The 288,358-nt window shown below is 32.4% G+C and overlaps 1 protein-coding gene across 1 annotated transcript; it reads right to left on the bottom strand.

The window, feature by feature from the left end:
- Positions 1-161,823: 161,823 nt before the first annotated feature.
- LOC129216359 (lachesin-like) lies at positions 161,824-283,582 on the bottom strand. Its single transcript, XM_054850573.1, has 7 exons — positions 283,360-283,582; positions 273,198-273,383; positions 248,592-248,720; positions 229,235-229,522; positions 167,059-167,121; positions 163,430-163,519; positions 161,824-162,165 (listed from the first exon to the last, which is right to left on the bottom strand). The coding sequence occupies exons 1-7, from the start codon at positions 283,580-283,582 to the stop codon at positions 162,023-162,025; spliced, it is 1,122 nt and encodes a 373-aa protein (XP_054706548.1). The 3' UTR covers positions 161,824-162,022.
- Positions 283,583-288,358: the final 4,776 nt, after the last annotated feature.

Genomic DNA, 288,358 nt, shown 5'->3' with positions numbered 1-288,358 from the left:
CACTAATAATTACTTTCTTTGTTATTTCAGAGCATTAAAGAATGTTCCCTCTTTTCTTATTAATTAAGGGGAAATATGAAATGCAGTTTTCACTGCCTTTTAAGTAATCTTAGAGAACAATGTTTAAAATATATTTGTTACAATTAAATGCATAAAAATTGTTTTCGCGAAATTAATAAAACGCTGATTGAGTAAAGGAAATATTTGAGTTACAAAATATTATATTAATGGTTCTCAAACTATGGGATATAATCGTAGTTGGTTTAACCCTTCAATGTGAAACCAAAAATTAAAAAGAATACAAATGTAATATAGATGAATATAAATATTTCATGATCATTTCTCGAGACATAAAATTCGAATTAGTAAAAAAATAAAGTTATTGAACAAAACGATTTAAAAAATATTTTTGTGAAAAAAATAATGCTTATTTTGGCACAACTGCAAAGCTTCGTCCTGTACTTGAAATATTTACTTTGTCTGAAGTTTAATTAGTCTTAATGTAGAAAAAAATATACGAATACAAAATACTAAGTCAAAAAAAAAAAAAAAGACTGTAAATAAGAAATAAAGTATTATCTTAGAACAGAAAAGAAAGTGAGAAACATCGTGTATAATAAAGCGTATAACCAAGTATGATAAACAACGATATTATAACGTTTAAAAGCACAAACTTCCAGGGAACTTCAGGCATGTGGTTGGGATTACAATATTCTTTTCTGCAATGCAAGAAGGGTGAACTCATGGATTAAAATACATCTGTTTTTGTCTCTGTGACAACTCAATTGTCACAAAAAACAGAAAAATCTTAGCGCAGAAAACTAAAAACCATAAAGCAATAAGTTTTTATTATTATTATTATTATTATTATTATTATTTTTTTTTAATTTTAATTTTTATTTTTATTATTTATTATTATTATTATTTGATGTACAGATGCTTAACAAAATCAAACAGGCTGAGCTAATATACAGCGTAAAATTATGTTTACAAATATTTATATGGATAGACAAAATAAAGATAAAATATGATCTGTAGATCGCTAATTTTTAGCAATTGTGTTTCATATTCATGATTGTATGCTCCTCCGTTTGGATTTTTTAAACCATTTAAAATTCACATTTTTTACGGATTTTTCGAGCAATAAAAGACCAATTGCTCTGTATTTTTTTATATAAAAAATGTACTCTAGCTGTCATTTTCCCATAACAATTAAGTCTGCTATCCATTTACGGGACCAGCAACAAATTGAGGGGGAAAAAAACGGTTTTTGATCATTTTTCATAGTAAATAGCTGGAGTTAAGCTATACATTTCAGAAATAAGTTAAAAAATTATCTAAAATACACTTTTATACTTTTGAGAAAGTAGGGGAGACCAGGGCAGGTTTTCGCGCGGGGCACGTTTTCGATTTGACTTTAACTCGTTAGCGAGCCGGTAGAGCGAAGCACCGACCAGACTATTTGAAAGGCAGCTCCACTAGACGACAACTACGAGAGTTTCAGTTGGATGGCTGTTCACATCGCTGCGTAACGTCAGTTTCACTTGTTTTTATACAGGTAAGTAAATTTTAATGACTCATTTAAACTAAAAACAAACATATTCGTCTTAAGTTAAGTTTTTGTTTGTTGTAATATTTGGAAAGAGCACATTTAGGAGCTACCAGTAATGTGATAGTTTGTCCATAAAATTCTTTTTTTTTTGACCGTCCGCGGGAAGTTAAAGGAAAAACAATGCGACGGGGCACGTTTTCGAACACCAAGCGGGGCATATTTTCGTATCGAAAACATGCCCCGTCGCATCGAAAATATGCCCCGCCCCCTTCGATCGCTACTATTTATCGATGTTTATTATATTATTTACTCTTAAACGCAGCATAAATAGTTAAATACACATGAAAAGGTAAGCTTCTTACTTGACAAATTATATTTTTAAACAAAAAACAGACAAAAAATAAATCACAATCTCAATCATTTATGAGAGATGCATGTTAAAACAAAATAGGCCTAGGTGTTTATAAAAATATCATTAAACTGATATGTTCACAGAATGACTTGATTATTATGACTTGATATTGATCTGTGTGTTGGGTTTTTAGATTTGTTATGGTACGACACTACAAAAAGAAGTCTGAAAGAGGCAAGTATAACCATCGGATCGCAGCGTGTATGGGCCATTGAAGAAGCACGTCAACACTGCCTGTGATGCTTGGGTTTGCACAAATAAAAGTCCTATGAAAATATATGATGTCCCATCAATTATGGCAACAGCAACGCCTCTGGCTTTAACGCCAAACAATATAATGTCTGGCTTCAGGATATCAGGGATTTTTCCCTTGAACCCAGATATCTTTACAGATGCCGAGTATATGCCAGCCTATTTCACCGACAGACCTGTCCCATTGCAGGCAGAGGTGTACAGGCCTCTAACAGGGCAGCACGAAGAGGTTGATACTCAAGTTCTAACACAGTCAAATGTAGGTTGCCCCACCCCAGAAGAAGTGAGACCTCTGGAAAAAGCGGGTGTGAGAAAACAGACCGGCAAAGAAAGAAAGAAGAGAAACTCGGACATTTTGACCGACACTCCGGGCAAAGAGCAGCTTAGACTAGAGCAGCAACAAGCTAAGCAGAGAAAACAAATGAAAAATGAGAATGAAAAGAAAGATAAGAAAAATGTAAAAAAGAGTTTATTTAAGATACAAATTGGAAAACCTCACAAGCCCGAAGAAAATGAAGAATCAAGTGATGAAGAGGAAGAAGACTGTGCTTGCATTTACTGCTTAGAATTGTACAGCAAATCTAAGGCTAAAGAGATATGGGTGAAGTGCACTCGTTGCAAAAGATGGGTCTACGAGTCTTGCATCAAAGGAAACCCTATGTTCTTTGTATGCATTAATTGTGACAGTGACGATGACGTTTAGTGTTTTTGACAGTTCTACATGTATTAAAATCATTAAGTAAACAAGTTGGTGATGAGTTTTTTTAAATGTATATTTACTGAAAATCAATAAATAACCTACCTTGAAAATATTTTGTTTGATTTCCTAAATTATATTGATATAAGCGCATGTGAAAACTTGCCCCTGTCTATTAATAAGGTATGCCAAAAAACTTGCCCCGGACACGGGGCACATTTTCGCACGTGAGGTAACGACACGTAAAACTATTTTTCTGTAAAACAAAGCTTAATTTATTGATGTAAGTAATTCCACGTTGTAGCCAAGGTTTCTCTGAATGGTGTAGTACAGTTTTTTCAAACTTAGGTAAATAAATAAAAAATAGAAAACATAATTAAAAAAAAGAGCGAAAACCTGCCCCGATCTCCCCTATCTCTTAAACCCAAAGGAGGTATAAGCATTTCTTTCAAAAATGCCAATTTGTTTTTAAGGTTTTTGGCTCATATCGCACATTGTTTTACGTCAGACGTTACTAAACTCTCAGAATATTTGACAGAATATCAGAGAAACATAATAATAAAATTTGACGTTAAAATATTTAAAATGTAATGACATATAAGCCTTTAAAGCAATTAATTTTTCACTGCGCATGTGTGAAATATTGCGATTTATAACGTTTATAATCCAAAGCTCAGATATATCCTACAACCCATTAAACAAATTCCACCTCAATATCTTTAAAATTTAAAAAAGTTATCAGCGATCTAATGAGACGAATTTCTATAATTCTTGGATAGGTGACGAATGGTAAGGGGTCATTCGCAAACTGGCAACACTTCCATGCTATCGTTGCAAAATGATTCATAATAAAAACGGATTATTTGCGAACCCTCGCGATTCGTCGTCTAACCAATAATTACTAAAATTCGGCATATTAGATCGCTGATAACTTTTTATATTTTAAAGATATCAAGGTGGAATTTTTTAATGAGATGTAGGATATATCTGGGCTTCCGATTATGAGGGCTATAAATCGCTATCTTTCGCGCATGCGCCGTAAAAAATTAATTGCTTTAAATGTTCATATTTCCTTCCATTTTCAGTATTTTAACTTTATTATCATTTTTATCAAATTTATTATCATTTTTATTCTAATATGCTGTCAAATATTCTGAAAATTTAGTAACGTTTGACGGAAAAGTCTGCGAGATATGACCCGAAAAACTACAAAAATTTTTGCATTTTTGAAAGAAATGCTTATATTTCCGTGGGTATAAGATATACTTTCAGGAAAATATAAAACTCAGTTCTAGATAAGTTTTTAACTTTTTCTGAAATGTATAGCTTATTCCCAGCTATTTTCAATGAAAAATGATCAAATTTTTTTTTTTATTTCCCCAAGTTGTTGTGCGTTTCCTAAATGAATAGTAGAATTTATTTTTGTTGGAAAATGGCAACTGCAGTGTGCTTTGTATGTGAAAAAAATTGAAGCAATTAGTCTCTTATTTCTCGAGAAATTCGTAAAAATATGATTTCTCGAAAGTGTCCCTATATTTTTGGTCATATATTGTAGTATTTTACTTTTACTTCTTTTTCTTGACTTACAAACCGCCTTTATTTCAGTTGGAGTATCGATCAATTCGCTAAGATGTAACTCCTTTATTAAACGAATGCAGTTCTTTCTTTGGTCGTTTAATTGGTGTACTAGCCAAAGGCAAAAAGCTGCAGCTGGTTACGTGGACTGGAAACTCCAATCAAGAATTAACTGAGAAAATACTTGTTATAATGTTACTTAGTCTAACATTCTGCCAGTGATTAGAAAAAGCTGTGTCTATTGTTCTTAATTAATTACCTTTTTGGGCGGCGTATATAATTATTCAAACATAAGTGTTGTACAATGAAACTGTAAGGTAATGTTACTGTTATTATATTTGCATTGTTGAAATTTCTGTTGAAAAAATATTTCTCCTTTTATTTCTTTTTCTTCAAGAATGCAAGATGAAAAACATAGTTGAAATAAAATATAGTTACATTTTGCATATTTATCGCACTTGAAATTTTAAATAGTCACGGAAGTATCATTCAATACGATTTGGTTGAAATTAAATCTTCAGTTCTATTTTTTGCTACAAAAAAAAAAAAAAAAAAAAAAAAAAAAAAATCCACATTCACCTAAAATTTTAAACTGAAATTTGAAACAAAATACATCAGAATACTTTTGGCAGGTTGTTCGTGGTATTTGTACATTTGTGTATATGCTCGAACGAATAGGCAAGCAAATATTCCATTTTGACTTTATCAGAATTGATACATGCGGTATATCAGTACCTCTTGTCGTCTCAATTTTGATTGCTTTTGCAATTTCGTCCAGTGGTCTATATGAACTTTACATGTATTTTTCTTGCTTAAAGTTTTAATGAAATGGTGAGACAAATCCTGGCCATTTAAGCTCTATAATACCAATATTACCAGGATTTGTTCTATTTTTAAGATCCTACTTATTTGCTGGTGTTTACTTCTTCATAAGGAAACTAACGTTTTTGTTCCCCTGAACACTGCAGAGACCCGTGATTCACCTTGAGACAACAGTTCTATAAATCAAGTTTTAGCACTTTTTCATAAATATTAGTTTCAAGTTACTAGTAAATACTTTAGTATTGTATTTCACATTAATATTTCGCCATTTTGTCTTGTATATTTTTTATTATGAAAACAAAAGGCATTTCTTAGACAATATATTATTTCCACATTAGTGTTCGATTTATGTGCATACATTGGATTGAATGAAAATTTAAGAATTTTTAATTTTCATTAGTTATTACTCAATACACGTGCAATTTTCTTTCTCTTTCAAACTATGCATTTACATGATAAAAATGATATTGCATACTGTAACAGCACTTGTTTTTTCAATGCTTTAATTTTCGAGTTCTCATCGTATTCGCGAAAACGTAAGCCTCTAACAAAATACTTTTACTTCATATTTATATAATCAACATTCATACTGTTTACGTAAATTTCGCGAAAATATCAGCTAGCGAAATAATCAATATCTTTGTTTTAGCAATAACAACGCCTTGGAAAAATAAATGCTTTTACAGCACTTGTCTAATAGCTGATTAGTAAAAACACAAACTAAGAAAGAAATAAAGTCATCCATTTATTTCAAAACACCGTACTGACAGTTAAAAAATCAAACTAAATATTTCTTTGAAAATAAATTTTAGTTTTTGATTTCACACGTGACTTAAATTAACATAATATGAATTCATCTTTGATTTGAAATCGGTAGAAATTTAAACCTATCGCAGACTGTTTATCTGAGGTGCTTCTCATAAACCGTTATTTGCTATTGCATCCCGGAACCCTTGGGTGTCATAAACTACAGCCTAAAGCTAACAATCAAGGAAAGAGCCCCACTCTTTCATTGTCATCAAACGCTCAGAATATCAGAAATTCTCACGAGGATTTCAAAATGAAATAGAGTGCCAAGAGTTTTATTCTAAACAAAGAAGTTTTATACAAATCTTTTGCTTCGACATTTTTACTTACAATATTTTATCCATAGTTTCCGATGTATAGAAACGTTTAAAGAAAAAACAGAGCTTCATCCAGGAAGAAAATAAATGTATTTTTATCTTTCTTGTGCATACTGCAAAATAGGATTATTTTTTTTAACATTATATGTCATTATTAAAATAATAATAATAATAATAATAACAGTAGTATTTATCGTAAGTTTTTATCCTGCAGGGAGTAGTTTATATACAGGTAGTTATCGAAATAATGGAAACACTTGGGAAAAAAATTGGAATCGCTACTCTGCCGTAAATGTTGTTTATAAAACAACCCTTCTAACTATAATCACTCACACTGATGAATCCAAATCGTTATTAAGCTCTCTGGTCACTTTTGCTGCTGTTGTTCACCTTTTGGACACTACAATCCAATTCAACATTCGTCGGTTTCTTATACTGAGTTTCTCTTTTTTCCCACTGTTTTGCTTTGCCAAGTTTGTCTTACTGCAATGTGTGTATGCTATCATGACTTTAGATACTGTATCTCTAGAAACGCTAAAAAGGGTGTTTCAGTTACATTTGCTCCAGCTAGACGCGCTCCAATAATTTGGCCTTTTTAAAATTTTGAGAGGTTCGACCTTTCACGCGCTTGAAAAAAATCCAAGAGACTTCCAGAACTTCCGTTAAATCACCAAATAGTACCAGATCATATGCGTTGCTATTTATAAAAAAATAGATATCTAGTTTTATTCTTTATTACTTACGAAGCACATTCAAAAATGTCACTTTTATTCACAGGTGTTTCCATTATTTTGATAACTACCTGTATTTGTGTCGTTTTTAAGTGCATTGCTTCACGTTGATCAGTGGCGGATTCAGAAATTTTTGTAAGGGGGTCAAGCCTCAATGGCCAGCGCTATATAACTCCTACATATAAAGTATCAATTAAGCATATCCCCCCAAGGATGATGGAGCACCCCCTCCACAAATGAGATCAAAACCTTTTCTAATTGTTCCTGCTCTATTTTTTCCAATGGCGTAGCCGGCGCTATGGATTATCGTCTTTCAAATTTTCATCAAAAGTCATATTACGTTCGGGAGACAGGCTGTTCACGTTACCGTAAGCTTTGAATAGATGAGATTACAGTTATAAGATAGTTGGAAACGCATAAACAATACACAAATACACACATTGGTTTGAGGTGAAAAGGTGCTCTGAAAAAAGTTTAACTCATTTGAAAAGATTGTTATTTTGAAGAGGAACAAAAGTCTCAAAATAGCAATAGTCTAGTAAATGAACCCAGTCAATCCTTTCCAGTTTCAACGCGCTGAGAAGAAATTGCTTACAAAACCAAGAAAAAAAAAAAAGACCTGTGACCCCCACTTCCTCCAATCAACTCTAATTTGAATTCTGAAACTTTGAATTCAAATTATGTTTTTCGCAATCACGAGTTGCGACAAGACCCTACTCATTAGCCGCGTTCATAACGCACTTTTCAACCCGGTAAATCCCCGCTCTGGCTCCACAAAAAACGGATTGAAAAAATCCCCATTTCCATGTAAGAACAGGTTTTCCCATTTCACCAGAGAAAGTGGTTTTTACCCAGCATCCGTAGCGGCTAGTAGACAAACTTGTTTCGCGTAATGCATTCTGGGGGAAAACAGCGCTTTCACTTCAGAAGCTAGCAGGAGTAGAAAGATTCCACATAAACCACGCAAATCACCGGAATGCGGTGAAAAGCAGGTTTTTTCCGGGGTCGAAAGTGTCCATGGAAACGGCCTTATTGGAGTTATTGTTTCTAGAAACGACTCCTCCACCCCCAAGTATATCCCTCCTCCTGGTTGGTTACGTGTGTAAAGTTGAGTGTGTGTGTGTGTGTGTGTGTAGGCTTACGTGTGTGCACGTAGGTGTGTGGGTGTGTAAAGGCGCGCGTGTGTGAGAGTGAATGTGTATGAGCATGCATGTGTAGGACATGGACGCCACCGTCCAGTAGAAGTGGATTCTGGGGGGCAGCGCTCAAAGCCAGAGGAGCCGCGCCGGTGGGCGGTGGTGCTGCAGAGGTCCCTGGTCCAAGCTGAAAAAGGAATCACAACATCAAGGACAGTCAAGTAAGAACAATAAGCAATCGTGATTGCTCAAAAAAAAAAAAAAAAACTTATTTTAATTCTGAAGTATTGAATTCAAATTACGTTTTTCGCAATCACGACAGGACCCTACTCATTGGAGTTATTGTTTCTAGATACGGCTTCGGTTCCCTTAAGCCTGCCCCTCCTCCTGAGCGGTTACGTGTGTACAGTTGTGTGCGTGCAGGTGTAGCCTAGGCTAGGCGTGTGTGCGTAGACCAGCGTGTATGCACAAGGACGTGAGTGTACCTGTGTAAAGGCGGGTGTGTGTGTGTCAGTGTGTATGTGTGTAAAGGCGCGCGCGCGTGTGTGTGAGAGTGCGTATGAGCGCGCGTGTAAAAAAACAAACAAAAAAAAAAACTTATTTCCACTACATTTTTGTTTCTAAAGAAAATGAAGTAATGTTAATCACATAATAAAATTCTTGTCACTGGGGGGGGGGTCAGCGGACTTTTTGACCCTTCCCTGATTTCGCCCCTGACGTTGATTCGTAAAGTTTAATAAAAGTTTCATAAAAATTGTTCGGAAGTTTGCTTGATAATACATATTACAATCATTAGACAATGAAACTTGCTGATCCTCATACACATTGATTTTTACTCAGTTCGAGATCAGCTTGAAATCATATGACTGATCTGAGTCTTTTCTTCCTGAATATTTCTTATTCATTGCATTTCCGAGTTAAGCCAGTACTAAAACCTTTTACAATCTTGTAGTCATGCACGATTTAAGTCAGTGTATTTATACATAAGCCATTAATTTCCAGCATTGGTATTTAAAAAAATATTTAATATAAAAATTTATTGTAATATGCAACTTATATTTTTATAATTTGCGTAAAATAACAACACAGCAGCCTCTCCGAATGAACTATCTTAGAATATCGTTCCATTTTATTTAAAATTTCTGTTATGTTTTCTATTTAAATGAAATTTACAGCTATATATAGTCAGTTAAACACAGATAATAATTCGTAGATGAAACTAAAATGCGATCAAGAATTCAAAAACATTTTAGTATTCAATATTTATTCTATGTATTATTTTTCAATTTACATCGAAGATAATGAGTTTGACTAATTTAATATTTTAAATATCCATTTCAACACAGTTTCTTAGAAAAAAGACGTAACTGAGCAATATTCCTTAAATTAATGCTTTTTTCCCTCTAAATACCTCTAGATAAGAGTTATTTGCTCAAGGACTATATCCTTTCCTCAACTTCAACCTTGGCAGAGTTTACTTCGAACTACAATCTCGGTGGCAGAAACATTACCGTTATAGTCGTTGATTATCATTAGGAGAGAGAACTTTAGTCGAGTTTCCTTCACAAAGTGAATTATGGAACGTTTATTCTCTGCGCTTTATTAGATAGGGACGATGAGGGTTTTTCTTATTAGCCATACCATTACGAATGCTAAATTTACATAGATAGCAATGTCTTTCGATAATAAAATTTAAAAAAAAAAAGAAGGAGTGGGCATTGGCTTAATAAGTATTTAAATCTACGCAAGAAAATATCAGTCAAATTATTAGTGATTAGTTGATTTGCATCGCAATGGGTTGGTTTCCTTCAGTCAAAAGTACTACTTTTAGTCATTGAAATGGATAGAATAAGCAAAAAAAAAAAAAAAAAACATGGACCCAGAAAATACTTTCATTTTCCCAACAGTTTTTTTGAGCAATCACGATTGCTTATTGTTCTCATTTGACTGTTTTGATGTCCTATCTTTTTATTTTCCCACCGCCACCCTCCGCACCCTGTCACCGTCGACCGGCTCCTCACGATGCTGCTCCTATAGCGAAAGCCGTCTCCAGGTTGCATCCATGTCCTACACACACGCGCATACATACGCAGCTACACACACATGCACGCACACACACATACACACAACTACCCACACATTCATGCCTGCACACTGACACAAACACATTTGCCTACACACACATACACATACCCCCCCCACACACACATACACACATTCATATACACAACTACCCACACACTTATGATAGCACACAGACAAACACACATGCCTACACACACATACACATACCTCTACACACAAACACACACGCCTACATACACACACTTGTGATTGCGAAAAACATAATTTGAATTCAAGATGTCAAAATTCAAATTAATTTTTTTTCAAATTATTTTTTAATTGTCCGATTTTTCAAACAAGGCGTGGTCCTTATGACATCTTTCTACTAAGTTTCCACGTTATGATAATCAAGCAGCGAATTAAAATTGCACTCTACGCTTGCTACCAACCATATTTTTGCCAATACACGTGAGTAAAGATGCGAATTAAATATTTGTTCTGTGAACGGCAACATTGAATGATATTTCATTATTTGTGATGTCACACGACAGAAGTGTCAACAATAAAAGCGCAACGATTTAAATATTTTTTTAAAAATATTAAACTTAAATAAAGTATTTAAAAAATGGTCAGATCCTATGTTTTTAAGCATGCTCTTTCAGAAAAAAATACTTTTAAATTTTTGGAAACGACCCCATTGTTATATAAATTGAGCGACATACATTAAAGCTTGCTTATTAGAATATCGGTTAAAAGAATATCACGCTTAATGTAATAAATTTTCAATGTACAAACCATTGATGTCAATTATTTTTATCCCGTTTAATAGAATATCCCGCTTATTAGAATAATTTTACGTGGAAAATTGGCTTTTCCGCAAAGCGGGCTTGACTTTTGTATTAAAACGGAGCACAAATCCGTAATTCTGTAGTTATGAACTAAGCACTCGTTTCAAAATTAACAAGTCAATATTTTTCATTTAAAAATATAATACTTGTATTAACAACTATAGTTCATGTCAATGCTCAAAAACTGCAGGAATATATTTTTCCCTGTAATTGTTAACTATCAGAATATTTAGAAAGGAAAAAAATTGAAATCATTTCTAAAGGAAGCTTTTAGTCATATTTACTTATTTATTTATTTGCTTGTGTGAGTGTGTGTCTATATAAAATATAAAGAGTTTTCAATTTTTTTGGAAATTTATATATTTCCTTTTCGAAACAAAAGATTTAAAACGTTTTCTTAATAATAATAAAAAAATAATGAAGCAAAATAGTAAAACCTCAAAATAAAATTTAAAAAATCGCATCACCAATTTCCGACCATGTGAAATCGAAGATAAATTGCACAACGGTTTAGTTTTAGTTTATTTATTTCTTTTTCTTATTACAAAACATAAACAGTTTTTTTTTTTAAATATCTGCGTCATTTATCATTTATTCCGAAAAAAAAAAACAGTTTCAAAAGTATTTTTCCATGTTATTAGTCTTGTAGAAATAAAGATTTAACTTTCTCAAGCAGAGTAAGAGGCTCTTCTGTTAGTTCTTTTGAATTTCCTTTTTATACACAAATATTCAAAATATGCCATAAAAATTTAAAATGAGAACAAACAAAAAGGAAAAGGTTTTGCTTCTAATGTGTCTTCTGTGTAACTTTCCTCTAAGCAAAACCCTACTGTTGGATCAGTATTTATATGTGATTAAAATTACAAGTATGAAAACTCTAACAGAAATAATGTAACCTTGGCAGATATTTTCCAAGCAAATGTGCTGCGTCTGAAACCAAATAGTTCCTCCTGAGCTACTACGGAAGACCAACATGCAGAACAACCCAAAAATGACACATAGAGGAGCTGCTGTACCCACGGACGAAATTTACATTTCAATTTTTTCTGGCCTCTGGGAATGGACAACCAATCGGAAAAAAAAATCTGGCAGAATGTAGAACTTATCATCTAATTTGGCAATTTTTGTTAGATAAAAATCTCAAAGCTTTCAACTTCGAAAAAAAATCTTAAAAACCATCTTTTTTGTCCGTGGGTATAACACTCCGTTCACGCCGCGGACAGGTGCTTTTGTGCCCATTGATACATAAAAATATAATATATAACTAGGTCTGAAGAACTCAATCATACTCAATACATTTTCATAAGCCATTTCATGTTGAAATACTTCAAACATCCATTGAAAATTATATTAAATAAAATATCCAACATAAATTAAACTTTAAAAATTAATCGAAGATTTTTTTTTCCTTTTTTTAATTTTCCTTATTTTTTAACATCCGTGAACACTTTAATAAAGTTATTACTCTTAAGAGAATTAATAATGTAATGAATAATTAATATGTTTTTCAACAAAAAAATAAATAGATTCATGATAGTATGGCTCTCTATGTGTCTGCAGAATAACTTCAATCTATATGCAAATTTAAAACTTTAACCAAAATCCACCCATTAGAAAAAACTCAGTTTAGATTAAACCAGCAAAAAATCTAGAATAGTCTACTTCAAATGAAACTAGGTTGGATCGACGATCTGTAGATCCTACAACAGGTGGGGGTTGCTTCAACACTATCTTTGAGCCCTATTTCAAATTCATCATCATTGTTGAAAGCAAATTCCGGACGTTGATGACAAGGCACCATTTAGAGGTACTTCACATTGTAAGGAGACTCTGGTGTGACCCAAGGAGACTAAAAATTGCCGTCAGTGGGTACGCATGGTTATGTGTCCTTGGGTACAAAGGTACGCCATTTTGGTTTTGAAAGCCAATCACATCGATAGGATCACAGATTTAAAACATTTAAAATAAGAAACAAAACCTTCAAAATATAGGGAATCATGATACCTACAATAAAAATGAAGAATACAATCCACGACGGACGAAAAAAAAATTGCTCTTTTTTTTTACTTAGGTACTACTAAAACCGAAAAAATGTGATATAATCTTAAATGCTCGTTTGATGGCGTTGAAACTTCCTGGGGTACTGGAGAGGGTTGTGACACACACGTTGAGCCCCAATTAGGATGTCGGTCGACGATAACCGGAATTTCCCTACCAACGTCCGTAGGTACAACCGTTCGTGGCTACAGCAGCTTCCCCTACACCCATTTCTTGACTTTAGTCGTAGTTGATTGCTGTGTAAACGGCATTCTTTACTGCAGAGTCATTTACATTACCGACGTCCCTCGAATAATACGGTACTTGTACAACACGGTTTCGATATTACATGGTATTACACGGTATATTATTCGATATTACATGGTTCCGTTATTTTTCGATAATAACTCTCTTTGTTTTTATGAAACTTGGTTTCCAAACAACACGGTACACATACCTTGATTTACATTATTTCTAAGTCTCATATAACACGGTTTCGATATAACACGATACATATTGACATGATTTTTACTACGTAGGATCATTCCATGTCATCTGACACACCTAAAAATTGAGTGCTTACGGCTTACAACAATATTTTGCAGGTACATGACAATATACTAAGTGGTATAAAGAAACCAAATTTTAACCCTTAAGCTGGTGTTGTTTTTTAGATATAAGGTGTCGAAATTTTACTGTTTTGCTCCACCGGCTCATACTTGCTTGACCATAACTCTGGAAAAAATAAAGTTAGAAACTTAAACTTTATATATTTTAAAAATTTACATTAAGAGCTTTAAAATGATACAAAAATGCAGTTTTTAATTTTGAAGGTCATTTGAAGTGACCTTTGACCTTCAGTATTTCCAAAAGTTACTATTTTAAAACCTGAAAAGAGATATATTTTGTATATATGGCTTATTTTTCTTTATTTGTGCCACGTTTCATATTGGGACAGCACTGGAATCATACATAATTTAAACTTCAATGTTTCTCCAAGTGCTCAAAAATCAATTGCCATCAATTTAAAGTCAAATATGTGTGTCTCAATGTGTCATTATCTTGCCAATAATCCAACATTAGAAAAATGAAAAATTCATTCAATGTGATGTACAATGAGTAAATTACATAAAATGATTATAGAAGTTATCCATGTCGTTAACTTGACTTAACAGTTATATACTTCTTGACAATGATTTGATAGGTTGCTTTCTAATTCTACAATTTTATATCTCCTTCCAGTTTCTGCCCTTGAGTAAAAACTGGTCTCCAGTCTTCACGCACACAATTTTATGACATATGAAAAGGATTACAACTAGGTGCACCTCGATGGAAGGTAACGGGAGTCCAATATGAGCTTCCGAGAATGTCTTTTTTCAACAAATTTTGTCTGATGATTCAGCAAAATTAACATCATTTGGCAAAATTTGGAGTTTCTTTTGGCAAAATTAAGGTCATTTGGCGAAATTTAAAGTTCCTTTTAGCAAATTAAGAGTTTTTGCCTTCCTAAAAATTAGAAGTGTGGGTCGCCTTTGATTACAACAGACTTAAACTGTAATGCAATCACATGTATACGTAAAGAAAGTTCTAAAAGCACTTTATTACTTGGAACATTCTTTTAGAACTTTATAAACAAGAGGTGGTTAGTTGAATTAACTTTTCAAAACAGTTGCTTGTCAACTCGTTGACTGGAGTATTCCATTGTCTTCACACGAAGCAACTTCGAATACCCGCAACGGTGTTAAAACTGAACCGAGTTGACTCAACAAAGTTACTCGTGTGTAGAGCGAACGCTTGGAAATGTCCCGAAGAGTTGAATCAGCTAAAAAGTTGAATTAACTCATCGGGATGAGAATCTTGTTGTTGCTGTCTTGTGACAGCAACTCTGGAAATTTGGAGTGATCTTTTTCACTTTTCCAATTCTACCGTAATTTGGTATGCAGTCCGACTTCCCCAGTACACACATGCCATGGGGACCCGTTTATAGGGTAGTCTACCGTTCACAGCACAAGAACACATTCACACGAATGAAGGACAAGGAGAGGAGAGACACTTGACACTTGACACCCTCAGAGACCACCCGCACCGACCAATTGCTCAGTTTATCGGTTTTAAATGCTCAGATAAATCTGCGTAAGGGTGTCACGGATGAACTTTATTTAAATACATGAAAAATTACATTATTATCAGTTACAATTTCGATTTGCGCTTGACAAAACTCTTGGTAATTTAATATCAATATATGTAATAAAGTAGACAAAACCAATGCATAAAAGCTTTACAATGATACAATAAAACATAAACGACACTAGAGAGTTGTTGCTTTACAGAAGATAACGTGTTGAAGTGTAGAAAAAAAACTAAACGATATTAACTATTGAAAATAGATAAAATATGTGTATTAATCAACGCCTTGAAACATGAATCCTTCAACAGCCAATAGACTGAAAATCGATGCTGTGAAAAGGCGATGAATATGTTTTTATTGAGTGAAAGACTATGATTACGTCTGATATGCAAATGCAATGTTGGTGAACAGAAGAAAATGTAATGTTCCGGAGAACCTAATTCCCCGCATGCAAGCAAGAGCAGTTTTGCAAGAGCAATTAACAATCAGAAAGGTTAAATCTGTGAAGATATTGTGGGAATGGTCCATGGCCAAAACAGAACATTGTCTCAAACCTACTTTTAATGCGGGAAGAAAAACGAACGGTGGCGAAGAATTCGAAGGCTCTACGTCCAGTATCCGCTTCATTCCACCTAAATTGTTAATTATGTTATTATTTTTCAATTTATCGTCAAACATCCATTGCATGAAACGTTTGAATTATTATTGGTCCCTTAATTCTCCCAGCATGAAACTTGGCACAAATAAATAACAAAACAGTGTGTATAATATATATATATATATATATATATATATATATATATATATATATATATATATATATATATATATATATATATATATATATATATATATATATTTCAGATTTTTAAAATTATAACTTTTGGAAATATTCAAGGTAAAATGTCATGTTGAATGAGCTTCAAAATGTAAGATTGTAAGATTGCATTTAATCAAAGAATATTTGTATTGAAAATCTAAAAAGTAGGGTTCTTACTTTTATTACCAAACACTATCCCTGTATAAAATTTTAGAAAAATCGGAAGGGATCAGTTTGAAAAGCTTACTTTTTTGATCGATTTGATATGTAATGACCCTCATGATTGATTAGCGTAAAAAAAGGGTTAAAAAGTGAATTTAAAAAAGTCTTGTACAACACGGTTTCGATACTGTTATACAAGGGATGCCTGTATAGCTGTTAATTATCGTTAGAGAGGTTTACTGTGTTCGATATCTACTGCGTCGTGATTTTACAATGCGTTCATCTTGACCTACAACAATAAAAACATAAATAAAATGTTAAAATGTCACTCATTAGCAAAATTTTTAAACTTTTAACCCACAGCAGAAGCCTAGTTGTTGATTTTTCTATGTGGTAAGCTTAGCAAGATTCAATTACTAAGTTTTTCCAACATTTTTTTTTAATTATAAGAAAAATAGCTATACATATTTATTTTTTTCATAAAATTTTATTGAGAGTTCTATATTGCAAGTATATATTACTACAAAGATAATTAAAAAAATATATATTTGAAAAGCATCATGTTCAAAGGTGCTCTTAAATGAAGTAGAGAACCAAACATGTGAGATAAATGTCAACAGAGCAATCACGAAAACACTTACATATTTCGAAAGGGTCATTTTGAATGCACAAAATTAAATAAATTCCGACAATACCAGGACCTATGTAAAATGTAAAAATTGTCCTGATGAATAAATTTCTCCAGGCATACTTGAAACTGCTCAGCAACACTAGCACTTCTCCAGAACATCTGAGTATATCCGACTGACGGAGATTGCTACACAGAATATGTAGTAAAATTGGCTACAGCATACGGACCCATTTGACTTCTTTTTGTATGCACCAACAAGCAACCAACCAAAGAATCTTCCTGCGCCGGACATAAGTACTCACTCTGGAAGAAAATTCGGAAGTATTAAGTGAAAAATTAAGGATATACAACAAATTACAGTTTGTCTAGTGGTTTCAAAGTTTAAAATTTCGATTTTTTTCCCTTGGCAAAAAAAGCTGAGATTTTCAAACCTTCTTAGTTGTATTTTTTAATTATTTTTGTAGCTAAGTGTAATCACATGAGGAACTGTAGAGTATTCTTTCTAACCATGAAACAAACGAATAAAAACATCATTTTTCATCTTATGGTATTTCACTCTTAACTATCTTTAAATAAGATACTTTCTAACCAGCACAATTACATTTGACTATACATTTTTTCTTGTCATACATGCACGAGCATTTTCATCAGGCTTCATATTTTTGTTGTTGCTCATAAACTAGAATGACACTCATAAAGATATTGCGACGTAGAAAAATTAATGGCGAGAAAAAATCACACCCGGATATTAAGTATGAAAGAAATATGCTAGCACAATATATTAGCGTTTTGTTCTCATTCGAACTTCTTACGTGTTACACATAATTCCGTTATTTCGATTTAAATTTCGTAATTTATTATTATTAATCTTTGAAAAAAAAGGGTATGAAACGCTGAACACATTTTCATATTTTTGTTGCGCCATGTGACGGCAAAAGCTGCAGAGAACTTATTATGAACAATAAAACGTTATTTTATTGTTTTACAGACATTGAGACCCAGAGCGAAGAAATGATATCATTTATCTTATTAAATGGTTGCTAGAAAAGGTTTTCACGTTTAACATATTATGCAATAAGAAGTCCATGCTTTAAAAAATGTGTCGCAATAAACATTTTAATAAAAATAAATGCAAGTTTGACAAATTGCATAAAGGAAAACCATCGCAATAAAAGTGAGTGTTTTTTTTTTTTTTTTTCGAAACGAAACAGTATTATAAATTGTGCAAAACATTTTAATATAATTGGAGAGAAAAAATAATATTTTCAATTTTAGTTTGCTAATACAAACGTAGCACTTGAGTTTCAATTTTGTATTGTGTTAGTAGCTAATATGAAAACATAGCAGTCATATTTATTAGTGCACATCGTTTGTTATATAAGTAGCAACTTGCCGAAATTGGCGACACACTTTGATCATTCACTGCGCGCCGCTTTCGACTGCGATTGGAGGCGGGCAGTCACGTGGGTTCAGTCCGCCATTTTGTGTCGTTGCCTGTGTGATTTCACTGTGCGGAATACTAGATATTTTCTCTTTGCTATTCGTATTTTTCAATAAACGCTATCTTTAATGTGAAGATGCCTTGGTGTAGTGCATTAATCTAACCGTTCAAAATTACTATATCGAAATACACTGAAAGTTTATTTATGTATTTTAAATGTTTTCATCAATAATGCTGTGCAATTTCAGATACTATTTGAAACTCTTGTTGAAATTGTAATATTTTTTACTTTTCATGAAACTGTCTGATGGTTTGTTAATTTTCATGGAATAATAACGACATTCACTAAAATCATTATAAATAGTTTTTTCAAATATTGTAAAGCTCAACTATGTAACGGCACCTAATAAATTGCTAGCAGTAGTAAAATAGTAGCCCTGTTTTTAAAACTGATTTTTCTGAGTTTAAGATAACAAAGACGTATAAATTTAAATATACTAATTATTTTATTTATTTTTAATGTAAATTTTCTATTTTTTAATTAGTTTCAAAATTTCTCAATAACAGTAGCGAAATTATTTTAAGAACACGTCATTTTGCTTTTAATTGTGTCATAGCCATGCGTTTCAGTGTGTTGCCAAGTCAATTATTTATCTATTTTACGCACAAAAGTTAAGATATTAAAATTATGAAATTATTCATTAAAAAAAATAAGCTTCTTTGAGATTATAGTAACATGTAACTCAAGCCAATTTATATAATTACGTGAAGATTTTTTTTTTTTTTTTTTTGCCCGGAAAAAAATTTGTTTTCGTTTAACTTTTATTTTGATGTGAAAACCTTTTAAATAAAAAAAATATGTATATGATTTATCCCAGTATCTGTTAATTTATAAATTCATTATTGCTATTTATAACAGTTCGTCACAGATGTTATCTGCACTCTTTTATTTGAATTTTTATTGGTATCAAATAATTCAATTATTATTATCATTTCAATATTGATTTAAAACTGGTTACATTTTATTACCAGTTCGTTGAATTTTTAAGAACTAGTAGTGTCCTTAAAAATCAGGTTTAAATGAAAGGCATTTTTTAATGTAAAATCGTCATGAGGAACAAGAAAGTTTTGGTAAAATGTAAAAAAACATGGAAGAGTCCTGCTGAAAATAAAACTTTATTAGTTAAAACAAAAAAAATTTTGCAATTTTTTACAAGTGAATAATTTTTCATAAGAAAACTACACACATTAGAAATATAAATGATACTGATTTGCATGAATAAGTTAAAACTGTTGTCCACAAATAATTTATGACATAACTTAGCTCACTACTGTTCTACTCAGTAGTGGATTTAAGGGGGGGGGGCAGGAGGCCCGTGCCCCCCCCCCCCCAAAATGATGAATTTGTTTAACTATTTTATTCACTATTTTTTAATTGACTTCTCCATAGCATTTTTTTAAAAAGTTAATTACACAGAACACGAAACACACATAGAGCATATTTTAAATAATAGCAATTTTATTTGCTAAAGAAGTCATACTGGAGTCCTAGAGTGGTAGAATACATTTATACATTTAACTCGCTGGTTTTGAATTCAAGGGAACGTAATATCGCGATTCGTCCATGAATTTTTCTTTGATGGAATCAATAACTAACATTCTTCAAAAAAAAAAAAAAAATGTGCAGGCGTGCCTAAAAGAATTATTTTGATCCAGGAAGCTATTTGCGAAATAATAGCTTTTTCTATTTCAGCTTATAAAAAATGCAAAATGAACGAAATCATATCGTAGTTTCTTGAGAAAACCATGATATTAATGGAGGCGGCATGTAATATGGAGATATGTTATCGCAACTGTATCATGGCTTCAAGAACAATGAGCAACTGCTTTGAAATCCACACAGAAATTGTCCTGAATTTTTAAGTAAAACTTATATGTTAGTTAAAATACTATAAAATAATATTAAAAACTCAAATGAGGTATGGGTATATTTTTTTATTGAATAACCCTGCCCTCGTGTTATAATCATTACGACATTGTTCCTAAAATTAAAACCTCTAATTGTATAGCATTTCGGTAACATTATTATAGTTTAGTATTTAATTGGCTTGAAACGTTAAAGATGTTTTACGTCCCCATTCAAAGTATATTGGTACATAATATGTATGTACTTAGAAGTTGATCATTAGTTTAAGAGATCCTAAAAAAAAATTTAAAAAGACATTTTAAAATAAAGTAATGAAAACTTTGTTATGAAACATCGTATATGGCAGGGGGAAGGAGGAGGTGCTATTCAATTTCCCGGGCCCCCTCCGAGAGATTTTGCCGTATCCGCCCCTGGTTCTACTACACCAACTTTCAAATAATAAAACACATATTTGAAACACTTCAAGTAATTTGTAACTCAGAAGGTCTACATGGGGGAAAAAAAGAAATTGCTCTTAAAAATGGTCGAAAATTTCATCAAAACACCATTTTACTAATATTCGGTTTAATAATAATAAAAAAATATTTTACTAAGGTAAAATCCAACATTTTTGTGTGTTTATTCTCGGGTACATAAGTTACGATTAAAAATCTGTAAATATTCGTTGATAAAAAGATACTTTTCAATGAGCGAAACTCTATTTTTCTACTGTTGAGATAGGGAGAAAGTTGCGGAACGACACAAAATGGCGGACGCTGGAGCATGTCGCCACTTAAGAAACGGATCAAGGGCTTTAGCCGAAATATTGTATCAAAACTGTAGTCACATTTTTTTTTTGCTTTTATAAGTAATAGTATCTGAGCACTGGAACACTTTTCTATTTATTAAGCTTTTACTGATGATTGCGGTAATTTTGAAGACAATTTACTATTGGAAGGCATTTTTGGTTATGTTAAACTTTGGCAAATAAAATACTTGAAGGTATGATTTAGTTTATGTATCTGGAATCAATTTTCCAAAAACTTAGATGTAGTAATTTTATTTTCTCATGCAGAGCTTAAAAAGTGTATTTTTCTGGATTTTTTTTTTAAATTAATGAAAACATAACAGTAGTTGCCCAGTGTTTCAGTAGTGAAAGCTTAAAGGATTTTAATGGAAAAAAATAGGATTCCAGTTCTCCCGATGGATTCAATGGTGCATCGAACCTACAAGAGGTATTGCCTGCTGCATGTTTGAATCCGTTGAGAAACCTGGAATCCTATTTTTTCAAATATAAACCTTTAAGGGGCAAATACTGAAACATTACTAAGCACTGGCCACTACTGCTGTGCTTATCTTACTTTTTTGTTTTTTGTTTAAGTGTTTTTTGCAGTGCTATGTATGCACCTATGTGATTGAGAAAGTAAGTTACGCGGAGTAAATTTGAAAGATTTGGTGCTGCTTAGTTGGTGTGTGTATGCGTATCTATGCTTATATTTTTCAGATTTCAAAAACAGTGGTGAAAGTTTAATTTCAATACGAATGGCTTTTTGTTTTCATTGTAATAAGTTCACGAGACAGAAAATGAGGACATTTTATTGGGAAAAGCATGCTAAGCTGTGTAAGAGACTGGGAAGGGGCAAGAAACAGATGACTGAAATATGTTTGGTTTCACGCTTTGCTTTTGAAACTGGTAAGTGGAAAATTCCTCTTTTGTGTTTTGTGTCCCATTTTTAAAATTAACTATAGGTACTTCAGCTAAAAATTAACATTTTCCTTATCTCTTATCGTCTATGTAATGGCTATCGTCTGTGTATTGCCAAAGTCAATCGTTTGTACAGTGACCATCAACGGAAGCACAAATTGAGCTGGTTTTAAACCTGTTTTTTGGTACCGATTTTCAACCGTATTCTGTTCGATTTCCTGAAAATCGAGGGCTTGCCTCAACTTCAAACAATGTGAGTCTGAGACATTTTAAGTTACCATGTTAGTATTCATACCTGAGACTAAATAGCATTAAACAAAGTCTATTAAACAAATAGTCCTGGATTTAGCGTATTCTGATGCTAAATGCCTCATATATCAGTAATATCAATTATTATGTTGCAAAAATAAAATACAAACATCATTTTTTGTAGTTTTTCTTTAAAACTCTTTATTTTAAGATTGTTAAGTAAGTAAACTTTATTTTTATATTTTTATTCCGCCGTGAAAAGTGTCAAACGCTTAGGAAAAAGAATACAAAAGAATAGTAATGTTTTTTTTTAATTACATTTTGCTCTAGTGTTTTAAATAAAGCTTAATAAAACTAAATCAGATTCATTGTTTTTCTCTTTTTCAAAAATAATATGTTACGTTAATTTTTTTATACTTTTGGTTATTTTATATTGAACCTCAAAAATAGTTAATGTCACTTATTTTTCCACAGCAACGTTTCTTTCATCCTGATCTGAAACCACCGTTTTAAACAAATGGATAATAAAGGCATGCGTAAAAAGAAGAATAAACCATACCAGTTCGTTGCAAGAAACTTGTCCTTCAATGATTTTAATTTATTTTTTTCTTTATGTAATTTAGGCTTTTAAGAAGACAAAGCATCTCATTTGGGAAAATTATGTATTTTAAAAATAGTTATTTAGGCATCGTTTTGCACACACCTGTACAGAAATTCCTTATATTTTTTAAATTCTTCCAGAATTTCAAATTACTACTTATTTTATTCCTTCATGTTAGAAAAATACTACTTAAATTGAAAGCGAAGGCATTTTCTTTTATTTAACTGCAGGAAGTTTAACTAAAGTAATGAACAGACCAGTTTTTCTTTGATATGCACGAGTGCGTTTTATTTTTAAACACCTATCTTTTTTGGCTATACTGAGTTAAGAAAATATGTGGAAGCGAAGCCTTTTTTTACTTTTTGGTGGAATTTTCTTTGTTCATTACATATAATTTACTTTTTCGGAAATTCTTTCAAACGTAAGAAATAACTGCAGAGATTTTCCAAAATCTTGGAAAAACGCTTTTTTCAGTGATGAAGAAAATATGATTTTTTACTCTTTAGCCAAATAATGTGACTCAAGTGCTCAACGTAACACATAAAAGCTTTAAAATAGCTATGACGACATTTTTGAAAATTCTTGTGCTTGAATATTTAAGTGTATGAATTTAGAAAGAAAATCCCTGAAAGATGTAAAATTTCGTAATATTCCCATTAAAAAATCTGTCAGATCTAAGAAGCATATATATATATATATATATGTATAAAATTTCAGATTACATTTAACATCTACAGATAAATGACGAAATAATACAACCACTCGTAAAAGGAGCATGATGGTAGGTCAAAGAGGTAGGACAAGCATGTCACTTTGTACTCAAGACTGCCACTTTGCGGTTATAAAAGGTATGGTATCAATAGCTCGACATTAGTTAAATGTGTTTTATACGTGTACCCAATATGTGATGAACAATAGCGACTGTTCTGTCACAGTTCGAAAAACACTGCTGTAATGCAATGGTTACTCTATGACGGATTCAGGAAATTGTTTGGGACATGCAAAATGTACTTGACCAGGCGTTCTGACAGCGCATATGACATGCTTTAATGTGCCGCCTTTGAAGGGTAACAGATGTTGGGAAAGAAGGCTTTCAAAGAAGGTTGAAATATATTTGACTCAACAAGCATTTTGAACGAACAATCTTGATCACAGATAATGTAAGATATAAATATAATATCTGGGATTCCATTTTAGCAAAAGCTGTCCAAAGGGAAATTATTATTTGAGCCTAAATAGAAGAATTGCCATTTACAAACTATTTGTCATCTCGTGGCGTTCTTTTCTAGATTCTAATGGCATAAAATATACAAAAACTGAACTCTTAAGCTGTGGCAAAAGTTCAGCAGTTCTGATGAATCACTCCTCAGTATAAAGCCCAAACAAGTTTTTTCTCCCGACTGCTTCTGGAAGACTGTGTATCATGGAGAGGGTTCTCTTTTTAAGGGGTAGAAATATCTTGGTATGGTCTTTTGCCGTATCTTCCTCTGCTTCTGAAGATACCAGTTATTTACTTTGTAGATTTATAGGAATTAGATGTATATTTTTGTCTAGAAAGTGTTCCCATGTGAATCCCCGCTGTATCAAGACGACAAGGCTCCTATTAGGGATGTGTCGTTCATGAACGAACGGGTCAAAAAGAACGAATCCTTAAAATGAACGGATAAATTCGCTCACCTAAAAAATGGACGGCCGTTCTTTTGAATGGTGAGCAGTTTGGAACATTGTATTGATGCACTCGTGATAAAATCGCTTTTTTTTAATTGCATTCATCTTCACATTTGTAACTCTCAATCAATATTAAATTTCCTTTTTCTCGGTGCAGTACAATGTATTAATTTCGAACTTTTTTATTTTTAGTTTTATTCATAATTTTTCTTTAACCGTTGCAGTTCATTTGTAATTTTCCAATGTCTCCATAAGTAATGTTTTGTGTAACTTGTTTGGAGTGCTAACAAAATGTTTGGACTTTCCACGTCCTATCCCATGTACCTGCTAAAATCTTTCTCATGTTTCTGCCGCCATAATTATTTCTAAAAACACCTTTTATCACTTTTCTGACGATCCTTTTGTCTTCTACATATAACAGTGGTGCTCAACCTTTTTTTTTTTTTTTTTTTGCCCGAGGGCCGTACCTCATATTCAAATCACTCTCTCGGGCCAGAACACTCATCTAATTTCAAAATATTTCATCTTTAAATAACATAGAAAACGAAAAGCAAATTACAAACCAATAATTGTTGTTATCATAACTGGATACCTATTTTAATAAAACCATGTATTTAAAAAATCGATTCCTGAATGTATGACACCAAATTGGAGTCATTGTCACTAATCGTGCTTTCTAATTTGTAGCACTGAACAAAACAGCAGGCCATGTGAATCAGCTTCGCAGGTCGAATGTGACCGCAGGCCGTAGGTTGGGCACCACTGTTCTATAACATCCCTATCAACTACCATTTTTATTGATTTGGCTTTATTTTTAATTTGCTTGGCGACTTCCAAGTCTTTTCTTTTACATTCAATATTCAGAGATTTTTTATTAAGGATTATTACTATCGAATTTTTTCCCTTTAAAAAAGTGTCGCGTTTTCTTTCTGTTTTCATTGGTACTGTGGAACAGTTTTGAAGCTCCTTAATATTTAGGGGAGTCTATTTTATTTTTAAAAAAGTTTTCCGGTACTCCGAGTGAGCTACTGATATATTTGTTGCAGCTTTTTTCGTTATACTCGGTCTATCGGTAATACTAGCTGGAAAAAAATATTTAAAGCAACGCACCTCTTTTTTTTTTGGGGGGGGGGGTAGGGGGTAGATATCATGGTTGAGATGTTTGGTTTGGAGACAAAAAAGGTCAGTTTCGACAACTTTTTTGATTTTTTTCAACTGTTCACCTGACCATTTTACACTTGGAGATATAATAGTATATTTAGAATTAGTGCACTATTTCACAAAAGTTCAGTTTTGCAAATTTTCTGACGTCACATTTTTTTTTTTTTTTAATAGTAAAATTGAAAAACTTAATTCTGTAAGATGCTGAAATGGAACCTGCAATTTTTAGAATGGAAAACGTATCTTAACATTCGGCAACTGAGAAATATTTTACAAAATGAACTATAACTGCTTTATACATTTAAGCCCGAACAAAGTTTTTTTGATTCATTTTTCATCGGCATACTTTCTTACTTTTATATGATTTTAGTTATTTTTCTTTCAAAGAATATTATTTAGCTAATTAAGCATATCGAATGTATATAAGTATGCAGTGCAGAGAGAACATCTGCAATTTTTTTAAATAAACGAAGTCGTTCAAATTAACGAGTTCAATGAACGGGTCAAAAGTATGAACGATCCTCTCATAACTGGATCATTAAAAAGAACGACATTACCCATCTTCAGTTCCTATTCAACCTGCTTAACTCACCCAAAATATTTTGATGAACATGAGAAGGCAATAGACATCTTTTTTGAACCCATCAGTCTCCTGACTCAGAGAGCATTATTGATTATTTGTTTGAAAATGTGGAGTCAGAACTCCGTGCTCCATTTCCTCAACCATCAACGCTTTGAAGTTTGAGACTGTTTTCCGGGATGTTGTTCACGACCTCTATGAATCTTTCTCACGTCGCACAAAATTCAATTTTACCAAAGGATGTTCCAGCCCTCTGTTCGAAACATCACTGAGTTCAAAAGTTGAAAGCAGTTTCCTGCGAAAAAAGTTTTTTTTTTTTTTTTTTTGTGAAAAAGTTTTTTGAGTCTCAACTATGGATTTCAATACCGGTATACCGGTGTACCAAATACCGGTATTTCGTGCAATTTTGAAATTTCGTAATACCGGTGTTTACTAAGGATTTATTTTCCCATGATACAGAACCCAAAGCAATCTAGTGGTGTAAAAATTTAGCTTCAAAAGCATGAACTAATATAATATCATTAAACAAAAGTATTCTGTGCATCATGTATTTATTTTTTCCATTTCCTTGATCGCTCATTTTCCCTTTTGTGAAAATTAATTTCGAGTGTAATTTTGGATGCCCCCCCCCCCTTTGCCCGATGAACAATTTATTCAAACCATCAATTGCAGGAGCCATCATTGATTGCCAGCAATGCTTTATAATTTTTTTTCTTAAATATTTGTCTCAACTGTACTAAATTTTGAAAAAAACTGTTTCTTGTTAGCATTACAAATGGCAATCTGTTGGCACCAGTATTGGTTTGTTGTGTCGTCTGACTATTTGGCTTCATACTTGATAAGATAATATTTAGAAATTATATATTGCCTTGAAAATTTGCATAGAGGAAAAGCTTAAATATGTTCTACGAATTCAAATATATTTTCAGATATTTACATAGTTATAATTGCAAAGAATTTTGAAAAGAAAGCTAAAACGAACAAGAGAAACCAACAAGATCAAATTTAGTGAAGCTTATCGTAAATTTCAAACCATAGAGTTAATAAAAAGTAAACACAAACCCCTCCTGTTCAAGAGAAAATGATATTAATATTGGAAAAGTATTTTCTCTCAGGAAAGAAATTTCAACTAGCTTTAAATTAAAAAAATAATAGAAATACACACAATACGAAAGAAACACATACACACACAAAAGGGTTTATCCAAAAATGACATGCAGCATACCGAATTTTTTTGAAGATAAAATACTTTTAGGCAAATAAATTAGAACAGGTGTATCACGCATTGTTAAAAGTGCCACCGACCTGCGTGAATTCAGAAAGAGTAGTTTCAACTGTAGGAAAATTGAGCACTAAAATGAGTTCCAGGCTTAGAGACAACTCAATAGATGCATTATGTTTTTTACTAGCATTGATTTTTTATTATTACAATTGTTCCTTCATTTTATATTTGTTCACAATACACTCACACGTTTTCATAACAATCCAATATTTGTACAAAATTATGAAGTGTGACAACGAAACAATATATTTTCAAGCAAATTTTGGGAAGTTTCAAATACCGGTATTAACACCGGTATTCCGGTATCGCGTTTTTAAAATACCGAATACCAGTATTGAATTTTTAGTCCGGTATTGCAATCCCTAGTCGCAACAAGTTCCATGAATGCTGATTTACAATGTGGTGAAAAATGTTGTTAGCTAGCTGTGTAAAACTTTTCTAGTCTTCTTTATTACGTCTTTTTACTTCAGGGGCGAGCTGTCGTCTCCTTATAATGTAGACCCTTGAAAGACATGCTTGCAGTTCCGTTTTAGTTCCGGTCAGATTTGCGTTAAAATATTTCTCGATAAATTAGGAAGGTTTCAACCTATTACTGTATATACATATATATATATATATATATATATATATATATATATATATATATATATATATATATATATATATATATATATATATATATATATATATATATATATATATATATATATATATATATATATATATATATATATATATATATATATATATATATATATATATATATATATATATATATATATATATATATATACCCGGGAGAACTTGCATCGGGGGCCTCTCAAGCCCGGTCATTACAAAACTATGCTGCCAAAAATCATCCCTTCAACGGAAAATAATGAGGTCCACAGTAGCTGCGTTCAAGGTGACCTACATAATGACCACATGCTTTTCAGGAATGTACATTCCTCCTTTTTCCCAGAAAATTTCGGTTCGGGCCTCAGAGGCCCGGAGCGAGCGCTCACGCTTTTCATTTCAGATTGTGAATGTAAAGGAAGGAATTGTGAAATTCATCGCTATTTATGCTACAAAGATGAAATGAAGAGTTTGCAGACCTTGTTAGTTGAGGTTTCAATTGATGAGAACTCCCTTAATGAAGATGCGAAGAAAAAGTCGACACAGAACAGTATAGCGATCATCAGTCATGCTTAGATGAAGATTTAGATTCATGTATCATAAAACTTCCTTAAACCTTACTTTTTAAAACATATTTTAGAGGCTGTTTATCTAATTATATTTCAGTGTTAAAAACACATTTTTTTTTTCGTTTTGCAAAGTTAATTTACTGAAATAACCACTCCGGACCAACAGAGCCCCCTGCGAGCTTTCGTGTGACGAAAAGTACCGCGAGTTCTCCCGGGTTAAAGATATATATATATATATATATATATATATATATATATATATATATATATATATATATATATATATATATATATATATATATATATATATATATATATATATATATATATATATATATATATATATATATATATATATATATATATATATATATATGTATATATATATATACTTGTATATACTGTTTAAAACTCACCATTTAAATTCATGTAAGTTGTTATTGGACAAACAAAACATTGAAGGGATCAATACATCATGTACAAACTTCCTGAAATTTTTCTTTGAAGTAACGGTTAAAAAATGATAAAATTAGGTCTACGATTTTTCATTGAAATCAAAATATAGAGGTTTTAAAAACTACCCGTTCGAAACATGTTTAAAATAAAAACCATAATGAACAAAATATGATTCATTATGTGGCATAAAATAGTTGAAAATATACAAAAAAATAAAAACTTTCGTGCTTGCTATACAACATTTATATTTACGCAAAGGTTATTCCCTTCAAGTAAGAGAGTGTGATGATTTTGCGCCCATTAAACAAAATTGAGCAACGTAAGCTGCTTCGTTGCACCACTGCAACAAAGGTTATGCTGTATCGTCTCAATAAGATGCTTATCAACAAACTGTCTTGTTTCAGTTGAATTAATTACCCAAACTAAACAATATATTCGAAAAAGTTTTTTAAGAGGATAAGCGCAACTCTGTGTTATCATTCGACTTGAACTCATTGATACTGTAACGGATTCGGTGCGACTTCCACTTTCTTGAAATGAAGACACAGTTCTTGATAAAAACACAGGAAATTTATTTACTCTATGTACAGGAAAGATCTTCAACAACTGTTAAATTATTCATCAGCAATTAAGCAATTATCACAAAACACCGTAAACTCAACGTTTACACACGTATTTACTTCCAAATACGAAAACAACACAGCGAAATGCCTCGCTATAAACAGAGCAAAATGCTCTCAGTTCGAAATATCAATCGAAACTAAACTGTTTATCCATCGCTAACGGCTTAAATACACCGAAAAGAAATTTCTCAAATATTCCACACGCTTCTGTAAAGTAGTAGACCGTTATCAAATTTTATCAATGAACAAAAAGGAAATAGGGGTCGTATACTTTAGCCATATGAAAAAGGGGTTGTATTTTCATTACGGGAAACTATTTACAGGTTACGTTCCTACAATAATTACTATTTACAGAATTTGTAACATTGAACCCTTCCTAAGGACTGCACGTCCCGGGCAGTACAATCCCCAGAAAGGGTGTCGAACTTCTATCAAAAGTTTACAAATATTCACATTAATTAATAACTAACAGATACATAGGAAACACAATAATAACAAGAAATATTACTAAACATTAAAAGCAAAATAATTATCTACAACTTTTATGTTATCAACCATGGTTGTTTACGTAATACTCATGAACTATGGCCATAGTATGGGGCTAACCGATCATAATTGTCAACCCTAGGTTTTGCATTAGGTGATTTTTGGATCCTCACTACGACGTCATTTAGTCGGTTAAGGACTTTGTAGGGTCCATCCCAATGCGACTGCAATTTGGGTGACAGACCTTTCCGTCGGATGGGATTCCATAACCAAACCTTGTCGCCTTCGTTGAATTCATGTCCAGTAGACCTTGTGTCGTATCGGGTCTTCATCTTCTCCGCCGCGATGTTGATTCGCTCTCGTGAGAAGTTATGAACGTCTTCCAACCGGGCCTGGAGATCCTGGATGTACTCCTCAGGCGATGCAGGCGCATCCGGAGGACGACCGAAGACGAGATCACAAGGTAGCCGAAGCTCTCGTCCGAAGAGCATCTGAGATGGGGCATATCCGGTAGTCTCGTGGACAGCACTGCGGTAGGCCAGCAGGAACAAAGGTAGCTTCTTGTCCCAATCCTGTTGATTTCTGGATACCATAAGCGAGAGATTATTCAGGATTGTGCGGTTAAATCTCTCCACCATGCCGTCCGATTGTGGTTGTAGTGGTGTTGTCCTAGTTTTCTCAATTCCAAAAATTTGACATAGGCCCTTAAACACAGCAGAGATGAAATTCCTCCCTTGATCGGAATGAATCTGCAAAGGTGTTCCATATCTCGAGATCCAGTGTTGGACTAGAGTCTCGGCTACGGTGGTAGCTTCTTGATCTGGAATGGGATATGCTTCCGGCCATTTGGTGAAGTAGTCGATGGAAACAAGAATGTATTTGTTCCCATCAGCAGTTCTTGGTAGAGGACCCAGGATGTCGATCCAATTCGTTCGAAAGGAGCTCCAACGTTGTACGTAGCTTCCCTCTGCTTCTCTTCTTCGGTCCTTTACGAGCAGCACAGGCGTCACAAGAATGGCACCACTTCTCCACGTCATCCTTCGCCTTGCTCCAGAAGAAGCGTTCCCGAACTTTATTGAGGGTTTTCAAGACACCAAAATGTCCTCCAGTCGCACTACTATGTATTTCTTTCAGAACATCTGAAATCCTTGATCGGGGAAGTAGTAACTGCCACCTAGATGTTTTGCCGTCGTCAGATTCCCATTTTCGGTGTAGCACGCCGTTCCGTAAATGGAGTGAGTTCCATAAAGCCCAGTATCTTTTTGTTGCAGGACTGAAGATAGAAACGTCCTGCCAGCTAGGGCGTCGACTGTCACTTTCCATGAACTCCAAAATTGGTTTTATGTCGGGGTCTTCAAGTTGATCTTTTCGAACTTGGTCATCACTCCATGGATCAGGTTCTGATGATGTTGGAGTCACTGTCACCTGATAGGCGGTAGGGCTAGTCGTTCCATACTGTTTCTCGATTCGGGAACAATAGTGGCAGTTCTCAGGACAAGGTCTCCTTTATAAAGCGTCAGCATTACCGTGAGATAACCCTTTTCGATGCTTGATCTCCATGTCATATTCCTGGAGCCGCTGTATCCATCTGGCTATCTGGCCTTCCGGATTTTTGAAGTTCAAAAGCCAAGTTAATGAGGCATGATCTGTCCGAAGCAGAAATTTTCGGCCGTAGAGGTAATGATGGAAGTGTTCTACAGCTTTCACTATGGCCAGCAACTCCTTTCTGGTGACGCAGTAATTTCGCTCCGACTTTGATAAGCATTTGCTCCAGTAAGCGATGACATGTTCATTTCCGTCAATTTCTTGGGATAAAACAGCTCCGATGCCCTCGTTGCTCGCATCAGTGTCCAGGATGAAGGATTTTTCAGGCTGAGGATAGGCGAGGATAGGCGTTGATGTTAAAGCCTCCTTCAGTCGTAGAAATGCATCTTCGCATTCTTTGGACCATTCGAACTTTTGCTTGCTCTCCGTCAGCTTATGCAAAGGTCGTGCAATGTTGGAAAAACCCTTTACAAACTTCCTGTAGTAGGTGCAGAGCCCCAGGAAACTTCGCAGCTGATGGATGTTTTCGGGACGACTCCAACTCTTGACCGCAGATACCTTTTCTGGATCGGTTTGTACACCTTCAGAAGAGATGATGTGACCAAGGTAGTTCACTTCCCGGCGGAACAAATTACATTTGGACGGGCTTAACTTCAGATTGGCTTCCTTAAGCTTCTGCAGCACCTTCCTAAGATTTGCCAGATGTTCTTCGAAACTGCGTCCCACGATGATGATATCGTCTAAGTAGACCAGACAGGATTCGTAGGAAAGTCCTCTTAAAACTGTCTCCATAAGACGCTCGAACGTAGCTGGTGCATTGCAGAGGCCGAAGGGCATCACTTTAAACTGCCATAAGCCTTGTCCAGTTGTAAACGCTGTCTTCTCTCGGTCATCAGGGTGTACTCAACCTGCCAGTAGCCGCTCTTCAAGTCCAGAGTCGAAAACCACTTGTGTCCGGAAAGAGTGTCCAAGGTGTCGTCTATCCGTGGAAGAGGGTAACTGTCTTTCTTGGTGATTTTATTCAGCCGTCGGTAATCGACACAAAATCTAGTGGAGCCATCTTTCTTTCGGACCAAGACGATGGGAGAGGCCCAAGGACTGGATGAGGGTTCGATGACATCATTCTCCTTCATCTCTTTCAGGAGGGCCTCAACTTCTTCCTTCTTAACGAATGGTAGTCGTCTTGGATGCTGCTTAATAGGGGGGTGTTCTCCAGTGTAAATCCTATGCTGCGTTAAATTCGTACGGCCGACATCCTCCGATGCTGATGAAAACAGATGCTTGAAGTCCTCCACCAATTGTTCCGCAGCAGTTCTTTGATCTTTCGATAATGCCGCACTCCCAATTAACTTCGATGTCAAGGACTCGGAAGACACAGTCTCGGGGGAATTGATTCTTCTAATGATGCAGTTTACTGGAGTACAAGTTGCTAACACTTCACCTTTCCGGATATTCCTTGGCCTTTCACTCACGTTGGCGACTCTCACGGGAATTACATCCTTAGAAAGGTCCACAAGCGTAGATGCTACCAGCAATACTTTTAGGCTATTGCTTAGGTTAGGGTATTCAATGAGTCCAAATCGAAAACTATTGGTTTCTTCAATGGAGCCAGGTATTAATGATTCTGACCTTGAGGGAATCGATAAATCTGTTTGGGCTATTATTTGATGAGCGGATTTTACATCACTTTCTGCAGGGAAAACGGCTATGTCTTCTCTCATCGAGTGTAGCTCATTAGTCTTGAAGTCGAGAGTGAAGTCATATTTCTTCAAAAAGTCCAATCCGAGAATGAAGGGGTCCGTGATATCAGCGACGAATGCCGTATGATGGTAGGTGGCATTCCCAAACACTATTTCCAAGTCCACTTTACCGTCAATCTCGATTTTGTCACCTGTCACAGTCTGGAGACTTACGCGTGGCGATGTCCACAGCAGTTTCAATCCAAATTCACGAGCCACATCTGTCCTAACGATTGTCACATTGGCTCCAGTGTCGACAATCAGTTTGCAAGGATTCCCATTTACATGGGCGTAAATGAAAAGTCCATCACTGCCACTACTAGAAGAGGAAATCTGCAGAGCTCTGGTGGTGGTGATTTCCTTCCCTCGCGTAGCTTGGCGAGCCGGACAACTCCTTCGCAGGTGTCCTTCACTACCGCATTTCCAGCACTTCTGCTCTTGTTTCTTTTGGGCTGTTATGCTGCTCAGATGTCTTGCCAAGTCACCGAGTTGTCTCTCGAGTTCAGCGAGGTGGGACGACCTGGAATCAGACTCATCAGCTTCCAGAGTTCGGATGGGATGGCGATCCACACGGGTTGCTTGCTGGGCGGCCTCCAACTTCATCGCATACACAACAGCAGAATTCAGGTCTTTGACATCCGCCATCCGTAGAGCTTTCTGGATTTCTGGATCTCGAACCCCGTCGATGTAATAGTTGAGTGCCAGGTTGTCTCGAACATCCGCAGGGCAGTCGTAAAAAGCAAGATGAGACAGTCTCTCGATGTCCGCCGCAAGCTCTTGCAGGGTTTCCCCAGTTTTCTGGAAACGGGACTTCAACTGGAGTCGGCTCAAATCTTTCTGGCACTTCTCACCGAAGCGAAGCTCCAACGCAGAAGTGAGGGCGGCGAAATCCAGGCGCTGGCAGTCCGGAAGGGTCTGAAGAATGTCCGCTGCGTCACCTCTCAGGGATGCTGCAAGATGACAGGCCTTGGTAGCAGAGTCCCATCCGTTCGCTTCCGCCACTATCATGAATTGAGTTTTGTAAACCTGCCACGAAGTTTTCCCATCAAATGTGGCAAGTTTAATGGACGGTCGAGCAACCGATGTGGGAGCGCCAAACTGTACAGAGCTGCTTTCCGCGGTCGCCAATCTCCTTTCCATGTCTTTAATTATTTCTTCCTTAAATGAGGTAAATTTCTTGTCTTCTTCTTCCAACTTATTTTCCACATTGGCGATACGCTCTTCCACAGTATCAAATTTTTCTTCCAGAGCATCGACTTTATCTGCCATGGCGGTTAGTTGATTCTCCATCATGGTTTTCATCGACGTTAAGTCACTTTTCATTTCATCTTGACTTGTAGTAATTTTAGTAGTTAATTCATTATTTAACTGTTCTTGGTTAGTCGCTAATTCATTTTTTAATTGTTCTTGATTTGCAGTAAAACTTGCAGTCAAATCACTTTTTAATTGGTCTTGATTAGCCGCCATATCATTTTTCAATTGTTCTTGATTAGCCGCCATATCATTCTTCACAGAGGTGATTGCGTCAAGAAGTTGTTTTAATTGTTCATCCATTGCGCGGGTAATCACCATAAAAATAAAGTCCAAATTTAAAAAGTCTTTATGAAAAAAAAATGTCCAAAGTCACACTTACTGCAAGAAAGTCCTGAAGTAGCCCCACGTTGGGCGCCAAATTGTAACGGATTCGGTGCGACTTCCACTTTCTTGAAATGAAGACACAGTTCTTGATAAAAACACAGGAAATTTATTTACACTATGTACAGGAAAGATCTTCAACAACTGTTAAATTATTCATCAGCAATTAAGCAATTATCACACAACACCGTAAACTCAACGTTTACACACGTATTTACTTCCAAATACGAAAACAACACAGCGAAATGCCTCGCTATAAACAGAGCAAAATGCTCTCAGTTCGAAATATCAATCGAAACTAAACTGTTTATCCATCGCTAACGGCTTAAATACACCGAAAAGAAATTTCTCAAATATTCCACACGCTTCTGTAAAGTAGTAGACCGTTATCAAATTTTATCAATGAACAAAAAGGAAATAGGGGTCGTATACTTTAGCCATATGAAAAAGGGGTTGTATATTCATTACGGGAAACTATTTACAGGTTACGTTCCTACAATAATTACTATTTACAGAATTTGTAACAATACTATAAAAATAAATTATTAGTTTGACATCCCTGTTATCTCTCAGTCATACTATATGCTTTGTTTAGATGTAAATTAAATCCTAGAGTTCATGAAAAACAACAAATATATTATAACTTGCCTCTTTATTTATTTTTTTTATTTCAAGGAACAATTTTCCTTTTCTTTTCTGGGACCAATACTAATTGATTATTGTTCTTATGGATAATTAATTAAAACGTTTATGAGTAAATATAAATTTGTAATATGCTAATATAGATTGTGTGTTTCTCCTGTAAAGACCAGACATTTAGCTTACTAAATTTTTAAAAATAAGACAAATAAAAGTGATTTTCTGAATTTCAAAACGTTTTAGAACTACTTCATATTGATTAGTATTTTTTCCTGCTGGTGTCATGCGCGAATAACGATCGGGAGACGCATTCAAAGTAACTAAAACATCATCAACTGATTAAGCAATGAAAAAATACCTTTCTGCCGAGGAAAAACGGGAAATATTCAACGCTGTTTAGCACAAATAAACAGATAACAGATTACACGTGTTTCGAGGTTTCAACAAACCCCTTTTTAAATTCAAGAGAGTCAGCTTCTAGATGTATTACTGGGTGTATTTGCATCTAAAATCTCACACCTTTGAATTGAAAAAGGGGTTCCTTGAAAGCCCGAAACACGTGTGTTTTGTAATATGTTTATTTGTGCTAAACAACGTTGGATATTTCGTGTTATTATTATCGACAGAGTCACTGGGTATCATTGATTAGTCCTCCTGCTGCAGGTACTTCAAGAATCAAATATTTTGCGTTTTTTCTCAATTTTTTTTCTTCATATTAAAACAAAAGAAATGATAAAAATATTTCAAATCTTAAGAAAAAAACAAATCTATATATTTATAATGTTTTTATAAACTGCAGTCATCTAAAACACATTTAAGAGAACTAAAAAAAAAATGTTTACATTCTGTACTAGTTGCGTCGCCTGGCTTCGCAAGGTCTACCTCGAAAATAAAAGTTCTATCAAGTGTCGCGTGTTCAACAATCACACTTAAAAAAGAGTATGTGAAATTTCCCGACATGTTGCGGAAAATAACAAAAAGGAAATCCCCTGATTACAGAAAACGGTTCAAAATAAAAGCCAGATTTTTATTTGTTCATATTCGAGAAAAAAATAGCATCAGATCCGTCTTCTCAATGATTTTCTTCATGCAACAAATGTTTACAAAAGCATCTTATATAATTAAAAGCTGAGCGTTTGTATCTATGTACAGGGTGACCAGTAGTTAAATCGTCGTTAAAAATTAATTTTTCGAAAACTACTGATTCTAAAAAAAATCTATTTGAATTATAAAACAAAGTGCAATACACGGGAATTTGTTTGATACATGTTAGATGTGTCTTGCATCTCTAGCTAAAATATGACGCAAACGAGTAGCGAATCTCTGTATCACTTGCTGATGGGTCGAAGTTTCAATGCTTTCAATAACAGTCTAAATCACAGTTTTCAGGTCTTCGATGTTCTTGGGGTTTCTAGCACTTTGTCGTTGATATAACACCACAAAAATGAATCGCAGGGGTTTAATCCGTCCCCCCCCCGTTCCGTCTGTTGAATAAAGTGCCCAATTAATTCCTATATTTTTAGATTTCGGGTACCCTAAAGCGAAATTCGTACATTACAGTGCTCTTCAAGCAGCAAACACTTCATTCGAATGATGAGGTTTGCGCCGTCTTGCAGGACCAACTTGCTTTCGAAATCTGGCTCACTTTGAATTGCTGGAATGAACTGATTTTGAAATTTCCCCATATCGTTCAAAAGTGAGTCTGTTCTTTGTTTTAAGCTTAAACTCAGGCGCAAACTTTATTTCAGTTACTATTTGGCTGTTGTTGTTTGAATAATACGGTCGATCCATGAAATTGCGCTCAGAAACGCTATATCTCGACATTTTCACTGAAAAATAAACAACAAAAGCCTACTCAATAATACTGCGCAGAAAAAAAAAAAAAAAACGCCAAGTTTAGACTTGAACATTTTTCGAGAAATTGATATTCTTTTTTTTTCAGCGCGTTAATTACTGGTCTCCCGGTATGTACCTCTGTATGTATTTATGTATGTATGTCCGAGTTATTTCTCCCGAACGACAGTGAATTGACCATCGAACAAGGTATCGATAGATTCGTAATTTTTCAGTCTTTATGTTTGGCTATTTAACATAATCCTAGAATGTAATTGGCGGAGATATCAATTAAAATCCATTACTTACGATACTTCAATTTCTACAAAAAAATCCCTCTTTTTCGAAGGCTTACCCACATTCAAATTATTATTCAGTGCTTCATCTTAACTTTCCGTAACGATGCTTAAAACTAGTTTTAAACACAAATATATATTGTGTAAAAAGTTTTAGAATAATGGAAAAGATTTTTGGTGAAAAAAAATAATGATACTTGTATGAAAATTTCTTAAATTTCATACTTTATGATTTAGTTTTAAATGCCTTAACTGCGGATGTTTTATTATCGGCACTAACACAAACTTAAATAAGATATAATATTCTAATAAGATTCCAACAGTAATCCCGAGCATATTAGGAGTAACCGTCCGTGATATTCTGCTTAAATTGCAGAAATGTTCTGGTGGAAGCAGTTCCCATGGTCGTCGCTCACAGCTCCTATACTTTCAAGGAAAACCAATTTAAGTGACACTAAAAATCCTAACTTTTTGTAACTTGTCTTACACTATTTTTTCATAATTAGGACTTTTATTATTTCCTATGAATTGTGTCACAACATTTTTAAAATCAATCCATGTTTTTTTTTTTTTTTTTTTTTATCACTTAAACTAGCTTCAAAATTTTGATCCTTCATAAGCTTTCTTCTGTGGTTCAATAAAAATACCCTCCTTAATTTTTGCATGAATGAATGATGGGAACTTTTCCTACAAATATTGACATCAACACTCTTTTTTTAATCCATTGATTTAGTGAAATTTTTGATCAATCACAACTTAATGGGTAAAGGTGTGGGAATATATTTTTTTAATCGATTAGAGGAACGTTTTGCATAGTTTTTTTTTACCTGCAATGCATTGGCTGTGCTCTGGCCATTTTTTTTTTACAATATTCAGGTATTACCCCGCTGTTTCATTCACAGAGAAAATAGCAGTATAATGTATAATCAAGTTGCATACCAATGAGAACGGTTATAATCTTTAAAAAAACTGCCCACATGCTCCAATTATGATGTGAGTATTCAATTTCATGAATCAATATCTTCATATTTTCGTAGGATTCTTTCAAAATGCAAGAATAAGCTATGGGAACCGATGGCAGAGCATTTCCACGTGCCGAAAGACAGCAGCTCTCTTGTTACATGTTCTATCCTTGTAATGAGCAAAAAAATATGTGTCTATGGATCAAATGTATATAAAAGAAAATTATTGTAAACTTTCAACTGCTATAAAACTGCATATATAATCCAAAACTTATAAATGGGAATTCTTAAAATTGGAGGGTGATGTGAAAAAAGTTTTCAAACATATTCTCTTTTAGCTCCTTGAAATCTACAAGAAACACTCAAAGTACATTGAGGAACAGAAAATTCGCTAAAATTTGTTTTTAAGTGTTATTTTGAAAATGAGCAAAAATTATCTCCTGTTTTGAGAATCACTCCCATTAATAACTACAATGTGGTTTGATCCCTTGCGTGCAGTAGTTAGATGTGAAAGACGATTCATAGAAATTCTTTTTCTCCATCCTTCTCATCACACTACTCAGTTTCCCCAAGAGAGACTAAAGATACAGTAGAAAGATTAAGATTTTTTCCATTAGGAAAAGTTTTTTTTCGTCCTATATGTTGATACATTTTTTTCATTCTTTACAATCAAAGTATAAATGCACGTGCATTCAGAACGAAATGTATATAGAATTGAGGAACAGAAAATTCGCTAAAATTTGTTTTTAAGTGTAATTTTGAATGATTTAAAGCAAACATTATCTCCTGTTTGGAGAATCATTCAAGCCTATTTGCTACATTCCTTTTAAATTACATTGAATCGTCGCCGTCACGAGATACATCCCATTAACAACTACAGTATGGTTTGATCCCTTGCGTGCAGTAGCTAGATGTGAAAGACAATTCATAGAAATTCTTTTTATGCATCCTTCTCATCACACTACACAGATTCCCCATGAGATATAGTAGAAAGATTACGATTTTTTTCCTTGGGAAAATAGTTTTTTTTTTCGTCCTATTTGTTGATATATTTTTTCATTCTTTACAATCGAAGTATAAATGCAACTTTTATTTTTTTATGTGACTAATTCTATGTTAAGTAAAAGCTTGAGTTTACTTGAAGAGCGTGCATTCAGAACAAAATGTATAAGCAACTCATGAAACGATGCTTGTTTTGATTTTGCTCGTCAATTGATTCTGAGGATCTTTCACAGAATTTTCGTAAAAAATTCTCTCGAATATTTTTCAGATCTCCAATGAGACAAATATAAAATACCACGTTTTGGTTATGCTATTTAAACTTTCTTTTTATTGGATTTTTGTGTTTCATGATCTTTTCTTTCTTTACTAATAATAAAGCTGAAAGTCTGTCTGTCTGGATCTCTCTCTGTCTGTCAGGACCTCTGTGACGCGCATATCGCTTAAACCGTTCGGCCGATTTTCATGAAATTTGGCACAGAATTAGTTTGAAATATGGGGCGAATTTTCGAAAATTAGATTTTGCTCTTTTTCTATTCCAATTTTAAGAACTTTTCACCGAGCAACTGTCACAACGTGGGCTAGTAAATTACCAAATTATCATTACGTGGAACCGTAACATGGGCAAGCAAAGCCAATTGGCGAGAACATAGCAGATTGGCGAGAAATTCATCATCCATTATTTGTACTAAATGTACAGGCGAACCAAATGACCTTTTACTTTTCTACTACGGGCAAAACCGAGCGGGTACCACTAGTATAGAATAAATTAGGGAAAAAAGCAATATTAAATCAAAACAAATTCGTATAGCAGACGTCCGACAGCCAATTGCCCAGTCATTCACCCGATGTTGAAAATATATACATTGGTGTGCAAAAATTAAGGACGAGACGGTTTTTTCAGTATAACTTTGTACAAAAGCTTTCCAAATCAACACATTTAATACCGTTAGATCCCCAATACGTAAGGACATGTGTAATGTAAGCAACGCTTACTAAAAGAGAAATCAGAGGGATAAAAGAAGCTTTATTGAAAAAGTAGCATGGAGCGCAATGCGACTAAAGGCCGAAACGTCCCTGTGATGGGTGTCTAGCAAGAAACCAAGGAGGATAGAAGAGAGGGGAGACGCTCAACGCAACAAAACCTGAAGCTAAAACCGTAACCGGTTTTAACTGACGCGGGGAAAAGTCTACCCAAAACATTCGGCTTTGAAGGGCTTTATCAGTGCTATTTTACCTAGAATGCTGTGTTTAATAGTGAATATTTTCTGTTGATTTAACTAAAATGCCCGCTTGTGTTGCGTACGGGTGTACAAACAGACCGGGAAACGAGATTACAGGGATATTTTTCGTGCCATTATAAAAGAATATTTAAATGTAAGGTTTAGGTATTGGGGGGAAAAATTGAAAAAAAAAAAAAAAAAAAGCAATTCACTTAGACAATTACATTCAAAATTATTGCACTTTAAAGGGCAATAGTGGGTAACACAAAGGGTTAGACATTTTGCAGGCAAGAAGTCATTTATGCCAGGACAGGGGAAAAAATGGCAAAAACTGAATTGGAGAAAGTTGAATTGAGTTCTGTTAACAAAGATATAGGAATGAAGTTTTTTAGCTATCAATTCTATTATTTATTGTATTTGTTTATATTTTGCAAAATTTGCGTTTAGTAACAAAAGTAATCCTTTTAAACCTCCATCACAACATGTTGCAATATAATGCAGTAAAATATTTCTATGAGCCTAATTCTTTTAAGCATAAAATTTCAGATAAGTAATTTTTTTTTAAAATTAGGTTTGGCACATTTCTGTCAAAGGTAGGAAAAAAAATTCTAAAAGTGTCCTGGAAAAACTATTTTTTGCCCATATTTGCCAAAGTGGTAAAACTAGATTTGCTTCATTTATGGGTATTGGATATAACCTGTTTAATATCATAGTAATTTTAACTGCATTCTAATAATTTTCATGTTTTTGTGCCTAAAATATTAAATTGCATCAGTGGAACAGTAATCCATTGCTTTAGTGAAATGCTTTTCTTTTTTATTTTATGAATGCAGAAAGAAAGAGGAGAATAAAAAGCAATAAAAATCAACTCACTGACTTTGGTATAAAATATTAAACTGTCCTAACTATTAAATAAGAAATTCTCATCTTTTACTTTTTAGCAAGGAAGTAGTGCAAATTTTGTAATGCCAACAGAGTAATAAAAATTATAATAGGTCAACTATCATTATATAGTGTGAAATATAAATGTGATAAAAATGTATAATTCATACTAAATGAAATTTTATTATTGGCAATTACTCCTAAAAATAGTCAAAGCTCATTCAAATTCAGTTGGATCCGGTATACCAGGATATTTTTTTTAAACATTGCATCGCAATATGCAAGTTTTAAATCATTATCTATTTCCCCTAGTTTACTTTAAATTGTTTTAATTATACATTTATATTAATGAAGAACCTAGTCTTTGTCTGCGGTCTGCTTTAATTTAAATTTCCATTGTATTATTCAAATTGTACAGTTGTTGTACTTGTTTTCCCAGTTTTTGCCACTATCCTGGAAAAAATAACCCTTTGCTGGCAGGACGACCAACCTCATCAAAATTTTAATTGTTATTCTTTTTCCAGATTTCATTTAGAATTTCAAGCTATTTAATTTTGACAGAAAATAGTCAAATAATATAGAATGTTTTTTTTTTTCTGTAAATAAATAATATGTTTTTTTTCCTGACTAAGGAAATTGATACCCGAGGAAAAGTAGTTGAGAACTGGTAATGTCTAGTCCTTTTAGACAATCATCTTTTGCATTTATTTTCCTGTCTCACACACAAATTGTAAATTCAATTTTTATTTAAAAAAATGGAAGCATTTGTTTAAGTAAGTATAATATTACATTTATTTTAAGCTAGATGTCAAATAAAACCAAAACTAGAATTTAATTAAAGCATGTTTAATATCTCTCATTAATTTACTGAGGGCAAAATTTAAAAAAAAAACTACTTAAGTTGTCTGTAAAAATTAAATTTTTCGTTCCCTTTTGAATACTGGCAAAAAAACCTATTTTTGCTGGAAGGGGATAAAACCGTGGTTTTTTCCACCCGTGGCGAAATACTCGCCAACCATGGCATTGGCAACACAACTTGAATAGCTTATTTCTTGTTCAATTTATCACTACTAGAACCATAGAAAAAAGAGCATAGGGCACATATTTTTTTAAATGCAAGAAAACTATAAATTTACTGCATCGTATTATGTAACATAATAATTATTCATCATATTTTAACTGTCACAATTAAAAATATGTTTAATATTCCAGAAATACAGTGCATAAAAATGTCTCATTTGTGCAAATGGCTCAAGCAATACATAAATTTTGAACTACAAGGCAGATTTTTTTTAAACTAAACTTATTGAAGAGAGCTCTTGACAAAGAAAATGTAATAGAAAAATTATTTAAATTTTTGGCTATTTTAAGGGTATTTTTTTAAGAAATTTAAATTTTTGTCACACATTTGTGTTTTACATTCAATGTGTCAATATGTGTTGTGTATAATAAAGACATTTTCTGTACTTGATACATTCTGAAGTTCTTTCAAATAATGTACATTCTGTAGTTCTTTCAAACAATGTTCAAAATTTGAGATTAGAGGCATCCACATTTTTTAGTATAATTAATTTCTTCTGTGTTTGCACTCTAATTCTAACTAAGCACAGTTTTAGCCATACTTTTTCATTAATTAAGTGCGTTTAAGCTTCTGAAATTGTGTGGTAATCGGGGAAAATAAATAACTACTCTGCATTCCAAAAAAGCATTCACTAACAACAAAAATGAATAAAATAAAAAAAAAATCTAAAAAAATAGCTTTTTCATTGTTGTATGTGATAAATAATGCATTTTTTTTTTTTGCTCCAACAATAAAAATTATAAAAGTGCCGCACATTTATTTCTCTTTCTGAATGTTTTCCCTATTACTCTACATTGAACATCATTGCTTTCTTGGGTAGAGTTTTCCCCTTCCCCTCTCCCTTACCCGCTCTGTCCACGGCTTCAAGTGCGCGCAGCAAGTTTACGGCTTTGGGCGTCTCCCCTTTCTTCTATCCTCCTTGCAAGAAACATCCGGTCTTTAGTAGGGGATATGATCTCCCCCGACTGCTAGGCAGGTTTCACAGCGTGTGCCCATGCTGAGAAGAGGGTGTCAATGAGTTGTTGAGGCATTGCTGCTCATTCGTCTTGCAACGCCAATCGAAGCTCCCGAATCGTTACTGGTGGTAAGGTACGAGCTGCCAAGCGTCTACCCAGAAAATACCATACATGCTCGATGGGATTGAGATCCGGAGATCGTGCCAGCCAATCCATACGTTCAATATCCTCACTCTCTAAGAGCTGTTCGGCAGCTACTGTGCGATGACATGGTGCATTGTCGTCCATGAAAAGGAACTGCGGACACATAGCGCCTCTAAAAAGACACACATATGGAAGAAGAATCTCGTTACAATAACGGGTCCGTTGACTGAAGCTGCGTCGAAGATGTGAAGGTCTGTACGACTACCAAGCATGATGCCTCCCCAAACAAGAACACCGCGACCTCCATACCTGTCCCTTTCAATGATGTTCGAGGGATGATTGCGGCTTCCCCGCTCTCTCCAGATGAGTATGCGATGAGAATCGCTACTCAGACTGAATATGCTCTCATCTGTAAAGAGTACTCGGCTCCATTCATTGTCTCTCCAATTCCGATGTTCCCGGCACCACAGAGAACGCCTTCACCGATGGGTAGGCGTTAGAGGTACACACCGGGCGTCGTGCAAACAGGCCACCACCGTGCAATCTTCTGGCCACGGTAAAATGCGATATCGGTCGTCCAGTCGCCTGTGTCGTGTGTCTAGCGATTTCTCTCGCTGTCTGCCGCCTGTTTCTTCTGGCCTGTAAGACAATATACCGGTCATCTGCGGGTGGGGTTCCTCGTGGACGACCACTACTGAACCCCCGGATAGCTGTCCCCGTAGTTTGAAATTGTCTCCAAAGTCGTGAAACGATGCTGTGAGCAATTCCGAACTCTGTAGCCACACTTGTGACACTGCGGCCTTCCTCCAACTTCCCAATGATTCGACCTAGGGTAAAAGCATCCAGATGTCGTCTAACAGACTGATTATTCGCCATTTCTCGTTGAGGCAGCAACTCGGTGTGATTTTAACTGCTATACGGCGTGCAATCTCTTTGCCAGAAATACTGATCTTACACCGACAACATGCTTTATACTACTCAGACACTCCGCCATTACGTCTGCCTGCATATCTGCGCATGTGCTACCGTACATCACCTTACTTAATCTCCTGATTGATCTTTCTGTCCGCTCTGCCTCTTCGTTCAGCTGATATGCTAATTTTTCGACTTTTCGACTTCGTCCTTAATTTTTGCACACCAGTGTATATATATATATATATATATATGTATATATATATATATATATATATATATATATATATATAAGTGAAAAATATTGAAAAGACCACACCAAAAGCCTATAGATGCGCAAAGCAGCAAAACTAAAAAGCCAAGTAAATATAAAATAAGCAAACAAATTTTCAAATATTAAACAAATTTAACTTTTTAACTTTTTAAACTTTTTAGTTTGGGTACTAAATATCGGCGTAGTTTTCGTATTAATTTCCTGAAAGCTTATAATAAGCTTGCATTTGAACTTGAGTATTTTTTAAGAAAAATCTCCTATAGTTTTAATGTTCCACTTAATGCATTTCTTGAATATAGACGCAACTTTTTAATTGAATTGAAATCACGTTTACGTGATATTGTCAACACAGAATCTTCATACTTCCATCTCTCTGCTGATGAAAATAATGCCATTAATGAAAATCCTTTGTCTTTACAGTTGTTGATAAAGCCAGTTCTAATTATTCTATCTGCTGCAAAAAATTATATGCTAATATTTTGAAAAATGAACTATAAAAAACCACCACTTATAATTCCTCCAAACTTAATGAATCTTCCATCATCAAAAAATTTGCTGCTGCTTACAAACTTTTTAAATTACCACGTCCTGATTCTGTTAACTTACCTTACTTATATGCAATTCCAAAATTTCATAAAACACCTGTTGGGTTTCGTTTTATATGTTCTGCCACCAACACCATCGGAAAAAAACTTGTATCATCGGAGTGTAAAACTTGAACAGTTTCTCAAAAAACTTAAACTTCAACAAAAGAATTGGTTTTGGATTGTTAATAATAGTGTAGAAGTGATCACTTTACTTAATATGCTTGATATAAATAACTTGGATACATTTGATTTTGAAAACTTCTTCACCAATATCCCACTCATTGAACTTTTTTCCTCTGTGTCAGAACTTTTTCATTCGGTCAAGGAATCCCTTGATTTTAATGAATTGTTTTTTCTTGGTCTTTTTAAATTTTGTATTTTCAATAATTTTTTCAAAAATGTTAATTCATGTTTTCTACAAATTAATGGCATTGCAATGGGAGCTAATTTTAGCTCTACATTAGCCAACCTTTTTCTTTTAAATTATGAGAGAAAATATTTAATTGACAATCCTTCCTCTACACCTCTTTGTTGCAGGTACATCGATGACCTATTGTGTATAAATTTTCCGAATTTTTCTGAACTTAGCAAAACTATTTATCATAATTCATTAACGCTCAAAAAGACTAGTTTTAATCAAAATAGCTTTAATTTCCTGGATATCAACATACAAATTTATTCAAATTGTTACCCTAAAATCTATGATAAAAGGCGCGAATTTAATTTCACAGTTAACAGCTTACAAGATTTTTCCTCCTGCTTAAGTAAAAAGATTTTTATTGGCATCATTGTTTCGCAAGCTATCAGAATAAAAAGAAATTGCAATACCATTTCTGCATTTAATCAAGAAATTTCAGTGCTCAAAAACATACTTTTTAATAATAACTTCCCTAAAAATCTGGTTGTAAACATTTGCTTAAGTAAAGCCTTCGATGAGCATTTCGCTTCTTTTGAAACCGTTTAACTGTGTAAATGTATGGTACAACCGTGACAAACCATTTTTTGTGGATCACCGGGGTGGATAAATTTTACACGTGGGGAACGGACGACTGGCATGTTTCTGGAGTGATCTTATGGATATGAATTTATTTTTTATTTTTACGTTGACAACTGGAAAGAATTTCTATCATGTTGAACATCGGAATTGTCTCTTTTTTTATGGATTTCAAGGTAAGATAATTTTGTTATTGGCAGGTACTGTCCCGTGGATGGCTAATTATCGGAACTTGTTTTCCTTATTATCCGAGGCGAAGTTTTAGGTTTGAGCTCTTGTTTATTGTTTATAGTTTAGCAAGTGGTGCATTTGCCCAATGTTACTCTATATTGCATGTACTGGAGCTTAAACATTCTATTTTAGTTCATAGTTAAATTTTTGGTCTTTTGACCATAATTAATGAATCCTCCACGGCTGATGAGCTCTGGATTCAGTCTTTTTCTTTTCCTATTTTATAGCTTGTTGCAATTTTCCTTTTTATCATCATTATTTTTATATAATTTGTTTAATATTTGAAATTTTGTTTGCTTATATCTATATATATATATATATATAAGATAAAGAAACCTGTTGATATTATATTTTGGCAAAGGAAGCGATGATGCCTTTTCAATTGACACTATTTCAATCCAGTTTTTAAAGATTTTACGAGTGAGAGGAAAAGTATTCAGAGAATGAACTGTTTTATAGTTCGAAGTCGGGTTTGGACAGCAATTTGCTGCTAACTAAGCAAGATGCGTACTTAAAGGTTTACGTAAGTAGTAACGTAGCAATACTAACTTTGACAAAAAAGTATCAAATTATCAAAAAAAAAAATGAAACTATGGATTAAGCTGTTTCTGATTAAAAAAGCCTCAAATATTAAATATACATTGTAAAAATTTAATTAAAATATTATTGATTTATAACATTTAGGATATTTTACTATTAACAAATATTTGGTTCAGAGATTCAAATTTTCAACAATTACTTTTTAAACCTCTTATATAATCAGAAAACGAATAAATATCAGTTTTGGATTTAACAGAGATTTGAAATTTTTAAATAAACTCATAATAGTCAAACCAAAAGCACCAAAAAAAAATCAGCATTTTTTTTTTAAAGCAAGTTTTGTTTTCTGCAAGAAATAATAACCAAATTTCCAAAATATAAGTAAAAACAATCATTATTTTTGGAAATATATAAAAAAAACCGCAATTTGTTTCAAAAATACATTTTATAAAGAATGTGCACTTTTAGAAATAGATTATTTTTCAAAATAGATAGTAAAAATATTATGACTAATAATTCGGAATGAGTAAGTTGATCCTATTAACTCTATGCTTCATTCCTAAAGTTCTGCTATTCACTGATGACCATTAGAAGTTATCTCCCGTAATGCACCTACATTATTTTAATAGCCGTTAATTATCATTAGCGAAGAACCGAGTGATATAGAATAACTTGGGAGAATATTCTAAGATTTAATATTCTTACGATGGAAATTACAGAACGTTTCTCTTGAAAAAGTTATAAAAAAAACTATATTGAAAATAAGTGACATTATGATGACATTTTTACGCTTCACAAAGTTAGTGATTGTGTTTCTCATTTTTAATAAATTAAAAACATAAAAAGATTAGGTAACATATCCTTTTACGTGATTGAAATTAATCATTTATAATTGAATGAAAAAATCCTTCATCTTAGCGGTCAGTAGCGTCAAAGAGAAAATCATATTTTACGATCTTTAAGGAAACGTAAGTTATAGTGTTTTAAACAATGATGAAAAGAAAGAAAAACAAGAAAGAAAGCCGGAAGAAAGTACCAATATAGCAACGTCCCTAATGACGAGGAATAACTGCACCTATGAATTTTAATAATTCAAAAATGTTTGTCAAAATATAACCATTTTCTATCAAATTATAAATCCTCTTCTAGAATTTAAATATATGCATACCAAAATGATTTTGTTAATTCATTTAATTCTTTACTAATATTTATGATACTATATTTCACTTTTCCGCTCTATCACAAGGATAGAACCAAAAAAGCTAAAATGTCGTTGATTTTGAACTTTAGACAAAAAAAAATGTATGAAATTAATTTGAATTCTGAAATTTTAAATTCAAATTATGTTTTCGCAATCACGACAGGACAATACTTTTTGGAGTTATTGTTTCTAGAAACGGCTTCTGTCCCCCCAAGCGTGGCAACAAGCCTGGGTGGTTACGTGCATATAGTTTTGCGTGCATGTATAGGCTTGTATGTGTGCGTAGACCAGTGTGTATGCACTTAGGCTATGTGTGTAACGGCGTATGTGTGGGAGTTTGTATGTGCGTAACGATGCGTGTGTTTGAGCGTGTATGTTTGTGAGCGTGTGTGTGTGTAGGACATGTACGCCACCGACTGGGAGAAGCGGCTAAAGGGGGACATTGCTCAGGACCGGAGGCCGGTGAGGCTGCAGAGGCCCCTGGTTCAAGCTGAAAAAGGAGCCACAACGCCAAGGACCATCAAATGAGAACAATAAGCAATCGTGATTGCTCAAAAAAATGGAATCGGAAGATGCCAACTGATCAACACTTTACTATATTTCAATATTTTTTCCTAAACAATTTCGACAGTATTCTTTTGCACAATGTTTTAATATTCGGAATTAAATCCATTATTACTTACCTGTAAACATCTCAGAAAAAAGTTAATTAGCTATTAGCAGGAGTGCTGTATTTCTTATATCCAGTAATACTATGCGTGTATTAATTAAAAATATTTCAGAAATCATTAAACGAATAACTTAAAATGTACATAGAATATTCTTCAAACAATACATTACTATGAAGTAATTATAAAAATAAACATATATATCAACTGTGTGGTCAGACACAATATGTAAATGTTATTTTTTCGTATCAGTTTCCCATTATTCATCCTTTAAAAAATGGTACATGGTAGGAACTTTATGATTTCGAGTTTTATTTTGGCACGCTAAAGGTACCCAAAAAACATTTTAACTTAAGAATTAATAATTTCTTTACAGGATAGGGTTATTTTTTTGTGCCTTCGCATAAATTATATTCATAACACAGTACAACGAATGTTTTTTATTAGTGAAACAAAAGAGAAAGGAAGATACCAGGTACATTAAACACCCAAAAAGAAAACTAAATTGCTTCGCCAAGAATATTATTAAGATTTCATTTTTTATACCTGTAATTTTTTGTTCTTAAATTTTATTTTTTGCTCGCTAAATGTACCCCCCCAAAACAATTTAACTTCGGAATTCATAATTTCGTCGCGGGACAGGTTTATTTTATTATCCCCATGCGTAAATTATATTCATTAGAAAGTACAGCGAAGGTAATTTTATTAATGAAATAATAGAGAGTAGCAATCATAATTATAACTATAATAAGTAACATCGACAACAATAAAAATAATAACAATAAATGGACAACAACTACAATGGTAATAATAATATGTACTAATATAATAATGATGTTGGGGTTTTTTTTAATTAATAAATTATTATTATATTTTTGTGCATAAAAAAGTCTCATGTTCATGAAAGATGTTCTCACTGTCTTCGTTAAAAATATATAAATGCCAATCCTTATAAACCCTTCAGCAGAATAAATAAATATGAGAAAAGTGTTGCTGCTTTCGAAGATTTTTGAAAAATTATAGTTTTGCTAGAAAGATCTTGGTGATGAGGGACTGTTTTATAATATCTTCAAATGTTTCCTTCACATTTCTCTTTCTTTCTGCGGTGTTATCTACAGAAAGATAAAAGTCAAACATACCTTGTTATATCCAGAAAATTAGTTTGTTATAGTATGATGTTATCGAACATTTTTTGCAAATGCTTTGTTACAGATGAATTGCAAGGTGTCCCCCCAGTTTCGCCGGCTCAAAATTCCTTCCCCCAAACTGTTTTTTAGTTTCAATCATACCAGGGGCGGATTCAGGGGAGGGTCAAAGGGTCCGCTGACCCCCAGTGACAAGAATTTTATTATGTGATTACCATTACTTCATTTTTTTTAGAAACAAAAATGTAGTGGAAATAAGTTTTTTTTTTTCTTCTTACACGCGCGCTCATACGCACTCACACACACGCGAGCGCGCCTTTACACACATACACACTGACACACACCCGCCTTTACACAGGTACACTCACGCCCTTGTGCATACACGCAGGTCTACGCACACACGCCTACACACACACACAACTATACACACGTAACCGCTCAGGAGAAGGGGCAGGCTTGAGGGAACCGAAGCTGTATCTTGAAACAATAACTCCAATGAGTAGGGTCCTGTCGTGATTGCGAAAAACATAATTTGAATTCAAAACTTCAGAATTCAAATAAGTTTTTGTTTTCTTTTTTTTTTTTTTTTAAGCAATCACGATTGCTTATTGTTTTCACTTGACTGTCCTTGATGTTGTGATTCCTTTTTCAGCTTGGACCAGGGACCTCTGCACCACCATGGCCCACCGGCGCGGCTCCTCTGGTCCTGAGCGCTGCCCCCCCAGAATCCACTTCTGCTGGACGGTGGCGTCCATGTCCTACACACGCATGCTCATACACATTCACTCTCACACACGCGCCTTTACACACCCACACACCTACGTGCACACACGTAAGCCTACGCACACACACACACACACACACACACACACAACTTTACACACGTAACCAACCAGGAGGAGGGATATGCTTGGGTGGGGGAGGAGTCGTTTCTAGAAACAATAACTCCAATAAGGCCGTTTCCATGGACACTTTCGACCCCGGAAAAAACCTGCTTTTCACCGCATTCCGGTTATTTGCGTGGTTTATGTGGAATCTTTCTACTCCTGTTAGCTTCTGAAGTGAAAGCGGTGTTTTCCCCCAGAATGCATTACGCGAAACAAGTTTGTCTACTAGCCGCTACGGATGCTGGGTCAAAACCACTTTCTCTGGTGAAATGGGAGAACTTCTTTTTACATGGATACGGGGATTTTTTCAATCCGTTTTTTGTGGAGCCAGAGCGGGGATTTACCGGGTCGAAAAGTGCGTTATGAACGCGGCTAATGAGTAGGGTCTTGTCGCAACTCGTGATTGCGTAAAACATAATTTGAATTCAAAGTTTCAGAATTCAAATTAGAGTTGATTGGAGGAAGTGGGGGTCACAGGTCTTCTTTTTTGTTGGTTTTGTAAGGAATTTCTTCTCAGCGCGTCGAAACTCGAAAGGATTGACTGGGTTCATTTACTATGCTATTGCTATTTTGAGATTTTTGTTCCTTTTCAAAATAACAATCCTTTCAAATGGGTTAAACGTTTTTTCAGAGCACCTTTTCACCTCAAACCAATGTGTGTATTTGTGTATTGTTTATGCGTTCCATCTTATAACTGTAATCTCATCTATTCAAAGCTTACGGTAACGTGAACAGCCTGTCTCCCGAACGTAATATGTCTTTTGATGAAAATTTGAAAGACGATAATCCATAGCGCCGGCTACGCCATTGGAAAAAATAGAGAAGGAACAATTGGAAAAGGTTTTGATCTCATTTGTGGAGGGTGTGCTCCATCATCCTTGGGGGGATAGGCTTAATTAATACTTTATACGTAGGAGCTATATAGCGCTGGTCATTGAGGCTTGACCCCCCTTACAAAAATTTCTGAATCCGCCACTGAATCATACCGTTTGATATATTGAAAGTGGGGAGGAAGTTTTAAATGTTGGTTATATTAGGGGTTAACCAAATACTAGTCACCAATTAATATCAAATTGTTATGATAAATAATTTAATGTTCAAATAATTTTATATTGAATTGCTTTTTCTCTGTTTCGTTTTTCTCATTATCTTAACAACATAGTTACATTTAAAAGTTATGTAATGATCTATCTGTTTAGGAATCAGACTATTAATTAACGTTCTTTTTCGGTTTTTTTTTTTTTTTTTTTTCCATTCTGCTATTTGTACGCGCTGATGATCCTATATCACCATCAATACTAAAGTTTAGCACAAAATAATATTCTTTATCCTTAACGTCCAAATGTTTGTTTGAAACGTGCTGATAGTTATTTTGTGGTTATGTTTTTTAAGCAGATTATTTTGATGGATTATCTAATAGGCGACATGGGGCAACATTTGTGTCACGTCTATTACATAGCATTTATATAAAAAAAAATATTTTGCACTGTATCAAGTTTGTTCAAAGCGTATTCTTACAGAATACATGGAGTTAAAATCATTTTGTTTTACAAAAATCATTTGATAAAAACTGGATTTATAAGCATATATAAGCTTGTATATTTAAAGACATGCTTTAGGAGCGTCTATCATTATTTGGAGTCTTGATGCTATATTTCTGCTACAGCATTGCTGCAATAGGACTTTACGGGAGATTCTGGGTAGGCATTTGTTTTATGAATCTAAGTTGCTTATTTGATTAATACAGTAATATTAATTTCTAATAATTATTCAGAGAGGGATTTTTTATCACCGCTTAGGTTAAGCTTTTACTTCAGATCATTTTTTTGCGCATTTAAATTATTACTTTTAAGTTGTGTTTTTTGTTTTTTTGGTGGGAAAGGATAACTTGATGAAAGGGGAGGGGCAACTGTCGTTATAGTACTCCAAATTGAGATTTTTTTTCTTGGTGCATGTCTACGCTTGGAGCTTTGGTTCAACTGTGTGTGCGCATTTAAGTCAAATTCAAAAGTCCCCCCCCCCCAAAGGTACAGAGGAGAGTTCTCATTCGATTGTAATTGTGGTTGTGGTTTCTAGGGATGTTTTCGTTACGAATTTTTGAGATTGTTTTTAAACAAGACGAAGTAAACTTGCTGTTAAAGCAAACTTATTTGTACAATGATTACTTAACTGAATAATCGTTCTTTTTTTGGTGGGGGGGGGATGAGGGATATTATTTTTTTGTATAGGAATTGAGATGGAATGGTAACTCTATTGTAATGAGTAGTTTTTTTGTTTATTTTTATTGATAGGTTTCTTACTCTAGTAGGTATTTTTTTTCGGGAAGGGCAGGGAGCTGCTTCTATGCTAATTAGAAAACGTTCCAATTTTAATGAAAGTTTAAACGAGTTACGCTAAGCGGGTTTTATTTTAGATTTTAAACGCTTATTAACAGCTGTTGTCTTTTCATTTATAAGGAATTTTCGGGGCTCTTTTTTTTTTTTTTTTTTTTTGCACCTTAATGATATTTTTTTGGATCTACTCGTAGTTGATATATTCTAATGGGTTTATATTTTTATTGGATTAAGGTCAGCTACGCATGGAGTAAATGTTACGAATGCTTTAACTAAAATATCAAGGTAAATGATCCTCCCCTCCCCACAGTAATCTTCAATTATTCAGGATGTTCGATTCAAAGAATTGTTGAAAAAAAAAAAAAAAAACTTTTGCCGCCGTGCGGATACAGCTAGCTTAATAGTAACTTTAAAGAGGGGAAGGGAATTTTTATCAGTAAACATTACAAAACTTTTAGAAAACTTTTTGAAAACATTATTTATTTCTTCCTTTTTTTTTTTGTTCTCATAAATAAGTAAAAATGAGTGATGCTTGAAAATATATCTGAAATATTTGCTGCTGCACATATGGTATGCATCATAAAATATATAGAAACTCGTTCTCACTCCTATAATTACTCATAAATTTTGGGGAAGACAATGTTATTATTGTGTTGTGATATAACAATAATAAATTTAACTGCAAGAAGTGTGAAATATTTGCATTTCCCTGCAGCTTATAATTACCTTTCGTGAGAACAGCTTCTTAAGGGTATTTATTCCAAGAAAAACGGATATTTATTTGGTTTGTAGGTCATTTGGGCTTTTCTTTAAAGTAGGAGACACTCGTGTCGTATATGCATATATTCCTTATTATGATGCATTTATGGGTATTTAGTTACACTAAGTTTTTACATCGAACTTTTTCTTAGTTAAACACCACATAGTTTGCACGTACTTAGCTGTCTGAAACATAATAAACATATTTCAAATTAGTAGATTATTGGCTCACTTCTATGTTTTATACTTCAGAAGGTATCAAATGTTTTGTAAAAAAAAGTTTACGTCCCATTTTCCGAAATAGTATTAAATAACTATTGTATTTGTTGCTTAGAAGCGCATTAAGTTTTCATATTTAATCAAGTACGGTATCCATTAAAAATAAAATAAAATAAAATAAAACAAAAAAATAACCTGTTTTATTTAATATAAAGCTATGCATACAAGGATATATTTTTAACAAATCTAAATTTAAACAATGTTAAGAAAAAATCGTAATAAAAAATTTTAGTCTAGAGTTTTACTAAAATTATGTTAAACATTTATAAAATAACCATTTAGGATTCCCTATTTTAAATAAATGCCGTCATTTAAATTTTCTTCTCCCCTAAAGTTGAAACTAGAAAACAAGGCGGAAGAAAATTTCGTGTTGGCGAAATGTAGGGGACACCATTTAGAAGGAAGACAATTTTTACAGTTCCAAGAAACAAGAAAGATACCACTTGAAGAAAAAAAGTCATTGACATAGTTTATTTTAAAATTCGAAAAATAGTGAAACCATCATACTAGTTTATCCATATATTATATTTTAATACAAAAACGCGAATTAAATTTAAATATTTTTTCAAGATGTTGATTTTCTTTAAAATACTTTAGTAGTTACTTCTAGATGTAAAAAACAATAGGAGCAAATAAAAATTTTTCATGAAAAAAAAAATACATGCATTGGAAATTAAAAACACTCAAGTAATCTAAGAAACTTTTTTGTAGGTTAATAGATAGTTCTTGAAATTGTACATTGAGTTTTACAGGATTGACGGTCTGTCACAGGACAAATAAAATAAGTTAACTCGTAAATTTATAGATTTACCCCTATGTGTCTATAGTCTGTGCTTTAGCTTATTTGACTCTTATATATTTTGTAAGTTTCAGTTCATTTATTAATTATGCCTGATAATGGTTTGGAGTGATATGATTGTTTTATTTTCTTAATGAATAGACAAATAAAAATGTTTGAATAATGAGACTAGTCGTATGTGCTAAGCTAGTAATGCATTAGCAAAAAACAATGTTCGATCAGGTCCAATTTCAGCAATATTTTTTTAAAAAATAGGTCAATAGTTCAAAAAAAAATTCGATAAAACTATTGAAGTTATTCAGAATGAGAAAGATAAGCTAGAATGTGTAACAGGCGGGAAATATTGTGAAAAAGACATTTAAACAACAAAATGAAATGTTCATTCCTCGAAAAAATAACAGTACCGTGAAGTGGGACTACTTGAACCTCCAAGGCGACTTGAACGCATGAGAAAAAAAAGTTTAAAATCAGTCCTGGGCCTATAAAATTCAATGTATAGCCTTAAAAATCTTTCTCCGTGACAGGTAGCAGTACTAGGTAGAGGCTGGAGTATGAAACAAAGTTTCTGCTATTCAATCCCTTTTGCTGAATGAGGTTCTGATTGCAAGTTGTCTAAACAGTTGTTTTTGTGTCTGCAAACTTTCACATGTAAGTTCAAGGAAACATCTGATATCGTCAAGGTCAAGATAGTTGATTGCATTCTATTTCTTAATAAAATAACAGTGTTTCAAGGTTATAGCTAATAATTAACAGAGTAACTAATACAAGTTAGTTACACTAGTTAGTGCACTAGTTGCCTTAAAATGGGGCTACTTGAACCCGATGTTCAAGAAGCCCCAGACCATATTTCCTCACGAAATTATGTTAAGTAAGGTTTGTAATCATTTAAAATAAAAAGGTTAGTTGCTATTTATACCCGTTTATTTGAAGATCTGGGGATAAAAAGGGTCCAAAAGTGAAAGAGAACCCCTTGAAGTAGGAAATAATGCGGGTTATTAAGAGAAAAATTACAATAATGTCCAGATTCAACTAATTCCGGAGAAATGTCATAGAAAATGGCATCAGCCCATTTTGACTTAAGTCCTAACCCTAAAAAGGATATTAAAATATTGTTCACAAATTAAGTCTGGGCATCCCGTAGTATTTAGTAGCGGGAAAAGCAGGTGTTAATTAATATTAGAGAAAATACGAGTAAATCCACCCAAGTCATTAAGTTGAAGAGTTTTCATTCTTTCTAATGTTGAAATAATGAGCAGTTCAATTGGTTTTTGTTGTAGTTAGATTACATCTCTATTTGGGAAATTATTTTTGCATAAAAATATGTTTTTATGTATACGCTGACTTTACATTAAATTATGTAAATAATATGCAATTTATACAAATAGTTTGCTCCCTAGAATGTACGTTTTGAGTTTTCTTTCAAAATCATTGATAAAACCACCTGTTTTACAGCTTTTCTAATGGATTTGCTGAAAGGAACCAAGTAGCACCAGCGCGGGGCTACTTGAACCCATTTTTTAAAAATATATAAAAAAAAATAAAGAGTTAAAGCTGTTGTTTGAAAAGGCTTAAGGTGGTAGCAGAACGTCTGAAAAGTGGTAAAAACAAGGTTATCATTTCACATTATGGTTTGAACCGAAAGTTTAGGATAAAATTCGCAAAAATATGAAATTTCGGGTCCAAGTAGCCCCATTGTACGGTATTTTTGTGTGCGAAATTTAATGCGTTTTGCTCCATTTCTGTTATTAGCATTATAAAAAATAGACGTAAAAAAATTACTGATTATCAGAGTAAGGCTAAAAAAGAACGTATTTTTTAAAGCATTTCTCAGGATATATTTTGAACTGAAAAGGTACGGTAAATATGCGCTACTTTGACCAACATTCAACCTGCGGAAACTTTATTTACACATGTAAAGTTACCTTAATCAAATTTTAGAATTGTGATCATCTTGTGTCAAGGTATTATTACCTTTTTTAATTGCTTTTTACTTGGTCCAATATTACCCCTGAATTTGGGTTGCTATGGCCCAAAATGATTTTCTCTATTTAAAATCATTTTTGAACTAACTAGAGTCAAAGGAAGACGTGTGTTCTTACGAAAAACTGTTCATTTGAAAGAAAAATACTATTTACTAGAAGTTTGAGTCAAAATTATTCGTTTTAAAGGAAATCAACATTTACTAATACTAGTAATAAAATTGGATCAAGCAAAAGAAATGGACCAACCTTTAGAAGGCTAGACAAAGTTGAAAAAAACCTTGAAGTGCGTGGTGCTGAAAGATCTAGGACAATGGTGTCTAACTGAGAAAGATGGCAAAAACTCTTTGCGACGGCTTTGGTCTGTCATAGGTTGTAGCGTCAAAGAAGAAGAAAATGAAAATCAAAATATAATAAGGTTTGGAATTAGAGGCGAAAAATAATCATGAACTCACCAAAAAAGGTTTGGAAGGACATGTGTTGAACAGATAAGGAAAAAAGTACAAGCGCATTTGTAACTAAATAAGACTTTTAAGCACAATAATAATTTCTAAGACTACCAAGCTGTTCTCTGTACGATTTTTTTTCTTTCCCGTGGGGCTGTATAAGAGACCCACCTCAAGAGGCGTCTGGGCCATAATCAGACCTTGTGCGCTCCCCAACAATGCATCAGTCTTTCGTGTGTCACCATTAAGGCGATGATGCATGACACAGTGTTTTTGAATCCCAGTTTCCACCAGATGGAGGCACCTAGGCTCTCATTTGATGCGAAATTGCACTAGGAATTTAATTCAGCCGAGGGATATTCTAAGCCAAACGAATACCCAAGGGATCTTTTACATGTCGCATAATCATACGACATGGGCGCTGAAGATTTTCTGCATCTCGGAAACCCACCGACTGGCCACCCAGGTCAAAACCTGGGACCCCAGGTGTCGAAGGCTAGCGCCTAACCATCACGCCACCAGCAGGCTCTCTGTAGTATATTTACGATATAATCAACATAGATACAGCTGTCATTGCATTTAGTGGTACGTCACAGTTATATGACAGAATTAAACACCACGTACAACAAAACCAAACAATAATATGTAGAAACCATGTGTATGTTTTTTTTTTCTGAATAAAAAAAGAAATTGAATATAATGCTTTACAAATTTTTGTGTTTTAGAACGTTTAACATAATTTTGCATCAAACACATGCATTGTTTATTTTTTACTAGCACGAAACATGCTTTTTTACGCGTAATGAAAACATTATCACGAGTAACATTTTTTGTGCTGAAATGATGAAATAATGTTAAGCAAATTTTATTATAAGCCTTAATGCTTTTTTGTCCCAAATTGAAAATTTACGCATTTGATTTTGTTTTTTTGGATCCATTCTCCCCCCCCCCCTTTCTTTTTTTTGTAAAGATATTTTACTAAATAACTTATCACCTAATACTATAATTCACTGCAAGCTAACATGTTTGATTCATCATGTTGTAACAGTTAGGCCTAATTATTCTGTAACAAAAACTTCGAACATCACTTGTGCAGTGAACTGACCTTAACAGTTATTTAGTTCCTTGTACTTCAATATGCTTTAAATATACGCTAAACAAATCATTTTTTACATAACTAAATAATGTGTGCTTCAAAGTCTGAATTTAAGCTTATTAATCATTTTCTGGCATGCACTTTAAGAAAATTTTAAACTGAAAATATCTTTTAATTTAAATGTTTCATTTCAGTGCAGTTGAACATTCCAGTAAATCGTTTCTGAAAAAAAAAAATAAAATAAAACCAAGTATTTGAACTGTTTTACGGAATGTGTTATGCAGGTACTAGAACTGTTTTTGAAACATTTCTGGTCTTCTTTGTATGTAGCAGATATTGATTCTAAAACACTTCTTTTCAACAACATGTATTAAACGTGTTCCTTAATCATTATTCTTAACGTGAATAAGACAAGTGCTTTCAATTTACTTCTTATGTGTTAGAAAACAGCAAAGCATTATTTTTGTTCATAAAAGAGGAAGGAAATATATTCTAAATACTTTTTTAAATAACCATGATTAATCTCTTTCAAATTTCGAAGCAAACTCGAATGCAAATGCTGCCAAAATATTGCTTTAACTTTTTGTCAAACTATTACTGCAGTACTTTTGATAACCAATGTTAGTATTTTCTGGCACAACATTTCTCTTTTGTACCAAAAATCAGTGTACGTAAGAATAACAGAGACCTACAAACTGTTTCAAAAACCTTTCAATGAGCACATATATTTGTTTTCATTTGAAAGGATGGAAGACAACATTCATTGTAAAAAATGTAATGGAAGACGTGGTAAATAACTTTAGAAGCAATGTATAAATGAGGCAAACCTAACCTGTCAGCATTGTGAAGGCTACGCAGATCCTGATCATAGAACTACAACGCTGCCAGATTAGTTTTTCCCGAACTGTAGAAGTTTTATCCCGGCACAATTTGCATTGATTTATAAGACTATCTAAAGTAGATTTTTACCTCTTTGCTGCGATCCTTTGCATTAAATTTAGTTTTAAATAGCTATCCGATGATTTCCGGGGAACGGCGGGGTAAGTCAAAAGGAGGTAGACTCAATGCAATTTTATCGGAAAACAACGTTGAGATCACCCGCTTTTATCTCGAAGCTTCACTTTTTTTAAAAATTGCTTGTGAACTGGCGTCCCTGAGCCCCCTAAAAGGTCCTGGACTCATAGTACCACTATTTTAAACGTTTTAGTGTGTATTTGATTTCTCTTTTCTGTACCGTCGTTGCTTTTTTATACATTTTTTTTAAAAATTCCTTATCAAAGTAACACGGAAATCCATATCTCGAACGGGATTTAACAATAGAAACTTACAAAAGCTGTTTGTTTTGCACATTAAAAGAAAATTTTTATCAAGGGAACAAACTCGATGAATCGATTCCACGACCATCATCGATCTATCCACATGGGTTCACATTCGCAAGAAACTTCTTACTTAGCACTGGGATCATTTCAAGACAATCTACATTTTTATAAGAAGTTAAATACTTTATGTATTATTTATTATTCATCTATCAGTTAGTTCAACCGAGCACCTGGTGACACCTGGCAAACATTTCGGAAAAGAATAAATTCCTTAAAATGGGTGACGAAGAAAGAAAAGATGTATGCCTTATTTACGGGTAAAGCGACCTTTTTGACGATATAATGTTGTATCAATAGATGCATTTAGTTTGCGAAAAAGAAAAAAATTACAAGCTTTGCGTTCATAATTGAAACCCGACTTTAACCAATGAGTTCTTGAATTTTCCTCGGCATATCGTACTTAAATGAAAATAGACGCTTATGAAATATGGCATGGCCAAGAGCCATCTCCAGCTAACTGGAAAATATTTATCATTTGCGATGATATGATTTACATATTTCTATGACGAGATGAAATAACGTAACGGCTTTAATTACTTAACATACATTTTTTGCTAAACATAAATCAGGTATAGTAAGATAAATAAATGCCTTTGTGCTGAACAGTAAAGTAAGAAAAAACAACGTCAAAAAAGGCACAAATTGCAGATTACCGCAGACACGTGTTTCGGCGTTACAGGGAACGCCTTTTTCAATGCAAAAAGTAATGAGCTTATGAATGAAAAGACATCTGAAAAAAGCCTTTTGTCGGATGTCTTTTCATCAAGATGGCTGTTGAACAAAATAACAGTAACCCAACAGATCTACATTCTTCAATGGATTCCAGCACACATCGATATAGACTACAATGAAAAAGCTGATGTCCTCACCAAAGAAGACCGAGACGGCACTCAGTTTTCTAACATTGTGACACTTATATGATGACGCAGTAGCCAGCCGAAGGCTACTTTTTTTCTTCCTAGAAGCAAATCAGCAGGGATGATTTGTACAGCAGGGATGGAGTGCTTCTCCATCCCTGCTGTACAACTGTAACCGTGCTATCTCTGCAGCCATTGCCAGGCTGAGGACCAAACACTTCACGGGAACGAGGATACATCCCGATGACTATCGAAGCTATAGAAGGTGTCTTAACTGCACAGACATTGAACTCTCCCTTAACCATATCTTTGACCTGACATTTTAGCGAAGCTTTTCAGAATCCATCCTGCTCCCTAACATCAACTCCTCTATTCCTCGGAAGTTATTGATGTGGAAAAGGGGTTGTTTTTGTATACTTTTGTACCAGTTTGATTCTACCACAATATTCCACTGAACAAGACAACAACAACAACATGAAATATTTTAGACTCCCGCATACTCTCTTATATAATGTTTTCAGCAAGTTTAATCTATCGTTCCGATCAAAATCTTCTGAGGAAACAAACTTTCAAATTCTTTCATCTGAGGGCATTGTATTCATGAGTAGAACTTTTTCAGCATGGCTTCAGGGCTACAATTAACAACGGAAGTGCTAAAACCGGCGCATTGAAATGACGGACTAAATCATTTAAATTTTAAATGTGTCGGGAAATATGCAAATATTTTAGTGCTAAGAGTATCGAATGTGCGATAGACAAATGAATAAAACAGAAGCAAAATTCGCTAAAAAGCGCTTGAACATGAGACTTCATCAGAAAGAAGCACGTTAAAACTCCGAAATTGCAATATTTTTTCTGCGAACCCCTTGATAACCTCTCGCGAACCAGCAGTTGGGAATCGCTGGTCTACACAACTCTTTCTTTCTGCTAAAAAATAAAGCACATTTCCTTTTAAGTCCAGAAACAAAAGCTATGGAGTCTGAGTTTGAGTTGTGGAGTCGGAAACGGACTGTTTTGGGGGTAATAGAGTTGGAGTCGGAGTCGGGAGTCGAAAGCTATCAAATTCCAATAGCCAGATTCGATAATCCCTCCCCCCCCCTCGAAGTCTGTATTTATACTAAGACCGCAAAGTCGGAGTCGGACTAATTTTTGAAAAAAAGAGTTGAAGTCGGAGTCAAAAAATAATATGATGAAGTTAAAGAATTTTCGTTCTTAAATGTAAAAAAACGTCGAACAAAATTTGAACATATACAGTATAGAAAGTGAAGATAGTCTTTTGCCTTAACTCTCATAATATTTACGTTTTAATTAGACACAATATAATTGCAGCATCAGTCAACTAGATGTTCCATTGTTCGACATAATAGAAGAACCAGAAATAGAAGCTTTGAGTTTTTGGCTATAATCGATAAAAGAAAAAAAAATAAAGAAAGTAAATGTTGTTTTTTGTCCTAATTTAGTTTTCATATTTTGTTAAAAGTTTATTATAAGACTTTTAAGATGTTTTTCTTTTGTCATGTAATACTGTAATTACCTCCTTCTTTCAGGCGTTCTTTTGACGATAATTTGAAATTACCCTTCGGACACAAAACAAATGTTTTGATGAAAATGAAGGGGCACTTGTTTTAAAGAAAAGAAAACCTGGTTATGAAACTTTTTACTAAAAATGAATTTATCAGTGGCAATGCATATTTACTAGGTACAAGAAGCACACTTTCACTAATATGTTAGTTCATGTTTAAAAACCAGTAAATTTAAATTTAATAATTCGTTTGGTGTTTTCGCCTATCTAATTTGTATCTCATTCCCATTATCTCTTAATGAGTTGAGAAAATTAATTACATAGGATATTTTCGTTTCACTCATGCGCAAAAACACCTCATATGTAAAATAATAAATAGAATAATGAGCAAAAAGGTTTTTTTATAGTTAATATGCTCTTTAGGTTGGTTCAAAAAACTTGTTTTCCATTTAGAATCCAAGTCACTCCCTATTTTTTTAAACTTACAAATAGTATTATGCAGTAAAAGTTTTAGCTTCTTACTCAAATTTTAAGAATGTGCTCAATAACCCCTCAATTTGACATTAGCCGTAGCATAAAAACTGTCACAAATTTAGAAACATTTAATTTTCCCAGCAGTTTTTCTTTCATTTTTGTAAACAATAATTTTACAAATACAAATACAAATGTGACGACCAGCAACAGGCTCTGGGCCCAGCTAGGCTGGTCCTAGTCAATTAATTAGTCCCCAATGAAGATCAATGGCCCTCTTAAAGCTATCCACTCCCTTGCTCATTACCGCCTCTTCCGGTAAGCTATTCCAAGTGCCCACGACCCTGCTAAAGTAGTAGTTTTTCCTGATTTCCAAGTTAGCCTGAGATTTAAATAGCTTAAAACAATGACCCCTTGTTCTGCTTTTCCCGCAAAAATTTAATCCATTTACATCTTTCATTTTGATAAATTTAAATAACTGAATCATGTCCCCTCTGACTCTCCTTTGCTCCAGGCTGTACATGTTAAGCCTATTAAGTCTGGTATCATAATCTAAATCTGAGAGTCCCCTTACTAATTTAGTTACCCTTCTTTGAACCCTTTCCAATACAAAAATATCTTTCTTCAGATAAGGCGACCAAAACTGAACAGCATACTCCAAATGAGGTCTTACTAAACTCCTATATAAAGGCAGAAGAACTTTCTTAGATTTGTTTGAAATAGATCTATTGATGAACCCAAGCATTTTGTTGGCTTTGTTACTAGCAATACTGCACAGCTGACTAAACTTGAAGTCCTGATAGCACAACTGAGCTTAATCGAACTTTCTGACTTGGTATTAAGTGAAACTATTTGAATGCTTGTTTATTCATTTCAGTATCCGCTTCTTAGTACTGTAAATAATATTCCTTATACCTAGAAATCCGGGAGGGACCACAGTGGCCCCTAAGCTATTTTACACTAATAAAAAATATATATCCAATTTCTCCTAATTGTTGTATTATTACAAAATGCTACTCACTCTAGTTTAACCTGTAACTTCCACTTTCGGCATCTAGTTGGATATCCAAATGCTATAAACAGCATCGATTGCGTACCAGCCAAACGGTAGCCATTGCTCTGGGAAAAATAAACTAATTCTACTTTTTGGCGAGTAAAGACATAAAAACTAAAAATAATTTCGTACTAAGGTTTTTTTTAGTCACAAAAGAAGGTGCATCGGGCATATAGACTCACTCAGGAAGAATTTAAAAAATAATTCACTTCAAAAATGAATATGGACCACACTGGTCCCTTCAGTCTTTCTAGGTATACAGGGAGTTTCAGTGTTTCTCGTGCTAAACAGATGTGCCGATTTCTTTCTTTTTTTTTTTTTTTTTTTTTTGTTCAAAAAGCGATTTGACCGAGATGGTTCTTAGATAGGTTGCAATTTTTGCAGTGAAAACATAGAATGTGTTTGGAACTTATATGTTATATAGAATTCGAATTTTAACTTTGCTTTTAAGCGGATTTTCATACGGCTAAGCCTTTATTTAAGCGATTGATAACCAAATTCATTGTTGACCGACAAATAAAAGAAAACACAATGGTTTAAAATTTTCTGACGAATCTATTATTTGACGAAATATTAATTAAAATTTAAAAAAGCGCAAAGTATATGCCTCATTAATCAAACGTGAATTGTGTCTAACCTTCAAAAAAGTAACAAATAAATAATAAATAAATAAATAAAACACATCATTTAAGTAATAGTAATCTGAAAAATTCATTTTCAATTTTTAATCGAAAATTCCGTATGAAAGAGATAACTGAGAACTACCTGTCAAGAGGAAGCAACCAACTTAGGAAGACAATTATCCACTTTTACATTCGATCGCGGTTAGTTTTAAATAAGATTTTTAAAATAAAGTTATTTAATGCCCCAAAAATTACTGGTTGATTTGAGACAAAAAACAAAAATGAAAAATCGTAGAAATGCATGAACAATTTGTGTCTGCCGTAGAAATGGCAGACTCCGAGGTATTGTGATTTCTATATTACTTGTAAGAAGTGTTTACTTACCAAAAAAAAAATGTAATACTTAGTTTAATAAACCGAATTCGGTTGAACGTGGCTTCATTTAAAAGAGTTTCAAGTTAGCAAAATTCAACCTTATTACACAAAAGTAATTATAACATAAAAATAAAAATTTAAATTAAAAAAAATAATAATAACTAATGCAACGAACAAGAGGTGTAAAAATATGATTTTCGTTCGTCTGCCATTTCTTAGTCTTCAAATATTTCTACTTGATAAAACTTACTGCACATCATCCGATTTGTTCTGATGTTACATTTCAGTTATTTTGAAATGCTTTAGAGAATGGAAACATTTAAAAGTAGCTTGAAAAATCACTACTACTAAAAATTGGGGATGAGTAAGTTGATCCTATTAACTGAATGCTCCATTACCGAAGCTCTGCTGTTCACTTATGGTCATTAAAACTTATCTCCAGTAATGCACTTACATTATTTTAACGGCCGTTAATTATCATTAGCAGAGGTTGAGTGATACAGAATAAATTTTGGAGATGCTTTACGATGAAGCATTCCTATTCCAAGACATAGCATTATCTTTTTCTAAGAAAAGTAACTTTGTCATTGTTTCTGAAGTTCAAAGTTGTAAACGTAAAGCGTTGAAGAAAATTCAAAAGAAGATAATGAAATGTTATTTGCTAATTATATATTTCTTTAACCAGAATGCCTAAAAATAATCAGTAAGTATGTAAAAAAACGCATCAAATTCTAGAACTTTCTAATTAATTTATTTGAAAATATTTTTTTATCGAAAAACAGGCAACTTAGATATACTTGGATCTTTGAGGTTTTTTAGATTAAAATGCTGATTTCAAAACTGATTTCAAACTATTAAAATGTTATAATGATTTTTTGTGACAAATTTTAATTCATTATCTTGTCTCAGAACAATTAAAAAAATAGCTTGAAGTATGAGATCTTGAACTCAAATTATGTTTTTCGCAATCACAAATTGCGATCGGATCCTACTCGTTGAGTTTCTTGTTCTTACTAATGGCTTTAACGCAACCGTAGTTTGTACTCAAGACATCAAAATTCAAATAAATGCCGGGGGCTGGATGATGTCTGCGGGATACTGTTTTCGTGAAAAAAAGGTTGGTAAAGTCAAGAAGGTGGTTTAGAATCACTTTAATTCCAAGACACATGGAGGCTTGCATTATAAGCATAGAAAATAAGGTCGTTTATAAATAAGTCGACTCGGAGGCAAATGAATGAGTACATTATAAGCATAAAAAATAAAATCAAAGGACGCGGATGTTATTCATAAGTCAAGTGAAAACAATAAGCCACTAATGATTGCTCAATAAGGACGAATATAGCTTCCGTGCTCGTCAGTAACAGAAAGTAGTATTTTTTTAATATTGTTTGTGTGACGGTTGGCAAAAACAACAACAAAAATAGTTTTATAAATAAATCAAATAGATCTATGCTACCGCCGTTTTTTTTTTTACTTATCGTCTGCCAAAACCATGAATTTTTTACTTTTTATTTATCATGTCTCAATATTCTTCTCTATTTAAAGTATTTAATCAATAACAATACTTGTTTTATTAAAACAATATTCATTCAATTGATAATGTGTGATTTTTCAACACTACGCACTACGAAGAATTAATTATGACCCTAAATAGTTGAAAAAGTTATTATTAATTGCGAAATTGATCTGAGATTATCCGCGCGCGTACAAGTAAAGTATTAACTGAAGAAGTGATTCTTAATCACTCCACATATTAAATGAAATCATTTTTGTGCTTATCTAAACAAAATAATTTTTTTGCTGTAAATTATTATCATATCATCGGCAAACTAACTTTTCCCGCTCATACAAACACATTTTGTAGGGTTTTTTTTTCAGTATTCCCATCAGTATTCCCACGCGACAAATAAGCTCATTTGGTGCTCTCGTTTAGTGTCATGACTGCCTGTTTTGTACCTAACTTCTAATGAATTGTCACACTTATTGTACGAATAGAAGTTATAATGGCTTTCAAAAAAGTTTAACGGTTGTTTGTTGTTAAATGTTTTAGGAAACATAACATTTTAAAACTTTGTTCTGATAAAATTAAGTCTTACACAGTTGGAGGAAATCATTAAAGCTGAGAAATTTAGTCTGATTTTGTCTTATAATGACTCAATTTTATTTTTGATTTTTTGTTCTTCCTCCATCTTTTTAATATATTTATTTATTTATTTATTTATTTTTTTGACTCCGAAAACTATTTCAGTCACTAGACTCACAGCATTATTTTTTAGTGGCATACTTACAGTGCCAGATTTAGACTTAACGGGGCCCTAAGCTGTTTCAGCTATGGGGCCCCTTTTGTAGTACTATGTTTATCTCTTTTCTCTGATACATACAGCAATACTTTTACTTTGTTGATCGTGTTTTAATGTGCGTTTTTCGGATGTTCTGTTTGGATTAACCTTAAGAGGGGGAATGGTATCACGAGAGTGACCTCCCCTTTGGTCACTCTTTGTGACCACAGAGAGTTACCCCACACTCTCTTTTAAGCGGAATATAGAATATTCCTAATGGTTCGGGGCCCGAATTCTGAAAAACAGATATAAAATTCTGCATTTTGAAGCCGTATAAGATGTAGTTGGAACTACAAAAATATCAGGACAGAAATAGGCAAAAAAAAAAAAAAAAAAACTTTTTAAAAGTTATACACTCTTTCGAAAATTAAGGTAAAAAACAAACAATAAAAATTGTTTTTGATTCGTCAAATTAATGACAGCAGTTGACAGAGAGAAATAACGCGGGAATAGAAATGACAATGCATTTGTACATTCTCACATTGGCTTTCGGTACAATTAGTTTTAAATCACCCCTTCAACCCACCGACAAATGCAACAATGAATTAAAAATAAAATTATCAAAAGTAAAAAATGCTTTAAAATAAATGGTGTACAGTTTAAGAAAATATGTAGCAAGAGGGTAGGGTAGACCGACCAGTGAATGAACGGTTAAGTACAATTTCATTTTTTGAAAATCCTAGTAATTTTAAATTCTATACTAGACAGATCGTGATAGTTAAAACATTTTAATTGATCTATGTAAATATCTCTAAAAAATTGCGGGAACTTAAATGGTACCGCTTCCGACTTTTTTAGGTTTAAAAAAAAAAAAAAAAAAAAAGGCACAACGACCCAGTGAATGAACACCTCGAACCAGTAAATGAACACAAATTGTTCCAGTGAATGAACATGATAAATTTTGATTCAAAAAGAAACTAAGTTTTTTGAAATCTATCTATCTATAACATAACTATCTATATCTATTTATCTATCTATCTATCTTTATCTATCTTTTTATATCTCTATCCATCTATCAATATACCTTTCTATCTATTTTTCTATCTATCTATCTACTTATCTGTATCTAGCTATATATACATTTATCTATCTATCTATCTATCTACGTATCTATCTGTCTATATATCTATCTACTTATCTATCCATCTATATATCTATCTATCTATCTACTTATATATCTATTTATCTATCTACTTATCTACCCATCTACTAACCTACCTACTTATCAATATACTTATCTATCTATATATCTATCTACCTGCTTTTTTACCTGTCTATCTACCTACCTAGCTATCTAACTATCTCCTTATCAATATATCTACCTATCTATATCTGTCCACCTATGTATATCTATCGGTATATCCTCATGTCTATATATCTACTATCTATCTCTATATCAGTCTCTCTATCTACCTATCTATCAATTAACCACTACTTATCTATTTTTCTATCAATAAATCTATCGTTCTATCTATCTACCTACCTATTCTGTCTCTATATTTATCTACCTATATATCTATTTACCTCTTATTTTTTATATATCTATCTCTATATCTTCCTCTATCTATTTATCTACCTATCTATATACAAACATACTTACATATTTACCTATCTATTCTCTCTCTTTGTATATATATTTCTAATATTATATCTCTCTATCTACCTGTCTATCTATCAAGAGAGATAAATATATAGAAAGATAAATGTAGGTAGGTAGGTTAATATATATATAGGAGATATAGATAGATTATAGATAAAACTCAGTAAAAAGTGCACTCTTTGCAAAAAAAAAAAAAAAGAAATTAGAAAATATATAATGAAATACATAAATAAATAAGCATATAAAACTATTTGCATTACAAAAAAGTACAAAAATGAAAATATCTAAAAGAAACTTCAAATTTCTTTTTAAATCAAAAGAAATTTTGCCATTGTTCATTCACTGGGTTTTCGCAATTTTTCGTACCCAGTGACTGAATACCCCTCTATCTGAAAATCTACGTATTCTGCATTGACTGAAGCAATTTAAATCCATAGCCTAAATATGCATACTTAATTTTTCTTTCGTCGAGTTAAAAAATAAAAATTATCGATAAAAATAAAATGTATCAAAATAATTGCTAGCACGAAACCAGCCTTATTATTTTGAAAGAGAGAAAGAACGATTCACGGCAGTAAAAATTTCAAATGTTTTCCAGGAAAAGAATACGTATCCAAATTAACCAATCAGATGTCAGATGAACTTAGAATATCAATAAAGAACGCTTTTGTAGTGAATTTATTCAGAAAAAAAATTTGGAAACTTATTTTTTTTTAAAAAAATGACGTGCTGTTCATTGACTGGGTGGTATTCACTCACTGGCCGGTCTACCCTACCATATTGCCCATTTGAACAATTCATAATGTATAATCTCGATAAGAAATAAAATTGGAGGCCACTTTGCTCAGGATTTTCAAAGACCTAATCTATTATTTTCAAAGTCTCTAGAACGATTAAAATTATTTAACGCACTTCATTTGTACTTTCCAGTCTCTGATATTTTAGTACTTGATTTTTAATTTTTACAGTCCAATTCAAACTTTGCAAGAAAAGCTATTTTAAATTTAAAAGAAAAAATAATTTATAGATTTCTTATGACAACAACTTTGCTTCAACTTCAAGTGGGGCAGAAAACAAAAAGGACTAGAGGTAGTGTTTTTTTCCTTGCTAAACAGATTGACAATATGCAGAAGACGTAAGCTAAAAGCAAGCAATAGCAAAAGATTTTCCAAAATAATGCATTCGGAATTATATAAACAGCAAGATATGAAGCATGTGAGTCACAAAAAATTTGTGCTGAATTTCAGAAACGCGAGAGCCATGGTATTTTGCCCCGACTGCGCGTGCGCAACGCAAAGGAGGGCAATGTGTTTATAAGTTAGAGCATGTATGTCTGTTCCTATGTAGCGTTCTGCAATCTGAAAGCCTTGGCCAATTTTGGTAATTCTTACGTCAATCGATTTGTCTTAACCTCGGGAGTGTCACTAAACACATGACAGTAATCAAAATTCACCATATAAACAACCAGTTGCCATATTTTGTCACTTTGGGATCGGCACACGTTGGGATCGCACACTGTGTCGCACGCTACCTGCGTGCGACAAATGCAGGTAGTTTTCGCTGCCTGAAATTTTTTGTTTACTAAGAATGCTAATTGGGGTCTCATTGGCCTAGTGGCGTAAGTGATCGCTTTTCCCACTCGAGGCGGTAGGTCAAGACACCCTCGCTCCGAATGTACATTCCCATCTTTCTGATGTAAATTCTTTCACGTGTTCTATATGTATTCTGTACTTGTAGTAAAAATATATTATGCGTAACGAAGGCAAGACACTCAGATTGTAGTCCTCATAAAAATAAACCCGTGCAATAAGCACCAAAAGATAGAGATTCGATTTTCATCTCTAACATGTTGCATTTGTTTTTGCCTTGATTCAAGGGACTGAGTTTCGCGACGTGTACTTTCTTGAGAGGCTTTTTTGGTTTTGCGAGGTAGATTTGACTGATGGTGGACGTTTCCGATTCCGCGTTATCATGAGTTATACAGGCTGTTGATGTAACTGTGTTGTGATTGACTTAAGTTCGCGCATTTTTGCCGAAGGTCATGCACATGTAGCTTTAAACCGAGTTAGGTCCTTAGAGGACTAATTATGAGTAATTTAGACCACCGCAAGTTACTTAATAAACCTCACGATAGAAACAAACTATCCCAATGAAATGACAAGGTTTGCGAAATGTGCTGTCTTATAATTATAATAACTAAGTCAATGAAAATTAACTAAAAATCGGGGCCTATTCAAATTTTACGGGGTTCTTTGAATCAGAAAGGAATGGGCCTCGACTGTTGATTCTTCTATTCTGCTTTTGAATTTATGATTTGACTTATCTGTGTACGGTTATAAAACTATTTCAACGGTGTAGTTATTCAGTAGTACTTAAAAACAAAACTACTGGGCTTATACATTTTTCTTTTTAGTTTTTTTGGTTTTTACGCAGTCGGGTTTTTTGTTTTTATTTATTTTTTGTTTTTTCATTTTGAGCGCAGGCTGTAGCAAGGAGCTGAATTTGACCTATGCTGGTATTCCTTCTTTTTATCCACTCCCATTTGTGGTTTGTAGATCAGAGATGCCCCCCCCCCCCCTCCGAGCAAGGGCGCACTTCCCAAATCGCAAAAGCAAGAACCTCCTCTAAAAAATAGAAATATACCCCTAGCCTCCCTTAAGCTTTAAATGGTGCAGTCTGCGCCACGACCCCTTCCCCCCCCCTAGGTGGCCACCCCTGTGTTGTAGTACATTTTTACAAATTTTCAAGGTTTTCAATCACTAGAAAATGAAATATAGTTTTAAAAGTAGTTCTCGTTCTTTTTTTTCGGGGGGGAGGGACGAATCATGGTGATTTCCGGGAGTTGGGTTCCCTTTACAAAGCGGAGGCCCTAAGCTACAGCTGGTTTAGCTTGTAAATAAATCCAGGCCAGCATAATTACGAAGGAGGAAACGCAACCTACACCGTTCGATTTTCTCTGTGCCGGAAAAATGCTGAGTTTATGTTCTTTACAAATCAACATTCTTCTTTTTTTTTTTTTTTGATTTTAATCTGAATTGTCGTATAAATTTCGAAATTTTTAAACAAAATGGCTTCGCGCACTGAGAATTTTCTTAAAAAACTTTGATGTTTTATAAATTTTGAACGTAATATAAATTTTCTAAGCTGTTAAAAACAGAGTTTAAAAATATATTACTAGCAATGCTATCTTATTATTTTTATTTATTTATTTATTTTTTGGTCCATTTTGGTCTTATTCAGTTAGTATTATGGAGTTTCATTTGACTTTTTTGTTCTTTCTTTAATTTTTCATTATATTTACTTCTTTTTTTTTTGTAAATACTTCTTTATATACTTTACATTTTAAAGCATTTGATCTCTCGGTCTTTAACAATTGAAGATTTGAAGTTTGAACATTATTAACTGCATTCATTAGGATTCAACACCTGTTAACATAGTGCGTGCACCTCAACACGATTTTTTTAGAAATTCGATTTCATTTTCACTTTACTTTGAAGCTAAACTTTTCTTATTTTGGGGAAAAAAAAAGAGAAATCTCAACCACTTAAAATTCTTACCCCAATCAAATTGCACTTATAAATCTAAAACCTACACTGTTATTTAAAAAGCTAAACACGAAATATATTTGTAATCTCTCGAAGAAGAACGATAGCGGTCTCACTGAACGCAAGAAAAAAAAAAGCGACCTACAAAAACAATTGTTCAAATAATGATCGATAGGGCTTCTTGCAGACCCTGAAACTGCATGTTAACAGACATGCCAACACCAGTATGAGTAATAAATAAATATAAACTTTGTGTCGAGAAGTAGCAGAAAATATCCAACTACAAGGGTCGATTCAGAAATAAGGTTCCCTTCAATTTTACAGAGACAAAAAAAAATTATTCTTATAATAATATACATTGTTGGAGAATTAAAATTTCATCTATTTTCCCACATCATCGCCATTTTTTCTTCACATTTTTGTAAACGGTGCTCCTATTTCTGTATCCCAATATCGTGGAACTCCGCCGCCAAACCGTTGAGGAACCGTATAACCTCTTTGACTTCATCGTCACTGCAGAAGCGTTGACCACTCAAATGTTCCTTTAACTTCCTTTAAAATCAACTCAGACAGTTATTGTTCAACACTAAGAACACTCTGCGGAACACTAAGAACCGTGGTGAGGACGACTGACAGCCGGTGTAACCAAGACTTAGGGTTACTTATTTTGACAGACTTAGGGTGGACTGTCATGCCCCACCCACCTAACACTTTACAGTCCAGACCTCACGCTTAGTGATTATCACTTGTTCCCCAAGTTTAAGAAACACTTGAGTGGCTAACGCTTCCGTAGTGACGATGAAGTCAAACAAGTGGTTAAATGTTTCCTCAATGGTTTGGCGGCAGAGTTCTATGGCATTGGGATACAGAAACTGGAGCACCGTCTACAAAAATGTGTACTAAAAGATTACGATTAAGTTGAAACATAGAGGAAACTTTCATCTTTCCAACAATGTAAATTTCTACTAATATAAAAAATTTTGTTTTTTTGTAAAATTGATGGGATAAATTTCTGTATCGACCTTCGTATTTGTGGCCCAAATATGCAGATAAGTGAATATGCGTGTTTCGGGGTTTCTAGGAACTCCTTTTTTCAAATGTCCTTGACTCCAAAAACTCTAAACTTGGAATTGAAAAGGGAGAAAAACTCCGAAGCACCCGTAGTCAGTAATCTGTATATTTGTGCTAGAAAACGTAGGATATTTCCTGTTACTGGTATGTGTGGTAAGTGAGTCGTAGGGACATAGCTAATGATCAACGATGTTATTTGATATGTGAGCGCAATTGGTAAACGTCCTGTTAAGACGTGTCTATCAGAATGAGGGGGAAAAGCCAAAATTTGATTCGCGTGTTTCGCTCTTTTGAATGAGATTTTGCTTAATTTAGAGGCAAACATACATCTGCAAATGCTAATGTCCGTGAAAACTAATGGACGCGTCCATTTCTGCCTGTAAACCGGATGTATGCCATTTCATACAATTCGTGGTCAGGCAGTAATGTAATTTAAGTATCTAAGAAGTGTTTTCACTTCGCTCTTCCATGAAGTTAGAGTTCCGAATGTTAACCCATATACTTCGTTGTGAAAGTCTGAAATCTGAGAAATGTTGAAAGCAGCCGGTGAATACCAACAATCTGTTATTCTTTCCTTTAGAAAATATAACAATATTTTTTTAATGTGTCCTTTTTATCTCGTTTATATATATATATATATATATATATATATATATATATATATATATATATATATATATATATATATATATATATATATATATATATATATATATATATATATATATATATATATATATATATATATATATTTTTCCTTATTCAACTATATACTGGAATTGGAGGAAAACTATACTGACAAAATGAATTTCTTTACTAATAACAAAACTGAAAGTCTGTATTTTGTATGTCTGGATTTCTGGGTATCTGGATCACTGTAAGTCCAAATGTCTGTAACGCGCATAGCACATAGATCGTTCGGTTGATTTTCATGAAATTTACCACACAATTAGTTCGTAGCATAGGGGTAAACACCTCTGAACGATTTTTTGAAAGTTCGATTTTTTTATTTTTCTAATTCAGTTTTAGGAACATTTTACCGAACAAATGATCAGAACGTGGACGAGAAAACTACCATATGTGACCATGGCGAGCAAATTAACATAGCAAATTGGCCATAAATTCTTCATCCATTACTTGTAAGTATGCAGGCGAACCAAATAACCTTTTAATTTCTACTACGGGCAAAGCCGAGCGGGTACCGCTAGTTATGTAATAAACATGATATACTTTCTGTGAGTGATGTTCAAAGTTTCAAAATGACAAGAATGATTTACTCAAATAGACGCATTTGTACTCAAAACGCACAGACGGAAGATCAACTTGCAAAAGACAGGGCTAATGTAAAGAAATTAAAATAATACCTTTAGAAACTACAGCAAATTTCCGACAAAGTTTTGAATAGGTAAAGTGTGAATAGATCAAAAACTTTGTATTTCATACAAGTGACTTAAAGTTACTTAAAGCTAAAATCTTCTTAACTAGTGTGAACGTTTGATGGCACTTTTAATGCGCTAAAATGTTAGGAAAAGTTTCAGAGAAAAAAAGAATCGTTGGACTAAAAATAACTAAAATTCATTTTCTTTTTTGCAAAAATTCTTCTGTTGGGTTCTTAAAACATCTCAAGGAATCAGTACGAAAAATATACGTATATTTGGTATTTTTACTTAAAAAAATATTATTAACACATGTTTAAAACTATTAGAAAGAACAAAACATTTCTTCTACTATAGCGATAAAATCAATGTTAATAAAACATGCACTTAAAAAAAAAAAAACGCAATGCAGTTGTATCGCAGTTACAAGAATCCTTTTTTCAATGCATTAAATATGAACAGTGTTCTCTTACGAGACGAAGAACTTTTAAGTTTACATTTAAGAACTGAAAACTATTTTTAATGTTCTCGAAATTAACTTTTTTTGAGATAATTTGTGACATTCATGTTTGGATATGTTGCGGGTAAATGATCGCCGTAATCAAAACTTTTCTTTTTTTTTCTACAAATTGAATTAAATTCTAAGTATTTTACTCTCAAAGCAAAATCTCCTGCATTTAACTGTATTTTAAACATTTTAATAAAAAATATCAAATAAAAAATAAAGTTCCAAATGAAAGGTTTTTTTTTTTTTTTTTTTTTTTTTTTTTTTTATCGGCTGTAAAACGAACACATTTTAAGTTCTTTCGCAATAGATTTTTATGTTTCTTTCAAAAGCATTTTGCAGTAAATCAATCTTTTAACGTAAGATGTGATTTTGCTTGTAGTTCTACTACTTCAGAAAAATCTGAGCCTTTGGAATTTGCTTTAATGTTAGAAGTATTAAAGTGTTTTGGACAAATATTGGAGACGCAACTGTCGGTGGTAAGCATAATTGTAGTGTAATTTACACTATTATTATGATTTAAAATAAAACTTGATATACATTTGCGGAATCAAGTATAATTACTTTTTTTTTCCTTGCATTATAAAAAACACCTTAGATTTGATTTGATATAGTTTCCGTACTTAAACATTTATTGGATGTTCACTACATTTATGAGATTTCTTCAGTTTTTGTTCATACGTTTATTGTTCTGTGATTTAGTTTGTTTAAAAAAAATGTAATATAAAAGTGTATTCTTCAATTATTTCAAAGTTTTACAACACATGAAAATTAAAACATACTATTTTTAAAGATATTTTATTATGACAGTTTAAAATTATGGTTTAAAATACTGCTCAGAGTGATGTAACCTTCTACATTTAATCAAATGAAACAGTTCTTTCCAAAAATCTACTGCATAAACAATTCTGAAAAGAAAACCTCGAGGCAGTGGTTGGTTAAAATGATCATGAAAAATTGTTCTCCAAAGAATTTTATTATAAATCCCAATATATTATTAAAATGCGTAAAACAAAGGTGTAAAAACACTTCATTATGTTAACGAAAACATTGCAAAACAAAAATTTAATTTATAAGATCTTCCTTTGGCAACTGAAATGAATAAAAGCTGGAAGGAAAAAAGGTAATTGAATTCAAACTTGATACTAAAATTCAAAATAAATTGAAATGTTTGGAGCAAATTAAATCATGGAAGGCAGTTGAGTCTTCTTGTGCTGAGTTATTTCTTATAATCTTATTTTAACACACAGATCAAAGCAATTTTTTTAAAATAAAAATCCTTTCAAGTATACATAAAACTGAAGTAAATTAAAAATTATTGGTAGAAGTGGTGAAGTGAGGCTTTGTGAAAAAGAATTTTAAAAAATCACTTTTGGAACGTATTTTATACGACAAATTAAATCTGAAAAAGTCTTGACTAGAAATAAAATGTAGAGAATCTGTAGTCTCAAGTCCGTGAAAGATTGAAAAAAAGAAAGTAAAAAAGGCAAAGGAAAAAGTTTCGTAATTTTTGATTGGTGAAAAATTGCCCGGCGAAAATGTACAATGTCCAAAAATTGTATGTTTCTAGTATTGCTCCCGAGTCGCAATTCAGCAGTCTAAAAGTCAGAGTCGGTCATTTTCATTCAGAGTTTTCCAATTTAGTCGGTCAGTGGCGGTCTGATTTTGGGGAGAAAAGAGTCAAAGTCGAAGGCTCTAAAATTCAAAGATTCGAATTGGGTCGCATTCCCTCCGAATTCTCAGTCAGGTTGTTTGACGCAAAATTTCAAAAAAATAAATAAATAAAACTTTTTTTAGAAAATAGATTAATGTCACTTTATTATTTATCACATTTAGCAGCGATATTATGGCACTATGAGTTACTTCCAGCCTACGTTTCTGTTAAAGTGATTAAAAAAAACATAGAACGACTAAATGTATATGCTTATCCCACAGAACGCATGCAACGCATATTACAGCAAAAACGCCTGAATGCTGTTTTTCCTCTATATTCAAACAATTGAGAATTAATAACTTTGTACAGGCCTACCTCTTAGGCAATCAGAACTGGAATATTACAGCCCTTCGTCCGCTACCAAGCTTAAGACATCCTTTAGACGTTGGAGAACCATGAATGCGGGAATCCGAAAAAAAAAAAAAAAATGCTTTTAAGCATTCTATATTTTTTTTCTTCTGTGGTTTATCTAATTTCTCTCGTGTTCAATGATAGTAATAAAACGAAAAAAAAAAAAAAATGAATAATTGAACATTCAAGCCAAAAGTAGGTTTTGATCAGCACCAAAAACTAGTGAATTCAACGTTATTTTTTTCAAAACATTTTACAAAAAAAATGTACTCTTATATACTCTTTGAAATTAATTCGTCACTAAATAGATAATAAATCTTTAAAAATAAAAGAAAAAAAACATTCAAAAAATTGTGCTCCATTTTAATGGAAAAAAACATACTAAAGTGTGATATGCATCTTTTTTTAATCTTCCAAAATATAGAAAGACTGAAAAATTGGATTGTTTTCATTTGTCTAATAGTTTATAATTTATGGGGTGAATGGAAACACCCAAATTGCTTATCAAAAACAACTGGGAAGGGGACGTTCTTAAATGAATGTTTTAATCAACCTTCCATACGGCAAGTAGTTGAAACCTGTTACTTAGCTTTTTTAGAGAGAGCATAGAGTTGTCGCCTACACAATAAGGATGTTGCAACCTATTAAATATTCCTATTTTGACTATTGGATATTGTTAATTGACCCTGAAAACTCAAAAATTTACCGTCGTCGAATTTTAAAACACCATGATTGATTTTTAATGAATTTTTAAAAACCCACGCGCAAAATCGCGATCTTCTGATACTTCACGAGCTTACGTCACAGGGCTCTAAGGGCAGTCTTCGGAAGATCCCCTGGTGTCGCTACGGACATTCACAGGGCTCTAAGGGCAGTCTTCGGAAGATCCCCTGGTGTCGCTACGGACATTTTGAGAGCGCCGATATTTTTATTTTTCAGAAATTTAATAATCCTTTTCAACACACTGTGGAGGCCGGATTCGTTAAAGCACAGTCTAAATAATCTTCCTCAAGTGCTGGTCAACATCAATGATGGTGTTTGAATATTTCCAAGAGGATGAGATTTTTAATGTTCCAGAAACGCGATGCTAAGTAAGACTGCACTTTCGTCGTTTTCTCCCTGTTCGCTGAAGCAGCGGAAGAGCGGATGACGTCACTTCCTGAACCATTTGACGTCACATTAACTTGAACTTTAAAAAATATTTTAAAAAAAACTACTTATCGTATCGCAAATTTTTTTTTCACCGAAGATGTTCATACATGTTATTGTATCACATAAAAATATAATTGAAAAATCGAAAATTTCCCTAGTGTTTGGAAGCACGTGGAAGTCTCAGAAAGTCTTTTTTATGTTGTCTAGTCTTCACTCACTAACAGCTTAGTTTTCAGAGTTACCGTAAGTGTAGTGCTCGAATTTGTCTCCATTTATACCATGTTCGTTTTTCCCCACTGACGCTATTTTATAAATTTTTTGTAGTACAAAGATACAGATTACTGCAGGCACACGTTTCAGGGTTTCAATGAACCCCTTTTTCAATGAAAATAGGCAGCTTTTCGATGTAAAGGTATTCGGTTTTCGGGTTTTTTCCGGATGTCTTTACATTCACAAGCTCACTATTTTGCATTGAAACCCCGAAACACGCGTCTGCAGGAATTCGTAATTTTGTGTTACATACGGCTGGTAAATTCATTTTCCTTCTCTGAGCAAATGCATTTGTTTACGTCAAATTAAGACAATACTTTAACTAAATGAACTTGAAGCATAAAATAGCAAGGCATCTAAAAGTTAAGATTAAAAATGTTATGAGACATTTAAAAAAAAATGGTATTGTGATTCTTTCAGTTCTAATTTTGTTATGTCGTACTAAGAAAAAGTACTGTCTGTTCTATTTCCATCTATATTTAATCAGAAAAAATATATTATTTTACTTAGTCGCGATACAAAAAAGTTATCACTGGGAGAAAAATAATAGTAAAAACAAAAAACGAAGAGAAGGGGTAGTATTCATTTCCCTGGAAACAATTAATGCTAATTGCAATGACAGACGGGTAAGAAAAAAACAAAAAAGCTTTTAGCTAAAATTCGTTTAAAGCGGAAAAAGTTTTAAAATGTTTTTGTTTAGTTTTGTTTTTTGTTTTGTCTGAATGTTAAATAAATAAAACTCTAAACGCGATAATAAGTAAGGTATTGGAATTGTTTTGTGAAAATTGATCTTTTCGCAGCAATAGGAATATTTCAGGTTTAACTCAAATATGATAAAGTATAAGCTTTCTACACAATTTCGATCACGTGAAATGTGAATGTTTTAAAAGTTTGCCACAATTATGTTTACCACTTATTACAGCTGTAACAATTGTAGTTGAATGAAATTTAGCATTTGATTTATCTGTATAAAGAAAAAATGACTCTTCAGATGTATGTGTACAAGGAAAACTAGAAACTATCCTATCATACTGTTAAAAATGGTTGAGTTAAAAATGAAACCATGTACCTGATCATTTCTTTCCAAGTAACTTTAACTTGAAAATGAGTACGTAAAATACTCACATACGAACTTAACTATCACACAGATACTGAAAGGTCAAATATTTTTTTTTTTGTTTTTACAAATAAATTAAAAAGTTGAAGAAAAAAGTTACGTAAATACCTATAAAGGGTTATTCTTATAATTTGTTTTGTACACTACCGTTATTCCCATCAAAAAAAAAAAAGAAGAGAGAAATAGATTTGTTTATTGCGCATGGCATCAGAATGATTCTGATTAGTTGGTTAGATTCGGTTTCTCGCCGCAATAGCCTTAGTAGATTATACTGCACCAAATGATTGTCTTTATTTAAAAAAGTAGAATGAATCTGAATAACCTAATTTAGTTGCTTCATTCAGCGTATGAATACAAGAAAAATAAACGGATTGTGAAAAATTTCTGAGTCGGAACAAAAGCTTTGAAATCTTCAGATCTTGAGACAGGAATACATATTCTCGTAAAGTCATAAAAGTTATTACGCCAAATCTCAACGTTAGGAATTCTGCGGCATGGATCGAGACAATAGCGTAGATCGTAGAGTGGTCAGATTTTAATACCGCAGTTGCTTATAAGGTAAATTTTGTGTATGAGCGTGCGTGTTACTGTTTCAGTGGCACACATACTAAATTCTAAGAATTTTCCATGTTGCGGGGACTTGTAGGCTAGGTTGTGTGTGTGTGTGTTCATGTATTTTAATCTTAATATTTTTATTTCATACTAAAAAGTAATAAATAAAATAAGTATATGACTTCTTAACTACTTCAAAAAACTGCAGTTAATTTTAGCATATTTCTATTTAGTAAAATATTAAATTATTTATAACAATGATCAAAAGTGATATAGTTTTCAAGTTTTACAAACATAATACTGGGAATTTTGAAATGATCTTTCTTGTTTTTGAAAAGAGACGCAATTATTTATTTCAACACTACTTTCTATTGAAACTGGGACTTAGAAAATACTTTAAAAATACGTTTCAGTAAAAGTTTAAACTTAACTGTTCTAATTTTCAAACTCAACTCAAATATTTATATGCAGACATTACATTTCTTTCATTCTCTGGATACTTGGCAACACCCGTTGTTAAAGGTTGTATGACGTAAAGTAATTATTCTATAATGATTAAGTACGTTTTAGGTAAATGTAAAAAGGGAGTTGAGTTTTCCAAAAACGTGACATAACAAAATTTAGCCTTTCAAACGTGAAATCATTGTACACAATAGCGGCCGGTCAAGTTAATTTATTGAAGACGCATGATTTAAAATGATCAGTGATAATTTGCATTTAAAGATGCAATCACTTTTTTTTTTTAAATCTTTAACAGTCAATTTGTAACTCTGAATTATTTACTTCATGTGCATTATAAATAATCATACCTTTTTAAATATTTAGTTAATTCCTGTAATTTTCTACTTTTTACTTAAAACAAAATTAGTTTATTTTTTGGTGGTGAATAATTTAGTAATGTATAAAGCATTGACGCTTACGATGCTCTAAACGTGGTAGCCATTATTTCTTTCCCTTAAAGCCTGAAATTCTTTTTTTACATTTTTAAAGAAAACTGGAGAATATCATGATCTGAGAAAAATAGCTTCGTCAAGGATTCTTTCAGCTAAAAAAGACGAAAAAATGATATTTTTTGACGCTAAAGACGTATTTTTTCTTCAATACCAACCTTTAGCGAAAAAAACACCTTAGAGTTACTGAAGTTTTTTTTCTTACGTTTAAAACCGGATTTCATATTTTACAGGAAAATAAATTTAGCATATTTTTTTTTATAAATATTTTAACTGAAATAACAGCCATTAAAAATACATGAAAATGTTTCATTATAGTAACGTTATTTCATATGTCTTCTTAGTGGATACATGGCAGTTTAGTTTGATGAATTTAGACGGAATAATTTTTATCCTTAACTTAAGTACTTCAACTTGTGTGCTTTCTTAAAAAATAGATTAAAAGCGTTTAGTCAATTGTTTTTGCACTTCAATTCTACAAGAAACATCTAATTGAAAACTCAATATGATGTTATGTAATTTATTAATGGACATGTAAACTTTAGCAGATATATTTAGATAACTTGATTTTTGACCTAAATTTCAATGAAATAAATTTTGTTACATTATTTTTAACCGTGATTTTTTTAAATCTATGACAAACAAAATCTTTGTAAATATGATCAAAATGTTAAACGAAGTCTATTTTTAAGTACTAAATTGTTATCATTAATAATTTTAACTGCTTCCGCTCAATAAACTCATACTCCCTTTTGGAAACCTTGACCACTAGTAAATGTATTATAATTTAGTTGAAAGAAACACGAAAATTTTAATTTTTAAATATCTATTACATTAATAATTGCACAATCTTCAGAATTTTGGATAGTGACACTAAGCAATGAAAATACTCTTAGTGTCTTTTAACAACGGAAACTCGTTAGACCGATAATCTTTGGGGAAAGTTAAAGGTGTTTAGCACTGGTGCTCTAACTAAGAACTTAACCAGACCTTTATGAGGAATCTGACATGATAAAAGTGACAAATATTTAAACATAATTTCCTTGTTATTCGACTTCACAGGGAGCGTTCAGTACACGTATTTTGTTGCCCAATACCAATGCAGTTTGAACTAGGGCTCAACTAACTTTAAAACAGTTTGATTGCCGAGAAGAGTATTTTGACAATTTGAGTATAAATGATTGGCCATAGATAAGAACAGAGATACTTAGAAGCAATGTTTTGTGCAATGCAACGGAAAAAAAACATCGAACAGATAGCATATAAAAGTAATTTCGCAGGTGTCTTTGCGAATGAAAAATAAAATGCAACAATTTGGTTTTAACAAGTCGTGTATTTCTGAATTTTCAGACTTTTCTAATGAACTTTATGAAAAAAGTGATTTTTTTTTTTGCACTAGCAGTTTGATTGAGATCCATTCAAGACAACATAATATCTTCAGCCAATAATGAAAAGTGATAACATCGAAGATCATTTTAAAGGAAATACTTTACCTAGAGCTTGCAAATCCAGGTTTTATTTGATTGTTTTTAGTTTCCAAATTGTTGTGGGTTAAACAATTCTGGACAATCCATATATCCTATAGGATTTTAAAAAAATAATAATTCAAAATTAAGAGATAAAAAAATTAAGAAAAATTTTACGTTTTTGCGATAAGTTATCTGAATTCAGCTATTAGTTAGGAGATAAATCAATTTAATTTTAAACTTTTCATGCTTGATTGAACAAATTAAAATACAATGGAATAAAAACTTTTACTACACAATTTCTCATGTATGTACCATTGAATATGAATATCTCGTTCTAACTACTAAAACATATATCCTCTTTTAAAAATAACATTTATTTATTATTGCCGTCAACAAATGCGTAGAAATCTTTTCATCATATTTCGCAGTTAAAATCTGCATGAAAGGGTAATAAATCTCAGGTAAAACTTTTGCATTATACTTAGCGGAAGTTTTATGAGAACAATTAATGTTTTCTTTAAATTTCGTTTCCCAACAACCCTTAGCTCTAGTAATCTTTAATAAATTTCTCACTTTTCCCCTTACTTAACATGCATCATCTCTGCGTAATTATTATTTTTCTTGCCTCAAGCCGTTGTTTCTTTCTAAATTTATTCCCTGAACTGTGGAAAATGTGATAAACAAAAATAAAATTCATTGTTAGAAACGTTTGTGCAGAAACCTTGATGCTAGTAAACTGGCAAACATTTCTCATAAATATACCTCCTATAACAACAGTTTTTGTACTAAAGAATTGGGGATTATGGAAGTTGTTACATACACACACATATACGCATCCACCCTTCCCCCTCTCACTATCTATCTATCTATCTATCTAAATATCTATCTATCTATCTAAGTATCTATCTATCTTTATATATATATATATATATATATATATATATATATATATATATATATATATATATATATATATATATATATATATATATGTAAACAAAACAAACAAAATTGAAAGAATAAACACAAAAGTATACTGTATTGTCAACCTAAAGCTGCTGGAAACAAAAATAGTACCAACATGTACCAGAAGAAAACAAGTAATAGAAAATTCAAAAAGCGCAAATACAAAAAACACGCCAAGTAAGGAGAAAAAATGAAAAATCAGAGCAAGGGAACTACGCGAGAGTGTATGAGCAGTATTTGTGTAACTTAAAGTTTTATATTTGAAATGGAATAATTTTGTACTCCTTTCTCTTTAATAATTAAATTTAGTATACATAATTTATTTGTATTACAATGTGTTTGCATTTTTTCCAAGTTACACCATAAGTATGTTAGCTATATATACCATTGCTAAAAATTTTATTGAATTATAAGTGCTAATATAATATTCATTCGTATCGACTAATACATTTCTTCTTTGCTCATACTTTTGTGGTATGGAAATTCAATATCATTTTTGCATTTGTCATTTAAATAAATGCGTTTAATGGTGCATTGAAGACAAATCGCTGCAGGGGCTTATAGATTTTTTTACAAAAATGAATATCCTGTGTTATACGTCAAAAATGGGCAACGTAAGATTTCAATATTTGTAACTTTTATAAAACTATGGTGTAAGTTTTACAACATTTTATGTCAAACCAGAATTTTATTAATGGTCAAGGAGGGTTCTTTGGGAGTTTTTTTTTTTTTTTTAGTTTTCAATATCTGCTTAAATTGAATACACGTGCATTCGCTTTAAAATCATAATTTTGTTATTATCATTGACTGATTGAGTGCCGGAAGCGCAGTGGTTTTTTTGGTAGTAGTTCATCGCTCCCTTGTCGCAGAACAAGGTAGAGCACAATACTAAGAGAGCACAAAAAACATTTTTTTTTTTTTTGCGTTTTACTCAATTGCGTCAGATGAACACAGTGGAGATACCTTGCAACCTGTCGAGTACCTCCTCCAAATTTGAGCACTTTATGTTGTGGGTTATGTGTAGGGCAGTACGTCAGATTAGTATATAATAATCAATCATCAGAAATACTGAGCGCGTCAGATTGAGATTCGGTAGCATTTTTGCATTTTCAAAAATTCGTCACGATAATGCTTCACTTCTAAGCCGTCAGTCTTTTCAATGGCATCATTTTTAGGGTTCAACTATCACCCCCTCTGAATATCTGACGTGCTTGAGAATAATTTTTAAACAAATTTTATATGCTTCCGGATGGCCACCTCAACATGCAAGTCGGCTGATTAACATATCTGTAGTATAAGAGACTCGTTGGAGCATCTGAACTATGCTCTGAGGGTGCTCAAGTAAATCAATGCAACTGTTTTTCGTTCTTTCTTTTTTTTTAATTTATGAATATCAGTAGATACTTTCTCCACCACTAGAGGGGATTGTTATGTAACATCTTCTTTGTATAACCTAAACAACAGAATCTTATAGGTCCCCATGATGCTTGAGTAAATTCCAACTTAGCATCATAGGCTACTAAGATGAACGTTCCTTCAGTGGGTCGACAAAACGAGCACTTCAAGTGCTTGGGAACTGAACATTGGGGGGTTCGGCGTTTAGCAGACAATCAAACCGGAACAGTTGTCATTGCACCTCAAAGTTCTCGTTCACAAAAACTAAGACAGGCACAAAAAGGCTCCCAAGGGCTGCTTAGCAGTGCTAAGCTTTTAAATAAATTATTTAAGAGTGGTGTGGATTTTTTTAAGGTCAAAAAAAAAACATTAAAGTGTTTTTTTAACTTAAATAGAAAAGTAACTAATCTAATTTGTGATACATAAAAAATATGGTTTTTTAAAAATGATTTCAGAATATTCAAAGTTAACAAAAGAATTTAATTTATGAAATGATTTTCAACGGAACTGACAGGCTTTTTTCCTTCTGTTGAAATTCAGATGGAACTATCGTGCATGCATTTATGTGGCAGTAGCAGCAATTGTTAAAATATTGAGGAGTACTGCTAACTATTTCTAAGAGGTTAATCAATACTGCAAATCCCTTCGATTAGCAGTTATTAGTTATTACAAAAATTCGCGTTAATGATTTCAAATATGCATCACATCTCATTAAAATATAATTAGTGCTTTATTGGTCACATATCGACAACTCTCGTATATAACTGATATCCTAATGGTAAGCCTGGGTGTCAAGAATACCACACAAGTGCGTCAGCAGTTACTGCAACAGATCCAGGAAACTGTAGTACACTTGGGACATAACTTAACAGATATTATCGTGTAAGACCTACACTGGTGTGCAAAAATTAAGGACGAGACGGTTCTTCCAATATAACTTTGTACAAAAGCTTTCCAAATCAACACATTTAATACCATAAAATCCCCAATACGTAAGGACATGTGTAATGTAAGCAGCACTTACTAAAAGAGAAATCAGAGGGATAAAAAGAAGCTTTATTGAAAACGTAGCATGGAGCGCAATGCGACTGAAGGCCGAAACATCCCTGTGATGTGTGTCCAGCAAGAAACATCCGGTCTTTAGTAGGGGATATGATCTCCCCCGACTGCTAGGCAGGTTTCACAGCGTCTGCCCATGCTGAGAATGAGGGTGTCAATGAGTTGTTGAGGCATTGCTGCCCATTCGTCTTGCAGCGCCAATCGAAGCTCCCGAATCGTTACTGGTGGTAAGGTACGAGCTGACAAGCGTCTGCCTAGAAAATCCCATACATGCTCGATGGGATTGAGATCCGGAGATCGTGCCGGCCAATGCATACGTTCAATATCCTCACTCTCTAAGAGCTGTTCGGCAGCTACTGTGCGATGACATGGTGCATTGTCGTCCATGAAAAGGAACTGCGGACCCATAGCGCCTCTAAAAAGACGCACATATGGAAGAAAAATCTCGTTACAATAGCGGGTCCCGTTTACTGAACCTGCGTCAAAGATGTGAAGGTCTGTACGACTACCAAGCATTATGCCTCCCCAAACGAGAACACCGCGACCTCAATACCTGTCCCTTTCAATGATGTTCGAGGAATTATTGCGGCTTCCCAGCTCTCTCCAGATGAGTATGCGATGAGAATCGCTACTCAGACTGAATCTGCTCTCATCTGTAAAGAGTACCCGTCCCCATTCATTGCCTCTCCAATTCCAATGTTCCCGGCACCACAGAGAACGCCTTCTCCGATGGGTAGGCGTTAGAGATACACACTGCATAGGGCGCCGTGCAAACAGACCAGCACTTTGCAGTCTTCTGGCCACGGTAAAACGCGATATCGGTCGTCCAGTCGCCTGTGTCGTGTGTCTAGCGATTTCTCCCGCTGTCTGTCGCCTGTTTCTTCTAGCCTGTAAGACAATATACCGGTCATCTGCGGGTGTGGATCCTCGTGGACGACCACTACTGAACCCCCGGATAGCTGTTCCTGTAGTTTGAAATTGTCTCCAAAGTCGTGAAACGATGCTGTGAGCAATTCCGAACTCTGCAGCCACACTTGTCACACTGCGGCCTTCCTCCAACTTCCCAATGATTCGACCTCGGGTAAAAGCATCCAGATGTCGTCTAACAGATTGATTATTCGCCATTTGTCGCTGAGGCAGCAACTCGGTGTGATTTTAACTGCTATACGGTGTGCAACCTCTTTGCCAGAAATACTGATCTTACACCGAAAACATGCTTTATACTACTCAGACACTCTCCCATTACGTCTGCCTGCATATCTGCGCATGTGCTACCGCACATCACCTTACTTAATCTCCTGATTGGTCTTTCTGTCCGCTCTGCCTCTTCGTTCAGCTGATATGCTAATTTTTCGACTTCGTCCTTAATTTTTGCACACCAGTGTAGTTAACTGGGCCTGATTACCGAATAGGCCAACTAGGCCGTGGCCTAGGGTACCGATATTTAGGGGTCACCAAATTGCAATTCACCAATAGACTGAAAATTATTTCAGTCTATTGGTGAAATTGCTTCAGACAATGGCTAAAGGTATAAAGATTAAATACAGGGAGCCCCCCAAAAAGTGTTTTGCCAATATCTTAATCGGACCCTGCTAGTTCATGAACCAATTGCATAATTGCTTTCCATACCAAAAGGCTTTGTGTTTGAACAGAAAATCAAGTATCTTAACTTTATTGGAGTATAATTATTGATGCTCAACTTACTCCACCATGAAGGGTCTTTAAAAACCCTGAAAATGAAGCATAGTTTCTACCACTAACATTAACTTTATTTATTTGTTTATTTCTGAAATTTTTTACCTTGTTTTGATGTGTGAAAATAGAAAAAAAAAACATTTCTTTACATTTGGTATACCTAAGATTTAAGGATGCAGATAGAGGTGTGTGTACAGTTCCCGTATTTTGATAAATTTGTACCTCAAAGCCAAAATAACTTTATTGCTACCTGACAGGAGAAAGGAAAAATGTTTTGCGTGGTGCATGCAAAGGATGAGACTTGCGCTCTTTTAATAATGGTAAATAATAACAAATGATTTTTTTAGAGTAACGTTCATATTATTTTGTAGTAAGTTACCGCCCTAAGCAAGGGCTAAGCCAGAAATACTTAAAATACACCAACCAGCTTAGTTATTAGATCCGAGGACTGCACGATGGAATAACTGAGCACGAAACTGCAGTCCTCGGATGGAATAACTGAGCTGGTTGGTGTATTTTAAGAACGTTCATATCACTTGATACGATATAGAGTTCTACGTACATTGCGCTAATAAACTGAAAATCGCAATTTTGAGACTAACGCGAGTCTGTTTCCTGAGGTACAAAAATAATGATAAGTTAGATAGAAGAAACCTCGATAAAAATTAAAAAAATTTAAAAAAAAACAACTTTTAATTGGATATGATTTGTATTGGTGACATACAGGTAGTTATCAAAATAAAGGAAACACCTGTGAATAAAATGACATTTTTGAATGTGCTTCGTAAATAATAAAGAATAAAACATTTTTTTTTATTTTTTTAAATAAATATCAATGTACATATTCTGGTAGTATATGGTGGATTAACTGAAGTTCTGGACGTCTTGGATTTTTTTCAAGCGCGTGAAATATCGGACCTCTCAAATTTTAAAAGAGGCCAAATTGTTGGAGCGCGTCTACTCAAGAAAATATAACTGAAACATCTCAACTTTTTGGTGTTTCTAGAGGTACTGTATCAAAAGTCATGACAACATACACGCAATGCGGTAAGATCAGCTCAGCAGGGCAAAATAGTGGGGAGAAAGAGAAGCTCAGAAAGAGAAACCGACGGTATTGAAGATATTGTAATGTCTAAAAAGCGAACCCAAAACACACTTGTCAGAGTGTTTCCATTATTTTGATAACTGCCTGTACATCTCAATTATTCCTTCTGATATTGAATAGCGCAGCATGTATGAGAACACCCAGTTGTTGAACGTCATCGTAGATATCTAGAAACACATGACTTGTTAAAACCCGTTTGTTAAGAAAACACATTATCCACTTCTAATTAAACTTATTAACACAACAAATTTTTAATTAATGTGTGAAAAGATTGGTAACATGAAAAAGGTCCAGCAGAAGATCGTGGTTAGTTTTGCTCTTATGAAACGCAGCATTGTATGCGAAATCATGCATCTTATTTTCTACGGAACGGGAAAGTGGAATAATTCCGTTAACTGCGCTACATATACCATTTTTTTTAAAATCTTACAGGTTGTATGTTTTATTGTTGTATATTTAAGAAGATAGATTTTGAAGGTAAGACAATAAATGCAGGTTAACTTCATGGGATTGTCTAAATAATAACATAACTTTGCAGAAAAAATCAACATAATTAGGTGTTCTAAACAGTCATTTAGCTGCGTTTTAAGGCAATTCACGGATCATTCCCAACAAAATTTTATTCCGTCACTATTCTTTTACTATCAGAAAATTTAAGAACTTAAACATATAATATCTTTTCTATTTAAGGCTCTAATTTTTTTCAAATATATACATTAGGGTGGTTCAAAAAAACGTTTTTTTTTTTCAGTTAGAGTCCAGGACACCCCCTATTTTTTTAGACTTTCAAATAGTATTATGCTGTAAAAGTTTTAGCTTCTTCCTCGAGTTTAAGAGGGAGCAGCCCTCTCCCTTCCTTTTCTCCCCCTTTTAAGAAGGTGCTCAATGACCCCTTATTTTACCATTAGCCGTAGCATAAAAATGCCAAAGATTTAAGAACATTTAATTTTCCTAGCATTTTTTTTTCTGCAAATCATTATTTTATTGCAATGTATATGCATATTACTAGTGTACATAAAATACGTAGCATTATTTTTTCAGTTCAATGTATTTTTTTAACCTCCCTCTCCATACGAGTTGGGTTTGAGTGAGGGGGTTGAGCTTCCTCTTTTAGTTGAAATAGGAAGCTAAAATTCTTCCAGTATATTACTATCCACAAGTCTAAAAATATTGAGGGTTGTCCTGTTATCTAGGAGAAACTATTTTTTTTACATGTATTTTTGAACCACCCTAATATACATATGTTATTACAGATCCATTGACCTTTGTTGTTGATAGCTACAGCTAAAATTCATCGTTCTATGTATTAAATTTTCACGTTTCAAAATCACTTAAAACATTTGCTTTACTTTATTTTTCTACAAAATTCCATATTTCTAAATTGGTACTACCCTATCTCTTCTAAAGGAAAGAAAATTCGAAATTATGTATAATATGTTTGAAATAGCCCGGAGTTTTATGTTTCCCTTTACAAAACAGTTATTAAATACATTTCGAAAAGAAATAATTCGCTTCATGAAACGTGGAATTCTAAAATCCCTAAAGCAAGAAATAACATAAACTGTAAAAAAGTGATAACACTATTTTTATATTAGGTAAAATTTTTAAAAGCATTGCAAGAATGAAATGTTATTTTATTTCAAAATATTTCCTTCTTATAATTTCTTGCCGCAAGGAATTGAATATCAAACAATTGAATTATATAAATTTAAAGAATTTAATTTGTTTTTTCAAGTCTTGATTATAAGAACTTGTTTTAATGGTACGCATTTCTTTGACAGATACATTTAAAATGAACCAAATTAGGAAAAAAAACTTCAAAGGTATTTTTTTTTCATCTTCAGCCTCTTGGAATTTTATTTATAAGTTTTTGTATACACGTAACGATTCAAATAGTTAAACAAGTAATTTGTCAAAAGGTAATCTGACTTTTAGAGTTAAATCATTTATTTTTTTGATTTCCATCATGGGTGATGCATTTTTGGCGCTTGGTCCAGGCATTGCTACGTCACATGTGCCAACTTTCGTAGCTAGAAGAACCAAACTGATTTCTTTGAAAAAAGCATATTGTTCGACAGAAACTGGATATTAGAGTTTTTTATTCGTAGTGCTTTTTTGTAGTTCAGTCGTATTTTTTGTAAATAATCTTCGATACAGTAGATGCACTCGTTTCACAAGTATATGCAAGTACTTGACTCTTGCAAGTTCAACAAGATCCTGATTTTTAGTATGTGATGTTTTATGCCCATCAATTCCGAGCAAAGCAGGTTTGTCTCCTGACGGTCTACTATGATCCAGGAAGTCTTAGAACCAAACAGATGCCAAACCAAATTGATGGTAAACTACTTCGAGCTCTGGAGGAAGATTTTGCTGAAAAAAGGAAATTTCTACGAACACGTATATAAATTTTATAAAAGGAGGGACACAATGACCAGTTGCACTAAAAAATAAAATAGAAAAAATAATTTAAAAAACTAATCCGCTGTTGCGAAAGACTCCTGTTCTGCCGATGAAGTAACTCTCAACTGTTTCTTTTTTTTAATCTCTTGCGGAAATTATTCTTGACGGTTGATTTGGGACGGTGGAGATACTAGTTTTTTCGACAATATACATTGGCCCCCAATTATTCACCACAGAATAGAAAAAAAGTTCATACTGACTTTTTATAGAATGTAGCTGGTCTAACAGCTGATGTATTTTCCGGTAGCCATAAAGTCCTTTATGTCGTTGCATTAAAACGTGAAACCAATCTAGCTCCGTTAAAAAGATCCTATATTTCGAGCTGTTGGGAACGTTGTTTTGTACAGCATATTGGTATGCAAGGGATCTGAGATCTGTTTTTGTCAATCAAAACAGCCTAGTTTCAATGTCAAGAATTTGGTGCAGTATGTCTTGCCCCTGCTGTGCAGTAAATACAGGTAGGCGAAAAAAAAAGAAAAGAAAATGTGATTAGATTGTGAGAATAGGCAGTTACAGTTGAGATAGTATCTTACCAACTAACGTTAATTGTAAGCTTAATTGCCTGTATCTTCCCAAACATTTCTTAGAAGCTGTTGCGGTAATCTGCTCCATTTACTTTTACTTTGTAAACTCTTCTAAAGAGTTTCTTATATTCGTAGTGCTTGTTTGAAGTTCAGTCGTATTTTTGAAAATAATCTTCGATACAGTAGATGCACGCGTTTCACAAGCTTATGAAAATACTTGACTCTTGCATGTTCAACAAGTTCCAGATTTTTAGTATGTGATGTTTTATGCTCATCAATTCCGATCAAAGTAGGTTTGTCTGCTGAAGGTCTACTGTGATCCAGGAAGTCTTTGAACCAAACAGATGCCAAACCAAACTCTTGGTAAACTACTTCGGGATCTGGAGGAAGATTTTGTTCAAAAAAGTTAATTTTGACAAACACGTATATAAACTAAAACAAAAGGAGGGACAATGACCGACTGCACTAAAAAACAAAATAAAAAAATAGTTAAAAAAACTAATCTGCTGTTGTTAAAGGCTCCTGTTCTGCCGATGAAGTAACTCTCAACTGTTTTTTTAACCTCTTGCAGAAATTATTTTTGACGGTTGATTTGGGACGGTGGAGATACTAGTTTTTTCGACAATATACATTGGCCACCAATTATTCACCACAGAATAGAAAAAAAGTTCATACTGAATTTTTATAGAATGTAGTTGCTCTAATAGCTGATGTATTTTCCGGTAGCCATAAAGCCCTTTATGTCGTTGCATTAAACCGTAAAACCAATCTAGCTCCGTTAAAAAAATCCTATATTTCGAGCTGTTGGGAACGTTGTTTTGTACAGCTTATTGGTATGCAAGGGATCTGAGATCTGTTTTTGTCAATCCAAACAGCCTAGTTTCAATGTCAAGAATTTGGTGCAGTATGTCTTGCCTCTGCTGTGCAGTAAATACAGGTAGGCAAAAAAAAAAAGAAGAAAATGTGGTAAGATTGTGAGAATATGCAGTTACAGTTGAGATAGTATCTTACCAATTAACGTTAATTGTAAGCTTAATTGCCTGTATCTTCTAAACATTTCTTAGAAGCTGTTGCGGTAAGTTGCTCCATTTACTTTTACTTTTTAAACTCTTCTAAAGATTTTCTTGGATTTTTTCCAGAACCCCTTATCACAGCCAGATCAAATTGCCGTTTGGGACCATTTGAAAAGTATACTCTTTCAAAAAAAAAAAAAGAAATCTTTCAAATCGGTTAAAAAATCTTCGAGTAAACAAAGAACACGCGAAAAAGTCTTTTATGTATTCATCTTTTTTTTTTTTTTGTCTCATATTTTTTTTTAAAGTTTCACCAGACGTTGCATTTCTGTTCGGCATTTTCAAATTTTATAAAATATGTCAAGTCAAGTTACTGTTTTTTTTTCCAATAACAACTGCTGGACACGACTACATGATTTTTTTAATAAATTCTGCGCAAGAAAAGAATTTTCTGCTTTACTTTAAAAAGACGCAACTAAAGTACCAGTAATCTATACTAATAGTATTAAGAAAGAGAGGGAAAGAGAGAGAGACAGAGCGGGTTTTTGTATGTTTATATGTTCTCCGGAACCATTGCAACTATTTGGAAAAATCTTCACAACATGAAAGGTGCTTTCTTACTGAGTGACATAGGCTATTAATTAAGCATATATGAATTTATACTAATTTTTTAAACCAATAGTTTGTCGTCGCTATCAGTTTATATTTCGTACTGTTTTATTCTTATATACGTAAAAACAAGCACAGATTGTACCGTATTTAGAATAATAAGATTGGCTAAAGATTATCTTCGAGCTGAATGCTGAAAACACGTGAAAGAGAGAAAAAATCACGATGTTAGCATAAGAACCGCCAAAAAACTTACATGTATTTGAGGTTGCAGAGGAAAAAAAAAGATAAAATCAAGTTTTCCGAAGCAAACGAGTAAAAGAGGTTGACATTTATCCCAGGATTGAAAGAGATTCACCTCTTAGTAGAATACATAACATTCATCCTACTAGCCAATCGGAATTTTGTCACTTAAGAATTCATTTAGAACATTTTCTTGGTCTAACATGTTTTCCAGTCTTCTGACTGTTAAAGTTCCTGTCAATCTATTAATTAGCATGAAGAGAACTCGGTCTTATACAGGACAACAAACCTTGAAAACTAACTTTATTTGATACATGTAACTTTCTGTAGGTTCCAAAACTCGGAGAATTGTTAATAACTATTTTAACTTTTATGACAACTTTTAGATCCTATTGCTTTATGGCAAGCTTTTACAAAAGATCTCTGTGATGACACATTCGAGGGAGATTGTCAAAAGAAATACTAAGATTGACGTTCAATGTCAAACGGTATAAATCAGAATCTACACTCCTTGTTTGTGAAAATTGCAACACCATGAAAGAAGCATCATAGTGGAATAAAATTTAATACATTGTTGAGTGGCAATGGTACAAATAAATGATTATATTTTCAATCCAAACAAACAATAAAAAGAGATAAAAATTAGTATTTTGTGTGGCCACCACGCGTCGTAATAAGAGCTGCTACACGACTCGGCATGGAGTGAAACAAAGTTTGAATATCTGCCTGCGGAAGAGTATTCCATATTGTTTGTATGCGCTACCAAAGTTCGTCTGTCGAAGCAACAGGACGAGGATCGCGAGTGCGACGCCGCCCAACGAAATCCCGCACATGGTCAATCGGTGAAATATCCGGGAAATATGCAGGGCAAGAAAGAAGCTGTATACCTGCTGCGAATTAAGGTTGGATTTGACAGTAATGGCGAAATGTAGACGGGCATTATTCTGCTGGAATACAGCCCATGACAATCCTTGCAGGAAGGGAATAGCTTGGGGCTGTACAACTTCGTTTATGTATCGGGTACTGTTCAAATTGCCCACAATTCGTAGCAATTGTGATCGTCCATGATATGCTATGGCACCCCAGACCATAACTCCGGCGGGTGTTCGTCCATTGTGGCGTTCGATAATGCACTCCGGACTGTGCCGTTCACCGGCATAGCGCCTGACACGAATTCGGCCATCATGGTGCCACAAATTGAAGCAGGATTCTTTAGAAAAGACGACCTGCAGCCAATCAGCACGCGAGCTCCTATGCACATTGACTCAGTGTAGCCGCAGGCGGCGATGGTTTTGAGTGAGAGGAATTATGTATAAAGGAATTCTTGCGCGCAGCTTACGCTGCAGCAGACGTCTTCGAATTGATGAAGCACACAATGAAGCACCTGCAGCTGTTGACCACTGTGCTACCAATCGTCTATAAGAAGCTGTGCGGTCCGTCAGCGCCATACGCACCAGGTGTCTGTCATCGCGAGCTGACGTCCCATTTCGGGGTCCACTCCCGTATTTCCGAGTTGCTCAACCCTCGTCCGATCACTGCTTTCAAACACGCATTATTGTGCTGCTGTTACGCTGCACACGAGCGGTTACTGCGGATAAGACAATCCAGTTTCACAAAGGTCGACGATTCTGCCCCGTTCAAACTCCGAAATTTGCTCAAATTTCGCTTTCTTTCGTCGAAGAGGTATAGTAAAGATTCAGTTAAAGTTTACTCTAACCTATAACCACCGATAATCATACACGTCTTGTTACAGCCGTCTATTTATATTCGGTTCAATCCACCGTTCAGAAGGCGCTGCTTAGCATGCGCTACCGGTCTGCAATTCTAATCATTTGCATATCATGCCCTACTTTACATTTCCTGCAATTTTGTGCTCATTCGTGTAAGTCCTTCTTGGTGTTGCAATTTTCACAAATAGGAGTGTATTTTTTGTAAAAAGGCAAAATTTTTCAATGAAGCGGAAACTCAATAAGGGACTTTAGTTTGTCACTACCACAGATAACCAATGAAAACAATTCTATAAAAACAAGATCCGTAAAAACCAGGAACGTAAGTTAATGTTTTTTAGCATACCCGGTTTAGCTGGAAACCTTAATAAATTTAACACTGGCCAAAAATCGGTCAGCAAGCAGACTGGTTTTTGCGATGGTTTTTTATGGAACTGCCGGAACCTAACTTAGTGGTTCAAAAACTGAATATTCCGATTTTAAACTACTTTGAATGTCTCCTCCAGAAAGACTCCGTATGTTCCCTAAGAAAAAACTGGCAATTGGGAGAACATGTTCAAGAGGGTGCTTCATAATGTAGGATGACTTTCCTACAACTTACCGTTTGGCCATAGAAGGCGTAGATAGAACTCTAAAACGGAAAAAAGGTACAGGAAAATTATGAGGGGTATCACCTTGTTATTTGACGGTGACTTTCATCAAACTCTTCCTAAGGTGCGCTTGAGGAACGCGTGCAGATATACTCTAATCCTGATTAAAGTCGTCTCCTTTTAGGAGCCCTTTAAACTCTCTTTATCTTAAGAACAACTATAAGAGTTCGTTTGAGAAATAATGGTAAGCATTACTAGAGTCTTTTATTACAAGTAAGTAATGGGAAAATACCTGAAACATGACATATTATCAAATTATATGAGTTAAAAAGATTTCTCTAAATGATTTGATCCATAATGTTTTACCTCAAACCAAGACTCTTTGAGTAAAAAAAAAATAGACGTGGATGTGAGAGAGGGCAGTATTTTTTGCCAACAACGCTATGCATCATCCCCATGAATTCCTTAGTTCCCTTAACAACTCCGAACTTATCTTCATAATTTTAAAATTAAAGGCGATATCCCAATAATGTAATTGTGCAACATTAATTTGCATAATCTATGCAGTGTGATTGAACTCCAGTTACAATGACCAAGAAATAATATGATTCAGAGTATTGTTCTCACAACATCAGCAGTAGTTCAGTTGGCTCATATTCCTTGCATCCCCATGGTCCCTGCATATTTGATTTTCCAATTTAAGTGATTGCAATTTCGTACGAAAATTTCTTATGCCATCACCATCATCAAATCTGAGGTTCAAAAGTACAACATAATGATACGTAGTATAACAGTGCATACGGGAATATTGTATTGTTCAGTGGGAATTATATGTTGGTCTCCTTTGATCAGGAAATGAGGTAAATCAATTTGTTTAAAATCTCTTAAAAACTAAACAAAAAATGTTGCTTACTATTAAACTTTAAATTAAAAAGTTACTGCATACTATTTTTTAAAGATAGATTTTTTTTACCCAAACACGGTCGGGCCACTAGTCTAAAATTAAAATTAAAACCCTTTTAAGTTTCCTGAGAACTATTTTGTAATTAAAATTGTTAAATTCGCAACAAATACTTTTAAAAACACTGATTGTCGTTTTTTCCTTGATAAAACTAAATATAGATCGAAACTAGTGGGATTATCTGACCGAAATTATCTTTCGCAAAAGTCTAGTTCTGATACTTTAAAGCTCTTTGTTTCAAAATTCAACCATTTTTACAGCCTCATGAAAAAAGTCACTTTGTACAAATAAGATATAAAAACGTACTGTCCATGTATTTTAGAAATAGTAACAAATATAAGGCGCATTTGAGGCACATTTTACGTACTGTAAATAAGTCGTAAATTTAAAAGCTTTTATGGAAACTGAAATGTATTTTTTGTAGTCGCTGATTCTTCGCATAGTATGTGGAAATTTTTTCTGAGCTTTATGTACTTATATTATGAATAAAGTAGAAGAGACATAGATACTAAAATATTAGGAACATGTACTTGCAATTTATATAAAACTCATGAAATAAATACTCGGCACGAAAAGAAGAATGCTAACAGTAAATATATGTGAGAAGCAGAAATAGCGTTGCACGCTTTTTCATTTTCAGTATATAGAGCTGATTTTCTCCTTGAATTCAGTTAAAGCATATTTTTGTTAAAAACTACGTTATGAAAAACAGTAGTTGACATCTTTTTCGATTGAAATTTCAGTTTTTCTAATTCTACAGTAGTGGACAAAACTGGAAGCCTTTTGGGAAAAGTTGATTTTAGTGGTTTGATGTCTAATAACACCATTTTTTTACTAATATTATAAACAGACGTATCATTGGAAGGGAAACTCAATCAAGATTATGAAGCAATACTATTTAAGAATATTTTTAATTCAGCATTTTTAAAGAAAAAAAGGTGGTGCATATAGAAAAAATGAGACATACAAAAATGTTCTCTATACCAGTTTTCTTTTAACCTTTGGTCTTGATTACGGGCTTACAGCGCTTTCGCATGGAGTGGGCTTAGTTTTTTTTTTTTTGTTCCTGCAGAAGTTATAACATGAAACTAAAATTGAATTATTGCTCTTTCGCAGACTCTATAGAATTTCGATTGGGTTAAGTTCTGAGCTATTCCCAAGCCAACCCAGCAGTTAAGCATAACTATCTTAAAAACTGAAACCACTACTGGAATAGACTAGCAACATGACATGATGTTGAATCCTGTTGTTAGATAAATGCTTTATTAACTTGCAAAAGATCGCGTGGAAAAGGCAGCAGCTTGGGCCCAAGTATTTCATTTATGTGTGTATGCCCAACATTTATATTCCTACCGATCATGCCAATTCTGTCCACACCTTTTGATGTCATACAATCCCAAAACATATAGCTGGCATGGTAGGTGTAAGGCACTCAGAAGGAACGTTTTCTCCAAATCTTTCCCATACATATTTATGTCTTTACTACCTTACATGGAGAGTCCCATCACTCCAAATCACACCGTTCCAGTGTTCCGTTGTCCAGTTAACATGAGCTTTTGCCCAGTTTAATCTTTTTAACCTTTGTTTCAGAGACATTAATCGTTCGAGGAATTCATGCACCCAGACCAAATTTATGCAGTCTCTGCATTATATTCCTTGCATTTGCTGCCACATTGTGTAGCACCAATTCACCTTGTATACGCCGAGATGATTTTTTTTAATGTTATCTAAGCACAGTCCTTTAACTCTTTAATCATTACTTGCTGTTGTGCACCCTTTTCTGCCTTTTCCAGTTTGACTTTTTCATGACTGTGAGTCTCATTGTACCTCTATTCAATTTAGCAATTCCTCCTTTTGTTCAATTTCCTCCAATATCTCTTCAAAACTGTAGCCTTATTCAACTAATGTTACTATTTTGCATCACTTCCTAAGCAACTAGTCAACTTTTTGCGCCATATATTTATTTTTGTAATTATTATTTTTTAATTACGTTTCAAAAGATCACTAGTAAATCAAAAGACATAAAAGGAAAAATACACTGCTAAATGTTTTGTGACTTGTTGGCTCATTGCCAAAACATTGTCACAAGATGACATCTGATTGACTATGTAAACATTCATGCTTATTGGCTACTTTCTATAAACCTAAACTAGTTGTGCGTCCTTTGTCTGGTTATTTGGTTTTAAATTTTGGCATGAGAAAGAGACACAGATGAACAAATGATATTGCTTTGCAATCTAGTAGTCTTACGTAGTCAGTGACGTTGCAAAACTAGAACTACTCCGAATTAGAACGACTTCAATAAAATCCCATCATTTTCAGATCAAGTAACTTTAAAAGCAAGTGGTTGTTAGAAAGACGGTTTTTTCCGTATAAGTCGAGTCCCGACTTACGCGAGGGATGCGTTCCAAGACTCCTCGCGTAAAACGGAATTTCGCGTTATGGAAAAATATATGTAATCCATTTTTTTAAAGCATACCAAGTTCTTTTAGACACTTATAAACACACCTCAGACTGCTTTAAAACATTCCTTAACTATACACTACAGTTTCTTAAATAAAGAACTGAACTTTTACTGTATTTAAAAATTAAAAAAAAAAAAACTTTTATTCAACATGAAATATTTTAGGATGCACAAAATGAATGATCAATGGGAGGGATAGACATAAAATGAAACAACACGGTACGCAAACTATGTACCAATAATAAAATGCTGCACTATAATAGTACTGTACAGTAGATACAGTAATAATATTTATGAGTTAAACAATGAAGATAATGATGATCTATGCTCCATGATCAGATCGTTATTCTTATCCAATGCATTTTTAAATACGGTTGCTTCGCCTTTTCTTTCATAACGTTTCAATTTGGGGCAACAGCCTCTCTTTCTTATTTCTTTAATCCACAATACATGAGCAGCATCTATTTTAATAATATTTACTTTGCTAGACTGCTCTGCAAGCTTCAATATTGAAACTAAGTTCTGAACTTTTACGGATTTCTTTTTGTTTTCACTTTTAATTGTACGTATGGAAGATTTACTCATATTAGTGTCGTGCTACCGTCGACGTTTTGTAGTTGTTCAAGCATATCGAGAATCCTAGTCTTTTTTTTTAATTAGAAACTTTCTTTTTCTACTCATCTTCAAAAACTTTAGATAAAGGTGCCACTGAGGTTCCAAAAATTTCATCAACTTTAATATTTAGAATTGAAAAAATGAGTAAATGAAAGATGCTGAGTGGTTTTTGTGATGCACTAACAACGCGATGCGTAGATTAGTTTGATGTGAGAACTTTCGCTGTCAGTGATGCAAAGGGATGTGATAACATTTACGAAATCAATATTTTATAGCCAATAACGAAGCCTTCCAAAAAAATCGTGTTGTGAACGAAAAATTCGCGTTAGCTCTAAAATTCCTTACTCGGGATAATTTCGCGTTGTAGCCATTTCGCGTAAGCTCTAAAATTCGTTACTCGGGAAAATTTCGCGTTGTAGCCATTTCGCGTAAGTCGAATCGCTTTGTAGCGGGTGTCGACTGTATCTAGAAAGAGTAAGCAGCGGTCATTCTGACCGTCATGCTTAAAAGATTGGAAATTGTTTCTATTTGGGAGTGTTAATCATAGAAAAGTTCTGTTTCGATCCGTCATAAATTAATTTAACAATTTAATCGTAATAAAATTTATCCATCAGTTTCAGAAAGCATTTTTTTTTCTTAATTTTGGCTGGATCAAGTGAAATATACATTTTCATTACATAATTGATACTGAGAAATATTAAATTCGGACAAAATAGGGGATATTTTCTAAACAAGTATTTTACCTCAGGCATGTCATCGGTTTCATACAGCATAAATATAGCAATTTACTTAAATTACTCTATTTTATAATATTTACCAATGCTCATCTTTATCACTTTTCCTGTACTTGAGCCACAAGCTACGTTTTTGCAATCAGAACAAATATTCGTAGTTTTATTTCCGCAAAATTTCATTCGACATTGCTTTCGTTTTTTACCTGAAGACTAGGCTCCGAAAATAATCTTAATATTCTTATGAAAGCAAATTATTTACATCGTTAGGAATGTACCGACTTTAATTTTTTTTTGAAACAAATCCTACAACAATTGTAGGAGTTCATTTTTTGATAAGTTTTTTACCAACGGCCCGTCACAACAACATGAAGAAAATCTTTTGACAAGGCACTTCAAGAACATCATAGGAAATAAACGCCTATTTTCAAGAAAAGCACATATTTTGGTGCACGAAAGAGTTCCAGCAAAAGTTTTTAGAATCCAATTTTTAAAAAAATTCCTCTTTTTTTGTACTAATAGAATTTTATTTCTCCAGTCACATACCTTTCTAACTCATCGTTCTCAACTTTGCCCCCTGTTCTGATAGCAGAAAAAAAAAGTACGGGACCAACATGTGTTTTTCGATTTTTAACGGTTCAAACAACTGCACCTGACCAGAAGATGCTACTCAAATTAGCTACCTAAACTTTATTATTCACCCTAACTACTAACAAAAACCCATAGTACACATATATGATAACAGACAAGTGAACAAAACCGGATGCATAAAGTTTCTTTTAAAATGACCTTTGTCAGTTTTTATAGGTATAGCCACATTTGCAACGACTATAATAAACAGAATAAAGAAAAAAAAATACTTTTCTTCGATCTTAATGAACAGTTTTGAAAAGTCAATGAAGGAAAAAGAGTTTGAAAAATAAAGGCTGCAAATATGAGCATTTGAAAACCGTTTGCGGTCAAAATGTCCGCTTCCGTCTTTCTAGTCTTGTGATTAGATTACATAATTATTTTTATGTGTATAGTTAATTTGGAGGAATAACAAATATTTCTTTAATAATATTTTGTCAATTGAATATACTGGTTTGGGTTTAAAACAAAAACAGAAATGAATTTGACATTTAAATATGACTTGTATAGTTAGCCTAAATTAGATGATGTATCATAATGTCTACTCATATGTAACACATCATTTTTACTGCTAAAAAAACACATCTTCTTACGTACACATAATAATTTGTTTTTGCTTCATAATGATGTGGTTGAATGATTATCGTTTCATTTATATTTCTTAAAGGGCTCAGATATGTTACAGATTATTACGAGATTTGCTATCTTTGCCATTAACATAGAGAATGATTTGATCGTTTCAGTCTAAAATATTAATTCAGTCCGGTAAATTATGTCTAAAATGTAGCTATCCATTAGTAAAATACACTTGACTCATACTACGAAACTGAGTTCTAGTTTCTTTCGTATAGTTAGTCGTTAGTTAATTACACTAATATTTCCATGTGAAAAAAATAATACCCATTAGTTAAAAACAATTAGTGCTCGTCCTGTGCTACTTTGCTTCGGTTTACTATGGTTAAATAATTAAGCAATTCTTATGCTAGAAGTACCGGATAAAAATAACGATTTACTTCGATGCATGGCAAAGATTTCTATGTATAAAATCTCTGCTCTTCTAACTGTTTGCCTGTTGCTGCCATTAGAGCTGCTTGCTAAATCCCTGTTTAAACATTCAGATTTTGTTTCTTTTATTTGTGTTTAAGTAAGTGCATCTACCATTGGAGGTTAGATTTGATTGACTCAAAAAATACAGCTGCCAAAAGTTTTAAGAGGCGCGAATTTCGTAGAAATATTTATGCCTTCTGACATTGGTTTGTATTAAATTATTGAAATCAAACTTGTATTTGATTTTTATACGTCAAAAATTTTAAATCATTATTTAATGCAGCTGTGATAGCAGAGCGTTACAAATATTATGGACATGATGCACGAATTACTACTGAATGTAATCAAAAAAAAAAAAAAAAAGAAACATATATGTAAAATCCCGTTACAAAAAGATTCCACTGACCTCAAATTTGATTTGTTGAAATGGGAACTTCGTTGAAATAAAATTCTAGCAATGTTATGGAAATTGAACTGGGACTGACGATTTATTTCACTCAAACGGATATTTCTTTGTATTGGTATTCGTTCTCACGGGGTTTCACTGAATTAAAAAAAGAGAAAAAACTGTTTTTGTTATAAATAACTAAAGTATAATATTAACACTGGGCAACAGCTATTCTGAAGCCAGAGTGTTTGAAACTGATTTCGTATGTATTGGGTGACCTGAATATGAATATGACGTCAGTTTGTGTTTGAAAGCTCACGTTTCTATGACATAAAATTTTAGTGAAATATACGTGTTATAGGTTTAAGTTAATCCCAAAGTGCAAATTAAAGATAAAACGTGGAATTTTTATTTGTCTTACAATCTACAAACATTCAGAGCCTGATTGCGGAACAGATCAGAGAGACTGAGGCATTAGTCCTCTGATTTTGAAGGGGACCAAAATTATTTATGAAACATTAAACTGGTTTATCCTTTATTATTTTTCGTGTTCTTATGCGTACTTAAGATGTGGGATGTCCAGCGCTCAAACAGTCATTTTGAACGAGAGGTTGAGCACCTACCTAGGCCCTCAAAAATTATTTGGGTTAGGGACTCCCAAAGTACATTATTCGGGCCGAGCAAGGTCTACGTAGAAATATAAGGCTCGAGAAATAGTTCGTGAAGCTAATATATACGAGGCTTGGAACTTTATTAGTAGCAACTGTTTATTTGCGTCTAATACAAAAGTGATACAAGCCATTGAGTTTTACAGTCCTTCAATATAATCATTAGCATTGGAAACAACCCGTTTCCAACGTTTGGAAGCTGTAGGACATCTGCAGCAGCGCCTTTTCTGTCGATAGTTTGAATGGAGCGACCTATTACCTCCAGCTGTTACTTTGAGTCACTTTAAGTCTTATAGTTTCTTATCACTTTGACTTGATCCCGAAGTCGAAGGAATCACTTCATGGAATTCGTTTCAGGACTGCTCCAGAGATTTCTGCGGCAGTGGACCACTCCATTCGATCTACCGACAGAACATGCGTTGTTACAGGTGTCCTATGACTTCCACATCGTTCAAGACGGGTTGCACACAATGCTGGTGATTATATTGAAAGACTGTAAAACTTCGTAGCATATATGTATCTTTTTCGCATTGGAAGTAAATAAATAATTGACACTTTTAAAATTTCAGCCTTCGTACAAGACACGATCTTACAAGTTAAACTTTACTCGTTGAAGCAGTAATACTAAACATGCCAGATGTTTGCTCTATCCAGTGAATTCCTTCTCAAATTAACTGGATTACAGATTGGCAACAACTTTAATATGCCAAATGCAATCCTTGTCTCTAAAGCCTATATAGTGCAGCCTATACTTGATGCTTTTGTGCTAAAAAAAAATAAGACTGCAAATTTAGGGTATAACAGCAGCAATGACCTAAATAGCGAAAATCACTAGTGAAATGGTAGATAATATTAAACATTCCCTTATAATTATTGTTATTTTACTATTTTTCTAGTTTATGAGTAAAAGCGTAGTTTTCGTTATTTGCGAATTAGTTAATGCTTTCAGAAGAATCTCCAAAACAACGCACTGATGATCAAATTTAAGTAAGAACTAATTGTCAAAGCATTATATGTATTGCATTAAAAAAAAAACATTTTTAAGTATACGGAAGCGCCTTTTATACGTTATAATGGGACTGTATGAAGAGAACGTATGAGTGATAAAACGTATAAAAGGTTTGCGTTAATATGCAATAGGACTTGACCAGGACCTAATAAAGAAACGTATCGTGATAAAAACGTATTAAAAATAATTGTATAAACAATGCATCACTGTATTTTAAAGCAAGAAAGAAAAAAATAAATTACGAATAAATTAAAACATTTTCAAATCTTAAACTGAATAAGCGATATACGCTTGCAAACTACTTTCAAAAGAAACTACATTTTATTTGAACTGTGCCAAAATAACTATTTTTATATACAGCATTTTTTCCTTTACCAAATTACATTATTGAGAACCAATAACATTCTTGTATTTGTCATTTAAATAAATGGGCTTAATGTTCCGTTGCAGATAAATCGTCCGAAGTTCACTATAGATTTCCACAAAGAAATAAAAATATCTCATGTAAGCTTTCAAAAGAAAATAAGTTTAACAAAACAGTTTTATTTGAAACATCTTAGAAACTTTCTTTTCTGTTTCACTTTTGAAATTACTATTCCTGATTTTTTCCCTTGTTAGACAACTCTCTAGTAATGTTATTAAATAAAACATGAAAGAGAAATAGATATGTTTTCGATGTAGGATTTGATTTTGTGATTTTACGGCACGACACTTGTGCATTGTAACGCAACACACGGAATTTGCATTTTTATTTCAATGAAAATAAAAAATATTACTTTCGTCGTGCACTAAAAGTACAGCAAAAAATAAAATTTGTATAGAAATGTGCATCTAAAGAGAAAAATAAATTTTAATGTGTGTACGTACTGTAGAAAATCAATGTAACTGTTTTTTTATTCAATCAGTATTATTTAATGAAGTTTGTTGTGAATAAGAGTAAGATGTGTTTATAAGGTACTGTCTGTTCTCGAATTGTATGGAATTGACTAACGTCCAGTTAAGACAAATCGGTCTGAATGAGGGTAAAAATAAAAATTGAGCTGCACGTGTTCTGCTCATTTGAATGTGACTTTGCTTAAATGAGAGGTGAACATACATCTACAAAATTTGGCATTTCTGAAAACTAATATACGTAGATATGTCCATTTCGGCCTGTGAAGCAGATGTCTGTCTTTCCATCTAATCGGTAATCAGACTGTACAAATACATATTTCCAAGTTTTACTAAACAAACAATGTCATCCTATTGCAAGTGGTATTGTTTCCACAGTTTGATTTTTTTTTCTGAAAGAACATGTTTAAAGATTTCACCATTTTTAAAATATTTTGACAAAGTTTAATATTAAAAAATATATATTTTAATCGGTGCTCGGATTCAATTACAGTATTTACTCTTATGCGCGTGACATCACACGTGATAACATGCCGTTCACTGATGCCATTAGCGCAGAGTGCAAAATTTTGTTATTAAATAAAGATAAAAAGACTTTCGCGATATGGGGGGGGGGTAGTAATGAACTTCATGTTTGCTTTAGAAAAAGCTTCGATCAAAATTCTTATTATGAGTGCTACTCATACTACTGTTTAATTTTTTTTTTTTTTTTTTAAACAATGCGTGGATATTTGACGCATCAATGGAGTGGTGAGACAAAGTACATTCCTTATGATGTCATATAAACCACGCCTTATATACAAAAACAATGAAGAAAACTTTCACTAAAACTAAAGAAAAAATAATATATAAGAAACTATGCAAAAAGTCGACGTATGAAAAAAAAAAAAAAATCTCGTGGGACGTTCGAAAATCGTTGTTAGAAAAAAAAATCGTATATATTGTTCAGATAAAATGCCCAACAAATAAATCTCGAATCTATGCGAACACGACGGCATGGAATATCGAAACTTCTAAAACTGACCATTTTTCCGTAATGTAATATAGTTTTTGATCGAGCTGAGCATCGAAAATTGACTCGGAATCTATAATGCATCCTGTTCTAATTAGTTGAAAGAAATGGAGCAAACATCTTGGTTAAAAAAAAAAAAAACATTTACGACGACACATAATAGTAGGGGTGGGAGATTTTTTGAACCCCTAATTGGGCGAAATGTGTGGAATGTTGTCTAAAAAGTTGATTAAAAAATAACTTATTCGAAATTCAGACTTCCAACTTCAAGATGGGTACTTCCACCTGGGTACGTTCAAATTTTGTACCAAGTTTCAGGGCTGTAGGTGATATAGGTCCTCCAGGCCATCGGGTGCAAAGAAAGAAACATCATCACCTTTACATTTGTAGGGGAAGACCACCTGTATTGGGCCACTACTAAAATTGGACCGGGGGCTTAAAGTTTAGCGTAAAGTTCTCTGCTACATTCTACCAGTGGAAAAACAAAAATTTGTGTCTGAAACCTTTGAGGATGAAGTTTAGTCACATTTCGATCTACAAATCACATCGTAGCTGGAGTTACGATGTGATTTGTGTTGAAAACGTGTTCAATTTTATTTTGAGAACTTGTATCTAGTACGATAATACTAAAACTTGTGAACTGAGAAAATTGCTTTTGTATTATTTTAAACAGTATTTAATGGGGATTACAGCAAGGTATTTACATGCACGATTGGGAAACTTGTTGACAAGGTATAAATAAAAGGATAAAAAATGGCGTGTTTTCCTTTTTTGGACAGAAAACCTTTTCTTACATCGGACCGGTGCACAAAGAGGTATTTGAGCCAAAAAGCTGGCTAAAACTCGAAATGTCAACTTTACTGATTGGTGTCGCCTTAAGTCTCAAAACAGGTAGATAAACATGACTTTATGTGAAAGTGTTCTTTTTTCACTGAAACTATCCATAAATATTTGCGAGCAGTTGGAACTTAGCTCTTTAATGATTCAGTTGTCTTTGTTTACGACATTTGAGATTTTCAATAAACTTTTAACGTCTTATTTTTCGCGTTAAAATTATATTAGAAGAAATATATATTATGGATGGGCTTGGGGAAGGTTTGTATTCTATTATTCGTCAATTTTTACTTTTTTAGACTGTTAGTATTTTTTAATGCAATTTTTGAAGACTCACAAAATTATCATACATTGTTTTGAAATTTTTTATGTAACTAAATGTTTTTAAACACTGTATACTCATATGTACTACTTCTAAGTTATACCTTTTGTAACTTTAGAATGTCTAATTTGATAATCTGCAACAAAAGTTTGCTCGAGTTTTCCCGAAAAAATAATAAAGCTATGAATAGAACAAACACATTATTAGTTTCATAATTTTGAGCTTTTCGATTACTTTTAGGTTCTATATCTTCAGTCATGAGCACGACTCAAAAGCAACTACACAATGTTATTATAGCCATTACATAAAGGCTATTTGGTAAAAAGTTCAAACAAATACAAATGAAACTAGCTGAAATTATATATTTCTCTTATAAGAAAATATCGAAATGGAAAAATAGCAACCCGTTTTGTTTTTAGGTCTGACTTTGAAGTCAATATTATCTAATTGTCTTTCTATAGTGTAATTTATAATGCCCTCTAATTATTTTGAGTTTATGCACCTTACTAAAACCTGTGAACCCTAAAATAACCGAAAAAAGGAAAATTTATGAAACATAATGGTCTGCTCTCTTTATAGCTTTATTATTTTCCTATGCAAACTGGTACAAACTTCTGCTGCAGATTGTCAAAATAGACAGTGTTATAGAAAAAGACCACTTGAGTATACATCGAAATTAATAATGATTTCCCCACAAAATGGGATGAAAGACCCCTTTAGAAGCACCCGAATGCTACCAAAAGGAGAGATGCACAACTAAACCCCACTAGGAGTTTGTGTACCAAATTTCAACTTTCTAGGAAAAATCGTTCTTGAGTTATGCGACATACATTCGCACTTACGTAAGTAAAGTGTAATCGCATAATATATCTTATCGCATAATAACATACGGACGTCGCGAGAGAAGTCATTGTAATTATCTCGGGGAATATCAAAATGGATATTTCGGGTATTTCTACGTTCTTAGGCACTTATCCGCGTGTGGTCGGGTTGAAAAAAAAAAAAAAAAGCTCAACATTAATTCGGGGGTAAGCAAAATGAAAATTAAGGACGAATTTTCAGTGAAATTTTTTTCGCGAATACAATATTTCCTTTTTTTTTGTAAAGGGAAATAAAAAGAGAGGGATGTGTTTTTGTGAGGCTTGAAGAAAGGCATTAAAAGAAAAAAATAAAAATATATGCATATAGATTGATAAATAACAGAGTACAAACCTTGCTCGAGCCTTTCCACAATAAATGTTTCAACTAATATCCCTTTTAACGCAAAAAATAAGACAATAAATGTTTGTTTAAAAACTCTAATGTCCCAAACAAGGACAACCGAATCATGAAAGTGTAAAGTTCCTACTGCTGATAAATTTGTATTAGGTTAGTTTCAATGAAAAATGAATAATTTCACATACTGCCATGTTTATCCGCCTGTTTTGTGACTCAAGACCGGCAATAACCGTTAAAGTTGACAATTTCGACTTTTGGCCAGCTTTTTAGATCAAATACCCGTCTGTGCGAACCCGTTATTTAAGAATATGTAATAAAACAAGCTTTTTTACTTATCACGTTATGAAATAAGTGATTAGTGTAATCTAATAACTTAGTTAGGATTATTTTGAGCATATTTTAACACTAATAAAAGAAATTCATTTTGACCTTTTGTTTTTTTCAAGCTCACTTTCTAGAAGCTGCCATCCATAAAACTAGGTGTTTATCCAATAAGATTCAATTTCAGATTTGTGAAACATAGATTTCAATGTGACTGAAATTTGTGCTTGTTCACGTTACTTGTTGACTGGTTGTTTTATTAATTACAAGGACCGGTAGTCCAGTTTAAGAACACGAAATTCAAACAAATTTTTGCCCTTTTTTATAGAAAATAATTTACTGATGGCATTTAAAAGCGCATTTAGGGTTACTTAAAATATAAATTATAAGGCCTATTAAAGCATTCACACTGGTTTTTATTAAATAAGTTGTTTAGAAGCTTCAACCACATAAAATAGTATTTTTTTTTCCTTCTTTTTTTTTCACTAGAAGCTTCAATTTCGGTTTTGTTAGATAAAATTTCTTTTTCTCTTTAATTTGACTGAAATTTGGGCTCGTTAACATTTTTTTAGCTGATTTCTTTATTAATTTCAAGCTACGTTAATTTCTATCATTCTTGGTTTTAGAAGATGTCTATAAGAGGAAATATGGTTCTTAGGCGGGAAAAATAATGGAAATAGCCTTAACTGTTTGTAGGAATGATGATGTTCGGCAATGCTATAAACCTGGATAACGAGTGCTGTGTGACAATGCTTCTTCTTCCAGCACACACTTAGCATACTTTACAGCCCTTAGACGTGGCCTTTTTCAAGCGTCTGTCCACATATTTCAATCGAACCTGTGATACGTGGATGCAAAAACATCCAATGAAGTCCATTACCCAATATAAAATAAGATAACTGTTAGGTGACTCTTATTGATAAACTGCAAGGGTAGCCAATATTCTGTAAATTGATTTTCTAGAACAGGAGTCTGACCTGTTAGTTACAATTGCGTTTAATGATAGCCATTTTGCAGCAACTGAGCAACCGGTTCAGAAGTTCGTAGTTCAGAGGAGACTACCAAAGTAAACATGCTACATGCTCGGTGTCAGCTGTTCAAGATGCACAAGAACAATCTACGGATAAAATGAATACAAGTTCCGGTTGTACTGACAATTTCGTTAAGGTGGCAAACATATTACCTTTGCATAAAAAGTGGAAGGTATAAAAAGGAAATCTATTTCGGAAAACGTTCTAACGACATCGCCTCAGAAAAAGGACACAGAACAAAAAAAGCCGCTAAAGAAGGAGCAAAAAATCGCACAAAACAACTGGTATTGCAATATTTGCCATAGAGATGAAGTGCAAAGCATGATTTAGTGTATGAAATGCCATCAGTGGGTTCATCAACACTGCGCCAAGTTAGCCCAATGTAAAGGAAATTTTATTGCAAATCCTCTAAAAAGAGTGTACGATTCAAATGCAAGTTATTATATCATTTACTGTAACGGTCCAATTTAGAAAGCGCATGGTTCAATATAGGCATATATATTCCTAAATTGGACTATTGCAACTTTGTCAAAAATAATTTTCAAAAAGTTTTCGTCATATATACAGAAAATGTAAGTATCTATGGCTGTTTCTAATTAAATTTGCCATCAAATGCTCTTTTTTTTATTTTTGTTTTGCCTCACTTTTAGCGACACGGGTCTCTTATTCTTCGGGAGTTCAATATAGGCGGTCTTCCCCTATAAAGATTTGAAATGTGGCGAGGGGTAGGGAGCAAAAAAAAAAAGAAGAACCAAATATGAACAAATGTTGACTTATAGAGAAAACTATTCTACACATATTTTTCAAAATATCGGTCCACCTATCAATCATTCCAATTTTGGTCCACGGCGCTCGTGCAGAGCGAGGTGTTGAGTCGTAATTTTCGTGGTTACAATTTAAATGTTCTCAATGATTTTAGCATTCACCTCTTCTTACAAAATAAATGTGTTTTAGTGTTTTCTCATTAAGATTGTTTCGTCGTCTTTTAAGAAGTGTTCCCCGACCAAAAATAGTATACTCACGCAACCTATCAAAGTAGTAACTAAAGTGGCGACCAATTGTGCAGTACAAAAATTCCTTTTACGCCAATTTAATGATGATAGTACCTTAACACTTCGAACATTTTTACCCGAAATTCGCTGCGAACTGAAGTAAAAAAGCGTTTTATACAGATTAGTTTTCCCAATAATGTGGACATTTGAATGTGATTCCATTGTTAACTCTGTAAATGTCGCCAATAGTGGGCAAAATGAAACCATATTTAGAAAATAAAAATGAAATATTTGTCGCCAAGTTGGCGAAAAAACTTGGTGGCCAAAAGGTCTGCGATATATTGCCGAACTATAACACTTGAGTTATCATTGAAATTAACAATGATTTCCCCCAAAAAAGGTGTAAAAGACCTCCTTTTAAACATCTGAATGCAGCCAAAATGGGAGGTGCACAACTAGACCACACTAGGGGTCTACGTACCAAATTTCAACTTTCTAGGAGCTACCGTTTTTGAGTTATGCGAGATACATACGAACATACATACGTACATACGGATGTCAGGAGAAAAATCGATGGAATCAATTCGGTGATCGTCAAAATAGATATTTCGAGTGTCTATACATTCTTAGACATATATCCACGTGTGGTCGGGTTGAAAAAAAAAACTCAATATTTATTCGAGGGCTAGCAAAATGGAAATTAAGGTCAATTTTGTGGGTCAAAATTCTTTCACGAATACAATACTTCCTTTACTTGGTAAAAGGAAGTAAAAATAGGCATTTCCGTCTTATTTTTAGTTAAATGTAGCTTTTTTGTTTAACGTCAATATAATTTTCAGCAATAAGTGCTAGCAATTAACTTTAAATTATCGTCTTTTAAATCTTTAGATTATTGTTTTTAAACATGCTTCCAAAAAAAGGAAGTTCTTATTTTTTTATATGTAAAAGTTGTTGGTAAAGAAGAATAGCACATACCAAAAATATTCATTCAAAAGAATTTATAAAATGCAGCATTTTTTCCTCTTTTCGATTGAATTGATTCTCTCTCAACCAATCTAAGGAAAAGAAGCAGAAATTTGCAACAACTTCCACATAGTTTGGAAACATCAAAGAATGGAAAACAAACTGTTACAAAAATAGCAGATGCGCTTAAGGCATTTCAAAGTATTTCAATAAGTTTAAGTAAGGTATTTGAAGCGCATTTTTTAAATTTATCTCTGAAAAGTTCAGAATTACTGTAAAAATTAGCAAAAAATAAGCTCCAAAGCAATTTAAATTTCCATTTTAAAAGTTTCTTTAACAGGTTTCCTTGTCTTTTATTATTGTTGGATGTTTGACATATTTTAAATTTCGTGTAATTAATTTCGAAAATATTATTTTTGCATGGACGCAATTTATGATAAAAAAAATTATGTCATTTTAATCTTAAATTAAAGAATTATGCTCAAGATACTTGAAGTAGTTAGAAGAAGAAATTAATATAAAGAAAGAAGAGAAAAAAGTGCCTTGTGTTACAAAGCGAAAATATAAGTTTCATAAATGTATAATTGTTTTATAAAAATATTAAACAATCCAAAAATGCTCCAGTCTTAAAAACGAATTGTTACTTAATATATATTTTTCTTTAACGCTTCAACTCTAAAATATTGAAAAAAGTGCTTAAAATTAAATACCTTTTATTTTAAAAAACAAACAAAAACAACGTTGCGTAAAGATCTATGTTCGTACTTCCATGGCAAGATTTATTCACGGAGAAAAAGGCGTAAATATGAACATCCCCCTTTTTTTAATTTTAAGATACTCTCAATTCGAAAAATTCTAAATTTTTTCTTTCATCAACAGCTTTAACAAGTAGGGGAGACCGGGGTCAATTGTGACAGGGCAAAATGTGACATCGACCCTCCTGACTGAGCCAATAGGTTTCAACACCTGTCGCGTCACGTGTGTGAGCAGGTTAATGGTCTCAGTGTCTTGTTTGGTCTCAGTGAAAGTACGGAAGTATAGCCTTGGATTGTTTTCAAGATAAAAATATTTATTGTGTTTTCTAGAGCAAAAGTAATTTTATGGCCTGCATTAGAACTGCCATTGCCGCTAAGGACACTGAGGAGTGAAAACTTTCCTAATATTAATTACATACGTATGTTTCGAGCTGTTATTCTATGCATTTCATTTGTTGATTATGATTCCTTTTTGGAAACTATTCAGTAAAGTTCCAAATGGAGTAACACGAGGCTAGTTGTGACAAAGTCAAGGGGACACTTTGTGACAGTGTCCCTACTTGCCCCGTTCTGTTATCTATCAGAGATGAGAGCGTTGATGACCAAAATGATAATGAAAATAATAAATATAAAGTTGTTATCAAATTCCGCACTTTAGCAATAAATTTAGTCAATAATTGTTAGAATGAAGATAAGTCTTCAGAACAAAGAAATTAGATGAATCTATTGCAGTTGATATTAGCATTGTAACAGTGGTACGTTCAATAGAATAAAAGACGGGAGGGCCACCTAAAGCTGGAAATTCCAAGTGCGAGTACCAACGTCTAAAAACGATAGACTTAGAAAGTTAAAATCTTGTATGAGTATGATGTAGTTTTTGACCCCCCTAATTTAGATTCTAATTTGCATTCAGATGCTCTAAAAGGGTTCTTTCACACCGTTTCGATGCAAGTTGTGCCGTATTCAATGCTAACATAAGTGATGTTATAATTCGGCGACACTTTGGAGATATATCGTCAAGCTTTTGGTCGCCAACTTAGCGGCAAATTTGGAAACAAATCATTTTTTGAACCTGGTTTCACTGTGGCGCTATGTAACGAATTATACATTTAATAATTTTAAAACTGCCGAAAAACTATGAAAGAAATTTAAAACAACGATATTTTTTTCTACTACGTAAAAGGAAGTAGTGTGGGGCTCACACCAGAATTTTTTTTCTTTAAATCCTTTTATGATCCCCCCCCTCTTCCCCGATTTTATAGATGTTGGTTTCGTCTTTATTAATCCACCTTACCTTTGAAACGTGAAAATAAAGAGGAATTTTATATACTAATGCATTTTTTTAACTTGCGGGTTTCATGCACATCGTTTAGCTCTCTTATTTTTTGGTTGAAACATTATAGTAATTAATTTCTGCTGTATTTCTAATGCGTTTAACTTTAAAAACCTTTGTGCTACTGTAGTTTCATATGTTTTTCCATGTATATGGTCTACGCTATTCAAATCTGGTACTCTGCATCAGCCGTAATGCTATAAGATGTAATTCGTATAGTAATAGGCTCACTGCAATTCAACAAATAACCAGCGAGTAGAATTTATCTTGCTTGGTGGTATGTTTGCTGCTTCGGGGGTATTTTAAGGCCATTGTATAAACATGTGTTAATGGTTTTAAAGCGTTTTTATCTTGTTGACCAACGTCATGTATTATAATACTAGGATGCACCATTTCCTAATTATTTTTATCTGCAACCCCTGTCTGCCACTAAAACAACTCATTGGAAATTAAAAATTGTTTTTTTTTTTTTTTTTCTCATTTTGGACAAAATCAGAAAAAGGTGACGAAACATAAATAATTAGCATTTCAGAGTGTTGGCATTTCAGAAATTCATATTATGCTTGTACACAATTTAGTGAATTTAATGACTATGTCTTGCACCTACGGCCCGCAGGCTACGTGTGACCCACGAAGCTGATCCACATGTCCCGTTGTTACGTTTAATGTTACGAATAGAAAAATTGTGTTCTGAAAGATTGAAAAACAACCATTCATCTTCACTTGCAATTAAGAATGATTGTTGCACACAGCTCAACTGCTCCCAAAGAGGTCACCCCTACTGTTGCAAGACTGGACACCTAAAAGGCATGAAGACATTGCTGGATGAGTCCAGAACTTACGGCTTAATATGTCCTCCCTGCCCATCTACACAAGTAGAACATCACCATCTCTTCTATTGTCAAGATATGGCTTTGATCCTCTTCAGAATATACATCAACTGGACCAAGGACATCGTTTTCTCTGATCATACCTTCGACTCCATCTAACATTTTTGTGCCATGGACAAGTAAACAGCAACAGTTATTGTTGCAATTTTATGTCCTCATGATCAGAAAATGACGCCTGAAGTAGTTATGAAAACTTCTTACTGATTAAAAGAAAAAAAAATCGTAACTTTAAATGCAATTCGTTTCTATTTTTAAATCATTTTTCTTCTTTCCCTCATTTTTAGTGGGGATCAAACCCAAGTACATTTCTATTTTTAATGTTATCTGGCCCGTAAAATTCACGTAAATATAAAGTAAAACCCTCGGGTGAGAACGATTAAGCACTGGCTACGCGGTAGTAGTTTCATGGTACACAACTTCTCAAACCCAAGAAAAAATCCTAACTTGGAGAGAGAGGGAGAGACAAAGATCGTATTTGCAATCCCATTATTAATATTGAAGAAATTCCTGTATGTACCTGATAAAAAAATAAAAAAAAAAGGACTTGCAGCTTTGACAATAAAACTTTTATTCTCATTACTATCTCAGATTCAAACGAAACAAATGAAGCTGCAAGACTGAAGGTGATAAAAAAAGAAATAAATCTGTAACCAGTAGAGACGATAAAAACTGACGAAATTTTTCCCTTCATTATCGGTCGGTTTAGTCCCTTGGTGAACACTGGATTCAAATCGATTCCTATTACTTGTCGAGTAGAGAAACATGAGAAAAAAACTGCATGCGGAGGAAATAGCTTTTATTTAGTTTGTTTTCCTTGTAAAACAACGAAAAGTGCTTACGTTGATCTTTTTGCCATCCCTTGTTAGTCTTAAGTGCTGAAGACAAAAGAAAAATACTAATAAAGCTTTTCTTCGATTCATTTTTCTTATTTAAACTTATCTGAAGCATTTATGAAACATTTGAAAAATATGAATCCTTTGTGAAATTTTCGTGTAACTGAAGTGTCGGCATTTTGATTGAAAATGTATGAAAAAAAGCTGTTGTGACTAATTAACAGTTCTAGAAGAAGTATTTCAAATTGAATTTTTCCAGAAAAACGTTATCAGAGTATTTTATTAATAATAAATGTACTTGAATATCAAAGCTTTTCGTCTGAAAAACTAGTCATTTTTGTTTTCCTGCTTAATTCTAACATTACGCTTGCTAAACCAGCATTATAATTACCTGAACAAAATATTGAATTTCATGAAACCGAACATTTTCAGTGTGAAAAATGTACTTTTTTGAGAGGACACTCAAGCGATATTTTTTTATAAAAAAGTAAAAAATATTAATACAAAGCACATATTGTTTTCGAATGTCGGGATTAACAAATCAATAATTAAACAAGTACCCAACTTAAAAAATTTTAATAGCGTAAACTAATTTTTCCACGTTCCGAAGATAGCTCTTAAGGATATTCCTCTTGCCCCCACCGAACGAGGAGACAAGCATGGAATACTGGCTTATGTTCATATTTTTTTTTTTTTTTGCTCCTCAAGGATATTAAACAAGTGAACTAATTTGTGAAAATTGATCTCGGCCTTCAGACGAAGAAAGAACAGCTGGTGGGGCTCGAGATGAGACAGCTCAACTCATTTCGTTTCTGTGTTTATGCTTTAGAATAACGAAAATTGTAATGCGTACTCATATCGTCATGTTAAACGTTAATATTGCAAGATTTCGGAATTGAGAAAAATTGGTAAGCCTAATTGTATTTGACTTTTTAATATGGCGAACTCAGACTATTTTACTGTGCATATGCAAATTTCTGTATTTATACTTTTCCTGTGGCAACGCCTCTGGAATTGCAGTTTTATACTGCAGTCTTAGGGACGAGCGAGGAGAAATTGTAAGACTGCGGCGGCATGATGTATAACAAAGTAAAAGTACACTAATAAACCACGAAAACTTAGATTGTGAGAGCATCAGTTATTTTTCCTTTCAATCAATACAGTTCACTTACCAGCGACCAACATAGTGGTCTGTCGAGCCGGAAGACAGAATGGCAAAAACGTGTAATAAAGCGGAGTTGAACCCATTACGTGGACGCGTGAAAGCAAAGCTCACACTTACACCTAAATTCGACGAAAAAGATAAAGAATTGTGTGAGAAGACTAAAGTTGAATGCGAAAGCAAATTAAGTAATGTCTCAGAAATAAAACAAGAATTTAATAGGCTTTTCGAGTTATATGGCGAATTAAAGTTGGATGAAAAAAATAGAAATCGAGTGTAATGAGCTCTTCGTGGAAATGGATTCTATCTGCGACACTCTAGACGTAAACATTAAAGTTTTCCTTACCAGATTTGCTGATAAAACGAATAAGTTTAAAACTGAAGACTTTAGGTCTATCAATTCATTCAAGTTTGATTTGGCTCCTAAATTGCCTACTATCCCGTTACCTAAATTTAGTGGTAAGATAGAAGAATTTGCTAATTTTAATTGTTTCAATCTATGATTTCTGTTGATAAAAACATTTCAGAAACTCGAAAATTGTTGTATTTAAAAGTTGCCTTACAAGGTGAAGCAAAAATGTTAGAAACGAGTGAGGATACGTTTAAACCCTTATTTAGCGCATTGGAGGCTAGGTATAAAAATAAACGTGCAATTGTAGATCTCCATATTCAGGAAATATTGGGATTAGAAAAAATAAATTTCAAAAACTCAAAATTATTGAGAAATTTATCTGATAAAATTAAAAAGAATTTAAGAAGTTTACAAGTGCTTAATTTAGAATGTAATGATTTTTAAATGCGATAATAACAAACATTGTTCTTCAAAAGCTAGGCATAGTTACCAGAAAGGCATAAGAATTATCTGTAGCTACTAAAGAAATTCCGTCATTAGATGAATTATTACAATTCATTGATAATAGATCTAACGTTTTTGATCAATTCAATACGAGTATTTCTTACAAAAATGTAAAAGGGGCTGCAATATCCTACTTTAAAAACCAAGAACTTATTAATTAGTTCCAATAAAAACATTAAACTTTGCATTATGTGTAATGAACAACATTCTTTATTTAAATGTAAACAGTTTAACAATTTAGATATTTCACAGCGCTTAGAATTTGTAAAGATTCATAAAGCTGATTTTCGATCAACATTTAGATGCTCTGTATGCTTTGAAAATCATAATACATTGTTACATAATGAAAAAGACAAAATTTGCGGTAAATTAGCACCTTCAAATGAAAATGCTAACAACTCGTTTTCCGTGGTAGAAGAATCTTCGTATAAACAAGAAGCGTCACTCGTCAGTGTGCTTCAAGAACAAAAATCTGAAAATTTAAGTACCGTTTCAATATATGTTACCAATTCGCGTGGAATGAAAGTTTAATTGAGATAAATTTTAGATAGTGGTAGCTCTGTAAACTGCATTTCTTATGAAGCTGGTAAATTACTTGGGCTAAAAAAGGAAACATCGAATCTTTTTATTTCTGGTATCAATGGCACAAAAAGTTTTGCAGAGAAGTCAGTAACAGCTACAATTTTGAACGAGAAGGAAGATTATTCAAAAACGACAACATTCTCAATCTTGTCAAGAAATATTGGACTAACGCCGATGACTCGTCTTGATATATCGCTATCAGACTTTCCCAGCGGAATAGAATTAGCGGATTCTGAAAATTTTATTCCTAGTAAAATTCAAGTATTGATTGGGTGCGAATTCTTTTTCGAATTACTTACTCCGGGAAGGTTTAAATCAAATGACAATTCGTTGTTTTTGCAAAATAATGTGTTCGGATTTGTAGTATCTAGATCAATGAATAACGTGAAAGCAAATGTCTTTGCGGGCATAACTTCTGAACAGGAAAATTTAAATAGTGCAATTCAGGGATTTTTTGAGATTGAATTTTTTCCTGGAGATAGTGGGGATAACAAAATTGTATCTGTTGAAGAGTTGTACTGTGAGGAATATTTCAGTAAAACGGCTAAACGCGATAATTCCAGTAGAGCTATAATAAAACTTCCGATAGGGGAAAACAGGAAGTCACTAAGCAATTCGAGAAGCTCCAGACATGTCGCAGAAAAACGTTCGACATTTCTTGCTACTAGCACTCTAAGGGCAATGACAGATGTGGAACATAAAAATTGTCTCGATGCATTTGAAGAAGCTCGCATGAACTTTTATGTCGATGACCTTGTGTCGGGTTCGGAAAATTTGGATCAAGCTAAGTTCTTACAGTCTTATATCATTCAAGTTTTGCAGAAGGAATAAATGGAACTTCAAAAACTGATGTCGAATCATCCCGACTTACTACACACAAACTGTGAACATTCGTTTACACCTCAAGAAATGACTAGCAAGACATTGGAAATGTTGTGATTAAGTTTGGATTATTTTACATTTAAAGTGACTGTGAATCTCAAGGAAAATTATACGAAAGGCGAAGTTTTTTTTACGGTTTCTAGGATTTTGGCCCCCTAAAGTCCAATACAACCATCATTTCGAAGGAAAAAAATGTTCCAAAGTCTTTGGATGTTGTTACTCAACTGGTCGGATCCTTATCCCCCTAAAGAGTGGTAGAGCTGCTTAAAACACAACTTTCGATTGTAGATCAGTTGCAAATTTTAAAATATAGTCATTTTCCAAGCGCAATTACTATTCATCTCCACGGATTCGCAGGTGCTTGAAGATAAGTCTTTGGAGCAGCCATCTACTTGAATTCTACAGATGCGTTTGGATGCGTAAAAAAAGAGTCTCTTGTGCTGTAAATCAAAAGTAACTCCTCTAAAGGCATCAACAATTCCTCGTTTGGAGTTGTCAGCGGCTCTACTTTTAGCGCGACTTACATCCAAAATTGTATCTGTATTGCAGTTGCCAATCGATCATATTTACTTGTACAGTGACTCGACTATTGTTTTCGCCTGGATTAAAACCCTTCCTGACAAGTTCGTTTCAAATAGAGTGAAGGGGATTCAAACTATGGATCGAAATTACCAGTGTCGACATACCTCTTCCAAAGATAATGTAGCGGATGTTATTTCTCGTAGACAAGATGCAAGTGTTATCTTGGCGAATCAGCTTAAGGTGGGAAGAACCAGAGATTTTAAAACAACCTCTATCAAATGAACATTCTTTTGAACTGAATGATTTCAATCAATCGTTATATTTCAGTGAATTGAAAGATACTCTTAAAACTTTTAGTTGTTACAGAAAATGATTTTTTTTGGAAATTTCCTGAATTTGAGAAATAATTATCAAACATTAATTAATGTATTTAGCTATATTCTTGGGTTCATTTATAACTGCAAGGATGAAATAAAGAAGGTTGGACCTCTTACTGCATATGAGGTTACTGCCAGTGAATTGAAACTGTCATCGTTTGTTCAGCAGGAAGATCTTAGTGATGAGTTTCAGCAGCGAAGTTCGGGAAAACCGGTTAAAATCTCATTAAAAATAAAATTGTTACATTTTCTTGATAAAGGTTCAAATGTCGTAAGAGTTGGAAGTCACTTATCAAATTCCGAATTACCCTTTGATGCAAAGCATCCAATAACAAAGCCTAAACATTATAAGCTATCAAGACTTATTTTATTAGATTTACACATAAGACTTTTCCATCTAGGTGCGCAAGCACTATTGCATGCATTTAGATTAAAATTTTGGATAATTCACGGGAGAGATCTCTCTCGGAAAAATTGTACATGAATGTGTGATTTTTTCAAAATACATGCCACGAATTTTAGAATATAAAATGGGAGACCCCCCCCCCCCCGAACGTTGCAAACAAACCGTTCCTTTTTTGAATACTGGTACTTACTTCACAGATCTATTCTATATTAAAATTAAATATCAGTTTAATGAAGCATTACAAAAAATATTTATTGCAATGTTTGTATGTTTATCATCCTATGTTCATTTTGAAATTAGGTCGGCTTTAGCGTATGTTTCATTTATCGCAATACGAAAAAGATTTATTCCTTGTCTTGGAAAATGTGCTGGTTTATTTAGCGATAACGCTAAAACCTACATCGATAATCACGAAGAACTCGATCGTTTGCTGAACTTTGTGAGTGCACCAGATGAGACTTCATCAAAATTTATTAGCTTGGAAAAAATCAAATGAAATTTTATTCCACCTAAATCTCATTTTGGTGTCATTGAATCTCGTTTAAAATGTGCAATAGGTGACAATTACTTACGAATGTTTTTTAACAATTACAAATCAAATCGAAGAAATCCAGTGTAAAGCGTATATGTTTATGTGTACATATTTTTGCTATTTAAATGATTTAATTTTTATTGAGTTTTATATCTATTTATTTTAATTCTGTATATTTTATGGTATTTTATTGATATTTTTTTTACTGGCAAATATTTTTGAAATCTATCAATTTTAACGCTGGGAGTATGTATTTTACTGTGCAGATGCAAATTTATGTATTTATTCTTTTCCTGCGGCAACGCCTCTGGGATAGCTGTTTTATACTTCGGTCTCTGGGAGGAGTAAAAAAAATTGTAAGACTGCTGCGGCATAATGTATAACAAAGTAAAAGTACGTTAATAAACCACGAAAACTTAGATTGTGTCCGCCTCAGCTATTTTTCCTTTTAATCAATACAGCCCACTTACCATGGACCAACACAGACGATTCGACCGTTGGAATGGTTGCTATTTGTAAACGACGAAGGACAACTGCCCGCGCCAATATCACACGGCTGGTGAATGATGTAAACAAATATTCTGATTCCCGTGACGAGGAAGAGCTAAGTTATATTCATTAATGTTTAGAGGAATGTCTACGAGATATTAAGGAACTGGTCTTGAATATACACGAATATTTAACTGACACTGAATATGATGACGATGTTATGAAGTGTGAAGAATACGTAGAAGAGGCTAATCGTGCTATATTTAAAACAAATTATTACGTTAAATTCCATTAAATTATTCTACAGCTCCTGTGGCGAATGCAACTCAATTTTCTGACATTGCAACACCTTCCCCGATAACACAATCATTTACAGTAAAATTACCCGCGATTAAACTGGATCCCTTTCGAGGTGATGTAGAGCAGTGGCAAAACTTTTGGGAACAACTCGAGTCATCAATTGATAAGAGCTCTCAGTTCTCCACAATTGATAAACATGTTTTTCTACGCGGATATTTACAAGACGAACCAAAGCACCTAGTAGATGGCATAAATGCGATCGCATACATACGATACGATGAAGAAAAATTCTCATGGGAAAATACGGTGAAAAAAATTGAATAATTCAAGCACACCTGTTTTTTTTTTTTTTTTTTTTTTTTTTTAACCCTTACGCCTGTGAGTACTACTTCTCCAGAGGACCTCAATGTGTTGTATATCGAATGCAATAGACGTTTACAGGCATTGGGTGCACTAGGTGAAAATGTAGGCAATTATGGTCGTGTTTTAGTCCCAAAAATTTTACGAGCATTTCCAACAGAAATTTGCAAACAATGGATTATTTACGTATAACGTGAATTGCTAAACGAGGGGGATATTGCGAGATTATTACAATTTCTTTCAGCAGAAGTAGAGGGCGTTATAACTGCACAAAAGATACAACGTGAGTCATTTCCTATTATGCCTACTATGTCTTCGTTTCAAGTAAATGCTAAGCCTATGAATTGATCAAAGAAATCAATGCCCTTTTGCCCCTTTTGTGATACTTCTTGACATTGTGCCAGATATTGATACACGTATTAAGAAGCTAAATAATTCAAGACGCTGTTTTTGCACTAACCGCGGACATAATTAAAAAAAAAATGTGCACGAAGAGAAAAGGTGCATTGCATGAAGTGTAAAGGGAAACGTAACGTATTAATTTGTAAATTTTCACATAATAGACAGCTAATCACAGCTACTCTAAGTGATGTTAACAAAATAAATGTAGCTAGAACGAACTATACTTATTTACAAACTGCTCGAATTTATATCACCGGACCCACAGGTATATCAAAACTTACGAAATGTTTTTTTTTAGATAATGGCCGTCAGTCCAGTTTTGTACATTCAAAATTAATTGATGATTTACATCTTGAAGTAATCAGTTTAGGCTCTTTAAAAGTAAATTCTTTTGAGCCTACAGAACCGACTAATGAACAACTTCAAAAGGTAAAATTCCAGCTGTCAAGTTTTTGGAACGAACGTACTCTTTCTGTTACACCGTTTGAGAGTCTCAATTCATACACCCCACATCCACCTGCTCCTTCAGATATTGCTTTTTTTTTTTTTTTTTTGCCCGAAACAGAAAACTTAAACTTGCCGATCCTCCAGACGAGGAACTAGACTTACCAGTAGAGTTGCTTATTGGTGGAGATTTTTATTGGAATCTAATGAAAGCTGAATCGCCTATTAAAGTAACTGAATTTCTTCCTCTTATTCCATCTATTTTTGGTTTTGTACTGTCTGGAACACGTTCCAATTTTACTTGGAAAAATAATTCCTCAGTTAATCATGTTGCTGTGGAAAATGTATCAACTTGTTTAGATAGTGATAAATGCCATTTTTGGGACTTAGAGGCAATTGGTATTAAAGAAGAAATTCGTCACACTGACATGAATGCATTAGACTCTAAAATATTACAGGAATTTCATGATTGATATAGAATAGATGATGGACGCAGAATTGTAAGACTTCCGTGAAAAAAGAACGTTACCTTGACTTGCAATAATATTGACACTGCTGGGAATCGATTTCATGCATAGACCAAACGTCTCACCTCAAACCAATCTATCAGATGTAATTATAAAGACTGCATGAAGAATTATATTAGGAACGATTAAGTTAAAATCGCCCCTTCAAATGTAAATAACGAAGAGTTTTATTTACCTCACCATGCTGTTAAGAAAACTAAACAAGAATTCACAAAATGGCGTGTTGTATTTGATGCTTCTTCACGAACGCCCAACTCACCTTCATTAAATGACGCGTTGGAAATAGGACCTAACTTATTGCCAGACATTTTGTCTGTTTTATTACTTTTTAGGCTTCACGAACAAGCTTTAATGGTACACAAGGATTTTTTACAGCTCTCCCAGATTGAACGTGACAGAGATGCCATTCGTTTCTTTTGATTTCAAACGGTCACTTCACCTGAAAGTCTAGAATTTTCAAAAGATGAAGTTGTAACTTATCGTTTCCAACGTCTTCCGTTCCGTCTCGGTTGTAGTCCTTTTTTGCTGTCTGCTACTTTACGAGAACTAGCAACGATTCATAAGTCAGAATTCCCTCTTGGAGCAGCAGAAGTACACAAAAATTTCTACATGGACGACTTCTTTCCAGTACACAAAATGAAGAGGACATTGTAGCATTATATCAAGAAATTGAAGCTCTCACAACTCTTATCAAACTACCTATGGGTAAATGGACTACTAACTCACCACTACTTCTCAGTGTTCGGAAGGATGCAAATATTCGTACAACACTAATGCACAAGTTTTAGGTGTATCGTGGAACCCTGACGCTGATACACTTTCACACGATTTTTCCAACATGAGACGTAGTTTGCTTGAAAAACCACTCACAAAACGTCTACTTTTACGTTCAACGGCAAGTTGTTACGACCCCTGGGCATCCTTGCTCCAATTATTTTGCTTTGTAAATTGTTGTTTTTGTACTTTGAGCTTTTGAGCTTTGCTTTGTAAATTATTGCTTTTTTAAATTGATTTTTCAAGATACACGGTTACGCGGTATTCAGAGGAATGAACTATTGCCTCCCAATACAGTCATTAAGTGGCGCAAATGGTTTGATGAACTGTCTCTTATTCCTTCTATTCAAGTTTATCGCTGGCTTGGATATACTTCGGATGGTCAATATACGATTCATATCTCCTGTGACGCTTCCGAACGTGCCTACGGTAGTGTTTTTTATTTACGCACAGCTCAAGCAGTTCGCATCGTGTGCAGTCGTAATCGAAAGGTGACCTAACCTCGCCTAGAACTTGTGTCAGCTTTGACAGGTGCAAGATTACTTACTTATTTTTGTCGTGAAACAAATTTGACGTCAGCTGTGTTATGGACTGATTCAACCGTAACTTTGGGTTGGATACGTAGTGACCCAAACAAATGGAAAACGCTTGTCTGCAATAGGGTTACTGAAATTCAAAGCCGCACTAATCCTGCACAATGGCGGCATTGCCCTGGAAAAGAAAATGCAGCAGACTGTTTGTCACGAGGTGTAACGGCATCGCTATTAAATTCGTCGCAAAATTTGGTGGAATGGTCCACCTTGGCTCGCAGACCACCAGAATCTTGGCCGAATGATTGCTCCATTAACGTAAAGGACACCTCTCATAAACTTGAAGCACGAAAACAAACTTTCGAAGTATTTCACATCTCTGCTGTTAACCCTATTATTGATATCTCACGTTTTAGCAAGTACAGTCGAGCTCGCTTATTAGAATAACGGTTAATAGAATATCCCGCTTATTGTAATACATTTTCAATGTACCAAACCAATGTAATGTGTTATTTTGATCTCGGTCAGTGGAATATCCCGCTTATTAGAATATTTTTTCGTTGTCAAAATGGCTATTCTATTAAGCGGGTTCGACTGTATTTTAAGTTGTTATGTACCACTGTTTGGATAATGCGCTTCATAACAAACTGTAGATCACCGATGAAAAAGAAAGATGAATTAAATGCTCAAGAACTGGAAAAAGCTCAACAGTATTGGATTTCTAAAGTTGAGCAGGAGTCGTTCCCTCAGGAACTTGAACTGTTAAATCGCAGAGAGTCTAACCAGACACTTCAAAAATTGCCAAATTTAATCCATTCCTCGAAAATGGGCTTATACGACTTGGAGGACGATTACAATTTGCTCAACTCTCGGACTCTCAACGACATCCGTTGTTACTTGATAGTTTTCATCGCTTCACCTCTTTATTTATCCAGCTTGCACATATTCGTCTGCACCACCTTGGAGTTCGTATAGTTCTTTCTGAAATTCGTGAAAAATATTGGATATTACGAGGTAGACAGGCCAACAACAAGGTTTTACAAAACTGCTTAACCTGCAAAATTTCAAAATTATCTGGTGCATTACAAATTGAAGCACCTTTGCCAGCAGACTGGATTCGTCCATAATCAAGTTCTTAATCACTGGAATCTCTATCACTAACTTTGCTGACCCTCTGTATGTTCGTCACCATTTAACAAACCAAATGGCCTTTATTGCACTCTTCACTCGTGCCACAAACCGAGCACTACACTTAGAAACCCTTTCAGATCTTTCGACTGATCGATTCCTCATGCCACTTTAAAGATTCGTTTCCCGACTTGGGATTCCTCATACAATTTACTCTGATAACGAGCCACATGTCATGCTACCAACAAGGAGCTTACTAATCTCTGGAACGTTCTCATCTCCTCCAAGGTTCGGCAATTTTGCGCTCACAACGGCATAAATTGGAAATTAATTGTACCACAAGCGACTTGGTGGGGAGAATGGTGGGAACGAATGGTAGGATCTATGTAACCATGTTTAAGGAAAATACTCGAAAGAACTTGTTTGGATGAAGAAAGCTTGCGAATAGTAATATAGATATTGAAGCCGGTCTCAACAGCTGGCAAAGAGAGACAACAAGAGGACAGCAAAGAGGAATTTGATGAAACGCTGACACCCGCCCATTTTCTCATTTTAAATAAAATCACTTCTATTCCATCTTCCCACAAATGGATTGACAGCAATTTAACGAAGAGATGGCGACAACAACAGAAAATTCAGGACCATTTCTGGAACAGATGGAGCGAAGACTGTCTCCTAGATGTAAGAAATTTTCATGAAGTGAAACAATTTACAATGAAACCGCTGATTCAAGTTGGAGGCGTGGTTTTCTTACAAGAAGACGTTCAGCCATGACATTCATGGAAGAAGGCAGTAGTGGAAGAACTCATTCCGGGACGAGACGGGAAAAACCGATCATGTTTCTTAAGAAGTGGTCGTAAAACAATCAAAAGACCAATACAACTGGTCATCCCTCTAGAAACAGACCAGGGTGGGAAAGATGAGAAGGTTGATCTCGGCGTTGAGACGAAGAAAGAATAAATGCTGGTGGGGGCTCGAGATGAGACAGCTCAATTTGTTTCATTTCTGTGTTTATGCGTTATAATAACGAAAATTGTAATACGTAAGCATCTCGTCCTGTTAAACGTTAACACGCAATAAAACCTTTTTCCTTTTACTGTGTATGCCTAAATACGACTAATATATGGCGCAAATTTTAGAGTGTACACTTAGACTTGATTTCAAAGCACAAAATGGACTTAATTTTGAAATGAATTTGGAGGGATATTAGCTGTTATATTTAACTTGTGTCATTTTATGTAGCAATACGCCAAGGAATTTGGTTAACAGTTATTCTTAGAATGACTTTTATACATTTGCCGACAGGTTGGTGTAGTGGTTAGACGCGGATCTCTTACGCCCAGTTTCGGTCCGGGCTCTCGTCGGTGGATTTTCAAGATGCTGAAAATCGACAGCGTCCATGTCGTATGACTGTGCTGCATGTAACAGTTCCTTCGAGTACTCGTTTGGCATGGATTATCTCTTGGCAAAATTAAATTTCTAGTGCTGTTTCGTATCACAATAAAGCCCAGGTGTCTCCATCTAGTGGGGAAGCTGGGCGTCGTAATTCTCGTGGCAATGGCCTCCCACCGATAGTGGTGCCACGTGAAAGAATGGTTACTATGCCGGGGAAACCCAATAAGTCTGCAAAAGGCACTGCCACAGCCCCATTAGAAAAAATAAAGATTCTTTTATGCATTTAAATTTTCCAACGTTGTTCCTATTTTTATTCTGTAATTTAAAGCCTCGGTGTAAGAATGAGACACCTCTTCTTTTTTGCCGGGTTTTGTGCTTTACATTGAAATGTATAGAGAAAAGCGTTGTCTTTCATTTAAGAGGAAAACAAAATTTCAACAAATATTCTCAAAGATAGTAAAGAAAAAGAGCTGTGACAGGTTACGTTTCATTATCAAGTGAAGGAAAACCTTTCCTATTGTTTGCATTTTTTTTAAAAGTAAGGTGTTATTTTTCACAAAATTCGTCATGCCTTCTTATAAAAACAAAGCATCGTCTTCATTATTTTTGTGAATATAGATCAAATCTTGGTTTGGAAAGAACTATTATTAGATCACGCATAGTGTAGATTTTTACCCAAATCAATGGTTTTTTTTTCTTCGATTATTCTATTTAAACTTAGATGGGGACAATTCTAATTTGTAACGATTGTATTTAGCATTAGATTATATCAAAATGTTTTTTTTTTAATGAGAAAACTCTAACATAATAGTAAACATAAAATAAAATCAATTACAAATTAAAATTTTAAACTTACTTTTAATTACTAAAAGTCATTAAAACATGGAGAAATCATATTTCCTCTTCTTGCACCGAGGTCTTCAATAATGTATTCAACGTATATCAATGTAATTAACGATTACCCCTTTTTAGCACATTTGTTTTCTATTTATCTGAATAAAATAAAATTGAAATGTGCAAAATAGATACATATTTTATTTTTATATTTTCTGCATCATCGTTCCTCTCCTTAACAAAACTTTTTTTTTTTTTTGCAAATTTAGGTTATTAAATTTGAGATCTTTAAAAGCACGTCCTTTAATATTTTGTTTATAGTAAATTTGAGTTCTTACAAAACAATCCCCCCCGTATTGTTATTCTCCCCCCACTCATCTCTGCTCTTTTTATTTTTATTTTGATTGGAACATTTTTAGGAAGTAAACTTTTTAAGTGTTTATTTTACTACTGACATAATTTTCACTGCAGGTTGATTCTTTTCAAAAACAATACTTGTGTTGAACTTACTTTCAAATAAAGATTAAATCAATATTTATTTCTTTTGATCAATATACCTATTTTTATAGTTGAACCCTTTATTATATACTTTCTGGCACACGCCCGATTCATCTAACGACTATTGCATGTAAACAACGTCTTTTAGTTCATTTAAACTCTGTTAAATCACTATTTTTATCCTACCCGCTTATTTCTCCTTTTCCAGCTCTTACGTTATTGATAACCAATAATGTTTATTGTACCTGTCATTTAAATAAATGCATTTAATGTTGCGTTGAGAATAAATCGTCTGAAGTGTACTATAGATTTCCGCAAAGAAACAAGAGCCTCACGGTGTGTTTCCGGAACATACAACTTTAACAAGATAGTTTTATCTGAATCATTCTTGGAACAATGTTTTCCAAATATTTTTTTCTTTTGGTTAATGTCTTTCTTGCATAATTTAGTTGGTAAGTATAAATACACGTACACTTTAATACTCGTTTTTTTATTAAATTACTGTTATTTGTTGGAACGTTGAAGAAATATTTGATATATTTTGCGATTTCGAGCCTGAGGTCAGGAATGATATATGAAGCATATATCATAATGTAAACACGTTTTTCACGCAAACCAATTGTAAGTCACCAATTTTCTGAAGAATCAGAACTATTTCATGATTTTCTTTTTGATGTTCTTCTTACTGCATTAATGCAAGAATTTACTTTAAATTCAAATAATAGAAAAATTTATGTCATAAAGACCCACTTTAGAAGTTAAACTTTTATTTATTTTATTTTTTTTTATTTTTTACATTCTGAACTGTCACTTCTTTCTCATATTTTTCACCACATCCCGCTATTGTTCTTTCTGAACCAGACTCAGGCATATTTGCAACAAAATTGTAAAATGAAGAAAATATATTATAAACAATGAGTAAAATAAACAATACTGAAAAAACCGCTTTTTAATCCACGCCAAAGTTAATTCTGGTTATAAAAGCTAACAAGCTGATTAAAAGGCTGAAAAGCAGTGTGAATCATGCTCTAAACTGATGACTTAACTAGAAATATATGCTAGCTTAATTTCAGCCTTGAAAGTAATTCGTGGAACTTATTAACAAAACAAAATTTACAAATACTATTAGATTTTATTGTTTTGGCAACAAATAAAAAAAAAACAAGTGTTGTGTTACTTCCGTCAACAACAGAGCCACAGAGAGCCAAGTCGGACCCCTTGTCAGGTTTGTCACTGAACCTCCTCCTGAAAAAAAAAGAAAGAAAGAAAGAAAAATGAAGAAATGAAAAAAAAAAGAAAAGATCAAAACTGCTTACTAGAAAACAATTAACTAAGTAATATTTAAAGAGTAAATTTTACTTTATCTTTGCGTTTTCACTTATTTGGAGTTTTTTTCTTCTTTTTCTTTCTTCCTTTCTCTTTGTTCTTTCTTTTTCTTCTTTCCTTATTTTTCTTTCTTTCTTCCTTTCCTTTCTTTTTTTTTTACGTCAGTGTCGCCGCCCCCCTTCCAAGACCCGAGCTCTAAATTTCCGACTAGGCTGACAAAGCTTCTTGTCGAACCTGGTAACCAAAAGAACTTCTGGATCAGAAGTTGAAGGCTCATACATATGATGTTTCGCTTCAAAGAAATTTAATTAAGTTATACTGCAAATTATTGTTAATAAAGAGCTTTTTTTCTAAGCTTAAAACTCAACTAAGTTCCTTTGAGAAAGTTATTTTGCGTTTTGCAATAATAACACATGTGGTATTGCACACATGATGGCACACTTTGAGTAGTAAAATAAGGATATTTCATATTTTTGTAAAAATAAAATATTTTTATGTCAGTATGTAGTACGGCGCAACATGTGATATGGGAGAATGTGTTGCGGAACGTTTGTCTGTGGCACTTCGGGGAAATAGAAAGAGCGGGGGGGGGGGGAGTGTCAAATATTTTCAAAAAAAGTGTTGCATGTTTTTTTTTTAGACATTTCTACAGGGTGTCTCAAAAGGTCGTTTACAAACTTAACATGCTGGTCTGTCATATCATGATGAACAAGATTTACCTAGGAACATGTGTTCGCAAACGCAATGCTGGCGCACTCCATGCACACAAAGTCAGACACTAACGGATGCACAACATGTCACATATCTATTATACAAAGACGGTCTTATACAACATTTTAGTCTTTTAGAAAAGCTTAAAGCAGTTGCTAAAATTTGAGTCCTGCCAGCTCTCATAATCACGTTGCAACGACAATGCAGCGATCATAGAAATCTTGTCAGAATGGATCGTTATTACGACGGTCGGCACTTCGTTCGTTGCGACGGTGTCTGACAGTTAAAGGCAGCAAATTTCAACAACAGCTATAAGCCTTCCTTGAAAACTAAAATGTTGTGTAAAATCGTCTTTGTGTAATAAATATGCGACGTGTTCTGCATCCGTTAGTGCCTGACTTGGTGTGCGTAGTGCGCCAGCATTGGGCTTGCGAACGTATGTTACTATGTAAATCTTGTTCATCATGATATGGCAGACCAGCATGTTAAGTTTGTAAACGACCTTTTGAGACACCCTGTATATGAATTGCTTGACAACACAATTCCATTTATTTTATGCAAGATCATGGTAGAAACAAATCTGCAATTAAAATAAATGCAAACTATCTAATGCTATTTTGAACACATTTCAGCAAAAGCTTAAAAAACATGGACTTGCGATGTGATTTTTCCCCTTCTTCTTTTATTGTCTTTCTTTCTTTCTCTCTCTCTCTCTTTTTTAAAGGGGAAAAAGAAAAAAAAAACATCCTTAGGTTTGAGCTCCGTTAAAAAAAGATTTTTTTAATGGATCGGTAAGGTACCCTCCTCCACTCCACTCCCCCATTATTACTTTTCTTTTCAGGACTGTCAGACACTTGTGAAACATTTTTGCAAACAGCTAAGGTTGCTTTTCCTTATTTACAAGACAATGATAATGATAATTGAATTAACAAATACATAAGTTAAACTTTACCAGGTGTTAAAGAGGTGTGCTCCCAGTTTCACCGACACGAAATGTCCTTCTCACCTAATTTTCAGCTTTTATATTACCTTTAATACATTAAAGGTGGGAGGAAATTTAAATGTCGGTGAAACTGGGTTACAGTTAAAGAATTTAACCGTTAAAGAAGGTGCAAAAAATATTTAAATGAATTATTTATTTTAATAATTATACATAAATAATAAACATTGCCGAAAAACCATAGGAAACTGCGAAAATTATATATGCTTATTGGGTATTATTATTACTATCATTATTGTCGAGGTTTCTTTTTCTTTAATATTTTGTTTTAAGGTGTATGAGCAAAAATCTCTTCTTACCAGTCCAATTCTGCTCCGGACCGGTGCCGGTCCGCCGGACCACATGTTGAGAATCGCTGCTCCAAGAAAAGGGATGCAATTCGAAAATCTCCTCGGCAAAACTTCTTTTTTTTTTCAATTCATTATTGTTGTTCTTGCACAAATTGTCTGTAGAAGGTGTCCAATGTAAAGGGCACGATATAAATTGTATTTTTTCCATTCAAGATAGGATTTTTTAATGCCAGTACATTTAGCATTGAGTAATCAAGAACTTAAGAAAATGATTCATAATCTGAATCCACTCAAAAACAGGGTAAATAGATTGTGATATGATTTAAGGTACATTTCTTATTAGCATTATGTCTTGCAAAAAAATTTAAATGAAGTAGGGGAAGACGGCCTATATTGGATCCCTTAAGAACAAGAGGCTTGTGTCGCTAAATGTGAAGCAAAAGGAACATGAAAAGTAGGGCATCTGAAGCCAAATTTAATTAGGAACCACCATAGGTACTTACATGTTCTGTAAATATGACGATAATTAAAAAATATATATTTTTTTGACAAAGTTGCAAAAGACCAATTTAGAAATATATGCGCTTGTATTGAACCATGCGCTTCCTAAATTGGACCGTTGCAGTAAATGCATTTTCGGTTCAAATGCAATAACTTGCATTTGAACCGTACAGTCACTTTACAGGATTTGCAATAGTATTTCCTTTGCTTTGGGATATTTTGGCGCAGTGTTGATGAACCTACTGATGGCATTCCTTACACTAAGTTATGCTTTGCACTTTACCTTCAAGGCAAATACTGCAATACCATTGGCTGTGTGCGATTGTTTGCTTCTTCTTTTGTGACTTTATCTGTTCTGTGTTATTTTTATTTGGCGATAAGTTTAGAATGTTTACCGAAGTTGATTTCCTTTTTCTGCCAACCACTTTTTATTCAAAGGTTAATATGTGTGCCATCTTTACAAATCATTAATAGAATAAACAATCATAACTTGATGAGAACTGGCCACTGTTTTCTCAGAACTTTTATTAATTTTATCCGTACCATGTTCTTGTGCATCTTGCACAGCTGACACCGAATATGTAGCGTGTTTACTTTGGCGAGTAGTCGCATCTAGATTTTTAACTTCTAACACGGCAAAGTTGCTGTCATTGAACACAATTGTATTAACTGGTCAAACTCCCGTTATTGAGAATCCACTCACAGAATACTGGCCAAGTTTGCAGTTTGTCCATAACAGTCGCCTAACAGTTCTGTTTTTTTTATATTGGGTAATGGCTTCATTATATAGATGTTCTCGCATCCACGCATCACATGCTCAATTGAAATATGTGGATATGTGAACAGAGGCTTGAAAAAGGCCACGTCTAAGGGTTGTAAACGATGCTTAGTGTGTGCTGAAAGAGGAAGCATTACTACACCGTTATCTTTAGCCAAGTTTATAGCACAACCCCATATTATAGTTCCAACAAGCAGCTAAGGCACTTTCAATCATTTTTTATTCCATGAAGAATGATAGAAATAACGTAACTGGTAATTGATAAAGAAATCAGCTAAAAAATATCGTTAAGGAGCACAAATTTCACCCAAATTAAAAAATAAATAATTTTATCTCTTAAATCAGAAGTTGAAGTATCGGAAGCAAAGGAAAAAAAGAGGAAAAAAATTGTTTTATGAGGTTGAAGCTTCTAAGCAAGTTACTTAATAAAAACCAACTTGAATGCTTTAATAAACCTTAATTTATATTTTAAGCACTCCTAAATTGAAGCTTAATGTATAGCTAGAAAATCGTCCGTCATAGTATGACGGGTGAAAATTGTTTCTACATTTGAACGAAGCAGTTGCCTGTTTGGTGATATTTTGATGATTAAAATTTTAGCCCTCATTCCAGTGGATTAGCCCTAAACTCCAGTAGATAGCGCAATTCTTTTGGTTTATTCGTTTTCCTAAAATAAGTCTTATTATCTTTAAAGAGTTAAGTTACCAGATCGAGTTCAGCCTTGTCATAATAAAGCCTTTACCTGCATGTTAAACATTACCAAAACATATTATGAAGTTATCATGCCGTGACGCGATTTTCAGTGTTGAAACACGCGGGTTACTCTATCATCTGCTATTATTTATATGAGGATTATCTAGTTTAATGGGTGGCAACTTCTAGAAAATGTACTTGAAAAGTAAAAGTCAATTTAATTTTCCTGGACTATTTTTAAATAATGCTTAAATTATAATAACTACGCTATTAAGTGACACGAATCACTTATTTGTAACGTAATAAGTAAAAAGGCTTGCTTAATTTCATATCCTTAAATTGGACCACTGGCCCAATGTAGGAATATTTTTTCGGTCCAATAAAGGAAAACACGCCGTTTTTCATTCTTTTAGTTATACCTTGTCAACACATTTCCCAATCGTGCATGTAAATACATTGTTGCAATCCTCATTAAACACAGTTTATAATACTGTAAATAATACTTTTCTCAGTTCACAAATTTTAGTAGTATCCTACTAGATACAAATTTTTAAAATTAGATCTAACACGTTTTCAACACAAATCACATTGTAACTCAAGTTATGCAGATTGAAATGTGGCGAAACTTCATACTTAAAAGTTTCATACACAAATCTTTGTATTTCCACCGGTAGAGTGTATCACAGATCTCTACGCTAGATTTTAAGCTCCCGGTCCAATTTAAGCAGTGGTCCAATATAGGCGGTTTTCCCCTATAAATTTAGTGTAGGTAAATTTCCTCCAAATATAAATTTTTGGAAAGATAATGCGACATAAAATATATATATATTTTTTAAATTTATCTATTTGTTTTTTTTTCTGTCATTTTACGGGCCATTGTGGAACAAATAGTAGACAAATAATCAACATTGTAGTCTCCAAAACTTGTTCTAGCATTTTTTACAAAAAATAAATAAAGAAAGAAAATAGTTTTAACAAAAACGCTTTTTTTAGGCAAAAGAAACTCATAGAATCGAGTTTATAAATATAAGATTAAAAAATAAAATAAAAAATGCTTATCGCAGATTGCATTTATTGATATTGTTAACAGTATCTGCTGTCAAAATTATTTTTTTCCACTTTTAATAAACGGCTCACAGTTTGGAACTTAACTGGTTTTTTATTTAAGTTATTATTCGTAATCTGTGAAATTTTAACTAAAATGTCGGAATGATGTCCTTACTTTTAGGATAAGGCATGGAATTAAAATTGGATTGTGCCTTGCTGAAATTTCCTAGAAGTTATATTTTCTAAAAAATGTATTTAAATATTGCGGATTATGTTTATTTTTCTTTAGTATATGCCGAGTATCAGTCTGAATGAAGTTTCTGCTAAAATCCGATAGCGAAGTTTAATTGTTGCATTATTTTTATCCATGTAGGCCATTGCGTAATCTGATAATGAAAAAATAAAATCTTTTTTTTTTTTTTGTAAGTGTGTATGTTTCGCCAAAACTTGCCACGAAAATATTGTTTTGCCAAATATACGAAAGCTTTATTTTCATGCAATCAGCAGATCTACTGTTTTTATGTAGAATGGATGCTTCAATGGGTGCCCACTTCTTCCAACCTACAAATGTTGGATCACGCTTGAGAAACATACACACATATATGAGTACATTCATAACTGCAGTCGTCACGAAAAACATATCCAAAAGTACTTGCATATGGCCAAAATAGGACTTCGCTCCCATATAAGATAACATACTAACGTTACGAAAAACTGAGTAAAATGTTGAATGGTGGATGATTGAACTTGAGATGTAAGTTAACGTTTGCGTGGAAAACTTTTATTGAAAACAATACGTATTTTACTTTGTGTGAAAAGAAGTAAAAAATGTGGTGGGTAAAAAATGCTTTCGTTTATGATAGCATAGTATTTTTACAAGTATGGACGAGAAAACGGACGTATTAAAATACATGGACGTGAGAAAACTCAAGTTTAGTTTTAAAACCGGTTGTGCACAATCCTGTATACCAAACAGCAACTTAAAGCATTTGTACATAGTTTAATGACTCTTTCAAATGTATTTGGATTACTTTACTTAATCGATATACAGTCCTCCGTTGCAAACGTTCTATTATTGAGAACCAATAATTATTGAAAGCACATAAATTAGTTAAATGTTCCGTGGAAAAATAATTGCACCAAATGCCTTCCACAACAGCTATAAATTTAAAAAAGACAAGCAAATATTTTAAACTTTAAGTGCATTCCTTAGATTTTTACGGGGAAAAATGGTTTTGATGAAGTAAATGCAATGCTTTTGATGATTGCCGGGTTTTTCTACTTCAAAATAAAAAAGCATTTCAAAATGCTTTTAAAAGTCGCTCTCCTAAAAGGAATCCAATAAATATTCTTGCATCTGTTTTTGTTCTTAACATACACAGCTTCTAATATTTTCACCCTTATTTCTTTACATGCCATCTATTTTAATTTATCCATGTAAATACGCTTAAAAAATCAACTCTATAAATACATTTTATATATTTGTTACGATCTTAATTCTGACAAATTCTTTACGTAACTGTACTCTTTACATAACGCGGAACTTTCATTGTTATTACTTTTAATAAAATTACTAAACGACACAACAGGAAAAATATTAATATATATTTTGATTTAAAAGTTTCCAGTAAAGTAACGTTTCCTACCACTGAAAAGTTGAAAGCGAATATTTTATGAAAAAGGGACAAAGAGAATCAATTTTTAGCCGAAAAGAATAAAGACAGAACATCAAATGATTTTCGATAGAAAAAGATATATTTCTATATTTCATTTTGCTGCAACAGGAAAATGTGAGCTACGGATGAAAAGAGAGAAATATGAGATTTCTTTGCCAAAGACTATCCATGATTGAAATACGTTATCAGGTATCAGGGTCAAAAAGTTTCAAAATAGTTTTCCCTTGAAGTATAACTTAACTACATTTTTAAAGGATGACAGCGTTGGAGGCTTTGACTGCTTTATAAAATTTTTTGATTAATTTGCTTTTAACAAAAATATATATATTTCTAATAACTTTTTAAAAAAAATCTATAAATCCACATCAAAAGGACACGAACTTAATCTTTTTCAAAGTACCTCTCTGATGAGATCAAAAAGACGCCTGTGGTTTTACAACTGATAAGTTATTTATAAAAAGGAAATTATACCTATCTTTAAACATTCTTTCTTTTTGCAGTGCAGTAAAAATTATTATTAATGCCTTTTGCTGAAAAAAAAAGGGCAAAAATATGTTCTCTTAAAATCATATTGAATAATGGCTACTTCAATGTAAACACAGAGTGCAATATAAAAAAGGTCCCATCTTTTTACATTAAAACACTGGTTTTAGTATCCTCTCCCAATACACAGGTTTGTAGTTTTGTTTATTTTTATCGCTTTTGAAGCTTATTTTTCCGAAATTCTTATGCACTTAGTCTCCAAAGATGTGTTAATATCTCACTAAAATTTTAAGGCTGAAACATATGCAACAAATGTTTGAAACTAAACTTTAAAAATGAAATTTTCGCTAAAATTTATCCTTTCACCCTGATACAATAAAATTTTAAAATCATAACTTTAGATTAATGTGTAGCGACCTATTAAGAAGCTGGCATCATTTTTTTAATAGCTTATTTTAAAGAATCTTTTGCGTTGTAATGCTCTATAAAACAAATAAACAGGCTTCTGTTTACTCAATATAATCTCTAAACGTTCAAAAATAAGTAAGAAAAGCTTAGAAATAAGAACTAACTGAAAATATGTTTATAACAAAATACTATTTAAATAAAGTTTCAAGGTGTACTGTCAGTACTCATTTTTCTATTTCTAAAAATTTATAACTTAAAAAAAAAGAGAGAGAGAGAACGAAAGAAACTCTAACAATATTTTTTCCCCTACCAAACAAAGGGGAAACAAATCTTTTTAAATGCAGTGTCAGTCATACTAGTATTGGGTGAGTGCACCAGTTCGTGCGGAGTTGCAATAGATGGCGTTAGAACGGGCGTAACGTGTTGTCATTAATACCACTATCTACGTAAGTCAGATCGTTGGAAAGGTGACGTGTGCAGCTTTCATTCCAATCAAAATAATTTGTGCGGATACAAACTGCTTCGAGAAAGATTACTTATAAAATGAGTGCTGATAAAGTGCATTTACGGCATGTTATGCTTTACGAGTTTTGGAAGGGAATAAACGTTGCAGCAGCCGTAAAAAACATTCAAGACGTTTATCAAGATCAAGCACCAGCTAAACGAACTGTGGAAAAATGGTTTGCAAAATTTCGTTGCAGAGATTTTAAGCTGGAAGACGAGCCACGCTCAGGTCGATCTTCCGAGATTCATGACGACGTTTTGCGTTCTTTAGTTCAGAATATTCCGCGAATTTCAACAGAGGAAGTTGCTACAGCATTTAACGTTGACCGATCAACCGCTTTTCGGTGTTTAAAAAAAATCGGATTTGATTTAAAGCTCGATATATGGGTGCTCCATTTGTTGATCGAGAGCAACAAAATCCAGCGAATTTCTGCTGCCGTATCTTTACTCGAGCGGCTCAAAAACGGGCCGTTTTTGGATCGGTTAGTGACGGGCGATGAAAAATGGGTCCTGTACAACAACGTTCAGCGCAAACGCACGTGGAAACAGGCAGGTGAACATGGTGACGCAATGGCAAAGGCCAGTTTGCACCCGATGAAGGTGATGCTCTGTGTTTGGTGGGATTGCAAGGGTATAATTTGTTTTGAGTTTCTCTCCGCTGACCAAACGATTGATTCGAACAAGTACTGTCGTCAATTAACTAATCTGAACCGAGAAATCAAACAGAAACGTCCAAGTTTGTCAAATCGCAAAGGCGTAGTCTTTCACAGACCACACGTTTCAAGACAGACGCTACGCAAACTGAACAGCCTGAAATGGGATGTCCTAACTCATCCACCGTATTCTCCTGATATCGCACCATCGGATTATCACTTATTCCGTTCATTGCAAAATCATTTAAATGGAAAAAAACTTGACTCTTTGAATGCCTTACAAAACGTCGTGTCTTCGTTCTTCGAATGTAAACCACGCAGTTTTTATGATCGGGGCATTCGTTTGCTGCCAGAACGTTGGAAGAAGATTATAGACAACGATGGAGAATATATCATTGATTGAATAAAGAGTTTTGCTTGCCTAATCACTGTATGACTTTCTTTCACAAACTCCGCACGAACTTTTGCACTCACCCAATATTTTCAAAAATATTAACAACCATACAACAAATATTACAACATATAATGTAACAACATGGAACAATATGATTTTATCTTTTGTGGAACAGTTGTCTGACTACTATATTGCAATAAAAAAAAATATTTGAATCTGTCACAAATGATGGCACACAAAATAACTAAACAACAAAAAACTAAATAGCATTTACAAAAAAAAAAAAAAAAAAACTATTTAAAAATTTACTTGCTCTCAGTGAAAGACTATCTTAATAATTTTTGAAAATGAATAAAAAGTATTCTCTCGATATTAATGAACAATTCCATCATAAAGTTTTAGACAATTTCTTTCCCCACAAAATTAATTTACAAGCCGTCTTGGTCATCAATAATTTCAAGGAAAACATTAAACACGAAGAAAATGCATCTGCCTAAATGAATGAGCTAGATAAGAAACACTTTATTTTTTCTTCGATATCCTATCTTTGCTTGATGCTGATAAAGAAAATATATGTTTTTACATTTTTCACCAGTGATACCATCCGCTTGGATGAAAAGATCATTTTCATTACCTAATCGTCGCTGAAAGAACCCGCAGAATATGTTTGACATATTCCGTATCTCCTGTATTTTCTTCTTGTTAGGACTAAAAATTAAAAATAGTTATTTTCACGTCCTAAAAAGACTAAAATAACTTTTTGTTTCAAGTTCTTAAGAAAAATAAATTGCGTTAAAAATATTTAAAAACCCTTAAATGTAATTAAGTATACTGGAAAATAACAGGAAATATCCATCGTTGTTTAGCACAAATAAACAGATTTCAGAATACACGTGTTTCGAGGTTTCAAGGAACCCCTTTTTCAATTCAAAGGTGTGAGCTTCTAGATGTAAAGACACCCAGTAAAAGATGCTCACACCTTTGAATTGAAAAAGGGGTTCATTGAAACCTCGAAACACGTGTATTCTGAAATCTGTTAATTCGTGCTAAACAACGTTGGATATTTCCTGTTATTCCTCGACACAAAGGTATTTATTTATTGCTTATACTGGAAAATGTTCTTTTTTTTATTCATACAAAACAATAGGAATAAATAAACTAATTCATTTTAACAATATACAATAACAAAAACGATATTATTATTTATAAAATATTACAGTTAGTAATTATAAAACATAAAGTAAACAACTAATTAATTATAAAATATCATACTGTCATCAAGTATAAATCGCATACTAAATTTCAAAAGAATCCAATCACAGGAAGTACATTAAAATTGAATTTCAATCAATAGATTCAGACATGCAGGCAAAGCTAATAGAAGAGGGATAGAAATCTTTCTCATCCTACGAAATTTTGATTCAATCTACTTGAAGATAGGGGGGATAATTCAAGAAAGCTAGAAGTTAACATTTTGGAAGTCGTAATTCCTTCGAATTTGAAACAAAGTTTGAGAACGCCAGAAAGTGAAGATTGGCGAAACGCGTAATGGCTCAAGAATTCAGGTGATCTGAGAAAGAAACGTTTACGAATTGGCTTCCACTGCCTCCATTTTAAAAAGAGAAAGGGTATAGATGGGGTTTTTGATTTAAAAACAAATGAGCAGAATGAAATAATGCATCTCAAGGCGAGACTGGTAAATTTAGGTAACCACCAGGTATAGGGGATACTAAAGTAAGACAAAACAACGTAAGTAGAAGCACAAATTTGTAAATTACAGCAGACACGTGTTTCGGCGTTATAAAAGGCGTTCCCTGTAACGCCGAAAAACGTGTCTACTGTAATTTACAAATTTGTGCTTCTACTTACGTTGTTTTGTCTTACTTTACTGTTCAGCACAAAGGTATTTATTTATCTTATAGGGGATACTTTTCGCAGGTGTTCTCTCCAGTAATTTCCTTCCTTCGATTGAGGCTTTATTTTCAATTTTTGTGTATAAGCAACATTGGGTCCATTTCCAAGTAGATGTTTGAAATGCGTATCTATATACGGATTTAAAAGAGTAGATTTATGAGACAACTTGAAGGGTTTGTTGATCCCTGAAATCCAAATTTTGTCTGTAAATTGAATAAATCATTGTACGAATTGCTCCAATACGGCAGTAATTGGTTCATTGAAATTGACGCAGTTTTTGAGAATTTTCAATTTAAGAAGCTTAATAGGTGCAATTGTATTTATGTGTACAAAAGTACTGTTTGCTTCAGTTAATTGGGTACTTAAAATATACCAAAGACTATAAACTAAATTTAGGGACCATAGAAAATGTCACAATAAATGCATATTCAGATTCAGATTACGCTTCGAATCACGACGACCAGATTTCAATGGCTGGGGGGAGGGGGGATTGCTTGTAGTGTTTTTGGATATTATAAGAATAATATGGTGTACATTCAAACAAAAATGCGAATCATTGTCAACGATGGAAGCAGGGTATATTTCAACTAGCGAACAATCTAAGGAAGTTACATGGATGAACAGAATTTTAAATGAATTGGCCACGAAAAGAATTCAGAATTTTGGATTGATTAATAATACTCTGTACTGGACAATCTACTTGCGATCGATTTGTGTAGTTCTGCAATGGAAAATTGCAGAATTAAGCAGCTTGATGTGGGTACCATTTCCTAAGGAATTTGATTGATAAAAATGAATTTGGAATTAAATTTGTTGAAAGTAGAAATAATTTTTTTTGCTGATTGTTTTACAAAACCTTTCTTTAGGGGAAATTTACGTAAAATTTGTAACTTTTTAGAATTGCAATGACATATTTTCCTAGAGTTTTTTTTATATGTTTCAATTATTTCATTATATTTAAGTAATAATTTATGCACACAAACGGAATGGCCTGTAACACATTTTTATTTTGTATTCTTGTCTTAAAGTATTTCATTTCTTTCAAATTCTGGCGTGCCAAGATGGGGGGAATTCGTTAGTGAATATTTTGTTCCTGTCCGTCTAGCGCACGGAGGAAAAAAAATTGGTAGATGATTTCATTTTGAATTTGTCCCCGGTAATATGGATGCGGTTAGGTACTTAGGAAAATTTTAAACTATACATTTCATTCCAGCCGCCCGCATTTACCTCATTTAAATGAATTCACAAATGCAATATTATTTCTTTGGGCTTAGTGGTATGCAAATGTTAAGAACTACGTAACTTGTGACCTGGATATAATCTGAATTGAGTAGAATAATGGTTGATCTCATTTTATTCGCTTTCTCGTTTAAGGGGACACTGGACGTTCAAAAGGAAGAAATTTTTGTCAAATTTTTGAAATTTTTATTTTTTGAATTTATAAGAATATGAGGAGAATTTTGTGAGTTTTGTTTTATTTATTATAGTATAGAGAATGACTTAAAATAAGTTTCAGTGTTGTGAAATCAAAATAATGACGCAATGGACTTTTCAAAGTTTTGTTAATTATCGTTAAGGTTATTTACATTTTTTTAAATAATTGGTCTTCTAATTAAAAATTTTTAAGGAAATTTTATAATTAAGCTTGTACCAGTGTTTAAAGTATATGGTTAAAATTTCATGCAAATCCATCAATAATTAAAAAAGTATGTTTTCAAGGTCCAGTGTCCCCTTAAGGTGGAAATTCTTGGTTGTGTTTCGCGTCGAATTTCAAAGAAGCTTCGAGTCTTAACAATGTTGCGATGATTCTCTCGACATGAATGCCGGAAACAGAAAATTATAAGTATCGCTTTTCATTTGTATTTTTGTGTTTTCGGATGTAACTTGTAATCCCAAATGCTTATGAGTTTTGGATCGATTTTAGCTACTAAAGCCTATCCTACGGTCTGCCTGCCATATTGGGCCAATGAAGCTAGTTTTGTGTCCCGTTGTCAGGTTCTATGTTAAAATCTAGAACTATGTGTTGAAACAAGATGAACTATTTTCTTTTGTTTTGTTTGAAATGTGATTGGTTATACGATTCATTTAAGTCTGAGTTTTTAAAATTTGCAATTTAATATTAGTTTTTACGGGTAGTTGAATATATATATAACCACTTCAAGAATCACCGAAATATAGAAAGTTATGTTGCTAGAGCTAAATTAGACGTCCATTTCTTTCATTAACCTTTTTTTTTTAATTTTCGGTACATTTTGGAACACTGATACTTTGTTTTTACATGTTATTAAATCGAAGGAGTCAAAACAGAATGCTAAGTACTTTATTCTTTTTGTACGTAATTTTGTAAAATTTAAATGAACAAAATTTAAAACCAACTTCATAATGAGAGCAACAGTAAAGATTGAAGTTTAAAGAACGATGTATTACAGCGTATGAAACTTTCTTCGCATATTGAGACTAGTACTCATAAACCTGACAGATTTTTACTATACCAAGTGAAAAATTGCTTCTGCTTAGTAGCTCTGGAAGTTTGAACCGTCACATATTTATTGTTTTTTTCTATGTCAACTAAAAGTATTATCTAATCTATAATAATATTCAGTTTACAATAAAAACAATTCTGTGCAATCTGAATGCTGAATACTGCACATATGGTGAGAAATGCAAAGTTAGTTTGTCAGTAGTATTTCTCAAAAGAGATAGGTCCAAATGCAGCTCATAACAGAAAAAAAAGAAAGAAAAAAGAAAAACTTGCACAGAATTGCATGTATAAAGTTATAATGTGCCACATTATGCTGCATATTTTAGCAACACAATAATGCTGGAAGTGAAAAAAATACTTTTGGTGAAGATATGATGTAGTAGTTTGTTTTATGTGAAAAACCTTCTCATTCTTGCTACTTTCATAGTTCAAAAAGTTTTGTTTTATTAAAAGGCTATAATTGTTCCCAAAATAAAGCTTCAGACAATATTTTGCAATTTCTTCTGTTTGTAAATTTTTAAGTTTGCAATACAGCTACTTTCTCCCCTTTTAATAGGTGTTTTTAAAATATAGAGATGGCATTGATTTATTTTGTGTACAATGAAATTAATATCAATTAAACTATATTTAGCAGGATTTAATCATTTTTTTTACCGAAAAGGCTTTTATATTTCTTTTTTTGTCGCTTTTCATAGTCTAAAACATTATTTTTGTTGTTGAAAAACATTAGAAAAGGAACACACAGATTTCGTTTGTAGGCTGATTTCGGCAACGTACATGCGGAATCAATTGCTTTACTTTTCTATTTTGTTTTCAGCTGTAAAAGCAGTGATTTCGGCTATGGAAAAAGACAATGATAGGGGGGAAAACCTTTTGCATAGCATCTGATAACTGTTTAATTTATGGTTTACTGCTGTTTATTTTACTGTACAAATCATTTATAAAATCGTATACCACTGCTAACTTTACAGTTTGATACTGATAATTTTACAGGTCAGATCCACTAAAAACAGTATATTATTGCTAATTTTACAGTTTATCGCTGTAAATTTCACAGTAAATTTCTGTTATAAAACAGTATATTACTGCACGTTTTACAATTTAGAACGGTAAAAACACGTTTATTTTTTTCAGTGCATATAATTGATACGGATTTACATGCAAAAATTAACAGTCTAAAGAAAGAAAATTTTATGCAGATCAAGGGGGATATCGGAACGCGCGATCTCAAGGGTATCAAGGCAACCCTCAGACTACTTAGTCACTGGGACATATGGGTTACAAATCACGCCATGTGCATATTTTAAAGTACACGTAGATAGATTTAAGGTATCCAACTGCGTTCGAAGACATTTTTTTGAAAAATAACTTGGACATTTTTTTCAAAACTACGAAAAAAATGTAAAAACAAGCTTTCAAAACCTTATTTATACAAAAAAAAAATAACGAAAAAACTTGTCTTGCGCTCACACGATGGGCAAAATTTTGTTCTAATCACACCTAAATCCTTGTAGTAATACATTTGTATGACATTAATATGTGTTTGTGTGTTTTGCTCTAAAAGCTTTTTTATTTTTCAAAAAAGTTCTGAAATATAGCCGAACAAAGTTCCCTTACCGGTATTTTTTCGTAAACAAACGCCTTTGTTTAAACTTATCCGCATGAAAATATTACTTAATCAAAAAATTCAGCGTAGCTTTTAGAGGAAAACATCAAGCATATTACAGATAACTATCTCAGAAAATTTCACACCAATACTCAAATAACTTTTTGAGATATCATTGTTAAAGTAGAAAACTTTCTTCAAAAATATTCTTCAGAAAACACGTTTAAATGCAACTTCTGGTCTGGAGTTCAGTATACGACTTTGTAATAATACAGCTATAACTCCAGTTGTAATCCACGTAGAGTAAAAACTAAGACAGTTTTAGAAAGCTAATGAATCAGGCTACATAATGAAATCATAAAAGCAATTACGAAAATTTCATCGAAAATGTGAATTTTAGGGCAGTCGGTTATTATAACAGTCCAAAGTGTTTTCGCATAATTTTGCGTCTGTGGTAATACTAGAAAAAATATATCTATTCATCTCTGTAGCAGGATTATCATGTACGCTATTGGCGTTAGACACTTCAATATTTTAATGTAAACACAGTATTACGGACACAACTATATTGCGGTAGATAAATATCGTGAATTGTTGCACGGAAAGCGAAGTCGGCTGTCTGGAGAGCGTTACTATGGGATAAAGAGGAAAGTAAACTTTGCCAATTATTTCTGCTGAAATTGCACTGTTCTCTGCGTCATTGTTTTAAGGTATGACGGGGGAAAATTGCCTTAACATTTGAACGAAGCAATTGCCTGTTTCTTGATGTTCCGATCGTTGAAATTTTAACCCAAACTCCAGCGAATGAATCCTAAACTCCAGTAGAAAGCGTTAATGCTTGACCACTTTTTTGTTTCTTCGTCCTCCTAAAACTAGTCTTACCAGTAAAACTGTTCTGTTACCGGATCTAGTTTAGCCTTGTCAAAATAAAGCATTTCGCTGCATCTCAAACATTACTAAAAATCATTATCCAATTATATTTTTTTGGGTGCCAACTTGCACCATGCTATTGCAAGAGTTTCATTGTTGGTGACGGCAGGAGCGTTACTCGAGCAGTAAATTCGCTATTATAAAAATGAGGATTCATCTATTTTCACGTGAAAAAAGTAACTACCGAACGATTGTATTTTTGGGTGTTTTGCTGCATACTTACGGAAGTGAATTTAGTGCAATCTGATACCTTTATCTCCTAAAATAATTTTAATGCATCGAAAAATAACTCTTTAAACGGGCATAAGTTGTGCATTCAGTTTATTCAAAATTCAAATTACCATAATATCTTAAAATAAAAATATCTAATTGTTCTGTTATTTTTAATCAATAAAGCATTTTACCATCATGCAAGCATTTATTGCTATAAACCTAAGTATCATTCTAGTTTATTTTGTGTAAAAAAAATATTCTTCGAAACTACAAAAAAAATTCAGTCTTAAAACTGACGAGACGAGGAAAGAAATAAAACGGAAGTAGTCTAGAAATCTTCTGGCATTTTTACATTTTTTAGACTTCTTAAATCTCTCTGGTGCTTTTCTGGATTTGGCAGATACAATTGAAACTTAAAAGATTTTCCTTTCAGTTGTTCCCTCTTTTTTGTTTAAATTGTTCCTTTCACAAGAGTTAATCTTTTTTATTCTATTTTTCAGTTTCCATTACATAAGAAAGTTCAGAACTTCAACAAATTCGCTTTTACCTATTTTCTTGAGAATTATTTTAGTAGAGATTTTGTCAAACAGTCGGGTTTTCCAAACGAATGCGTGCAAATAGATATGCATATTTAAAAAAGAAGGTGTATATTGAAAATCAATTGGTTAATTTTAAATGGTTTGGTTTTAATGCGATGTTTTTTTTAATTAGCATTCATTTTATTTATTTTCTAAAAACTTTACAGGTTTATGCATAAACACCACCCATTACCCAAAACAATGTAAGCAATCAAGAATTCTTAATTTACAGCGCGATTTAGGGTTTCTCGTTTCGATAATGTATATCTGAAGCTGTACTTTTGAATGGTTAAATTATTAACTAGTAGATTTTTACGACTTTGGTTTCGTTTAAAATACAACTGTAAATTAATAGAGAGGCACAAATTTGCGTTTAGGAATTTTATAGAATAATCACATCTGCAACTGTTTCCAAAAAAATAAATATACCGGAAAAAAGGCGTGGATTAAGAAATACATTTTTTTCTCTAAATTCAACATTAGTAGCTTCATTTCTTTTGGGGGTTAAACCCTGTCTTATCGATGAGTAAAGAGAGTTTTTTTTACGCTTCAGAATCAACTTTGCAACAGAGCTCATTACTTACATTATGTTAATATTTAACCAGACTGAAATGTCATTAAAGCTCAAATTTATCCGAGATATGTCTACGTAGTTCTATTTCATGTGAGATTTTTTCCCCCTTCATGTTTGTGACCCAGCAGTGACTCCAGCAGACGATAAAAAGATAAGAATGAGTTTTTTTTAGAAATGCAGACCAAACACGTGCCAAAAATAAATATTACTAGAATGTTTATGGTTCTACTAATTTCGATCAACCTAATTTATGACACCACCAACTAAGCCCACATAGGTGTTTGAGCTTGGCTAAGTAAAAATTCGTTAAAAAAGCAATTCCCTATTTTATCACCCCTCTCCTCCCGCAACTGCACCTTGTAAAAGAAGTAATTCTCATTTAAAACATGTATTAATGAATTCACTTTCTCCTAAGGAAAATACATCACAAGTTGTCCCTTTTTAGAACAACTACTTTAATTAGCTGTTGCAAGTTTGATGTTTTAAAGTTTCAAACAAGAGTCACAAATTAGTTTTTCTTTTGTTCTTCACACCAATGCTCCTTTAGGGCACATTGATAGCAAAGCACCAATATTTGTCAATATATGTCTTTTTGGTACGTAAGGCACATTGCGTCATCGTCATTGTTCTATCTGCCAATAATCCATGCCCTACGTGAAGTAAACCATATAAGGCCAAACACTAAGATCATTTACTTAACAGCTTACACTAAACATATACAGTGGCTCCCAAAAGTGGTCGTACAATCACCATTTTTAATGAAATAGTGCCCTTATCCATTTACTAAATTTAATGTTTTGGAACAGGTATTTAATATGAGATCAATGATTTATTGTTAACATAAGCTTATAATTTTTTTGATAATTTAATAAAGCTTGATTTTTAAGAAATCAGTAAGCAAAAAGTATCAAAAACTTTATTTCATAAAAGTCTTCGTACACTTTAAGAAATATCTATATATTAGTAAATAATCTTAATTGTATGTTTAAGAAAATCTTTTTTGGATATTATGCAACGTCTAAAACAGCAGTTAGACGACTGGGGATATATTTCACTTAGCTTTTTTTTTTTTTTTTTTTCAATTTCTGAGTGACAACCATACTTCAAGTCTTACTATTTCTAGTTCGCGTTTCGTTTCAATGTTGTATTTTCGTAATATAAACTTCAGATGTCTATCAATATATTAACTCTCCTTAGTCACCGAAGCCTGACTAGTTGAAATCCGATTTTTGCATCTACACCCTTATGCTTGTGAACGAGTGACCGAACCAGATTTGTTAGATAAAATTTTCCTGCAATACACGTTTTCGGAGTAACCTTAGTGTAACTAGTTTAATCGTTAGCCTCTAACGTCGTTACTTGAGAATTTGAATGTATGGCATTGTTCTTGATTTTCTTTTGCTCTTCTATTTACAAGTTTTTTTTTTTTTTTTAACCTACTGTGCAACATCAACAAATGTCTTCGAAAATTGCTTCACCGCGGTTACCTTGACACCTCTTTGCGCGTCTAACCAGGAGTTTCTTACACATGCATGATCTACCACTGCAACTACATTTCTCTTACTCCTTCGACAATGAAAGTCCTACACCGATTTGACCAGCCTAAACTCACAAAGGAAAAGCTGCTAGACAGATCCAATTGCGTAGGATATAATCTGTTCAGTGAGTCATCTGCCTTGATTGAGATACATTGAACTCTTTGTCTATTTTCTTAAGGTATCCGTCTGCGTTTGTAGACATTTTTTGGAAACTTAACCTGGACATTTTTTAACTACATATGTTTCAAAACTATGAAAAAATGTAAAAACAAGATTTTAAGATATTTAAAGAAAAAATGGACAAATTTGAAGAAAAATAACGAAAAACCGTGTCTTACGATAACAGCTATGGACAAAATTTGGTTCTAATCGCACACAAACCCTTGTAGTAATACATTTGTGTGACATTGATGTGTGTTTTACTTTAAAAGTTTTATTATTTAAAAAACAAGTACTGAAATATAGCCGAACAACGTTCCTACACTGGTATTTTTTCTTAAACATACGACTTTGTTTAAACTTATCCGCATTAAGATGTTACTTATTAATGAAATTCAGCTTAGCTTTTAGAAGAAAACATCAAGCATATTACAGAGAGTTATCTCAGAAAATTTCACATCAATACTTGAATAACTTTTTGAAATATCACTGTTACAGTAGACAGTTGTAATTCACGTATAGTAAAAACTAAGGCAGTTTTGGAAAGCTAATAAATCAGACTACAAAAAGAAATCATAAAAACAATTACGAATATTTCATCGAAAATGTCGATTTTTACGCAGTTGGATACCTTAAATCACCGCAAATCAGCGTAATCAAGCTCTAGAACAACTAATTTCGCAGATTTTATATTTTCATATCAAAGCATGAAAGATATTTTGTATCATTTTATGATTTTTGAAAATTTTATATTTTTTAATTTGTCTGTAAGTAGAATTACCAAACATTTTCGGTGGGAGTCGACATTCTCTAATTTCTATATTTTGCGGCAACGATAACTAATATATAATAGCTATTTATATGTGTTTTTTGTTTACTGCACTGCTGACATAGATAAATCAAGGCAAGGAGCTCCTTGGGGCTAGTTGTTTCGAGGAACAACTAGCCCCACAAGAATATGTCCTTGAAACAATAAATTATAGGTGGGATAACGAAACGTGAATCGTTTCAGCGAAGTATTTTAGGATGCACAATCAATATTTGTATAAAAACACTAAAATAACCAAACACTATCATTTAAAGTTCACGAAAAATACAACAAATTTGAAAAACAAAAATATTTACAAAATTAGTTCAGTGATGCATGTGCTCAGCCTTTAATATACTGCCACTGCCTGGCTAATATGTCTGCCATCGGTGCGCTGCAATATTCCATTTTACCAGGTATTTACAAAATACATTTGTATTTTTCTTCTTTGAGCTAGTTCGAAGGGATCAACTTAACCGTGGAACGTTTAGCCCCGCTATCCCCTACTTTAACTTGTAACATCAATTGTTGTTGCACCTACAATAGACGGTATTTTTTTCAATATATATCTCTCTTTTCCCATTATTATGGATACATCTAAATATTTTTCGACTCAGACATAAACTTTTTCAAAAAACTAGTATAAACATTATTAAATTAAAAATAAACGTTAGTTTTATATTAATATTTAAGTACAGTTTGTTAAAATAATTTGTTTTCAAGTACTTCGCAGCGAAGATTTAAATTTTTTTTTATTCTTGCTCATGATTAAAGTCCTATGTGACGTAAAGCACCGAAATCACTAAAAGATCCAGGTAAGATTTTATCGTATTTCACGAAATGACAAACTAAACAAACCCATTTTCTCTTCCTTTTTCCTTTTCCTAATATTTTCCACTCCAGAAGTAACGGGAATCGATGGAGTGCAACGTGAACCGCGGGACCAAACTAACCGTTAATGAGGCTAAAATGTCCACCGTTTTATCGTCTTTTTCGGTTAGAGATTTGTTTATTTTTTTACTTCTCTGGCACCCTAGTATTGTTTGTGCCATCCGAGTATATCTCCTAATGAGAAACGTAGGTTAGGTATAAGGAGAAGGAAGGCCTTATCGTGATACTTTACTTTCCTTTTATTTTCTTCTATAATAAACGATCATAAGTGTGTTCATTTTGCTCAATGTTCGAGTCATTAACGATGAAATATGAAATGATTTGTTTGAAAGGCGCTTTTTCTAAGCGTCTTTAGTTAATATATTAGGTATATTTTTTCCCTGGATATTTGGATTTTTTAAGGTGCTTTTGAATTTGGTACCATGAATGTAACTAGATTTTTGCTTGTTAGTAGATTATGAGGAAAACGTTGGAAAATAATGCATATCTCAATTTAAATTTAAACTCCAGCACAGGGTTTCATAGAATAAAAATGCTTCGACCCATACGATTTAGAAATACTTTAGTAGAATTTCAAAGAAAATATAATGAAATTATACATAAGCTCACGTTTACGCACAAAATGGTTCTTTGTAGTTACAAAAGACTATATGATGATTTGCAATTCGTAATATGTCTTCATGTGATTTGAAATATGGTGCTGTTTTTTGCCTTACTTCTTTAAGATTGATGTTGGCTATGAGCAGGTTTTCTGAATAAGGCAAAATACGACAATACCCTGCAGGGATGTACTTCTACTGCTAGACTACTGCTGGACAACCTTCAACGGTACCTATGTTTGTCCCGCAGACATACATTAAGTGTTCAAGGCCAAATACGGTTATACCCTGCAGGGGTGTACTTCCACTGGTAGACAACCTTCAACAGTACCTATCTTTGTGTCGCAGATATACATTAAGTGTTCAAGGCAAAATACGGCTATACCCTGCAGGGGTGTACTTCTACTGCTAGACTACTGCTAGACAACCTTCAACGGTACTTATCTTTGTTCCGCAAACATACATAAAGTGTACAAGGCCAAATACGGTTATACCCATCAGGAGTGTACTTCTACTGCTAGACAACCTTCAATGGTACCTATCTTTGCTCCGCAGACATACATTAAGTGTTCAAGGCAAAATACGGCTATACCCTGCAGGGGTGTACTTCTACTGCTAGGCAACCTTCAACGGTACCTATCTTTGTCCCACAGACATGCATTAAGTGTTCGTGACAGTTGGATGATTTACTGTTTCTTCATTGTAACTATTTTAGAACGTAGTTGGTCCACAAGAAATGGCAAAAAAAAGGGTTAAGTATTGTTTTTTCATGTATGTATAAAATAATACACACAGAAAAAAATAACGAAAAATTGATGAACGAAAAAGATATAGTTTCATTTTTGTTCTTTTTTTGATACTTTTTGATGTCAAATGGAATTTCTTACTTTCATAAATTTTTGTTTGACTAATTTCCAGCAAAAATATCCAAAACAGCATTAATTAATCGCAATAATTGAAAACAGCGTTACAAAGAACTCTGATAACTGCGTACACTTGTATGCGATGTTGGTTCCAAGTTTTGGGTTTGAATTACGTAGATATTTAATACTGTTTTATATTTTAATACAAAGTTAGTTATATGTTTCTTATATAGTACGTTTGCTTTATTGTTCTCAAAGGAAAACTCCCTAAATATAAATTTAAATCTTAAATAGAAATCAATCTTGTTCCTGTTGTAGGCTGTAGGCTAACAATAAGGTTAACAATTTGCCAACATACGTGTATTTTAAAAGTTGTCAGACATTGTAATTATTAAATCCTCTGGGTAATTTTTAAGCATGATGTTGTCATTTCTGCGATTCTAAAAGTTTCCCATACATCATTGAAGTTTAAACAGCTTTTTAAATTACAGGGGCCACAATATACCTCAACAAACTCATACTAAACTCTGCTTCTATGTTCAGTGTAGATTTGTGGGTAAACAGTTTTTTTTTTTTTTTTTTTTTTTTTTTTTTTTTTTTTTTTTTACTGAAACACTTTTATGTTGTTACGCAACATAAAATTTTCAATATTTCATGTGGTGAAGATTTTGATACATTAAATTATCAAAACTACTTTTGACAGCAGGATGTTTAAAAGCTGCAAGTTAATAAAATTGTGATTAATGTTTTAACTACATTCTTTTCCCATTAATTAAGGTTTCCTTTCTTCTTCTTTTTTGAAAATTGAAGACCAGTGAGTTAATATTATAATTAATTCATAAGTTTTATATAAACTAACTTTTTTTTACTGAATTTTTGCAATTATGTTTTAAAATGAAGTGTTTCAATGTATGTACACAGTTTTGAAATTACAATTCAATGCAAGTATCACGGCACGCGGGAGCGTCCCGCCCGCCAAGGAAACCAAACGTCAGCATCCAACAGATGCAAATCCACCGCCGAAAAACGAAAGAAAATAAAGCGACCAAGAACAAGATTACGCGACAGAACGAATTGGGATGTTTTGGGTTTTTTATCCCTCTGTATCTCAGCCCTATGAAGAACCCCGGAGTTGATTTTTTGTACACTCAATTTCTAGTAGCCCCTGACGCCGTAAACCAAAATACAATCCCCTAGATCATCAGGGGGAGAAGTTATTAAAGTTATAAAATCAATGTTCCAAAAAGTTTTCGCTTTCTTTGACAGGGCTACAGCCCAGACGAAAAAGGAATAAAGCTGAAATTTCGCACACACATTCCTTGTGCCCTATTGATGTACCTTTTGTTCCATTTGACCCCCCTCCTCTTCCCCCCCTCGTTTTTACCCCTCAAATTGTATCTTCCCGGGGTTCTATCACAGTCCCCCGGGGGGCTACGGTAATGATTTTTTGTATACATATTCTTGGGGGGACCATTGAGTACATATACAAAAATTCAACCCCCAGGGACATCATGGGCCGGAAATTAAAGTTTGAAAATCACTAATTTTCCCTAAATTCTTATGTACATACTCTCAGCTCATAGGGTTTGTTTATCTCGGACTCCAATTGCAGGGTTAGAACATATCTAACAGTTATTCCAAAGTTGTCTTAGAAAATGAAATTCAATCAAGAGTAAAACATATCCAACCGTTGCAATTAGACGTTTAATCACGGATATCACAAATTTGCCACAGCGACTGCGCATGCGAGCAGATCTAGCTCATTGGGCTTTCTGTTTTCAGATTCTATGTTGTTTGTTTATACTTAAGCAGAGAAACAAATTAATGAATGAGATTAGAGTGCTGTCCTCCCCCCCCCCCCCCAGCTTCGCCGATACAAAATTTATTTTCTTCCTGTTTTTCAGTTTTGATATATTTATGGAGGGAAGAAATTTTAAATGTCTTCGCGAAACTGGGGTTAAACCATTACAATATTTTACGTGACAAATTATATGAAACTGTACGTATATGAATACGGTACATATAACTTTTTAATTGAAAACGAAAAATAGCACTTTTTTATGGTTTGCTTATTTTCTAAATTAATGGATTTTTCACAAACAATACATAATGAATTGAAAATATATGAAATACGTGTGTGGATATCCGTGCTTTGCAGTAATTTGTTAGCTGTAAAAATTTTTGCAATTAATTTAAGCAAGACTTTCAATGAGCTTAGTCCGCGCGCAACATGCGCATTCGCTATGGCAAATTTGGGGTATCCTCTATTTGACATCGAGTAAAGTTGTATAGATCTTCTGACACATTCAAATTTAAAATATTTAATGGCTTAATTTTTTTTTTTTTTTTGCTTGGTGATAACATGCGTTATTTCGTTTTTTAAATAAACTTTTAAACAAAACGAGGTATTAAACAAGACAAAGACTTCTATCAAGAAGAAGATAAATCACCAAACAATTAAAATTATCCCATAAAACGCAAAATAATCCACGATTTAAGAAAAAATGTGATTAAACAAAAAGTGAAAAGATAGATTAAAATAGCCCTCAAGCTGTAAAACATTTAAAGAAACCTTCATGAAAATGTTGAATAATCTGTCAAATAAAGAAACTGTAATAGAATTTATTGCGAAGTTGTAAAATACTCGAAAGCAATATAATTTAAAATATAGTATTTTATTATCCAAAAAGTTTTCTTTGCAACAGAGAGAGAATACAAGGATTTTAATAACATTTAAAGCGTCCAATTCTCGCAAAATGAATATATAATCTTAATAGTCAGAAAATAACTTGACGTAAAATTAGGCTAGCCATTATTGTTCCTTAAAAACACAAAACAGTGTTGTTTCAATTGAAAATTTTCTGACTTGAAGTTCTCAATTCTAAAAATACGAAGTAATAATATCAATGCAAAAAGATGTGATATCTCATCAAAAACAACCCTGTTGTATAAATTTCCCGGCCAAAAAACCTTTAACTTTTCCGCACAAAAAAGAAAACCTGCATCCTAAACCCAAAAACCTTCGGCCATAAAAAGTTATGATATCTAGTTTGCCCGCCAAGTATCTGCCAAACTATCATCCTCCCTCTTCTCCTTTTTCATCACAGTACTTCCATTAGAACCTCCTCCCACCTTCAACTTCTCACAAATATGGATAGATCTTTTAAATTGTTTATCTTGTTTGGCGGGAAGCTTTTTGCTCATCAAGCAACCACTTCACTTTGAAAAGCTTCCCGCCAAACAAGATAAACAATTTAAAAGATCTATCCATATTTCTGAGGAGTTGAAGGTAGGAGGAGGTTCGAATGGAAGTAGCTGTGATGAAAAAGGAGAAGAGGGAGAATGATAGTTTGGCAGATACTTGGCGGGCAAACTATATATCATAACTTTTTATTGCTGAGGGTTTTTGGGTTTATTATGCTGGTTTTCTTTTTTGTGCGGAAAAGTTAAAGGTTATCTTGGCGGGGAAATTTTTACAACAGTGTTGTTTTTGATGAGATAAAATATATAACTAAAACTAGAATGTAAGTAAATGTATTTTTATGAGCAGTTCAAGTACTGTTACATAAGCAAATTGTATGCCCACTGAAGCTTTCTTTGGTTCATATTTGTTTTATTACTTTCCAGATATCTCGCGGCATTTTCAATCTAATCATTATGACTACCTATTACGATTTAGGGTTTCAGCAAGATTTATAACATACGTAAACTTTCCAAAGAATAATGAAAAAATTGAAATTATCCTCTAATATTCAAACCAGAATAGCAAACTTATCGATTGTCACTACAGAAAAATCTGCATTTTTTCACAAAAGCAGGAACGAAAAATTTATAACTTCAGTTCTTAGTTTATGAACATCAAAAATTTGTCTTCTTAAGTACAAAAAAAAAATGCTCTTTCGTTTAATATTAAAATTTAAAACACGCGTGTACGTCTTTACCACCAAATATTTAATGTATCCTTTAATAAAAATGATTGAAATAAAAAAGATACCGGGCTAGATAGGGCGCTTGAAAAATTTCAAAAATGCAATATCTTGCCCAATTGTTTTAATTTATTTTTTACGCTGTTTATTTTCTTAAGACGATTCTAGCTGGCACAAATGAGGACTCATCAAGAGTAATTAGCACAAGAAACGAATCAGAATCTGCTTTCCTGTCTTAGTTGTCTTGCATACCAAATTATGTATGAATATCAGTGTTCCTTCTTGAGGCCAAGTGGTCCCAATCGTTGAGAAAGAACGTTCGTATAAGCTATCATATTGAGCACATTGACTCAAAAAAAGAAACAACACTTTTCCCATCTGATGATATCTTACATACTATTTTTGCTTGGATATTTATAATGCTTCTTCCGATATAGCAGTCACAAATAACAATAAAAAACGCTCTAGTACTCCACAAACCTTTGAGATATTGGTGCTAAAATCAAATCAGCATTGATGTTAACATGCGGACGAATTTTTGTCCTAAGTATTACATTACTTCGTAAAACGCTGGTCGCACTTAGTGGTGAAAACGGTTAAATGATGATAAGGATGAAAATGCCGAAATACCATCTTTGGAGCTAAATCCTAATCAGCTGATTACCATCACACAGAGGTAGCAATGTGAATCATATTTCATTGAACTCCATGCTGTTCTTAAGCAATAGTGTCCACAAAAAGTTAGTCACGTGCATGTACATACACTCACAACCGTGGAATTAGCCTCTACGTGCAATATTCACAAACTATGTAAGTCAGGAGAGCAAAAAGTTTTTGCCTTTGACACGAGAGACAATGTTATAGACGTCAAAGCTTTGCTAATGTTTCACTCAAAGTGCTGGCCTTTAACACACGCGAAAGAGTGGTGACTATATTGTTTGCAGTATTAGCGTCTCAGCAAGAAAAGATGAAGATAAAGTATATGAGGCAGTGAGAAGCAAAGGGATGTAAGTGGACATTTTCAAGTTTTGAGTTAAATGCTTTTAAAGTTGTAGGTCTAGGAAGGTCTCTTTCATTGAAACGTTTTTTGAAATCACGCTGTTTCATTGCACCTACCAGGGCTATGAGTACTAGCTCTTGCCTCAAAATAGAGGAGAGGTTCACCTATCATTTGTATTGGTTATCTTCAAATTTTTAATTTTTTCACTTGCATCCCTTTGTTTCTTACTGCCTCATAAGGATTTTCTCAATTGTACAACGGTAGTGACAAATGAGAAGAAAGAACAAAGTGACTCAGTGGTAGTTCATTGTTCATTGCAAGCTTCTGAAGTAAGAAAAAATATGAGCTGATGTGTGCATCAGTCAATCTAAGCTTCATTAATCGATTCCAATACATAATCTCATATAATTAATTAAACAAGTATATAATTGTACTAAAACATAGTTTACTCGTGTATTTTGTTGATTTTGTGGTTGAGACGTTGCTACATTTCCTGTATTTTAACTTTTTAATAATTATGGTTTTATATAATCATGAATTTAAAGGTAGTTAAAATAGATGTAAGGAAAATAAAGACACAAACAGTTATTATATTTGAGGTTTTTATTTTTCTATTTGTCTGTACAACAACACTTACATATTTACACTTATGTATTTATTATACACAATAATAGAAAAATAAAACTTTTGGCCGCCAATCAGTCTCAATTGTTCTTCAACTACGAAGAAATTGTATTCTCTTCAAGTGTTTAATTACAGTTTTTTCCTAAGCGTGTCCATTTAAACAAAAAACATTGAAGCAAAGGTATTATTGGTTAAGAGTGGAAGACAGTATTTTACGACGAACCATTCGTAACAAAACAATGTGGTTGACACAGACAAAGACAAGGAAATATAAAGGGAATTCTAAAAAATGAGTACAAAACCACTTTATATAGTTTGAAACAAGAGACAATAGTTTTTTGTTGCAGAAGTTACTGTTTAACGTTATTGAAAATGCCATAAAATTAATTACTGAAAAAATGTAACATTAAAAATGTTATAAAAAGTTCAGTTCATAGAAACCGTCATAAGATGACTGCTTTTTCTATTTTTATACTTCTTTCTCACAAATCAGCGTTAATGTTTTACGTAAACAGTTTCAATGTTAATTTTTATTCTAAAATAATAGAACATAATTATTCCTTCGTATTTTCTATTAACAAATATAATAAAGGTAATTTTAAAAGTAAAGAAAATAATAAGAATACTTTGTTGCAGGTTGTATAGGTAATTTTTTTTAAGCGGAGAAAATAACTGAAATCTTTTTCTTAAATATTTTTTTTTTACTAAAGACTTACAAAACACTAAACATCATAAATAAAAAATCATGCTTTCAATTTTTTCTGGTGGTACATGTTTTTAACTATTATATAATCAGTCAAAAAAATGAATTCAGAAGTGCACCAAAAAATAAATACAAACAATATTAAATTTTTAAAACCTTTGTGATGTTTCAAAATTTTCAAGAGACTTTTAACCACTCTAAATTTGTTGCTTTAATATGTCGGCTGATTTTCACATTATTTTAAGGGTTATAGATGTTCTTTTTAAGAAGAGAACATAAACTGCATTATTTTCCTTCATACAAACACCATGGATTTTTAACTTACAGTGTTAAAATAAAAAATAAAAATCCCTTTTTTTCAAAGTTAAATTTTCGTGTCAAAATTTGAAGAAACATAGAGCCATTTTTTGAGGTCATGAAAAGTTTAAGTAGTTATTGGCTGAAGTAACTTTGTTGATTTTAAGCAATACATTACACATTTTTTGTTAGATAAATTAATAAGTTTATTATAGAATGGACATACAAACAAATATTCATAAAAATATCACTACAAGAATGTATATTTTGTATAAAAATCAAAATCTCATTTCTTTATCAACCCATAGGCAGCATTAAAAAATTATGAGAAAACGCATGATGCTCTTATTATACGTTTTTAAATGCTTTAACAATGGAAAAGTAACATTGAGCCAGTTAATCTTTTTCTTTGATGAAAGAAGAGAAACTATTGCTACTTTTTAAAGCCTATTATGTATTGTACATTATTATTTTATTACAAACTTCAAAAATAATAATTTTGTGAAACAAATAGATTAATAAGCGTTTTCAAAATTAGTTTCGTGTAAGATACAATTATTCTCTTTTTTTTTTCTCTTCTTTTTAACAACTGCTGATAATAACTTGGCTATTAGTTTTGATTTTATCATACAATAATTGCTATCTCTTTTTTCTTAAATTTATTTTACATTCGTTTTTTGTTCTGTTTTCCACTTCTTTTCTTTTTTCTTCATTCATCTGTTACATATGTGAATGTAGTTCCTTTTCAGAGAAAATATGAGTCGAATGCTTATAAAAATCAAAATATTTTCCTGCGCTTTGAACTAAAAAAAAAAACTAAAGCAGGTTGTTTTTACTAGACCCTTTTTCTCCCTGAAACATAATAGCAGAAAAACTGAAACAATTCTAAGCTTAAAAGTAAAACGGAATATTTAACAGATTAAGTGACGGACAATTTTTTCCCCTGAGATATTTGATTATAAATTATGCAACACAATGGAAAGGTGCACACGGAAAGGTGCATTCTAAATAAAATGGAATACCTTTTAGAGTTAAAAGAAATGTTTGTCTATATCAATGCAGCTCAAAGATACCACTTTTATTTAATAATGTTTTTAGTTTTTCTTTTTTTTTTCAAAAAGCATAAAAAGCTATAATTTTAAACTGCTCTTTTTTACGCAATGGAAAAATAAAAACATAATTACATTCCTTACTTCTATTTGATAACAGGATTTATGTATTTCAAAAACAAAAATTCAATAAAATATCTACAAATATTGCTCCAGTCCATCAAACAACTAATATATATCTGTAAAACACACTTTCAAACAATAACAATAATAATTTCATTTTTTTTTACAAATTTGCAACACTTCCAAGTATAAAATGCACAAACAACGCTTTCTTAAATTATAAAAAAATATTAGTGAACCCAGAATCGTAAATTTTTCGCTTTTATTGAGGCACACTTTTTTTTCAGGAATAAAGCGTCCTGCTGACTCTTACTGCAAAATGCATTTCATATACAAACACTCCAATATTTTAAAGAACGATAAAAAAAATCAGACTAGAGTTTTTTTTTTTTTTTCATCTTGAGTTACCTTTGAGTAGGGTTTGATTTCTAAACCAGGCAGTTGAAAGATTGAATTCCAATTCAGCGAAAATTGGAACTTTTCGTTTTGTGCTCATAGACAGCATCTTTGATGTATCCAAAAGTCCAGAGGTTGTTAACATTAAGCACACACGTTTAACACATATTTGAAATTAAGTCAGTATTGCCGTTCAGGATATCTGTAGGTTAAGATTTCCATCCATTCGTATCGCAATTCAAAGTAGTCCACCGAATGTACGATTATCATTCAAACTTCAACTGTTATTCGTTAAGTGTTTATCACTGGGGATGAAATACTTTGCAAAATACATATACAGTGAACTTATACGCAGTAACCCAAAGGATTATTCTTAAAAAAAGCTGTAATCTAGATTCATTGCTTGCTCCGATAAGCCTGGTAGCACTTGCTGTACTTGACGCACCTGCAAGAAGAGAAAGAAAAGAAGAAACACATTACACAAATTACTCAATTATAAACATTTGTGCATGAAAATTTGAATAATTATCAAAACGGCTCCTATAAAAAACATTTTAAACAGTGTCAAATGAAAAATAAATAGTGTGGTCAAAAACAATGTGATCTTTTTCTTTTCTTTATTTGTCCATGTTCAATTCAAGAATAAATAGAATAAAAATAAGTACATAAATAAAACAAGATAAAACTAAATTAGAAAGTGTACAAAATGTCTCAACTGTTGTGCAAAAAGCTAAGAAATGTAGCGGCCTGCTTCGGTGTCTCTCGACAGTAAAATACTTATTGCGGTGGGTCCTAAAGGGGGTTCATACCAAATCTTGAGATGTTAGTAGCTAATAAGGAAACTCAAAGATGTGCGAAGAGAGGATTGTGCTTGAAGGCAGTTTTTAAAATTTTAACGTGTTATTTTTCGACCGAGAGGACTCTGCATATGTCTATAGTAATTATATTTTATCCTGTATAGAGGGAGATGCTAAATTTCTAAGACAGTCAAAATGTATGATGAGGAGATTTATGTATGGTTGCTTAAGGTGTGTATTGTGGTAAATAATTGAACATAAATTGCTAATTCAAAATACTATTTTTTTCCTATATCTAACACATTCTTACACTCAGAAGTAATCTCCCCTGAATTAGTCACAACAACAATAACAAATCCTAATAAGTACGCCAATTATACTATTAAAATATATTAGTTTTAACCGGGTTGTAGTTTTAAAAATATTGAAAATTTTCCCACTTTTATATAGCATTAAGTAGGTATTTGTGCTTGAAATGTTCGATAAAAAATTCAATCTGCTTCGCCTGAGCATAAACTATTTTTTTTTAGTTTTTACGTATATGCCAAAAATGAAACACTAACATTTATTATTTAAGGTTTGGTACAAATTACTTGAACTCAACCTTGAATTTACTTGAAATAAAAAATATAAAACATGAAAAAAAAAATAAAAAACATGAGGATCCTCATGTTTTTTATTTTTTAATTATTGTATGACAATAAAAATATAAGAGCTAATAAATGGCATACAATAAAAAAATTCATAAGATATCTTTTTTAATGTAAGCGAACAGTTTAATCAAATCTAACAAACTTACAAAATAGCACTTTCCTTTTGGTTGAATTGCCCGTCCCCCTCAATATGAGTTACAAAATGCAATAAATGTGGTCATTATTCAAGTTTAGATGAAAACAAACTGGCATGTCATACCTTCAGATACACTTGGTCGCTGTATGGGAGGCTCAACGTCACCTTCAATTTCTTTAGTTAAGGAATCATCTTGCATCTGAGGTCCTTTACCTAAAACGAACAATATCAATCAGTTTTCAATTCACCAATAATTGTCACTCCTTAAGCTTATTATCGATTATCTCCTTCTGTGAAGAAATCAATAAAGGATCATTTTCCCTTAACAGCGTATTTCAAAAAGAGCTTACTTAGAAATACGTGTTCTATTTTTACTTCAAGACAGCAAAGAGCTTAGAAACTTATTTTTGCATGGACTGAGGGCTTATAAAAATACGTCCTAATTTTTAGCAGGGCTGCAGAGCCGGAGAGAAAATGACCGGCTACGACTCCGATTTTGGAAACTTAAAAGTTTTCGATTCCTACTTCTTTACCCCAAAATCAGTCCGACTCCGCAAGCAATGGAGGAGTTGCGGACTTTAAAGGAAAGTAACCGATTCTGACTCAAACTCTTTTCCCCCCAAATCAGTCCAACTTTGACTCTTCGACCTCGACACCACAGTTCTGGTTTTTAGAGGGAAGAGTTGGATAATGCTACCGGGAAGACGGCTGTCCTGGATAAAAGCCTTTTATGGAAGGCAAGTTTCCCCTGGGCTGCTGAGCCACTGAAGAAGGAGAATGAACACGTGCTTTATAATTTAAATTTTATAGATTAACAAAATGATATATTAACAATCAAAATGTATTTCACTAAATTGCGCTAAATCCCTAGTGTAAATTCCGCATCATAGAGAACCCATGTACCTCCATCTGGTGGAAACTAGGTGTCCAAATCATCGTGTCATTGACATCAGCGCCTTAATGGCGGCGCATGAAAGACTGAATGCCGTATCGGGGGATCACACAAGGTCTACCAAAGCTAAATAGCCTAAAACGTAGCCCCCATTAGGCGAAAAAACAAAACACAGTGGCCCCGACGATGAAATAGATGTTCTTTACCTTTTTTTTTTTTTTGGTCTGCTTTTCTGCTGGAGATATGTGCAGAAGATACTGGCAGCTACAAGAACTTATAGGCAAATGCAGAACTTTTGTTTTGTTTGTTCTTTTTCGATTTTGTGTTTCATATGGTTGCATTTGCTTGTAATTAGAAAAAAAGAAAATAAGTGACATAATTTCAATAATTAGTATATTAAGGCAGTATGGCTGAAAGTTGAATTGTTTTGCAATGTTATTTTTGAACTTATGCAAAAAAAAGTTGGGTAGTTCACGTATGTTAGATTTAAAAAAATAAAGAAACAATATCTCATATTTTCATTGCATCGGCGGTTTTCGAATACCCTACAGCTAAAATTGTGCTTTTAAATTTTTTCTTTGCATGAACATTGCCTGCAATCATGTCCAATGTGAAGGAATTTTTATTCTTATTATATGTACAGTTCATTAGTTTATGTTTTCCTTTAGAATATGTTGAAGGCGCTCACTTTTTTTTACTGTTGAACCAAAAATAAATGCATTGTTATGAATTGAAAAAACAAGTAGTAATGTAATTGCATTAGGATGTATTTTAGCTAAATTTTTAGATAAATTTAGAGCATTAAAAAAAGTATTTTTTTTTATCTGACACACAGAACGGGACCCAGGTAAAATTTATATTTTTTCCTCAATTTCTCGGTTCAGGGATCAATCCCAAGTACATCCCCATACAATTACTTTTTCCCAGATTCGATTGCCGCTGTGACAATGTTATTAATGTCTCTTCCAATTCAAAGTTAAATAGCCTTCAAATGAGTCCGAAAAAAATGCTTGTCTCAAAATAGCAATATCGAAGTCAAACAAAAATACATCCAATGTAGTACAAGGATTATGTTTGTTCACGGGTAATTTTAGAGAAAAAAAAAAAACATGACAAAGGAAGCAAAGAAAACAAGTGGGAATATCCTCCTACATTAATTTTAAATTGCGTGTGCAAAGCTTTAAGGGAACTCAGAATGATGTGTTTCTAATTTTTCCTACGCTTTCTATGCATCTTATTTACTTTTACTCCTAAGAAAAGAAAAAGGTCATTAGAGCGAAAGCGTCTCAAATCGACTAGGATGTGATTGCTTTCTGAATAATTGATGCAAAGTTCAAATATTAGTTTCTTGATTTGTTTTATGTTTTGTGTTCTTTACGTCAGTTATCTTGTCTTCTGTAGAGAAACCTGATTCCTTCTTTTCCAGACCGTCCACCGTTCCGTTCTTTCCGATATAAAATCGTGATTAATCTAAGGATTAAGAAAAAGTTCTGAACATATTTTTATTTCAAATTTCATGTTGTTCAATTTTTAAAAATGAATATCGATCTTTCTGTTAGTTTCTTAATGCAGTATCAATTGTACATTTCTCAATTGGAATCTGATTTAAATAAAAATACAAAAAAAAAAAAGAAAATATTTTTTTTTTTTTTTTTTTTTTGCATTCACGATTGCCATTCTTTTCACTTAACTGTAGTTGATGTTCCTTTGATTTTATTTTTCTCCGCTTCTAATTTAGACTCCTCTGACCCACCCTCCCTCCCCCAAGCCCTCTCTTGAGACAAAAACAACATGCAGCATCCAGCATCTTTACATTTGTGAAACTAATCAGCTGAATTTTATATTGATATAAAAGAGAAGTACTTAAAATATTTTGGTTATGAGAAAATAATGATAGTGCATTTAGATTGACCATTATTTTGTTTTTTATTAAACCGTGTGGTGATAGTACCTGGGGACAGTCTAACATATTTTACCTTAGGACACGTTCCAAGGTAAACGGATGCATGATTCTTAATAATTAAGATATGTTTAGGAACATGGAAAAATATTTCTTATCTTAGGTAGTCTTTTAAACACATTTAATGTTAGATAATAATTAATTTATTCATTATTCATAATTTAATTTATTTAAGTAGGTATATTGCTGTTTCCTGAATCATGAAGACTTTCTAATGGTACATCATGATGGGTCCCTAGCTACAATATGATGTTGTATTTTAGGACAGCTTGGAATTCTTACTTTAAATGGCTGGAAATATTTTATTGACGTATAATAATTGAGGATAAAAATTAAAATATGAAAAGTGTCCCGAGGTACAACATTTTCTCCAAAGGACTCATGTGACCAAAAAGCCCTTTCGGAAGGAAGTTCTGGCGGCGCTGTTGCGGAACGTTCACATTTATATAGTTATGTACGTTCAAAAAAACGTTGACAGTTTATCTTTGTTTATTTATGTCTCAGTTATAGTGGTAAGTGTAATAGTTTCTGAAATATAAATTTGTAAAGCCAGGATATTCTTTTATGCTAACCCTGTACTAAAATTGAAATTAAAATCATAAGAATATTAATTGCTATACATAACTGAAACAAAACTCTTGCAAAACGTTTTTGCGGTCTCCAAGGATAGCTTAAATAACAAATACATTCTTTATTAAACTACGTACTCATTAAATTACACCCATTTAAGACTTATTACTGTGTAATACACCGAATTGCTTTAACATTCAGGAAAGACATTTTTGAGGTTGATTGTCTCCTTTTCGAATATGCCAATTATTTTTGAAAACATGTTGCAAAGAGCCAAGCAAAACCTTCAAACATATCATTGCCTTAATTAAAAGAGATAATTACACTCACCCTTAATAGCTTCTGTCCTGTCTGTCGTGGCCTCATTGATAAAATGCTGAGAATCGTGAATTTCTGAAAGAAAAAAAATGCTTGCATTATCTTAATTGGATTAATTGCTCAATCATTTAAAAAATGTACGTAGCCAAATTTTAATTAAAAGAGACTTTCGTGTTAAAACGGATATGAATCTGGAATTCATAAACTCTGAAATTTTTATTGTATTTTCTTTCTTTCTTTCTTCTTTTTTTTTTTTTTTTTTTTTTGTAATTTTATTTTCCTTTGGATGGCTTAACTTTAGTTTAATCTAATTTAATAATTCCTGAGATTGTTCCTTGTTAAGGTATTTCCATCATGTAATTTGATCATTTCAGGGATTAATTAGACAGTCCTTTCGTTACAGCCGTAAACGTCAAATGAAGTTTCATACGAAAATAGACATTTTACATTTAATATAATTTTATATTTTTTTCGGACGTATGAGTGAAATTAGTAAAGCAATAATGTTTTTTCTAATATGAACATAATTAAAAATACTGTGCGTTGTTTTTAAAACAAATAATTAATTTGCTTAAATTTGACTGAAATATATATACTATGCAGCTATATTTCTTTAAGGTAGGCGAACACCCTAATTAAAAAAAAAATCGATTTTGAGATTTTGAGAAATTTAGAGAGCCCTGGTGTTCTTCTTTCTAAATCCGCAATTGTTTTTTAAATCGACGAGTTATTGAGAAAACTAGAAGAAATTTACTAAACTCAAATGTACTGCTTATAATTGAAATATACTCCTTCTTGCTTGAGTTTCTCGTAACAAACTTTTTCAAGTTTTCATTTACGACAAAAACTCTAGCGAAAAAAGTATTAACTTTAAAGATTTAAAACTTTGCAAACAAGGTAACTGGACAAATTACTGTGATATAAACCTTGAAAAGTTAATGTACATGCAATCTGTGGTTTTGAAAGAATGATCAATTAAACTTAGGGAGCAGAAAGCACGTTTTTCGGAAGAAATTTTCAAACATTTACCCATAAAACCTGCTTTTAATTAACGATTTTCAAATTGGAGGGTTCGTATAAAGTTTCAGAAAGGTGCAATGAAGATTGAAGAAACTACTATTTAGGGTGCTCGCCTACCTTAAACGGCTATACTTGCAATGACGTAATACTTAGGAGAATTGAGGGGGGGGGGCAAGCGGGGTACATCTTAACCTGGTATGTTTTACTAAGATAACTTTAAGAGAAAAATATCGAAAACTATTTTAAGACTTTTCTTTTGCATTAAAGACAGCAAAAAAAAAAAAAAAAGAAAAGAAAAATCTACCAAAATTTGTGCAGATCCTGAATATATTCTCAACTTTTGAATTCAAGAAACAGAAGAAAAAAAATTCAATAAAACTCGAAATATCGTACCTCGTACACTTAACATTCACGCAAGAAAGACAATGAAATGAATTCAAAGAGCAAATGTTTTCGACAGAGCTGTTGATTCGGTGACAAAATGACTAACTCTCAACTCTGATTTCTAGAATTTTACGACGTTCAACTCCGATTCCAACTCATGTATTCCAGAATCAGTCCGACTCTGACTCCGCAGCCTTAGCAGAAATGCAAATTCGGTAAGGAAATGACCTACTCCAACTCTTGGAGTTTTAAGGAGCTTGTACTTCGGGGGGGGGGGGACGCCGACAACCCCACAGTCAGGCCGACTCTGAATCTGCATTCTGGGTTTTTCAAATAATTATAGTAGAGATGATTTACTTTTATTTTCTTTCTGAGGTAATATATAATTATTTATTTTTCGCGAACGGGTAGTAAAAAGAACAATAAAAAAAGAAGTGTTCACACGATTTTGATACTGATGATTATTATATACTTAAAAGGATTTCTGTTTTTTTTTTTTTTTTAATTTATTTTCAAAGGTATATTTAATTGTTTACATTAATTTTTGGACACGGGAGAAAATAAATCCGATTCTTTTATTTTTATTTTGAATCCAAAAGAGCTAAAAACGATTGTTCTTTGAAAAAACACATTTATGTTGATGCTCTTTTTCTTTATTTGTTTATTAAAAACAATTAAATATTTTTAATCGAAACAATATAGTATTAGCTTCATTTCTCAAAAGGTGTTACTGTTTCGTGTGTTAGTTTATTTCATTTGATCGTTTAAAGTTGACTTGATCTAGTCATATTTTGTTTTCAGAAATCAGCTTTAAAAGTGTAAAAGGTATGGTTGATATACTTTGCTGCCTTAGCTGAGAAGGAAAAAATGGATAAAATGCTAGAAAGTCGATATTTATGTTCAGGGTAGTTGACTCGTTTAGTTTTGGACTTAACTTCTTGTTAAATTTATATTATTACTTCTAAAGGTAATTCCCTTAAAATAACTGAAAACAATTATAAATAGACAACAACATATTTCCTGAAATATTTATTATTTACTTAAATGTATAAAAGACTAAATGCAAGAAGGATGTAAAAAGTAAAGAAATTCATTTTTAAATACCTTAACATTTAAAGAACCTGAAAAAAAAGGTAATTTAAAATTTACGTTTAATAAAAATAGTATTACTTAAAAACGTTGTTAGAGACGGCAGATTGACCGACAGACAGACATTTTCTGAAAAAAACCTAACGCTCCAATAATTATTTTATTCCATGATTTACTTTTACTCTTTTTTTAGTGATACATTGAAGAAGCAGTAATCTTAAGTCGTCTTTGAAGATTTGTTTCTCTTTTTTTTTTCTTTACGTTTACGGAAAAGTAGGCTGAAGAAAGAACAAAGCGTGAACTGCGCTGTGACGTAGTTTTACTAATACATCATAGATGGCGGCACTGAAGGCTAAATTAAGTCAATACTCTTCAGTACGGCAGGGCGATATACCGATTACCTTCATATATCGATATATATATATTCTACGGCGATAGCGATATTTAGATTTCTATTCGTCCGATATATCATCTGAAAAGGAAATACGAGACTTAATTACGGAGAAGTTAAAATACTGACTCAAAAATACGTAATCGGTCATAGCTCTGTGTGATGGGTGAGTGTTTGAAATTTCAAGATATTATCTGCATTCTTCAAACAGTTATTTAAATATTAATTCTAAATGGTAGTAAAAAGAAAAATTAACAAGACCACCGAAGATCAATGTGGAGCCCTTTGTCAGTTTGGTCTCCGGATCCCTTCCCCTATAAAGTTTTCAACACTCGAACCTTTACTATTCAGAGTGGGGCTCTTCCAAGAATCGCGATCCTAGTTTCTGACAAAGCTGACATGGCCTCTCGTGGGTGCTAAAAGTGAATGTGAGTTGTTTAAGAAAGCATCTTAATACAACAATTAAAAATTAACCAATTGAGGTATCAACACTATTCATAGTTCATTTAAACATTATCCTAATTGCGCTGAATAAAATGTTTAAGAAAAATACTGAAAAGAAATATTTTTATGAAAAAAAAATGAAAAACGAAAAAATCCTAATGAGGTTACTTTTGTCGCATATTTTTCTCACTAGAGGGAGCGCAACTCATTTCTTTCAGTTTTTGGTCCGAACGAATATAACTTTAATTCCGAAATTAAGAGGAAAAATATAAACTCCCTTCGTAAGACACATGGCATCACTTGTAACGATGATAACTCGCTATCACTGGCAGCCCCCGAACTCCGAACGAAACTGAAACTTCCTAAATTATCGTGTCGCCAGAAAAGCAAGCGGCATATTTGGAGTTGAAGGATATTTTGGATGCATGCGCGAAAATAGGGTTTTTATGTAAGTTCTGCTCATTAACGGATTTGAAGCGTAATGAGTATGCCAATCCAAAAATACTTTTGGTTTTACGTTATTTCAGTAGTTCATTGCAGCTCTTCGTTTGGTATTTTTTGACTTCAGTTCAAGACCGGAATTTCAAAAGTGAAGAAATTTTCTGGAGTTCGTTTTTTAGTTAAATCGCTTGTGAAATAATGACATTGATGAGATAATTGAATTACCTAATAATATGCATTTTGGATTGGATCTGCCGAAGAAAAATCAATTGCATTTTTAAAATCAATATTTAAAAATGTGGGTATCATTAAAAAACAATTCAGAAAACAGTAGTTTTAAATGTAATATATATTATAATTTAACAATTGTAACGATTTTATCAATGCAAATTGACAATTTACTTCAAAATTTTGTCCAATGCGGCACGTAGGTCCTTTGATGCTCAAGAATTCCCATAGGGCAGTTTTCGTTCGCCATCGGAACCCCCACCCACTCCCACCGGGGGTTTCCTTTTACGAATTCGCAGTTTTCGTCGGATCATTGCCAAATTTGACACAGCGGTTCTTTAATGCTTAGGAATTTTCATAGGGAGTTTTTCGCCGACCAATGAGGGAGGGGGGAGGGCGGGGGACGAAAGCACCTCACGGAAGTTTTCTTTAGCAAATCCAGTTTAAGTCGGATTTTTGCTAAATTTTGCAGATAAATCCTTTAACGCCCAAGAATTTACATAGGGCAGTTTTCGTTCACAATGGGAAATCCCCCTTCCACCGGGGGTTTTTACGAATTCAGTTTTCGCCTGATCTCTGCCAAATTTGGCACAGCGGTTCTTTGATGTTTAGGAATTTTCTTAGGAAGTTTCTCGCCTACCTATGAGAGAGGGGAGTGGGGTGCGAAAACACTACACGGATGTTTTCCTCATACAAATCCAGTTTAAGTCGGATTTTTGCAAAAGTTTTGCGGAGAGGTCCTTTGAGCTCAAGAATTAATATAAAATACTTTTCGTTCTCAATGTGGGCAACCCTCCTTCCCACATGGGATTTCCTTATACAAATCCACTGTTTTCGTCGGATCGTTGTCATATTTAACACAGCGGTTCTTTGATGGCATAGAGTTTTTCGTCTACCTATGAGGAAAGGGGGGAGGGTGCATATACACCCCACGGAGGGGGTTTCGGCAGAAAATCAGTGAAACGGAATGATTACGAAAACATCGAATGATGTCTAAATTTAAATTTTAAGTCATAAAATTGTTCTATCTGCACATTGACGTTATATGTTTATGCTTTTTTTAAAACCTGATTGTTAAACAATTGTCACTAGACGAAACTTTTATTTTCGAGGTAGACCGTGCAAGGCCGATCAATGCAGTTAGTGACATATAAATTAGTAAAGGTATATTTCATAGTTCTGTCTGCTTAATGGGTGTATGGTGTGATAGTTTCAAAAATTTATAGCTGCATTCTTTAAAGATTCATTATTAGTATTTTACTTTAATGTTACTCAACTAAGAAATAAAAAGTCTTAAAGCAAGAGTTTTTAAATGACTAAAAATAAACTATTAAAGACGTCAATACGAAATATAGTTATCAGTATATTCAAATATATTTTAATAAGGTAATAAGACTGCTCAAATTAAAATATTTAAACATAACATTGAATTGAATTTTTAAAACGTTTTCTTTGAGAAGCATTTTTGTCATGCATTGAACTATAAGATTTGCCCCCCCCCCCCGTCAACAAGGAATTCTTAAAAGAAATTTAAAATCTGGCTTTTTTTATGTTTTGCACAAAATGGGATGATGAACATTTACGATTTAGTTTGAAAATACTTTTAGCCGGTAGTATACCGATGGTTTACTGATATTAAGAAAATGTATATATCTCGAAATTTATTCAAAAGTGAATATAATTATTGTAATTCAAATATATTTTACTGAATTATATATACTGCATGAAACTTTTAGAAGAAGAATCAACACTACACGGTACAGTTCTTAAACAGTCCTTTGAATGCAGCAATTGCGAAATAAATATAAACGACATTTAAAGTCATGGTTGACATAACTCCGGTAAATTCATACATATTAGTATGCAAATTTATAAACACATGAGCAAACATTAAATATGAATATGAGTAATGGAAGAAATAGTGGAATAAAAATTTAAAATACTTCCTAGAATTACGAATTTACATAGTTAAAAAATTAATTATAAAATGAAAATGTCGGTGTGTTCATATTATTGTATTTGAAATTCATATTTAGTTTTCGAAATCGCTTCAAAAGGACCATTTGTGTTCTAGATTAATTATGCAATGTTATGCTGCAACAGTTTTTGAAAAAAAAAAAAGAGAATTATAAATTTTACAACGAAGACTGATAGAAATTTAAAAATCAAAAATCGATAATTAATACATAAAAAATGTGTTCATTTTTGTAGAAATGTTAAATCAAATACTTAAAACTAAGTACTAATGCAGCAAATAATTTAAAATAAATCTTTAAAAATTATATACTAAACTAAATATATATATATATATATATATATATATATATATATATATATATATATATATATATATATATATATATATATATATATATATATATATATATATATATATATATATGTAAAATTCATCATCAATAGTTAAAAACATTAAAACATTTTAAATTTAAAGTTTTTCTTTTTTTAAGTGCAGAAGACAATGAAAAAAGGGGGGGGGGATACTACAAAGATGATGACAAAAAAAAAATTTCTAGAAAAAAGAGAAGATCGATAAACCAATGAGGAAGAGATTATTTTTACAAGTAAAATATGATACATTTCCAAAATCATATAAATAGTGCTTCATTAAATTTCAAATAAATGCATTAACTTCAAAAAACACATAAATTCATTTTATTTAGGAGATTTTATTTTATTAGTCCTTCCTTCATACTTTTGTGTTGTACACAATATTTGAACAGAATTGATTCTTAACAGAAATCTGGGAATGCGCATGAGCCTAATTCGTGGTACTTAAAATATTATTCTTATTTGAAAATTAATCCCAAAAATGTATTTTCCGGTAGCGTGAGGAGAATAAATGGGAAAAAATAATAAAGTACATGTTTAAAAATTAACACTATGAGAAACAGAAATTCTTTTACCAGCGATTGTTTCATTTCCCTTTTAATGCATACTGTCCTTGTTGGTCAGGTGCCAAAAAGACCTTTAATGCCCGGTCAAACAGTATGTCCAGAATGTTCCCGGATATGTGGTCTGAATAATAACTAAATCTACATCGCTATTGTTGCTAAGAAATAAAGTATATGTATTTGCAAAATTGTACGAGTTCCAAACCATTTTAATTCAATCGTCTCGCTTTATAGGATTTATTGTACTTATTTAAAGGGGATTAACGTGTAGCAGTATTTACGTACATCTAGTCTGCGTTACTTATATTGTATACACATAAAAGTATGCTGCACAGTTTTTATGAAAAATTTAATTGTTTTCTCGATTTTCTACTCCTAATTACTTTACACTCCTATCTTAGCACAGTATGCAGATTCTTATTTATGTCTAAAAATCTTGATGTTTCGTTTATTTGTACATCGTATGTTGAATCTTATTCCGCATTGTGCCATACGAGCGTAATCCTTTAAATAACATCCTTTGTAATAATTTAATAGTGTTAAAAGAGCGTGAGTCCATTCCCCTGTATGCATCAATCGACTGTTTTACCGCTTTCCCGTAAAGAAGCGAGAATGTGGCTTACTTTAGTCTTAATCTGAGACACAGATCTATTATCTATTAATATCTATTAACTGCTAGACTTATGCAAAATGTAAGTGATATTGTTAGGAAGCTAAGGGGTCAAGTAGTAGGCTGCGGGGCAAAAGAGCCAGGTAATTCTTATTTCAAGTTCCAGACTCAACCATCTTACATACTTTATTTAAAACATATTTGCGTGTAAAATAACATTTAAAAATTCTCGTTTTTTGGCCAACTATATTGAAAAAAAAAGAAAAAATAAATTAAGAAAATGATTTATAGGTTACAAGAAAATATCTCGGAATCCCAATTTCTTAGAAATGTGCTCATAGTTTTGCAGTTATCATCTTATACATATAAAATCTGAGTATCTATCTATCTATCTATCTATCTATCTATGTCCAAGCTTCTTCTCCCGAACGAGAGTGAACTGACCATCGAACCAGGTATCGATGGATTCGTCATCTTCCCGTCTTCATGTTTGGCTATTTAACATAATCCTCCGATAATAATTAGCGGAGATATCAATTAAAAACTATTAATTATGACTCTTAGATTTCAAAATCAAATCCCTATTTTTCGAAGGCTTTCCTCCATTCAAATTATTTTTCAGTGCTTCATCTCAACTTTCCGTCGATTGCTAATTTAACGTTTCATATTGTCTTTGTTTCGTGCGTGATTTTTTGAGGCTTTCCTCAATTCAAATAATTAAGTAATGTTTCTTTCGGGAGTATTCGACCTAAAATACTTTAGGGAATCATAACAAATACAATAAATGAAGCATTTAAGTTTTATTTCACGTCGTAAAGTAAATGAGTGATTTACATGCAATTTATTATTAGTTTGCATAGTACTGATTTAGAATGTAAATTTTCCTGTTTTCGTGTAATATAAACAATCTTGGCAAACACTTCCCACTGATATAAATCTTCGTGAGAAGATTTTGATAATGGGATTGTTTAATTCAAACAAGAGTACTACTTTTAGTCACAGAAATTGATAGAACAAGCAAAAAAAAAAAAAAAAAAACAAGGACCCAGAAAATAATTTTATTTTCCCAACAGTTATTTTTTAATTAATTTTTTAAAATATCCGATTTTTCAAACAAGCCGTGGTCTTTATACGTCACAAATGATGTACTTTGGCGCATCTTTCTATCGGCTTTCATTTTTTAGGTAGCCCGTGCAACGCCGGGCACGCAGCTAGTTGTTATTATTATTATTAGTAGTAGTAATATTTTAAACACTTTTTTTTATTTTTTACGGGTGCAGTCATGAACGTTTCAATTTTAAAGAAAAACTCGGAAAATCTACAAATAAAACAATTACTCTAACATACACTGTTGTAAGATATTAAGAGAATTTTCAGATTTGCTGAATTATTTCCCGAACTACTGGACCGATTTCAATGAAATTTGATATGAACATACATTGAAACAATACAAACCAAGTAGCCATCTAAAATTTAAGATACACAAGCATGATAACAAATTCTCGTTATTGTCGGATGGTATAAAAAAGCGGTTGCAAAACTGAGCGAAAAAAATAGGTTAGTAGGGGATATGATTCCCTGTAACAGACATATAGGCCTCGCAAGGTGACTCCTTACTTGAAATGAAGCAGTTTATGGGATACGGGGACAATTTTTTTCACTCGTTCAACAACGCCATACTCAGGCTGTAGAGGGTCCCCGGAGGGGTATTGCGAGTTGCTATTGCCCTCCCGAGAGCGTCCCAGACTTGCTCTTTTGGATTAAATTCTAGAGATTTTCTTGGCCAATTTATCCTGTGAATATCTTCCCGTTCAGGAAATTCGTCAACCACAAGAACTCTATGTGGTCTTGTGTAAAAATCCATTAAAATTAACTCAGCCTTAAGAGTGTACCTCAAGAAGTTGGCGTAGGGCTCCAAGACCATATCCCTATGCCTCAGAACAGTAACAGAGCCTCTCTCAAAGACATGGAGGGGCGTGCAGCCATTCAACATGATGCCTGCCCAGACCGTCAAACCTCCTCATCCATAATGGTCGATTTCGCAGTTATTGGAGTGCAGGTAGTAGCTCCCGGTTCAGCTTAACCGACTATTATTGTCCTACCTTCATTGGATAGAAGCAGGAACCCACTACCCTCCAATATGCGCTAAATTGACTGTTATGACGGTGGAGGTGTTGATGGTCTAAACAGGCATCATGTTGGGTGGCCGCACACCCCTCCATGTCTTTGGAGAGGCTCTTTGACAGTTGCGAAGAATAGGATGTGGTCTTGGAGCCCTTTGCTTACTTTTTGAGAGGTATTGGTAGTCCTTGGGTAATTTTAATGGATGTTAATGCAAGGCCACATAGAGCGTTTCTGGTCGACGAATTTCTGGAAGGGGAGGATATTCACTGGAGGGTTTAGCCAAGAAGATCTCTAGACTCCAATCCTATTAAGCATGTCTGGGATGCTCTCGGGAGAACAATAGCAACTCGTAACACGAAAACCGGGGACCATACATAGTCTGAGAACACTGTTGTTGAAAGAGTGGAAACAATTACCCCATAATCCCATAAACTACTTTATTTCAAGTATGGAGTCACACTGCAAAGTCTATAAGCTTGTTAGAGGGGGCCAAACCCACATTAACCCATTTTGTTGTTCAATTTTGCAACCGCTATTTCATACCATCTAACTCTAACGAGTGTTATTTATGATCATGCGTGTTTATTTTAAATCTTGGACGGTTATTTGTTTTGCATTGTTTCAATGTATGTACACACCAAATTTCATTAAAATCGGCACAGTAGTTCTGGAGATAATTGACCATATCTAAAAATTCTTTTTATTTCTTACACCAGTATAGTTTGGAATGCATACATATATTTTACGTTATACTTAGGGTGAACCTTCACTTATCGATAAAATCAAAGAATATATCATGGCAAAATACAATCGAAATTTCCAATTTGATCATAGTTAGTGATGTAAAATACCCGGGTATTTATTTTTAGGGGTAAATACCCAGGGTATATAACCGGGTAAATACCCAAAATGGGTAAATACCCGGGTATTTATTTCAAAAATTTATATTCAACTAAAATACTTTTCTGTATGCATTCCATTATGTATATATACAACCAACCATATACAAAACAATAAATTTTTGCCCAAAAATTGTATTTTGATCACATATTTAAAGAATTATTGTGTGAAACAGCTTAGCAATCTAATATGATATTCACATTAAATGTGTTGGATATGCCTAATCAATGTTGATAGCCAAATTTCAGATATAAAAAGTCATTCTACAAAAATAAAAAAGCTTAACTGGTTGCAAAAAAAAGCAAACATCAATTTTTTAAGGTCCTAGTCTTTTATAACCCAGTAATATGTCCCTGCATGACTCAAAATGTAACGGAATGTCGCTCAATTTATTATTACTATTTATTTACCTAGATCTTATGCAGAAATTTCCTCCAAACTTAGTTCAATTGTTCAGGTGTATTCTGTATCACACACACACATATATATATATACACACACACATAATATACATAAACATTTAAAATTCATTTAAAATTTTTAATCTTTTATTTTAGGGTCTATGTTTAAAAAAGAAAATAGTCACCTTTTAATAGTACCTAAAAAATTTTTGCAAAATGCGCAATTACTAGGGGATTTACACCGCCTTCGGATAAATACCCAAAAAAATATTTACCTTCCCACCCTACCGGGGAGCAAATGCAAATGAGCAAGGCAACAGAAAAGAACATTTTGCTTTTTTTTTTGCTTATTTATGTGAAAACTGTTTCTATATTTTCCATGTTATCACTTAAATATCAATAAAATAAATAACACCATAGTGTCTTAATAACTTCTCAGTTTATTCTTCCAAACATCCCTCATGCTTCATTTTTTTCATTTTGGATATGATTAATCTAGATTGTGATTTTGAAATCCTGAAGTTCATAATGAATTGCTTATACTTCTCCAATTATGACACTGAAAATAAAGATTCTTTGGTTCACGATATGTTTCTTTCATGATTTCATCATGTCTTTCAATAAAAAATATTATAAACTGTGTAATACATATGTATATATCAGTTTTACCAATTATTTCATATTTAGATTTTTTTTTAAAAATTCTCATTCACTTTTTTGCATTTTTTATAAAATACCCAGTTTTTGGGTATTTACCCAGGCCTTGGGTAAATACCCGGGTAAGTACCCAAAAAATATTTACCTACCCGCTGGGTATTTACCCGACCCACATCACTAATCATAGTACTGTTTATCTTCACTGATTTTTTCCTTTAATTTTTACGTTGCAATTATGATCATCCCAAGTATAAAGAAAATCCCGGAAAAATAAACAAGTAAAACAGTTGTCCTAACAACGTTGGAAATACTTACTTCTTTTACGTTATACTTAGTGGGAACCCACACTTATCAATAAACGAGAGACAATATGATGGTAAAATGCTATCAAAATATCCAGTTTGGTCATATAATGCTGCTTATTTTCTACACTATCTACTTTTCTTATTTATCAATAAGTATTTATTTCCTATATTTCGAATTTTGTACACCACAAAATGTATTAATCAAAATGCCAAAAAATCTGTAATACCTGAAGAAAATGTCAAATAATGCCAAACATCGAGAAATAAATTAACGTTATGCAAAAATTTATGACTAATACAAGTCCATGGAATGCGTCCCGAAGCTCAACGTCAGCTTCTTTGAGAAATTCTTATGCATTTCATGGATTTGGGACATCTGAAGAGCAATAAAGATGGCCCACTTTCTCTAAATCATGTGAGATATTTGGATAATGCGGCATATTTCCTCATACTTTCATACATCTTCACTTCTATCCAATCGATTCCATAAACTTCGAAGTTTGGAGGCTTTTACACCCAAGAAAGTCGGTATTATAAATAAATGTCCCTGCTGAGTATGTCTGAAGCTTCTCTCTATTATTTTTCAATTTTTATGTCCCTGTATGTAAGGATAATGTTTCAAAAATGTGGTTTTATAATGGTATTAAAATATTCTTTACACCTTTATGATGGCGTAGATAATGCCACAATATTTGACTCAATAAACTAGCTTTGACTGCAAACTGAAAAATATGATTCTATGCTAAAGTTGATGATTTGTCTTCGTTATATTAAATAATTTATACCTTGGAATTAAATTTTTATTTCTAAAAATTATCATTACCCCCATATGCTTTGAATTTTTTTTTCTTAAAAACTGTATCTAAACATCCAAATTAAGCTAAAAAGCGTTTGATTGAAATTCCTTCGTCGGAACATTTTAGTCCTTCAATTTTTTAACGTGAACCGTTTCATTTTGATACATTCTCATTTGATAGGGAAAAAAAAAAAACTCACGTCAGGTTTTGGGGTTGAATCAAATCTAACAGGCACACATGTTTTTGTGAACATTATTGTTTGGAAACTCTACTTACTTAGACTACGTCATTTTGATTTTATTATTTCATGATTATTTTTTGCTAAGAGAAAAAAATACATTTATATACGAAGGAAATATGAAAATACGGAAAAGACCTACTGATAATCTAAATAAACTTTTATTGGTTTGAGGAGAAAAAAGGGTACCGAATGAAAAAAAAAGGCTCTGAAAATACATTAAGTCATAAAAGCAAAATATCAAAACTCACATGAACTGATTATTTATTATGTTCTTCCTAGAGAAATCCCTGGATATTAAAAACGTCTTTTACATATTTTTATTAATTATCTTGAGTTTTTATCGCAACACAAAAACAGTTTTATTTGCGAGGCAAATGATTAATCAAGTGCAAACTTTTGGTTGTTTGCTTAATTTAAATTGCTGTTATTTATTTGCTTTTTGCTGTTATTTTTTTAAGGAGCGTTATTTTCTCTACTTATTGATTAGTTGATAAGATTTCCCGTGAGGAACCTAAACCTGTTAAAAGTATGCACCTGTAACTTGTTTTGTCTATTTTTTTTCAATGCAGTTTTTGATTTATTTCTTTATCTTTTTTTTTCCTCCTTGCCCATGCGTTGTATTTCATTTTTCTCCTATTAAGAGCACCGACAGTTACATGGCATTAACATGATGGAGAATTTAAGTTTGAAACGAACTTTAAATAAGAAGGAGTTATAGTTTTTTTAAATGTCAATAACAAAGTAACTTATTCATTATTTGAGATAATAATTTCTATTGATAACCAATTAATTTTTTTATGGAAGAAAAAGTTTTAAAAATAATTATAAAAGCGGTATTTGTGTTTGAGAAATATAAATACCTTTAAGTATGTACAAACTAAGCCCCCCCCCCCCTTTGTAAGTCTTCGTATAATATGAAATTAAAAATCTTTTTTTTTAGGAAAAAACATTTAAAAAAAGTTTTAAAAGGGTTTTCATGTGCATTAATCATTTTAAAATAATCTATTTACCTGCAAAGATATAGTTTTGAATATTTACCTTTTTTTTTCGCTGTCAATTTTATTGAAAGGTTCACAAAACTGATCTGTGCTCAGACGAGATTTAGTAGCAATTGAAACAGTTAACGCTTTACAGAACTCGTCCCTGGGTGGAAAAAAATGACTGCTGGTTAGCGCGCAGCAGTTTTGGAAATTTTATTATTTCAAATTGGTAAAAATTCTTGTTCTTTTAAATGTGTGTGTGTGTGTGTTTGTAAGGTATGAAAATGTGGGACAAAGTGAAATATTTACTCTGATTTTGGCACAACTTGCCTAGTAATGTTTCAACTATGTATTAATACATGTAGTCTATTTCAGTGAAGAAAAAAACCTCTTAAAACCAAAGAGTAGGATTAATATTACAAGCAATTTTTCAATATTCATACTCATATTGTAATTTTTTGTTATAAGTCAAAAAATACTTTTGTCATTATTAAATGATTTTTGTTGTTATCAACCAAAATCTTGTGATTTTTTTGTTAATAACATTTTAAATAATAATTTAGATCTACTAACATTCTATGCAGTAATTTGTGCGATATGAAACTTATTTGTATTTCAAATGTTGTGTACAGTTAGTCAAGTGCTTGCGAGGCAAAGTGGATAGGTCAAAATGAAATCGTTCATATCATTTACTCATTTAATTCTTTATCAAATCACATTCATATTCCTTTATTAATTATTTCATTTACATTCCTTCATTCAATAATTCCTTTATTTATTCTTTTATTTATTTATTTTCTAATTTATTCACAATTTTGGTCATTTGTTTACATTTTTCCATGTATCAACCTATTTATTTATTCGTTATATTCATGTTCTTTTATCTACTCATATATTCGATCAAAATATTCCTAACAATCGAATAAAAAACATTTCACTCGTAATATTTTCGTAGGCACAAATTTAATGCCAAAAGTGAAAAAATAATGTTTCAATGCACGTTTTATTGTAAAATACAGTCGAGTCCCGACTTACGCAAGAGATGCGTTCCAAGACTTCTCGCGTAAGTTGAAATTTCGCGTTATGGAAAAATATATGTATACAGTTTTTTTAGAAGCATACCACATTCTTTTAGGCACTTATAAACACCCCTTAAACTGCTTTAAAGCATTCCTCAACTATACACTACAGTTTCTCACATAAAAAACTGAACTTTTACTGTATGTAAAAAATAAAAAACTGTTTTATTCAACATGAAATACTTTAAGGTGCGCAAAAGGAATGATCAATGGGAGGGAAATAAAAAAAATAAAACAACACGGTACGCACAGTAGTATGTAATAATTATAAAATGCTGCACTATAATAGTACTGTATAGTAGATACAGTAACATATTGATGAGTTAAAAAATGAAGATAATGATCATTTATGCTCTATGATCAGATCGTTATTCTTATCTAACATGTTTTTAAATACGGTTGCTTCGCCTTTTCTTTTATAACATTTCAATTTGAGGCAACGGCCTCTCTTCCTGATATCTTTAATCCACAATACAAGATCAGCTTCTATTTTCATAATATTTACTTTGCTGGACTGCTCAGCAAGCTTAAATATTGAAATTAAGTTTTTAACTTTTACGGATATCTTTTTGTTTTACTTTTAATAGTACGCATGGAAGATTCAATCATATTTATTGTCGCGCTCTCTACCGTCGACGTTTTGTAGTTGTTCTAGCATCTCGAGAATCTTAGCCCTTTCTTTAAATTTTCTTAGAAACTTTCTTTTTCTTCCCATCTAAAGTACCATTATATTTCATCAACTTAAATATTTAGAATGAAAAAAATAAATAAATGAAGGATGCTGAGAGAGAGTGGTTATTTGATGCATTAACAACTAGATGCGTAGACTAGTTTTATGTGGGAACTTACGCTGTCAGTGATGTTTAAAGGGATGTAATAACATTCACGAAATCAATATTTAGTAGCTAATAACGAAGTCGATAACTCCTCCTAAAAATTCGTGTTGTGGATGAAAAATTTGCGTTAGCTCGAAAATTCGAAACTCGTGAAAAATTCGCGTTATAGCGATTTCGCGTAGGTCGAATCGCGTTGTAGCGGGAGTCGACTGTATATCTGTTCTCTTTATGTACCTTAATTTTCAGAACACATTTCCAATTTGTTCGTTTTGAACGAAGTACCTTAAATTCCACTTTGTCCCATATTCCCATACGACAAACTTAGTTAAAAAAACTAAATAGTTGAAAACAGTTTGTGTTGTTTATAGTCTTATAGTATTAACTCTTGTTACTAAAGCGATTTTCGTACAAAATTTGTTTATTTCTGTAAACTTGGTTTGTTTGTTTGATTTTTCTTTTTCTTTTTGCACAATGTGATTTTATTGAGAAATAATAACAATAACAAAATCCCTACAATTGCAATTAATCATGCTAAAATAATGCTTTTAACTTTTGAAATTTGGCTTTTAAGATTTCAGTGTCCAGTTTTATTGAAAGGTTTCTCATATTTGCTTTATCGGCAGACTAGATTCCATAGCGTTTAAAAAATAATAATAATGTGCTAAAAATCTCGTTAGTAGAAAGAGAATATGGCAGCCGGCCCTCTTCCGTAATTTTCGATATTTTACTAGTTCAAATAAGTCATTGTTATTGATTAACGTCCACAAAGCTGTTTGTTTTTTGTGATGCACTACCTTTTAGTGAAAACAAATATTTGAAAAAAAAAAAGTAAATAAAATAAATAAAATAATAAAGAAAGTAAACTATGGTAATAACTAATATATTGAAATCAATGCTGGCGTATGGGACAAATTTATTTACTTTCGTAAAAATGTGTTTTTTTTTTTTTTTTTTTTTGTAATCTTTATTGCATTTATTACTTTTCAGGAACAAATATTAATAAAATCCTTCATCTACATTCATCATTTTAAAAGTACGGTTCCAACATTTAAAATTTTGTCTTCAAGATTTCAATTTATTTTTCTCTCAATTCTATTGAAAGGTTCACATACCTGATTTATGAGCAGACTAGATTCAGCAGCATTTGAAAAATTTAATGTCTTACAAAACTCGTTCCTAGAAGGAGAAATTGACAGCCGGTTACTCTCCCGCAAGTCCGGACATTTTACGACAAATGCTTTACCGGACTGCATTGCGTTTTTCTTTTCCATTAAACAGATTAAAGTGCAGTCTGGTATAGCTATTTCGGTAACTTTGATTGGCGACGTATTGGATATGCTGCTCATTCTTCCTCCAAACAAAAAGGCGTTTTTCTTTGTGTTTCTTTGTCAAAGAAGAGTTGGCTGAAATACGCTATCGTGGAGCGATGTCATTATTTGTCGATTTCATCCAACTGTTTGGTTTCAGTGGTAGTGAAAGGGGAAAGGGAAAAAATCGTTTGAACATTTTCGGATTACTTAGAGTTAGCGATCTTCAACGGTACTTGTTTTTCTTTTCCTCGAAATTCCCTGTCTCGCTTTTCAACAAAATGACCATTATGGGATTTAAACTGACTTGATAACAAACAGATTATGATCTCTTTGTGTTTGGAGAGCTTCGGGAAAGATTTAATGCTTTATAAAGCCTTAGATAAGAGCGATTTTATCAATGGGATAAATGAAATATTATGGTACTATTTCATGCTGATTTTGAATTGTGTAACTTTAAAACATATTTAATTTGATATTATTCAAAGTTCAAAAGAGACGCAGGTGGATCAAAACATTTTTTTTTTAAATATACCCTGGAATCTTGTTTTTCTTTTTCTCGAAAATCTGTGTCTCGCTTTTCAATGAAATAGCCATCATGGGATTTAAACTGACTTGATAACAATTAGATATGGATCTCTTTGTGCTTAGAGACCTTTGAGTTTGGCTTAATGCTTTATAAAACCAAGCATAAGAATAGTTTTATCAACTTGATAAATTAAATATTGTGTTACTATTTCATGTTGGGAATCGACTTGTGTAGTTTTAAAACATATTTAATTTGATATTATTTAAAAGTTCAAAACAGACGCACGTTAAGCAAAACATTTTTTTCTTAAATATGCCCTGGAATCTTGTTTTTCTTTTTCTCGAAATGCCGTGTCTCGTTTTTCAATGAAATAGCTCTCATGGGATTTTTACTGACTTAATAACAATTAGATATGGATCTCTTTGTGTTTGGAGAGTTTTGAGAGTAGCTTAATGTTTTATAAAACCCAACTTAAGACTAGTTTTATCAACTTGATAAATTAAATATTGTAGTATTATTTCATGCTGAGAATCGACTTGTGTAGCTTTAAAACATATTTAATTTGATATTGTTTAAAGTTGAAAAGAGACGCACGTGACTCAAAACATTTTTTCTTAGATATGCCCTGGAATCTTGTTCTTTTCTTTCTCGAAATGCCGTGTCTCGTTTTTCAATGAACTAGCCATCATGGGATTTTTACTGACTTGATAACAATTAGATATGGATCTCTTTGTGCTTAGAGAGCTTTGAGAGTGGCTTAATGCTTTATAAAACCCAACATAAGTTTAGTTTTATCAACTTGATAAATTAAACATTGTGGTATTATTTCATGCTGAGAATCGACTTGTGTAGCTTTAAAACATACTTAATTTGACATTATTTAAAAGTTAACATGAGACGCACTTGTGCAAAATATATAATTTTTAAATATGTCTAGGAATAGGTTAAGGAGTTTTAACTCTTCTTGTTTTTATTTTTCTCGAAATGACGTGCCTCGCTTTTCAATGAAACAGCCATCTTGGGATTTTAAATGACTTGATAACAAATGGATATCTATCTCTTTGTGCTTAGAGAGTTTTAGGAGTGTCTTAATGCCTTATAAAGCCTACCATAAGGGTAATTTTATCAACGGGATAAAAGGAATAATATAGTATTATTTTCTGTCAAGAACCGGCTTGTGCAACATTAAAAAATATTTAATTTGATAACATTGAAAAGTTTAATAGAGGATTAGGTTGAGCAAAATTACTATCTTAAATCGATAGGAACAAGTTGACGATATTCAACAAGTCTTATTTTTCCTTTTCTCCAAATGGGATGAAAACTAACTATATAACAATTAGACTATGATCTATTTGTGTTTAGAGAGCTTTGGGAAAGGTTTTGATGAAAAACATAAGTGCAATTTTTCAACGGTATAAGTGAAATATTGTGGTATGATTCTCTGCTAAGAATTGAGTTGAGCAAAACATTCAATTTGATAAAAGATAGAGGTTTAAAAAGAAAGGCGACATGAACAAAATTATTTTTAAAAAGGATCTGAAAGATATTTCATCCTGATTTTGTACAAAACATCAATTTTACTAGAAATAGGTAGGATATGTACTTAAATTTATTTTAAAAAAAAGTTAATAAAGAAGAGGCAAGACCCATACACTGCATTATACACACTTTATATCACTCGGTTTTATATTTACACGTTAAAGTTAGCTTTAATACAACTTATCGTAATAATTTTTTATCATCTAATAACAATTTTCTGCTCAAATAAGTAACACGGATCAAAAACGTACAAGTAGTTCTAATGAATTTCACAACAAAATACAAATGTACCTATTAAATCACAGGACATGTAAATTTAAATACTTAAGGAGCGTATTTCTAGTACGGGGGCTACAATGTCACATACGTTGTTAGATGCATTTTTTATGTTTGTCTAAAACTATTAATATTTTTTCCTGGAAAAAATTAAGATTTAAAATTTATGTCCTTTTTAAATTAAACAAAACCAAATTACAACTCTAAAAAATTTCACAGATAATATTTTAATTGTTTACTCATGCTACTTACAAATGCGTCCGGATGCAAAGTTTTTACCCATTTGTTTCACCTATTTGACTTCAAAAATAACAATTTCCTTCAAATATTTAAAAACTGCTACATTAACGAAATGTAATAAAGTGAAATTTGCTTCGCTTTTAATGTTTACATAACTTTATGAGGAAATTAGTTTCTGCATTTTGATATTAAATTGAAATATTTTAATAAATTGCATTTTTATCAAACTATATAATATTAAATTTATATAATTTTATTCTGAGTGAAGAAGAAGTGAAAGTGTAGTCACAAGTAATAGTTTATATGTTGTGAAAGCACAGTCATGTAATAGCTTATTAGAAATGTTTCTAAAATGTGTGCTAACTTAGCTACCTTAAATATGGCATACTTTATGTTTAATTACATTAAAAGAGAGATACATAAAAATACAAAGTTTCCTTTTTAAGTGCAAGCTTTTAAATTAAAAGTAGGAAACTCAGAAAAATGTAATGAAAAGAAATTTTAACAATGTAGCTATTTGATCAAACAAAGATTATAAGCCATTAAAAGTCCTTGTGAATTAACGACGCAGTTTATGCCGTGTTATTGTGAAATTAAAAATCAAGCGATTAAAAACCTAACGACGCCAGAACAACTTGAATCTGAGTAGTTTAGAAGTCATTGTCAGCGCAAAGGAAAGGGAATGAGCAAGAAAAGTTTAACAAATAGTGCTGTTGACCATCCATTTCCGTAAATCTGTCCGATGATAGTGGAGCAATGCCCAATGGAGCAATTAAGGTGACCTGGTCCCTACAAAGTGATAAATTAGTGCAGTCAATCTGTCGGTACTTTTTTCACTTTCCCCTTTGTTCTGATAGGGTCCGACTCTAGTAAATTATTTTATTGGATTCTGTTGGAGCCTTGTTAGATTTATTGACCTCTTTGTATGCCAAAGAGTCTAATTACTGGATTCTCTAGCTGAAATATTTCATTCTTTAAGGTTATGGACAATTTTAATCTGATCAAGAGATCGTCAGACATGAGAAATGTGTATGTTGGCGTAAAACTAGTGCAATGTATCGCAATTTTATATCATTTCTGATTTTATTTTCAAATAACTTGAGCTGATTCTTGAACCTTACGTTCACATGAATTTATTTCACGTTTAATTTAAATATCAACTATAATAAAAAACATAAAAAAGATCAGTGTTGAAATAATTTTAAAATGCAACAAGAATAAAATAAAAAAAGACTACCGTTTAAAATATTGCCTAACAGTTAACATGTTGCATTATTTCTATATTATTTGCATTCGTTACTGAATTTAAAAATAAATTTAACAAAAAACTGATGTATTAACTTCATAACATTTCATTCTGATTGAATTTTAATAAGAAGTTCCATCTGGAACTTAATGAACTCATTTTCCCGTGCACCAACATCGATTTTTTTAGCATTAGATTTATATTTTCTTATTTAGCTAAGGCTGTATTTTTTCAAACGTGACTTTATAAAACTAATTTCTGGTTCTTAATCCCAAAATATGTATTCTTTATGGCAAAAAAAGCATTTGATGATATAGAACATGTATTATAGAAATCAATATCTCAATTTTCTATAGTTGATTGATCAGTTAACTTCAACCAGTAACGGATTTTCTTTAAAATGTTTGAACTGATCATTTTGAAAGTCCGTTTGTACATGCTCTTTGACAAGAGCTTTTTAATAGAAATAAAAGAAAAAAAAGTTCAAATCACAAAACAGAAATCGGAAATGTACTGCGAATGTAAATGAAATGAAAACAAATCGATTGTCACAGATAAAACTAAACGTTACAATGCATTGTTTTACTGAAAAACCAAATTTAGAGCAGATTTTTTTTTTTTTTATTAGCTGCACTTATGCATACATGTGTGTGCATTTCATACACATATGTACAATGTTTCATTTCAAAAGTAACAGATAAATAAAGATATAGAAAAAGAAATACGCTTAAAACCCCTCAAATAAATAATAATTATTAATGCTATGTAAAGTACTGCTAATGCTACGAGTGTTTTTAATAACTTTTCAATAAATTTTCTCGTAATTTCTGTTCTGGCTGCCAATTCAGCGAAGACATTCGGCAAATTTATGTGTTTTTTTTCCACTTAATTAAAACTCATTTTTTAGAATTTTTCCGAAAAATCATTTAAGTATTGAGTATTAAAAGAGTCATCAATAACTAAGTTTTTTTTAATCACAAAAGTAACTACAAACTAAGGGAAATACAAAGCTTTATGCATGACATTTATGCAACGAAGTCTTTGCGGACTATGCAGTTTTACGCTGCATTTACTGAGTTTTTTTTTTTTTTTTTTGTTTTTTTTTTAATGCTTTTAATGGAGAAAACATAATCATGACAGTACCATTTCGTTTGTGCACTACTTTCAGTGTTCTAAACATCAACCTAATAATAAGAATTTTAATAATAATTAAAACAATAATACTAATAACAATAATAATAATATTTATAAAACGAATAAATAAAAGCATGTCTTCATCTTTTTTGCATTAAATCAACACTCTTACTCTGAAATGCAAATTAATTAATCAGAGAACCAGATGAATTGTATAATAATATAAAATAAATAAATAAATAGCAATCGGACGACCATACTGAGCATTTTTTGTTGCAAAACTATTTTCCCTCGTCCCTCTGACATCAAAATATTAGGTCTTAAAGCCCGCTGAATGCTAAGGAAAGTCACAAACTTGAAGACTTAGCGAAAAATGGCAGTTGCCTTTGGAATTCGCCGTCTGCATGTAGCAGGACATTGATCTACAATGCGTGTGAATTAAATTTTCCATCTTATATAATTAAAAACTGAGTTTATGTATCTATCTATGTATGCAAGTCCAAGCTTCTTCTCCCGAACGACAGTGAACTGACCACCGAATCAGGTATCGATGGAATTGTTATCTTCCCGTCTTCATGTTTGACTATTTAACATAATCATCCGATAATAATTTGCGGAGATATCAATCAAAAACTGTTAATTATGACACTTAGATTTCGACATAAAATCACTATTTTTCGAAGGCTTTCCTCCATTTAAATTATTTTTCAGTGCTTCATCTCAACTTTCCGTAACAATGCTTTTATTAAAATTTGTAGCGTGAAGAAAATCGTTAAATGAAAGATCTGTTGCCATTTTTTTCTCTTAAATATGAACAAAAAGAAAAAAATCGTTTTTTTTTTTTTTTGAGGCTTTTCCTGCAATCGGGGGTTTTGAAATGTTTACTCTTTGGTTAGTTTCCCGCAATCTGCCACAAAATTTTACTCTTTTTTTTTTTTTTTTTTTTGTTCAAGTCTGATTGTTGAACACGCGTCACTAGACATAACTGTTACAAATTCCGTAAATATTAATTATTGCATTAACGTAACCTGTAAATAGTTTCCCGTAATGAATATACAGCCCCTATAGATTCGGTTGAAGTACATTGTCCCCCTAATTTTCATTGATAAGATTCGTGAATGAATAAAAAGAAGAAATAAAATAAAGGTCTATCATTTTCGAGAAGCATTTGGAATCTTGTGGAATATTTGAGAGCTCTCTTTTCGGTGTTTATAAAAAGCGTCCCGCATGATAAAAGTTTAGTTTTGATTGAGAATTTGTACTGAGAGTGTATTAGCTCTGTTTATTGCGAGGCATTTCGCTGTGTTGTTTTTCGTATTTGGAAGTAAATACGTGTGTAACGGTTGAGTTTACGGTGTTGTGTGATATTTGCTTAATTGCTGATGATTAATTTAGCAGTTGTTGACGCTCTTTCCTGTACATAGTGTAAATTAATTTCCTTGAATTTTTAATCAAGAACTGTGTCGTCCTTTCAAGAAAGTTGGAAGCCGCACCGGGTCCGTTACATAACTATTATTTTCGGGGTGCACCGTGCAAAGCCGGGCGACGCAGCTAGTTTCTCATTAACACTTGCTAATTTTTACGAGTTTAAAAAAAAATTCGGCATATTTTAAAACCATATATTTCGATAACGCAGACACGAGGACAAATAATTATGCGTCCAAAGACATATTAGTTTAATGCTATTTTGATCGCTGCTCATTTTGACATTTCATTGTTACCCCATCGTGTGGTCTCCTGGTTAGATTCTCCTTTGAATTTAAGGAATGTATTGTACCTCATAACGAGGGCTTCTCATAATTAAGGATTTGTTTTTTAGACTTTGTTTCATGCATACATGGAAGCAATAAGTAGGATAAGTCGGCTTTAATTTTACAGTGGCTCTGCTTGAGTCAGATAACACCGTTGTATAATTCAAAAAATAATATTCTTTATAAAATTGTAATTAGTTCTTTTTAATCTCATTTCATTCTTTGCTTGATGATTCTTTAGTAATTTTGCTATTCTTATTAATAAATATAATATTTGCAAACATTTAATGTTTTTTTTTTTGATCATATGTTCGCGACGAAGCAAAACACGCTAAATTAAAAGTATGTCAGTCCGCAAAAAGGATATCTGATAGTTGTTGTACAGATTCAGTAGAAAGAAAACATTAAATTATTAAAGTGATATAAAAGAATTCAGTCTGGAAAGTTGATGTATTTAAATTTTATTTAAATTCTAAGTAATATAAATGGGTTAAGCAATTAATTTATATTATAAGGTGGTTGCTATAAATAAGGCCGTGCAGACCAACAAGGTTATCCCTCCCTCCTTTTTTTCTATTAAGGATTGTTAAAATTTGCTAGATCGTGATTTTATATACATCATGTCTAACTGATAATAAAGCGTTATCAATAAGATGTCTTTTATTAACAGGCAAACTTGTAGCAAAAGTTACTAGTCACTACGAAATAACCTTGCAAGAATTGTCTGCTCTTATATTAGAGTAAATTTTGTTTTTGTGTATTCCACTATAGTTTACTAGAATAAAAGCTTTTTAATTGCTCCTGAAAGCTCAATTTACGTCGTTAACGGAAGCAAAAGAAGAAAAAACTGCTTAACGCCATTGTTTCCTGTGATCGTATAAATCTGGAAAAAACGACTGTAGCCCAATAAGGCATTAAACAAAGTTATTAGGACTCCGGTGTCCTTATAAAGACACCGAAAGATCAGGTTTGATCCAGTCCTGCATATGATGCAATGCGCAAAACATTGAAGATTTATCGGTGACAGAAATATGACGACTGATCTTTCTCTTTCTAATTAAAGTATTTAACTATGAAATTTTTGAAATTGGTTTTGAGTTTATAAAATGCAGATTAATTAGATTTTTTATTGACAGTAAATAATTTTTCAATTTTTTTCAATTTGAAATTTTCAGATTGTATTTTGTCTTAGTAGGTGTTATACGACGCGTTTTTCTGGAATTTTCGATAATGTTTTTGAGTTTATCAAATGCAAACATTTAAATTTTATATTTACAATAAATATTTTTTATTAACGAAATATATAGTATATATATGATATTTCGCATTTTGTCTGAGTTTATCTTATAAAGGACCCGTGTTCCAAATAAGGCCAATTCGTCATTTTATGTTTTCTTCCAACAAACATAATTAGAACTCAAAATTTTACATAGATGATATATTTTTTTTTTCCATTTGTTTTGAGTCATTTGATGAATGTGCAAAACTTGGGACTCTTCTTTTAAAAATTAACTCTTGCATTGATAAGATACTTTATTTATACGAAACCAAGTTTTAATTACGTTCCATACCTCTCGAATGCGTCATCTCTCTCTACAAAACAGCTTTTATCGAGATGATCATAAAAGCGAATAACTTGAGGTTTCTTGAACCCAACTGCCTTCGCAATGCTGGTGGATTCTGAAGTTCTGAGTGCAATATCTGGACACTTTTTTGGAAAGCTGTAATAAAAGTCCTTACTGGCTATTTTTCTTCTCTTTATTAAATCTATGTGAAATATTAAGGCGCTCTGCAAACTGAAATGCCAATTTCGAAACACCTGCTTAGTTGACGGCATCAAGATCCTTTACATGATTGTACAGTTGCTGCAAATAACCTTCTGAGAATGTGTTTACAAATCACCCCAGTTTTGGTACCAAGTTAACCTCTTGTCCACTATCAAGAGCTTTCATCCGATCCTGAAAAGTACTTCTCGGCACCTCATACCTGTCAGCTGGTTCTCTAAGCGAAAACTTTTCTTTAACACTTTGTATACCTTGTTTCATCCTATCTGCATCCCAATTCCCTCGTTCAGACACTCTTATATTTTGACATTTTCCAGTCTCCAAAAAACAAATGCACTATCATTTTTCTTTGTATCACAAAAAAAAAAAAAAAAACCCTAAGTAATACTAAAGAACGCGATAGAAACATTTAAACACAGATTTTCTCTACACTCAAAAAGTGTCCGAGGATACCCGAGAAGATTGTATCCGGTTTTACCCGACCGTCTCGATCCAACATTCTATTTATATTTTTAAAAAAAACCTTCAATTTTAGCGACATAAAATAACCTACTCTTTACCTATAACAATTACTGTTTAGAATAAATTATAAATGATAATACAATATTTACGTTCAATATTCATAAACTGTATTTGAAAAGTAAACGGCGCTCAAAAAAATCTTGGTGATAAAAACAATTAACTGTTGCTTTCTGTCCGCTCGGCGATTACGTCACTACTGCGGCGAATATTCAACTACGCGGCGTTGCGAACATTTTGACGTGTACACTTTTTATCTATGTGTGCATGGTTGACTAGAACCTACAGTGGCAGAGGCTACCTGCCGGCCGGAGCTACCCGACTTTTCCCTAAGTAATAATTTTTGAACATGCAAAAGTATTTATATTTTTCTGAAATACAGTCAAAAAATGTAAAGGCAATTTTGATTCATAACAAAACAAAAACGTTGATAAAAAGCAACTCCTTAAAATGCTTTTCTTTTATACGTTGTTCTAATTTTATTCCAACGATTACAAAACTATAAGTAAAATAGATTATTATTTTAATTTTCATGCTTCTCTTACTCTCTTTTATCCCAAATAATTAAATTTAAATACTTCTCCCGAAAAACGTGTAAGTCTTTCCAAAAAACATAGCAGTTAAAACCACTTTCTCCTCTAAAATGCTGATTCCAAAGATAGTCTTACTTAAACAAATTGTAAAATAAAAAATAATTCAATGCATTACTACCTAACACAATTTTTAATGGTTATTGTTCGCCTTAATTCCACCATCCTCGAGGCAGTCCTCAGCAAATAGCAGTTCTTTAACCCAACTTTTTCTCCTTTTATTGCAGATTAAGTGAAAGAACTTCTTACATTTGCATTCTGAACGGGCACTTAACTGATTAATGTACATTAATTGAAACGCATTAAAAGCACCTGAACGTGCTCATTAGGAACGGGATGACAGGGCGGTTTTGAATAATGATTTCCAAAGTACTCTTTACTGGTTACTTAAAGTTTTGCTATCTTTAGTGCAGTAAATGCATTTACTTTATTATTATAGCTATCCGCTATTTCAATTACTTATAAAAGCTGTAATTTTCGCTACACTTTCCAATGAATGAATCTCAAAAGAAGGGAAGTTATCATTTAATGATAACGCTTACCCTTTAAAAGACAGATTTGTCAGTATTTTTAACGTTAAATGAAGAATAAATGTAATAAATGGGCATCATAGTGCCATAAATATAACTGTTAGAGTAAGTCTGAATAAAAACTAATAACAGAAGCTTACTGCTATTATTTAGTTTCAAAAATGTATCATTGAATCGTCATTCAACAACTATTTTTGAATTTATCAAAACTTTATTATTATTTTTTTTTTGTTTCATTGACTTGTTTAAATATTTAATGCTCATCATTGAAACTAAATGTCTAACAATTGCTTAATTGCTTTATACGCAGTTTAAATCCGTATAGAACTAAATGAGCCTATTTCTACTTACGTTAGCATTGATTTTCTAATTACAGCCTAACTTCTCTTTTGAACGTACAACTAGACTCCAACTGTCCTTGACCAATTGTATCTTTTCCAGATTTAAAGCAACTTTTCAAAACATACTATAATTTACATGAAAAATCTTGAAGTATAACTTGAATAGTCCGAATAAATGCTCATAAAAAATCTTAGTGTCATTTTTTACTCATCTTTTAAAGTGTTTAAATTTATCTTTGAATTATCCTTCAACAGCAAACTGAGATGAATAATTATCTTTTAGAATAAACCCACATGTCAGCATCAATTTTCTGATTGCAAACCAATTTATATCAAAATTGTACTTGCCTCTAAAGCACTTTTTCCCAAAAATACCTTTTCAAGAGTTGAGCAAATTCTCAAAGCAAGATATAAGTTGTGTGAAAAGAAAACAAGGAAATCAAAACCGAATTATTTTTCTGACGCAGTTGGCAACATGTTGCAAAAGATTCGAACTTTTTTTTTTTTGTTTTTTGTACTAATAAGGAATTTTGAAAATAAAAAATTTATTTTCAGTGTATAAACTTGAAAAAAAATGGACTATACAAATGAATTACACCTAAATTCGTATAAAAAATCGGTTTGAATAAGAGAAAAATAAAATGAAAAACAGTAAAACAAGAGATATTTTGCAATTAAACGTTAATCACATAATTAAATTCATTTTTTACTGTGATGTATTTTTTTTTAAATCTTGAACCATTAGTTGATAAAAAATCAATAAATAAATAAAAACCTGATCAAAAGTAATGCAAGAAAAGATTTCGATTTTGATTTTAAGTTGCTCTCATAACCAAAAATGAAAAATAGCCGTTGAGAACAGTATTTTCCAAATCAAAATTTAACATACATAAATGCAAGCACATCAATAAAGTATGAAATAGTTTGATTTCATAAATGATGACTAGTATACAGTTAATTAACTAATCTAGTACGACATAATACATATTAACTGGTTATATTGTGTTTTATTTTGATGTTTTGTTTAAGTTGAGCATATAATAAATGTGGGGCAAATTTCCTGACTCTTCACGTCAAAGTTGAAATTTTGTCTTTTAATGCTAAATAATCTATTTTGCAGTTGTTAGTACTGACGAAATTTACACTGCATCTAGACATAGAGTTAGAAAGTTAGGAAGTGTTATCTTTTGGTTTCTAATGATCAAAATTTTTAATTTTATTTTTTTATGTTTCTTTTAGAGTTAGGCGGGTATTCCGACTCACCCTATATTTAAGAGTATTAAAACAAACACTAATTGTTATAAATTTGTTGCTTGAAGTTAAAACAATTTCAGCTCCGTGCTAAAAACATTCTTAATGCGTTTTAAATTAACTCAATTTTATTAACCCTGTTAAAACAAAGTGTACTCAAACTTCAATTCAAATGCAATTATTTTATTCTATTTCTAATCAATAGTTTGTATATTTTTTTACTTATTCTTGTTTTTAGATTTTGTAGAATAATGTCTTTATATATTCTGCATTTTAAGTTAAAATACTCATTTTTAAGTTATAGACTCACTTAATTCTTATTTTGAAACAAACAGTTCTAACAAAAGATGTAAGGGAACAACTTTTATTTAACAAACTTATATATGCAGACTGTGTCAAACGTAGTGCTTGCAAAGGCATGTATCTATATAATCTTACAGAATTAATGAAAATAATCGGGAACCGTCAAAGACTAAACTTTTACTTCCGAAAGGATATTAAAAGAAGCTAGTGATCTCCTTTACTTAGTTTAACAACGATGTAAGGGAAATCATTCTTTGTAATCTCTAAAAGTTTTGGTCCCTTTCAGGAAAGGATTGTTTTCCCATTATAATTGAAACTTTAAGTTAGAGTAGATCAGAAGATCATTAAAAATAATTGTTTGCGTAAGTCTAAAATGTATTGGTAATGTGACGTAATTTTAATTATTTTCTGTTCAATTTTTATCTATATATTGATAAAAAACGAGCTGATGTGTGCATCATCAAATGACTTCCTTTTACTCCAATTTAATGTCATTTCCCCATTACTGACAATTTTAATGTAAATCTGAAACATATTTTTAAAAAAAAATCGCCAAATTTTTCGCCAAGTAGGCGACAAACTTGGCGACCAAAAGACTGGTGATATATCGCCAATTGTCCGCCAAATTATAACAATACTTGAGTTTACATCGAAATTAACAATGATTCCCCCCCTCCCCTAAAAGGGACAAAAGACCTTTTTAGAAGCACCCGAATGCAACCAAAAGGGGAGGTTCACAACTAGATCCCACTACGTCTACGTACCGAATTTCAACTTTTTAGGACTTACCGTTCTTGAGTTAAGCGACATACATACGCACATACGCACATACATACATACATATGTACACACAGAAGTCACGAGAAAATTCGTTGTAATTAACTCGGTAATCGTCATTATGGATATTTTGCGTGTCTGTACGTTCTTAGGCCCTTATCCAAGTGTGGTCAAGTCGAAAAAAAAACTCAATATTCATTCGGGGGTGTGTAAAATGGAAATTAAGGTCGATTTTCGAATGAAAATTGTTTTGCGAATACAATACTTCCTTTTTTATAAAAGGAAGTAAAAAGATGCTTAATTTACGGGAAAAAAGAAAAACACATTTTAAAAATCAATATACGTATGAGGGGGTAAAGAGCAAAGGAATGTAAATGGAAAGAATAAAAAAAATTGAGACAACCAATGCAAATGGTAGGCGAGCCTCTCATTTGTCTTGGAGAGAGGGATAGTGCTAGTTGCTCTACTAGATTCAGTTTTACGGCATGATTTATAAAAACTTTTAAATGAAAGCTTGCCTATGACCTTATCTTTAAACGCGTTTTACTCAAAAATTGAAAATGTCCACTTACCTTTCTTTTCATCTCACTGCTTCATATATTCCTATAAAAATGTTATTTTCGCAAACAACTACTCATATGAAGTTATTTTTTTGAGGAAAATATTTTCGAAGAGGCTTTTCTCGAGACCAATGTCGCTTTTTTTTTTCTTTTTTTATATATGTTAAAAACTTTTAGTAATACCAAAACTACATGCTCAAGACAAAGCAATAAACGTAGTTTATAGTGTAGCTCTGAGAAGTTTAGCTACGATCTTGAAAATAGTTGTCTATTTTTGAGGTTCTTAGTGAAAAAAGGACGAGTTCTCGGCACGGTTTTGAGTTTAAATACCTTTTTAAAACTATATTCTACGACTTAACCCAGCTTAACTCAGAGCCAAATATTAGTTCATGTTGCCCCCGAATAAGAGAATAGCTCAACTTATAAGAACCACAATATATAGTTCATGAATGCGTAATATTTTTCTTGTTTTCTTTGATTAAAACTTACAATCGAGGAAGTTAGCACCGCTAAAAGTACATATTACTTCAATAAATGACAGAATATTTTACTCATCACGTAAAAATATTTTTCTATGTCATAAGTATGACCATTATATTTAAAAATTAATTTCCGAATCTAATAAACTAATCAAAAATGCTAAGAAAAATATTATTAAATACTTAATTTAATCTGTGTCCTTTTTATTGAATTTAAATCCAAAACAAAATGTTAAAAATTGAATTCATAAATTTATTTGTTTAAACGAATGATTTTGAGACTAAACTTTAGAGGACATTAAATATTTTAAAATACATTCATTCACTGTTATTTCTTTACGTAAACCTATTACAGAACCATACGATTGCTATTCGTTGAGACAAAAATGTATTTGTTTTTAAGTAATAAAACTTTAACTGTTATTAAAATATAAACACCGTAATTGAAATTATGATACTTGCTTTATAAATTTAAATATATTTTTTCAATAAAGGCTTTGCATTGATATTACTAATGTTATGAATTTAAAAAAATAATAATACATAGATACAATTAAAACTGAAAACACCTTAATTGTACTTTAGATAGCAATACGTGAGAAAATTACATTTGCTTAAAGTTAATAGAAACTTAATTAAATCCAACGGAACGTTAATGTAATTGCTTGAAATTATTTCTCACTCACTAAACGAACTTTGCAACTAAAACTTAAAGATAACAACTGCCGCTTACTGAATATTTATGAAACATAAAAATAAAAGTCTTTGAAGTGTTTCTTTCCGGAAGCAATTTCTGAATTATGTCCTGCATTTTGTCATTCCGAAAGAAATTCTTCTTAAGCCAACAAACAGTTGGAATGAAGATAAGGAATTTTTATGCTTTATCCCAAACTCTGCATTCCTCGCATAGCTCTTGGCTGTTTACACACAAAAACTCCCGAGAGGCGAAGTCGAGGAATCAGAACTGTACCACCGTGCGATTCCGTCATCGAACCGGAGATTCTAATCCCAGGTGGTTGTTTCGCATGCATAGAAAACTATACCGGGACTGCAAATGTTTGCTGCTGTATAAAGGAAAACATTTTTCTTTCCAAACGTTTGCGTTCGTGTATGCATATCCCGAGATCGCCTGTAAAATCGTGTCAACAGATGTATGAATATTCATGATCTTTGAAAGATAAGGTAAAAATGGATAGCCCATGTGAAACATTTCGGACGACAAATGTAAACGAAATAAATCAGAGCTTATAAGAACAAAAACATAGTACTTGTTTGTTGCAGATGCAGATCAACTACAAGGTTTATGTCACACGTTGAACTTAAAGAAAACATGCAGTTTTTCAGAGGGAAAATAATAATTTATTTCTGATATTATCATTTGCATAAATGTATCGTAAAGACTTTGTCTATGACCGCATTTGCATGTATATAAGAATATAATTATTGTCATATGTGACATAACATTTATTCAAATGCTAAAAGTAACTGCAGATTTCATTAATCAATATGCATGCCATCAATGGCTATGTTATGCCAAGTCAAATATAAAATTTTTGAATAAGTCACTAAACCGTCGAGACACATATAATTTCGATAAACAATTAGATGCCAGTTTTAAGCTTAGTGATTACTTTGCGGCGATTCTTGTTAACTATTTCTTGAAGAGCCTCGATCGCGCGCCAACATCGAGCATGTAGTCTTTGCTTAGTGAATGGCAACACAGAATGGCATTTCATCATTTGTGATTTCATCGGCAAGAAATGTAAATAAGAAAATCGCACCGATTTAAGTAATTTTTTAAAAATATTAAACTTAAATAAATTATTTAAACGAGCTGATGTGTGCATCACATGACTTCCTTTTACTCCAATTTAATGTCATTTTCCCATTACTGGCAATTTTAATGTGATTCAATAGTTTAATCTCTAAGTATCACCAACAGTGGCCAAATTGAAACAGATTGAAAGAAAAAAAAATCACTAAATTTGTCACCAAGTTGGCGACAAAACTTGGCGACTAAAATATTGACTTTATATCGCCAAGTGTCCGCCAAATTATAACACCACTTGAGTTTACATCGAAATTAACAATGATTTTCCCCAAAAAGGGACAAAAGACCCCTCTTAAAACACCCGAACACAACTAGAACCCACTAGGAGTCTACGTACGAAATTTCAACGTTCTAGGACTTACCGTTCTTGAGTTATGCGACATACATACGCACATACATACGTACATTCAGACATCACGAGAAAATTCGTTGTAATTAACTCGGGAATCGTCACTATGGACATTTCACGTGTCTATACGTACTTAGGCACTTGTCCACGTGTGGTCGAGTCGAAACAAAAACTCAACATTCATTCCGGGGTGAGTAAAATAGAAATTAAAGTCGATTTTTAAGTGAAATTTTTTTCGCGAATACAATACTTCCTTTTTTGTAGAAGGAAGTAAAAATGATCAGATCCTGTACTTTTAAGCAAGCTCTTTCAGAAAAAAATACTTTTAAAATATTGGAAACGACTCCATTAGAGTGTTATTGACAGAATATTTGGCGTTGATGATTGATATACGCTCAGCAACGATAGAAAATATGTAATTTGACGCTATCACCGAAACTTAAACAACTAAAATTTGTATTCTCAAAAAATAAAATAAAATAAATAAATAAAAATAAGTAAATAAATAAATAAATAAATAAATAGATAAATAGATAAATAAATAAATAAATGAATAAACAAATAAATAAAAGAAAGAAAATAAAAGTATATCGATGTTACTATGAACGATTAAAACCTAGTAAACGTCGACATGTTTTTTCAACATTGGCATTGCAAATGTATGTGTAAAAAACCGAATATTTTTAATGTGAACCACCATTGAATTTTGACATATTCCAATTTCACTCTTTCACAGTAATACACACACACACTTATATACATATTTTTTAAGTAAAAGATATATACAACCACAATTTTTCTTTTCCTCTTTCCGGTCATAAAGAATATCAGGGCATATTTAGGGACGGAAGTAACATTTCGTGATAAACATTGATTACTTCCATCTCCCACGGAAGATTTCCTACAAAACGCATTGCTTGACATGTTACTAACATTATTCCCAGACTTCATTTTATAGGAGCAATAAATTGCTTCGTTCGAAATCTTCTGGAATAAATCACACATCATGGAACCCTTTTCAAAAATGGAGTACATAAATAAATTTTGCAGAAAAGATTACTTCTATTACGGAATTCATCATCTTACATCGAACAAAAGAAGCAAAGGTAGGTGAAAACATTATTCAATAAAAGAAAAGGAAAGCGATGATGTAACATTCCGCGTTAAATGCAGCTGCTATTTGGGTCATTTTGTTGGTGCTTCCGTTTTATCATGCCATACATTTTTTTGTTTTTGCGAGAAGGTGTAATCTCCATTCAAACCAAATTACCAAAAGATGCGCTTTAATCACTTTTTTTTTTCATTTTCTCTGTTCAATGCATCAATTTAAAATAAATCGGTTTAACCCTTTTTTTTTTAAATATTTTTTTACATACAGTACGCACAAAATCAATTTTTTTAAGAATATCATTTTAATAGCTAGGTTAAACTAGCTTACCGAAAAGTTGTGTAAGTTAACGTTGATTATATGTAATACAGTAAAACCTGTCTACAACGATACTGTTGGGACCTAAAAAAAATATCATAATCGACAGGTTATCGTTATAGACATTTTGATTATTCATGCTGACATTTTGCTGGGGTCAAAAAAATATTGTTACAGACAGGTTGTCGTTATAGACAGTATCGTTATACACAGGTTTCACTGTACACAATTTGGTTTTAAAAATAATTTTTAGTAAAAACTGTACATACGTTCGAAGTAGAAGTGGTTGACTGATTTAATCTAGCTTAAAAGAAGAAATAATTTAAATTACAAATATGTTTTAATGAAAATTGTACGAGGTATATTACGGTAGGGCAAGAGATGGGAAAAACCATGTTTTTTTTATATGGGGGGGGGGAGGGTGAACAGGGGATTTTCGTTAAAAAAAATGGAAAAAATGGGACTGAAATTTTAGCAAATAAAATTTTGTTCAATAATTATATTTTCTTAAGAAACAAGTGCTTAATATTTAAAAATATATGTTGTCTATTTTATTTTTCCTTCTATAAAATACACTTAAACGTTTGTTAAAAAAGCATGTTTCCAACTGCTAGTCGGTTGGCTTTTACAAACGCTATGCTTTGTTTTTGAAAAAAAAAATAGCAGCTACTTTTGAATGATTTACAAACAAAACACGTAAATGTCTGACCAGCATTTGCTTTCAAAAATAAATAAATAAATAAAATGAAAGGATTAAGTAAAATGCGCATTTAACAGTTGGAGGAAATGAGTTCTGAGTTAAAGAAAAAATATGTGTTTGAACCCAATTCCGAAATCGGACACTGTCTAAAAAAAAAAACCTCAGATTGCGAATAGGTATTTGACAAATGCGCCAACACCGAACTGTTACATAATTTCGGAGTTTGTGCTCTTGAGTTTGATGAATTCGCAATCCAGCAAATTGGAAGTAAACTCAGTTTAGATTTACACTTGGAGGATTGGTGAAACACCCACACATTGATCAATGTGTCAGATAAATGTCAGAAATCAATTATTTTTAATTCCAAAAATTTCCTAAATCCAATTAAATAATACGAGTTAAAAATCAATTCAACGATAGGCATTGAATTTTTGAAAATTTTATACAAAAAAAAACTCTCTGTGTAGTGAGAAAAACAAAGAGGAAATAAAAATGATGAAAAGAAAAAGAAAAATGCAGTGTTATTTATTTTTTGAAATCAGAATTATGATGGCACGTTGGTGCCACTAGATTGACATTCGCATCAAAAACTAATGTCAATGCATGTAGATAGAAAGTTTTGAATGGGTTGTCAAAAGTATGAAAATTTCAATAAAAGATAAAATATAGGACGATTATCAAAACAATGTTATTTATGTCGAAGAAGTAAGTTCAAATTGTAGACAAAAAGGAGTGACTGTTACAAAAACTGATGCAATCGGAATTCAAACCAGTAAGAAATCATGTTTGACACACAACAAATATCAATGCGTAAATTCTAAATTAAATTCAAAAAAGTTGGCATGTGTGATGTATGCATTTATGGCGTATACTAGGTCATTCCACACTTCTTTGGCGTGCTTGATATCGCCAGGAGCTAAAATAAAATAGGATTGTACTTTTGTGGCAAGTTGGCGTAGAATACCGTTTATAACGCTCTCTACCACCGAATTCCCATGTCTGCTAGAGTGTTGGATTGAACTTGTATCACTAGGGATTTTTCCAATCGAGAACTGGTCAAATTCAAATGCACCAACAATGAAATAAACTTAGATTTCGCACTTGGCGCCTTTGTTCGTGATATATTCGCACTGTGAGCACTTTTATCGGAGATTATTCGATTTCAGAGTTCGGTTCCAAGGTATACAGTTGAGTAAGAAGTCGCAAAAGAGATACATTCGTTAATTTTCATCTCAGTTTTGTATTATATAAGCATTGTGTTCGGCTTTTGGCAATAATGCAACCCACCTCCAAGTTTTGTTTTTCTTTAGAAAGGAAAATATAGAATGGTGTAAGTGAAAATGGTGCTGTGTATGTGATTGCCTAGGGTTTCAAAGAATCAGAGGAATGAGTAGTGCAATTGAGGAAGTGAGAAGCAAAGGGATGTAAGTGAACATTTTCAAGTTTGAGTAAAACGCGTTTGAAGATAAGGTCCTAGGTCGGCTTTCATTGATTTTTTTTCTAAATCATTCTGTATAGTAGCCCCTACCATGGTTACGAGTACAATCTCTTGCCCCAAGACCGAGGACAAGTTCTCCTATCATTTGCACTGGTTATCTCCAAATTTTTAATTTTGTCACTTACTCCCTTCGCTTATCACTGCTTCAAACATGCACAAACAGGCCCATATAGACTGCACTGGTAGTTTAAAAAAGAACATTATTTGTTTGAAGCTCAAATAATAAGTTTATCTAAATACTAGTTTTCTACTAAAGGGTGTTTTTTTAGAGGTATAGAACTTTAAGGTGGCAACGCTGTTTGATGTGTGTGCCATTTTGATAGATGTCACTTGTTTTTTGTTCAGTTTGGTTTGCCATTTCTTCATGAATAGACAACAAGACGGTGCAACATGCCACAGAGCGCGTGTCACAATTGATTTATTGAAAGAAGCTTTCGGTGAACGAATAATTTCGCGTAATGGACCCGTGAATTGGCCTGCAAGATCATGCGATTTAACACCGTTGGACTACTTTTTGTGGAGCTATATGAAGTCTCTGGTCTACACTGATAAGCTACAGACGATTGCCGTCTTGGAAGAGAACATTAGCCACCTTATCACTTACATACGCCCTCCATTGCTGCAAAAAATGAGAAAATTGACTTTCCGATTGGACTTTCTCCGAATCAACCGAGGTGACCGTGTGCCAAAAATCATATTTAAATAAAAATGGCAAAAAATCATCTTTCGAACAACGCAACATTCATGGCAATTAACAGCACGTAACTGTGTTTTATTTGAACCTAAAGTTCTCTACCTCAAAAAAAAAAAAAAAAAACCTTTACAAGTGCTCTACTATGTGAGCAAACTTGCGTAAACAAATATTTCCTTTTTTTTGTAAAACCTGTAACTCAAGTGTTTTCTGTTAAACATTCACACTAAAAAAATATTTTAATCCTCTCATAAAATTCTATCATATATTTCATTTTTTGCCCAGAATTATTATTTTCATAAGCATGTTAGCATTATGAGGCAAATACTAACGCTTCTGTGCATTCGATGCTCTTATACAATACTGTTTTTTCAATTAAAATGGTGCACATTTTATATTACAAATGGATAATGTTTCAAAAAAGTACCAGTTTATTTTAGGCAAAGCCGTAATAACCTTGTAAACTGTTTTTACAACACATTCAGTATACTTAAGTCAATATATAATATGCAATTTCTTTTTCAGGTTTTAAAAATATTTAATATTATTTTTCGCACATTAAATTATTTTTCTTTTTGTCTCCCAAATTAAATATAATACTATTTTAAATAGTACACCATCTCAACGGAATACGAAGGAATGTTTAGATAACTTTATTAGTGTTTAAGTGGTGTTTTATTTCTCACCTTTAGAAGTGTATAGTTTTAAGTGTAACTAAACTCATCTTTTGTGGTTAATAGTAATACAGTTCAATATTTATTTTTTTTAAACTCAAAGACTTTACAAAAATATTATTTGTTTATTAAATTTGTAAAAGCGGAATAAAATATTTTTTACACATGATTTTTGTCACATCAATAGTTTAATATATTTTCAAAAAAAAAAAAAAATATCTTCAGCAATTGATGCTAGTAGTTATGCTTAGTAAACAGAAAAGATAGACAATGTTTAAGAATACACAAATACCATTGAACATTTTCAATTCATTTCAATTAACAACATTCTGCATTTAATAAGACCTTGTTTGAAACATGTTGCTGTGACACATTGTTCCAACACATCTTAAAAAATCTCTAATAAAAGTAATTTATACCACAATTTACTATTTAATCAGATTTCTGCACCGTTTTCAAAAACAGCCTAATGAATGAATTATTAAAGTTTTCTACTTTCGATAAAATTAGTACGCCATACTAAACAATAACTGGCGAGCAATGAAAAGAGGGAAAGTGTAAGAAAATATAAAACAATGGGAAGAGGATGTTAAATGCAGCTGCTATAAATTTTTGCGCTGCTGTTACCATTCTCTCATTCCGTCGTCAGAATTCATTGTGGAAGCAGATGAGTTTGATGTCTTTTCTTATGTGTTTGAAAATAAATAAATAATTGGTTTTTTAATTTAAAATTGTTCATTAAAAGAATCAGATTATTAACGTAACTGAAAATTTTCTGTAAGATTATTTACGTTTTATTGTTTAAGAATAAATTACTATTGAGCTGAATTTATAATTTTTCGTGCTTTGTTTTGCAGAATAAAAAAAATGGGGTAATAAAAAAAAAACAACAAATTGTACTGAATTTCCATTTAAATCAACCTGAATGAATGTTGAGAGTTATTTTCTTCACAGTCGCACCTTCATATGTACATCATTTTTGACAATCTTCAAATTTTCTCGCGACATTGTATGGAAGTATGTAATCGGGCATCTCACAAAAGTCAAAATCGCTACGCTGTAAAAGGCGAAAATTTCACACGGCTGTGGAGTACAGTTATGCACTTCCCCTTTTGGTTGGTTTCGGATGTTCCAAAGGGTATTTTCTACATACCCTTGTATAAATTTCAATACCGACTTCAGTGATGTTAAATATTTTGTGAACGCTTAGCAGTATATCGTCAAGATTTGGCGAAATGCTGGCGACAAGTTTGGCCAAAAAAATTTTTTTTCCCAAGTCTGGTTTCAATTAGGTGCTCTTTTTAACACGCTTTTATTAGCTTCACCTGTATGTATGTATGTATGTATGTATGTATGTATGTATGTATCTTGTAATGGAATCTTGCAGCTCAAATTTCGCCCACTTCCTGCGATCGGATTCTTTTGAAATTTGGCACGCGACCTCAGACCCGATGACAATGCAATATTCAATAATCAAATTAATTAATTAACTCTTTTAATTGTGACTTTTCCTCCAATTTTAATCAATATTTTGGCATAAATCCAACAATGTGAAAAAGGAAAAATTAAAAAAATACATTAAAAATTCTCGCAAAAATTATTTAAAAATATCTACAAAAACCTTTAATTTTTCTGCATCAGACAAAATTTGTTCCAATGTTCCAAGGTAATTAGAACATGAAATATAACTGTTTTTAACTAATTTCATGCCAAAATTGAGGTGAGCCTTCAATTGGAAATTTATTGCTGATGAGACCATTGTTGAACAAAACTTTTATTCAAATGCATCTCAAATTTTCAAAGTAATATAAATATGATTTCCGCAAACTTACATCGATGACTCACAGTAGCTTCCCATCGGGGTGCCCTTGTCTTAACTTTGAATATTACCTCGCACTCGTTTCATAAATAATTTCGTCAATTAAGTCCCAATCTGATTCAAATGTTCATATACCGCACAAAAAAAAAAAACTTTGCCTGATAATTCTCCAACAAAAGACTAAAAAACAGAAAAATAAAATAATAGTTTAAAAAACTAAAAAAACACGCTTTCGTAGCAAAATAAACTAAAAAGTGAAAAATAATATTTGGATGATAGCAGTTGACCAATCACTTAATTTTAATGGAATACAAAAAAGCGTGGGGGGCTTCTTATTAGTTGTCTTGAATTTCTTCCATTTAATGTCCAAGCAAAAATGTAAATAGACAGCACCCCACGCTTTTTTGTATTACATTAAAATTAAGTGATTGGACAACTACTATCATCCAAATATTATTTTTCACTTTTTAGTTTATTTTGCTACGAAAGCGTGTTTTTTTAGTTTTTTAAACTATTATTTTATTTGGCAATATGACAAGCCTTGTTTTGCATTTTTTTCGACAAAGACAAAAAAAAAAAAGTTGAAAAGTTTTCAAAACGTGAACTTTTTTGTATTCAGTAATGCCTGACAATGATCCTCTAATTTCGCATTACTAGTGTAGTCCAACTCTAGATTTATCTGAGGAAGATCAGTTTCTGATCAGTATCAGGCACAAAACCAGGTTGTTTTTTTCAAGATAATGGCGAAATAATTATTAACTCAGAAATTTCATTTAGTTTTGCAATGTCATCGTTGTTATCTAAATAATCTGGTTCACACTCACTGTTTGAAAAATGTATATAATTTTTAAATATTGCAAACTTATAAATTTATTTAATAAAAGCGTGGACATCAAAAACGTAAATACATCACTTCAGATAACCATCAAACGTATCCATTTCTTAAACGAGATAATTCAAAAAAAGTCCAACGTCCTACATAATCGTAATACCAATTATAACCGTTTCCATTTTAAATAACCAAAGTTCTTTACTTACACTACTTTGAGGAAAAGTGTAAAAAAAGTCTTTTCTTTACTAATAATAAAGCAGATAGTCTCTCTGTCCGGAGGATGTCTAGATGTCTGGATGTCTGTAGGATATCTGTAGGATGTCTGTAGGATGTCTGTGACGCGCATAGCGCTTAAACCGTTCGGCCGATTTTCATGAAATTTGGCACAAAGTTAGTATGTAGCATGGGGGTGTGCACCTCGAAGCGATTTTTCGAAAATTCGATGTGGTTCTTTTTTTATTCCAATTTTAAGAAAAAAAAAACTATCATAAATTACGAAATTATCGTAACGTGGAACCGTAACATGGGCACAAGCCAGTTGGCGAGATACGAAATTATCATAACGTGGAACCGTAACGTCGATACAAGCCAATTTGCGAGAAAATTCACCATACATTATTTGTAAATATACAAGCGAACCAAAAGACCTTTAATTTTTCTATTACGGGCGAAGCCGTGCGGGTGCCACTAGTTGGTAATAAGTGCATAATTTCGTACCTGGTATGAGTAAAAACGATTGTTTACATTATCTTAATGATGCAAACAACACAGTTTGCTACACATACATTAGACACACATTGTAGGGTAGACCAGGGCACGTTTACGAGGATTTTTCTCAATGAGTTTTCCAGTTTTTGTGCTTTACCTTAGGAAATTTCAGACATTGCGGTTTTATGAAGCAGTTATTGGAGTCAAAGTATATTCAGTTTATCCTCAGCTTATGTTTTTAACCGTTAAAAAAATATTTTTGAGTCCAAGTTGGTTGCATAAACTTGCCTGGGACACGGGGCACGTTCACGCATATTTAGTTTGACACCTAACGTGGTTCTGTTAGTGTTTTGAACATAATGTCTTACGATCGCTAAAATAAAGCAAATTTATTACAGACTGAATAGTGTATAAAGTTAAAGCTGAAGGGGGCATGAAGGCAGCACTATATGATTATAAGCTAAGATACGAATGTTTAACTTAATTAAAAACAAAATGGTAATTTTTAAAACTAAATAGCCGGAAAATGCTAAAACTGTTGAGACAGTTTTTAGCGAAAAAAGTCAGTGGCAAGTTTAAGTAAACCACAGTAAGAACATGCGTAAAAGTGCTCCGACGTTCAACGCGTAAACTTGCACCGTCGCCAACTTTGGATTTATTTTTAACGTGCATATAAGTAAAATAACATTTTTGTTCATACACCTACAAGCCTCAAAAAAAGATAAAATTATGCTAATTTTTATACAATTGTTCTTTCTTAACTGAGTATTATTTATTCACAATAAGCTTCAAAACGTTCAACACAAAATTTACTCAACTTGGTGAAAAACAGATTGTTCTTTCTGCATGCTAGATCGAAACTCGACATATGCTCAAAAACTTGTGAGAGTATTTGCTAGGGAGCAGCATCAATTTGTTATAACTGTTGGCTCTCCAGTTATAATTCGTTTTTAAAAACGGGCACTGTGTTGTCGTGCCTCGGTCTACCCTACATCATCCTTTTTGCGCTTTGAAAGTGAATCGACACATTTTTCGTCGGTTATAAATAATTCAAATGAATCTGCTCTAAAGCTTAATTCAATAGAAAGTTATGTTTAACTTTTTTCCTTTATTGCAGAGAAACTTAAAGTTCTTCAATACTTGTTGTTTGAGATGTTTAAAAAGCAGGTAGAACACATTTCCTTTGTATCACTAGATGAATATAAGTTTCGAAAATATTAAAAAATGTATTTCTTTTAGCTGAAATAATCTTCATCAGAGAAATCAAAAGTTAGTCTGCGTGAGCATAATGTAAGAGTGGAGGATCAGTCACGTGTTAGGTAATCCAAACAAGTTAATATTATTAATTTTTTAAAAAAAAAAACCCCTCCTCTTTTTGTTTTTGTCTTTTAATGTTAAAAAAATGCAAGTTAGTTACACTAGGAATGTTTTTAGAATTATTATTCATAATATTTAGTATGTTTTTAATCAAAAGTGTCATTCTTTTTTTTTTTTTTTTCGTTAAGTCTAAAATGGAGGTTTCTGCATAATTACTTTCAAAAGTTAAGAACTTTTTAACGATTAACTATTGATTCAAATATTTTTTTCTTTGAAATTTCAGTAATAGTTGTTCTGAGAAGTTTTTGAACTTTTCTAAGCTCAAAAGGAAGCACAAAAAAAAAAAAAAAAAAAAAAAAAAAAAAAACATTCTGTTTTTCTATATCGCAAAAGACTGATTTAAATATTCAACAAAGAAAGTGATGCAGATATTAGTTGGTACTCTGGAGATATGACTTCTTAAATTTCCCAACTGAAGAAGCATAAAAATTGAATTTAGCTAAGGAGCGGCAACAGCCCACTATTCATAGAACACTTTCTGTTGTTTATACGGAAAGAGAAAAGTCCTAGTTTGGAATTGATATCCAATTCAGCTTTTCTAAATTCATACCAAAAAGTGGAAGACAAAAAGTGATCAAAAATCGAGTTTTTCAAAAAAAAAAAAAAAAAAATCTCTAGAGCTAAATTTTTATTCAAAACATTGAAATAAAACATTTTGAGCTAATCTCATAGATATCTATTCTTTAAAAATAATGGGCAAAATCTGAGACAAGACGGCACAGCTGACTGTTTGATTAAGGCGATTTGACTTGGAAGGATTCTAGTAGGAGCCTGTAATGGACAAAATAAAGGTAGATTACATTAGGATTAAAGTGCGTGGCCAATTTATTAGGGATACTACTCGAATTCTCGTATTTTGAAGTTTCATTTTTCTTTTAGGAAATAAACTTCGAACTGAGATTTTTTTTATTCTGCATTGCTGCTGGTACCATTATTATTGCTTTTTAGTGCCAACACTACCCGTCTGCGCTATTTTACAAATGTGTAAGGTTATTTCTGTTTTAGTCTCTATTGTGAAATAACAGCTGTTGTCGTGAGGTTATTTTAAGTATTATAGAAATATTTCTCCGAACGTTTTGATGTCTGCTACAGCAAATATGTAACACTTACTAATAACGCAATGTTGCTACAGTTTGCGATTAAGAATGGGCAACGCTTTAAACATGGCCCCTACTGAACGTAGGGAAATGCAAGCATTGCTACTCCCCTCCACACATACCCAGATAGCTATTGCAGGTATAACAATTGTTTTCAGGTCAACAGTTGGATATGATCTCATTAGTTCGAACACACTTAAAACGACTGCTATAAAATTTGCAATGCCTAAACTACTGTTAGATGTTTACTGTTTTCTTTTTTTCTTTTTTTTTTTTTTTCAAGTTGAAACGAACTATGGTTAAGACGAATTGATGTTAAATGTCAATTTGAGTTCGTTTTAACTATGTTCGACTGTATTTTTTACTAAGTACACATTGAAAGATCTAGCAGAGCTTATTCAATGTGATTATGAGATCCGAAAGCAGTGCAGTTGATGCGATTATTCAAGGATTTTACTTAAAAATATTAAGCTAGATAATATAGATAATAAAACTTTCATGCTAAAAGAAACAATTTTTTTTTTCATTTTGCGAGATACACACACACACACATAAAAAGGTATTGCCCTTTTGAAAATATTGATTTTGTCAATTCTGCAATCTGTAATTTGTTTTCTAATCTGTCGTAGAATTCCCAGTAATGGGAAAAATACCGGAAACAAATAAATTCAAATGATATAGTACCTACATATTGCTGGTTTTTCCGCGAACCAACTGTTGACTTTAAAAGACAAGACTCCTCTTCAGCAGATTAAGTTTAAATTTAAGCTTTTAAGAATAAACCTTACAGTAATAATTAGGTACTAGTTATACTATATTTTTATTATTTAATTACAGTATAATTCCATTAAAACCGTGAAAACAAAACTGGACGACTTTTATTTAAACATTAAAATACGTTAATTTTATTTACCTTTCACGGTGGTTATACTTTTCACGCTGATTGAACATTGAAAATAAACACAAAATTCACTTCTCAAAAGTTGTCTAAAAGTTATTTAGTTACGAAAAGCAGTTGAGACACATTCTATTAAAAATATATAGAAATAAATAAAATATCTTATTATTTTCCATGTGCTAAGTACTTCAAAAAAGTTCTCAAAAATGTAATTAAAAAAATATGTATACGGTGTTTATTTATATCAATTAAATTGTAAATATTTTAATGTTTTTACAGCTGAAATATTCTTTCGAGATTTGCATGTTCAATGTGAGAAAAAACGGAAAGGATGCAGTACGTTTTTAAAAGAAAAAAAAAAAAAACATTATCTGCTGCCTTCTGGTGTAACATTACACATAAATGAGTGAGTTACATTACCGTGGTGTAACCTTGCACAAGCGATGTGTAACTTTTCACCAGTTGCATCAGTTACGTTACTCCGGACTAGTGGAGGCAGCTAAGCTGTCGCCGATTCTATGGAGTAAGGTTACACAATATTTTTAACAGTGTGGTTGTTATGCTTGCAACAAAAATGCTTGGATTATTCATGTGTTAAGTTAACCCTTTCAAACGTGGCATCCGCTATACCGGACATGAACTTTAAACCGTGGCTAATCATTTATTAATTGAACAAATTACTCGATATTTTTCGTAGTTGACTCTTTACAGTCTGCTTATTATTATATGTACAAGAATTTTTCATTTTGGGATTGAAAACATAAAGAAATAGGGGTTGGGAGAATGGGACTGGCTCATTTTCCCAACCAAGGATTCTCGTCGCAAAAGCGAGTTTTTTTTCTGATTTTTTTAAAAATATATAATCTTATATTAATCATTTCAAATGTTTATATTATGTTTTATTATTTTTTAGAGAATATTTTAATTTTGTTTGAGGCTTCATCGTTTTATTATCTGAAATATTTTCAATAACATATGTCCGGATTATTGGACGTGTCATAACTCTTTTAATTTCTCACCTATAAACTTGAAATTTTGTCTATAAAATATCTTTACCATAGTACATTGTCTACCAAATAAAAACACTTTTAATTCAGTATTTCAAAATTCCGTCTGAAAGGCTTAACGTTGAAATAACTTCAGCTTTAGAAATCATTTTAATGCTAATTCATCTTCAAATTGAATTCAAGTATCATAACTTTTGACTAGTTTTATTCTTGTAATCTTCAAAATGAAAACACCTACGTACGTTAATCCATGAATGATTATTTTTCTATCACTAATGAAGGTCTAGAAAATATATTTATGTTTTCAAAACCCGGAAGCATCTCTCACTTCTTGAAGACGTTCCACCATAATCTAAAATCAATCGATTTTGATGTTCCGTTTATCAACAGAATGAATCTTTTTGTGGGAAGTTCGTAAAGATAATCGATATCTTTCCTTGACTTGGTAACATCGATAGATGCACTGGGACGTGATATTTGGCTAGAATCTCCTGTTTTTGTGAAATATGACTTTATATATTTTTCTGCCACCTATAAATGGTTAAATCGATGGATTTTATAGCATTGACTTAAGTCTACTTACGCAGCTGTATCTAAACGGATATTTTTGTTTCAGTTTTTATTCTTTTTCAAAATCAATACTGCATAAGAGTTGTATTATAAGCAAAAAAAAAAAAAATATATTTTCCCAACGGTTTCAATTACTACAAAATCTTTTATTTAGTTTATATACCAAGTTGACTTTAACTTGTTAATTAAAATTTTGGAAATTCTTAGCTCTTTGATCGACCTGCTATTAACGAAAAATTGACGATTTTTACAGCATTTCAAACTTTCATGTGTCAAAGGAGATGGAATTGGATCATTTGCCTTTAATCCGTCACAATATCTTTTTCGTTTTTTGAAAATTTACTTTTTCCTGATAACTATCTTAAGAGACTTAGTCTCTTAAAATATTGCGTGGATGCATGATGGTGGTTAAAAAACACAAAGTTCGAAGGCTCTGAATAACTCAATGTGGAAAGGGTTTTTTTCGTATCAATAAGCAAAATTTGCAACTCTGCACAGTCAAGTATGCAACAATTATTGGTTTGGAAAGATTTTAGGAAAACTTGTCATGAAACCATTTTCTAATTGCGAGGAAGAAGTCATACAAACATTTATGAATGAGCAAAGAGCTACAGAAATTCGAAATTGATCAGATAGTTTATACATTTTCTCTTGCATTAAAAAAAAAAGTCTATTTTTTTCCTTCCCGAAAGTTTCTTTTGCCGTTATAACTCGTTATTGCAAACTATTTACATAATATATCTAATATCTAATAAATCATATAATATCTAAATTAATGATGCTTTTTACAAATATCTTAATTCTTATCCAACCGTCAGAGGCTAAATATATTGGTAGATCAATCTAACGCATGCAGAGTCTTTACTTCTGTTTCGGCGGCGAAATTGCATAACCTTTTAGGACAACAAGAGGAAAATCCATTTTTTTTTTTCAAAACCTTGAACATTTATCTAGCTATAAGGTACGACAGATATTATCTGGTCGTGTTCAAGTTTTAGATTGTTCTAAGTGGTATGAATGCACAACTTTTTCGTCTTGTTTTTTTTAGATATTTGTGTTAGCACCTAAGCATATTTTTACTACAAAATTTCAGCAGAGTTAACATATCATAAAACTTGACATTTTTAAATAGTTTGGCTGTTCATTACTACTCTAAATGTTTGTTTTGGTTTAGTTTTGATTATCCATTTATAGTTTAAGAAGTAGAAATAAGAAAACATATCATAATTTTTGTTTCTAAAAGGTGTAACGTAATAAAGCACTAGCCACTATCACTTTTATCATTACCATCACTTTCTTACAGACGCCTTACATCCAAATATCTGATGAATACCACATTTTTGGAAGTAGGAGATTGCCGTGATCAAGAGTTATTAGGCTATTGGTCTGCATCGAAAATAACGAGTTGCTGATAAATGATACTTTGAGCTAAGTTCAACTTCACAACAGCCTATCATCATTAAATTAAGTAGTACTCCTACTAAAAGTTTTTCGGGAGGCATACATTACGAACACCGCCGTATTTCTCATATAGACTTTTGGAAGACTGACGCATCGATATATTAGTACGAAAACCTGCATACAAAACACATGTACATTTTAGAAAGTAATGTTATTCGTGATGAATTAGAAACTATCACTTTTTTTTAAGTAAATAAGTAAAGGAGGCATCCATTCGCTTTGTTTGTTTGGTTTTTGTTCTTGATTTTATTTGAAGTTTTTTTTTTTACTTTCTTTATAAAATCTAATGAAAGTCAAAATCAGTTTTAAAACGATTCTCTATTAATTTGTATCTTTAGTCATTTCGTTTAAAATTTATCTTTATGTAAAATGATAGCTTCCAAAACCACGAATCTTTTTCTAAGAACTCTTCTATTTTTTCGTTGTGGTCAAAGGAAGTAACATTCTGCAAGTAACAGATTGTAGTTTCATGTCACAGCTTTATAGGTAACATGTTTAAAAATGTATGCATTGATGGATTAGTTTTTGACAAGGCATCAGAAAAAATCCGTGAAAATTCAGAGCATAAAAAAAAAGTTTCGAAGCGATGAGCTTTCAAAAGCCCATATTTACCTATCAAAACTGAGAAAAACTGCATGAACAGAAATCTGCTAGCGTGTGCTGACAAATTTCGAACAAACTCTGTTTTCCGTTTTTATTTGATTCGATTTTATCTTATTTGTTTCTGTTTTCGAAAGCAGTAGATGGGGAAGGAAAGTTTTGATTTATATCGTGGCCGAACGTCGAAACTTTTTTGAAATCCCCCACCGCCGAATATTTCATTCACGCTACCTTGCACATAGGTTACAGACATCATTTTGACAGAGGGAGGAATTTCTTTCGTTGGAGCTCTGCCAGAAATCAATATTACATGTAATTCCATTCCCCTTCCTTATCGCAGAGGCTAGACGGCTCCTGGGGAAATGCTAAGACGCCGATATTATTAGTGGGATAAGGGAGCTGAGTAAGTTTTGGATCAAGATGAAGATGCGGAAGATTTGTAAAAGTTGGGTGCGGTTAACTCCTTTAAAAATTAATGGTCAAAAAGGAAATGTTAAGTTCTTGCATTTACTTTGCGTTTCTCATTGAAAAAAAATAATAATAAGATAAAGCAACTTTAATGCTTCATATGATGGAAAAAAATATGGATTAGTCATCAAAAGAAATATATAAAGGATATTTCTACACAATGCATGAAACATTGTGTCCCTCATTTATTTTTCAAAAATTTGTTACTTAAATGATTTGTAGAAAAACGCTTTTGCTTTAAATTAGTTTTTTTTTAAATAAAGTTGTTAGTATATTTTAACGACATTTTTAGTAGAATAAGGGAGCTCATCGAGTTCTGGATCAAGATAAAAATACGGAAGACGTTTTGTAAAAACATTGAGTGCAGTCATCTCTTTAAAAAAAACGGTCGACAAAAAAAGTTAAATTCTAGCATTTATTTTATCGTTCTAACTAAAAAAGAAGAAGAAGAAAAAACTGTAACATTCACATGATGAAGAAGTTATTCTACAAAATAAATGCATAAGGCATATTTATACACAAAACCTGAAGTGTCACGATTTTTGTTTTTAAAACAGTTTATTTAAACCATTTGTAATGTAGATTTTTTAATTAAACGAGGTTTTTAATGCTAATTTTAGGATATTTTAAACATATTATTAAAGGAGTAAGGGAGTTGAGTGTAATCTGGATCAATATGAAGATGCAGAAGATTTGTAACACTTGGGTGCGGTTTACTCCTTTAAAAATTAATGGTCAAAATAAATTTTAAATTCTTGCATTTTCTTTACCTTTCCAGCTGAAATAAAAATGATAAAAGCAACTATAAGGTTAAACTGAAAAAAAAAGATGGATTATGTATCATAATAAATGCATAAAGAATAATTTTAGACAATTCCTGAAAAATTGTGCCCCTCATTCATTTTTCAAAAACAGATTACTTAAAAGGCTGGAAAAAAATTACCTTTGCTTTAATTTAGGATTTTAATGAAATTATTAAAATTACTAGTATATTTCAACGATATTATTATTGGGATAAGAGAGCTCAATAAGTTCTAGATCATGATAAAGATACAGAATATTTATAAAAAAAAATCCGGTGCGGTTAACTCTTTTGAAAATTATTGGTCGAAAAAGGAATGTTAAATTCTCGCATTTAGTTTTTCTTACAGAAAGAAAAGAAGTAGATATAATATTTATACAGTGGCTCCCAAAAGTGTTCGTACACCTACGACTTTCAATGAAATAGGCCATTATCCATTGGTTAGAATTAATATTTCAAAATAGGTATTTTATTATAAGATCTATGATATGTTTTTAACAAAACTACATGACAATTTTCAATAAAACATTAAAACATAATTTAAAAAAAAATCAAAAACCAAAAAGTGCCGGAAATTTTATCTCACAAAAGTCTTCGTACACTTTGAAAAAATGTCAAAAAATTAGTAAATAATCTAACTTTTTACAAAGTTATTATTTAGTAGAATATCATGCAGTATCAACAACAGTTTTTAAACGTCTGTTAATAGATTTCATTGTTTTTTCTTTCTTTTTTTGCGCAATTTCTGAGTAAGTGTTCAGTCGCACTTCGAGTCTTAATGTTTCTAGTTCGCTTTTCGATTCAATGGTGTATTTTCGTAATCTAGATAACAGATATCTCCAAATATGTTCCATTAAGTTTAAATCTGGCGATTGAGGAGATATTTCTAAGTTTAAGGACAATTTTTGAGGCACCAAACGCAAACGTGTGCTTCTTCTCGTTATCTTGATAAAAAACAAGTTGTATCCGATTACCAAATTTTGGGCTAATAGTTTAAAATTGTTTTTTAAAATATTTAAACAAACAGTTTCATTATTTCATCAAAAAATTCCAAATTTCCAAGTCCTGATGCTATAATGCACCCTCACACAAGAACACCTTCACCTTTCTGATTAACTGATTCAACTAAGTTCTTAAGATTAAATTCCTCATTTTTTCTTCTATTTACAATTATACAACAATTTAACCCAAAATGTTGAATTTGTTTTCATCTAAAAGTAAGACGTTGTTCCAAAACGTTTTGAGCTTATTTATCATTGATATTACGACGGAAAGCGTAAGCTTACTGTTTTTCGCACGAAAAAGAAAATTTCTGCGGGAAGAGGTCCCCTTTTAATCTAGCTAATCAGAGAACTTGGCGAGCAATTTTAGGTAAAAATTAAACGTAAAATGTTTCATTCAATTCTGCAGAAACTTTTTCAGCACTCAAATGTGTATATTTCATATTTTTTTTAACTGTAAACCTCCGATCACGCTTTGTTAACTTTGCCAGTTGGCCTTTTCTTACCTTGTTTTCGATCCGATTCTTGTCTTTAAAGCATTTTATCAAGCACTTAACTATAGAATGGTATAAATTACCTAATTTAGGGACATTTCAAACAAATTTATGGCTACTGTGAGGGGGAAAAATCAAATTTCGAATCGTGTTTGTTGTTTTCTACGCATACATACCGTTTAAAAATAATAAGCAGAATATTAGGGAATAAATAGACAAAAAATTTACGGCAAATGACTTTACAGTGTCATTACAATGCAAAAATAATAAAAAAACCACATATGATAATTTTAATCATGAATTTACTCGAAAATATTTCAGTGTACGATGACTTTTGTGGCGTATTTTTTTCTCTTTCTCTTCGTTTTTTGACAAATTTCAAAAATAAAATCTGGAAATATTTTGAAAAAACTACTGGGTTTTATTCAGAATGGCATAGGAATGGTGTGAAAAAAAATTGAACTTCATATTCGAATTCAGTTTTGCGTTATTTTGGTTTTACTACAAAATTTCAAGGTGTACGAACACTTTTTGGAGCCACTCTATGAAGAAGAAGGATATGAGTTATTCTTCTAAAGAAATGTTCATATCATATTTAAACACGATGCTCGAAACATCAAACTTTTTTTTTGAACAGTTAATTTAAATGGTTTGTACTTAAGCTTTCGTACTTCAAACTACGTTTTTTTATAGTATTAGGGTATTTTAACGATATTATTAGTAGGAGAAGTGAGCGGAGTGAGTTCTGGATCAAGGTGAAGATGATTTGTAAAATAAGGGTGCGGTTAACTCTTTTAAAAAAATGTGGCCGTAAATGAAATGTTGCATTCTTGTATCAACTTCACTTTTTCACGGAGAAAACATAAAAGTTAAATTTTAAAGTTTTATATTATGAAACAGGAGGCGTTTATTCTTTAATAGAAATGTATAGAGTGTATTTATACACGAAAACTTTACTCCTTTTTTGAAAAAGTTTACGTACATGGTCTGTAAGAAAGCTCCTTTGCGTTAAACTAGGTTTTTTATGACAATTTTAGCATATTTTATCGATATTATTGGTTAAAAGAGCGAACAGAGTGAGTTCTGGAGCAAGATGAAGATGCAGAAGATTAGTAAAAGTCGGGTGCACTTAACTCTTTTAAAAATTATTTATCGTAAAAAAAATCAAAAAAAAAGTTAAATTCTTGTATCACCTTTTCCTTTCTCACTGAAAAGAAAAAAAATCCTTTTGTAAAATTAAAACTTCATATATTGAAAAAGGAGGTGTTTTATTGTTCAAAAGAAATGCATGAAGCGTATTTTTACACAATGCCTGAACCATTGTGTCTCTGTTTTTCTTTTTTTTTTTAATGATTTGGAGCCGAGTTCCTTTACATTAAATTTTTTCTTGGTTAAGTTTTTCTTATTATTTTTATAGTACTACTCTTGCATCGAAAGGTGTTAATGTTTCAGTACCGAATAATTAGATGTGTAGACAAAACTTTTTGAATTGTACTGGTTCTTATTAGTGGTCAAGAAGGAATTTTTGGGATTTGATTGCGTGTTGTTAGCATTCTAATTTAAAGCAACATTTTCCCATTAATTTTCGGATTTGAGGTTGATAACTCTTGCTTTTGCTTTTAACATAAATCAAAGAGTCTGATATTTTTACTTAAGATGAAATGCCTCAAAACTTTTCAACTACACTATAACGTCCCTTTTAACGCTATGAGAAAATCCAGGGCTCATGTTTTTTTTTATTTTTTCATTTTTTCTTTTTTTTTGTATTTGTATATTTTTTTCGGGGCAGATTTTATCACTAGTTCTGAGTTCAGTGAATAGTTTTTAATAATCGGGGATTTTGGCTCCCACATTCTTTGTACTTGTAAAAAGTCTCCTATAAAGTTCACTTTCTTTTATTTAAATCTGACCCTAATCTCTAAATGTTTTCTTGGCTGCTGTGTTGATACCGTGTCTACTGCACACCAATTTACTAGCAGTTGTTTCTCCATTTTACCATTTGTAGATATGAAACGACTTACAAATACAGTGTGTTCTGATCGTTGTAGTTAATGAAGAGCATGATTGTAAAATGCTAATGAGCTAGTTATGACCTTATCTTCAAAATACTGTATTCAAAATGGTTTTAATAGGATGATGCAACATGCCATGTCTTGCGGGAAATAGTTATCCGGTCAAATGGCTTCACTGCAATGCATTAAGAACTGCCTGCAAGACTCGTGACTTTACCCACTGTGATTTATTCTTGTGGAATATACGAAGTCAAAAAAGTGCGCTAACAAACCGCGTACCATTCAAAAAATGTATCTGGAAATCATTCGTGTTGTTGCTAACGTCATGCCATTTCAACGAGCGCGTCACTACATGATTATATAGTATAAAGAGTTAATGCCAGGGTAGTAGGGGGTATGTTTTCCGCTACTACATCAAAACTGTTATTGAATGTAAAATATACAAAAATGCAAGCATTTAAATTGTATGTAAAGGTATTTTTTTTAATTTCTTTACAAGTTGTGTATTTTATGGGACAATCTGCGGCAACAATGGTTTCGCTTCCAACACAGCTCCCTTTCTCTTAGATGGATTTGAAAAGGTATATTTATAGAATGAATCAACCATCAATTGCAAATAATTAATTATTTAAAAAAAAAACGAACCTATATTTTTGTTCGATAATAAATATAAAATAATTCCTTTGCTATGCCTCAAAGAAGAGCGCTAACACATCCAACTAAAAGGAAGAAAAGGGGGATATACATAAAAAAAAAGTGTAACTTCCACCACAGGATATACTAGCAAATGCACAAATACCCTAAGTTCTAAATGAAAACAACATAAAAAATTTGTAAATTCATCATTTTACATCAAAACTTTAAAAAGCAACACATTCTCATTTGTTTACTTATTAAACTCTTGATAATATATCGTGTGTTTTCTTTTTCTTTCTTTTCTTTTTTTTTTTTGAGTGATTTGTAAAACTTTGACTGTTTGTTGTCTTTGCAAATATTTGTACTAAAATTTAGTATTAATAAATTGCAGCATTTTTCTAAGTAGATAGCCGTGTTCTTCTCCAGTATTCCAAAAAAAAAAAAAAAAAAGATATAAAAACGTTTTACAGAAGTATTTATTGACTAGGCCCTGAATTATACTATTTTATCATATAAACTTATTATTTGCCGTACTAATTTTTAATACTAAAAATGTATAAGCAAAGTATTTCAAGTTCTGTGATATTTAACACGTTTTATGTCATCCTTTTTGCGCTACATCCTGACTCATAATTTACTCTAAGAATATGTACAATGTTTCCTCTCTCTTAATATAAAGTAAATAAGATAGGCTACTTCAATTCGGAAGTTAACGTTTGATTGGCGTATTAATTTCGCAAGCTTAACGCAAAAGAATGAATACCTCACATTTTAAAATTTAATACAATATTTGCAAAAATCTCCAAATATTAAAATGCATTATTCTTTTATAAACAATTAGAAAATTGTCCTTAGTACAAAAATCAAACCTTAATGATGGGTTTCGCAAATTATTAGTGTAACCGAAAGAAAACACATTAATTATATTTAAGAAAAAATCATAGCAGAAAAATTGTGAAGTGTGTTTTTATACACAGTTAAAATTACTGTAAGCTAAGAAAAATAGCGAGTAATAAGAAAAAAAAGCGAGTATGTCCTTCGTGCATTTTAAAGGATATCAATTTCATGCAATTTTTTTTATCATTTTCTTGTTTAAAATATCTTAAATAAACTTCCAGTTCGATGAATGCTAATGTGAAGAAGGGTTACACTTTAAGGATTCCATGTTCGACAAAGTAATCCAGTTCCTGCAGCCTCATACTAGACAAACATACCTTTAATATATCTCGTCTCTCATCAAGCAGTAACGAGGCAGCAGAGTTATCTGTAATCCTCAACCACATGGAAAATTTTCATCATCTTACTGCGATTAGATAGTTTTACACTAAGGTAGATTTGTACATTATGTAAAACGCACAGGGTAAAACTTGTTTAAAATTCGAACGGGAACTTTAAACAAATTTACCCATCATTATAGAAATTTAGAAACTATTCATCAAAAATTGAAGTTGGTTCCCCTTTGTTGTCCTTGTTTGAATATATCACGCGATTTTATTCCTCTGCCTTGTTTAGTGTGCTGTGATTTTGCAGACCAATGATTGTGAAAGTAACTGGCAAATTATTTCTAAGTGCAATTCAAATGGGTTTCGTCTACCACTCTTCTCTAAGTGAATTTCATTGTTCCGTTGAAATAAAAGTCCTACGTCTATTATCATTTAAAATGTATCTCCATTCCAATGATCTAAAGGAAACCTAGACATTACTTAAAGGATTTGTATTTTTGTATGGCTTCAATTGCAAAATACACACATTTTAAGAAGCTTTAAGCACTTCAAGGATTCCATATTCGACAAAGTAATCCAGTTCCTGCAGCCCCGTACTAGACAAATATACCTTCAATATATTTCGTCTCTCATCAAGCAACAACGAGGCAGAAGATTTATCTGTAAAATATTGAACATGTCATGATGGGCAGACGAAATGAATAATGCCTCCTCCTGAGTTCTATTTTTCGTACCAGCACTTAAATATACAGCAATGCTCGAATTATCTGATCTTGAAGATCTTTGTTGTTGAGAAAATTTAAAAAAAAATGCCCATAACATTAATCAAACGCGCATGGCCTTCTCGAGTAATATAAAAGTTAGTAATGCAGTAAATTTAGAGATGGTTATATAAAGTTTAATTTCATTTTTCGCGGTATCCCGTAAATAGAAACTGCGGCATGCATATCAGAATGCGGTGCGGCATATATAGCTTATTGTACGATTCTAACGCCGTACACTAAGGTCACTCACGGAAAAGAGAATGGCGTATTCATACGCAAAGTGACCTATACAAACCTTACAATTTGTTTTATTTTTAAAATCATAAACTATCCATTCATAATGCATGTAAAAAAAAGCTTTCGGAAACTTTGTACAATGAAGTGAGTAAAACTATGACAGCGGATATATATGTACAAATAAAAGAAATTAACCCGTAACAGGGGAGGCGAAAAAGTAGGACGTAACGGGGGACGTAAGGTCTCAGAGACCGATCTATTTACAAATTTTAAAAAATTGTGTAATTATGATATGCTCCTCTAATTTACTACATATGTTCTTTGAGATTTTATTAGAAAGGGGAAAAAATATTTTTGAATTTTTAATCGAAATATACCTTTTCCGAGGAAATTTTGCTAGAGTCTTAAGATTTTTTGAGAAAATCATATGCTGTAGCAAATAACTATCTACTCGTAATAAAAACGAGTCTATTATTTATCAATCATTTCATTTTTGGTTCTTAAATATATACAGAACATTTTAGTACCCGAAAATTGGTTATATAACATTACAGGAAATATTTGACAGCCCATTTACTGTTAGTATTTCGTGTCATATTTCGAGGAATAATTAAACCTTCATTGTCTCTTCTAGAACATCATTGTGTAACGTTTGTGAACATTTCAAACAACTCTCAACCTCATCTAGAATATTTTGCATCTCTTTCACATAACGCGGATAAGATTAAATGATCCTATATTCGCGGTTTCTAACGTTAAGAACCATGTCTACTACTGCCGAAAACTGTAACACTGAAGGGCAGGTGCAGTCTCACAGACCTTTTCTAAGAATGCAATGAAATTTAAACCAGATGCACTTGCCTAAAGATACTGATAAGCAAGGGGGGTGTTCAAAGTCACAAAGCAAAAAGCGAATGGGAAAAACCATTCAATTGGACTGAAAATTAAATAGGGGTGATCGGATGAACTTTTGAGCGGTCTGTGAGACTGCACCTCCCCTGTTAAGGTTTTAAAAGAATTAAAAAACTCTGCAAACTCCTAGGTACAAATGTCCTTGTTGTTTTCTGCTGACGTAACGTTCCCGGTTCTGGCCACTTCCAGTCCATTTACTCATCCTAGTATTACTTTTCCTCGTTAACTTGTCTGTCGTTTGACTTTGTGTTTCATCGTTCTTTCATGCACTGATGAAAGGGTTGAGTTTTATAACCCCAAAAAAAAGCTGTTTTCAGAGTTTTTAAACTGTTTTTAAATGATTTTATTTGTACATGTAAACACATTGTCATATTTCTACTTATTCATAAGTTTTTTCAAAGTTTCGGAAAGGAAAATACGCACTTAAAGTGGCAAAACTACAGCCAAAGAAATCAACGAGTTGGAAATTATGCTAGTAAGTTTAAAAAATATTATTTTGTATCCATACTGAGCATCTGAGTGTTCCGGCATCTATACCGAGTGCGGCAGATCCCTCTGGTTTATCCTATACAAAGTTTCTTTTACTCACAAGCACAATATTCTTCAAACAAAAAACTTTAAAAACGTTGAAAATGTTCAATTCATTATTTACTAACATTTTGAATGGTATTTTAAAACAAAGGAATACTTATAGAAGCGGGAAAAAATGTAAACCATCATTTACTTCAATCCGCATTTTTGAGAATGCGTAATTGCATACGTCATGTGGTTTTTCTTCCTTAAACTGCAATTTTTCATTTTTATCTTTTCTTTTGGCTGCAACTACTGTTTTGCATTATTTATTATTGTCCGAAATAGGTCAGCAGGTACAAAAATAAAAGGAGGGTTTCTTTTGAAAAGAAAATTTTCACAAACTGGAATCAAGCCAGAAAGAAATAAAAGCATAAAACACAAACATTGTCAGAATAAAGATTTTTTTCTTTATGTAAGACACCACAGAAAAAAAAGAATCTGGCTAAAAGACAGTTCAGCACTTGTAAGAATCGATACAACTTGTATGATACCAGCATTTCTTTGTCAGATAATTGGCATGAGTAATGATAATATTTCTAAACTTCATGGAAAGAAGACATTAATAATACGTAATTCAGCTCCGTAGCGGGATTGTAAATGGACTCAGAAAAACAAGTTTCTCAAGAAATTCTAAAGAAAACAAAACGTGCGGCAGTTGGGTGGAAAAGTTGTAATAAAGGATTTTAAATGCTTCATGCTTCAGTGAAAGCTTTTTCATATTCAATGAGTTATTTTGCTTAGTTCATTGAAGCATTTTTAAAACAAAATTGATGCTGCCTCTGAATGGAAAGAACATTCATTTCCTTTAAATTGTGCGGTTGAAATAATGGCATTTTTAAAAACAAGCAATGACATGACATTTTTTTTTTGTTCATGGCATCTTTTTTTATTAAAAAAATATATTTTACGTTTTTACGTTTTATTTGAATTTCAGGCAAGAAAACAAATGCTTAATAAACATGCTTATTTCGTTCTGTAGTTATATAATTGTACTTTAATATTATTTTTTACAACAGTTTCAACAACGATTTTGTGAGAAAAATACGTTGAATTAACGTATAGCTTAAGATATATTTTGATGTTAATTGGTTTCGTAATGCGTCATATCTTAATTTATTTTTTTCAAATTCATTCATTTTAAATTCAACGCAAACACACACACCTTCGAATGGGGAAACAGATCATGGGATTTCAGGGTCCTTTTATCTTGTATCATAATGATAATTTTATGTTTTATAAATTTTTAAGTTGAAAAACTTAAAAATGTAATCTTTACGGTCATAAAACAGGCGCGTGTCATATAGATGTTCGCTTTAGAAACAGAATATCATTAACGATGTATTGGAAATCAAGAAATTCTAAATTGTATAAATTTAATGTTTAAATGATTTAAACAATCTTCGAGAGATGATGCAACTTCGTTACTGCAAGCACTCTGGTTGGTTGAGAAGAGAATCAGGGGAAAGCGCTCTCATTGGCTGTTCGTTAAACTGGTGTAAGCCTCTTTTCAAGATTTTTGATTAATTTTTAATGTTGGATTTTTTAAAAACTTTTGTTATTAAAACTCCTCCATACGAGGAAATAGACGAAATATGTATTAATGATTAACTTGGAAATTTTTCATTTTATACATTTCCTGTTTCAAAGTTTTAATTGTCGCTGTTGGTGCTTAAAATATTGAGTTATCAGATGAAAAGTTTTCTGAATTTCAATAACTGGTATTTTTTCAAGTGTTCTTGGCATTTTTTCAGTATTTTGACCAATTTTATCAAATTTTTTGTTTCTTATTTATTTAAGATTTTCCCATTTAGTATGGGTTTCCTATATAGGCATTTAGAGTAATTTGCAGTGTGTTGCGCACTGCTGTTGGCACATTTAGGGGTTAGTTTTTCATTGTTTTCCTGCAATTGTAGGTCCTATGTGACCCAGCACCGACTAGAGAAACAGGGGGGTGATTGCAGCCGAAAGAAAAGTGATTATGTTGCTGGCAGTTCCATCATTGCTTTACTTGATTTTAGTGGTTTAGTTTAAATATTTATTTCTTTATTTTTCCATATTTTTTAAGTTCCCAAATAGATTTATTGGGGAAGTTATCCGCTAAGTCAGTAACGGTCTTATCAACTACGTTTCGATTTTAAGGGGGATGCTAATGCTGTATGATTTCCTTTTCGATGGACCTAGGGGCAGAACCTTTGAAGTTTTTTTTTTTTTTTTCGGAAACTACATATCGTCTGCCAACTGGAATAAACACTAAGCTTTCTTTGATTCAGTGGTAAGTACACGCATTCTTAACTAGCATGTAACCGTGTTAATACAGTCTACTTTTTACGTTTTACTATTGAATTAACGACGTTATAGTAGAACAAGAAAAAATGACTGCATTACATAAAAAAGGTGTACTTTATTCAAAGAAGACCTTGGAAGAAAATTAGTAGCGATGTAAATAAACAAGGTTACATGCTAGGTAAGTTCGTACATACAACTGAACTGAAGAAAGCTTATTCTTTATCCCAGCAGGCAAACGATAATTAGAATAAATAAATATATTCCAGGCACTGACTAGGCTAGATGCAGTGGTAATTGCATCTAGATTTACCGAAAAGGAAATGAGGGAGTACTTAGTTCACCAACATATTTCGATTGATTTATGAAAAATTCAACTTAAAACTATGATGTATTAATCAAAACAAAGCATACTTTACTGCCAAATTTTGATAGAGATATTTATATCCTACTATGTTATCTAATACGAGTACGAATAATAATAATACATCATGGTCCCAAGTGTATTTACATGCATCGATGTTCGTAATTTTCCCTGACAAAGCACAGCCATGTAGGGTAACTCAGAGGCTAATGCATTTCAACAGATTCTAAAAGGTTAAGCTGTTATATTTAAGATATACTATGCAAACTGTCTTGCGTTCGATTCCCACTGCTAAATTCCATGCTTACTTACGTGTTTGCACAGCTGAAGGATGACAGTAATTGTTGACTCCGTTAGCAATAAGTCGCGTATAGCGCGTTTACATGTAAATAAGGCTTAAGATTTTATAGGAAATGGAAAAGATATGCCACACCTGACTTAAACTACGGTAACCCCTTGTTACATTGCGCCACGTTTTATTGCTCAGTTGGATATGTCGCGTATTTTCTTTGTCTTCCGAAACATTATATTAAACAAAAATTTAATTTAAATTTGACATGACTGAAAGAAAATGATATAATCCTTGGAAAATGTATTTTCTTCTGTTTTGGAAAAAAAAATGAGCGAACAAAAATGTTTTTCATGCATTTAATTCGTTGCAGTTTAAGCTGCAACTTGAGATTAGTATTCCCCCATACAACAATAGATATAATAGGGGGCCCACTCCCCTCTCGTTTCCCTTGCTGCGCTGCAATAGCTCGATATCTTATGACTTCAATGTTTTCCCCGAATTTTATGTAAACATACTGGAATGCTCTGCATTTTATTTCAATTCATATTTCCACCCCCTTAAAGTTTAAAGGGGTGAGACAGAACGTAATGACTTGTCCTGATGTCCTGTAGCATTGATCTGACAAACATTGACAGTCCGGAGAAGATTGGGTTACTGGTACGCACACATAGAGACGCGCTGAGATTTTAATTGTAAAGATTTTGAAATAATAATAATTAAAATGATTGGAAAGTCCTGGGGGGGGGGGTAACATGCGCAATTGTTTTTTTTTAAGTCATGACAAAACAAGGTTTAAATACCTAATTCAGTTATGAAAACATTAAACGTAGACAATTTTAAAATTCATAATCACTGTGGTGTTTTTTCATTCCAACTATTTAGTTTAAACCATAAATGCAAAACTTATACAAAAAAAAAAAAAGAAAATTATTAATGAAAAAAAGATTTTAATATTGGTTGGAATCGTCGTTTAGCAAGCTCTGCATATAAGCTTGTAAATATAGGATATTTATAAACTAATATTTTAACAACGCATGCTTTACGGATGTATGATTACTGGTGGGTGTTTGCTACTTAGGAAAAAATAAATTCGTATTTTTCCTTACGAAATGCTACGGCAATATAACTATAGATTAATTCATAATTAGTAATCATCCACCAGTGGCTGTGACGTATTCAGTGCATGGAACTAGTTTTGTATTGAACAACAATGGTATATAACTAATATAACATCCTATTTTCGTAAATAAGTACTGAAACATTTTTAAAAAATAAAATTAATTAAAAAATCATGATATGAGGCTTTGAGAAGCAAAAGAATGTAAGGGCCAAATTTTAAAATTTTAATCTAATCAGTACAAAGGATAGGAAAACCCCTCAACTGTTTTACGGCAAGAGATGGAACTGGTAACTCTGGCAAGTGATGCTACACAGTGTGATTTCAAAAAGAAATGAATAAACTCTACCTTAAATCTGAACTTAAAACGCTTTTTACTCGAAACTTTAAAAAGTCCTCTTACATGCATTTGCTTCTCACTGAGATATATACCAACTGGCCAAACTACTTTTGAAAATTAATAAAAATACTTACGGTAAAGCTTTATTGCTCCATCTGTGGTACCTAAAGAATTTCTCGCTGAGCATTTGTAGACACCATAGTCCTCTGGTCTTACACTTACAACAGTAAGTTTCATGTGCACTTTGTACGTATTATCCTGTATGCTTGTAATATATTTGCTATTGGAAACTATCATCACACTATTTTCTTTAGTCCAATAGTTAATAGACATTGGGTACGCTTCTGTGTTGCAATCCAACGTGGCATCTTCCCCAATGGACGCTCCAATTAGTTGGTTAGGGATCGATATCATTGGCGGAACTGAAAAGAGAAATGTATTTAACTATACACTTTGTGACAAATGGATTCATTATGAAAAATTTGGAGAGGATTTTTTTCTTTTTTTTTAAGAAAATTAATTTTTTAAGGGAGTTCAACTCAAGATATTTTTGAAATGATAAAAGTATTTCACACGGTTAAGAAATGCACCTAAATGTATTTCACACATTTTTAAACTAATCCCGGTTTCAAAACATATTTCTTTAATTAAGAATTTTTTTTTTTACTTTCAAATAACATACATAAGTTTTCAGTGATATCTTTTCGAATTTCCATATAGATAAATTTAACTTCTCGTATTGGAAAACTGCTATTTCTAACCCAAGGAGAATATATTGGTTTCACTTCATTTAATAATGCTACTATGTTCAACATTTTGGTTATGGTTGAGAGTAGTATTTTTTTTTTTTTCCTTTTTAACAATTGTGTCATTTTGAGACTGCTGGAGTCTTTATTTAAAAAAATGGGAAATTTTAAAAGTTCACCTCAACTAGTTGTACATGCATTAACTACACATATCTTACAATACATTACAAAAAAAAGTATACGATTCGGGAAAAAAACTCAATTGTAAAGAAAAGGTACTTTCCAAAGGAACTGAGTTAAATGTTCAGTAAGTTACCGCTCTATTGCCAGATGGCAGAAATACATTCCACCTCCAGCTCAGTCACTCCTATGCCGAGCTGATGAGTGCTAATAAACCTGAAATTGCAGTCCTCGGCTGGAATTAACTGAGCTGGCAGTTTATTTCATGAGTTGAACGTATTTTTAAAATGATAAAAGGTTTTTACATGGTAATAAATACACATTAAAAGCATTGTAGGTATTTTTTAACCAATCAGTTTCTAAACAGGATTCGTTAAGTGAGAATTCATTAATTGTTTTAACTTTCATTAAACTTTCTAGCAATGCACTTACAATTTCAGTTTTTTTTTCTTCTAATTTTTATATAAATGATTTATATTTCATGTTCTGGAAAACAGTTTTTTTCAAAAATAAGGATAACTAAATGGTTTATTTCCTTCCTTTCTTTTAATAATGCTACTTTGTGTAAAACGTAGATTATGATTCAGAGTAGGAAATATGTAAAATTGAAGCGTATACATGAATATCTATATGTGGGGCCATTTTACTTGAAATAATTTGAACATCGCGACCATTATTTAAATAGTTTTCGTCTTGGAACTGGAATTGAGCAAAGGAATACATTTTGTAAACATAAAAGTAGAAATATTACTTTATGTAAATTCGTGAATTCAAATTGAATTACATGCTTTCTGGATTTTCGACCGGAATTGTTTCTCATATTACCCCGAAAAATTTACATTTAATTCAATTTTTTCGACATTCAGTAGTAAAATATATAATCTTCACGAGAAACATATCTTAAAAATGTGCTTATGTAACAACCAACATACTTTATACACACTGCATGCAATAAAGTAAAAAAAAATATTGTTCAGAAATAGGAAGCATAGTGAGGAGCATAAAAAAATGATAAAATCAACAGAATTGAAGAAAATACTTTTAAATAGTTGTTTTTAGGACAGAAACAACTTTTTGTTATGCAGAAAAAATTTATTGCTTCTATGATTAGTAGAAGCAATGCAAACAATTAACAAAACTTTTAGTTACACGTTTATGCAGTGCAAGATACTTAAAATTAGAGCTTAAACATCAAATACTTTTCTTATATGAGCAAAATTTAATTGAAAATAATAAGTAAAATTCAATTTGATTTATTTAATATTAGTGGCACCTGCACGGGTTTGCTCGTAGTAGAAAATTAACAGGTCTGTTGGTTAGCCTGTATATTTACAAATAATGTATAATGAATTTCTCGCCAACTCGCTTGCACATGTTACGGTTCCACGTTACCATTACTTGGTAATTTACTCGCCCATCTTATGGTATTTTTTCTCGGGAAAATGTTCTTAAAATTGGAATAAAAAAAAGAACAAAATCGAATTTTCGAAAAAACGCTTCAAGGTGCACACCCTATACTACAAACTAATTCTGTGCCAAATTTCATGAAAATCGGCCGAACGGTCTAGGCGCTATGCGCGTCACAGAGATCCAGACAGAGAGGTTTTCAGCTTTGTTATTAGTAAAGATTTATTCCTGTTTTTTTGCAAAATAATTGTCAAACAACTAACAAAGGATTATTGATAGAAGTTTAAACAAAATTACATCCTGAATTATTTGCTGTAGTTAAAATTTAGAAAATAACGTATACACAGTAGGTACATAACATACATAAAACGTATACACAGTCTACTTATAAATTAATATAACTTTCTTTGTTCGCATGTTCGAATAATTTTGGTGAAATTGGATGCGTTCCCTAAAAAAAATATATTTCATATTTGTTCCTTTTAACATTACACTAAGTAAAGATATGCATACATACATACATATTTTTTGTAATAGTATTATTTGTAGTTGTTGAATATACAAAAATCCCGCATTTCAAAGGCATATTGATGCGAATTAAAAAATGCATACAATTTAACAATTTTGCCGTTTACAATTACTTAAGGAAAATGTAAGAATTACATACTCACTGATAAAGCAAAATACAATGTATATCTTTTTACCCAACAACGTCATAAAACAAGGCCCTTATCCTGTCTTGCTACCATTAGCACCTATCTCCTATTAGCGAGCAATCAAATGCAATAAAAAAGCACACCTCTGGATAAATCAGGTCCACATTCAGGAAACTTTATTAACAAGCACATCATCAGGGTAAATGAAGGGTGGCGCATTGTACGCCTGCTAACGCATATCATTCGGGAACTAACAGGAAGATGGGGAATTTTCAGAATTACAAATTAGTTCCCATTAAAGTTAGAGGTATCAAGGCAACAGATGGCTCGGGAAACAAAATTTCTTGCTCAATATGCGTCTAAATTAATTGTCAAAACGCCCGAAAGAGCTAAGCAAATTACGCGTAATGACTTGGCTTCCGTTGCAAAAGCAAAATTTGTTTCAATTTATGGAGGGAACGTTGCAATTGGTATTAAAGATTGTTTAATGCTTCAAAAATCAATTTTTTGAACCATTCAGCGCGGGTTGATGCTTGATGGTTTTATTACGATCAGTCAATCTTCATTTGATAATTTTGGAGAAGGATATGGTTGTTGCGATACATGACCGAAAACAATCACTGAAACTTCTAAAATAACTTTTACTTTCTATATAACTGTAAAATTTCGGTGGAACAATGTGAGGTTATGATATTTGAAACGCAAATTGATTCTGAAAAGACGGAAACATGGTGAAATTAAGACGCAATTGATACATGTAGTAACACATTTAGTAGACATGACAAACAATTTGTTCGACCTTGCAAAATTCATTGAGATAATTTTCTCTTTGTACTATTTCCTATATTTAAATGTTTCAAAACCACTACTAATATTTTAGTTCAAATGTATTATTCTTATGAATATAAAAATATCGCATATCATCTTTATCTTTTATTGAACTTTGATTCACCAATCGTGGCATTTTTCTTTGACGCATTTTAGTTTTGACAGCATACATTTTAAACATGAATTCGGTAAATATTTTTTTACTTACTTGAGAGTAAATTCATAATTACGATTTTTTTTGGTTGTTTGTTTTCAGCTAATTGATAATTGTATTTCTTAACCTGTAACGTTGGTTTAACCTTCCTTAGTAAAATCAAATCACCGATCTAAAAAAAATCTAGCAACTATATTTTTTGTGTCTAAAATGCATTCTAAAAGTTGTTCTATTAAGATATTTTTCTTAAATTTTGATGAAACTCTGTATTCAATTTAATGGGCGAAAGTCAAGTTACGGAGTCATATTCAGTTTACTTACGGTTTATTTTTTTAAATTTGGGCTATAACTTAATTAAAAATATTTCACATTATTTTAGATAAAGCAACATTTAAATTAAATGTCTAATAGATGGTTTACTTATTAAAGATATTTAAATTGCCTAGCGACATTTTTAACATAATCGTTAACAAAACATTTTGAACGCAATTAAACTTCAATTAATCACGATAATCGACAATTGAAAAATCTTAACTGATGCACTGTGCATAACCCATTTTCTATGAACAACTAATTGCTCAAAAAAGTTAGACTCAAATTATTCTGGAATCTAGTCCCTCAGCCAAAAATATTGTACTCACATAATATTAAGGTCTAACGCGTGCTCGAATATTCACTTTGCAGTCGTTACTTCGAGAAAGGGGAAGATGAAGTGGTAGTTGTGACATGTTAACTTACTCTCAAGGAGCCCTTGATGTCTCGGTTATCTCTCTTTCAGTGTGCCGATGAGAAGAAAATAACCTGTTGAAGCCTTTGGGGAAGGTATTTATCTTTTGATATTCTCTGCACTGAAAATTGTCTCTTAAAAAAAGTCTTCCGTGAGTAATGGGGTGGATGGATAAAGTTTGAAATGTACCCACCAACTAATAGAGCACTTTAAGGGAAAATATATGTCTCTACGAATTTTTGTCGTCTGAAGTTTGCAGCTGTCATTATTAATTCACATTAGTGTTAATACTTTGTGATTGCACCGTCACGCGTGAGGCAAATTGCACTACATTTTTATACATGTACACATTATTTAAGGCTATTAGTTAAAACATGTTGACCTATTAAATATACTTCACTAGTGTAATTTTATAAGCAAAAAAAAAATATATATATATATATATATATATATATATATATATATATATTACTTACAGAAAATAGTTTCAGGCATTAGATTTACACTTATCAACCAATCAATTCTACTAAATATATCATCCTAGTTTATTGTTGCGTTAAAAAATTAAGAAACTTACATTTCATTTTTCTCACGGATTATTTGTTAAGGTTAGTTTAAAAAAAAAACTAATACTGGGTCATTAAAGGAGACCGGGGAAAGATGACTATGCTAACAATTTTCGTGGTTTATTCATTTATCTTTAAGGATAGTAAAATTAATTTTGCATGAGCTGTAAGAGTAGTCCTTTGTAGTATTAAATATATTGCCATTTAATTTTTCAAATAAAAATAACGAAGGATAATTTTTTTTTTCCTAAACCTTAACAAATCGTCATCTTGCCCCAATACTGGGGCAAGATGACTTTGACCTAGGGGATAGATGACAACGTTGAAAAAGGTTGAATATATTTTATGTTTTGAATATGTTACCTAGTTTTACAAATGATAACTGTGTTTTTACATCTTACTAAGTATCAAATTAAGCGTAATGCGTTGTAGCGTAATGTTCAAGTGTTATGTTGTGCAGCTAACAATAGACAGAAATAAAAATATCATTTTCATGATTGGAACATTCCTCATGTCACCACTCTTGGCTTTTACAGCTCTGGATCCATTCTTCTGTTGGAGGGTCTCAAAATTCCACTTTCCAACCAAGGCATATTAGAACACTATTCTTTGAATTTGATGCAACTGCATTGCTTGGCTTGAATACGGCCCACAGTAATGGACTTGGGCCTACAGGAACTTGGTCTAAGTTTTTTTTTTTTTTTACTCCCTTTTTAGCTTCACGAGCTTTTTTCCCTGTTTTTTAAAATAATTCTTTTTTTTTCTTTCGCTTTGCTCCTTGTTTTGACATTTCTTTGATGGGTGTGCTTGTAAGAATGTTTGAACTTCAGTTTCTGTTTTTTCGCATTGTGTTGCTTTAGGAAATGCATTGAAATAAAAAACACTAACATGCTTCTTTGGTGTATCGGAATCAGCATTTGCCATAACTTCTGCTTCGTCTGGAGGGTTTATATGTTGGTTTTTTACTCCCAAGGTCAGAGGATTAGCACTATTATTCGCAGTTTCAGAGCCAACAACGTCATAGTCAGCTAAAAAACAAGGAAAATTATGAGACTCGATACCTCATTCTTTAAAATCTTTATCGGCATTTCAAACTGTAGCTGGTTTGAAGTAAGCGGTGCTCAAAAGCTCACCAATACTTTTTTTCTGTGTTAGTTTGTCCTTGATGAATGACCATAAAGTTGTTACATGCTTAACTATAGTAGGTTTTTAATGGGCAGAAAAATGACGCATCAGGAGCTAAAGACGATGCGATGTGTGAAATGGCAACCCATCCACGATAATGTTTTTTCACTGCAATACAAGATAGCCTTTAAAGCTATGTGAGATTTATGTTTGTCAATAATCAGCAGAGCAGGAGATTCTTTGCTTGGTTTAATTCGTTCAACTAGTCATTTGGTCAACTAGTTTATAAATAGCCCCTGGTCACCCGCTTTCGAACGATACCTACCTTGATTCAATGCGTCCTTTAGCCGCAGAGGAGAAGCGCAAGGTCACGTGGACAAACAGACAGCGTTTACAGGAATTTAATAAAGTGAACAACATAGTTAGTTTAATAAATTCCGAAACACGGGCAATAGGCAAGCTCGTCATCTTGCCCCGCGTTGCTGCTCGTCATCTTGCCCCAGACTGCCTGTTTGAACGGATTCTTCTCCATTGCCATAACAAAAGGCGATTAATTGACATTTATTCATGGTAATAGGTAGTATTTCAACTAAGTTACTCATAAATACTCAAGAGACACGATATATCATATATGTATATACAGTAGAGCTTATTTACACATGCATAAAAGTTATATCGTGGCAACGGTAAACAATCAGAGCTTCAGAACTAACACAAATATGGCGATTTCAGCGTCTCTATTCTATTGCTGAACGAATAGCGGATAGGAGAGCCAGTAGCATGGAGTTGATGCAGTTATTTAGTTTAAAACGGAAAAATTAAGGCATTCGTCATCTTGCCCGGCTCGTCATCTTGCCCCGGTCTCCCCTACACAAAAATGGAACGTTTTTTTCTGAATGTGAGAGTTCAATATTTTATTTCAAATGAAATTTTAAAAATATCTAACAAACACAAAATTAATCGCACCAACGTACATGTGTGATTCTTTTAGCAAACTAAATAAATAAACTAAACTACAAAAAAATAATAAAAATAAAAAATAAAAACTTTAAAGTTTTGAAAGAAGCTGTAACTTCAGTGAAAAATGTCTGCTATTCCATGGAATGACCCTGTTATTAAAACATAGATCCGGTTAAAGACACATAAAATTAAGTGCAACTAAGTGTAAGTTTGATGAACAGTCATCCTCAGACGACGTTCCTCCAAAAGCTCACACTTTTTTGATAAAAGTGTTCCTTGTAACACCGAAACACATGTCTGCAGTAATTTGCAATTTTTGTGCATCATAACGTTGGTTATTCATTCATTTAATTTTTAAGCACTAAGGTATTTATCTGTTATACAGCTCGGTTATTCATTAATCCGGACAGGTGAGTTCTAATAAGAACGAAACTGCAGTCTCTGGATGTGATAACTGGGCTCTCTGGTATCTTGCATATAGCTCTGCCTTAGAGGCGGTAAAGAACGAAACGCATGTGATCAGAGAGAGAATCTGAGCTTTTCTGTAGCTATAAAGATTGTTTGAACAACAACAGCAAAACAAAATCTTTACTAATAATAAAGCTGAATGTCTGGATCTCTGGATCTCTGTCTTTCTGTCTGGATGTCTGCTACACGTTTAGCGTCTATACCGTACTGCCGATTGTCATGAAATTTCTCAGACAATTAGCTCGTAGCATAGGGGTGAGAACCTCGAAGCGATTTTTTGAAAATTATATTTCGTTATTTTTCTATTCCAGTTTTAGGAACATTTTCCGAGCAAATTGTCATAACGTGAATTAACAAACTACCATACCGTGGACGAGCAAACTACCATATGCAACCATGGGCGAGCAAATTAACATAGCAAATGGAAATAAATTCATCATTCATTATTTGTAAATATACAGGTGAACCAAATAACCTTTTAATTTTCCCCTACTGGCAAAGTCGTGCGGGTACCGCTAGTACAAAAAAAAATTATATTTTGTTGCGGTTACATTTTTTTAAATTATCGTTTGCCAAATTTAGCTCATGTTTCATCAGTAATGTTATTTTCTTACATTGTATTATTGGAACAAAATAATTTTCATGTTTTCACTTTTCAAAAAAATAAAACTCACTCATGAAAAAAAATAAAGTTTATAAAAGTTAGAAGCTAGTATTATAAGGGCAAACCCAACATTTTTGCAGGACACAGACACAATTGCTCGGGCAGAAAAGGGCAATAAATAGAAGGGGCAGAAAAAAGGGGTAAGATAAAAAAAATTGCAAAGTTACTTTTTTAAGTAATAAAATGTGCCTTTTTTATGTAAAGAGGAAAACAATATCAATCTTTATAATCCATAAATTGATGCCTAATAAAAAATAAGCAATTAATAATCTACCAATATCATGTTTTTTTTTTTTTTTTTTTTACCATCACAACATCTACAAGAGTCAAATGAAAAATACGATAACAGAAACTTTTCTTGAGTTAAAAAAGCTAATTTATGAAGGGCAATGACAAATCTGTACTCTACTTCTACGTCTAGAAAATGTTATTTCGGTACATAAGCAACACAAGATAATTTGATGCTATGTTTCTCACCACAAAATTTACATTCATTTATAATTTTAACATAAGTAACTGTCGCTCAAACAATAATAAAAGAACGTATACTTAGTGATATAAAATTTCTGTAGTTAGGTTAAAATTGAAAATCATAATTTTGATGACACTCATGAGCATACTTATACGAGAATACGTAGATAATCAGAACGATATTTATTTTTATTTACAGGCAAAAACTAATAATTTTTGTCAAGTTTTTTTTTTCCTGATGTGATATTCAGTGAATAAATTTCATATTTTTAAATAAGTACAATAATGGAGATACAAATTCAAACAATGACCTAAATTAAGTCAGTGGATGGAAATAAATTACTTTTATAACATTTTTTCTTCCGTTTCATCATAACACAAGATATGACAGAAGCTATTTGTTAGTAAGAGGTTCATGGTAAATATTCTGCACCAACTAAAGAGAAGATTTATTTATTTTGAGGATAAATTATCTCTATCCTTCTAGGAAGATAAACTTTTCTTATAATCTGTGAGAGTTAATTACGTAAGAGAATAATTATTTGTTGCTTTTAATCTATTTAGAAATTAGCTGTAACATAACTAATTCAAAGTACTAACTTTGGCAGAAGATCTATTAATCTCCTTTACAAGTATTATAAATTGAGTTACGAATTCATTTATAATAATTAATGAAAGTTTTTAGCAAAAGGAATCTAATGAATGCAGACGCAAACACCATTTTCAAGAAAGAAAGTAAGATTTCTTTTGAGCATTTAATAAACTGTACAATTAACCGGGTCAAGAAAGCATCACAGACGAAAAGTTATTCGTCTTAGTGTAAGGAAGTGCAAATTGTTTTCTGATAATGAGTTCATTAGGTGAGCTTAGAGAGGGTTTTGCTTTACCGAAAGCGCGTTTCATCGCCGTTAACGGCTCGGTTTTTTGCGCTAATTATGAGGCCTGTCGCCTAGTAATTTTCCAAATGGTTGAAGTTATCGGTGGTTAGCCAAAAAAAGAAAAGATGGCAAAAAGAAATGTGTATTGAAGTAAGATCAATAAAGCTGTCTGCTTTAAAAATTGTTTCTGTTTCGTCAACTATTTTGTCGTGATGGGAAAGTTAACGATAGTAAACACATAATTTAGGTGATTGGAATATTTATAAATGCGTAAAAATTTTAAAAAGAAGCATTACAAAATAAGTATGCAACGTTGCCTTTTTTTTTTTTCCTTTTTGTTTTTTACTTTCAAATTTTTGGGGAGTTAAGAAGATTGCTTATAGCTCTCACTCTGACCTCGGATGCCGTACAAGGGCAAACTGTTTTATTTTTCATTGAATAGGTCGCTCAAGTTATACTTTTCATTGAATATACACCCAGAAAGTAATCACGTAAAAGTGATTTTTACGTTAAAATACATCAGATGTTAGGCCTTTTTATTTTTGAGATAGAGAATTTTAAAAATTTTTGAAACTTCTTTGTCTAGATAGTAATTCAAGTTTTGTTGTCCCATCTTGTTCGCTTGTTATTAAATAACTTGAACGATACGAATCAGCGCCATTTTCACTGTTTAGATAAGATAATTGTGAATGGTTTACTAGAACGCGGTCTCTTGTCAAGAGTGGCGAGAAATATTGAAGTTGACGAATTATTTTACTATTAAATGGGACTCTTAATACAATTTAAGGGGTTTTTGACGATATTTTTCTCTGGAAAGAGGTTTTCTTTAAAGAGCAATGGGAATCAGCTAGTGAAAATATATTTAATGACGTATGCTTTCTCAAAGGAAGATAAAAACATCTTGTTCATTGGAGATGGATGAGGCTGGAAAACATCCCAAATAATTGACTTTATTCATTTTTGGTTTATGCACTAAACACAATTATTTACTGAAGTAATTTTATTATTTTAAATTCATCCTAGGTTTATATGGACAGTCCTCCTTTTTGATTAGTAATGGGCGTTTCATTACTAATCAATGCAAGTAGAAAACTTACAAGAGAAAGGAATGTCCTTGTTTATCTGACGGATGTGATAAATACCCAATTCAACCGTTGGTACTAGTTCAACTAATGAGCGAAAATGATAATCTTTATTTTCACACATGTTTCCACTTGCGTAAAATTAAAAAAAAAAGAAAAAAGAAAAAAAATGCATGGAGTTTTAAGTTTTATGCATTTTAAAAACATCTCTCACAAAAAAATAATATAAGTACTGAAAATAAAATGAGTATTGTTAGAAATTAAATATAAAAATTAATTGTTGGAGAAAAAAGTGCGTAAAAATAAGCTGTATTTAAGGATTTAGATAAAACAGGAAGTGTGCGGTAATCTGTCAAAGTAGAGTTACTAAAAAAAGTTCAAATAACATTTGCGGAAGACGTAATATATTAGAAACATAGTCGAAAACATAAATAATTTCTACTGGCATCATGAGATTACATGTTGTGATAAATATTGAGAAAGAAAAATGAATGGATGTTTGATCATGAAAATTTATTTGATTTTATTTAAATTTAGCATAAGATTTAATGGCATTATACGTTTTTTATACATTTTTTTCTGAAACTTTATTTCCTTGATTATAAAACGTTTAAAAAGAGTAAAATATGGTCATTTCTTCATCAAAAAAAAAAAAAAAAATATTTAATATAATGAGAAAGCCTACACTGCGTAAAATCCTTATTTCCACAGTTAAGTTACATACGAACTTTAAATTAGGTAGTCAAATATTTGTTGCTAACGAGTTTTCAAATGTTTTAATTAAAACGCTTGTTTCTCTTGGGCTCTCCGAAATCCATTAAGTACTTTATAATATTGAATATTATTAAATCTTGCATCAGGTGATATCAGAGATCGTTGAAATTTTAGAATGTTTAAACAGACATTGTAACAGTAAAATATAAGGTAAAAATCTGGCTTTCTCGAGAAAAAAAAACAGCAAATTAAAAGAGAATTTTTGGATTTTTTACACAAAGGATTTCTATGGCACTCACGGTATTTGCCATACTTGAATCTAGGTATTAATTTAACATACTAGACACATTCCGAAAAGCTTAGTGTCTTTAAATGCACTATTTTTTCCTTAGACACTGTGCACCATTAAAAAGAGAACTTCTGGATTTTGTTTTTTAATATTTATGCCTTTTATGACACTCACAGTATTTGCCATACTTGACCCTAGATGTTAATTTAAGATGATAGACAGATTCGGATAAACATAGTGCCTTTAAATGCACAGATTTTTCATCAGGGCTGTGGAGTCGGAGTCGGAGTCGGAGTCGAAGAGTCGGAGTCGGACTAATTTTTGGGTAAAGGAGTCGGAGTCGGAGTCGTTAGAAAACATGTCGACTCCGACTCCGGGCTTCTTTTTGTCTTTCATTTTTACTGACTCTCATTGCATTTTTTAAAAACTGACTACTAGCAATTGGTTCGATTACATGTATAAAAAGTTACTAATGAAAAAAAATAACTGCTACAATGGCAATCAGCTAGCTTGAGTGCTTATCGAACTTTCTGTAGCCATCCCCTAGTTTGCTTGCTTTTTAACTTAACTAATATATAGCAACTGTCAGCAAACAGTTTTATCGCCTAACATTTTCAAGTAATCAATTTCAAATAAAAATAAAAATATAGTGTTTTGTTCGATCTCAGTTATAAAATAGTAAAAGGGACGTAACAACTTAGTAAGTCGGGGCCCGTACCTCAGGTGGAAACTTTTGAGAGTGATCGACAAATTCAAATAAGTTCTTGCGCGAAAACACGAATACAAAAGATCCGATGAAATAATCTAATGTTTTTTTTTTCTTTATTAAGACTATTTCTATAAGTTCGGTTCTCACTAAAAAATTTGGAGCAAAATAAGTATAAATGATTTCTTGATTACAATACTAAATAATTGCAGTTAATCTTAAAATCTTCACATTAAGGTTAATTCTAAAGCAGCCAATAAAATTGAAATTAAAAATTTAGCGAAGAAGAAATATAGGTATAGTAAAAACTATTCGTATAAATCTGTATACCGCCGCATTTTGTGTAAAATTTGCTCCTGACGTATATGTGGCCTATTTTCGTTGAAATTTTATTGATGAAATATAATTTAAAATATAATCGGGAGAATTTTCAGAATTAAAGTATTTATACCTTTTATAAACTCTGAAATTAACTTTAGGTGTCACCTACCACATGGGTGTCACCCGGGGCAAACCACACCCTCTCAAGAACTTGGACTTAGGAAAAAAAAAAGCTTTTTTCCTCTCAAATTACAGCTTTCAAAAATTGAAAACACACGATTTGATCAATATCTATTTGTTAAATATTAAAGGGGGCAAGGTAATCCTTTTCAATTTTTTTAAAGGAATTTTTAAGTCATTTCATTTTTAAACTCGTAACTGTTAGAAAATTTGATTTTTAAATTGAATTTCTAACGTTGTATGCATCTTGGGTTTACAAAAAAAATGCGAAATTTTCATAAAAAGGAATTAATATTTTAATCTCTGTTTAAAGGTTTCCCCCCTTCTCCTGAAAGGAGAGAGGGAATTTAAAAATACAATTAAAAACATTCCGGAGTCGGAGTCGGAGTTGGAGTCGGAGTCGGACGTTTCAAAATCCAGGAGTCGGAGTCGGGGTCGGAGTCGGCCATTTTCCTTCCGACTCCGCAGCCCTGTTTTTCATGATCACCATTTTATTTTATTTCAATTATTTATTTATTTATTTTTTACCAATGACAGAAGTCAAACCGAAAGATACTTACTTCTCATCGAGCTTCAAAACAAAGACACACTCGGCATTCAGTTATACTTTACATATGCATTTAATATAGGGAAAGGTTGCCGTCAATGAACCACATAACAGTTTTTGATTTTTTTGGAAAGGAAATCCAACTCTAATTTCACGTTCAGTATAGGAACAATTTCTCAGTATATTTCTTTTTTAAATATAATACAGTAGACCCTCGTTTTACGCGGGTTTATTTTGCATGGTTTCGATTATTCGCGATTTAAGATTTAACACCTTTTTTTTTTTAATTTTACGCGGATGAGTTTCAGTTTTACGTGGATGCGGCAATTCAAACAGATAACATTTTCCTCTTTTCCAAAATCCAATTTCCTAAAGATTTGCAGATTTCACGTAATAAACTGCTTTTTGGCGTACTTATAACCGAACTTGGGCCCCTAAAGGCATTTTATATGATTGGTTCCAGAGCTCTTTCCAGAAGTAAAGTTATTAAACTCACACAGCTCAGAACTCACTGGAAGAACTACTTTTAGGAGTGACAAAGGAGGCCAAAACCAACGATGATACAGACTTAGGTGACACACAACCAAAAACGTTCACATTGAAAATTTTTAGCCATTCCTAGACAATAGAAATGATCTTTCTGATTTGTTAGTAAAGGAAGATTCTATAATGGAAATGACGTAAGTGATCTTTGATGCGTTAATGATCTACAAAGAATTACGGAGAAAAATTTAAATGACTGCCAAAAAACTATCATAGCCAGCTCTTCTTTATTTCTCAGAAAACGAAATTAGTCAATGTTTTCTTTATGCATGTTGTGCATGAAAATCAATATAAGTACACATTAAACTTATTATACAATTAGTCATCACTAGAACGGAAAATTCTTTTATCTACGGAACCCAAACCCTATTTTAACACTGCTATAAGGTCTCAATTTACGCGGTTTCGATTTACACAGCATTTCCGTGGAACTTAATCCCCGTGTAAATCGAGGGTCTACTGTATTCACTTTCATGATAAATATACGCAATAGGAAATGAAAATTAAAAGTAAATATTTTAGTATGTGGTCTGTTCATGGCTACCGGTTGCTATGGATGAACCATGGAGTTTCCATCGATGGATTACGTTCTCAAATTAAAGGATCAATGCGTAACTTACAAATATTTATAACAGGTGATCAATAAACACTACAAATAACAATAAGTGATAGAAAAATAGATTTATTTTCTAAAATGTTTTATTTTTGGATAAGAGGAACATAAAAAAAACTCCAGCACTCACACAACACACAGCTGTTGTCATCACAAATGGTTCACCCATTGATACTTTCTCAACCTGTGCAACACTGTTCTTAGCTAATATCTTTTCAACCTCTTTTGAACTGTTGAGAATTTTTTTAAATCGATTTTCGTTCGAAGCAACATGACATGAAACATTTTGCTATGTGGTGGTCCATTCATGGAAACACTTAGTGGTTCAGTGATAGCATTTGCATCATTTTGAATATTTTTAAAGGTGTTACTGCTGTGACGAATCATGATGAAACATTATTTATGAGGAATTACTTGAAAAGGCACTATTTTAAGTCAATGTTCACGTTTAATAGATCAGTGATATTCAAATCATGTTATAACTCAATGAAAATCTCAATAGTTAGTAGGATAATGGTAGAAATCTTTTCTGACTGATGAACAATGTGATTAAAAATTTGAACTACTTGACGACTCTGCAGTAGACTGTTTTCAGACAAATGAAGGTACTAAACTGATTACGCGTCTGCACAAACTCTGGTAAGGGAAATATCTTCGCTGTCTAGTCATGGAACCGTTTCATTGACGGCAACCTTCCCCTATTATTGATTTTTTTACTTTGCACCCCGGATGCAATTTTATAAATAAATTCTGTTACGAAACTACATTTTGATGTAAGGTTAAAATAAATTCATTCTTAATTTAATGCTGTATTCGACACTTTTTTAAAAAAATAGTAAGAAAAGCGCACCAAAAGCGAACAGCGCATACCAAATGTAGAACTAAACTGGATTAGAGCTCATATGGGACACTACGGCAATGGACGAGCAGACTTTCTAGGTAAAACCACAGCAATGACTCTTACATATCCATTCGTATATAAAATTCCTCTGCCAAAATTTTTCCTTAAATATCTCCTCTGGTCTGAACTTCTTCAAAATTGGGTGGAAATCTGGGACACTGCAGAAACTGGTCGGAGAGTTCATGATTTCCTGCCAAAAGTAAAACTAAAACAACGCTGCAAGCATCCAATAGAAGTACAATTTCTCAGTTCACATGAACCATTTCCATCTACACAGATCTAAATTAATTAGCTCACCATTATGTGTATGAAGGCAACATGGAGCTCCTGAAACATTACATTTTCAACTGTCATCTAACCAGCTCTTTCCATTGCACTTACAATTCCATCTTTTCTTTTTTCAAAAATGTTACAGATATTATATCTCTTCCAGTTATACACAAGAATATCCATAAAATAATGTCACTACTCATATCTGAAGCAGATGACTTTAAATATACAGCCTAAAAACTTTCAAAATTGCCTTTTACATAGTATTTACCAGCCATCTCGGTCTTACGTGGCTTCTTCACTTGTATACTTTGTTCTTTTTATGGTTTATGGTTATTATGGTTAAGCGGTTCCAGCGAGTGTCGCTCGTGAACTGTTTTGTTCCCCCAGTCACCACATCCGGTTAAACCTTCACCAGGTTTGGTGCGGTGGTGATTGGTGGGGTTTGAATAAATAAATAAACTAATAAATTAAATATCAAAAAATAATTAAAATTCTGCCAATACAATATTATTTTCGCGAACTCCATTTTCTCCCTTCTTGAACCCCTAGGAGGATATAGCAGTGATAAGAATTGAAAAAGAAACAGTTTATTCCAACCCCCCCTTTTGAACTGTTAATACCAAAATTGAATCAGCACTTGTAGCCGTTACGGTAAACCAACTTATTTGATTACGCCAGTTACTTCTTGAGATATAGGGTGAACCAAAATTTATTTGATTCCACCAGTTACTTCTTGAGATATAGCCGGAACGCATAGCAGAAAAAAATAAAAAAAACGTTCAATTGAGCCACCCGTCTTGGAAGAATTGGCGCCAAAACTTTTGGGCGCTAGTTTGCATGAAGAATCAGATGTGTACCAAACTTCGTTCGATTTCATGGTTCATTGATTCGATTTGAGTAGAGCGACCATAAAAAAACATACCACACACTTACAAACTCATACACACTTACACACAGGCAAAATTTCCCGCAAAAATAGTCGAAATAGACTCATAACACCACAAACGTGCAAATCCGTTAAATTTCTAAAATCTACACAAAATCAATACTTTCTTCCATATATCTGTATCTCAGAGACAGACTAACATACTGTAAAATGGTCCAACTATAGGCCACTTTTCGATGTTTTTAATGAAAATTCCGTGTACATCTTTGATTTAGAAATTTGAGGACTTTAGCAACGGTAGCTATACATTTCGTCTTTCGGCTGGTATGTTTAAAAAAAAATAAATCTACGTTGGCAAGTAGTGGAAGGGGAAATTTTTTCCCGTGGCCCATAGTTGTATCCTTAAGAAGTACAACTATGGGCCACCCAGCTCCTTAACCTAGAAAACACATTGAAAACATGATGTGGTCTATTGTTGCCTGAGACTACAAGTTGTCCTCTACTTGAAACTGTATAAAACTTTTTGTAGTCCATCATTTACATTTTTTTTTCCAATTTTTTAAGACTTCATCATCACTTATCTCGAGTGATTAAAAAAGTTCATTATGGTAAATGTAGGTACCGTTCTTTATTATTTGCCTAGGTTTTGGCATAGAAACATTTGAAAACTAGAAAAACCTCAAAGGCTAGGTACCTTTACTTAGGTCGCAGAAAATACATAGGCCTGACAAATTTTAAACGAGATCAAAAAAAAAAAAAAAAAAAAAGAAAGAAAGAAAGAAAGAAAACTGAAATGCAAAGTCACATTTCTTATTCCAAAATTCAGCTAAATAAAGGTCACATAATTGCAACTTTACAGGATGGTTCGCTTTTGTTTAACACTGATAAAATATGCAAAGAATAGTGTTTTTAGAAATACGCTTATATATCCCGATACGAAACAGGATTCTACATAAAATCCAAAAATAAACAGAAAATTGTAATATTTGGATTTACGTAAGTATGACTCAGAGGCAAAGATATTAGATATAGAAAAAAGGAAAAAAAAAGTTTGATTATAACAAGTGGAAACCTACATACTAACTCCTAAATTGTGCAAAAAATGTCACAGTCGACCTATTCGATCATTAACTGTAGAATATGAATCATAAGCAGCAACAAGCCTTATTTAACCTTTCTTAAGAGTGATCAAATTGACTAATGCGATTTAACGGCAATTTTAAATTCATATGTAGTATCTTATTTGTGCGCAAAATATGTTTTACATACACATCCCTGGTACACTCACTATTCTTTCATAAACTCTTATTCACTGACGTGTACTGAACATTTAATCCGGTTAGGTTTCGCACTTTTAGTAAGTTAAAACTGGGCAGTGAAAAGCAAAAATAAATATCAATTCTGCCGTGAGGTATATCTCCAGGGGGCTTCAAAATGTTATGTAAGAATTTTATTATGTAATAACGGCCTCGAGAAAGCATTTCAAAATCAGAAGTAATGCAGTAGTCAGCAACTGTGTTTAGGTATTAATAACACTATTTAGTCAAATCAGTATTTACTCTTTATTTGCAAATCACCTCAATTTTATGCGGATGAGAAGAGAATTTGAGCATATTATTGGATTTTACGCTCAAATATTCTTATTATTTGTTTATGAGGTAGAATTTACGTTTCGTGATTTTAAATACATCCTCGAAACTGCTGAAAATCTAAAGAAATCTTCAGAAATTGTCTTTAAAAATAAACCTGTCTTAACTATATTTATGTACAAGTATATTAAGTGTATTATGTAGTTTTTTTGAAACATTTATTTGAAAACTCACATCAGTATGTGAGTTTTTTTTTAAACTTTTAATGAAAATTTTGAAGATATTAAAAAATCGAAAAAGCCTCCTTTAATGTTTTTATCTTTATTTTTCCCTCAAAAATGTAACCACACGAAATATTTCGATAAACTCTATTAAAGCTCCATACTTTTGAAGCACGTTAAAAGAATATGTATGATTACTTCTAGAAAAATTGGTTAGCGAATATTAATCAATTGAGCTATTTTTTCTGTAATGAAAGAAAGTGTCTTTCTTCAAATATTTTCACTATTTCTATAAAGTATATTGTTGTAGAGAAAGCATAGTTTTCATCAAAATACGGATCATTGTTCTGCTATTGCACTGATATTTAAAAAATGATAACAACTGCTTACAATTACGCTGTAAAGTAATCTTATAATAATTCTTACGTATGATTTAGACAATTCTACTAACTGTAGGTATTTTTATCATTAAACATATTTACGTTAGTTAAAATGTTTAGTGGCGTCTCTTACTGCAATAAAAACTTTTTTTTTTTGTTAGGTATCGCTTGTAATGGCTTAAAAGAAGCGCTTATGTGCCTTAGGCTGCTGCAGCACACTATAACTTACAATATTGTCAGCACAATGTTGTTGGAGTTTGGCTGTTTATTAAAATAAATCAAAAATATAATCATGTGTATAACAAAATACAAAATGAAAATAAAACCCTGAGATGTAATCTTGAATAATCAAACTCTGATTTTCCGTTCATATAACATTAAAGAGACATTGCTAATCATAAAAGTGTAGTACTTACAATGTACATGTAATTGTGCTTTTCTTACAGCAGTTGGAGGAATGCCATTATTTGCAATGCACAAATACGTTCCCATGTTGAGCCGACTAACTTTAGTTATCGTCATGTCAGCTCCTTCATAAAGGACATCTGAAAGAAATCACATGTATTTAAAAATGTCGTAAATTATAATTCTATGAAAATGGTGGATTATAACATTTATAAAGGGAAAATAACAGTTAGAAACCAATTCCTGAAATTCATTACAGCTCAAACGTTCTAATAACAACGCAGTTATGATAAAATAATTTTCATGTCTTGATATTTCACTAAAAGTAAAATTTTGCCACAATCTTCAAAGGTGCATACGAGCAAAACTAGCTTTTTGCATGATACATGAGTTCGGTTAACATATATAAATGTATGATAGGTGCGTGTGTACTGGGTATATATCCACTCTATTAATTTTCATGCTTTAAAGTCATTGATGGCCAGTGGAATAAAATTGCTTAAATTACCCTTGAGCCACCACATGCTAGATTTCTATGCTCTGATTTTCATTTATCAAAAATATTTTTTTTAAGGAAAATATTTTGAATTTTGTTGGGGGGAAGGGGGGGGGAGTTAAAAATTTTCAGATCTCTCCGACAAAGTGATGTTAATCTCGAAGATGAAGCAATACTTTCCTAACGTTTTAAGTGGTCATTTTTTAAGTCGATATCTATATCTTATCCAAATCACCCTGATAAAGTAATAGCTTTTTTGCAGCTTCGGAAAACAGAGGTTTAAAATTTATTAGACTTACAGAGCGAAACACAGGAAAATAGAATATTTTCGCTTAAAAATAGCCTCTAGATCCATTTTAAAGCCAAATTATGTTTTTCGAGAAGAGTTAAAGTACTATATACATTATTTCGGCGCTAAATTTCCCGTTTGCTTTGTGTTTCCCTTCCATAGCAGCATCGAGTCTTATCTGATATCCTGCGTCATTATGGTCGGCTGTATTTCCAAAGCTTTTTCTGCAGCTCTGAGTGGTGTTAAGTATTTTTTCGTGTATTTTTGCTCTAGGACCAGCAAAATAACAAGTTTGTGGGTGATTTTGTTTTGCCCAGTGGTTTCAGGGAACAGTTTTAGAGTTCGTTTTCATATTTTCCTCTTCAAACATCGGTTTTGTTGAATTTTGTGAAATGGGTCAGCTGCCTGATCTCTCACCACGCAAAAAGCATTGGTTATGTGCATGTCACACCAAAATACCTTTTCACTAAAGGAACTTGCGAAAAAACTTACTATTTCCCCAAAAGCTGTCAGCAGAATCAATGTTTCTGCCAAAGAAAACTTACCAGTTGTCCCAAGGAAGTTGCTAAAATGCGACAGAAAATGCAAAAGGTCTCCAAAAATGGAGAGAAAACTTATTTAGATGGTCAAGGCCAACAGAAGAGAAACTAGTAAAGACCTTGCTAACAGTCTGAAGCATATGGTATGGAGGTGGACCCACCATTGGTCCAGCAAAGACTCTTTGTCAATGGGATGCCTGCTCGAAAGCCACTCAAGAAGGCCAAGATCACCCCGGATGTAGCAAAGAAAAAGATTCACTCAGTCAAATATGTGCAAGGAATGTTCTAGAAACCACTAAGTTCTTTTTTTTTTTTTTTTGCATAACATGCATTAAGTGTACTCTTTTGTTATTTTGTTCGTTTCATCATCTGTCTTTAAAACATAGTAAGCTTTACTAAGATCCTTTTTGTAGTAATCAATTTAAAGTATCTTATAATGCTATATTTGTATGTAAAAACATCCATTTTACAAATTGACAAAAACTTTTATTAAAATTTACATTCATAAATCGCATTAAGCAAACATTAATAGATGGGGTCATACAGGTACGCCACGCAACGTTTTGTACGATGTTTACCACGCAAGTTCTACCGAGTTAAAAAAAAAAAATAAAGACATTGTCTCCCCTATTTACAACCATTAATAAAACTTATTATTTTTCTTCTTGTGTATTTCACAAATATTTTTTTAATGTTACAATTTATGTTTCGCGAAGCATTGGACACAATTTGAAAATTATCGAAAACAAAGTAGTCACATACAAGTTAGATTTTTGCTTCAACAAAATTTCATTTTTTCTCATTAAAAGCATAAAAAAAGAAACTAGTTTCAATTACACTCTTTAAAAGAGTCATGCATTAATTTTTTTTTAATATTGTCCATTCAATAAATTATGTATTACCTTTAGTTTTCTCCTTCCGGTATGCATTGTAATTAGCGTTTTTTTCCGCTGGATTAAACCAAATTAATTTTTACTATGCAAGACAATAAAACTGACTTTATTTATGGTCAAACATTAATCATTTTGTAAATTGTTTCGACAAGTATTTTCAACAATTTAGAGGTAAATGGTTAATAACTATCAAATTAAAATTAAATTTGAACCGAGAGTAGGGTGGTGGATTATTACTGTAAATATCAGTTTTGTGCATTGCAGAATAAAGCAAAAGTACATGGGAAATGTATGTGCTTAATATATTGTTTTTAAACAGCTAACAGGCAGGTGTATACATTTAACATCATCATTGACAACTATAAATCTTAAAACATATAGAAATAATGTTTCAAATGAATAGTAATATATATTATAATTTAATTAACTTATTGAACTTTTTGGTGACGAATTGATGCTTTTTTTCTTTCATTTATCTTAACGCAATTGATGTCATATATAGATATGTTTAAGTATAGCCACCAATATTATCAATTTCCTTTTTTCTTAATTTCCCAAATTTTAGTACAATCTATTCTAAATTACTTACTACAAAATTACTGAACCACACAATTTAAATTAATTTTCCAGATGCAATCTTACCAATAAGACATCACTTTATTATAATATAATTAATCAACTTCCGTACATAATTTCAGCACGGCACTTCACCCAAGCAATGTCTTGTTTAACTACTCTTACAATATTAACAATTTATACCATTCAGTGTCTCAGTCTCTGACGACAAATCAGAAATCCTAATTTGCAATTGTCCGAAGCTGTACCGTTCCAAAAGCGTTACATCCAACTGCCATTGTATCCTTCAACTAATTATGACAACCCGAGTGTACTCCTCCAGCGCCTTTTAGAATGTCGATTAAGCATTACGGTCCTGAAGCTAGCTGAACTAATTACGAAGCATTTAGACGCAGCAAATTAAATTTAAATTTGTGGATTATGAAGACATTTGTTTCTTAAGTTCATGTGAAACAAGGTGCTCATAATTTTATTTCTATAAAGAAACGTTAGAAAAATGACTGGTGGGAAATGTATTTAAAATTTATTAGGAATGAGGATATTACTACTATTTATTGTGCAGTTGGCTGAAGGATTTCACGTTTATAATCTATTTAAGTTGAAAATTTACTTCCTTTATAGAACCTCATTTCTGACAAGATTTCATTGAAAAATTTTGACTAATACAAAAAATCGTATTTAAAAAAAAAAAAAGACACAATTCTCCTTTGAATATTATTTTGTTTATACATAATACACATCTGTGATTTATTGGGAGAGACATATAAGAAAATTGTAAAACAAAAAAGTGTATTCGTGTTTGCATTTGTTGAAAACAACCTTCAATATAGTAGTTGCGTCTATATAGTAGTGTTTGTTATCTTTTTATAGTAAATAAAAGTAAGGTTTCAAAGAAATTCTGGAGGGAAGTCTGTGGCGGACGTGCGTCCAGGGTGCCCCATAGCACCTACAGCCTTGAAGTTTTGTACAGAATTACTTCGAGCCCCGGGGGTGTGCACCTGTGGTTTTATTTTTTAAAATTCGAATTCGTTTTTTTTGTAATAATTTTTTTAGCTCACATTTCGTATAAATTGCCTATTATTGCCTATTAAAGGGATGAAGCATTACTTGCGCATATTAATATTATATATCATTGGAAAGGGAAATTTTTTTCCCGTACTACGCAATTTGTTTCAATGCTCTAACTTAAATACGGCGGGAGTTATTTGCGTTTTTAGCACGAACTTTTTTAGGCTTAGCTAAAATTTAGGCACTACTTTCTTCGTTAAATCTATCAATAAAAGCCGAAGGAATTGCCCCACAGTTTGCTTTTTGATACCACAGGAAATAGCGGCTTTTTTTTACTTCAGATCTAACTCTACCAATGGTCGAAAAACTGAGCTTCTATCTCCAAAGAGAAAAAAGTTACAAGCCGTTAAAAATAAAATTCGAAAAAATTCCTCTCCATTAAAATTATTCCATGTTTAATTTGGCGTTCCCATAGTTGCGTCTTTTTGATTCGCATGTTTCTTCGTTCTTATTTACAAAATTTAAGGGTTTCAATTTTTACGGAAAATCTTAGGCTCAACTCAATTCAAGCATTAGGCTAAAGAGCAAAATATATTACTTGATACCACGAATATGAAAGCGACTTTTCAAATGTACAAAACTGCAGTTATGCAATGCTCAGGAGCCCCTTAGCCCTTACGGCTCGGCAAGTTGGTACAAGTTATTTTGAAACCCGGAGAAGAGGTGCTTTCTGACACAAAGGGAGCTAGTTCATAATACTTTTTTAATCAGTTTCTTTCTAATTCACTATTTAAATCTTTGGGAATCAAATGAGATTGCGAAGCAATCTTCGGGGAGTTGGTGAGAGTTAGCGAGCAGGGGGCAGAGCCAACTAGTTTTTTTATATAATAAGTTTGTATTGCTTATAATATTTCTTTTAATTTCGTATCGTGTCTTTTACACCTTAAAAGGGTATTTAAAATGCATTTCAAAATCTTATTTCTTTCTTTCAATACATTAAGGTTCATATTAGAATGCATTTAAATTTGATTTTGTTTTTTATATTTTTTTTACGTAAAGCAACTGCAAATGTAACTAAAATAATCTAAAAATTGTTCTGCAGGCAAAACTCAAATGTAAATTCTACCAAAAAAACCGCACATAGTGAGTGGAACATTATCGTCCATTTAACAGATTGGTTTGTTATAGTTTCATGGTACGTTCGCCAAGCAAGGTCACCCCTAAATTCCTGGTCTTGCTGTTTTGTGATTTAATTTTGCGTATTCATGACATGGTATCTAAGAAAAATAAATATGTAAAAAAAAAAATCTATGTAAACAAAAAAAAAGTTTCAATTATGTTTTTCAGAAGTTTTGACAAATAAAGGCTATTTTGCCTTATTACACCGTTAAAAATCATCTGCTTAGAAACTAAAACTAATCTAACCATTTTTACAAGCAATTTTGTCTTAGAAACAAGTAAATGAAATAAGTAAATGTAATAACCTCACGTGCATCTCAAAAATAACGCACGTGAGGAAATTAAAGCGGGAGTTAAATTTCCCACTGTTTCTCACTGCAGACTCCTCACTGTTGTGAAAAGTATTTTTTGCTCCCCGTTTAAAAATTAACTGAGCGTATTTATAAAGTGTATCGGCTTCAGTTCGATCACGGCCCGTCCAGACTGCTTATGCTGTTAAAGAGAACGAATAAGTCCATGCACTACTTGCCTTTGCAAAAGTTACAGACAAGCAAAATACCGTACTCACGAAGAGTACAACATGTGCTTATTTTTGAGACATTCGTATTCTCAAACCAATTCGATATGTGCTTATTTTTGAGACATTCGTATTCTCAAACCAATTCGACATGTGCTTATTTTTGAGACATACGTATTCTCAAACCAATTCGACGTGTTCTCATTTTTGAAACCGCTCTATTCTGAGAAATGATACCGTCTGTGCTTATCTCTAAGTACAGATGTATTTCAAAACATGGTGAATCATTTTTGGGAAGATGATACATTAAAAAAAAGGTTTCTTGCTTTTTAATTCTAAGCCAAATTGTCTCGGAGCCATATTGAGTAAGTGATGTTCTCAAATAAAAGCGATTTTGTCTCAATTCTTTAGAAATCTATTTTAGAGAAATATACTATAAAATAAGATCAGGCAATTGCGACAAGACTTTTTTGTAATAATTAATTCTCACATTTGCCTGTTAGTAACAACTGCTTGTCGATTACGTTTTATCATCAGTTAGGCTCGGCTACTGAAGACAGTAAAATCACTATGCATCAAATTGTTACTATCGTACATCAGTAGTTGGGGAGGGGGAGGGCTTATTGTTCTGCATTGCCTTTTTTTCGCGTACCCACCTTGCGATTTTTTTACTACACCATGCGAAAAAATTAATATGAAAAAAATATATAATTACTACAAATATTTTACTTTTTAATTGATTTCTTTAAACGTGTTATTGCATTCTACGCATTTTTTACAGCGTGTATATTTGGTGTAGAACATTCCATGACCTTTGTAACATACATGTTCTACTCAAAAATTAAATACTAAACTGAATTACTAGCTATTACTTAATGGAATTTTGAATTAGGAAACAAACATTTGTATTTGATGCGTGGCATTAAGAAATAACCCGTATATAGTAAAAGAAAAAAAAACAGATGAAGTATATGAATATGCTATGTATTGATGAGTTGGATATTAGAGGAAGGTCGGGTAGTATCGGACACCTAAGCCCTTTCAATCATAACACTTTTTGTTTTATTTGTAAAGAATTAGTTTTTACACTAAAATATGCTATACTAAGTTACCTAACATAAATTGTAAACTTTGGTTAAAAAAACATGGAGTCGTATTTTTTAAACAAATTTTTGTCAAACTCTATTTTTGGCCAATTTTAAATTTTGGAAGGTTGTATCGGACAACATATTAAAATGTTAAAATAAAAAGATATAGTTCAGAAATAACATTTTAATGTGCAAAAAAATGAAACGAACAAAGTAGTTGGTTACTTAGAATAGTATAAAAGTCTAAAAATGAAAAGATTTGATCCTATCACCCAAAGTACTTTTGGGGACTAAATATCTTTCACTAGCTTCTCTAATTGTCATTTTATTAAGTCCAACTTTTCAATGGCTTCTTTCATATTTGTTTCATCCCATTTATGTCGCGATTTTTCCATTTCAACCTGTTTTAAAAGTAAAACACCGTCAGTATTTTATTTTGGGGCCAGTAACTTTGTCCGATACAGCCGACAGTAAAGCTACAGTTGTTTAACCACCGCTAGGTTATTATTTAAGCTAGACACTTTTATAGCTCATAATACTTAGATTAATATACTATCAGTCTAAAGGTATAACAATGAAACAATATAACTTACTCTATGTGTAAAATATAAGTCCCAGAAGTTAAGTTCGTGCACTGCAATTCTCTCAAAAAACAAACAACTAGCTTCACACACCAGAACAAACGGTTGATTTGAACCAATATGGCGTCTGTGGCTTTCTTCCCCAATACGGTACACTATGTTGACCCAGTACGTACTGCCCCTGGCGGCGGAATTAAGAAGCAGTCCTTGTCCGATACCACCCGCTGTCCGATACTAAACGACCTTCCCATATAACCAGATCCCATAAAATCGGAGAGTTAACATCGTTTAAAAGATACCCCAAGTCATTAATTATTAATAATTTGGTAATAGTGTAACAAAATATCGCTTATGTATAAATACCTTTGTGCTGAAAATTAGAACAGTTAGTAATCCAACGTTGTGAAGCACAAAAATTGCAAAATTATTGCAGACACGGGTTTCGGTATTACAAGGAACACCTTTTTCAATGCTAAGAAATGTGAGCTTCTGGATGAAAAGTCATCCGAGAAAAGCAATATGGTGGAACAAGAGATAGTATAAATATCAAAAAATAGAAGTTAAACAAAAACAAAAAAAGGTAAAATGACACCTGGAGGCATAATTTATTATATAATTCCATCAGGAAAAAACCGTTAAGCAATAAATTTTCCAAGAAAACTCATAAACAATGCAAAAAGTCCAAAAATGAAACCACTCTGCATTCTCCTGTTCCACCATGTTGCTTTTCTCGGATGACTTTTCATCCAGAAGCTCACATTTCTTAGCATTGAAAAAGGTGTTCCTTGTAACACCAAAACACGTGTCTGCAATAATTTTGCAATTTTTGTGCTTCACAACGTTGGATTACTAACTGTTCTAAAATATCGCTTAATTAGTTTGTTAACTATCAAAACCAAATTTTTATTAAATATGTCTATCATTTCAAACTATCATAAGTTATAAGCGCTTGCTTGCTACAAGTTTTGATTAAAGAACTAATAATGTTAAATAACGTATATAATGTATTATAGTTATGTTTTAACACAGCCTTTATATAGCTGAAATGACTTTCTAAATGTGAATGATTAGAAATGAAGCTGTTTCTTAATATATATGATTTTCAGCACTTATCTGAGATTTAGCAATTAAGTACTAAATTGCAAATATCACATTTAACTAACTCTTGGACATTCCGACGCAAACTTATAGGTTTTAGTGGTTCCCTGAAACGCATAGCATGCAAGGTTTACCGCAATTTAATGAAATTCCTTATTTCTCCCGCAGTGTGACATTTAAGAGTTTCAGCAGACCACAAACTATTGTAACAACCTGAGCGTACTCTAATTTCACCTTTGTAACTTTCGGTTAACACTTGAATACACATCAAGTTTGATCAATACAAGTGAGTAAATGCATTATTGAATTTTGACTGCAAAATTGAAGAAATCATCATGTATTTGAAATTAATTGTTCGATGCAGCGAAAGAGAATTATTAAATAACTAGAAAGTCTCCCGTCATCTTATGAAGGGTGAAAATATGCTTCTATAATCATTTTGAACGCAGCGATTGCCTGTTTGGTGATATTTTGGTGGTTTTTATTTAGCAGTTTAAACCAGCAGTTATTTAGCAGTTTTAAGTTAATTTTAGCAGTTTAACCCTAACTCCAACAAACATATACTCCAGTAGATAACGGTCATTGTTGATCATTTTTACGTTTCTTTATTCTCTTTAAATGACACTCTTACCAGTAAAACAGATAAGTCACGGGATCGAGTTCAACCTCGTCACGATAACTCGTCACCAAAACATGTTACCAAATTATCATGCCGTGGCGTGAGTTTCATTACTTAAACACGCGGGTTACTTTATCATCGGCTATTATTTATATGAGGATATATATTTAAATATTTTAAAACGTTTATATATTTAAATTTATTACTGGAGTTTATATAGAGTGACTTTTCCAACATAAAATATTTCGGTAAGAATTCAGCTTCGTTTCACGAATTTCAGTACCTTTGTATTATACACAGTAAATAAGTACCGACAAATAAGTTAAATTTTTTTTATTTTTTTTTTAGAAATATAATATAAAACTTTTCGTGCGTTTAAGGAGTTACATCTAAATGAGATGTATTTATTGAAAAATTGGAAATTTCTTGATAATATACAATGTTTGTTCGCATAATATAGAAATGCAATCACTAAATACATAAAGCCCCCCCCCCCCCCCCGGGGAAAAGTCAAAAGATAAATATCATCACTTAGAATTGGGCTCATTGTGTCTTTATTACAATTCTGACTGGTACAGGAAACATATAAGTAGTGTTTTTCTTCAATTTTATATCTGCATTGAACGAAGTATGTGTTATTTTGTGTAATTTTATTCTGTTTTATGGCATTTGAAAAGCATTATTTTTATATGTTTGTTTATTTATTTTTGACATTTATTTTGGAGAGGGCTTATTTTTGTTTCCACTTTTCTTTTGTTAATTTTTTTGTGTAAATATACGGTTTTCAATTGAAATTAGTACTATTCGCATACCTTATCTTATTTTGTAAAATTATTACACAGTTAATGAAGGTCGTAACATCCAAGTCGAAAGTAAAATCAAATGGCAATATTTATATTTGTCTACTATACCTTAAAAATACTTGTAGGCGTTAGGGTAGGCCGAGGGGCACGTTTACGCAGTGCCCCCCTTTTCAAAACGAATTACAATTGGAGAGCCAACAGTCATAAAAAATTGATGCTACTCCTTAAGCGAATATTCTCACAAGTTTTTGAGCATTAATCGAGCTTTAGTCCAGCATGCAGGAAGAATAATCTGTTTTCTACCAAATTAAATAAATTTTAAGTTGAACGTTTTGAAGCCTGTTGTGAATAAATAATACTTAATTAAGAAAAAACAAATGTATAAAAATTAGCAGAATGTTTTTGAGAATTGTATTTTAATGAACTAAAATGTTATTATTATTATTATTATTATTTTTTTTTTTTTTTTGCACGTCAAAAATAAATCCAAGCTTGGCGACGGATCAAGCTTACGCGTTGAACGTCGGAGCACCTTTGCGATCGTTCTTACTGTGCCTAACTTAACGTGCCCCTTACATTTTTTTCGCTCCAAACTGTCTCAAACATTTTTAGTATTTTCCAGCTATTTAGTTTTGAAAATAACCATTTAATTTTTAATTAAGTTACACATTCGTATCGTATAACTTGCAATCATATAGTGCTGTCTTCAGGCCCCTTTAGCTTCAACTTTATACACTATTCAGTCTGTAATAAATTGACTTTATTTTAGCGATGATCAGACATTATGTTCAAAACACTAACGGAACCACATTAGGTGTCAAACTAAATATGCGTGAACGTGCCCGTCTCCAGGGCAAATTTAAAAACCGACCTGGACTCAAGAATAATTTTTTTTACGGTTACAAGCTGAGCAACAACAGAATATACCAATTTTGACACCATTAACTGCTTCATTAAACCGCAATGTCTGACATTTCCTAAGTTAAAACATTAAAATTAGAAAATTCATTGAAAAAAGTTTAACGAAAAATGTCTCAAGTCAAAAAAAAAGTGGGGGGGGGAGGAGATGTGTGAACAATGTGCCCCAACCCAGATTTTCGCGTTTTGAAATGGTTTCTTTGAATTAAACTAATCCTTTCACATTCTGCAAGAAAGCGAGATACAGACAGACCAACGGAGAGACTATACACACTTTACCCCATCTCAATACTTTAATTTTGTTTTTACATTTGAATATTTATTCAATTATTTAATTTATCAGTACTGTTTATTTATTTATATTTGCCATGATTTGGTATTTTCTAATAATGTATTCTTGTGGTTCTTAGATAGCGTGGTTTATTGCGTGTTTTCACGTCAATTTAATTTTTATTGTAGCAATTTTTTTATAGTAAATAAATATTTTTGACTGGTTTTTCTCCCCTTTCTTTACTTTTATAGAAATCAAGCTAACAAAAGCAATGTCTATCATTACTTTATAATTCATTCTACGATAAAAAAGCAAATTTGAAAGGATCTAGAACGTTTTCACACCTGGTGTTTTCTTCCTTATTTATAGCAAAACTGATGGTTTTAATGTGTTAAACTGATCTAAAATAATATGTATAAAAATGTTATTTTCATAAAATATAAATTTTTTATCTTTCGAAAGAGTCATCTTTAATTCCTTTAGTTATTTTCAATTTAATTAGTTTTTGATCTCTATATTTCCCGTATTTTAAGTTTTTCTAACCAAGTCTATCGAGGATATATATATATATATATATATATATATATATATATATATATATATATATATATATATATATATATATATATATATATATATATATATATATATATATATATATATATATATATATATATATATATATATATATATTACAAAGTCCCGAGCATGCACGAGCATGAATTAATCATGCGCTCATATGCGACATGTGTGGTTCCTCTGAACATGCTGAGCACATTCCATCCAAAGAACCGAGTTTCCTGAAATATGTCTATGTACTGTGTATCCCATTACCATATTATTTCTGTGACACCTGAATAGTTCCAGATTTACAGATACTCCTCAGAAAATTCCAACACCACCAGTAGAATACTGATAAATTGGGTTTGAGAAACGCTGCTCGGTATCTGTGGAAGTAAACTGTGAATAGATATTGCTCGAGGAAGAACCGGAAATCGAAAAATTTCGAGATTTACCGAAAAAAATGTTTCGGTCACGTTAAACAGTTTTATACAATAGGAAAAAAGTATAGAAATGTACTTTTCTGTATTTACGTTTTCAAATTTTGATAAATCTTCTAGTAAATTAAAGTAAATGAAAGATATAAACAAATTAAATTTATACATCGATTTCTATTAATAATAATTTATAATTAGGTACGCACTTTAATAAGTATAATGTCTAATTTGTGTACATACATGAATGCCCATATTTGGTATTTTGGTTGGTAAATTTTATAAAAACTTTTAATTAAAAAAGCGAAAATGCATTTGAATTTACACATAAGTTTTATTTTTAACCAGGTTGAGCAAAAATTGGTATTTTAGTTCTTTCTTGAATGTACAGGTAATATTTCAGTCGGACACTTTAAAGGGGAGATAAAACTAATGGTAAAAATGTTGCTTGGTTTTTTTTTTCTTTCTTCCTGTAATAGATGGTGCGTATTTTTAAATTAATACAGTATCAGTTCCAGAGACTCTACACTAACATTTTTAATATTACCCGCAGTGTATTGGTATTCACATCATGCTGTTATTATTATTGCATTTATTTATACTTTTGTTCAGAAAGTTCTCTCTATGTTAATTTTTCTCAAAAGCAGATCGAGGGGAGAGCCATGGGGGCCATGATTTGATCACCCCGACCGAATATAGCCCAAGCTTGCATTTTAGGAGCTTTTCTTTATCTGTTTGATATTTGAAATTGTAAAATTGAATATGTAGCTGTGTTCTTCAAAAGTAAAATTAAAAATAACAACGTTTGATTGTACAAAAGACCAGATTACTACACTGGGGTAAGAAATTAAGAGAATTTTCAGATATAGTCAAATATTTTTATAACTACTGGACAGATTTTAATTAAATTTAGTATGCACATACATTGAAACAATGCAAAATAAATAACCATCCAAGATTTTAAATACACACGCATGATCATAAATAACACTCGTTACAGTTAGATGGTATGAAACAGCAGTTGCAAAATTGAACAACAAAATGGGTTAATGGGGATATGGCCCCCTCTATCAAACCTATAGACCTTGCAGTGTAACTCCATACTTGAAATGAAGTAGTTTATGGGATCCTGGGACAATCATTTCCACTCGTTCAACAACGCAGTTCTCAGACTATATATGGCCTCCGGAAAGGTGTTGCGAGTTGCTATTGCTCTCCCGAGAGCGTACCAGGCATGCACTATATGATTAGAGTAACCCTCCAGAGAATATCCTCCCCTTCCAGAAATTCGTCGACCAGAAGAGCTCTATGTGTCCTTGCGTTAACATCCCTTAAAATTACCCCAGGATTAAGTCTCAAAGACATGGAGGGGTGTCCGGTCACCCAACATGATGCCTGTTCAGACCGTCAAACCACCACTGTCGTAATGGTCGATTTCGCGCATATTGGAGTGTAGGTAGTGGATTCCTGCTTCTATCCAATGAACGTAGGACAATAATAGTTGGTTAAGCTGAACTGGGAGCAACTACCTGCCCTCCAATAACCGCGAAATCGATCATTATGGATGAGAAGGTTTGACGGTTTGGGAATGCATTATGTTGGATAGCTGCACAGCCCTCCATGCCTTTGGGAGAGGCTCTGTTACCGTTGTGAGGTATAGGGATGTGGTCTTGGAGCCCTACACCCACTTCTTGAGAGGCGCTTTTAGCCCTGAGTTAATTTTAATAGATATTTACACAAGACCACATAGAGTTCTTTTGGTGGACGAATTTCCTGAACAGGAGGATATTTACAAGACAGAATGGCCGAGCACATCTCAAGACTCCAATCCTATAGAGCAGGTTTGGAACGTTCTTGGGAAGGCAATAGCAACTCGCAATACCCCACCGGGGACCCTCTACAGCCTGAGTATAGCATTGTTGAACGAGTGGAAAAAAATTGCCCCAAGATCCTATAAACTGCTTCGTTTCAAGTAAAAAGTCACACTGCGAGTCCTATATGTCTCTTACAAGGGATCATATTCCCTACTAAACATTTTTTTTTTGTTGTTTTTGTCCAATTTAGCAACCGCTGTTTTATACCATCCGAATATAAGGAGTGTTTTTTATGACCATGCGTGTGTATTTTAAATTTTAGATGGCTATTTGGTTTGTATTGTTTCATGTATGCACATACCAAATTTCCTCGAAATCGGCCCAATAGTTCAGAACAATGTTTGACCAAATCTGAAAATTAATTTAATTTCTTACACCAGTGTACATACACGTGTTTTGAGGTTACGTTACAAGGAAACCCATTTGCAATGCAAACTACCTAAGCTTATGGATAAAGAGACGTACGAAAAACGCTCACTTTTTTTTGCTTTAAAAACCAGGTTCAATGCAATCGCAAAACACGTGTTTACAGTAATTTGCAAATTTGTGCAATTAACAGTATGCAATTAACAGTGTTTATTATGTTAAACTAAAAAAAAACACTTTTAGACAACTTTATTTGAGAGCTTCTTATTTCTCTTGCTAGAGCTTCCGTCTAAATTGCATACATTTTTGAAAAGCTCCTATTTTCAGGACATGAAATAATATGCAAATTACTTAGTTCTTTCAATCCATGTTCAAGTCCGTTTGTGACATACTGTCAGGTCAGACAAATTTCATGGTAATGTTTCTAAAAAAGCAAATCATTTAAAAATCTAAACAACAAGTTCCATCCAAATACTCGGCTGGAATTGACTGAGCTGGCGGTGTACTTCATGTATTAACCAAGCATGCTTTCCCAAACAATAATATCGACTTTGTAGCATCTGATCAATATTATCTAAATTAGCTAAGACTGCAAATTATTACAAACATATTATTTCAATATTTTAGGATAACTTCTAAAAACAAGTACAAGTCAAGTGTACCTATCTTATTGGAGGTAATATATACTTAAAAACATAATAAAACCAACAAAGTGGCTGATACTTTTAAACAATGCAGCTAGTGCCTCGTTTTCAAGGGAAAAAATAATTAAAATAAAAAGCACATCAAAATAAAAACATTGTATTTAAAAAAAATGATTTTGCTCTTTCTTTTGGGCAAAGGAAGCCCTTCTGGCTTTATATTTTCCGATGCTAAATGGTTAAGAAAAATAAATAAATACTTAAGAAAATAGATAAATAAATAAGCTTCTAAATTGTAAGCATAAACAAATATACTTTTAAAAAACATTATTATTTCTTTCTGTTAAAAAAGCAATCCGAATTACCTTTAATTAGTTAAGGAGTATTGTATTTATCATTCTTTTAAGTACTGCCAAAACATAAACGCGTGCTTAAGACTGTCCCAACAAAAATAAGCAAGTTGCCAAGACGATAACTTATACAAATCTGATTTCGGTAAAACGTAAATTTGAATAGTCAAGATTATGACCAAATGTTATTTCAAACAAGAAGTACCGTCTAGAACTATACGAGCCTACTTTCCTGTATACCCATACTGCTTTCTAGTACCTGATCAATATTCTCAAAAATAGCTAAAACCGCAAATTGTTTCAAACATATTTTTGCTAATTTCTAGGAATAAAGTATTCCTTACACATTTAAAAAAAATAGATGCGTAAAAAAAAGCAGCACCTTTTAAACAAAGCAGCTAATACACTTTTTTCCCTAAAAAAATTCTTTAACAGCTTTCAAAACAAAAAAATAATAATTAAAATTAGTAAGCTTATTAAAATAAATGCATCATATAAAAAAAATCGTTTCTTTTTCCCCTGTTGCCAAAATTAATTTTTTAAATGAATTAGTGCACTTACCAAAATAAATAAAAACAATAAAATATCAACTTAAAGAAATACTTTTCAGTCAAAAAAAAAAAAAGTCTGCGCATATCGTTATGTTGAAACATAAATGACTTCGAGTTTATTCGCCGAAACTGAATACTTAAATTAAAATTTTAGCGTGAAAATAAAAACAAATCATATCAACAATAATTATTTCACAGTGAAAACCATAGCTGCGGAGTCGGAGTCAATCTCATTTTGGGATAAAGGAGTCGGAGACGAATATCCAAGAATCGGAGGCAGTCATTTGTCCTCCGTGTATAAAATTTTTTCCAAAGCTACGAAGTCAGAGTAGAAGTTGGGGAGTCGGAGTCCGATTAATTGTCGGGCACAGGAGTCAGGTGCCTCTAAATTCTTGGAGTCGGAGTCTGGAGTTTGGCGTCAAGAGCTATTTACAACAAAATTTGTTTGAAAAAACTTTGCCTTCAAGTACGGAATCTACATTGACTTTCAGTTTCCCCGTAGGCGCTAATGTTAAGTTTTTTTTAACTGTTCAAAATTGAACAAAACATAGTTCAAATCAAAAAGTGAAATATGGGAATGAGGTGTCCTCGCCGAGATCTTTCGAACAAAAAAAAAAGTTTGTTCGAATCGGACTATTCATTCAAAAATTATTCGGGGGGACGGACAGAAAGACCGACATACCGACAGACCGACAGACATTTTTCCCCATCTCAATACCCTACTTTTCAATTTTTAATTTTTCGATATTTATTTAATTATTTTATTAATTTTTTTATTTATTTATTTTTTTTTGTTTTTCGCGACATTTTTAAGATGCATTAAGCCTTCTTTCATGCTTTATACTTCTTTTTCTGACTTTAACTGGGAAAATAGGGTAAAAAGGGAAAAATAAATTAACACTAATGAAATGGAAAACAAATGTTTCATTCCAGCCAAATCATAATATTGTTTTACCTAATTTTAAACGGAGAAGGTTGCCAGTTTGTAGTTATGTTTATGTTACTTACTACTGGATAGTGCAATAAACATAGTTTTTATTCCATAAGAAATTCCCTATATAAGTCAGAGACACACAGACAAACACACACACACACACACACACATAGTGGTAAACTAGTGGTACCCGCACGGCTTTGCCCGTAATAGAAAAATTAAAAGGTCTTTTGTTCGTATCTCGCCAATTGGCTTGTGCCCTTGTTACGGTTCCACGTTATGATAATTTCGTATCTCACCAATTGGCTTGTGCCCATGTTACGTTTCCACGTTATAATAGTTTCGTATCTCGCCAACTGACTTGTGCTCATGTTACGGTTCCACGTTTTGATAATTTCGTAATATACTCGTCCGTCTTATGATAATTTTGTTCCTAAAATTGAAATAAAAAAAGAACCACATCGAATTGTCGAAAAATCGCTTCGAGATGCACACCCCCATGCTACAAACTAACTTTGCCAAATTTCATGAAAATCGGCCGAACAGTCTAGGCGCTATGCGAGTCACAGAGATCCGGACAGAGAGAGATCCTGACAGACAGATATCCCGACAGATAGACTTACTGCTTTATTATTAGTAAAGATGATTGAGTGAGGAAATGAAACAAACCACTTCACTTTGCTCCATCCAGTTTGCCCCGTATGTATTTGACTAACTGTACAACTTCTTTAAAATGCAAATAAGCTTAATATTAAGTAATCTAATACTGCATTGAATATTAGGAAGTCTGAATTAATATTTAAAATGTTAGTTACTAGAACTTTATCGTTTTATAGAAACAAAAATATTTTTTGATTTACAACAAAATATTACAATATGAATATAATTTTTTAAAATTGCTTTCATTACCAAATGCTTTAATCTTCGGCTTTATTTTTTCCTGACTGACTGGAATATATTACATATACCACATGGGTGGAGCGAAATCCAGAGGAAATATTTCACCATTTCACTTTGCCGCATGTTCCGCTATATATATATATATATATATATATATATATATATATATATATATATATATATATATATATATATATATATATATATATATATATGTACCCACAGTAGACGTAGACAGAGAGATAGGCAGAAATATATAGCTTAGCATTTTCTTGAGAATGAACAATATCAAAGGATTTCAGTTACCATCTTTCTTTCATACCTTAACAACTTTCTTTTCTGCAAGCTTTATGCTCTTGCATTGAAAAATGAATCCTGAAAGAGTAGAAAGCGCAAGAAAGCAATACATTTCCATGCTGGCTTGCTACTTTTTACATGTACTTAACATGGTGCCCACTTCCCCGCGATCAGAAATCGGGGGGAAGAAACACAATATACAAAACCCACAACGCAGTTTCAGTATTTGCTTTGCCGCAGCGAAAAAAAAAAACAGGAAACACAAAAAGTGGAACGGAATACCAAAAAGAACGGGGCACACTTTTTCTCCAACCAACTCTAAGCATAGACTCTAACGCAATGCATAAACTATATTACTCGGCGAAAAAGTCTCCGATCTTTCGTACCCCTTCCTGATAGAATAGAAAACCATCTTCATACATCCGACAGCGTTCGCATCCCCCTAGGGGTGTATTGGACGTTCTGATGCTTCTAGAACCATCGCATTTCCTTCTCTTGTTCATAGATCTCTTTATATATCTTTTATTCGATGTTCTTTTTTTAGTTTCGTTTCCAGGCTCCTTCAGTAGTGAAGAGTTTCCTTGAAGACAAGATGAATCCTTTACTTTTTCAGGGGATGGGGGAATTGAACCACTCGTAAGATGTGGTTTCAAATTTTGGATTGCTCTTCTTTCTTTCGAGGCACGCAAAGATTAATGTCAGGGCTCGTTCAAGTTGGCCACGTACCACAACAACTCTCAGGAGGAGTGGTTTGTTACTACCGTTTCCGAGGACAAACGCCGTAAACACGTTTACCCCGTTCTTTTTACATCGAAAGATCGACATCCTGATTTTTTATGTTTTAGACAGCTGAGACTGAAAAAACCATCAAATGAAGATTTGTTGTCTTACTTTCATATCTTAACGGTTCTGATTTCAAAAATATATACAATGGAAAAGTCTGCTGCTTCAATCTGGATAAAGTCTACTAGAAATGATCAGATGCAGTTATTACTCAAACAGTTATTCTATTCTTGGAGCATACTAAGTCGGGTAAGGCATTTTTTTTTTATTTTCACACTTATGTAATCACCTAGAAACGTTGAAAATTAAACTGCTCTGCTTGTTTTAAATCATGCTTAAAATATGGCGACTAAAATTTATTTTCTCCATAATCTACAGAAAATAGTAAGGATGTATTTACCGCAGACAAATTTGGAATTCATATCAGCTTTTCTCGTAGAAGAGCATTTAGCAACTTCTGCTTTTTTTTTTTTTTTTTGCCCATTTTTTTTCAGCATTTGAAATTTTTTTTTTTTTTTTTTTTTGAAATGTAAGAAGGCTTTCAAAATCGCTTCATGAATTGCACGTGCTCAAATGCTGCAGGCTTGTATAACTAACACATAAGGGAAGGTTACCGTAAACGGACCACATAACAACTTTTAACTTTTTTGGAAGTAGTACCATTTCAAATTATACATTATCTACAGGCATGTTTACTCAAAAGATTTATCTTTGATTAAGAATAATCAGTGAAGAATGAACTATTCAGCGAAGAATATATTCAATGAAAAATAGGAATAGGCGGTTTTCACCTAGTATATATTTAAATGGGGTGTGTATTTTGATAAAATTACTCTGAGAGGAGGGGGAATTTTTATTCACTGTAACTCTAAAACAATTTTCGATTGAATTCTTTTTTCTTCAGAGGAAGCGCAGATTTTTATTTTGTCCTCATTTCACTAAGAATTTCAATTAGTTTATTTTTTGTGTGTGTGTTTTTGGGAGCTTTTCTTTTGATTCTGGTTCAGCAATGGAGATTACTTATTGTTGTCAGTTTGCAAAATAACTCACGTTTCTCAAAATATATTATCTTGTCGTTTGTAAGTAGCGTGCCACGTAAATGTATTATTTTTTTCCCTCGTTTTGTTTTATTTACTATGAATATTTTTTAACGATAAATCTTGATTTTTTGATAGCTTTTATTCATCTATTTTTCAGTGGCAATTTCTTTTGGATTGTATGTTCCAGATTATTTTTTCTTTAACTTTATCCCTAAGCTACGGAGGTTTTAAACGATACTAATCACATTTAAACCAGATGCATTATTCTTTGGGAAAAAAAATGACAAACAGTTGTCATCATTATATCAGATTTTTTCCTTCTTGGAGTATGATAGGAGCTTAAATAAAATTATGTGCGTGCATTTTTATTATCGACACATAACATTTGTTTTTCTTTTGAGAATGGATGGGGAATTTACGTTTGCTCTTAGATCTTTTTTTTTTTTAACTTTATAGTACAAGCAAGGTATTGCAGGGACAGCTAATTTAGCAATAGTTAAATGTGTGAGTTTGAATATTTCTTTTTTTTTACTTTTTCAAAACAATAGTTATCATTTTTTAACCTATAACACGGATTAGGAGAAAAAATCACTCCTTCGAGCTTACTGTGTCGCAACCGATATCCTTGGAAAGTTTGGAGTTTTGATAAGTGCTCTTTATCGTTAGAATTTATTGCTTCTATAATTTTCCTTACCAACTCTTCTTTTTGTATTGTCATTTGCTAACAGCATATGATATCTAGCGAACAGAAAACATTTTGATCTCAACAGAAAAAGCAATTAGTATTCCATTAGGGGTCTAGATAATGTCACTCTTTTTAAAGTAGCAAAAAGTGTGCTGAGAACATTTTACTTACTGGTATACCGTATCATCTAAAAGGATATCGGAGGTGTGATGGTGTCATTTTGACTGCATTCGTATGGATTTTATGATGAAAATATAAATATAAAATTCGGTTTTTAAATGAGGAGTTTACTTTCAAAACGAACTATATCCAGTTTTATATTATTTTGGCAAAAAAAAATTTTATTTACAAACTCTGACTGTTAGAATTTCGAATTTATCACAATGTTTTGGTAGAATAAAAGGTGACTATTGTCATAAGTGTGGAATTGTTTCCTCAATTTTACACAGACCTAAATCTCTAATTTAATTTTGGATAGATTCCCTTTTGGTGTAAAACAGTGGATATTATCGCTCTTCAGAAATAAACTTTATTAGATTGAAACAAAATATTCTACACTTTTATATATATATTTTTAACTTTACTAAATTCCTTCCTACTTTTATTATTCTTTTCATTGAACATTTCAAAAAAAAAAAAAAGGGTGGAACCTTCGATCCAATTAATAAACAATAAAACCACCCAAGCGGATTTCACAAATGACGTTGTAGGTATTGATATTAAAAAAAATGTTATAACAACTAATCACAATTTAATTATTAATTCAGCAAAATTTAATAGCAATGTAAATTATTTAATATTAATTTAGAGATCAAAATTTGAGGTCGTGCTTGCCTCAATAACCGATTCTGATTATTTTATGTCGAAGTTAGTCCGATTACGCGGCCTGAAAAAAAATCACCCGGCAGATAAGTAAAATCTATAAAACTGTACTGCATAATTCGGGAAATTTGCTTCGGCAATTTTTGTAGAGTTATTGCTTCAGAAATTTACAATTTCCCTATTTACTGCATATTAACCTTATCTAGTATCTGTATTACAAATCAATATTTTTATTTTAATACTTGAATAATATGTCATTTTTCATTGTGAGATACCGTCACGCTTTTTGACTCGCATTATCACTTTATCACCAACCACCATAACTTTTATGCTGCTTAAAAGAAAAGATCAGACAAAGGACTAAAAAAGAAGCATCTAAACACAAAAGAGAAGGGTCCTACATAAAAAGCCATTTTTTTCTTCCGCTGAAAAGATCTTTACCACGCATGCTCCCCCGAGAGAGATAGAAAGAAAAACGTCTTATTATTCTTCAACCTACTTTCAGTATAGGTCACAGAAGGTAATGCAGAGATCCAAAGTCTATCGAAATGAAGAAGGTTTTGTTAAATGTTTTATTGAAGACTTTAAAACGTTAGATGAAAAAGAAAAATGTGTTTGGAAGAGATTTAGAAAGTAGTTCAAAAAAAAAAAAAAAAGATGAAGAAAAAAAAAGTAGCACTTTACTCAACACTTTTTTCAGCACTAAAAGGGATTTGATGGGCTAAATCATAAAGTAATGTATAATTCAAAAAAGAAAAAAAAAATGTGATGAAGAAGGAGAAAATACAGTAATATTTGTTTTATACATTGTTTGTGCTCTTTTTTTTTAAATATTTTTGTATTTCAACCAAATTTTCTATTTTGCTATCAAATCGTTTTTTTCCAATGGCATTTCTAGATTCTTTGAAATTGTTTTTTCTATTTTTTTTTTTTTTTTGAAAGAGCTACCATTTTTCTGTGAAGCTAAGCAGTTATATAATGAATTTACGCAGCTATTTTGGGAAGAAGTAAACCTCGTGAAAATTCTATAGCTTTTGTCTTTCCCATGACTATACACTAAAATGTATCAAAGGAAAATAAGAGGAATAAACTAAAATAATTCATGTTCATAGAACGCTGTTAATGCAGACCGTTGTATAAAGATAAAAAAACAGCCACACTGAAATGTTTTTACCTCTTCTGCAAAATGCATGGCCTGAACCGCATTCACTTACGCGATGAATCCTTTTAAAAAAATGCGTCGATGACTTTATATATTTAGGTTAAAATTTGCTTGTGAAAAAACAAGGCACATAAAATCTGAGAAAAAAAAAATGTGTCCCCAATGTAGTTCAAATAAAAATCTGGTCACTTCCAACACAATTCACTGTCAATCCCAATTGTGTTACATTCAATACGTTCGAAAGTTTTTCAAGGTGCTACACGGGGATTTAAAATGAATGATAGGATATTAGCGTGTTCTTGTTTAAGAACATAGTAGTACAAAAATAACATATTTTACATACTTTAATAAATATGAAGGTGTCATACACGCCCTTCTTCTATTCCCTGATCTGTATCACACCAGTTATCAAACTTTTTTACTTCTAATTGTTGCGCGTATGCAGTCACAGAAGAAATTGCAACAGTTTTTTTTTAATTGGTTAAAAATAGTAGATAAGAACTCAGTATTCTTTTTTTTTATCCCAGCAAGAGCACATCACAGTGTGTCAGGCCTGTGGTCTATTGGAGACAATCCTTAAGTGCCAAATTACCTCTCCTTTGATCATCTTTTGGATAATTTGAATAACAAGAGGGACACATACAACAATCACGGTGACAGTTGACACTTTAAAACTCGATCTTTCATTGACGAACCGCAGGAGAACTGTAGATCAGATATTATCAAATCTGTAGAGTTGATACCCCTCCCTTCATTAAATTCCGTCAAATTGAGTTGGCTTTGATTTGTTTCTATTGTCAAATCTCTATTCGCTTCAATGATTAAGGCAAAATTTAACGTTTTTTCTTAAGTCTTGTGAATCAATGTGTGAGGCTAATGTTGGTACTTTCACTCAATGCAACGTATTCATCAATAGTACAATACTTAAGTGAGTTTTAATTTAGTAACAGTCTCTTCCGCTATATTTTTATGACTAATTATACCAGTTTTTATGCGTTTGAAGAATAAAATTTATGTATAAACAGTTTAGCGTTTTTTTTTCCTTTTAACTCATATGATAAACCATAACTTTAATAATGTATGAGGAAGAAAAAAAAGTTTACAGAGGAGACGCTTGATTATACATTTTCAGTGAAAAAAAAAACATATTTTCACTGTCCTTCATTGAGATTAATCTGGATTTGAGTTCAAGGCATCGAAAAGTGAAACACGCAATTTTGCTCTGCTTGATGCTAAAGCGTATCTAACTGGCGTAACTAAACTAAACCATAGAAAAGAATTTCATGAAGAGAGAGTATGGACTGGTGGAGGATATAATGGGTGTCTAACACAATTAATAGTCATCTCATCACCAAACAGCACATAGACTCGGGACAAGGTTTTCCAAACGACGTACCGTCTTTGCTTAAGCTTAAAGCATCCACATTTCTTCATCTAACTGGGAGGTGACCCACAAATTGGTTAAACGGATCCAGGATGCACCAGTATTTAGCAACAGGAAGAGGAAGAAATTCTGTTACAGTTTAGAAACCAAAAATTGCACAAAATGCACCAATCTTAAAATAATGGCTATTTAAAGTACTTAGAGATATGTTTGTTTGCTGTATTTGTAATACATAATGGTGTGTGTCTTACCCTGAGGGACTAAATTAATCCTCATCTAAACAAATGAAAAAATGACTATCTAAAACTTCTGATTACCACCGGCAGAGATACCATTTACAGAACAAACAAAATGTTTCTGAAGTTTTTTTTTTTCTTGTACAACAAGAAATGTGTAAGGAGAGAATCTAAAGACTGTTTTCTAGGTTCCCACTTTTATAGGTAACGGAAGTTGCGCTTTCGTCAAAATTATTTTTGGCTTTCCTCTGAATTTCAATGTTGTCCAACAACACATTTGTTCACGGAACCAGTTTCACGGCACTTTCCTACAAGCCTTTAATTTGTGTATTTTAATGGAATTTTTTTTCAAAGTTTCGTTTTCAAATTTTTTGGTCAAGCAGTTTCGGTTTCAATATGCAATAACTGTTTTCATCAGGACAATAAACAATAAAGTCTTATATAAAATTGTAAACAATATTTTCGTGTTGAATTTATTTATGAATTAAAAAAAAAACATATCAGCATTTCTTAGCCAAATAAACATGCTGAATAACAAAGAACTAAGAAAGCACATAGTATCACCTGAGCATGAGCACACATGCAACATTAACAATTACATTGCAATCGACTTTGGAAATTATCAGTTTTTATGCGTATCTTAAATTTTATATTTTACCGGCCTCTTTTTTTTCTTATCCAACCTATGGACATCTGTAGCAATACATGAAAAAAAAACTTACCACTAACACATCTGCCTGCATTTGTTTTGTACTGGCAGATATTCGACATTAGTGATTGGCCATCTTCTCGCCGCCACGTGATTGTGGGTGGTGGATGACCCCTGACTCGACAGGACAAGGTGACATTTGTTCCTTCACGGGCCAGCACCTCGGAACTAGTCTCAGAGTCAATGAACGATGGGGGCACTGAAACAAATTGTTCACATTTACTTAAACATAGGAAAGGTAAAAAAAATTATGAAAAATTACAAATCTTACAAAAGTCTATATTTTTCAAAATGAAGTAACGGGTATTGTTACTATCGCTATTTTGACTTAAAGAAGTAACGGTTAATCATCGTTTTACGTTACTAAAACAAATTATTTATTAATATATATATATATATATATATATATATATATATATATATATATATATATATATATATATATGTGTGTGTGTGTGTGTGTGTGTGTGTGTCAATATCAGTAGAATTATAGGTTTTTTTCTTTCTTTCTTTTTTTTTTTAATTTTGGCATAGCCGGTTTCTTTTATGCGGAAGGATAGTGACATAAATAATATTATAGAGTTAGACAGCAACTAGTTTATATTAGCATGTTTTTTTTTAATCCTTTCATACGAAAAAAGAGAGGATAGTATGAAGTTTAAAGAAAAGGAAGAACATTTGTTATGAAATGAACGATGAAAGATGGTAAAACACCCAGTTTTAAACGTCTCTCTAAAATGTAAAAAAAAAGGCCATTTTTTAAAAATTTTATTTTAAATTTATTACATTAAATATTGTCATTTCAGAAACAATTAACAAACAGACACTTTATTCGTTTTTTATTTTTTTAAATGGCTTTCATTGTATAAGCTGCTCTGTCGTTGATAGGTTACTGAGACAAAATTATAAAGGAGATTTTGGAAAAAAAAAGTTACAAATTACTTTAAGGCTAAAGTTAGATCGCAAGTTTAAAAGCGTTTTTAATACATTTAATTTCACGATAACAAAAATAAAAATTTAAACTTGTTATTATTTTTCTATAGTTAATGATGAAATGGCAATTGAATTATGTTGTTCGTTGTGATACAGGAAAATGGATAATTTTCTGCAGAAAACTGTGTGAGGTTAACATACATTTAAAACTTACTCATATGTGAAGTGAAAGCGATTAAAAAGAACATTAAAAGAAAGGAAATCACCTGAATACAAATACCAATAATAACCTTATTTCTATAAAAATACTGCAAAATAGACGAATGGCTTTAGAAAACAAAGAAAAATGATCTCAGCAAATAAATAAATAAATAAAATAAAAAGAAGTTTCTATACTTAAGCGAACACTAATATTTGAAGCGTAATGTACGTGTTTCGTATCGGCAAGAAAATATTTTTTTGTTACATATGATACAAATTCCTTCAACTGTGTACGAAATTTGACACATATTAAACAATATATAACGTTCAAATTGTAAAACATTTGCAATGAAGTATGTTTCAGACAATCCTTTAAGGACAGGAAAAAGTAATCAATGGTATTTTATGTTAAGATATTATTTTGACAATTTATACTTTAAAGGAGAGGTAAAGCTGATAATGATAGTGCTGACATTTGAAAAAATCTCCCAGATCTCCTTAACGCTTTGTGTTTGACTTTTTAAAGAAGTAATTTAAAATAACATGAAAACAATTTTTCATTCTAAAATGGTCCTATTGTCTCGAACTTAAGTGTGCTATATAATTAGATTATACGGTGCCGCCACAAATCCCAGCTTTCGCGTTATAATGGGAGTGATTAATTGAGTTAGTGAAAAGGGTGAAGGATTAATTTTACCAAACCCACCTTAAAATAAAAATAATGTTAAAATCGTTCCTTTTGTGCTTTGAGTTTAAAGAAATGTACTGTTCCTCAGCATTAATGTAGCTAGTTTATATGTCAAAAGAGAAACTTCTGTTTGATAGCTTTTGAGCTAGGAAAGTATTTCTAATAAAAGTTTTTTTAGTTTATTGCAAATGCAGATACAGAACTATGATGAATGAAATCACACTACGTAATTACAATAGTGTTGAAAAAAAATTTCCATTTGAAATAATACATTTCAAGTGGCTTTACAAGGAGAAGATGTGTTCTGGTCTGGTCGGGAAGAACGAAATTTCAGACAAATAAACCGTAAAAACTACTGGGCATATTTTCTGGAAAAATACAGATCAATTCCGAAACGACGAAACAATAGGTAGACATATGTGAAAATATTTGTGGTGTGTTGTTTTATTTGAAAAATACTCTCCTTCATTATCATGTTCTAACAGGTTGTGGCAAGTTATTTTCTAATGATCATATGTGAATTGGAATGATTTATTATCTTAATGGTTTAATTGTTTCTTCTTCTTTTTTTTTGACGGATAATGCATATTATAATGCTTTGGAACTTTTATCAATGGTAAACCTTAGTATGCCATGCATTAGTATGCCATATGTAGATATTTATTTTTTTAAATCTCTGAATTAAGGTGAGAGAGAGCTTTACATTTTTAGGAATAAATAAATTTAATTACTAAACTATTCTATCGCAATTACTAAATATCGTGTTTAATGTTTAAAAATATCTGCCAAAACATTAGGTTTAGATAATGATTTTTAAGGCATTGGTTCGTTTGTGTAATGGCGATGCTGATGACGGAACGGGCAAGTAAGATTTTATATATTTCTAACTATTTGAAACAAGTTTTCGTTCAGAAAACAATGTATGACATTTCTATTACTCTGTATATATTTGTAATATCTGTGTAGTTTTGAAGTCCAATTGTACTTAGGGTTTAATTTGCTATTATAACTTACTGTCAAATATTACTTTATCAAAGATTAATGTTGCTGTTCTGTTTACTATATTTCATTAATAATGGTTGCAATGATTAAAATTGAAGTTTTCCCATTAGTTTCTTTTTTATCGGGTCAAGGGAAAAAAAAAAAATTTTTTTTTATAAAGTTGCAATATTTCCTGATAATCTCGCAATCCTTACCTTTAGAATCTTCTAATATTATCCTTTCTGGGGAGAATGATATCGGATATATAGTGACGGGAATTTTGCATACCTATTTTCAAACATATTCATTATAGTACAGTTGGCCTAACTAGGCAACAAGGAAAATACATAAATTTATAAATTATTTGCACAAATGAACTGCAATGCAAAATTATGCAGCAGAATTTATTTTTCAAAAAAAAAAAAAAAAAAAAAAAAAAATGAAGATTTTTTTCTTCAAGTGACTGTTTATCAATGACCATTATTGAATTTGATTTAAAAGAACAACTTGTTGGCACATTACTTTTAATTAGCTATCAGATAAGAACCGCTCAACATTCAAAACCCATTGCAAATAAGGAAACCACAGAAAGGTATACATTAATGAAAAATATTTCAAAACATAGCATCAACAAGAGGACGGCAAATAATGAACGTAGTTTACAGCTTTAATGAGTAAAAAAAAATCTTTGAATCATATGTGTGTATCACGGGTCGACAATTTTTATTAAGTGAAATCATCAGCATAATAAATAAAACTTATTATTATAAATCGTGGATTTTTTTCTTCAACTATATTCGGCTGTTAATGCAGTAGAAAAGTAAAGGCTAAAATATTAATACAAATATAAAAGCATAGCACCGACTGCATTTAAAAATGAGATAAAATACAAATTGCGACACAAGGTTTGTTTTTACGGAAAACGGTGATTTCCATTGCCATTTTATCTCTCATAAAATATAGTTTTTAAACGTAAATAAATGCAGCTGCACACTAGCTTAAAAAGATGATTTTTCGCTAAAAATGTCGCACAAAGACAGAGATTTAGTTACAGAAAAATCGGAAAGAAAACCTTACAGGAGTAAGAACTTAGTAAAACCATTGTTCTTTATAAAAACAACGTATTTCATTGTTGTCATCTTTGCATCAGAATTGAAAAAAGAAAACTGACAGCAGCAGAAACGTTATAAATGATAACCTTTTATACCGTACATCACCAGCCTCAAAAATTGGACCATTTTTATCACGAAGTTATGATAAATAGCCTGCAAGACAAAAATCATTACTCACTGAGACCAGCTGTTAAGGCAAGCGAATTTATGATACGCTGCATAAGTCCTAATTAATATAAATTTGCATAAACTTTCAAATTCTGAGCTTTCTCTTTTGTTTATTGAATTATCGTGTAGTCAAGCTAGATTAAATCGAAGTAATGAATTCAAAGTAGATTTTCAGGAAAATGTTTATACGGTTTTGCTCCATGTGCCATGAAATCACTAATTATTATTCAAAATTGCTTGATCGAATTATAACTATCAAGTATGAACGTAGATTAGAACTCGATAACGCAAAAGCGAATTGCTTTGTAGTTAATTCAAGATACATGATTAATAGAGATGTAAACTTTAAAATACTAATAGTCGTGATTTATGTTTGCGAATATATGAACATTTTAATGTTGGTCAATAAAACCAGAAAGCTTTAATAAATGTACAAAGACAGACTTTGAGTAATTTTTTAACCAAAATTTAAGTAATATTTTTAAACAATATTTATCATAAGTCTATTTTAAAAAAGATTTATTTCATTGATTATTTCATTGACATTGCGATAGTAAAAGTATGTACCAAAATAATACAATAGATAAGCCATGCATACATTTTTATTTTGAATTTGTAATCGGACATTGATTAATAAATTGATGGTTTCTTTTATGCGCGTTAAAAATGTTGTGCATCTGTCTAACATTTTTACTTCTTTTTTTTTTATTGGTTAAACATTATTTTACAATTATAGCCTTTTCTACATTTTTAACTTGTTGCGTCTCAACTCGAAAGGATGTACCAGTGGCGCCTTCGTGTTTGAAACAAGAAGTTCTGTCTAGAACTAGACGAGCCTACTTTCTCGTGTACCCATACTACTTTCTAGTACCTGATCAATATTCTCAAAAATAGCTAAAATCGCAAATTTTTTCAAACATATTTTTAAAATACTTTAAGCTGATTTCTAGGAATAAAATATATTCCTCACTCATCTAAAAAAATTAAATACTTTAAAAAAAAGCAGCAACTTTTAAACAAAGCAGCTAATACACTTTTTTACATTAAAAAAATCTTTAATAACTTTCAAAACGAAAAAAAAAAATTTTAAATTAATAAGCTCATTAAAATAAATACATCATATCAAAAAAATAAATAAAATCGTTTCTTTTTCCCCTGTTGCCAAAAACAATTTTTTTTATGAATTAATGCACTTACCAAAATAAATAAAAACAATAAAATTTCAACTTAAAGAAATAATTTTCATTGTCAAAAAAAAAAAAAAAAATCGTCTGCGCATATCTTTATGTAGAAACATAAATGACGTCGAGTTTATTCGCCGTCAACTGAATACCTAAATTAAAACTTTAGCGTAAAAATAAAAACAAGTCAGATCAACAATAATTATTTCACAGTCAAAACCATAGCTGTGGAGTCGGAGTCGAAGTCAATCTCATTTTGGGGTAGAGGAGTCGGAGTCGAAGTCAATCTCATTTTGGGGTAGAGGAGTCGGAGTCGAATATCTAAGAATCGGAGTCAGTCATTTGTCCTCCGTGTATAAATTTGTGCCAAAGCTACGAAGTCAGAGTCAAGTCGAGGAGTCGGAGTCCGATTAATTGTCGGACACAGGAGTCGGAGTCGGGTGCCCCTAAATTATCTGAATCTGGAGTTTGGCGTCAAGAGCTATTTCCAACAAAATTTGTTTGAAATAAATCCGCCTTCAAGTGCGGAATCTACATTGACTTTCAGTTTCCCCGTAGGCGCTAATGTTAAGGGATTTTAACTGTTCAAAATTGAACGGAAAATTGTTCAAAACAAAAAGATATGTTATATACAAGTTTTTCATCAAAAGCTATTTCCTACAAAGTTTGTTTGAAGCAAATTCGCCTCACAGTTCAGAATTGCCTTGAAATTCCTTGTAGGTGCTAATGTTAAGTTTTTTTGAACTGTTCAAAATTGAACAAAAAATAGTTTATTCGAATCGGACTATTCATTCAAAAGTTATTAGGGGGGACAGACAGACCGACAGACATTTTTCCCCATCTCAATACCCTACTTTCCAATTTTTAATTTTTCAATATTTAATTATTTTATTTATTTTTGACTTTTTTTTTTGTTTTTTGCGATATTTTAAAGATGCATTAAGCCCTCTTTCATGCTTTTTTCTTCTTTTTCTGACTTTCACTGGGAAAGTAGGCTAAAAAGCTCGCAAGTCTGGTTCTGCGAGGCAGTCGTTACCTGAAGAGCCGATGCAGGTGTGCTGGTGCACCGAAACTTTCTTTGTACCAAATGTTTTAATTTCTTAATAAAGGTAATTTTATCCATTTACCTTTTAACATACATACTACTATTAATTTACCAAAGGAACCATACAATAACTCTGAATTTTTGCACTTGAAAGCTTAATTTGTAAGTTTAATATTGCACTTATATTTTTTGCAATCAAAAGAGCTTGGCTCCAATTTTTCCTTTTTGTATGAAATTATATTTTTGTAACATTATTAATAACTTTCATTATGTGTTCAAAATATTAAAACGTACCATTAAAAAAACATAATACACTTTAGTCCTGTATAAAAATTATAAGAATGCTTTCTTGTTGACTTTTTTTCTTGCTAATATGAGAAAAAATGCTCAAACTGCATGCAAGTTCTGACACTTAAAATTACGTATTATGTCTTCATATGTCTTTTAGAAAAAAGTATAAAATAAAATGTTTTAAGACATTGCATTTTGGTTCCGTAATAGCAAAGATTGTTTGAACTAGAAGTTACGTGGTGCACTCTGTAAGTTGCTAAACCTTCCCATTTTGTCCCCCAGTAAGACTACATTCTGAGCAATTACCGAGTAATACCTTCATTATAATGTTTACCTAACTGTAAGAATGACACAAGGTTATTAGAAGGGTTTTTCCTTAACTGATCATAAAAACATGCTGAAGGGAAATGCATAACCGACCTTGAAAAAAAGCTATATCATTTTAACCATTTGTTTGTCCACAAATCATGTTATGCTTTGAGGGAATGAGGGGTTCGCGATGTAGTAAAAACTTGTGACAAAAATAAAGAAAGGGGTAACAAGCAGTGTGTCATTATGCATTAAAAAAAAAAAAAAATCGTGGTACTTTTCCGTTAGCCGGGCGCAAGTGAAAATAGCCGAGTGATTACGCCCAATGTCAAGCGATTATTCAGCATATTTATGTAGATATTCGCTAATTTACTAACAACCCTAGCTGGGCGTATTCGCTTGGCGTTGGGCGCACATACTTGGCAAATTATCGCTTGCGCCTGTCTATCGGAAAAGTACCAACTTCGTTTCAGAAAAATGGCATGGCTTGTGACAAGTGAAGGGGTGTGGTAAGGTGTTGTATGATACTTTGTAAAGAAGAAAGGAGAGCGGGAAATTCGCTAAGCAAACGTGTGGCATAATTTATAGACAGTATCTACGTCCTACAAATAATCGGATAAAGTTGCAATTTGCCGTATTATATAATATTTTTACTTGCACATTACTTTTTGAAGTCGCTGTAGTCCATATAATTGCAGTAGATTTAAGAATGTTTCTAGTAAACTTGCAATACAACTATATTTGTTTATTATTTAAACTTAAATAATAAGTATTACAAGCATTATCGATAAATTATTTTAGTTTAAAGACCGTTTCTTTGTGGTTTGAACTTAAGATGTTTTCAAACTTCACATCTAGCATACTGACATCCACAGCGAAAATATTAATGCAAAATGTATTTATATTGAGTCTTAAACTACGATGCAGAATGATAAAGTTAAAGTAAAAAAAATAATAAAACATGTAATTTTAAAATCCTTAAATTATACCCAAAACAGTTACAAGTTACTTGAAAGTTTATCCATCAACCATCGAAAATGTTAAAGCTAAACTGGTGTGTTAAAACTGAGAAATTCGATTCTGACTACAGCTACTTCTAATGTAACGTAAATGTTTATTCTGCACAAAAAAAATAAATAAATAATTAAATAAATGAATAAAAATCAATAAAATAAATAAATAAATACATAAACATGGACAAAATGGTGGTCCAAATAAAATAAGTAAAACTTTTAAATAACTAAATGAATCATTTGCATGGAATTGTAGTTGATTTATATAGTTATTACTAGCGATGTGTCGGATCGTTAAAAAAGTAGATCCGCGATACGGATACGGATCCGGATCATTAGTGTCAAGATCCGCGGATACGGATACGGATACGGATCTCAACACTTTTTCCCAATTCAATCTATCCAAGTGTAAAATTTGTTGCGGAAGGTATTCCCGTCAGAATAATGGCAGTTTCTTCAAAAAATGTCAACTGCGGCAAAAATATAATCACGACTATCATTTACTCTTTAAAGAAATCATCGTTAAAATTGAGGGAGAGTAGAAAGGAATGGGCCAGCGCTGCATTTATGCTGAAATAAAATGCAAAAAATTATTTCTAGCCTGTTCAGTAGCAGCTTTACACTCTTGCTCCTGTAATCCTACATCTATCGAGTAAGCTAGAAATAATTTTTCACATTCCATCTAAGCATTTCCATCAAGCTGACCCATTCCACCGAATTTACTCCGACCGAGAAAATATAGAGCCAGGAACACCTTTAAAAAACGTAAATAGAGAATTTAGTCTCACTTTTTTGAAGGATGCCAAGAGAAACAAAAATGAAGAATAACAGAAACCCCAAATCAATAACGAAAACTAATATTAAATTAAACAAAACAAAACATGTCCCAGAGAGCTGACCTCATATTAAGATGAATTTCGCGGGTCAGAACACACATTTGTTAACAAATATGAACTGACAGCAGGTAAAAATTTTAAATCATTGAGCTTTTTCTCCTATCTTCCGACTATGAAATCGCTACTAATCCCGCGTAAAAAGGCTAAAGATTGCATTTAAAATAAACTTAACAAAATAATAGCTCCAACTGTATATACGTTTCAAGTTTCAAATGAATATCAAACGCAGAAACTTCTTTCTTTCAATTAGGGCCAACATTTTTAACGTAGGGGTAAATTTTTACTACCATAATTGTGAAAATCGTTAAGTCGGTTTTAATTAATATCTCCGGTAATCCGGTTTAGGAGCTAGGATGCCACAAAAAGACACGCTAATACACACTTTTAAATCTTTTTTCCCCTTCCTTTTTTCAACGGGGGGGGGGGGGGGAGATTCAAATTGGCTTAAGAAATGATACCTTATAATTTAAATAGGGAATAAAAATTAATTTACAAGGAATTTAAGAGTCTTTAATTCAAATATTTAAAAAATTTTTGAATAGAAATGATCCGTTTAAGATCCGTCAAAAACATAACGGATACAGATACGGATACAGATCTTTATTTTCCCTCGGATATCCGCGGATACGGATACGGATATCCGGAACATCACTTGTTATTACTACACGAATTTATAAGTAGGTAAAATTCATGAAACGATTAATAGGCAATTTATGTAGTTATTGCAAGGTAGTATATTTTGTCATCGAAGTTACATCTTGTTAACCATAGTTAACTGTCCCAATGCTTCAAAGAGAATACGGAAGTACATTTTGCATAAAATTGGCTGTTTGACAACTTATTAATATGAAGCCATTTAGTTTAGTACCTTTTTATTTTATAGGTGTGGCCTCCCTCCTACATAAGGAAGAGTTTCATTTTTTTTAGAGATTTAAAACACAGCTTTTTGAAAGTTTTTTTTATTCGCCTAATTGAGAATTTAATAATGCTATATTATAAATGAATTTTTTTTAAAAAATCAAAACGTATTTTAAGTTTATAATTGTTACAATTTTTTGCATTTTTTGTTTGGTACTGGTGTATGTTACAACATAAGCCATGAGATGTTCATTAGGTGTTCAATATATTTTCTATGCATCATTTTAAAAACCTAAACTTGAAAGTTTTAGATTAAGAATAAACAAAGTAAATGCAAGAATGCAAACATACATATTTTCAATAAATATAATAAAACATAAATAATTTTTTTAAACTGCTATTGGATATATAAAAATAATATCAAAATTTAGATTTTTAAATCCAGTTGTGTAGTGTATATTTCAACTAAAACAGTTTTAACTAAAAATTTTTAACTTACCCACAACGTCCAAGAACCCTACAAGGCTCTTCATTGGCACTGTATTGACCTGGCACATGTATCCTCCTCTATCTGATTCCTGTACATCGTGTATGTGAAGATTCCAGTGCCTGTAGTCAGGATTGTTAACCGACAATCGGCTACTTTTTAATACTAAATGTTTCTGGATGGTTAAAAGGCTTTGTGTTTCTAACCTTAGCCAAGCTACCTGAAAGGAAAACATTAGCGTCAATAATATATAGTGAATATTTTTTCTATCAAATTAAATGCTAGTATGAATTTCAGATGTTTTTGTTTAAAAGTAAAACTTGGTTGTTTAAAAAACTACTTTATGGTTGATTGTCACTAGAAATTATTGCAATCAAATACTAATTTAGTAATAATAATTTTGATATCATAAGGAAACCAATAAAGATCTTAAACCTTTGATGGTGTAAAAAAATGACTTACAAAAATATAGCCTATTCTGACGCGCTCTCATGCAGGAATAATACTCTCTTGTAATTCAACATTAATGTCTCCTTCATTCGCAGTGAATGTTGCATACGTTCCAATTTCCGTGAATACATGACAGCAATGATGGTTTGTGAAGCTAGAAAAAGCTCATAGGGAACTACGTGGCGACTAGTCTACCATACACAAAGCACGATATTAAATGGATGCACAGGTTGCGGTGTAAGGATCAGTGTTCTTCGATGACAACCATTGTGTGGTACGCTCGGGAGCGTCGTACAAGACTCACTTTTCATCACTGGTAAGCACCCGATCGAGTGTGTGTTCCCTTCTGTACCGAGGAAGCAACAACATACAGGCTGCAACTCTAATTGGTCATTAGATTCGGTCATCAAGTCTAATTGTTTCATCAGCAATTTGTAACTATCTTGCAAGTTCCCTACACGTTACGCTCTGCCGTCATATATGGCCGAATTCAGGCTTTTGGCATTCGAGGCTGGTGGCCGCCTACTACGAGGCGCACCACGAAGAGACAAATCTCCAGATAGAAATTTTCGGAATCATTGCATAGATATACGTTTATTTACAGCACTATTCCCAAAGGCTTGACACATTCGACGAGTTGTTGGAGCTGCTGATAAGCCCATTTTGAAATTGTAAAGCAAATAACATCAAAGGAGCTCCTTTGACACTTCCTTTTAGCTATTCTTTTGTACATGTCCCGCTAGCGCTGATCTCACCTTTACAACAAATTTGTTTAAGTACTAATTTGCATTCCTGACATCTGCTTAAGCCACGCGACACACTCATTTTGTATAGCTTATTATCACTACTTTCAGTGGCCAAGCAAAAACTGCAAGAGCTTTATTGATTTTCTTAGACATGCAAGTTTTCCATGAAGTAACTACTGGCATTTTTAGTCTTATAGTTAAACTAATCATTTGTTTTAATATTTCGTAGATATAAATCTAGAAACCGTTTACATGAACTACACCGCCAGTTCAGTCGTTTCCAGCAGAGGACTGCTGTTTCTTGCTTATTAGCACTCATCAGCCCGGCATAGGAACTCAACTAGTAATCAATATTTTCTCAGGTTATTTTTTAGGATAAGGGAGAAGCATATTAGGTGTGATATTTTCAACATGTACATCCTGATTTTTCCTATTTTATACGTGTATTGTTGTGTGTTGGTTTATACAAGTTATAGCATTGCACGTTGCGTAGCTCAGAAACGAACGCTTATGAAAGATAACTAGGTAGAAGTAGTTGCCTACTAATCTAAGCAGCATTTTTTTTTTTTAAATCTTTAAAAGCTCAATTTTCAAGCAAAATGCTTAAAACAATAGGTTGATTCTTTCTCAAAAATAAAGAAATAAAAAATATAAAGTAAATATAAATTTCGGAAACGTGAAAATGTGTTTATTTATTAACTAGAAAATTGTCCGTTAAAGTATGACGGGTGAAAATTGCTTCTACATTTGAACATTCTATATATTTTTTAAATTGATGAAATATTTTTCACATCAATAAGAAAACACCTTGAAAATCATGAAACAAGCTCATGGTAAGCCAACTGGCTGACTCAAGTGACTACTTTAAAAAGGTTGGAAAAAAGTGATTTTGTGAAATTTTTTGTTTCTAAAACACATTCATGCATATGTCTCATAGTTGAAAGAAGAGCAATTTTAGAGCAGCATATTATTTTAAAGCAGAAATATTAACCCTCAAAACAATATTATTCAAAGGCAAATGACAACAAGAAGCAATAGAAAAAAAAGAAAGTAAAAAAAGAGAAAGCAAGATTTATAAAATCCATTGTTTTTGAATTGTTCTGCTTCGACTATTAAAATCAATGTAATTACTGAATTCAACAATTGTATTAAAATTATTATGTGCAGTTATTTGTTTGAAATACTGTTTGCAGCATTATATATTAAAATTGTTTTGTATTTTTTAAAATTTATATTGTATGTACAGGGTGTTGCAAAACTAACGGTGCATACTGAAAGGGGTGATAGACCTTGCCAAAACAAACAACTTTCACAATGCAATGTGGGGTCGGAACGCAAACGGCAGGCTGGGAGAGGTTACTTGGTTCGCAGAGATGGGGAATGCAATAAAACCAAGAACATCAATATGAAGACAAAGACCCTTTTTTTTATTACGAATGAGCGCCCGCCAGTGCAATACAAGCTTCACATCAGCGATGCATTGAACAACGCACACGTTAGAATATTCATGTCCTATCACAAAGGCCTGCAGCGCTTTTTCGGGAAAGATCCTCTTGTTACGCGATAAGCGTGCGTCTCGTTTAACATTTGCTGGTACATGATCAGAAATCGGGCAACACCTGCTGGAGGTAGATACAGTACTTGTGTCCATCTAAGGTTATAAAGTTATAAATACAGGATCTTCGTCTTTTTATTGTTGTTTTTAGTCTTTATTGCATTCCCTGTTTTTGCGAACCAAGTACCTTCCGACCCCACATTGCATTGTGAAAGTTGTTTGTTTTGGAAAGGTCTATTACCACTTTAAGTAGGAACCATTAGTTTTGCAACACCCTGTATATATATATATTCAATGTTTCTGTCATTTCAATATCGAAAGAGTAACAGCATGTTCTGAAATAATGTTTTTATTAATTTATAACGGTTATTATAATAATTCTTTTATCATTAAATGGTTTCATTAAGCAATTTATAACTAGTTTCTTTTACGTGTATTTCAAAGAGAACAATTCGTCTTGACTTTTTTTTTTTTTTTTGAAAACTCAAAATTTATTTGAAAAATGATAAAAAAAGAAAACTTTCATTTATAGCTCAAGCTTATAAAAATATTAAATATAAAGGTTATTTAAAGGGAAAAACATTTAGTTATTCATTCAAAAATACTTTTATAAGCCGTTTGCTAAAATTAAGCCAGGAAGCAGATTTTTTTTTTACCCTCCTACGTTTTAAGACCAAAATTTAAAATTTCTACGCCTCCTTGCTCTATAGTTATCAGATTTACAAATCAGTTTTGTTTAAAACAAAAGACTTATATGCACTTAAGCTTTTTGTAAGTCCTAAACGTAGAAAAATTAAAATATAGTATTTTATATTTTTAGCAAAATTGCTAATATAAACGTTATAAAACATTATTTTGCATGCATAAAAAATATGTATGCTAGATAGTTTCCATTAAAATGTTTTTGTATTTTTTTTGGACACGTGTCGACAGTATTTCTTTTTGGTATTTTATATTGTGTAAAAAAACTTATTTTAATAGGACTTAAATGCTTTAAAATTTTTAATTCAAGACTCATTTAACTTTTCTTCACATTTATTTATTTTTTTAAATTTTTTATACTGTTTTTACTTTTCTCAATATCGAATGGGAATATTGAGATTAAAATGACGAAAATCGAATTTCGACGAATTTTCGTGTTATATCGTGTGCTGAATCTATTTTGAATATTTTTGAAGATGTTTATAAGAGTTTACTCTAAATGAATACTGTATCTGTAATGTCCATGTAGATTGACCACTTTTGTCAAACATTACATTTTACTAAAGGACAAAAAAAAACAACAAATCACGTTTAACATGCGTTTATAATTTGAACATTACCTCATGAATCAGAATAAACTATTTATGCATAGTTGTAAAAATAAAAGATATATAAAGACATATGCAATAATATACAGGTAGATTGCTTAGTACAGAGGTTCCCAACCTTTTCGCCCTTGCTAACCCTTTCCAATCTCCGGAAGATTTTGCCTGAACCCCTTGGGTACTAGGTAATAAGTAACAAGGAAAAAAAAACGTATGCATACACACACATAGACAATTAAATATGGGAGGCTTTTCGCTTGAGGCTGTTCCATAGTTTATAACAAGAACAAAAACATAATTTCAAAATATAAAATTACAAATATTTCTACGAATTAAAATGATCGCTAACAGATGAATGCTAAACAATGGGATTGTTGTGGAACAAAGAGGCTCAAAATGTTAGGCTGAATTTTTTTCTGACACTAGGGTACATTGACGGTACTTACTATCATCAGCCAGATACATAAATCAGAAGTCAGATAAAGAATGATCTTTAAGATACCTTTCAAGGAACTGTGTTAGATTAACTAATTAAACTTTCTTCTTTCAATAAAATGAGAAAGATCTCTATGTTTAAGTCTTCTTGAAAAGGATTACGATAAAGATATACTGCGTACATTAATCTTTTGATTGCTGAAGAATTTTCTTGTAATTATGCTGTAAGTGTGGAATAAAATGCGTAGATTAAAAAATAATAGAAGCGTCTATTTTTCAATGTATGCATTTACTCTAATTTTTACACAAAAGATAATGTTTAACAAACCAAATACTGCTAAGCTCACTTACTACCGTAGTAGTTTTCTTTCCAAATTTCTTAAATTTCTTACTTACTTATGTCGCAAATTAAGTTGCGTGGTTAAATTTCGTTGATTTTCTTTTAGTGCGTAAACCTCACACTGCCAAACTTCACCTACGAAAATTTGCTAAAGTAATTAATTTTTCACAATTCCTGT

Source organism: Uloborus diversus, chromosome 2, assembly GCF_026930045.1.
Source record: "Uloborus diversus isolate 005 chromosome 2, Udiv.v.3.1, whole genome shotgun sequence".
NCBI classification, from domain to species: Eukaryota; Metazoa; Arthropoda; class Arachnida; order Araneae; family Uloboridae; genus Uloborus; species Uloborus diversus.
Note: the sequence above shows the minus strand (reverse complement) of the source record. Positions and strands in the feature narration are given on the sequence as shown.

Bases quoted from the DNA above. Each gene is read 5' to 3' on its own strand.
- LOC129216359 (XM_054850573.1), bottom strand. From the start codon at position 283,582: ATGTTTTCCTTTCAGGTAGCTTGGCTAAGGTTAGAAACACAAAGCCTT. The intron at 229,523-248,591 runs GTAAGTACTACA...TTCTCTTTTCAG, and splicing joins AGCACAATTACATGTACATT to TTCCGCCAATGATATCGATC. The intron at 162,166-163,429 runs GTATGACATGCC...CTCTTCTTGCAG, and splicing joins GCGACCAAGTGTATCTGAAG to GTGCGTCAAGTACAGCAAGT.